Below are 288358 nucleotides of genomic sequence, written 5' to 3' on the forward strand. Positions count from 1 at the left end.
CAGTAGCTTATTTGTCAAAACAATTGGACTCAGTAGCAAAAGGATGGCCTCCATGCCTAAGGGCAGTAGCGGCCACTGCAAGCCTTGTCAAAGAAGCTGATAAATTTACCTTCGGCCAGACGATGTATGTGAATGTACCTCATGCTGTTCTGACGCTCATGGAATATAAGGGTAGTTATTGGCTAACGAACCCAAGGATGGCTAGGTACCAAGGCCTATTGTGTGAAAATCCCAGGATTCATCTACGAGTAGTGAATATGCTCAATCCAGCGACTTTGCTGCCCCTACCAGAGGTAGATGATGAAGAATCACATGATTGTCTCCAAGTAATGGATGAAGTTTATTCCAGTAGACCCGATCTGAAAGATGAACCATTGAAAAATCCAGATGTTGTATATTATACTGATGGTAGCAGTTACCTGCATGAAGGTGCCAGACGAGCAGGATATGCTGTGGTCACCAATGAGGAAGTTGTGGAAGCTGAAGCTTTGCCTGCTGGCACCTCAGCACAAAAAGCTGAACTTATAGGTTTAACTAGAGCTCTGCAATTGGCAGCCGGATGTAAGGCAAACATCTATACTGATTCTAAATATGCCTTCTTAACCCTGCATGCACATGGTGCTCTATGGAAAGAAAGAGGTCTAATAGGAGCCCACGGGAAGGCCTTGAAATATGGACCTGAAGTAGAAATCCTGTTAGAAGCAGTATGGGCTCCAGAACAGATTGCTGTAATGCACTGCAAAGGTCATGGACGAGGAAGGGATCCAATAACCAGAGGAAATCATGCTGCTGACAAAGCAGCCCGAGAGGCAGCCCAGAAGCCTGTGGGAGGATTTATAGCAGCCCTCATACCAGAGGTAGTTCCAGAAGAAGTTAAACCTCACTATACCCCAGAAGAGAGGAAGTGGGCTGAACAGGAAGGAGCAGTTGTGAAGGACGGTTGGATGATCCTGCCGGACAATAGGATTTATGTACCTCATCATCTAGCAGGCACAATTGTAAGAAATTATCATGAATCTACTCACCTTGGCGGTACTGCAACCAGAGAGAGTCTCAGTCGGAAGTTGTATATTATTAACCTATCACAATTAGCAACTTGCATTTCACAGAAATGTGTTCTTTGTGCTAAAAACAATCCCAGGCAGGGACCGGTACAACCTCCTGGAATCCAACATGTGGGATATGTCCCCATGGAAAGCCTAATTGTGGACTTCACAGAGCTGGTCCCTTCTAAGGGATTCAAGTATCTCCTTGTGTTTGTAGATACTCTTACCGGATGGGTTGAAGCTTTTCCCACCCGAACTGAAAAGGCACGAGAGGTAACTAAGAGACTCCTCACTGAATTGATCCCGAGGTTTGGGTTACCTAGATGCATTGGAAGTGATAATGGGCCAGCGTTCATTGATCAAGTAGTACAAGAAGTATGTCGAGTCCTACAAGTGAAATGGAGACTGCATGCAGCCTATAGGCCTCAGAGTTCAGGGAAAACTGAAAGAATGAATCGGACTCTGAAAACCCAATTGGCAAAATTAACCCAGGAAACGGGATTGGGATGGGTAGATGTGTTACCCATAACACTGTTTCGTGTTCGGTGTGCACCCACAAAAAGACTTAAGTTGTCACCTTTTGAGCTCCTGTATGGGAGACCGCCCTCCTTTGTTCAGGATATTCCAGCTGATCTTAAACAAATAGGAGACCATGTGACACAGGGACAAGTGCAATCTCTCTCCCGTGTTTTTGTTTCTCTTAACAGGTGGGCCCTCGAGCGCACGCCGTGCAGCATTGCCGAGCCGATTCATCAGTTCCAGGCTGGCGATAGCGTATGGGTGAAAGAGTGGAAACGTGATCCACTTGCACCTAAGTGGCGTGGACCTTACACCGTCTTGCTCTCTACTCCAACAGCGGTGAAGGTAGCTGAGGTGACCCCCTGGATTCATCACTCCCGTTTGAAGAAATCCGAAGGCAGTTGGACGTGCAAAGGTGACCCCTCTAATCCTCTTAAACTGACTCCAAAAACCCCTGTATCTAGCCCTACCGGGAACGGGCTAGGTCACGGGCAACATTTGACGACCGGCCTGCTGCAGCCACAACCTGGAAGCTGGCTGACCTGCGCACGCCTGAAGCTTGAGGAGCATCTGAACCAGCGATTGTGAAAGGAAAGATTCTCTTATACAATTAATTGACTGCCCACCCCCTTGTGGAACAATTATCAGATATTACTCATTGGGGATCCTCGGGATATATGTTTTGGTCTTGGTGGTTCCCCATTCCTGTCACTGGGGGAATTATATTGGGACTAATATTTATTTGCTATCACAATAAGGTAATCTTTTGTGGAAGGAATGCATATGCTAGACATCAACATGATTCTATTATTAATCCTGATCCCTTGGGAAGGGGAAGGGTCCTTGAATCTGACCAAATTGACTAAATATGGATTCCGCCATGACCACAATATGTGGGTAGGTTTAGCTGAAATGGTAGCCAATGTTGCAAATAGGACCAATTGCCTTGTTTGCTCTCTCGGGCCAGATGATTCAGAGGGAGGTATGCCCTTATTACCGATACCATTAGATGCCATTGGTATGGTAAGCGAAATACCACACCAAACAGAAATACAGAATTTCCCCGGATGGAACTCAACTAAACCATTACGAGTTATACCTGTACAAGGGGAATTCTGTGTACATAAATCATCAAATGCAGCTGATTCTACCATGATAGGCTCTTCTCATTGTCACTATACTTGGGATAATATTAAGAATACCTGGGCACACGATACTACCTATCGAACTCGGAATGCCTTGCCCTGTGCACCTCCTTTTATTCATGCATGGAAAGTGGTATGGAACATAACTGTGACAGAAAAAGGCAATCTAACATACTGCACTGTGAACTCTCTACCTCTTTTGCTATTTCGCCTTCTGTACTCCACGTACCAAAAACCTCAGACCCGATGGTTGTGGTGGATATGTGGAGAATGGGCATACAAGAAACTCCCCTCCAAATGGAGTGGGACTTGTTTCCTGGGATGGGTATTACCACCAATGTGGATTATGCCCACTAATTTGGCCAAGCGTACACGAAGAAACGCTGATATTTCTCATATAGCAGGAGGAAGTACCCAAAGTTGGAGCGGTACTGATGATTGGCCACCAGAGCGCATTATAGCCTATTATGATCCTGCCTCCTGGAATCCTGGTGAGCTCATACAAGGGGCACGGGATCCTATTTATAATCTAAACAGAATAATTCGATTGCAAGCAGTAGTGGAACTTGTAACCAATGCAACGGCCAAGAGTTTGAGACTTATTGCACAACAGTTGGATGAAAGTAGAGCCGCCATTTTGCAGCTGAAAATGGGAATGGATTATGTACTTGCCAGGCAGGGAGGCCTATGTGGAGTCTTGAACTTGACAGGGAATGCCTGTTGCTTTAACATTTCAGATAATGGTGAGGCAATCCGTGTGTTGGCCACAAAGATGGAGAATATAGCACATGTCCCAGTACAAACATGGGAAGGATGGGATATGGGATGGCTCACCAATTGGTTACCTAATGTCACAGGACTCAAAGGGATACTATTGTCTTGCTTGTTTTTCTTGACAGTAGTGGTAATGGTTTTATGTATGATGCCATGTATCATTTCATGTTTTAGAAGTACAATTAGCAAGATGGTTTCAAATGAAACTCTACCTCATATCATGGCCCTATACAGAGCTTTACCTCAGGAACATGATGAAGGTCAAGCTATCAAGGACACTTGGGACGAAGGTCCTTGAGCTTGAAAGGGGGGAATGAGGCATCAGGCATAAGCCTGCATTTTATTAATGTTTGATCAGGACTTGTATATTAAAGAGGGCTTAGATTTTCAAAAGTTTCATGCCAGGCAAGAAGGCTAGCTGCTTAAGAAAATACTGACAGTGTTTTCTTCCTCTTAGACAAAGGGGCCCCTTTTGATTGATAGCAGAAGACAATTCTCAAAGTCGTAAAAGCTGGAATTACAGGCTGAAGAGCAAGGCTACACAGACCCTACATAATTAATAGTTGGTAAACAGTACTAATGTGCCTCCCAGTAAAATGAGCCAGATCTTCTTTCTAAGGTTAAAGACCAAATGGAGAAGCATCTAGCTGGCAGAAAGAGAGGCTTTTTGGGAAGTCTTTTTAAAGCTGAACTGAGAGAGTTTGAGGGCAATAAATGTTGGGAAGAGCTAATGGAAACAAAGCAACTGGCTGGAGAAGGGGGGGGAAGATGTAAACTAAAGAGGTTTCTTCTGAAACTGTTTTATACTGAGTTCCCTTTTCTACTTTACAAAGACCTTATTCCTTTTAAGAGGCTACCTGTGTTGTGTATTAAATATATTGTCTTAAATATAATTATGCAAAGGATTTAGAAATGCTAGATTTCATATAGTTGTAAAGAGTTGTATTTATCCTGGAATTAAGTCAGACACCAGCCCAGCCCTCTTGCTAGACAAAGAGACGCCATCCAAGCTGTCCTGATATATGGCTGTCAGGCATTTGTTTAGAAACCTTCAAATGAAGGATATCTTTCAATGTTGATGTGAAACTCAAGATCCTTGACATATGTTTAAGATAAAAATTTAAGATTAACCATTTGTTTTAGAAGGCAATAGGGCAAGGAGGGCAAGAGGTGAGCTGGTAATTAAGATTCCTTGTTGAGACACATGTAAGATATATTACTACTTATTTGTCATTTATAGATGTAACAATATATAGCTCTTTGTCCTCCATATAAGGACAGGAGGATATGGGTGTATCTTTTTGTGATTGGTTCTAGCAATCAGCCAATAGGAAATCCAACCAGGCTGATTGGACAGAGGCAGCCAAAGGAGGAGCAAAGGGGGCTGGATTAAGGGAATATAAGGGCTGGCCATAATGGCAGGAGCCAGGCCAGAGCTTGGTAACCATATACCACTGTGCCTCTCATTTATTTGTCTGACAAATAAATAATTATTTTAATTTCTCTATTGCTGCGTTGAATATTTCATTCCAGCTAAGCGTTAACCACAAGCAGGGTGCTACAAGAGTAGTGGCTGCCTAGCAACCACATTTAGCTGATACTGTATTGGGGGGCTGTTCGGCTAAATGTTGCAGGTGTCTTGTTTCTTGCTTGTTATATTTTGCTTTATATAATGTGGTTTTGAACATGACAGAACTGGCTCCAAGCCTTTGGGACAGGCCAGCATAATAAATAAGCGCCATATTGATAGGTTTTAAGAAGAACTTTAGAGAGGTGTTCCTTTTGGATGAGCAGCAATAATTTGTACTTCAGGCACAACCGCTTGTAGATAATCATGAATTCATTAGCATGATGTTTAAAGACTGGGCCTTGCTTCAAATTATTATATGGACCCAAAGGCATTGCGTGTGTTGCCTGCCAAAAGTTCTTGTAATCTTATGGATGCACATTTTTGAATTATTTTCTTGCCTTTACAGATGATTATCATATTTAATCATGCTGGGTTTCCTGATATGAACGCCTTTGGAGGAAAGATGCATCGCACCCAAACCCCAAACCTCTTTGCATATCAGTTGCCCTGAATTTGTGGAATATGTGCTTGTTTATTTTACATAGCAATTAAGAAAATGTCTTTATAGAGCAATAGATGCAGAAAAGGACAGTTCTCTGAAGATACCAATTCCCCCTCATGGATTGGAGGCAAACATATACAGTAAGGAGCCTTTTGGGAATTATAGGGACAGAACTACCCAAACTATAGAAATTTATTCATGTATGTGACTACAGCAGCAAGAATGTTACTTGCCCAAAAATGGAAAGAAGAAGTCCCAGCAAAAGAAGAATAGATATAAAAACTTAATGGAATATGCAGAAATGGCGAAACTTACCGGAGAAATAATAAATCAATATAAACTTTTTATAAAAGAATGGAAACGGTTTACTGAATATTTACAAACTGTAAACAGATAAGAACATTGGCAGGATTATTGTAATAACCTGCAGTTTTATAAGAGTATATATTTAAAGTAGATGAATAAATGAGCAAATTAAGTTAATTTGGATATGCAGAAAATATTAAAAATTAAGGAACCACAGAAAGGCGGGGGAAGGAAGTCAAGTTTTGAAATGTTAAAATGATTGTAAATTTATTGAAATGTATAAAACTGAAAATCATAAATAAAATAGGAAAAATATAAAATACATTAAAAAAATAGAAGCACTGTAACTATCCAACTTTACCCCTGAAGGCACACTCTTCTATTGTCTCCCGAGACGGATGCGAACAGAAGCGATATGGGGGAGTGGGTTTTTTAAGTAAAAATGTTACTTCATCATATATATACATAATATGTTACAAAGGAATTCCACTTATTGCATTAGCTTATGTAATTTATTCATAAATGCTCAGTGTGTTTCAAGGCACTTTCTCTTGTCGGGATGAGGGGGAGGGGTTGATCAGGAGTTATTTCCTTGACAATGGCTTGAAAGCAACAAGAAGCATCTCCTGAACTTTTTCCCTTAATGAAGAAGTATTTCCTTGAAATGGGATCTCTCTGGCCACTATTAAAAAGTAGTTGTCAACAGCGCCCCACCACCACGACTCTGTGTACTGAAATTTTACACATCACTTGGGAAGACAGGCGAACTAATACCAGTGTACTGGAAGAAGCAAAGATCACCAGTGTTGAAGCAATGATTCTTCAACATCAACTTTGTTGCACTGGTCATGTTGTGCGGATGCCTGGTGATCGTCTTCCAAAGCAGTTACTCTATTCCGAACTTAAAAATGGAAAGCGTAATGCTGGTGGTCAACAAAAGAGGTTTAAAGACTGTCTCAAGACAAATCTTAAAAAAATGTAGTATAAACACTGACAACTGGGAAACTGGCTCCAGTTGGCGAACAGCCTTTACCAAAGGTGTCATGGGCTTTGAAGACACTCGAACTCAAGATGTAAGGGAGAAACATGCTAAGAGGAAGGCACACTTGGCAAAACCACACTGTGGTCAACTCCCGCCCGGAAACCAATGTCCCCACTGTGGAAGGACGTGTGGATCCAGAATTGGCCTCCACAGTCACTTACGGACTCACTGTTAAAACCATGTTTATGGAAGACAATCTTGCTCGGCTATGAGTTATCGCCAAAGAAGAAGAAGAAGGTCCATATTCTTGGTGACCATTGGTGGGGCTGTAGAGACCCACCATGGGTCGACGACTGGCTCTGGGCAATACAACTTCATAGCAGGTGAGGGATGGAGAACTTGCCCACCAGGCTATATTTCCATGGCAACTGTAAATGTGTTCTAAATCTCATGCCATGGGATTTTTGTACTACTTTGTACAAAAATATTTCCTCCACCTGCAAAGCTAGGCATCAGGTTGTAGCCTAGTGTCCTCCCTGACATCAGGGGATGGGTGGACGCGATCTGGTTCGCCCAAAAATTAATTGGGCTTTTCGAGTGTTCAAGTAAAACTTTTTAAAACAAAACAAAATAAAACAAATCTGGAATGGTTTTCTAAACATTTGACATTAACACCCAAAAAGCTTTTCCATCTCCACCATTTTGTTCTGTAAATCGTCATAAATCAAATTCCACCTTTAAAAACTGTTTATCCAACTTCTCTATGGGAATGCAAAATGGCAATGATTCCTAAGTGATCACCTACCACATACTTAGGATTTTAAAAAATTATATTAATCCCAACTGCTCTCCATTTAGTACCTTTAGCATCTCTGCAGTCCTTTGCAAACAGTAAAAAAAGGACAAGTGCTGGTATAACATTGTAGCTAAGAGAATGATCTGTGGTCCAGGACAATGTTTGAAATCTTACAGCCATAAACTTATTAGGTGGTCTTAAGGAAGGCATATACAGTGGTACCTCGGGTTAAGTACTTAATTCGTTCCAGAGGTCCGTTCTTAACCTGAAACTGTTCTTAACCTGAAGCACCACTTTAGCTAATGGGGCCTCCTGCTGCTGCCGCTGTGCGATTTCTGTTCTCATCCTGAAGCAAAGTTCTTAACCTGAGGTACTATTTCTGGGTTAGCGGAGCCTGTAACCTGAAGCGTATGTAACCCGAGGTACCACTGTACAGTGGTGCCTCGCAAGACGAAATTAATTCGTTCCGCAAGTCTCTTCGTCTTGCGAGCTTTTCGTCTTGCGATGCACGGTTTCCCACAGGAATGCATTGAAAATCAATTAATGCGTTCCTAGGGAAACCGCCTTCAGACCAGGTCCGGGGACAGTCTGTCCCCGGACCTCTTCTGAAGGCTGGGGGGGGGGACAAGGGCTTTTCTTCCCACCCCCAGCATTTTAAAAAACCCCGGGACAGTGGAGGACTTCTCCGCTGTCCGGGCGATCTTAAAATGCTGGCGGGCGGCATTTTAAAATCGCCCCGGACAGCGGAGGACTTCTCCGCTGTCCGGGGCGATTTAAAAGCCCCTGGGAAGGCAGGCAGGGGGGAGCAAAGACTTTCGCCCCCTGCCCGCCTTCAGAAGGTGTTCCCACCCCCCCGCCCGGCTTCGCAGCAGCGCTACGAAGCCCGGCAGCTGGGGCAGCTGTTCCCGCCCCCTCCCCCCTTCGGAACATCGTTCCGAAGTGGGGCGGCTGGGGCAGCTGTTCCCGCCCCCCTCCCCCCTTCGGAACAGCGTTCCGAAGTGGGGCGGATGGGGCAACTGTTCCCGCCCCCCCTCCCCCCTTCGGAACAGCGTTCTGAAGTGGGGCGGATGGGGCAGCTGTTCCCGCCCCCCTCCCCCCTTCGGAACAGCGTTCCGAAGTGGGGCGGATGGGGCAGCTGTTCCCGCCCCCCCTCCCCCCTTCGGAACAGCGTTCCGAAGTGGGGCGGCTGGGGCAGCTGTTCCCGCCCCCCGCTTCGGAACAGCGTTTTAAAATGCTGGGGGTCGGCAGCGAACGCTCCCGACCCCCAGCATTTTAAAATCTCCCCGGGACAGGGGGAGATTTTAAAATGCTGGGGGTCGGCAGCGCTTTGCTCCCGCCCGCCAGCATTTTAAGATCGCCCGGGGCAGGCGGGGGGAAGGCAGGCGGGGGGGAGCAAAGACTTTTGCCCCCTGCCGGCCTTCAGAAGAGGTCCTCTTCTGAAGGCCGGCTGTGGGCGAAAGTCTTTGCTCCCGACCGCCAGCATTTCCCTATGGGCTTTCGTCTTGCGATGCAAGCCCATAGGGAAATTCGTCTTGCGAAGCGCCTCCAAAACAGAAAACCCTTTCGTCTTGCGGGTTTTCCGTCTTGCGAGGCATTCGTCTTGCGGGGTACCACTGTATATATTCTCAGTCTCAGCTCCCCATCCAAAATGTGGGGATAATAATACTGGCTTATTTTCAATAGTTACTGTGTTACAAGGCAATTGTGATGATAATGCTTTGTGTGCTATATAAATGTATTTCTACAAGTTGCCACCGAAACATCACTTAAAGCAAAATTCAAAGACAAATGTTGAGGGTTCTCTTCAGAAGAAACAACTTGGGCAAGAAAGTTGCAGTGAGACCAGATTTCTTTTTATGTTTGTTCATCAGCACATCACAAATAATAGGAGAGGTCCTTGGGACACTGCTGGGGGACCAGATTGAGCTGCCAATTGCCTATAATGTCCTATATTTTCAATGTTACAGATGAAGGCTGGAAAACCCATCACAGCGATACAGTTTTTTGCAGCCTCCTCCTGGTTAGAACAGCCATTAGGTTGGAGTGGAAAATGGGAAGTGGGACAGAAGCTGGCAGACAATCTAAGGCGAAGGTTGGCAGGTCTCTGGCTTCTTGGAGTTCTTCTAAAAACCAAAACTGGATCCAAGATCAGGGCAGAGCCAACATGTTGTCATAGAACTGTAGAGTTGGAAGGGGCCCCGATGATCATCTCGTCCAACCCCCTGCAATGCCTGAAGGTTTGGACTAGAGCTGCCATCAGTCCCAGCTAGCAAGACCAATTGTCATGGATGATGAGAGTTGTAGTCAACAATATCTGCATGGCACTATGTTGACTATCCCTGCTCAGGATCTACCATCCAGATCAAGGCAACTACAATGAAAGAACAGGCTATCTCTGAGCACATACGGAGTCCAGGAACTTGTTGTCAGTACCAGATCTTAACTGAGCTCAGAGTCCTTTCCATGCAAAAGTCTAATCCCAATTAGCATTCTTCATTTCACCAGCCTAATTTAGGCTCCATCTGCACTATGCATTTAAAGCAGTACCATACCACTATAAATAGCGCTTCCCCCAAAGAATCCTGAGAACTAGTTGTTAAGAGTGTTGAGAGTTGTTAGGTGACCCTTATTCCACTCTTAACAAACTACAGTCCCCAAGATTCTTTGGGAGGAGCCATGCCTATTTAAAGTGATACTGCTTTAAATACATAGGGCAGATGGGGACTTAGGTGGGAACAGTGGTTTTTCGATTGCTATTGTTAAGCAGTTAGAATCAGAAATCGTTGCCGATCTATGGCAAATCGCCTAGAAATCTACCAATAAATCCTGGTCTACCTTCTGTCCACCTCAGTGTAGGTGATGAGAAGAACAAAAGGGGGACAGGAAATACTGCGGGCAGAGTGACTTGAGGGGGGCTGGTGTGCACATGCACCATACAGTGTCATTCTCTGCTGCTATCTGTGCATCTGTTGTGATTTTTAAAAGCACAACCTTGAGACTCCTTCATTTCGACAAAGTTATTTTCCACAAGATGAGCTTAAAAAGGGAACTGCTTCCAGTCATACTTCAGTCAATCTGTCAGCTCATGCAAGTTGGAACAGGATGAGACTGTGTAATATGTGGCAGAAGAAGTCATTCAAATGTCACTTGTGGGAATGCAGATGTAATTCGGTGGTCAGGCATGTGTATGACTACTTGAGACCTCTGGTCCCATGCTCAGCCTTTCCATGCCTGGAACTAAGAGATTTAGAGCCCTGTGGTAGGGACGCGGGTGGCGCTGTGGGCTAAACCACAGAGCCTAGGACTTGCCGATCATAAGGTCGGTGGTTCGAATCCCCGTGACGGGGTAAGCTCCTGTTGCTCAGTCCCTGTTCCTGCCAACCTAGCAGTTCGAAAGCACGTCAAGTGCAAGTAGATAAATAGGTACTGCTCTGGCGGGGAGGTAGACAGTGTTTCCGTGCGCTGCTCTGGTTCACCAGAAGCTGTACGCCGGCTCCCTCGGCCAGTAAAGCGAGATGAGCGCCGCAACCACAGAGTCGGCCACGACTGGACCTAGTGGTCAGGGGTCCATTTAGCTTTACCTTTATAAGGTATCTACCCTGGTTGCCCTGGGCTTCCCACAGTGACACAGAAGTGCTTGGATGATGATAATAATAATAATAATAATAATAATAATAATAATAATAATAATAATAATAATTTATTTACACCCCGCCCATCCGGGTGGGTTTCCCCGGGATTTCCTTCTCTGTGACTATACCTGCTTACCTCATGTTGTGACCAGTTGAGGTTAGTTGCTCTAGGAGCAGTTCATGGGAAATGTTGGATTCTCAGTTTGCAACCCAGAGACTCTCCCCTTGCTTTTTAAATCTCTTGAATCAGGAATGCTAGTTTTTCCTATCCATTTCCATCCTTCCATCTCAGTCTCCATACAGGTGTTGTACGCCTGAAACCCCCTTAATTTTAACAGGAGGGGGCACAGATGATAGGCTAGATAGGCAAACATGTGGATAAAGGCATGGTTTGACTCCAAACTGAGCAGATGATGATGAATATTAGCCCACCCTTTACTCTAAGGTCCCAGGACAGGTCACAACATTAGAACACTTTAAAGCAACTTACACTCACAAAAATAAGGTGAGTCCTAAAAATATATAGCTCAAGTGTCAAAAGCCAAGCTAAAAAGGTGCATCTTCAGCATTTGCCAGAAGATGTATTATGAAGGTGCCACCACAGAAGGGAAGGAGTTCCACAATTTAGGAATGCCACAGGGAATGCGCTTTCCTGGACCAAACCCATCTCCTGAGCCTCTGAGGACAGAAGAACCAACAAGAGGATGCTTCTATCAATCTTAGCACCTGAGAGGGTCCATAGGGAAGGAGGCAGTTTTTCAGATATTTGGGACCTAAGTCATTTACACCTTTAAATACTAGCATGAGCACCTTGAATTGGGCCCTGAAACAAACTGGCAACCAGTGCAGCTGTTTTAAAACACCAGTTATCTGAGATCTAAATGGAACCTCAACCAGAAACCTGGCTCCTGCATGTTGGTCCAATTGAAGCTTAAGAGTCCTCTTCAAGGGTGGACGTAGAGTGCATTGCAATAACCCAGCCTGGAAGTTACCGGAGCATGGTGTACAGTAGCAAAGTCATCTCTATCTATTCCCAAAGGAGCTGCAGCTGGCAAACCAGCCAGAGCTGAAAAAAGGTGATGCCTGCTATCTTACTATAGAATAAACATGCAAGTGTGTCATCATGCTGCAGCTTGCTTGGCTGCTGACAGGTGAAGCACAAAGAACAAAGCTTCACTACAAGGTAGTCGATATGGGTAAGTTGAGAAAGGGTGTTGCGTGCAAGACTGTCCACATGGGGAGACAGCAAAGGAGCACCAAAGCAGCCTTTGTTAAATGATAACTTCCATCCCAAAGAGCTTTTTTTTTTTGGCAGCGCTGCCTGTACCTATTTAAAAGGTGCAGTTGGAGGACGGTAATTAAGCGTGGGACGGGCTTCTACCACCCCACCCCCGCCCTTTCCCTTGCAACTCTTGAACAGAGCCAGGGAGCGGCTTGGAGAAAGAGGGAGCTCCTCCTCCCGTTTGCCTCGCCTTACACATTTGCCAAAGCAAAGGCTCTTTTGATTGACGGCCAGGGCGAGCTATGGCGGAGGAAGCTGCGGCGGGGAGCTGGGAAGGCGAAACTTAGCCGAGCAAAGGCGCAGCAGCAGCAACAGAAAGGATCCAAAGCATGGAGCAAACAACGGCGGCAACAGCAGCAGCAGCACGAGTGGCCATCGCCCTCATCCCTTCCTCCTCCTCCTCCTCCTCCTCCTCCTCCTGCTAGGTGCTTGTTGCCTCCCGCTTTTGCACCCCTTTCCCCTCCTCACTTTTTCTCCCTTTCTTCCTTTCCCCCCGCTTCTCCATTGCTGGGGGCGGGGCGGGCGCCCGCTTTCTTCTCTCCCGGAGCCGAGAAGAAGGCGGCCGCAGGCAACGCAGGGAAATGCATTTCCTGCACCCAGGAAAAACTGCAGGAGCGGCAGAAGCCCGGTGCAGCAAATATGGCTGCGTGCGGCTGCCGGGGCTCCTGAGCGGAGGCCCTGGGAGGAATTGAAGCCTCGCCCCCCCTCGCTTTTCCACCGCCATCCCCCCTCTTTTGTATAAACGGGGCCTCTCCCCTGCAAGAAAACACCCCAACAACTCTGGGTGGGAGAGAAGTTGGTTCGAGCTTTCATTTTTTTTAGGGCCGAGATGAAGCGGGGAGCCCTTTGCCCAAAGCGGAGCCAATTCGGAGCTTGCAGCTGAACTCTCCAAGCTTTGGCAGGGAAGAAAACAGAAGAGGGGGAGGGAAAATAAAAATAAAAGGAGAGGGTCCCCCCGCTTTTCTCTCGTAAGGGGGAGTTGGTGGGTGGCAGGAGGTGCCGAACTGTTAGGGAACGCAGGAACCACGCCAGCCTCCGCCGTCTTCAGCGCGTGATGACCCGGTGCAGGAAAGGTATTTTTTAAGAGCTACCTGTTTGATTTCGAGTTTGGGGATTCAGAGGGAAGCGAGGGGTGGGTGGGCTTGATCGAGGAGGCAGCGAAAGAGCAACAGTTGTTTTCCCTTCTGCATAACTTTGCCCTGAGTGTGTGCAAAAATAAGTCATTTCCCCCCTCACCCTTTCCCCCCTTTTCTCTGGAAATCTTCTCCCCCGGAGTAGCGACTTTGAAGGGGGGTTGGAGGCGGAATGTAGCCGCTCTTTTGCGCTTGCTTTTGCGGTGGGAAAAGGAAGAGGGGTCCCGTTGGATCTTTGTCTGGGGGGAGGGAGGAGAGCTGGGGAAGAAATAGAAAAGTTGTCCAGCTCCCTTTGATTGCAGGGGGTGGGCGGGGCCTGTTGTGCGGGGAGGGAGGGAGGGAGGGAGGAAGGAAGGAAGGAAGGAAGACAGGGAAAGGAAAGGCAAAGGCGCAACGCACCATAGCCAAGCATCTTCTCTTTGCAACTGTGCCTCCGGCGCGCGCACCGGGCGCGCGGCTCTTCCTCCCCGGGAGGCGAGGAGTTTGGCGAGTTACTTTCGGCGGGGCTGCAGCGCCTGCCTCCCGGCTGCCATGGAGCCGAAGCACAAGGAGCTGTTGGCCCAGTGTCACCAGAGTCTGGCCCAGGCCATGACGGAGGTGGACAAGGTGATCGAGCTGCTGGATGCCGCGGGGACCTTGAGCCCCACCGACTTGCGAGAGCTGCAGGAAGCCGGGATGGTAACGGGAGGAGGAAGCGATGATGGAGGGAAGGAGGGAGTCTCGGCCAGCGCCTGTAAGGCCGACGTGCTCATCAAGCTGCTCCTGGCCAAGGACCGCGATCACTTCCAGGACCTGCGCGTGGCCTTGGAGAAGACGCAGCCTCACCTGCTTTCCATCCTGTACCTGAATAACGGCGTGGCGGGCGCGCAGCCTGGCGAGGCGGCTGGTGAGTGGGGCTTTGCATCACTCGTGGGGGGCAGCATGGTGGTGGTGGGGGAAGCCTGGGATACAGGGACCAAGGGAGTGCTTTGCCTGCTTTGCATTGATTCAGGGAGCCAGGAGGAAATGCATGGTAGCACATTCCAGGCTGTAAAGTATTGGTGGTGGCGGTAGAAGTAAGTTGCATTACTGGCAGATCGCCCCTCTCCAGGCAGTGTGACACATACGAAGTTAAAGCAATAGCGCCAATTGCAAATAATGCAAACCAGAGGATAAAAATTCACCCAAGAGCAATAGAGGAAAGCACAACAGATGCAGAAAGCTCCGCTTAAAACCTGTTGTTGTTATTAATAGAGGCCGTCAAACTTCTGTGCAATGGAAAAGGATGTCACATATTAGCACTGCTGGATGTGACTGATGAGAGTTGTGGTTCAAAACATCTAGAAAGCACCAGGCTGGAGAAGGCTAGGAGGGGTAGCCTAAATGGTTTTTGACTCTACTGCTATGTGGTGTGCATGTGTGAAACGTAGGCATGCAGTTTTCAACATGATTGTATCAATTTTTAAAATATATATTGATGACCATGTAGGCCAATAGATTTATAACAGTTAGGTGCTGCTAGTGCTTCCTGAAGAAGCCCAGTGCAGTGTTGAGGCAGGAAAAAAAATAAATAGGGAGCTTGAGGGGAGGAAAGGCTACTGGTCTCTCATCCATTTGGGCTTTGCAGAAGGTGCCAGCAGCAACGAGGCACTTCTTCTGCCTTCCACAGAAACTCAGCACAGGGTCAAATTTTGTTCCCTTCCCTGAGTGCTTTGCACCTGTCACAGAACTTGGCCAAAGGGTTTTGTGGAGATGGCAAACAGCAAGGCCAAAATATGTGGACCCCTTCTACTAAAACCACACAATATGTCACTGTGTCCAGATCCAAAGGATCCCTACAGTGATGGCAGGCAGAAGATTGACAGAGATCTGGTGGTAGTTTTATCTATACTCTGATTTAGGGGTTGTTATTGTTCTTAATCTGCTTTTTTCCTCCTCACTATTATGTTCACAAGCCTTGCTTCTTTTCTGCAACAAGGTGCCTCTACTTGTTGAGCAAGTACAAATGTTGAAGCAGATATTGCTTCCTGATATTACATTTTTGGAGAAGCTGCATATTTGTTTAATTAATGCCTTTAACCATTACTGTGCCTGGAAGGCAGTGAATGTATTGGTAAGTGGAAAACTGAAATTTTGCCCTCCATCAGCAATGCTGTTACATCCAATGTGGATGAGCCACTAAAATCTTCAGGGCCAATTGCAGTGTTGAAATTATTTCTGTTGGTGGATGACTGAACTGGAGTGGTCTGGTGGAATACGACAGGACTTGACTTCATCCATGGGTAGAAAGGCAACAGAGCCTTCCTGTATGCTTTGACTATTCTTGCTTGGGAAGTGAGAGGAGCTAAGAGAAGTTTGGTTTTAATTATGAGTTTGAAAGTTGTCCACATTTCCTCAATGCAGGAACCTTCCACAAGACACCTTTGCCAAGACACTTATCTGCAGATTGTCTCAGACAAAGGCATAGTTTATTTAGTTGGCTACTGTAGAGACAGTGGTCTGATGCAGATTGGCGGTGCAGGATTCTCTTTTTCACTTCAGACTCCCCCCCCCCACCATACCCATTTCCAGTATCGGAGATTGATTGAGGGGCGAGAACAGCGTTTTAAATTCACCAGGTGCATTGGCTATCAGCCACTTGCAACCAAGTGAAGATGCTTGCATGCTGGGATGGGTGCCTGAGGTCTCCACCATCTGGAGGTGCATGCCTGGGGATCCTTGGATCTTGCTTGTTTTCACACACTAGCAACATATCCTGTAGAATTCTATCAGTGATATTTTATCTGTGACTTCCCATCTCTTTGCATGGTTCAATTTGCATATCATAAATCCCTGCATATTTTACATAAACTAAACCATTCAGTATTCCATTAATACATCCCTCACAACTTGTTTACACTGTTGAATTTTCTTTATGCTGCCAATGTTTTCAAATGTACACAATTTCCCTCATATATTCAATAAGCATTTTCCAATCTTCTTTGAATGTATGCTCTTCTTTTTCTCTTATTCTACATGTTAGGTCCACAAGCTGCACATATTCCATCAATTTAAGTTGCCATTTTTCTTTAGTTGGGACCTCGCTCGTTTTCCATTTTAGGGCTAACAAAACACAGACGTAGTGGCATACATAAATAGTTATTTTTGACACCTGGAAATTTCCATCTGAATTATCCCCAGCAAAAAAGGACTCTGGGGTTTTTTTGGGGGGAAAAGTACTTTCAGACATTTCATTTCAATCCATTATGAATTATTTCCCAATACTCCGTTACCCTTTTACAGGTCCACCACATGGTGGTGGAAAAAGAAGACTTTTGAGCTGTCTGGCCCCAAAATGGCAACTGGACATTCTGTTTTGACAACTGCAACCCTGGTTTAATGAACCATTTGGTGCCTAGCTTATATATCTGAGTTTCTAACACTGGGAAGTGCTTGAAGGCGCAGACTGTCACCTGCTCGAAAAATCAGCCTATATAACAGAGCAGACTTATAAACAAGTGTGTCTGCCACTATTATATCTGATTTGACCCTCAAAGCAACTTGCATCCAGTTCCTTAGGGTACACTCCATTCGCAAGGGGTAGTGAACTGAGCTCCAAAGAAAGTCCCAGATCGTGTGCCAACATTTGAGTTTCCATGAGAAACAGCCAATATGGGAAGAGTTGTGGAACAATGCAACAACCATGTGAGGCAGGGTAGGTTGAGACTTGCCTAAGACTCTCTGGATTCATCTTGGGGGCAGTGAATATAGGGAGGAATCTTGAAGCCCTGTTGAGGGTGTTTGGAGCAAAGTTTCCGGACCACTTCTGACATTTTGAGGAACTTTGCTTTATTATCTGTAATATTTGACCTAGACTTGTTTGGCTAACATTCCTTATTATAGAAATGTCTTACGTAACTTACCATGTTAGATCTGGCGTCTCTGCATCAGACCTAGCAAAAAATGGCAAATATGGCCATTAACCCTCTCTCAAACAAGTTGGCGAGTGTCTGAGGTAAAGTGGAGCCAGTTCCCTTCTGTGGTATCTGTCGTGACAGATTCACCCTCTAGTGGAGACACTATTTCACACAAATGACACCTCCTTGTGAATGTGGTGGCCTCAAAATAAATATTCCTGAGGTGCTTTTAGCGATGAATTGAGTAGGATGTAGACTGCAGTTGAGACACTATGGGGCAGCTAAGTGGTAACTTCTCTCTCAAGTTAATTTCCAGTTCCAGCAATCCTTGAGGATGCTGCTGGGTTTCTTTCTCCAAAGGATTTTAAATTGCGTGTTTGGGATTATAGAGCCTGTATATCATAGAATCATAGAGTTGGAAGAGACCCCAAGGGCCATCGAGTCCAACCCCCTGCCAAGCAGGAAACACCATCAGAGCACTCCTGACATATGGTTGTCAAGCCTCTGCTTAAAGACCTCCAAAGTAGGAGACTCCACCACACTCCTTGGCAGCAAATTCCACTGTCGAACAGCTCTTACTGTCAGGAAGTTCTTCCTAATGCTTAGGTGGAATCTTCTTTCTTGTAGTTTGGATCCATTGCTCCGTGTCCGCTTCTCTGGAGCAGCAGAAAACAACCTTTCTCCCTCCTCTATGTGACATCCTTTTATATATTTGAACATGGCTATCATATCACCCCTTAACCTCCTCTTCTCCAGGCTAAACATGCCCAGCTCCCTTAGCCGTTCCTCATAAGGCATCGTTTCCAGGCCTTTGACCATTTTGGTTGCCCTCCTCTGGACACGTTCCAGTTTGTCAGTGTCCTTCTTGAATTGTGGTGCCCAGAACTGGACACAGTACTCCAGGTGAGGTCTGACCAGAGCAGAATACAGTGGCACTATTACTTCCCTTGATCTAGATGCTATACTCCTATTGATGCAGCCCAGAATTGCATTGGCTTTTTTAGCTGCCACGTCACACTGTTGGCTCATGTCAAGTTTGTGGTCAACCAAGACTCCTATATCTTTGCTGTTTTCATCTGCCTGGATCAGAATGAGGATTGGGAATAATAATAATAATAATAATAATAATAATATATATTTATACCCCACCCATCTGGTTTTGTTGGGCTTTGGATGGCTTCCAACAAAACATTAAAAATACAATAAAACATCAGGCATTAAAAACTTCCCTAAATATTGTGGACTTTGCTGCCACAGACGAATATGGCTACCTCTCTGACAGTTTTCCTTCTAAACTGTCATCTTCGTTAGTGCTGACAGAGCCATGTGTTAGATTTGGGGAGGCTCCTTCATTCTGAGGTGAATTTTTTTCGGGTAAATATTTCATATGCTTTTAACTGATGCAACTTTCTTCTAAATAACTGTGGGAGTTGTTTTCCTATGGCGGTGCTGTGGGAAATCTGTTCTGAGGGGAACATTTAGGCACCTTTACAGATCCCCACGGTTCCCTGGGGTTCCTTGCAAGTGTCTTCTTGCCTTTAATTTGGAGTTCAGGCCTACCTCAGTCCCTCACCCTGAGGACAAACCTTCGCTTTGTGACTAGTTCTCTGTGACTGGGTCACTGCAACTCCTGAAGAGGTGACTTGTCCTTTTTTTGTATGTTAGATATAAATGATTTTGAGGAGATATGGAGGGTGTTTGTAGAATATGTACTGTTAAAACGGAAAGGGGTCAAACCGCCACAAGAGGTGTTTAAATTTTGGGAGGTTGGATAGTTACAATGGAATGGTCTCAGTGGTGGGGTGCACCTTTTTATTCTTATTTATTTATGATTATTACTTTGTCAAAATACAATTAAAAATTTAAAAAATAACTTTTTAAAAAAAGATATAAAAGCCAAGGAAAGCATTTCTGAATATCTATAGGATAAAGAAAATGCATATATTCTGACTGTGTCACGTTTGTTTCCATTTGGCTTAGCCTAAGGCCCTTTCCCTCAGCCAGCCGTCTCCTTATTTAGAGTATAGTTAATGAAGGAATTTAGGGCAAACACAATTAAATTACAGGCTTGCTTGGCGACAGCCAATCATCTCTTTGAATGCTCTTGCTGGAGTTTAAAGTGATAAACAGTTTACTGTGCTTTGAATATGTGGACAGGAACCAAAATGTTAAGGCTTCTGCTCTTCTTTGTGAGTATTCTGTGTTTGTAACGTTTAATGCCGTGCGGTCAGAGAAGGGTTGCTATTTGCCATATCACTGTCAAGATAGCTGCATAAAATCATCATGGTTATTTGGATAGTATCATGGCATACATAGAAGAAAACGTGAATATGTGTGTAGCTGGCACAAAATCTAGGATTTTGGGAGGCATGTTGATTTTAAAGAGAAATGTCATGGGCAGTCTTCTTTCTCTGTGTGTCTGATTTCCTTTGGGGCTCTGTTTGAAGTGAGAATGGGGGTGCTTTTTGAGAGGGGGGGTGGGACCCTTAGCTAGCCTGGAAGCCACTTGCAGTCCTCCGGAGCTGGCGCCACAGTAGGAGGACACTTGAGAAGTTTGGCAGGACATGGCCTGTTTTTCTATCACAAGTAATACTTTTATTATATATGTTGCATTTATTATTTGTGTAGCTCTGCTAGGGCATGTGGTAGAGGGCAGTCTGCTAGTGACACATGGCTATAGCTGCCTGGGTAGCTCAGCTGATTAGAGCATGGTGCTGATAGCGCCAAGTTTGCAGGTTCAGTCCCCATATGGAACAACTGCACATTCCTACATTGCAGGGGGTTGGACTAGATGATCCTCAGGGACCCTCCCAACTCTACAATTCTATGATATTGAGGTTGCCCAGGGTCAGTCCTACAGAAATCCAGCAAGGGTGAATGCCCCCTGGCTAGCAAGGGGAATGGCAGCACAATCTTCTTTCTGAGTTCTCCTAGAAAATTGAAGAGGAGCTAAGAAGAAGCCGGAGCTTCTTAGGCTGTTCATTTCAGTTACTTACCTTTTCCAGATTCCACTGTAATTGAGCAAAGACCCAATCTCACACCTGAGCTCCCTCTGCACCTGTCGCAGGCAACCACAAATAGTGGCTACCTAGTAAGCCAAGCTAACATTTGGGGATGCCAAATATTTTTGGCTGTGCTGCCATTCAAATCCTAGCTACTTACTTTGCACCTTTGAGTCAAATACAGAATTGCAACTAAGGAGCTGGAAGCCAGTTTTAGCTACCTAAAAAAGCCAGGTCCCTGCTCCAAGGAGAAGGTGAGGTGTAAAGGCGAGGATAAGCAAATGCAGTTTTGTTGCCCAGCAACTGTTATGACTTAAATAAGAGTTGCCAGGCAACTAGGCGCTCCTGATAAGTCTTGAGTTATGGATGACTCATCTCAGTTGTCACATTTTTTTTATGTCTTCATTGGTAAAACATACCTCTAGTTAAGAACTTAATTCGTTCCGGAGGTCCGTTCTTAACCTGAAACTATTCTTAACTAGAGGTGTGCTTTCGCTAATGGGGCCTCTTGCTGCCGCTGCGCTGCCAGCACATGATTTCTGTTCTCATCCTGGAGTGAAGTTCTCAACTTGAGGTAACTCTTCCAGGTTAGCGGAATTTGTAACCTGAAGCATTTGTAACCTGAGGCGTTTGTAACTCGAGGTACCACTGTACTTCTGAATAATGTACATTAGGCTGCAAGTCCCATTTAGCTCAATGAACCTCTCTAGTAGCAGACATAGGATAGCAGCTTTACTTAATTGCTTTGGCAGAGTTAAAAATAATAGTGAAGTTACTAAATTGAGGGTATTGTGTCTGACAGCTTTGTAGGTTGGCTGGGAATACCAAACGGAAATGTGTATTGGATGACAAAGCAAAACTTTTGCTCAAAACACACACACTCTGTCTTGATGATGTGATTTTTTTTTCTGAGTCATAGCTCTGATGCATTGCAGTTATTAAAGCATGACCAAATAAAAAAGATAACATCTTGAAGGACAAAACCTGAATCTGTGTTCTGAGCGTTAGCAGTTTCTTGATGCAGATTTGGAAATAGGAGTTCTGTATATACATTTTAACAATCTTGCCTGTAGACTCCCAAACATCACCATCATTATATGAAATGCGCTAGTTTGGTTTTTTCCAGTTTAAGTAACCGAACCTCGAGATGATTGCATGTGTCACTTGCTATTGGCTTGCTGGTGCAAATAGATCAGTCACTTTCCTGCATTCATCAGCTGAATGTATAGAAGAAAACTGAGGGAGTGGGCAAGGTGTATTATCACACTGCTCTGTCACTAGTTCATACAGCATAATTTACTTCCTCATTGACAACCATGGTGGGAAAAGAGAATGTCTTGGTTTGCATATAGTGTCATGAAGATGAGGTTTTTAAGCAGAGGTTGAATGGCCATCTGTCATGGATGCTTTTGTTGAGATTCCTGCAGTGCAGGGGGTTAGACTAGATGACCCTCAGGGGTGTCTTCCACCTCTACAGTTCTATGAGCAGCAACAAGTCTCAAGCTTATGTACTCTGCTCCCCTGTCTTAGAACGTGGCTACAGTGAGATCAGAAGCTTCCAGTTCCATTTTAGTGTTACATATTAACCCTAAACTGTGGTTAATCTTAACAATAGTTGGTGAAATTAAATGGTTCAAATATTTATTTATTTATTTATTCATTCATTCATTCATTCATTCATTCATTCATTTATATCCTTTTCCCAGGCCAGGAATCAAGGTGGCTTGCGCAAGTTAATGCAGATAAAATACAGAAAGCTAAAAACATATAAAATATAATAGTTAAAAAGTGATGAAACCATAACAGAATTAAAACAACCCCAAAATTAAACTTTAACAGCTTAGCAAAACTTCTGATAAAAAACTTTAAAAGTACCAGAAAAAAATGTAATGTGTTCCTACCCCCCAACTCTCAGGGCTCATTTCCCTTGCAAGTCAGTTTTAAGAGAACATTTTATAACACCACAACACAATAATATTATAAAATACAAATACAGAATTAAAAGGCTGTGGTTAACTCCCCCCACAGCAAATTAGCTAAATACGGCCAGGAATAAAAAATGTTTTCAAAGTTATTTTAAAAGCCATCAAGGATGACGCCATACCAGGAAGATTTCTGGATGTAGCAGTAGTGGCTCCTGGTAATATGTTGTGAGGAGCAAAGGAATCCCCTTCTGAAAAAGGGTGCTTCTTTGCTTGGCTGGTGCGTCTATGGATGAATCTCCTAGGCAGGGTCAGAACATCCTTTTCTGGGATTTGCAAGGTTCTCTTCATTAGTGTGTTATGTTTTTTGGGGGGATTTCAGTATACTCCCAAATGAAACGCAGTAAGGGGTTCCATTTAGGATATTTGCAGATCAAATTATTGGAGAATGCATTTATAAGACCACGCATTATTGACTGGCTCTGGGCCTGTTCATGACTTGTGTTCATATGTCAGGGGGAAAACAAATTTTGCACTTGGAGTACACTGAAGGTGTTCAGGTTTTAGCTAAAGGTGCAAAGAGTTGGGGAACCTTAACATGTTTTTGTGGACTACATTGGAGGTATGAAGTGTTATTCTAAGTTACAGGTGTATGCATACACACACACAGCTGGAGAAAATAATAAACACCAAGGTCAGTGGGAAATGAAATGTGAAAAACTGTAGACAGTGACAATTCACAAAACAGTGGTTGATAACACAGACATTATGGCATTGGTCTGCCGATTAGCACACATAATGCGTTGGAAATCCATTGCCTCAGATTAGTCTGAAAGTAATAGTATTGACATCTCTTGATGTAAATTCAGCGATCTCCCTGCATCAGTGACTCCTGTCTATGAGTCCAGGTGATAAAGATGTCATCAGTATATGGGGGAAGTTTTTTTGGAACAGGAGCTGGGAAAGTCCTGTCCTAAGAGAGCCATGAAGATGTTGGAGCCATGCTTGTTCCTGTGACAGTGCCACTGATTCTAAATAAACATATTCTCCATAAAGCTGAAGTTTTAGCTATGTTTTTCTAATACCTTAATTGTTCCTGTACTACCATATTTACATGAATCTCATGCGCCATCAAACCAAATGTGCACCTCAATTTTAAAAACCTTGAAACCCAAAAAATATTTGCTGGTGAATGTAAATGCATCATCAAAACTAATGCGCAGTCTAATTTTTGTGACATAATTTGGCCAAAAAAGATGTGTATTACATTCGAGTTAATATGGTAATAGCAAACTATTTCACCAAGTGTGGGTTTTTGTGTTGCCGTAATGGAAACATCCATGCACAGAACAGAGGTATCTCCAGGCTTTGTGGGAGGAGAGTTTTGCAGAAGTTCCAAACAACTATTGTAGGGATGAGGGGAGGTGGGGGGGGGCAGTTTATTGAGTACTGAGCCTGTCTTGTTGCAGGGCTGTGTGGAAATGGAATGGAATACTTTGAAACAAGGTGTGACTGGCTTGCTGGAACTCTGAACAGGAGCGTCTTGCGCGATAACTTTTGGCTGCAGATTCTGCTCCTTTTAATTTAATCTATATTTTGTTGCTGCTGTTTTCTACTGGTGATAAAATGAATCACTATGTAATTTTGTCGTTGTAATGTTGATGGTGGGTTTAGTATAATGAATTGTTGAGAATTTGATTATTCAGATTGTTCCGTGATTTGATAGTTTTGAGTATTCACTTTTGTAACAAACTTGATTTCTCATACAATATTCCATTGTACCAGTTTGAGTGCAGTAATTGCACGGAAAGCATATATAAATAAATCTCACTTGACTTGGAATAAATTATGTAGATGATGTGGGTTTTGTCTGAATTTGCTCGATATATTATTATTATTCTTGCTGCATTGGTGATTATGCAGACTTTGGGGCCTTTGCAGAGAGGCAATATAAGCCATGAAGCAGCACATTCCACATTCTCCGAGTGCTGAAGGGAATAAATATATGAGGACCCCAAAAACCTGGGTTCATTGTCACACCATGGACTTTCCCTCCATTTTTCCAATTAAAAGAATTGGCAATATAAGGAAAAAATAAAAACATGGCATGAAATATTTTCTCCTACGATGACCAGTGTAATGCTTTTAAAGGCAAGGTTTTAAAATGTTGTTTAAGTTTGCCCTTTACCCCTTTAAAATGCTTTCAAATAACTATACTGTATAAGACAATCTAGTACTACAATTCCTATATACTATAAACTTGGGCAGCTCTCAAATCATCTCACCTGATTTCTCCATCATCTGCAGCATGTTGAAGAAACAGGTGTGTGTTTAGAAAAAAACCCCCACCAAAATCGAAACACAATAATTTCATGTTTCTTTCTTCAATTCAGACTGAAGAAACACGCGGGAGAATTATATCAAACAGCATGATTTGGTTTTTATGTGACTCAGTAACATGATGCAGTTTTTAGTTGTCCTGTGTTCCATTTAATGTCTGCATGTAGAAATTAAACCATGGTTTATAGTGACATGAATGAACTTCCTCCTTGACTCTTTCTCTCTCCCTCGTCTCTCTACCTCCTGCACAATTGAGGAAAGGAGTTTGGAAGCCTCCATTTATAGTTGTTCGTTGCTTCCTTTGTCCTCTAAACCCAGGACTGTGGTTAACATTAACTTTGGTTTATTAAACAAAGTAACATAATACAGTGGTACCTTGGTTCTCAAGACGCTTTGGTTCCCAAACACTGAAAACCCAGAAGTAAGTGTTCTGGTTTTCGAATGTTTTTCGGAAGCCGAATGTCCGTTGCAGTTGTCTGCTATTGTTTCTGAGGTGCCTGCACCAATCAGAAGCCGCACTTCAGTTTTTGAACATTTTGGAAGTCAAACGGACCTCTGGAACAGATTAAGTTTGTGAGCCAAGGTACCACTGTATTTGTTGCTTTTGTTTTTGCTATTTATTTTGCGTTTTTGTTTTTGAGGCTTTTTCGGTTAGTTTGTTTTTGTGACTGTGTGGAACCCAGTTCAGCTATTGATTGATTGATTGATTGATTGATTGTGTGCGGAAATGGATAAAAGCCCCCCATCAAAACAATGACTATCATCAGTGCAGGTAAGAAAATTATCATTTTTAAATTTTTTATCATCTACAATACTGTCTTGTTTATTTTATAGTACAGTACATTGATTATTGCTTTCATTTTATGGACCAATGGTCTTGTTAGATAGTAAGATTCATGTTAAATTGCTGTTTGGGGGTTGTTTTTAAAAGTCTGGAACGGATTAATCCATTTTGCATTACTTTCTATGGGAAAGCGCGCCTTGGTTTTGGAACACTTTGGTTTTGGAACAGACTTCCGGAACACATTAAGTTTGAGAACCAAGGTACCACTGTATACAGTTCAAGTTCATTTGTTCAAAGCTACACATAGTTAGCATTAACCAGTTGTTAAAGCAGACGACACCGTGTAGACCATGATAGACTCTCCTTCCTTGGAGATTTTTAAGCAGAGGTTGGATGGCTATCTGCCATGCATGATCTAGTTAAGATGATCTAGTAAATGTTTTAATGTTGTATTTTAATCTTGTTTTTATTTCAATCAACTTGTTTTTATTACTGGTTGTTAGCCGCGCTGAGCCCAGTCTTGGCTGGGGAGGGCGGGGTATAAATAAAATTATTATTATTATTATTATTATTATTATTATTATTATTATTATTATTATTCCTCCATTGCAGAGGGTTGGACTAGAGGACCTTTGGGGTCCCTTCCAACTCTACAATTCTATGATTTTATGATGCTAACTGGTCTGTATATTTTGGCTGCATTCACATAGCAATTTGTTCTGTTTTCATCACTTTTCCCTAACCCTAAGTTCTGCATTATATGTGAGCTTACAAATGATGTAAAAGCTGTTTCTAGAACTATAGTGGAATATAGTGCATGTTTATTTGCTTGGGGGGGGACTTGATGGAAATGACTGTTAAACTTGTGCTCTGTTCCACAATACTTCTGGAAGTGGCTTTTACATCATGTGAAAGCTCATATATACTGTAGAAATAGGAGGAAAGTCGCAAAAATGGAAAAAAAGCTGTTATGTGAATGCAGACTTTGTTATTTGAAGCTAGAAACCGTGTGTGTGTAGTTGGGGATTTGGATATTACTATTAATTGGGGTGGCAACTGCTCCCCTTACTCCCCTGTGGATGTCTATGGGTGACTCTATTACACATTTCAGATTCTAGAGTGTTGTATGCTCTGTGTTTTGTTTGTGTAAATTGATCAATTCATTCACAACACGAAGGGTAGAAACTTGAGACAAAATTTGCTGTGATTTCCAGGGAGCCAAACTGTACGCTGCATAATGCATGCAGGAACACTTCAGATATGCTGCTGCTTCTTTGTTAGAAGCCATCTTGAACACTGGATGAAAGCAGGGAATGCATCTCTTTTTGAAAGAAAATAAACAAATACTCCCTTGCTTTTAGCTCTCTTAGCATTGCACTGCCTTATTTAATTAGGGCTGTTTAAGTAGAAATCTTTTTTTTTGGGGGGGGGGGGTTAAATGCCTGCAGGTGGGCTTGTAGAAGAGAGTCTTGTTTGCTATAAATTTTCTTGGTTTGGAGCAAAGTGTATTGCTAATAATTAAAGCACTCTTTTTTCTTATATGCTTCTTCTGTTTCCTCTCTCTGCGTGGGTGCTTAAAATGCCTAACAAAAAGTGGCTTGAAAATACCAGTACGTTAGGTGTGAAACCATAGAACCACCATCCATTTACTCTCTATAAGTGGAATTTTAATGTGTCATTGATCCATCCAAAGATACCATGCAATGTACGTTCTGTTTCAACTTAAAATATGGTCAGTTCTTTTTTAATGTATTTAAATAAATATATTTGATTACAAGGCAGACAGTCCCTATCACCCCAGGACTGGCTCTGCTTAACTTATATAGTCACGATATGTTGCAAGTAAGAAACAAAAACTGATAACACATATATTAACTGCTGCAAGAAAAACTATTGCCAGAACATGGAAATCATTACAGTTTTTAACTATGGACCAATGATATAATGCAGTTCACAAACAGCATTATTGGAAAAACTGACATAAAAATTAAACGCAGTGAGGCCAAAAGAAACATGACAATTTTTATGCAGTCTGGTGTGATGATGATGATGATGATGATGAATTACACAAATAATGAGGCATTTCATAGAATTATAGAACAGTACCACAGTCTGGCATGCATGAAGTATATATTTTAATCCCCCCCCCCATAATTTCACATAAAAGCTAATTGTTATTGATACAAAATACTTATGCTCACAGTCTAAGCAAATACACATCACTATGCATCATTTTATATTGGTAATAATTGTTGTAATTTTGCTATATACACCTTGACACAACTTTATGAATATATTCAGAAATGTTTGCCTGAGTGTTTTATTGTTTTTAATTTTATGTGATTGTTGCATCCCCTAATGTAAACAAAGATATATCTCAAAAGCAGCCATGTTAAACAGTTTAAAGATGAAAAGGAATACAAACTCTGCTGCCAAACATATCAGTTTTTGCTTGAGTCTCTGTTTATGGGGCATGCCATTTCTGCTCTGCCTCTGGGATTGCCAGACATCTGCATGAGCATAGATTGCTTATAGGGTCCTTCTAGACAAGCTTAAACATAGCAGTTGTTTCACTAATTCTTGAGGACTAGTGCTCATATTTTTGCCCGGTGTGTGTCACATGCTATGTTTAGGCCCTCTAAATGCAAAGCCTTATGTGTAGATGTCTGGTGGTGGAAGAGACACATGTAATTTGGCTCCCCCTAGTATGTAGGCTGTATACACTTTGCTTCAAGTCAGATACTGCACCAAATCATTGTCTGAACTCAAACATAGCTTAGAAATGTGTCGGCAAACCTGCACGTGCTTTCATGCTTTGATTTTCTCTCTGCTTACCTGTCCAATTGATAGTGGCCTCCAAGGGCAGAGCAATGACTGTTAACTATGGTTTGTCTGTTTCAGACATCACACTAAACTGCAGTTAAGCTTTCCTTACCATAGTTTGGTGTAGTGTCTGAATTAAGCCTCCTAGCATTATCCAGACACAATGTTTTTTGCCGCCTCTGAGCGGAGTCCCAAAGGTGGAGCTTTAATATTCCTGAATGATAGCTAATAGGCTGGACACATTTGAACAATTTTGGACAGAAATCTGCGGCATCAGAAAGCCAACGTGTATTATGTGTAAGTTCTAAAACATTTTACCTCCTTTATCTCAGTAGTTAGAACACTTGCACCATTGCTAAATCCTGTAAGGTATCTTTACATCAGTAGTTCTCAAAGGGAGTGGCAGGAGAGGCTACCAAGTGTGGCAGGAAGATTTAAGGACAATCAAAGAAACATTTCATTGTAGTACAGAATAGTATGGCATGGGATAGCATCACATAATTTTTTTATTTGCAGATTATGGATAGATACCTTTTCAAAATGAGAGCAAGAACATGAAGCGATACTGAGGACAATCCTAGTTGTGTTTTCCGGGGTATCAATTAAAAAATTGTGGCATGCGCATTTTTTTATTCTGAAAGTGCGGCCCAGAGAAAAAACTTTGAGAACCACTCCTTTACGTGAACTACCACTGAAGTAGTCATTACACGGATAATAAACTACAGTGGTTATCAGCTACAACTAGAGTACAACAGTCTCCCCATTCATGCAAATCAACCCAAACAGGGCGTAATTACAGCTGGCATTAAGCCACTGATTATATATCTGTGCTGTAGTTTAAATTAGTATAGCTGGAACAGAAAGCAACTTCTGTGCAAAAAATTATGTAACCAGTATGGTGGAGGTGGAAGGAGGGAGAAAATGCTCTTCACTTAATTTACTACATTTTTAAAAAATAATTCTTATAAAATTCTTATAATGGAACAAGCATTATTTGAGTTCTAAGTGGAACACTGGCCACTATCTTGGCTGCTGTGCTTTGGATCATTTGAAGTTTCTGAGTATCCTTCAAGGGCTGCATCACAGAGTGCTTTGTAGTAATTCAATTTGGAGTGTGGAGTGCAGTTATGCTCATTAGCCATCCCAACCTTCCACTCACCTCAAATGCTTCTAGGAAGTAGAATCCCCCAACAGAAATTAGTAGAATTACCAGGACGTGTTACTCAGGGATGAAGATGCTAGCAAGTATCTTTCTGTGCATCTTTCTTCCCTGGCTTTTGTAGTGAGCATACCCCAAGCCCAGATCCCACCCCCAAAGGCAACATTAGTGAGAATGTGGCTCCTGCTGCCCTCCAGGCATGATAGCAAAGAGTTTCTATCTGTTGTTGAGTGGGGGAGAGGCAATAATACTGGGTTTTTCCTCCCCTGTTAACTCCAATGCAATTTGGTAGTTGGTAGAGCATGAGACTCTTAATCTCAGGGTCGTGGGTTCAAGCCCCACATTGGGCAAAAGAGTTCTGCATTGCAAGGGGTTGAATAAGATGATCCCTTGTGGCCCCTTCCAACTACAACTCTATGATTCTGTGTCCTTCCCTAATCTGAAGCACCTTCCTCCCCACCTCTCAGTGACATGATAGTCCCCATTTTCAGCTCTGTCAAGGTTTACCTTGCATCTCAATCTCAAGGACATGCTGTGTGTGTGTGTTTTGTGCCCCCATTCCCCACCCCTTTGAAGACATGAACGGTGTGTGGAGGAAGGCTGTCATTCCCCTACCTGCCAGGGATGTAGGGAAGTATCCTCCCTCCAAATAGGCAAGAGTCCAACAGTGACAGAGAGAGACACACTCTATCCCTAGCGCATCACGTTTACATGCCCAAACTTAAGTGATGGAGAGGGGTTGGGAGAGAAAGAAATAAAAGTGGGAGAAGATATATTGAACAGTTGTAAACTGTTGTATATGCAACTGAATAATATTCCTCCTTGAATGCGTGCTTTGGAAAACTGAGCAATAGGCTGAGTTATGAGATCATTGTCTATGTCAAGTTTGGTCCATGTACTGATGTTGCTGTTAGTATGGCCAAGTGTAGAATTCAAAATGGGACTCAAAATGACACAGGTCGTCTTCTGTGATTTCTTGCTCTTGGTGACTAAGTCACATAATTGTTATACTGTAATGAGAACTGTGAGTATTATCTTCAGACTTCAAAGCTCTCCACATGCCCATTAATCTTTCCATCTCACTTGTGCAGGAATTCCCATTGCACCCCTCTATTTAGATTCACCACGTGTGTCACCTGGGCTAAATTGTGCACAGTAGCCTGGTGTTGCTTTGATAACTTTGTGATTAAAGTTACCTGGGATTAAAGGACATGGAGAAGACTGAGTGAAATTGATTTACAGTGCATTCCTAACTATTACATTGCATTTAATGGGGCTTACTTCTAGGTAGGTGGGTGCAGCCTTAGTTTCATTTATTATATTTAATATACAGTGGTGCCCCGCAAGACGAACGCCTCGCAAGACGGAAAACCTGCTAGACGAAAGGGTTTTCCGTTTTGGAGGCGCTTCGCAAAATGAATTTCCCTATGGGCTTCCTTCGCAAGACGAAAGCCCATAGGGAAATCTCCGGGACAGCGGGGAAGCGCAGCGTGTCTTCCCCACTGTCCTCAGACCTCCTCCGAAGGCTGGCGGTGGGGCGGAGAGACCTCCTCCCGCCGCCAGGCTTCGGAAGGCTCCTCCGAAGGCTGGCGGTGGGGCGGAGAGACCTTCTCCTCACGCCAGCCTTCGGATGGCTGTCCTGAAGACTTGCGGTGGGAGGAGGGTTTTCCTTCCCACCGCCAACATTCAGAATGCTGTTCTGAATGTTGGTGGTGGGGAGGAAAAACCCTCCTCCCACCGCAAGCCCCGGGAACAGAGGAGAAGCGCTGCGCCCCTTCCCCTCTGTTCCCGTACCTGTCCTGAAGGCTTGCGGTGGGGAGAAAAGCCCTTCTCCGCACCGCCAGCCTGGCAAGCGGTTTCCATAGGAACGCATTAATTGATTTTCAATGCATTCCTATGGGAAACGGTGCTTCGCAAGACGAAAAACTCGCAAGAAGAAAAAACTTGCGGAACGAATTAATTTCGTCTTGCGAGGCACCACTGTATTGATGATCCTCAAAGCAAGCTCATAAGATGCTCTCCCCCCCCCCCTTACAACAACACTGTAAGACATATTAGGCTGAGAGGTAACAATGAGTACATGATCACTGTGCCAACTGTATGGAGAAAGAAGAATTTGAACCCAGACCTCCAAGTCCAGTACTCTAACCACTGTACCACAGCTCATGGAGCTCTAGGGACAGAATGGTGTGCCACTTTTTAGTGGGAAAAGAGGGGAAAAAACGTAAAGGATCCCTGACAGTTAAGTCCAGTTGCAAACGACTCTGGGGTTGCATTGCTCATCTTGCTTTACTGGCCGAGGGAGCCGACGTTTGTCCACAGACAGTTTTTCCGGGTCATGTGGCCAGCATGACTAAGCCGCTTCTGGCGAAACCAGAGCAGCGCACAGAAACGCTGTTTACCTTCCCGCCGGAGCGGTACCTATTTATCTACTTGCACTTCGACATGCTTTCGAACTGCTAGATTGGCAGGAGCAGGGACCGAGCAACGGGAGCGCGGTGATACCTTCCGATTGGCAAGCCCTAGGCTCAGTGGTTTAGACCACAGTGCCACCCGTGTCCCAAAAGAAGGGTAGGAAGCTTTTAATAAGTATCCAGATTTCTTTTGTTCCCACTCGCCCAGTAGTGACGTGATTCTCAGGCCTTTTCCATTCAGTTCTTGAAACAAGCCAATACTTCTGGGAAAACTCTCTCCTTCTGCTTTGTAGGGTCAGCTGACTTGTTGGTTGAAGTTGTAGCTGAAAAACATGGCGATGGTGTCAAATGTGCATCCCGGCACTTGCATCATTACGGAGAAGGAAATTTGAATTCAGCTGAAGGTTTTAAAAGGCATCTCTTGTTTTGAAGTTTCAGAGATGCCTAAGGAAATAGGGCATGTGTGAAGAAACGCTAATGCCAAGGTTATTTGTGGGTCATGGGATTGTGCGGCTGCCCTGTAGGCTCTGCGTGAAAAGAATTATGAGCTAGTGGCGGGTGTAATTTCGTTAGTTTACTGTTGCACATTTTAAGGAAGTTGTAGCAAGATGATGTTTTGCGGCAGCTTCCTCCCCTTCCCCAGTTAAGATGATAGAGCAAAGTGTGGCTTGATATTTTTAAGCTCATATTTTATTATAAATTATTTCTGTTGTAGCAATTTCCAGCATTAAACAAATCTGTTCTTTGAGCAAAGTGTGGCTTGATATTTTTAAGCTCATATTTTATTATAAATTATTTCTGTTGTAGCAATTTCCAGCATTAAACAAATCTGTTCTTCATGAAAGACTTTATTTGATCTAAGACCCCTTTCCTCTCTCAATCCTATGGAGCAAGTAAGTTTTAAAAGGCCTGTGTTATTCCACCTTTTCAGTAACCAGTCTTATAACTGCAGACATTATGCTGGTTTTCCATGGGCAGTTAACCTTTTAGCAGAAATTATCTGAAGAACTATCTGTTCCACCTGGGGCTTATTCCAAGTTTCTTCAAGTACGCCTACAATATAATCATTGGATCCATTTGCCATCTTTCTTTGGCGCCCGCCCCCTGGGCTGCCATGGCCTCAAAAGTAGCTTGTGCAACTTCCACCAGTCCCCTGCCACTCCCAAATTACTATATTTTTCCATGTATAGGATGTCCCCTATTTTTTTAAACCGAAAATTAAGAAATTAAGTTGTTTAGCTTTTGGGGGGAGTGGAGGAGGTCACTTCCTCCAATCGCTCACCCGCCTGCCCGCCACTGCCGATCGCTTGCCACAGCCTTTGCCGATTGCAGCCCTCACAACAGCCACCAATTGTCTGCCCGCTCCCCGCCACCAGCAGCCCACTTGTCGCAGCCACCAATTGCCTGCCCGCCTCACCACAGCCGCCAGTCGCCTTCCTAATTGCTGCAGCCACAGCCAGTCACCGACCCAATCACTGCTGCTGGTTTCCTGCTTGCTGCTGCCATTAATCACACGTCCCCCTTCTCCGTTCACTATCAGTGTATGAGACGACACCCAATTTTTGCATTTTTTTAAGCAAAAAGCATAGTTATACATGGAAAAATATGGTAGTTTTTGTAGAAACAGTAGCAATGAGTGTAGAAAATTAAGTTTCCCCACTGTATATTCTGTGTACGTAGGTGTCTGCCAGGAGGTGGGGATCCAACCTACATAGCCAAAAAGGAGTGAGATCATAATGGTGTTTGTTACACCAGTGTTTCCCAACCTTTTTTGGGCAAAGGCACACTTGTTTTATGAAAAAAATCTTGAGGCACACCACCATTACAGCCCCGTGACGTCAGCGCGCAGCGTCACGCCGGGAGGGACATGAATTGCTAGCAAATTACATAATCACCTCCTTGAGGGCTGGCTCATCTTCTCCGAAGGCAGAACCCCATTAATTAACAGCACAGACTCACACCATAGCCAAGACGAGGGGGGGAAACCTCAGTCATGCACAGTCATGCACATGTGGGGGCTAAATGAGGACGAAGACCGGGCAGAGAGCAGGGTTCAAATCACCCCACCTGGCCAGGACAATCCCTGGGTGCTCCCTTGGGCCACTCGCCTGACCCACCTCACAGGGCTGTTGTTGCGAGGATAACACGGGGAGAACCACGCGCGCCCCCGGGAGCTCCTTGGAGGAGAAAGCGGGCGATGAATGCAATGCACGAAATATATGAGAGGCGACCAGGTTTTGCAGGTGAGGGGCCCCCGCCAGCCTCCGCTTCCAACACCCGGTGCAACGACGCCGAAGTTTCCCCCTGGGCTCGGCTCGGGGAGCAGCGCTGCTCCCCCCCCCGGCTCCCCTTCGCCCTCCCGGCTCTCTCTGCCGCCCACTGGGGACCCCCCTCACCTGCCAAGTCCGGAGCGCCGGTGGAAGTTGCATGCATGCATGCAGGGCGCCGCGTTGCCATTGCATTGCACTGCACTCCATGCAACGCCTGCATGCATGCATTGCCTTGCACGCCCGCCAAGGGGTCTCCCCGCGGTCCGATGCGTCCCCTCTGGCGCGGATGCAGCATTGCAAAAATAAACACCCCCTCGACGCAGCCCTACCTGGGGGGCAGCCTCCGCCGCTCCGCCTCCGCGGGGATCCCCGGGCTCCATCCTGCCGCCCAATCTCCGCGGGGGCGCAGGCAGGCTGCGCGGGGTCTGCGCGGAAGAGCCCCTGCCCGCCCAGCCGCCGCAGCTGCGCTCATTCCATGGCCGGGAGAAGAGCGCTTCAAACAAAACGCCTGGCCCGCCAGGCCACGCTGGGAAACGTAGTTTGCGCACCCCGCGCGGGCGCGGAGCCCAAGGGCGAGGTGACTACAGATCCCGTCAGCCCCCGCGCCGGGGACGGAGGGGGAGAGGCCGGGTGCAGGGATGGAGGGACGGGTGGGCGAGCGAGTGAGTGGCAGCCGCCAAGCCTTGGCCGAGAGCCAGGAAGGGCCTCCCCGGAGGAGGAGGAGGAGGAGGAGGGAGGCGCAGAGCGGGAGGGAGGGAGGGAACCCCAGGGGTCATCTAGTGACGGCGCCCCAATCGAAAATTTGACTTTAAAAAAAAAAATCTTTCGAATTTTTTAATTTTTCCCGCGGCACACCAGGCAACATCTCGCGGCACACTAGTGTGCCGCGGAACAGTGGTTGGGAAACACTGTGTTACACCATTCAGTTTGGTATCTGAAGAAGTGTGCATGCACACGAAAGCTCATACCAAGAACTAACTTAGTTGGTCTTTAAGGTGCTACTGGAAGGAATATTTTTATTTTTCATAATGGTGTTTGGCACTGCAAACACATCAGGTAGTAAGCACTAAGCTATGGATGCCAGTCTCTGTTTGATTATGTTCCCACTTCTTGATAATTCCCTGTTAGGGGCTTTGTGGGAAGGCACTGTGAAAACTGTTTCTAAAGATGGCCATTGTTTTGATCCCCTGTCTGCTGCTAAGTGCAGAGTGTCTGGCACATCTTTCTCTCTAGTGTTTGCTTCCCAAATCACATCCCCATTCTAAAGCCACTCATTTATATGTTTTTCATTCATTCCTCCTTAGCTTTGCCTAGGTGTTGCTTTGCCTTTATTGCAATTCTTGATTTTCATTAATCTGCTCCCTCTGTCTGTCTCACTGTGTTTGTTCCTCATCCTTTATTTTCCCTAGCAGCTGGTGTTCCGAAGGTTAACCTTTTGTTGCTGGGGCTCCCCTGAGACCTTGGCAACCATTGTTGCCTGGGATCAACAAATTGTATCTGAGCTTGATAGCCAACCACATTTCTGCTAATCAGTGGGGATATAGCAAAAGTCACCCTGAGCACATGCAGAGTGTCTTTCCTTCTCCACTGAGCAACTAAAATCTGCTCTTTCCCACCAACCCCAAAATTAAGGAAAAGAGCTTATGGGTCAAGACAGTATTGTTTCACTCTTCCCACAAAGTGTAAGTCCCTTAACCATCTCCCTCTTTAAACTGAAGCATTGTGATTGCCTCCCTAGCTAGTCTAGAGAATACAAACTCCCTCTCCCCAAGCTCTCCTGCCCAACCAGCAGCCCTTCATAATTAACAATCCATGCTGACTGTCTTATCCCAGGCAAGCTCTTTTTTCTATGCACCCAACTCCAACAATGCAGGAGTTAATTTGCTCCCAGAACAAAACTGTTCTCAGCACCAGCCTAAACAGTAGTGAACACAATCATTTGTTCCATGAGAAGAAGAAAAGAAGAACAACTTGTGTGTGTTTTTTTAATGCAGCAACCAGTGCACTACCTTCTGCTACTGTCAGTGTTAGAAACTCAGATAGGTGCCAAACCAGGGTTTCCTTAATGGCAGCAGGGTTACAGTTGCCAAAATGGAATGCCTGCCATTTTGGGGCCAGACAGTTCAGAAGTCGCATTTTTCAAGAAAGTTTTTTGGTTCCTGAAATGTGTTCTGATTGTGTGGATAAAATATCACTGATAGAATTCTACATATAAGCATGCCCTGTCCCCCCGTATGTTGGTGATCATGTGTCAATTGGACACGACTAACAAGGTTGCCTCCTGGCCCCTGCAGCGTTCTTAACTGCCAGAATGAAAAATATCCTCTCCTGAGAATGGCGAATGACTTTGTAGAAGTTGGTCCAGCTGCTCCTTCCTGCATACGCATCATTGTCCCCTTCTCTGCTCAGCCACTTCTGCCCCAGTGCTGTTGCTTGCCCTCTAATTTCTCCATCATGTCTTTCCTCCTCTCGTATTCTCCTACTAATTTGCTCACCAGCTATTGTCTGGGCTCTATCCATACCTGCCCCACTGTGGATCATAGGCTGCAAACTAAAGCATGCAGAAGGATAATTTAAAAAGTGCTTCTCCCTCCTTCAGAACTATTACTTAATTAATATGTGCAATTATGCAAGTGGTTAGTGCAATCCTGGATATGACTGCTGCAATCCTATACGTGCTTGCCTGGAAGTCCTAGTTAACTTCTGTGTACAAATGCATAAGATAGCATTGTTAAACATCTATGAATTACTAAGATTTCTTTAATTGGGTGGCAGTATTAACGACAAAAAAGAGCATACAGGACTAAGCAGTTTATTCCACTGTATTTTTACACTGATTACAGCCTTGTTACTAGGCCTGCAAAAGTTACAAGCCTGCAAAAAAAATTACTTAACCTACTTTTTACTCGTAAGAGGGACCCATCTCATGAGTAAAAACCGGGGTGGTGAAGCATATTGCGGACTAGAACCAAATTGAGCAGGCAAGGTGTACAGTGGTACCTCGGGTTATGTTACCTTTGGGTAATGTAATTTCAAGTTACGAACGCGGCAAACCCAGAATTCTATACTTCCGGGTTTCACTGTGCACATGCGCAGAAGTGGCACCTCCGGATACGGACTTTTCGGGATAAGTACGGACCCCTGGGATGAATTAAGTTCGTATCCGGAGGGTCCACTGTAATAGTGTTCTGTTGCTCTTTGCTAGTCTACTCACTCACCTGGAGGGAATTCACTTGCCTGCATGGAATGGTTAAATGGAGGACTGCCTCAACTTTTCTGTTGGATAGGTATAATTAGCTCTTTCAGTAGCTTGTAAGTATGTCCAGCTATTTTCATTTATAGTATCTATCCCAATAAATTTGCAACCTCTAGATACAAAATTCATTTCAAAAATGCAGCGGTTCTGTGCTGGAAGGCAGGGTTAGTTGTTGTGGGAAAGGATTTCTAGCAGGTAGAGATTTTGAACTCTGGAAAGATTCCCCAATGCTCTAGAAAATTTCCCACCCACCACCCTCAGCATAGAGTACATTTTCTGTTCTACTACTGCTTGGCTGGCCTATTAGAAGTCTGTAATTCTACACCAATTTACTAATTTTCTGTTAAGGTCACAGCAAGTCTTTTTTGTCGCAATACAGGCCTGCATTAAAGCAGTAGGCCAACTGGTTCAACCACTGTGTCTTTGCTAATGTGGAACAAAAGGCCTTTGTTGTGTGCTTGGCTGTCCAAAGTGCATTGTCAGCAGGTTGCTATGTTTCTTTTCTCTCCCCGCCCCCTTTTTAGAGGACCTGTCAGCTGGTATCCCAGTGACTTGGGTTTCAATCTGTTGTGCTGTTTATGATAGGTTTGCGATTAGAAATCAAGCAGACCGTTAGGTGGCTTTGACTTGCACTTCTTGAAGAAATACTGGTCAGATCCTTCTGCTTTTGCATGAAATCCTGTTGTGTTGTCCTTTTGCATTTACAGTCACTTTTGGACCAAGTTATTACACTCATTGACATTCTAGCTTCATTGATGCTGCCATAATTAGGACTAATCGAGCAAAATCTTTCGTCTTTAAAAGCTTGGGATGCGGTTTTAAAAGCATTGATGGTGTTCTGCTTTAAATTTTTATAAGACAAAAAAGCTGACTTCAAAACAGTATGAATGTTTTAAAGGACAGCTATGGCCATCTGTAGCACTCTTATTTCCAACTCCTGTATATTTTAGTGGTTCATCTATTTACCTCAGTGGATTAATTCCCTTGTCTTCTGAGTTTAGGGGAAGATTCTAAAACACTTTTGGGTGGGTATATATGAAGAGACTCCCCTGGGGTGTCGTGGATAGGGAAGGATTTGCATCAACAAGCCTAACAAGCCTCAAGGGGTTGCTTTGAGGAAAATATTGGATAACCCCGTGTATCCTTTGAGTTTCCTTTGAGAGAAGATGAGATACATACAAGTAGGATGGGTAAATATGAACTAGACAGATGAGCATTCTGTATGTGGACCTTACTTCTTTTGGTTTCCTCTTTACAGCTGAGTGGCAAGCCTCATCTCCCCATACACCATGCTTGCCTTGTACTGTCTCCTGCAGAATCTGCCCCAGAGCTTTAGGAGACCCTCTGGAGCAGATCTGAGGAGGGTGCGGGAGAGGAAGGGGAGACCTGCTTGACTGACATTGGATTTTGCCCAAGGTTTTCAGTGGATAGTTGCCACTTGCATGCACCTACTTCTCTTGCACCTCACCCTTTTCCTCCCATAGCTCATTTTCCATAACAAGCTCAATACTTTATGGATTGCACTGATAATCTCACAGCCTATTTCAGGGCTCAGACCCAGTGAACTGTCTAGGACTGGCCTGAACTACACATTGCAAGGGAAACAAGATACTAAGCAGGGTCTGTGGGGAGATATTTATGGATTCTCTTCTGACCATTTTAGCACAGCGGGGGGGGGGTGTCATTGGGGGTGTTCACAAGTGAAAATCAATGGATATAGAAAGTATTGAGCATCCTCTTCTGTCTGCCTGCTTGTTCCCCCTAGAAATGGCAACTTGTTCCTGACAGGATAGATATCATTCCACCATGACAGGATAGATATCATTCCACCATCCTTTGTGCTGTGGTCTTAGGGCCTTCTTCAGGCACAGTAGAAAGATTGGGTTTGCAATATCAGCCACTTTGATTTGCAGACAGTAGGAAGCCCAACCTTAGTATTAATAGTAGTAGTCTGACCTTGGTTTATTCCGTAGAGTTACCAGCAACTACTGCAGTGGAAGTTTATGTATGCCACTGTATGCACTTCTTACATGATGAGGCCGTGTCTGAGCCAGATCTTAATTGCACAATTGAATGGGAAATTGCATGGGTGAGCTTCTATATATGAAGCCTTATTATGCCTTAAATACCCCATCTCCTTTTAATTTCCATTTTGCTTGAAGATAATTTCAATAAAAGTGCTAATTGCTGCAGTGCAGCAATCTAATGGAGAGGCACTTGAAGTGCATGATAATATTAAATGTAATAGTGGATGCAATGTTAAGTTTTAAAAATTATGCTCCCTGATGACTGCCCTTCAATCATAATAAAAAAGCACTAGGCAGTTAACTTGAAAGGCACAGGCAATTGAGTAATCCCAATTAGGTTATATTGCATTGGAGCAAATGTGTGTGTGCTTTAAAAGTGCATTTATTGGAAACAAAACTAATTGAAGACTTTACCTGACGTTTAAAAGCACCCTGCTTTTTTCAGTGCAGTTATTGGGGTTTTTTCTACCCCATATTTTCTGTTTCCACATTTAACGTTAAAAAAGAACAAGGACAGCATAGCTTTCTTCTTCAATACAGCCAGTTCAACAACATTAACCACCCCATAAATAAATAAATAATCTGACTGGTGACTTAACACAAATTCAGCAAATCAAAGTGGTGCATTAATATTTTTAAATGGAACTATAGGTTGCTGTTTCCTTACCTCTAATGCTAGAAAGCATAAGGATATTTTAATCCTTCCACTCTGAATAAGCTGCCAGTTATCAAAATGTGATGCCTATAGAAATTAGACACCTAGAGTACCGTATTTTTTGCACCATAACACTCACTCTTTTCCTCCTAGAAAGTTAAGAGGAAATGTCTGTGCGTGTTATGGAGGAAATGCCTACGGGTGGCATGCCTACGGATTTTCCTCCTCTAAAAACTACATGCATGTTATGGTCGGGTGCGTGTTATAGAGCGAAAAATACGGTAGTTGGCTGCCTGTGTGATGAGGAATTTTTTTGCCACCATCTATCCCAATCTGGGGAAGTAGAAGAGGCACAATTCACATACAATTATGATCAGCTCCTCGTTGGCTGCATCCCAATGGTGGGATTTTGCTGCTCAGTCGTTAATCACCTCCCTTGATTTCTAAATTAAATGGCTCACATTCTACAAAGGAAAATTAATAAATGTTTGCCAAAAGGGAGAACAAAGATGAGGTGTGTGCCTGTGTGTTTTCCCAATAGTTTGCCAAAGGTTTCCCTTGAATGCAATCTTGCATCAGAGTTTCCCAACCTCGCAGCCAGTGACAGATTGTGCTGTGAGTAGAGTTGAAAGCTAGTTGTTAAAGCTCAAATGCTTTTAAAAGACAACAGCAAGTTCTGGCCCCTTGCTAACAGAACCTTCAGTGACTGTTCTAGATGGTCACTATTGGAACCAAGAACCATTTGGCTCCTCCCCTTTTCAGAGTGTTCTTCAATGACTATTTCACTTGTTCATCCCATAACAGATGAAAGAGGTTGGTACCTGCTCTCCTGTTCCTGACCCAGTCCTGTGGACTCAAGATAACTTGCAGCAGTTCTCCCCCCACCCATAAATTTGTAATAGTTCTGTCCCAAACAGGCTTGCGATCTAAGGAAATCGAATGGTTGGGGAATGAAAGAGGTCAGATAAATCAAAATCACATAAACATTAAAAAAAACCAAGAGCTGCAAAACCAATTAGTCCAGAACCAATCCAAAGGACAAGCCCTTTTTGTAGGCAACCACCTGTTGGTGGGCTCCGTGTACCTCTGATACAGTGTTAAGACCAGTGCTAATAGCTGTAGGTGCTGTTATAGAATTAATAATACTGTGGGTGGGCTGGTTGCCTGGAGGTGACAGTTTCAAATGACTAGATCCGCATTTCTCAAACTTGGGTCCCCACTAGTCCTGCCAGCTAGGGATGATGAGAGTTATAGTCCAACAACAGTGGGGGACCCAAGTTCGAGAACACTGGGCTAGGTGTTAATAGACCAAAGACTCATCTCTGAGTAGGGCTGGGATGCCCAACAAGTAAAAGAACCATGTTTTAATGGTGCTGTGTTCACATGATATATGGCTTTCAAAAGGAGGTAGGCACTGCCAGATTACACAGGCATTGCAGTAATCCAACCTTGAAATCACCAATGCCACTGAAGCTATCTGGGCCTCCAATGACAGGTAGATCAAGGTGCGCACCCCCCAAAACTGTGTACCTGCTCCTTCAAGTGGAGTGTAATCCTATACAGGGCAGGCAATTGACCAGTTTTTCAGGTGCAGGAAACTGTCACCCACATTAACCCTGTCTTGCCAGAATTCCAGTTCAGCTTATTTTCCATCATCCATTCCACCACTGCTTCTAAGGCTCTGCCCCAGGTTTTGCACAGCCTCTCCTGATTCAGATGTTATGAAGAGATAGAGCTGTGTGTCATCAGCATACAGATGGCACCTTGACCCAAAACTCTTAATCACCATTCCCAGTGGCTCTTTGTAATTGGGGATAAAGGAGATGGTGCTTTGATTGACAATAGAAATACATGTTCCTTGACACCCCCACCCCAGTCTAGCCTGCTGCTGTTTTGAGTAACCAGGTGAGCTAGGTCAAGGTCACTCTAGAAATAATAAATGGGTTTATGTTGTTCAGTCACTGTATTGCAAAGAACAATCTGAATTAACCAGAGTGAGAAAATATCCCAGGTCCTTGTGTCTAGGGCTGCAGTCTAAGCTTTGTTTTGTTAATTTGCTGGATTCCAGGAATGAAGGATCAGCTGTGAATGTATTCACCCATACTGGTACAGAACACAGGGTGAAGTTTTCTACTGAAAATGGGTCTTTGTCACAGTTTGGGATGCAATGTCACCAAAGCTACAGCAACGTGTTCAGGTGGAGGTAAATCTGTTCATTTCTTTGACAAGGAGTCACAGCAGGAACCTGATCCACGGTGTGTGCATGTTCTCCATCCACCTGCACAACCTACATAACAGACCTCACTCAGTTATGTAGAAAAGCTGGTTCAGCAACCAGACCTTCAGGTGAGCTGCCCTCCTTTTTATATTTTAAGTGCTGCTTGTTTTACATGCCCATCTGTCATGCCTCTTAAAAAAAAGAAATCTAAAACCATTTAAAAACTGAGATTAGGTGCAGCATATGCCTCAGTGATGTCACAGTCAATTTTTATTCACCCATAGCTTGTTTCCGTTATATTCTATAGAACAGGGGTGGGGGACTTGGATCTGCCCAACAAATTAGATCCCTCGGTCCCCAGCCTGCCATTGGCCAGCTTTGACTCCAATCATCATGAAGTGTTTTGAGAAACTGGTGCGCCGTCATATTATTTCTTGTCTTCCATCAACTTTTGACAACTACCAGTTTGCATACAGGGCAAATAGATCCACAGAAGACGCTATCACCACCACTCTCCATGCTGCTCTGTCCCATCTGGAGCAGCCGGGGAATTATGTGAGGCTGCTGTTTGTGGATTTTAGCTCTGCTTTTAACACTATCCTCCCCCATAGACTGGTGTCCAAGCTAGAGACGATTGGACTCCCCAACTCCACCTGTCTCTGGGTTTTGGATTTTTTGTCAGAACGTTCTCAGAGGGTTAGAGTAGGGTCACATGTGTCCACAGCCCTTAGCCTTAACACCGGCTCACCACAGGGTTGCGTGTTGAGTCCCCTGCTCTATGCTCTCTATACGTATGACTGTACAGCCATCTACTCCAGCAACAAAATCATCAAGTTTGCTGATGACACTACGGTGGTGGGGCTCATTTCAGGAGGGGATGAGTCCGCCTATCGGGACGAGGTGGAGCGGCTCTGTGTTTGGTGTGGAGAGAACAATCTGGCTCTTAATACGGCTAAGACCAAGGAATTGGTGGTGGATTACAGGAAAAAAAAGGCGGACATTCAGCCCTTGTATATCAACGGGGAACGGGTGGAGAGGGTGGCGGAATTCAGGTTTTTGGGAGTGACTATGGATCAGGGCATGACTTGGAGCGCAAATACCACTGCTCTGGTGAAGAAGGCCCAGCAGAGAATTTATTTCCTCAGACTTTTAAAAAAGAACAATCTGAGTGAGAGACTGCTGGTGTCCTTCTACCGAGGCTCCATGGAGAGCATACTTACATACTGTATTTGTGCTTGGTTCTCCAGTTGTACAGCTAGGGAGAGGAAGGTGCTCCAGAAGGTCATAACCACAGCCCAAAGGATTATTGGTCACCCTCTCCCACCTTTGGAAGAACTGTACGGTTCCCGTTGCCTTAGGAAAGCAAACAACATCCTGCAGGATCCATCTCACCCGGGATACAGTCTGTTTGCACTACTGCCTTCTGGCAGGAGGTATAGAAACATCAAGTCAAGGACAAATAGACTGAAAAACAGTTTCTATCCAAGAGCTGTGGCCTTTTTGAATGCTGTAACTCGATAGTGAGATCTGGGAGTTTTTGGGGGTGGGTGTGGGTGTGGTTGGAAGGTGGTTTGTTTGATTGTTGTTGTTGTTTTGCTTTTGTTGTTTTTAAGGGATGGCATCCAATTTCGTTGCACTTGTGCAATGTTGCACTAGTGTAATGACAATAAAGAATCTATCTATCTATCTATCTATCTATCTATCTATCTATCTATCTGCCCAACAAATTAGATCCCTCGGTCCCCAGCCTGCCATTGGCCAGCTTTGACATGAAGGCAGGACCACCACCTGTCAATCACACAATGCCGTAAAGATGTCAGTCGATTGACACCTGTCATAGTTCAGTGGGGGGTGTCTTGCTGCAATGGTTGACCAACTCATGGGCAATTATAGTGACCCTCTTTGAAGGTGTGCTTCCAGCATCAATCAGCTGACTGGCAGAGTGAGAGAGAGAGTATTCCAACAGCACCAATCAGGATTTAAGCTCCTGATTATTCCTTTGTAGCCACATTTATACTTGCCCCACATCTGATGTCACATGAGATATCAGGTATGAGGCAGGTGGGCATGACTAGTGATGATACGCCTTGTGGGCCAAATTGAGACTTGTGCTGTGCCTAATCAGGCATATGGGCCAGAGGCCCCACCCCTACTAGAGAAACAGCATTTTTCTCAGAGCTTCAGCAAAGAAGAGGTGTACCCTTGTATTGAATATAGTGAGGTGTATGATGACATCATCATGCACAGGTACATCACAGGTGACCCACTGCACTACATAAGATTACAGCCTTAGTTGAATTCTTAGTTTCCTAATATAGGAAGGCTTACTAAGAGATGCACATGTGCACATACCCTTCAGCATATAGAACTGATAAATAAGAATGTGGACATTTGATCCATATGGTTTGTTCTGGAGTACTTTGTGCAACATTTTCCTCAGTATCAGCATAAACAAAATGCTGCGTTCTTCCTTTGTGAATTAGGAAACTTAAATTCAGCTGCCTAGTCAGTTTTGCCCTATACTTATCCTGAAAAGGGGAATTATATAAAGTTAGTGGGAAATGTTATTTTACATCAGCCGCTGTGACTAAATCCAAGGAGTTCACCTTCTCTAATTCTGTGCTATCCTTTTGTAGTGTTGCTTATGTTTTGGGGATTCCTTTGTTTTCATGAACATATGTCCTGAGGAGGTACTGTTCTGTTAATCTTTTACCGTTCGATAGGGCAATAGTTGTGAGTGATACTCAGCTAAGAATATATTCATATTACCACTTATTCCACAGCCAAGGCACTCCCGCTGCTAATTTTAGAAGCCACATTCACACGTTGTTAGCCATAATCTAAACCAGTCCTAAACAGAATGGGAAGAACCAGAGATCTGTTCAAGAAAATTGGAGATATGAAAGGAACATTTCGTACAAAGATTACCATAATAAAGGACAAAAGTGGTAAGGACCTAACAGAAGCAGAAGACATCAAGAAGAGGTGGCAAGAATACACAGAGGAATTATACCAGGAAGATATGGATGTCTCGTACACCCCAGGTAGTGTGGCTGCTGACCTTGAGCCAGACATCCTGGAAAGTGAAGTCAAATGGGCCTTAGAAAGCACTGCAAATAACAAGGCCAGTGGAAGTGATGGTATTCCAGCTGAACTATTTAAAATTTTAAAAGATGATGCTGTTAAGGTGCTACACTCAATATGCCAGCAAATTTGGAAAACTCAGCAGTGGCCAGAAGATTGGAGAAGATCAGTCTACATCCCAATCCCAAAGAAGGGCAGTGCCAAAGAATGCTCCAACTACCGCACAATTGCACTCATTTCACACGCTAGCAAGGTTATGCTTAAAATTCTACAAGGAAGGCTCAAGCAGTATGTGGATCGAGAACTCCCAGAAGTGCAAGCTGGATTTAGAAGAGGCAGAGGAACCAGAGACCAAATTGCAAACATGCGCTGGATTATGGAGAAAGCTAGAGAGTTCCAGAAAGACATCTACTTCTGCTTCATTGACTATGCAAAAGCCTTTGACTGTGTCGACCACAGCAAACTATGGCAAGTTCTTAAAGAAATGGGAGTGCCTGATCACCTCATCTGTCTCCTGAGAAATCTCTATGTGGGACAAGAAGCTACAGTTAGAACTGGATATGGAACAACTGATTGGTTCAAAATTGGGAAAGGAGTACGACAAGGCTGTATTTTGTCTCCCTGCTTATTTAATTTATATGCAGAATACATAATGCGAAAGGCTGGGCTGGATGCATCCCAAGCTGGAATTAAGATTGCTGGAAGAAATATCAACAACCTCAGATATGCAGATGACACAACCTTGATGGCAGAAAGTGAGGAGGAATTAAAGAACCTTTTAATGAGGGTGAAAGAGGAGAGCGCAAAATATGGTCTGAAGCTCAACATCAAAAAAACGAAGATCATGGCCACTGGTCCCATCACCTCCTGGCAAATAGAAGGGGAAGAAATGGAGGTAGTGAGAGATTTTACTTTCTTGGGCTCCATGATCACTGCAGATGGTGACAGCAGCCACGAAATTAAAAGACGCCTGCTTCTTGGGAGAAGGGCAATGACAGGCCTAGACAGCATCTTGAGAAGTAGAGATGTCACCTTGCCAACAAAGGTCCGTATAGTTAAAGCCATGGTTTTCCCAGTAGTGATGTATGGAAGTGAGAGCTGGACCATAAAGAAGGCTGATCGCCGAAGAATTGATGCTTTTGAATTATGGTGCTGGAGAAGACTCTTGAGAGTCCCATGGACTGCAAGAAGATCAAACGCATCCATTCTTAAGGAAATCAGCCCTGAGTGCTCACTGGAAGGACAGATCGTGAAGCTGAGGCTCCAGTACTTTGGCCACCTCATGAGAAGAGAAGACTCCCTGGAGAAGACACTGATGCTGGGAAAGATGGAGGGCACAAGGAGAAGGGGGCGACAGAGGACAAGATGGTTGGATAGTGTTTTCGAGGTTACCAGCATGGGTTTGACCAAACTGCGGGAGGTAGTGGAGGACAGGGGTGCCTGGCGTGTTCTGGTCCATGGGGTCACGAAGAGTCGGACACGACTAAACGGCTAAACAACAACAAAACCAGTCCTGCAGTTTCTTCACTAATACTGATGCTTTGTGTGTTTTCTGTGTCTCACAAGCTTCAAGCCAATTAGAAAACTGGATGCAGAGTAAGTGGTAATGTGAACATACCCTAACAGCTGTTGTGCAGTGCAGATGAGCAAACAAGTGAATATAAAAGATAGCTTAATGAACAGGAGTTCCAGGAGGGTCACAGAGACAGGGAAACCAAAAAGTTTGTGCGCATAGAATGAAGACGTCTCCACCCATTCTCTGACATGAAGAATTCTGCACAAATGTGGCTTGAAATGCAGCCGGGAGGTGGGGGATGACCTTGCTGCATTTCAAGCCACCAGTGTGAACATACCCTATGTTGTACTCAAACCCATTGAAATGATTTAGCATCATCAATTTAGGTCCATTAATTTAAATAGGCTTACTCTGAGTAAAATGTAGTTGAATGCCACTGTGTGTGTGTGTGTGTGTAGATAGGTATTCTGTTTCAGTGGGAAGATGAATCAAATGAGTATCCAAAGCTGGTTGACAAAGCTGTGAAGTTCATAGTCAGCACTTTTTTAGTGAAACTTAGTGGTTTCCTTTCTGCATTTAGTGTTATCAAGTCTCGGTAGAAACATGTGTTGCATTTGACTTCGTTGATGGTTTTTCCCCTCTAGATTGTTTTATTTGATGTTATAATGTAGTCTAAACCGCGTTTTAGATTTCCCCCCTCTAAAAATATAAAGCAGTATAGAAATGAAATGATTAACAACAACAACAATAACGCATGTTCTAGTAAATTAGGGTCTTTAGACAATCGCAGTAGCATGCTGTGGCAGATTTACCTAATAACTAATAGTCATGCAGGTCTTAAAATGGGTCTGGTTATTATACACACAAAATCAAAATACAGTGGTGCCTCGCGTGATTCTCTTCGTCTAGCGGTTTTTTCGTCTTGCGAAGTAAGCCCATTGACGGATTAGAGGATTAGCGCTATTAGCGGCTTTTAGCGGCTTATCAGCTTATCAGATCAGCTGATAAGCGGCTTAGCGGCTTAGAAAAAGGGGGGGAGGGAAAAAACCCCGCAGGAACTTGCAAGACATTTTCATCTTGCGAAGCAAGCCCATAGGAGATTCGTTTTGCGAAGCACCTCCAAAACGGAAAACTCTTTCGTCTAGCGAGCTTTCCGTCTTGCGAGGCATTCGTCTTGCGGGACACCACTGTATGCACATTTTAACACTCCAGTGTTCAGCAAAAACACACTTTATTTATTTATTTATTTATTCTGCCCTTCATCTAAAGATCACAGGGTGGTTCACAACATAAAAATATAAAATGAGAACACAAAATATATAATAACAGCAACACCAGCAATCATAACCCCCTCCCACAAATACATTTAAAAGGCTATAGAATGTTAATCAGCCAAAGGTCTGGTTATAGAGAAATGTTTTCAACTGGTGCCTAAAGCTATGTAATGAAGGTGCTAGGAAAGCCTCCCTTGGGAGAGCATTCCATAAACAGGGAGACACCACAGAAAAGGCCCGTTCTTGTGTTGCCACCCTCCAAACCTCTTGTGGAGGAGGCACACAAAGAAGGGCCTCAAGTGATGACCAAAGAGTCCAGATCAGTTAAGGGTTATTATGGCAGTGAGGAATAGCTCAGTAACAATATCTATATCATTGTTTGAAGGAATTAGCTATTACCTATGACTAAAGCAACGGAAACACACACACAGAAGGCACTTGTCCGCACTTTCCCCCTGGTCTCACATTGCAGACCAGGCCTCACTCATGCACAGGACCAGAGGGTGGCTTCTGAAATACCCCTCCCCCTCCCAAAACACACACTCAAATGCAGGAAGAGGGAACAGTTATGGAGGCAGAAAAAATGTGGATAAAAGCTTCTAAGCAAATTCCAAGATCAAGCAGGTCCCCACCCTGGTGGGATTTCCTTTTGCTTCTTTCATTGGTGTCTTCTTCCTTCTTTTTTGGTGATCACTCATAGCCAAGTAAGATTGTCTTCCATAAACACTGTTTTAGCACTGAGTCTGTAAGTGACTGTGGAGGCAAGTTCTGGAACCACACATCCTTCCACAGTGGGGACATTGGTTTCCGGGCAGGAGTTGATCACGGTGTGGATTTGCCAAGCGTGCCTTCCTCTTAGCATGTTTCTCCCTTACATCTTGACTTTGAGTGGCTTCAAAGCCCATGACACCTTTGGTAAAGGCTGTTCTCCAATTGGAGCGCTCGCAGGCAAGTGTTTCCCAATTGTTAGAGTTTATACTACATCTTTTTAGATTTGCCTTGAGACAGTCTTTAAACCTCTTTTGTTGACCACCAGCATTACACTTTCCATATTTAAGTTTGGAATAGAGTAGTTGCTTTGGGAGAAGATAATCATGCATTCGCACAACAGGAGCAGTCCAACGAAGTTGATGTTGAAGAATCATTGCTTCACCACTGGTGATCTTTGCTTCTTCCAGTACACTGGTATTAGTTCGCCTGTCTTCCCAAGTGATGTGTAAAAAATTTTGGAGACACCGTTGAGGGAATCTTTCGAGGAGTTGGAGATGGCGTTTATAAGTGGTCCATGTTTCACAAGCATACAGTAAGGTTGGTAGTACAATAGCTTTGTAAACAAGCATTTTGATCCTGGAGTAGATGGGCCATTGGCCTGTTCCAGCAGGCTCTTCTTGTACAGTCATACCTCGGGTTAAAGTACGTTTCTGAGCAGAATTGAAAGTGTTGGTGCTGACCTTTAAATCCCTAAACGGCCTCGGTCCAGTATATCTGAAGGAGCGTCTCCATCCCCATCGTTTTGCCCGGACACTGAGGTCCAGCTCCGAGGGCCTTCTGGCAGTTCCCTCCCTGCAAGAAGCCAAGTTACAGGGAACCAGGCAGAGGGCCTTCTCAGTAGTGGCACCCGCCCTGTGGAACGCCCTCCCACCAGATGTCAAAGAGAACAACAACTACCAGACTTTTAGAAGACATCTGAAGGCAGCCCTGTTTAGGGAAGCTTTTAATGTTTGATGTATTACGGTATTTTAATATTTTGTTGGAAGCCGCCCAGAGTGGCTGGGAAAACCCAGCCAGATGGGCGGGGTATAAATAAATTATTATTATTATTATTATTATTAATGTCCCAGTCCTCAAACACTCTGCACTTCAATCAGGAGAAAGCGGCACTTGCAGAGCTCAGGCAATGCTGGATTTCGACATCAGTGTCGGCCCTTGTGGAAAGATAACTGCCCAGGCAGAAGAAGTGATCAACATTTTCCAGCGTTACACCATTGAGTTGGATTTGTGGTGCTGCAGAGGGGTTATTTTGTACTTGTTGGTGCAGCACTTTGGTTTTTTGAATGTTCAGTGATAGGCCAAGTTTTTTGTAAGCTTCTGCGAAATATTTAGGATGGTTTGGAGGTCATCCTCTGAGCGTGCACACACCATGTTGTCATCAGCATACTGAATCTCTATGACGGAAGTTATGGTAACCTTACTCCTTGCATTCAGCCTTCTCAGATTGAAGAGCTTTCCATCTGTTCGTTACACGTTTTCTACTCTGGTTGGGAGTTTCCCTTTGACAAAGTGTAGGATCATGGCAATGACAGTAATGAATAGAGTTGGGGCAATAACACAACCCTATTTAACACTTGATCCCACAGTGAATAGTTCACTTTGAGAGCCATTTTTATCTGCGATTGTTGCTATCATATTATCATGGAGGAGCTGAATGATGTTTACAAATTTATCTGGGCAGCCAATTTTCAGGTCAGTCCACAGGGCATTACGATTTACAGTGTTGAAAGCCTTAGTCAGGTCAATAAGCGCAATATACAGGGGGTGGTTTTGCTCTCTGCATTTTTCTGGAAGCTGTCGAGCAATGAAAATCATGTCCACTGTCCCCCTAGAAGGCCGAAAACCATTTTGGGATTCAGGAAGGGTCACCTTGGATATTGTTAAGAGATGGTTAGCGAAGATCCTTGCAAGAATTTTGCCGGCTGCAGCTAATAGAGAGATGCCTCAGTAGTTTCCGCAATCAGTTCTGTCACCTTTTTAAAAGAGATTGATAAATTTGGCACCCCTAAAATCTGCTGGGATCTCTTCTCTCTCCCAGATTTTTTTCAATGAACTTGTGAAGTTGTTGTGTAAATTCAATTCCACCCACTTTGGAGACTTTGGCAGGTATCCCATCAGGTCCGCTGGCTTTGTTGTTTTCCATTTGGGTAATAGCTGTACATAACTCTCCCAGATTTGGAGATACTGCAAGCTCATCTCTAACTTGTTTTTGCGGAATTTGTGAGAGGACCTCAGCAGCTACGAGGGGGTTGCGGTTAAGGAGATGTTGGTAATGTTCTTTCCAGCGCAGTGCAATAGCTTCTTTATCTTTTAGAAGTGTGGTACCGTCTGCTGAGCACAGGGGGCATATGCCATGATTTATTGGCCCATAGATGGTCTTTGTGGCTTAGTTACCATGATTTGATTTTGGATTGACACACAACATCATTTCCATTGAGGTGACCAGTGTAACTCCTTCAGCTTCTTTTCCCCTCAGGCAGGCCTCAAGCAGCTTCTTTCCTGTCATAACAAACTGAAGCCATTTCTTTTTTAAAAAAATCATATAGGAAGTACTGGAGTGGGAGCATCTCTCAGGCTTAAGAGCTGGCAGCCTGTACAGTGGAAGGAAAGGCAACCCTATATAACAAAAGGTGGAACTTCAGTAGTTGAAACTCCCTGATGAAGCAGCTGTGAGGTCTGAAATGCATTGGGTTTCAAATGTTTTCTCCTACTCCTTTGCTTCCTGCTCCCCACCCCACCGACACACAATTTGCCTGGGGATTCCCCCTTTTCTGCTGCACTTACTGAAAGCATGCATTCTGACACTTCTTGTACTTCCATACACTTGTTGCGGACAAAGGGATGTGTTTTGTCTCCCTCCCTGTTTTTTCTCAAGGTTGGATATCTAAACAGGTTAATTGATGGGCTGCATTAGTCAGAGAGGTGCCTTTGGGCAATGTGGTGGCTTTCAAATTGGTCCAAGAACTTTTGTGTTCCTTGGAAGCTGATTATGTGTTTTCCCCATGAGAAGATGGATGGATGATAGCATCACTCCTGATCTTCCCTGTGGTGCTCAGCTACAGAAAAGTTCAAGGAGGGTAGTTGAGCAAGTCCTCTCTCTTGCAGGACAACATTGAGTTCCCATAGGCCTGGTCAGCACTTTGTATGAATGGACTATGAACCTTCTGGGAGTTAGCAAACACGCCCCGGGATCCTTTGGGAGGAAAGGCAGTATATTAATTCAGTAATTAAACACAATACTAGGGGCAGTGTTATAATTTCTGCATTCATGCGTAACACTATGCAAAGCTGCATAGTTTTTAAAAATCATAAATGGCATATGCAGTTCAAGAGATCCCACTTCACTCTTGCCTCAGTTGACTGGGGAGCAGACCATGGTGTTGCTGGCTTAGCATCACACCTGAACCAGCATTCATGGTTTGTTCCCCCCCCAAAAAAAACAACAACTCCAAAACAAAACTACAACAGGAGGCCAGGAAAAAGTATTGCCTTCAGATTGTGGTTTGCGTTGGGAAAGACAACCACATATGTGCTTGTTTGGATGTTATGGTAAGCTAGTTACCCCATGGTTTGCTTTCCCTGCTTAGCCAAAGGAAGAGCAAAGTGGGAGCATTCAGACAATGTATTGGTGCACGCAATATGTGTACGTTATGGTAGCTTAGTGTTATATTCAGCAGGTGCAGCCAGTCGGAGAAAGGCTTGTCTTCAATCCACGTGGCCAGGCTCGTGCAGTGGAGTCCAGTACATTTCTGGTCTTGAAACACACGCACAGCATTACGCAGACCAAATGATCGTTGGGTCTGGCATTTTTTTTAATATGCTAATAATAATGTTAAAAGTTTGTGGGTAGAAAAGTCAGGCTTAGAGTGTTTTCCTTTGATTTTACATAAATACATTTGAAGAGTTATAATGTTGATTTTCCCTCCCCACTGTTCAGTTTGATTTACTAGAGAATAGCTTGAGCCACACATGTGATAAACCTCCTGCTGCCAGCAGTTACAGACTTGCCCTCTGGCATATTTTGCAGTGGGAAATACCCAGTTCCCAGCATTTAATGAAAGAGCTGGATGCAGTAACTCACTCTCTGCCTAATCTTGGAGATGTTTGCTTTTACCTAGCGGAGGTCTGGGCCTTCTGAATACCCGTTTCGTCATTTTCAAACTGTGTATTCTAATCTCCTCCTTTGTTCTTCCGCTGTGAGTTATACAGTATCAAATGAGTTTACGGGAATGAAAGGATGAGCTCCCATTTTGATTAAATGCAGGCATTAAGAAGAGGCAAGCAGATCTCCTCGTTTAATGGTGCATTTCTTGCCCTTTGATACTTGTTTTGTGGGTGGGTGTTGTGTTGGAAATCGGAAATTCTTCTGTGGAATTAGGTTCTCTAATAGTGAGCCTCTTAACGGCCACATCACACACCATTTGTTAAGTGTAGAAATGTAACAAGCTGGAGGGCTCACTATATTTGCTACCCTGGACTGCAGCTTTCTGCTGAGCGGGCACTCAGTGTCAGTCCTGCCACAAGACGTGTGGAATAACCCTTGCAAGTAAAATAAATTTTATTGACATTTAGCTTGGATCCAACGGCAACTGTTCACCTCACCGTACCTGCCAGGCAGATGTCTTGGTAGCGTGATCTTTGTCAAGAGGTGGGCCCTAGGCAGGGGGGAACACACCCAGTTGGTCAATGAGCCACTACACCGCATCTCAGCACAGTGGATTCAGAAGTGTCCTTCTGGATGCTGAAAAGACCTTGTGATTATGTAAAGTAAAAATGGCCCAGAGCAGACTTTACTAGCCTGGTCCTTCAGATGTTGTTTGGCTACAGCAGGGCTGTCTTGCTGTACTCCATCAACATCTGGACAGTACCAGTTTGACAAAGTCTGACCTAGAGCATGAAAAGAGAAAAATGCAATTAACTAAAAAATGTACCTCCATCTTTGGCAATGTGCAAAATGCACCAATGGTTGCACAGATGCTTGTGCAACCATGTTAGTGGCATTTTCTCCATCTGGTACGCCGGCTGAGACCCTACCTGCCTGCACACTGTCTTGCCAGAGTGGTACATGTTCTGGTTATCTCGCGCTTGGACTGCTGCAACACGCTGTATGTGGAGCTACTTTTGAAGGTGACCTGGAAACTATAACTAATCCAGAATGCGGTAGCTAGACTGGTGACTGGGAGTGGCCACTGGGACCATATAACAACGGTCCTAAAGGATCTTCATTGGCTCCCGGTGCGCTTCCGAGCAAAATTCAAGGTGTTGGTGTAGATCTTAAAAGCCCTAAACAGCCTCAGCCCAGTATACCTGAAGGAGCGTCTCCACCCCCATCCTCACCTTGGACACTGAGGTCCTCCTCTGAGGGTCTTCTGCCAGTTCCCTTACTGTGAGAAGCAAAGTTACAGGGAACCAGGCAGAGGACCTTCTCGGTAGTGGCGCCCTCCCTGTGGAACACGTTTCAGATGTCAAGAAAATAAACAACTATCTGACTTTTAGAAGACATCTGAAAGCATCCATGTTTAGGGAAGTTTTTAATGTAGCACACAATTCCCCGTATAATCCGTGTTTTAAGATGGTGGGTTCAAGACAGAGAATCAGTGGTTTTGCAGCTTAAATATGCTGGAATTTAACCAGGAACAGCCAGTATGGTGTCCATCAGCTATTTTGGACTACAACTCACTGTATCCATAGCCTGGAGGGCACCATATTGGCTATTCCAAGACTGAAGTCTCCTATCTAGTGTAGGGTTGCCATAGCTTTGTTTTTGTTTTAGTTGTTGATTCCCCCCCCCCATCTTTTCTTTTTTTAAATGAAGTTAACAAGCTATTTTTAAGACAATGCATCGAAATCTACACTTCCGAAATGGGTTGCCATGCATCTGGATTTTCCCAGACATTTCAGCGATTTCCGCCCAGACACTGCTTCTGACTGCCGAATCATGGGTATGTCTGGGAAATTCCAGACATATGGCAACCCTAAGCTAGTGAGCAAAAATGCTTTCGTTGAATCTCCAGTGCAGAGATCTCAACTTTTGATTAAAACACACTTGATGGCTCACGGCAGAAGCATGAGGTGCCTTCTATGAGAGAGATTGTGCTTGAGATGACATGCAGGGATCTGAAAGCTCTGTTATATAGGTCTAATCTGTCTCACACATGAAAATCATCACTGGATATTGCATGCATGAGTTCACTCTTGAGTTCGGAGCTCTGAGGGGAAGCCACCAAGGACTTGGAGGGCTGTCTCTCTTCCTCAGTAGAATGGTTGGAACCAGCTTGTTTTATGTAATAGGTCTTATAACTTATATTAATATACCAGTGTAGTTTAATAAAAAGATCATAGGAACCCTGAAGCTCATAGTAAAAATGGCATTTTACTTTTACCCTCCCTCTTTCTTTTTGCCTTTGGCGTATCAAGCATTATCTACCAAACGAATATAATAGTTTCTGAAAGCTTGTATAATACATGGCCTCTCTTATTTAAGCTTTGAAGAAAATGTCTTCTGTAAGTGCACGTCTGGCAAGCAACATTTACTGTTCAGATAAATTGAGCGCAAAATTCTTTGTGTTACAAGGGTTAGAAGCAAATTTTACATTGTGCAGGCAAGGACGATTAACCCTCCAGTCATTTTATATATCTATATAGTAGTAGGTAACTTTTTTTTTACTTTCTGTATATAGTATTCATGTTTTCCAGCCCAAACATAAGGCTCAGCCATGGTTAAGTTGAATTGTGATTTGGTGCAGTGTCCGAATTGACAAAATATAGTTATGGTTTATTTCTGTAAGTCCCTGCAATGGAGACAAAGTGAAGCTGAAAGGGTGGAGAATAAGATCAAATGGTTCTGAACCATTGTTTGTTAAACATGCCATGGTTTGAGTTCTAAACCATGTCTGTTGCAAACCATAGTTCATTCAGTGTGGTGTCTGATGTCCTATGCAGATTACCTTAATTCTAGGGATAATGAACAGATGCCAGGTGTAGGAGGGAGCAATGGGATTGCACTTGTTGCTCATGCGTTCCTCCATGTGTTGATTGGGTTGTCTTCATAGAGTCTACATGCAGATAGGTTGTATGTAAAAGAAACATTCAGTGCTCGGATCAGGAATGAGAAGAGCAGGTTTGATAGTGCCCTCTCCGTTCACTGATTATCACCTGAAAAGTTTGCCTGCCTGAGTTACTGAGTTGTAATCCATTTAAGATAGAGGTAATGTTTCTTCCCTCTAATGGAGCAAAGTGGTTTTCCTGTTAATATGGGAAGCTTTCAAGCAAACCTTCAACACGTACACAGTTTAGAGATGAGTTCTTGCTCCACATACAAATTGCAAATGAAAAATAGAATCCAGATGGTTATATTTCCCCTTTTCTATTTTAAAGATTGTTTTACCATAGTCTGAGCTTCTTGGTATGTGCCAAATTTTCATCATATGGTTGTATTGCCTTAGCTTTAATATCAAACTGTCAGGATGCAACTGACATTCAGAAATACTAAACAAACAGTTAAACCGGTTAAAGTATTGGTGTGCATGATTAATGTTCTGCAGTGCATATTATCAAGAGTAGGAACCCAAATTCTGGCAAAGCAAGAACATTTACCACTGTTAATCTAGAGATTCTTACCATGGCCTTGGGCAGCAAACACGTACTACACCAGGAACTGAGAACCTGTTGTATGTTGGACTTCCAACTCCCATAATCCCCAACCAGCATGGACAGTGATCGGAGAAATTTAGTCCAAAAGTATCTGGAAGGTCACATGTTCTCCATCCCAATGCTACATTATAGCTCTGTCATGGCAGAGGTAGAAAAATTCCCAACATCTTTCATTTATTTGTTAATTAACAGAATTTATATATACACCACATAATGCAAGTTATCTGTGTCCTCTGCAGAACAAATACAGCTATTTAAAATACAATGTAAAAACCCTTACTGTAAAAATCTGTGTAAAACAGTGCATAATGACCGTGTGCCTATTTTTTTCTCATATGGCAGTGTTGAGATCCTTAATGTGGTACCAGATTTCACAATGTACACTAGCTGTCTGCCAACTATTGATGAGTCAGACACCCTTTTATACTGCCGTTGCCTTGGGAAATGCTCCCTTTCCGAGAACCAAGGTCAGTTGTCAGATTGACAATCATTGCACTGTGAGCATTATCATCCTACATGAGGGAGGTTATTGCACAACTGCGTTGTGTTGCAGGTCATAGGTATTGGTTTCTAGCATCCATCATGTTGGGTGCGAAAAGAACAACAATGAAAAGTTTGTTTTTGTATGGCTTATAATGATGAAGGTAGTATTTACTGAGATCTGTTAAAGTAGATATACTTGGAGTGGATTTTCTTTTTGGCAACTGTTGAGAGAATGTACTTCCTCAAACTTCTGATCACCTCCCTTACCCCTATCTGTTGCTCACCAGTATACTGTGAGTCTCGTTTCTGCTTCTCCGTGGCTGATTCCATGGTTTGCAATATGATTAGAGTAGTTACCGTAATTTAATATTGACAGCAGTAGTCTGATTAAACTATTTCCACTTCCACTAGGTTCATTTTAATAAAACCAAGAGTCTAAGTTTTATTGTTTGAATTGAAAAGCACGTGCTTTATTCATGCAGTTGCATAACTTCTTTCACCTGCAGTGAAATGCCAGAGTTGGATTTAAGGATTCCAGAGGTTTGCTTGCTAGCTTCTCAGTAAACTATGGCCCCATTCTGGTGATGATTAAAAATTTCTATAAGGATTCTATGAACCACAGTAGGTGTTTTCTTTTTGTACTGAATTTTTCTGTACACCTGGCCAATAAAACTTTTAAAGGAGGAATTACAAAAGCCCAATATTTGATCTTCTGAGATTGACTCCTTATATTTGTGTGACTTGGACTAACTCTCGTAGAATCCCGATGAATCCCATACTGAGCAGAGAAGCATAAAATTTGGTAACATATATTTCAATAACATATAAGAAAGGGGATACAAGGCTTGTAATCAATCACATGGCAAAATAATAATAATAATATTGACAATATAAATTATGCACACAATGTTAAAATGTATCCAGTGGAATATTAAGTTTAAAATTAAGCACTCTTTTTTTAAAAAGTACAAATGTGAGTTGTTGCATTCACAGTTCCTGGGAAGTAGAACAATTCTTGATATTGGAGCATAGTAACATGTCCTTATTATAAATTGTTTTGTTTGTAAATATCAGGACGTTGTCCTCGGGGTCGTATGAGATTGTTCACTTGAAGAGTTACTAAGAATTCCAAATACTGGCATATTTCACTGGATACATTTTAACATTGTGTGCATCATTTATATTTTAAATATTATTATTTTTTGCCATGTGGTTGATTACAAGCCTTTTGTTTGACTTACTATACCTTAATTTTTCAGCAATAGCTATGGACCAGATTTGACCCTTATAATATGCTTGTAAAGGACGAGCATAGTTTGACAGGGTACAGTACTTGCCTGCTCCTTCTGGTCATCTTTCATTTTTATTCATGGATATGCAAAAACATGCCTAGTCTCCAGTACTTTTTTTTCTCTGGAAAAGGAAATTAACCCTGTAAAAGACTGCCCTGAAACTTCCTATTTTCTTGGAAAAGGGGAGACCACAAAGCAGCATACTGTTAGATATATATTAGCAGCAAAACACCAATGTGAAATTGATGCATATGTCAAACCGCATTTTGCAGTTGTAAATGAACATCAGTAATGCACAAATTTGGCTTTGATAACCACAGCACTTACCACCCCCCCAAAAAAACACCCCTTAGCACTTGCAACTGCTGTGAGTTTTACTGCTTCTGACAAATCTGGCAACACAAGCTTTTAACAAAAGAAGATGCAGCATGGCATATCCATGTGAATTTTCAGCTCCTTGGGCAGTTTTTCTAGTGATGTGAAAGGCAACGGAAGCCTTATAAACTGGATCATTTCCCATCTTAATCAAACTTCCTTTGCATCCCCAAAGCTAATTGGAGTCCTGTTTGGTGCTCAGTTTGGTGCACTGAGATGTGGATAAGCAAACATTTGCCATACTGCTGAACTCAGGCCTTTGTCAGGAGGAGTGGAGAGAAGGTGTTACCAGCAGCAATAGAAGTGGTATGGAAGAGAAGGTGGAAGGGGAAACATGTGCTTAATTGATAATGGAAATTCCCAGCAGGCAACTAGGAAGAGATGCTTACTGATGCTGTTTCTGAGAAGGTGCAGTGAAAAATATGTATAGAAAAATAGCTGCACCTTTTCTAAATTAATCTCAAAAATGTTAGGTAAGCAGGTCCAACTACATCTTGCATTGTACCAAAGTACTTCAGTTGGAAGCCTTATCTAATGTATAAAATTAAGCACCTGCCTTAAGCATTATAGAAATGCTTGAGTTTTAAAATCTAGCTTGACCAGTGTTAGAAACTAAGATATAAAAGCTAGGAGCTAAATGGCACCTTAAACCTAGGTTATGGGCACAACAACAGAATGTCTAGGCACATTTTTTTTAATAACAAGAATACAAAGCTGAAAATGAATGATCTAGTCCTTCCCCTGCCCACTTCTCTAATATTCTGAAGAGGGTCTCTTCTCCTGTCTTCAGAGAGTAGCTGGAAGTGGAGAGGCAGAAAAAGGTACTTTCCTTCCACTCTGCAGTTTTGATCTGAAATCTCAGCTGCAGTACTGTGCCCAGAGCTCAGAAACTGCTCACGCTAATGAAAGAAATTCCCTGTCACAAAATGCGCCTAGAACAATGGGAGTTTCGAACACTGAGCTTGACTAGGCTTTTATTCTTTTAAACAATCTATTTTTTGTGTGTGCAGAGGCTATACAATCGCAATTTTGTTTGGTTATCAATGTTTTGCAAGTTCCCATTAATTCACTGAAAAATTGCAGTGCAAGACTTGTAAGAAGTGCTTTATCAAAAGGAGGAATGGGAAGCTTCTAGCAGTTGTTTTGGATTTATTGGTAATATGATGGGGGTGTTAATGCCGTCTAGACATAGTGAGATGCAAATGAAAGAGAGCTGATCCTTGCAGAAATTGTAATAATAGAGTATGACTCTTAGATTTTGGCCTTATGCAGCTGTTTTGATGTATGGCTTCCTGCAACAGAGAGAAGTTTCATTAACTTTGCCAATGAGGAGACGCAAAATGGCTCCTTAAACCAAGGTTGCGGTCGCCAAAACAGAATGTCTAGTTGCCAGTTGGGGGCAAGACGGCTCTAAAGTCTTATTTTTCAATTGATGGACTGACTGTGATTGATTCTCAGTTAAACATCGGGCTAGTTCAGATGACAACCTTGAGCTAGGTTAAGAGCTTTGAGAGGTTAAAGCAGAAAAGTTACTGTATTTTTTGCTCTATAAGACTCACTTTTTCTCTCCTAAAAAGTAAGGGGAAATGTGTATGGGTCTTATGGAGCGAATGCAGGCTGCACAGCTATCCCAGAAGCCAGAATAGCAAGAGGGATCGCTGCTTTCGCTGCACAGCGATCCCTCTTCTTGTTCTGGCTTCTGAGATTCAGACTATTTTTTTTCTTGTTTTCCTCCTCCAAAAACTAGGTGCGTCTTGTGGTCTGGTGCGTCTTATAGAGCGAAAAATACGGTGCTTGATCCAGGGACAGTCCAAATATATTGTGGCCTATTCCAACCTGTTTTTCTTAATGGTGACTGCTCCTGCTCAGGCTGCACAGAAAAAGCAATTTGGTTCCAGAATTCATTCCGATTGTGCAGATAAAATATAACTGATAGAATTCCACAGGACGGGGCATTAGTGTGTGAAAGCAGTCCAGTTCCAATGCTTCCCAGGTGGTGGAGATGTCAGGCACCATCCTTGCGCCGAGACATCTTCACTTGGTCGCAAGGGGTCGAAAGCCAGGTGCAAAATGCACCTGACACATTTCGAACACTGCTTCTCTGTCATGGCATCCAAGCTGCGCAATTTCCTGCTGTGGAAGATCTGACTGCTTCCTGCCATTGTGGCATTTACATGCCAAGTAAAGACTGTTTTATATCAGGGGTATGTGATGGGTCAGAGAGTGCCTTTAGCACAATCAGCTCTTCTTGTTTTTGTTGTCAGTCTCAATTCAGCTGTTGATTACTGAAGAGCCCAAAGTTGGCTACTTGTCCTGGAGCCAGATTCAATCCCACTGGCATTGGCAAGGGAGGGAGGGAGCTAGAGCGTAGTCAACCTGAGCAGTTTGTTGGCGGAACTGGCCAGGGAAGAGGGAGGACTTGTTTTCTCTTGCTGAGAGCATTTCCCTTTGCCGCCTTAGTGTAGGATAGGCAGGAGGCGGCTCAGTAAACCGTCACTCATTACCATGACATCCTGAGCCTTTTTATGTAACACTACATTATTCTTGCCCACTGTGCCATTTGTTGGCATGTGATGGGTTACAGCCTTGCCTCATTTGGCCTTTCTGCTGAAGGATTGGTCATCCTTTCCCATTTAAGTAGTCTTGCATTGGACAAAGTACTTGTTGCTGTCTTTGTTCCAAATAATTACAGTGACCAGTGCTGTTGGCTTTTTTCTTTTGCAGTACGACCATTTGAGGTTAACGAGACAGAAGGAAGGAGAGAAGCCCTTTCGTTTAATTACTTTCGGATTTGTGTGCTAATCTCTTTCCTCCGTTTTCCCTGTTGCCAGTTGATCTCCCATATGGGTATTTCTTGTTTTTGTGGCACCAGCTGCTTCTGTGGAGGTCTGCCAGGCCCCGATATGCCTGGTGGCTGTCATCTGGCTGCACTGATGAGAAAGGATACACAGTTTTAATGGTTGGCATTCCTTTTTCAGTCTGTGGTTCAAGTCAGGCATCAGGCCAGGGACCGTGGCTATATGGAGGATCTTTCCCTCTGAAGAGACCTGCAGTCCTGAGGGAAAGGATGTTTAAAAAACACACACACCAAAAAACCATCAACCTTTTAACTATCCAGCAGCCTGGAGGAGTGGGAGTGGGTGAATAGACACAGCCACAATGGGGTATTGAAAATTTGGAGTTTGTGGGGGTAGTTGGGATTGCCACTGCAGTGCAATTCTGTATCTTAGGGAAAGGGGTGGGAAAAGTTTACACCTTTTTAGGATACTCTCAAGCTTTTAGGGATGCTTGAGGAAAGCTGTACATGTCCTCCCTTTTTTCGCTTTATGAACAGGTACACCCTTGTATAGATTGTAAAGGAGAATGGCACTTCTGGGTTTCATTTCCTTTTGGTAAAAATGGTGTCACTCATATGCGTGGGAATATGTACAGATGGATGAATGTATTTGGGGACCAGTTGCAGACATTTTGTGTTTGGTGAGGGAGCATGGGTGAACCAGAGTCCTGTTCCAGCTAAATTCCCCTGCCTGGTTGCTGGGAGGAGAGGGTTGTAGCACATTTCTGCTCTCCCTAACCTCCTCCTTTGAGCCTGTTCGATCTCCCCAGTCCTCCAATTTCTGTAAGGAGTTACTTCCAAGAGCTGAAAAAAGACTGTTGTTCTGCACCTTGATTGCCTATCTCCAGCCTTTCTCTAGCCAAGTAGCCCATCTCTCACTCAATGCCCCTTGGTTGTTTGTAGGTCATGTCATTTTAGGGCGTGGAGCTTAATTTTTGTGAATTTCTTCAGTGAGGAGTCTTAAAATATAGTTTTGGGTGTGAGGGATTTTTGTGGTTGGATAACATTTAGCTGGGTAAGTCTATGTTTGATGCTTTCTGAAAACCAAAGAATTGCAATTTTACCTTCTGAAAATGTCAGGTAATGCTAAATAAAAAATAATAATGATATATACTATAACTGCAACAGCTTGAAAATCATTTTTCATTATTTCTGTGCAATTTTACACACATTTTACTTAGCGAACAAAACTAAATTATATGAATTGTATCTGTAATTCCCCAGCCATGTTGCAACTTCTTAGTGCCCCTCATTTTTGAAATTTGAAAGATGAAAATTCAATGCGCCCCAGTTTCGGCCCCCAGGACAATCACCTGACTGGCTTGTGATTGTTTTGACACTGCCAGCTGTTAGTTAAGGCCCACCTGGATCAGAATTCTTTAAAAAGTGTGCTGTTGTCACACAAAATCCCTCAACTGACCTTTTATGCTATACATAAAGCCAAAAGACTGTAAGTAGCTATAATAGGATAGGATGTAATAGACACTTGTTTATTTTATTATTTCTCTTTCTTTTATATTTTGAATAAATGTGGCAGAATTTGACTGTTGGGGTCCTGGATGCATTTGTATGGAAACTTGCAGGATTATTCCAGCTTCCAATGTTCCTAGTTCCTTAGTTTATGCTAAGTAGGTGCATGGGTGTATTTGTGTCTAAGGCTGGATGCTCTCTCTGCTTCAGAGCTCTCTCCTGTCCAAGATTAGGAGTATAAAGGGGAGTGGTGGCAGCCGACTTAGTCTTCAGTTTGACTGGCCTACCTAAACTGGTAGTCATGGAATGAAGGGAACAAAACGCCCTTTATCCTCACCCCATCACTTCTGCTATTTGCCATAGGTGACAAGGTGAGAAGCTGTTTTAGAGAAAGGGGGATTGGGAGATGGTAGGAAAACTTTTAAGGTTGCTGGTGCTTGCTAACTGCATATCCCATGTAAATTAAGCAACACTTTTTTTTTAATCTGTAAATTTTTATCTTCCCCACCCCCCACAGGATCGACTTACAGCGTACTGTCCATAATGCCATCAGACTCTGAAAGCAGCAGTTCTCTCAGCAGTACTGGTAAGAACCGTGCTTGTGCCTTAGGTGTGGTGGTTGTTTGCTTTGAGTGCATGTTGATTGTGAACAAATCTACCTTCTTGTTCATAATACACACAGGTGAAATAGCTGAGAACTCTGCTGGAAGTGCAGTCCTTGTTCTTGCACAACTAGAAGTGGTGATTCCGTACATTGTATTTGTTTGGGGGGAAGATCTGTTTTAACACTTCCAGGATTGTGTTAAGGCATGACTAAACTGCTTCTGGAACAACAGAACACCATGACGGAAACCAGAGCGCACAGAAACCCCGTTTGCCGTCCCACCACAGCAGTACCTTTTTATCTACCTGCACTGGTGTGCTTTCAAACTGTTAGGTTGGCAGAAGCTGGCACAGAGCAACAGGAGCACACCCTGTCGCGTGGATTTGAACCACCAACTTTCTGATCGGCAAGCCCAAGAGGCTCAGTGGTTTAGACCATAGCACCACCCGTGCTATATTGTAAACCCACCCAAGCACCAAAAACATGAGACTTTGGACGAACTTGGTAGCAGTTGAACTATGCCCTGCTGCTTAGTGGTTCACAAAGAGCATTGGCCTGGTTTACCGTGCCTTTTTCTCAGTTTTACTCTGTTGCATCATGTGCTTTTTTCAGATGCCAGTGAGATGTGAAGAGCAATTCTTTTACTTTTATGCATATATCTTCCCCCACAGTTGTGCGCCTCACCCCTGACCCTTGCATAAGTAGTTTTTTAATCGCATCATTCTGATAGAAATGGCAGGAACAAGGACACTTGTTTTGCATTTAGGAGCCAAGGTCACACAAGGAGATACCTTTCTTTAGAAGCAAGAACCCCTGCAACTCTTTCCAAGGTTCTCTGATGCCCGCCAGCCCATATGGCCTTTCACTTCCCTTGCTAGCCATGTGTTGTAACTGCAGGCACCTCTCCATAGGGATACAAGGTTGAGGCAGCAGACACCACAAATGCCCATGGACTGTAATCACAGTGGCACAGATTACAGTCACAGAAGCTCAGGTTACAAGTTGGCTGCATTTTTCCAGTGGAAGAGGCCTTAAATACAATCCGTCACATGCAAATATGTCTTCCGAAAAATGGTGGTCCTTTTTTCATGTGTTCCACCTCAAGCACACCTGGTGCAACTCACAAAGCCCTTGAGTTGCATCGGGTGTGCTTGAGACAACACCAGTTTGTATTTGTGCTGTTGCGAGGAATTCCATCCAAGGGGTTGAATAATAGTGAGACTGGAGAAGCCAGTGCCTTTCCAGCAGAATTTGGAGAAACTACTTGAAGCATCCGTTGTGTTGAGCTATTTCAATTGCTTTGGTTTGATTTGCTCATTGCATACAGCTGAAAGTATGTAAATTTTGATAATAAAACTGCTTTGCAATGGGGGTTGAATAAATTCGATTGCAACTGTAGTTTCAGATTTGCCAGGTTTGTGACAAGGGTTGCCTTGAAAATGATGGTCCCATTGTATATGTCATGAAAGAATGCCAAATCATATAAAAGTGGCTAGAGGATCTAGTCCTTGTCGAAATTTCAAATTATGCATAATTTGCTCCATTATAGCTATACTTCAGAGTGGTACCAAGCATCCAGTGTAAAAAATGGGGCTGTTTCCCACCCAATGAGTTGCAATTACCGTATTTTTCGCTCTATAAGACGCACCAGACCACAAGACGCACCTAGTTTTTGGAGGAGGAAAACAAGAAAAAAAATATTCTGAATCTCAGAAGCCAGAACAGCAAGAGGGATCGCTGCACAGTGAAAGCAGCAATCCCTCTTGCTGTTCTGGCTTCCGGGATAGCTGTGCAGCCTGCATTCGCTCCATAAGACGCACACACATTTCCCCTTACTTTTTAGGAGGGAAAAAGTGAGTCTTACAGAGCAAAAAATACGGTACTTCCCATGCTTCCAAGATCATATATAAAGCCAGTTCTTTTGACAATATATTTACATTGGCATCATCAAAATATTTAGTAACATTAAATTTGGACAAAAAACAATAGTTTCTTCAGTAATTATCAAAATTCTAAAAATCTTGCACTAACTGACATTCCCAACATAAATGATACGTACAAAGTTTATTGCAATCCTCCACCCAAAATTAGGTGATATAGAAGAAAGCATTTTTGACATGTGCAAAGAAGTGCAGTACCATCTGTGTAGTACAGGCAACCCCTGATTTGTTTGGGGGTTGAATTTTGTGTCATTGCACGCAATGGAGGAGTGTGTATAAGTCTGCCACGCCCCCTTTTCTTGCTGCTTCTGGGTTCACAGCAATACATTCATGCACCATAACCAGCAATCTTTCCATCGATGCTGAGCTGGACAAGTGTAATGTCAAAATAGCTTTGGCAAGGGCCCACCTCCACAAAAGGGTATCGGAGAATGTGATACGAAGATGAAGGTCTACGAAGCCTGCATGTTCGGCACACTGCATTATGGAAGTGAGTCGTGGGCAACTTGCAGCCCTCAGGAGAGATGCCTCAACGCCTTCCACATCTGCATCAGGAGGACTTTCAGTAGCGCATGGCAGGATAGAATGTGAAACAAAGATGTTTCCCAAGTCCATATTCCCAGCATGTTCGCACTCCTGTCTTAGCGATGTCTATGCTGGCTTTGCCATGTCCACAGAATGGAAGATGGCAGGATTCCCAAGGATGTGCTCTATGGGGAGCTGGCTTCAGTCACCAGGGCAATTGGCAGACCATCTCTGTGTTACACAGATGTCTGCAAATGTGACACAAAGGCTAGTGACGTTAACCACACCATGTGGGAATCCCTTGCAGATGATCGAAGTTCCTGGAGAAAGGCCATCAAATTGTGCATCCATAGCAGTGACAAGGAGAAATGGCCGCTGGATGGGAGGAGAAGAAACAACACAGTGGTGCACAATCACACATCTTCATCTGCCCCAGCTGCAACAAAACATGTCTCTCCCGCATCAGTCTCTATACCTACAGCAGGCGCTGCAACTGCCAACAGTTTTTTCTTGGAGGTTGCCAAGTTGGAGGACACTGCCCTCTTTGTCCCCAGCCACCATATTTATATCTCCTTTTTTATCCCCAAAGTTCATGGACATTGTGTGTATAGTACATTGAACACAATACCATGTTGATGAGACACATCCCTGTTAGATGAGTGAGCCTACTTTGGTGATGAGTGGAAACTGGCTACCTGGAAGCAAGCCTGAAAAAGTGACCCACATACTGATTGGTTCTCAGGGCTGAGTGTGGAAGCAAAAATTGAGTTGTGAAGCACTTATTTAAGCTGACAAAACAAGCTGCACTTGGACGCAGTTGTAATAAATATGTTATGACAAATCCAGTTTGTCTGAAAAGAGGCACGTTACCGAAAGGTGGGGGAATAATTTAGAAAACGGAGCTTCGGTCTCCAGGCCCAAGCGTGTTGGAAGGAATTGGATTGGCTGGAGCGAAGGATGGAAATGCTGTGGCATGAAGCAGTCAGTCAGGTGGAAAAAAGAAGACAGAGCTTAAGCCCAGGTCACTTCCTTCACACTGAAGTGAGCTGTCAGATGAAATAAAAAGCCTTTTAGCATTCAGCTAGAAATGTCCTCTGTAAGGAAAGGGATGAGTGTTGCAAATCTTCCCCATCCCCTGAAGCTAGAGGGCTACTTGAAGCATATGCCAAGTCACACTTGACAATGCTAGGAAACCTTTTGTGGTAATGAAAAACTCAGGCTCCCTCTTAAATTGAGCAGAGAGAATCTGTTTCTGGGGGACATTTTAATGAAGAGAAGGGCTGTGGGACTTATTTCAGAATTTCCTCCCATGGAAAAGGCAGAATTTGAATCCCTTTGGCTCTGGTTTGTTTGTTTTATTGCTTTTGTCACCATTAGCTCTTCAGCTTGCTCCACAGTGCTCCAGTTGTCAGCATTTGCTTTTTTAATAATCTCCAGATAGCCTAGGATTAAGTAGAAAATCAGTGTAAGAGGAATAGGTAGCTGAAGACAGAATACTGTGCCCAGAGAGTAGGCCCTAAGATTTTATTCTTTATAAGAAATTTTACCGCTCTGTTATTTTGATAATCTTTGGGAGTCATTCAGGTGGCACTCAGTGGTATTCAAGCTGGTCTCCAAAGCTACACGGCCTAGAAACTTGACTTCAGTTCTCAATACATTGTGTTTAGATAACTAATTTTAGGGGATAACAAATCAGCAAAACAATTGTTGGTGGAAGCATTGTGGATAGCACCCCAAGTCTGTCTTTATTGCAGCCATGCATGGCCCTGGCAAATTTATCAGTCTTTTCCTTTGGAATAGCTTGTTCACTTATCCACCTTTTCTGGCAAACAGAATACTTGGGGGTTGTTTGGGGTTGTTTTTTTTAAATGCTCTTGTCTAACCCCCTAATTCCGTGCTTGTTTGTGTTTGGCAACAGGTACAACGGGTAAACCATCATCACCACCCCCTGCAGTCATTGATGTGAGGCAGATGAATGAGAAACTGGAGACCATTTTGTTTCAGCTCCGCCAGGTTACCCGTGAGAGGGATGAGTTGAGGAAGCGTCTTGCACTGTCGTCTCCTGGGTCAACCTTTGATGACTGCAGGTAAAAGACTGAACGGTCACATGAGGGTAAATTCCCAGGTCTAAAGCATGTGCACTTGAGCATGGGTCTTTGGCTCTTTTCCAAGCCACAGCTGTTTGAGTTGGGTGGGGGGCAGCTAAGGATGCCTAGTATGGCTCAGTCAGAGAGCATGAGACGCTTAATCTCAGGGTTGTGGGTTACAGCCCTGTGTTTGGCAAAAGATTCCTGCATTGCAGGGGGTTGAACTAGATGACCCTAGAAGATGACTGTACCAGTCTTTGTTAACTAGTGATGTTATCTTTGCAAATTATTTAAACCACCAGTGGCCAACTCTGTTCCATGTGGGTACAGAGTATGCTTAATACATCATTTTTGTTTCATATAAACTAACCTTTGGGGGAGGGGTGTGTGTTTTCTTTCACCTTAATACTTAAAATGTTTGATGTGTATTCATGTGAATGTTGTGTTAAGGTCATGCTCAGCTGAAATCTATCTTTGTGGTAGGCCTAGCCCCAAGCCAAACCATGATTATGAAAGGCTGAAGATTCAGTGCATGAAGGCAATGTCCGATCTGCAGTCTCTACAGAACCAACACACCAAAACGCTAAAAAGATGTGAAGAATCTGCTAAGGAGGCTGATTTCTATCAGTAAGTAAAGGCACACCGCATATGCACAGAGATGTATTTTGGTTTCCTCCTACCATTACTATGTGTCAGTTAAGCTGCCTTAGATTTTAATGTTCAAAGGTCCTTCATCGTAGTTTTCTTATCTCCAGCTTCAGTCAACTTTTAAAATGCCATCATTTTAACATCAATAAAGAGATGATGTTCAAAGCTTTTGGCTGCAGATTTAGGATTAGTTTTAAAAAATATCTTTGAAGATGGAGAGCCAGTTTCTGAAAATTATGGTGGGGAGTATAAGCTTAGCTTGGTGTGGATGACCTTCTCATCATACATTGATCATACTTGTCCCCTGCTTCCCCCTTTCAGAACCCTGCTTTCACTAGTCCCAAGTTGGAGTCCAGTGCAGTAAATAACACTGCTAAGGAGGATTCTCTTAAGGGCAACTAGACATCAAAAAAATGCATACCACCAGGCAACAGTGCAAATCTGGTGGTTTCTAATGGTGGATATTTCTTAATTTTTTAACTTCTTTATCAAATTGGAGGAGATGACACCACACGTAGTAATTTCTGTGTTTGATAGTCTATATAATGGTGGTGACTAAACTATGATCCTCCAGAGAGTCTTGGAATACAACTGATGTTTGGCATGCTGGCTGGACTGATGAGGAGCCCAACAACATCTGGAGAGACACAGCTGTATATAATTAATAAACCCCTCTGAGTCCAGAGGATTTGCTGTATTTGTGGTGGTTCTTTTATGGGGATGTTTACTTGATAAAGCAACGTTGCTGTTCCGTGTTTTCTGAAATTGCTTTTTAATTGTCGTTGGAGCATTTTTACAAGCGCTTCCTGTGTACATTTCTAATATCTGAACAGTACACTGCACAGTCGTCTGCTGAGTGACCAGTCACAGCTGAAGGAGGACATGGACACTTTGAAGCGGAAGAATAGCCAGTTGGTACGAGAGCACAATCACCTCCAGCAGTCATGTGAGGAAATGAAGAGACTTCATGATGAGGATCTGAAGGAGATAACAGACCTGCGCAGTCAGCAGCAGCAGGTAGCCTCTGCCCTGTTTTTGCCTGCTGAGTTCAGCTTCTCATTTATTTTCTATTCTCTTTCCACCCCCACTTATTTCTCAAGTGTTTGTTTGGGTACTGCAGGAGAGTGTCTCTTCCATTCCATTTCTTGAACACGCAGTGCTTATTCTTTTCCTTAATTTCCATAGATTTCCTTAATTTCCATACCCCCCCATTACTACAAGGAGCAGTTTACTTTCGATTATAACACAGACCTAGTTGTGTAAATTAGAAATGCTGCCATTTTCTATCTCATTAATTTCTAGTAAAGTGGGCTGCTCAATTTGCACTTCAGCTGCTCTTAATTTCAGAGATAGGAAGGATGATGGGAGGAGCAGTAACCCAACAATATCTAGAGCAGGGGTCCTCAAACTTTTTAAACAGGGGCCCGGTTCACTGTCCCTCAGACACTGTTGGGGGCCGGACTATATTTTTTGGGGGCTGGGGTGGGGGAAATGAACCAATTCCCAGGCTTCCTAGGAACTGCACATACCTAGGCTCCATTGTGCTCTTGGCAAGGAGATGTATCGGTCCCTTGCATCCTTGCTAGAGGAACTGAGCCAGAATAAAGGTAAAGGTACCCCTGCCCATACGGGCCTGTCATGTCCGACTCTAGGGTTGCGTGCTCATCTCGCTCTAGAGGCCGTGAGCCGGCGCCGTCCGAAGACACCTCCGGGTCACGTGGCCAGCGTGAAGAGGCTGCAGCTGGCGAGCCAGCACCAGCGCAGCACATGGAAACCCCATTTACCTTCCCGCTATAAAGCGGTACCTATTTATCTACTTGCACTTAAGAGTGCTTTCGAACTGCTAGGTGGGCAGGAGTTGGGACTGAACGATGGGAGCTCACCCCGCTGCGGGGATTCGAACCGCCGACCATACGATCGGCAAGTCCTAGGCACTGAGGTTTTACCCACAGTGCCACCCGCGTCCCTATGAGCCAGAATAGACAGGTGCAATTTTTGTGCTCCCATGGGTCTGCCTTTTACTGGGGCCAACCCCTGGGTACGCCACTGCTTTTTAGGCAATATACAGTGGTGCCTCGCAAGACGAAATTAATTCGTTCCGCGAGTTTTTTCGTCTAGCGAATTTTTCGTCTTGCGAAGCACGAAATCCCATAGGAATGCATTGAAATTCAATTAATGCGTTCCTATGGTCAAAAAAAGTCCAAACAAAGCCAAATTTGGTACAAGAGTTTATTAAGTGCTCTTTAAAGTCACACATACTGTAAAGAGCATTTCAAAAACTGAAGGAACAATAAATTAAGTTTCTAAACATGACAGAAAAACATTTAAAAATCAACAAAGTGTACAGTACATTTTCTAAGACTCTGGGGGACAACTCGAAGAAGGTTCCTCTTCCACTCTTTGCTTCTTGCTGAAGAACCCCCTCCTCAACTGTTCCCCCAGCCACCCACCACACAGAAATTCAAATCCAGATATTTTTTTAAAAAACAGCAGGGTGGCCCAATGGTCACAGAGAATCATAAAAATGCAGAAAAAAAACACACAAGCTTCCAGATTCTTGCAAACCCCTCCCCAACACCAAGTCCTTGAATTCCAAACACCCCAACCCAAAATCCAAAACCCCCCCAAAAAGTTTTAAAAGTTTAACTTACCAAATGGCTGCAAAAGAAGTTTCGGAAAAGCTTCAAAAATCACCAAAGTCTTCAAAAACCTCAAAAAAGGCTACCACACCGCGTTCTATCAGTTGCTCCTCGAAGTCAAGTCGCAACTGTATTAATGGTGTTAAGAAAAAGGAAACAAACTTGCAAGACGTTTTCGTTTTTCGTCTTGCGAAGCAAGCCCATAGGGAAATTCGTCTTGCGAAGCAGCTCAAAAAACGCAAAACCCTTTCGTCTAGCGAGTTTTTCGTCTTGCGAGGCATTCGTCTTGCGGGGCACCACTGTAAAGGGGAAGGATTGGTCTCATTGGTTCCCAGAGGTAGGAGATGGAGGCATAAAGAGCTCATTGACCTGTGCAAGTCCCACAAGCTCTTCTGTCCCATTCATTCACTGTTTTTGCTAGGCATCCGAAATGTGAATGTGAACATGTTAGTAGTGTGTGAAACTGCCCAAGCTGAACCTCCTGAAAGCACGTGATGGGGTTAATACTTAGGTCTAGAACCCCAAATTATCCTCCTGTATCCTCCTGTTTAGGGAAGCTTTTAACGTTTAATAGGTTATTGTATTTTAGTGTTCTGTTGGAAGCTGCCCAGAGTGGCTGGGGTATAAATAATAAATTATTATTACTATTATAGGAGTCAACTCCTAGGGGCCGAGGTCCCTTCGCCACAACCCATAAAATATTTGAGGGAGCCGGCCCCCCACGTTTATGGGCATTGCTGTTCAAATGCTGTGTATGTGTGTGTGCTGGAACTTGGGATCGATTATGCAGGGTGTAGCTTCCGTGACACCCACCCCAATATTTCAAGTTGGCACCCCTGTTCTGAATACAAAGGAAATCACCTTTTGCACAGGACTGAGCACTGGCTTTGCAACCTGACCCTTGTAGAGAAAGGGGGACAAGGATGGTGAGGGGTCTCTCTAATTTGCTTCCATTGCTGAAGCACGCAAAGTGGGGGGAACTGAACAGCCTGGCCAGAGATGGGAAACAACTCAGGCGAAGTGCACGTAGCCTCTTCCACCCAGGCAAGGAACACGGGGCGCATTAGGGCCCTGCGGGAAAGCGCTTCAAGTGGAAATGGCACTGGATCCAATGTTCATTTTCGAAAGAGACCCCAAGTATAATTGCAGGGAGGTTTTGGTGCATTGGGTTAATTCGCAACAGATATGTTAAGACAATAATGGTGAGTGCGCACTGGAAAAAACAGCTTAGTTAAAACTCCTCAGTATTTTGGATAGGAAGGTTGAGCATGGAGATCCAAGATTTGCTAGGTCATTCACCACCTGGAACAGGAAACGCACTTGGACAGCTGTTACAAAGCAGGTGAGATACTTCACTGCCTCTGCCATCATGGATCCCATCTCCTTTCTTCTTCCTTTTTGGAATTTATGCCATAATTGTTCAGCTTGGACTTTGGTGGAGAACCACTTCCACTCCAGTCACCTACCTTTTCTGTTTCAACTACCACAGAGCCTTCTGTAAACCAGGGGAAACTGTGTTCACTAAGTGGTAGGAGTGAAAATAATAATAATAATAATAATAATAATAATAATAATAATAATAATAATAATAATAATAATAATAATAATGATGCTTCTATCTTTGTGCATGAGCATAGGCTGCTGCTGATCCTACTCTCTATGCAGGGTGCTGGTTTTTACTCCAGGCCAGGCTTTTGTTAGTGAATGCTTCTTATGGAAAGCACTGTGAAAAATCTTTGTTGAAAACTTTTAAATAAAAATACTAATAAGAAACACTGTGAACTAAAGGGCCAAAATATGGTGCATCGGTTCTGGTGCTTTGGCAAGAGAGATGATAGTCAAACCTTGGTTGTCGAACATAATCCATTTCGGAAGACCGTTTGACTTCCGAAACATTTGACAACCGAGGAGCAAAGGGCAGTCGACAAAGTCAATGGAGGGAAGGAAAAAAACACCTCTCCAGAAGCCCTTCAGCTTCCGAAAATCGTTGAAAAGGTGGATCAGTTACTTCTGGGTTTCCGGCATTCAGGAGCCAAAATGTATGATAACGGAGGCGTTTGGGAGCCGAAGTTTGACTGTACCAATCTTAACCTGGGGCCCCCATCATTTATTTTCCTGTTTGCTTTCATCACAGACGATAGCAAAAGAACGAATCTGCGGCTTCTCTTCTCAGTATGTTGAAGTGAATTGTGTTGGTCTGGAACAGGAGCTACGAGTGTGCATCCATGCGTTTGTCACTGCCCATCAGGATTAGTCTCATTCTGAATGACATGGGGGTGGGAGGCAAACAGCAACATGTGCCAATCTTTGTAGGTGCGTTGAGCTTGGTGTCTTTTCAGCTTGTTCAAAAGGCACAAGGAGCCTGATGGCTTAAAAGGACAGAAAGTTGGGATCAGATTACTTCCACTGACAGAGATGGCCACTGATTCTCCCGTACAGCAGCTGACTAACTTGTAAGTCTCTTCCTGCTTGCTGTTGCCATGGTGGCACCCTTTGGCCCAGCTCGGATTATTTACTCATCTTCCTATCAAGGATTTGAATGGGAGAATTCCCTCCTTGTTAAATTTTCTCTCCTCTTCTATCACGATTATGCTCATGCCTCGACTTTTATTTATTTCCGTTAAAGAGCAAGCAGTTGAAAACGCAAACATTTTCAGAGATGGCTTAGCCTTCGTTTTCTATTTGTTTATTAAGGAGTTTCAGCAGAATTATTTCAAAGGGGCACAAACTTTTCTGCCCCCCACCCCCCAGTGGAAGCAATTGTTCCATCGCTGCAGTCTTTGCCTCTATCCCCCTTTCCAGAAGCTTCGGTTTTTAAGGGAATTTGCTGTGCCTGTATAAGGCTGAATTGCATGTTACTTGTGCACAAATATTGACACTGTACACAAGCACAAAGTAACCCAAGAAGGGCTGCAAAGAGTGTGTGTGTGTGTGTGTGTGTACTAAATGCATTTTATAAGCATTTGGTGTGTTTTGTTTTTTCTATATATACTTGCTGTAGCTATGTTATCACAGATCAAACAGCAACCACTTATATTTGTGCCTTTTCATACATTCCTTGTGCATGATTCCAATCCTGAGTTACAACAACAGCTGGTACGTAGTCCCGTGAAGTTGGTGAGGGATATCGGTGATCCTGAAGAATAATATGCAGTCTGAAATGTAGAGAGGTGGAGTCCCCTCACCCTGAATTGCACCTCTGTAGGAAGCAGAAACCTACACTGGCTTTCCACACATACATGTTGATATGAAAATATGCAGTTATTTAGTTGGATTTGGGCTCAAACTGGAGTAAGACCCCTTTGTTTTGGCTCTGCCCTGAAATATGTGAGTTGCCAACTTTTCTTTTTTTAAAATAAATATTTTTTTATTAATTTTTCATTAATAACAATCCAATGGTAACCACATTAATACATTTCCAAATCATGCCAAATCTCAATACTAGCCAATTAATCTGAATTAAACATTTTGCCTGACTTCCCGTCTTCCTGCTCTTGGAAGTTGATGTTATTCCCTTAATCCTGCGCCAGCTCTCTTACTTAGTCCAAGTTCCACCATTCCTATCCAACCCTTTGTTCTCGCAGCCAGTGATGAATGACTTTCCATCATATTTTTATAAATCCATATTCTTTAGCTTGCAGAGGGAACTTTTTAGCTTGTAGAGGGAATTTGCAGAGGGAATATTTGCTTTCTTCCTTTGTCCATGTTGAAATCAAAACACCTTCCTTCACATTGCTTCTCCCTTGAGAGCTCTATTTCAGGTATGCAACAGCTGTCCATCTTACTTTGAAATCGAAAGTAGTCCAGGTCTGGCCACGACTGGATCACTTCCAATTAAAGTCATACCTCAGGTTAAATATGCTTCAGGTTGAGCGCTTTTGGGTTGTACTCCATGGTGACCCGGAAGTGACGGAATGGTCAAAATGATGTCATGTGCGGAAGCGGCAAATCGCGACCCACACACGCACAGACACAGGTTATGTTCGCTTCAGGATGCAAATGGGGATCCGGAACAGATCCTGTTTGTGTCCAGAGGTACCACTGTATTATCTTTTTGCTTTTAACGAGCTGGCATCTCATCCAAACTGTAATATATAGAGTTGAGCTCTTTTTAAATGACAATGTGTGAATCCTCATAAAATTCCGCACAATCCATTCTTTCAGCATTCTGTAAATAGATCCATAAGTTCTTGTTATGTCCCCCTGCATTCCATACATAGCTGTAATCCATTAGTAATTTCAGTCCCTTGATGGTTAATTAATAGTTAATTGTTTTTCAGTGAAGGCTTGCCAATTCATAGCACAACAGTAAAGTAATATAAAGAAAGAACAAAGGCTTTCCTTCACCTACTAGCATTCCAGTTGTGATGATGAAAGTCCTCTCCAGTTCATAACATGGCACTCAGTGGCTGATTCATTTTGCAGGTTATCTGTCTCTCCTTCCAGGAACACGCCTGCTTCTTAAATCCAAATTCAAATACTTCTCATAAAAAACAGATACCTCCACTCATGGTGGCAGCATTGGGGAGTTTCCAATACGTGCAGCGCTACCCCCTGTGTCCCTGCCCCCACATTCCATCAGAGCAAGAGGCAGTTATTGGATGATCCATGAGGGAAAGCTCCCCCCCCTAACCCGGGGGAGGGGCTTGCAAGGATAATTACTCCCAGATTATCCTTGATTGCCTGCACGGCTGGCGTCCGCTAGTGCGAACACAGCTGCTCGCAGTGGCGGCTGAGCTGTAAGCCATGAGTTGCCAACTTTTCAAGAGCAAAAGGGGAGTTGATTTTGTCTGTTTTCTTACTCCCTCTGCACCCCTTTCTTCTCTGTTGGTAATTCCCCAATTCCTCTCAGATGCATGTGGCAGAATCTGTTTGCCCCCCCCCCCATCCATTTGTGGGTATAACTTTCAATACAGCCTTTGTGCGCATAGACTGATTTTGTGATCGATTGTTGATTTTCGCCTGGGAAACTGACTTCACGAAATACTGTACACATTGCAATTTTGACGTGTGGACTGTCATTAAATATTACGCCCCATTGTAGACAGCTTGGGGAATTGGAAGCAGGGCAGGTGTGCCAGGTGGGTATGGGAGGTAGATAAGGAGTGCTCTTGTTCCCTGCCATGCATAGGGGAGCAATTAGGGCCCTATCGACTCATCTTTGATTTATAGAAAGACTTGTTTTATCATTAAGCTTTGGATGAATGAGGTGGGTTGGCGCTCCCCTATAAAAGTAGACCTACTTGGGCGGGAGTTAGATTTAAGACTGGGCACATGGTGCATCTATCTTCTTCCAGACAAGCAGTCAGTTCTTGATAAGGGACAGTTCCAGACTGTTCCTATTTTGTGGTGGGATTCAGTCACTGCCGCATACAGCCAAAGTTGTTCTTGCACAACAAAGCCCCACCAATCAGACTTTTCGAGGTAAGAGAAGTGATTGGAAAATGCACTGGGAAGTGTGTGGTGGCTAGACACAATGCCGTCCTCATCTTCTTGCAAACTTTGTACAGGCAAATGAGGATGAATGCTCACTAAAGAGGTCATCTGGAAGTGACCGAGCTCAGTTTACTGTGGAAGAAGTGAACCCTTATCATTAGGACTACCTTAGGTCCATGTTTAGTAAGGCCTGAATGTGGCACTCTTGATTTTGTCCTCTTTTTAGAGTTTGGGTAGCTCATGGTCAGCTTTTCAGACCTTAAACCTCCCCCTGGAAACACCGTATTTACTGTGCTGCAGGAGGAAAGTGTTTGCATATATGTGCATACCATCCCCTTATGAAGTGTGTCACCCAACAGAAGGCAATCATTTAAATCCATCCCTCCTTGATTATGCTGGATAAGTAGTGACATTGAAACATGGAGGTTCTGTGTAGCCATAATGGCTAATTGCCATTGATAGACCTGTGTTCCATGAAGTTAACTTAATTCATTTGCCTTCAACTGCATCTAAGCTAGTAGCCATCGCCACATCTTGTGCCAGTGAATGCCAAAATTTTTGTGTGAGACCTACATATATAATGTCCTCCACTCACGCAGAGGTGCTGGCAGGCAAGGAGGAGCAGGTTGTTGGATCTTGATTAGTCATTCAAAAACTCAGGACCTGGGGTCTGGTCTGGACTTGCGCTGATGCTGTCAGGGCCAGTGTGTCCCGTTTGAGGCAAAACGTGAGGTGCCAGTGCTGGTGCCGCTTCTCTGCCGGTGGGAGCAGGCCCATGGGCGTGCCACCTCGGGGGCTTCTGCCGTCAGAGGCAACTGCTTCACCCGCCTCAGGGTAGGCCAGGCCTGGATATTGTGCAGAGGAAGGTGGTAGCAATGATGTTTGCTTCTGGGGAACAGGACTCCCCCCACCCCCACCACTCTAACCCGAGGCTTCTTTTCCCCATTGTGTTCTTCACCAAAAGTTTTGAATGCTGTCCTTTTCAAACCAACAAAGGGTTCTTTTTCTCTTTGAGTATTTTATGAGCAGTCTCTGGAAATAGATGCATGCCTACCAATTGACCCCGATAAACGTGTATTAACATTGACAGGTTCATTAAAACAAATGTTCTGGAAACAATCCATGCTCCCTTTGTTGAGAATATATTTTAATGGTTTTAGCTTAATTTTGAGCGTTGTGCATCTATAATAGGGCTGCAATGGACATTGTAACTGGTGTGCCACCTTGTGGTAGACTTAAACGGAACTGCAGTTGCTTTTTGTCTCATAATAATCGACAGTAAATCAAAGAAAGGAGGAGCTTGGGGCCAGGGGGGGGGGGATGATTTTGCCATTCAGACTTAGAAGGACACAGTGGGAGAAGATCCATTTTCAGGAGACACCTTTGGGCGGGGTGATATATTGGGAGAAAGCCCCGGGAAGAGACATTGGATTAAAAGTGTCAGAAATCAATAGAAGGGAAGGGGAGAGTGTATGCAAGACATCCATATTATTTTGAAGGAATACGTCAGTAACTGTGTCAGGCAGGGCAGACCCTTCGTCTTGCTGGCAGCTTTAATGCCATGTGTAGCTTTACATCTTAACATTTGCATTACATACATCTTATCATCATCATCAAACCTTTTATTGGCATCACATACAAACATCCGTAGTAAATCAATACAGAATTACCAGCTCCCCAATGTCACAAAACATTTGTCAAATGGAAAGAGGCGAAAAAGTCTAACGTTACATCTCTAGGTCTCCAGGGAGATCAGACGTCTGCAATACGTTTCTGTGACAAAAAAAAACCAAATAAAGATATTTAGCCACTAATTTGGTGAGCTCCTGATCATTCCCCAGTAATAGAAAATGTATGACCTCCAACTCTGGTTTCCATTTGGGGATGCAGAGTTGATCTAGGAACTGCTGGTGGAGATCAGCATATAGTTTACATTTAAGAACCATGTGAGTAAGAGTTTCCAGCAGGTGGTCTTCACATGGGCAAATTCTTTCTCCTTCCACCATTCCGGAGAACCTACCCCAAAGGAGGTTTGATGGGTTTGAATTAAACCTAGCCAGCGAAAATGCCCTTCTTTCTTGAGGGATAAGCAGAAATTCAAGATAATTATAATTAGTTTCATGTGCCCAAGAAAGCTGAAAGTAAAGAGGGGAACATGTTTTCTCTGCTGCTGCTGCTGTTAGTTCCTGGTGTTCAATGTCCCACAACCTAGTTTTTATAACAGCCTTGGCAGATGGTGGATTGCAAAAGTTCCATTGACAGTTCAAGTTGCTATACCTTTATGTTAAACTTGTAGCCCTGGGGAAAGAAAGGGGTCTGACAAGACTTCGCTGAGGAGGTGATCTTTGTCTAATGTGAGGTAGATGTTTAACCAACATAGAAGAAATCTCGCCCAGGCAATGGTCTCTACCTTGTGTTGACCTCGCTCTAGACACAAGGCTGCATAGGGTACACAATGTGGGACAGCAAAAATCTTAAAAAGGAAAGCTTCCTGCACTCTGTTTACCAGCTGGGTAAACCCTGGCAGCCAGACTAGAATTCCATACAGCAACTGAGCTATTATTTTGGCGTTGAAGACCTTGAGGGCAGAGGGGATATGCGAATTACCTCTTGTTATGCAAAATCACATTATGGCCTGCATAGACATCTTACTGGCATTCACCGTGGGCATTGCACGGTGCAAGGACCATAGAAGCCTATAATGGAATGTAATTCCCAGATAGTTAAATTCAAATACTTGCTGGATGGGTTTTCCACCAAATACCCAGCTACAGCTCTTGCGTGAATTCCCAAAAACCATTCTTTTGCTTTTATCAAAATTCATGCACAATTTCATTCTGGACAGATAGTCAGTACAGGAATTTAACAATCGTTTTAGGCCAATTCTTGTCCGTGAAAGCAAAATAATGTCATCTGTGTATAGGAGGATGGGAACGCTTGATGCGTTGAGTTTTGGGCTATGGGCATCCATCTGTTTTAGTGAAGAAGCGAGGTCATTACGAAAAAGATTAAAAAGAGAGGGAGCAAGTACACAGCCCTGCTTTACTCCTCGGTTTATAATGACGGGATCTGTCATTACATTCCCTGGTGTTGTTCTTATACGACAGGTGTTCTTTGTATAAAGTTTTTTGACCAAGTATAGTAATCTAGGTTCTAGGCCCATTGTCTCCAATTTGGTTTATAACAGCCCCCTGTCAACAGTGTCAAAAGCAGCCTTGATATCTAGGAAGGCCACATAGAGACATTCTTTATGAAGCCGCGTGTACTTAGCAGCTAAGTGAGATAACACCAAGAAGTTGCGTAAAGTGGATTTCCCTGGCCTAAACCCTGCCTGCTCTGGACCTATGATGTTATTTTCATCAAGCCAAGTAGTTAGTTTATTTAGCAGATGTTTAGCGTACAATTTTCCTGATGTTTGACAATAGACTTATTGGCTGATAGTTGGATGGCAGCTTTTTGTCACCCTTTTTAAAGATTGGGATAATTGTAGATTGCTGCTATGAGTTAGGCATGATACCAGATCTATCTGTCACAGTGAATAGATCCGCTAGTATCAGAGCCCACCACTCTGACTTGGCTTTGATGAATTCAGATGGAATAGCATCAGGGCCGGCAGCCTTTCCTTGCTTTCATCTGATCAATTAAACTTGTAACTTAGGTAATGGAGACAGGGGGCCACTCATCCGCAAAAGTAAAAATGGCATGGTCTTGACTGTCAGGTGGAATACAGTCATCGAAGAAAACCACCTTGAAATGCTCTACCCATGACAATGTCAGCGAATCATCCTGTGTCTGTGGGGAGTCTGCTACAGCCTTCCGAAATGTCTTATGATCTTTCGTTAGGATGGCTGAGAGTAGAGTATCCCAACATGCCTGATTATATCTTATCCGGCTAAGCTGGATAGTTTCCGTGAGTTGTCGGGATCTGGAGAAGTAAATGTCAGGCAATCGAGAGCTGCCCATCTCTCTGAACTCTCTATAGATTCTCCTAACCTCAGTTTTAATTGCTATGGTTTCTTTATCGGTCCAATCATCAATCCCCCTCTCCTTGGGTGGCCAAAGCGAGTGTAAATGGGACAGATCAGTTATTACAATGTCGATAAATTCCTCGAACCGAGTGACTCCAACAACAGGGGAAAGTTCACATTTCTCTACCGAGAGCAAATGGATCATACGGTAAGAATTCACCAAGCTTTGGAAAAGAGATAATGTATGCTCGTTAACTCGTAGCCTTGTGTGCTGGGGTCTCGGTTCCTGGGGGGATGGATTAATTAAGTGTTCTGTCTTTCTCGGCGGAAAGACAAGTTTGCAGTATAGAGGGAGATGGTTGCTGAGCATAGGATCACCTATGTGGAACTCAACCATATAGGGCATCATTTTAGTGGGAATCAGAATATAGTCCACTACACTGTTTCCCTGTAGGGAGATGTAGGTAAAATTCCCAGAGCCTTCCCAGTCAGTTAGCCCATTGAGCCACGTCAGGGCCCTGGTGGTGGTCAGCTTAATGAGTCGCAGACCAGCCAAATTAATTACTGGGTCCCGGGATCTACATTCCCAAAAACAGAAGTCTGGGAGAACAGAAGTATTTGAGATCTCCCCTGCTTTTGTGTACACTTCCCACCTTGGCCTAGGCGGGCATTAAAGTCTCCAGTCAAGATAATAGGTAGGTCAGGGCAGATGAAGTCCAGATTCTCAAGCACGTGAGCAATAAATTCCATTGTAGGTTCTTGGCTGTGACAGTGGGAATGGGAGGGATATACACATTGATCAATAACATTTCCTGGCTCTCTAGCTCTATCTTTGTTACTAGTAATTTACAACTAGCATTTGTCGACAGGATATGTTCACTTTTTATATGGGGAGCCACCAGGGTTAACAATCCACCCAAAGGCCTACCTTTCTTATGGCTTTTGGTTGCCGGAACTGAAAAGGCATTAAAACCTGCAAGTTCGATGTGACATAATGACCAGGTTTCTTGTAAACAAACTGTATCATGTTCCCTTATTAACTTTGTAAAGTCAGGGAGACATAACTTTGAAAAGCACCCTGCCACATTCCATGATAACAGCTTCAGAGAGGAATATTACACCAGGTTCCCAACCATGGCATGAAGTCAATCTAGGTGCATGTCTATGGGCTGGCTATCACTTGGGGCCCCGGATGGTTCCTGGTGTATTTCCTCCACTACCTCTGGGGCATCGGTTATTTGTCCGTGGACCCTGGTGTCATCACTACTTGAACTAGCAACTGTCATCTCCTTGATCCTACTCAAGTTGGTGCTTTACATACATGAGAGGTGTTCTGGGCTTTCTGGTGTCCAAAAGGTATATATAATAATAATAATAATAATAATAATAATAATAATAATAATAATAATAATTTTTTATTTATACCCCGCCCTCCCCAGCCAAGGTCGGGCTCAGAGCGGCTTACAAGCAATAATAAAAACAAGATGAGTGATTACAACTTAAAAACAAAAATAAAATACAACATTAAAATAATGGAACATTAAAATATTAAAATGGAGCCTCATTGCAGGAGAAGGAAAAGAAAAAAGAAAAAGGGGGCGGAGGGAATCAAATTGGCTCCAATCCAAAGGCCAGGCGGAACAACTCTGTCTTACAGGCCCTGCGGAAAGAGATCAGATCCTGCAGGGCCCTGGTCTCATGAGACAGAGCGTTCCACCAAGTTGGGGCCAGTGCTGAAAAGGCCCTGGCTCTGGTTGAAGCCAATCTAACTTCCTTAGGGCCTGGGACCACTAGGGTGTTGTTATTTATGGACCTTGAGGCTCTCCGTGGGGCATACCAGGCGAGGCGGTCCCGTAGGTACGAGGGTCCTAGGCCGTGAAGGGCTTTAAAGGTCAAAAGCAGCACCTTAAATCTGACCCTGCACTCCACCGGGAGCCAGTGCAGCTTGAAAAGCACTGGATGAATATGCTCCCATGGCAGAGACGCTGTGAGGAGCCTCGCTGCAGCATTCTGTACCCGCTGGAGTTTCTGGGACAGCTTCAAGGGCAGCCCCGCGTAGAGCGAGTTACAGTAGTCAAGCCTGGAGATGACTGTCGCATGGATCACTGTGGCCAGGTCGGGGCGGGAAAGGTAAGGGACCAACTGCTTGATGCGGCGAAGGTGGAAAAATGTCGCCTTGGCTGTTGCTGTGACTTGCGCCTCCATGGAAAGGGAGGCGTCAAGGATTACACCCAAACTCTTAACGGAAGGCAATGGCACTAATTGGGCCCCCGCAAGAGAAGGGAGTTGGTCCCTCATCCCCATGCTATCCCGACCTAGCCATAGGACCTCTGTCTTCGAAGGATTTAGTTTCAATCGGCTCCCACGAAACCATCCAGCCACAGCTTCCAAGCATCTGGTCAGTGTGTAAGGGGCCGAGTTGGTGTGGCCATCCATCAGTAGATAGAGCTGAGTGTCATCAGCATATTGATGACAGCCCAGCCCAAAGCTCCGGATAATCTGGGCAAGGGGGCGCATAAAGATGTTAAAAAGCATTGGGGAGAGAATTGCGCCCTGCGGCACTCCACACACCAAGGAGTGGCGTGACGACATTTCCCTCCCTAGTGCCACCCTCTGTCCCCGATCAGAGATAAATGAGCACAACCAGTTACGGGCTATGCCCTGTATCCCCACGTCTGCAAGGCGATGGTCCAGAAGATCATGATCGACCATGTCAAAGGCTGCTGACAAATCTAAAAGGATCAGCAGTCCTGACCCGCCTCGATCCAGTTGTCTACGGATATCGTCTGTTAGGGCAACCAGAGCCGTCTCCGTCCCAAAACCAGGACGGAAACCGGACTGAAATGGATCTAATGCCGATGTTTCCTCCAGAAAACATATAACCAATGATCATATACTAACAAATTAAGTGTAAATCCCAGTGATCATGGAAGGCTAAATATCTTAAGAGAAGCCACTTGTATATGTACGGAGAGATTTCTTTTCAGAATGAAATAATTTCCTCCACGCAGCAAGGTTCATATGAAGGAGAGGGAATATGCTGCACAAAGTCTGGGTACTGTTACTGCTGTTTGTGTTCCTTCCTGGATGTTATGGGCCTTTTTCATTCCTGGAATTCCTCTCCTATTCTGTGCTGGAGTGTTTTTTAGAAGAAAACCAAAATTACTGTATTTTTCTGTGTATAAGACTATATTTCCCCCCAATTTTTTTTAAGGTTAGGAGTCGTTTTATACACAGAATGTTGCAATTATTTATTTCTTAATTTTGGGCTTAAAAAATAAGGGTTGTCTTATACACATAAAAATACAGTAAATCTAAAAATGGTATTCCATTTCTCCAAGACCTTAATTCAACCTCTTATATGAGCAGAATCATGTGTTGTGCCATGAAACTAGCTTTTCAGGGCCCTGAGGATTCAGTACAATCTCTTTGGAATGCAGCACTTGCAGCTATTTTCCTTCTGCTCACAGTTCTTTGGCCCTAACCATGTTGTGATTTTTTTAAGGTGTTACATTGTCAGCTCTTTTGAGGGCCCTAGAGAGCAGAAAATAAAATCTCCCCTGGTTTCCCCCCTCCTGATTACAGTATGACTGAAGTTTATCTTCCAGAAATTCTTATTCAGAATATCTTCCGTTATTCCAGGTGATGAAGCAGAATGGGTCGTCAGAGATACTAAATAAACTCTACGATACAGCGATGGACAAGCTGGAGGGCGTGAAGAAGGATTACGACACACTTAGGAAGCGGTACAATGAGAAGATAGCGAGTCACAATACTGATCTGAGCCGATTAGAGCAGACGGAAGAGGAGAACAGGCGACTCCAGAAGCAGATTGACATGCTGATGAAACAGCGGGACACAGCAATACACTTCCAGCAGCAGTACTCTACCTCTCTGAGAAGGTAGAAGATGCTTTTGCCACAAAGCCATTTCATTTTTTATTTTTTATTAGAACAAACTCAGCACTCAAGTTATCTCTCTGAACTTGTCTGACTCTTGTCGTGTCTTGGTTTTTCTGTTTCTTTGTTCATGTTTTGGTCACTCGGGATCAAAGTAGACCTGACTGAGTAGCCATATATTGTTCATGTGTTTGCTCCAATCACATATTACTGTGTGTGTGTGTTTGTCAGGACTGTGTCCCATGATGCAAAAGACTTCTGTGCACACAATGACATGTCCTCTTTCTCTCCTGCCCCCTCTACCCCAACCTGGTGCGCCCTCAAAATCCTCTCCTGAGGGTTGGGGAGCACATTTGGGGGTTAAATGTGGAGGTAGAGAGAAAACTGAAGTCCTGCTGCAGAAGCATTCAATATAATCATATGTGCCCCTGTTGAAGTAAAAACATCATACGTAGGTAAACTATTTCTCTCCCCTGCACCATGGTTTGTGAAGTAAAGTGAGCCGAGAGAAAAGTGTCTGAAGTGATGGAGTTCAGAGACTTAATCCAGGGGAGCGCTCATCTCCTTTCACCAACATATATTTTATAATGAGATGAGAACCACTGCTTCTCTCCCCCCTGCCGCCTCCACATCGAACATGTGATCAGGTCAGTCATGTGACAAAAGAAACATGGCTGACTCTCCCACTTCTTATTTAGTTCTTTACACAGTTTAGTGTGGTGTGTAAGAGGAAGGAAGCTTTCATAGGGCCCCCTTTCGCTTATAAGTGGTGAAAGGACTTGCTATGACTCTCCTCCCAACTCTCTTTAGGTTTGAGACTGTGCAGCAGGAACTAGGCAAGGCCACCGCCCAAAACAAGGAGCTACAGAGAGAGATGGAGCGGTTGCAGGCAGAAGTGACAAGGTTTAAAACAATGCAGCTGAAAGCTGTGAAGGATGCAGAGAAGTACAAGGAAGAGAGGGACTCCGTTTTCAACGAGTACCGTCTCATCATGAGCGAGAGGGATCAAGTCATCAAAGAAGTGGATAAGCTGCAAACGGAGCTGGAACTTGCCGAATCCAAATTGAAAAACACATCCTCGGAGAAAAGAGTGGCTAGTGAGGAAATGGAAGCCTTAAGACAGGTGTGGTATTGTATGGCACTTGCTCTGGCCAGAAAGAGTTGTTCAAACCTAGTGGTGTTGCAAGTGTCTGCAAGTTTCTAGACCGGCCTTCCTTATCCTGGTGCTCTCCAGATATTTAGAACTACAGCTGGTAAAACAAAATTCTTAAGTATTATTGCCCTCCGTCCCAATCATCCCTTGGTCAGAATTAACTTCTCTGATTTCTCTGTTATTACTTTGGGGCTGCACAGTGTTTCAACTTTTGATGCAAGCAAATATGTGTTGCATCTAATGCATGCTTTGTGCTGTATTATTCCTTCTTATGCATGGCACAGGCTTTCAAAAATTCAGTGTGTTTTCATTAACAGAAAGACTTTCTTGTACACTTAATGTACCTCCAACGATGGATTTTTATTTTATTTCAGGAGCTGAACTCTGCTCTAGTGGAACGAGATCGAGCAATCTGTGAAAGGAATGAGCTCTTGGAAAAGTACTGCCATGAAGTGAAAGATAAGGCTGAAGCCCAGAAGGAGCTGGATCAAGCCTGCAAGGATATTGAGACAGTGAAGGAAGAGAGAGATGTGGCTAGGAAGGAAAGAACAGAAGCCATCATTCAGAGAGATCATCTACTGAGAGAGTACTATCAAGCTCGCCAGGTAGAGGCAAAGTTTGCACGTTTGTGCTTCCTCTTGCACTCATTGAAGACTCTTTGTGCAATCAGCTTCCACAAGGAAGCCCATCAATAGAGTTTCTCATTTGGTTTGTACAGAGGCTAAAGGGAACAGAAAATAAGGGGGAAAGCCTTGGTTGAAAGATGCAATAATCATTTTTAAAATTGCAGGACTGGTGGGTTTTCTCTCCCTCCCCCTTTTTCTCCACCTGCAGCCCCTATCAGTATATGCTTTTTATTTGAGTGACAGTCTTGCAAATGGCAAGGATAGAAGTGGGAAAAGGATGTTCTGTGTCTCTGCAGACATTGGGCTGGGTTCAGTGTGAGTTGCTGTTCAAATCATAGTAGTTGCTGTTCAAATCATTGTAGAGTTTAACACGTAATATCATTAGGTGATGAATCCATCCCCTAGCTCTGTTATGTGTGTACCTTTGTGAAATCCGTGTTTGTCATGTGCCTGTATTACATTATTATGCACATGACTAAAAATAAAAATTTGTTAATCAGCTCCCACTCCTTGGCTACTCAAAAGTTTACATCGGGCATCGAGTTGAGATATTTAAGAGATTCTCTCTTTCCAAATTTCTCACTTGATTTGGGCATTCTGAATTACCCATCCTTGCTTCCAGAGTACATTAATAATCTCTCATTTGTCTGTTATTTATTTATTTTGCTATTCAGCCTGCTCGGAATGCATAATTTGCCGTAGTTTTCGGTTTGTCTCTTATCTGCTAGGTTGCAAAATCGTACCAGTGCATGCACATTGTGATTAAATTAGTGTACAAAAAAGAATATTGACGTGTCCCACAAATCTCACCATTTTCTACTTCACACTGATATAATCAGTGGACATACTTTTTTATCATTTCTTGAATCATTTTGATTCCAAGAAAATTAAGGTGGTGTACAAAAAATGTAGGCGCGGTTAAAAATCAAAACATTCAAAATAAAAAAGAAATGATGCACAAGTAAAACAAAAGCGTAATGTAGCAGGCATCTTACAAACAGTTCAGTAACAGCAATTGGTAGTAATGCATGTCAGAAACCCGAGTGACTAAGTAAGTGAACAATACACATGCACACCCTCGTGGTGTTCAGTAACCTGTAAGAAAAAATGTGCATGAAGTATTGAAAGCTGACATATTGCACATGTGCCTACCCCAAAATTAATGCTAGAAATTATGTTAGTTAAAGTAGGAGGTAGGTAGAGTGAGCCTATGGCATGATAATGGAACACATTCTGGGAAATCTGCTCATACCCCAAATCCAGAACTCTTGTGTATTTTTTAAACCCCTGTAAAAAGGTTGGTTTTTTAAAAAAGCCAACTACATTCCATGAATGGTGTTTAAATGAATTGCATGATTCGACTTCCTCAGATACAAGATTCTGCTACACTGGATATAGAACGAGCAAACAAAGAAATTGAAATGCTGCGGAAGCAATACGAGGCAATGTCACAGGAGTTAAAAGAAGCTGTCCAGGAAGCAGAAGTCGCAAAATGCAGAAGAGATTGGGCCTTTCAGGAACGCGACAAGATTGTGGCAGAACGAGAGAGCATACGGTAAAAACAAACAACAGTTTGACAGTTCTCCCCAGGAGTTTATTTGCAGTGTACAGTTGAGATGCCCAGTTATTTGCTAGGGGCTGCAGCCGTGTTGCATTCAGTTGAAACTGTTCTCAGGATGGCAGTCCTGAACTAGGGGAAGAAAATAATAGGCAGTAATGTTGGCTTTGTTTTTAAGAGGGAAAATAGTACAATTGCAATCTGAAAATAAGGACCAAATTAGCTACTGTTGATTCATGTGTTCTCCATGCATGTGGACAACTGGGAGTGGTATGCAAGCCTTATATCAGAATATACCCTCTCTCCAGCTTATCCCTCTGCAAGTATTCCAGATTAATAGTAATAAATTTGCATTTTTAAAAAATAGCTCAGTTGGTAGAGCATGAGTCTCTCTCCCTCTCTCTCTCTCATTTTTATTATTTTTTTCTAATTTACATTTCAAAATATTCATTTAAACCACCTTAAGTCAATGTCTTCCCTTCTTCTCTTTCCATGGTTCATTTTGCATACCATACATCCCTGCATATTTTACATGAACTAAACCATTCATGAATCATTGTTACATTGCATCAAAGCTTATTTACACTGTTGAATTTATCTTAATGCTACCAGCGTTTTTAAATGAACACAATTTTCACCCATATATTCAGTAAACATTTTCCAGTCTTCTTTAAATGTATGTTCTTCTTGTTCTCTTATTCTGTATGTTAAATCTGCAAGCTGTGCGTATTCCATCAGTTTAAGTTGCCATTCTTCTTAGTTTGGGACCTCGCTCGTTTTCCATTTTGGAGCTAGCAAAACACAGTCCGCAGTAGTAGCATGCGTAAATAATATTTTTTGACACCTGGGAATATCCCTCTGAATTATCCCCAGCAAAAAGGACTCTGGTTTTTTTGGGAGAGGTACTTTTTAACATTTTTTTTCAATTCATTATATATCATTTCCCAATACTCTTTTACTCTTTTACAAGTCCACGGTAGAGCACGAGACTCTTAATCTCAGGTTCATGGGTCTGAGCCCCACACTGGGCAAAAAGATTAATGCATTTCAGAGGGTTGGACTAGATGACTCTCGTGGCCCCTTCCAACTACAGTTCTATGGCTCAGTTAATTGCACTTGATATCTTCTTTCTAACCCACTGCCAATTGAGTGAAGGAGAAAAGAGTCTGAAGTGTTGGGAGTACAGGCTGCTTGTTCCAGTCCGGCACGTGCATCTAATTCGTTGTCTAGCACAAGGCTGTCTGGAAAACAACACCTTGGGTGCTGGTGATTTAAAAAAAAAAAAAAAAAGTACGGTATCTCAATAGATTAACATTTCCTTTCAATTTTTCTCCATTTTGAAGGACTCTGTGTGATAACCTGAGGAGGGAAAGAGACAGAGCAGTGAGCGACCTGGCTGAGGCTCTTCGTAATCTGGATGATATGAGGAAGCAAAAGAACGACGCTGTGCGTGAATTGAAAGAGCTGAAGTGCGTTCCAGAAACCCCTTCAACGTGTAACTCTGACTTGATATTGTATGTTAAGTGTTTTCTTCCCTGAGCCCTTGGGGTAGGACAACCTAGAAGGCTGAAAAGAAAGTGTATGCATTTTTTCCCTCCCGCTTTAAAAAATGCTGTTAATTGGCAAACCTGAGGAGGTGTGTACCAGAATTACGTCACAAAATAATGTAGCCAGGCCTATAGCTAAGTAATCAGAGGGCAGGAGAGAGAGAGAGATGGGAGAAAACACTCAGTTGTATAATCAGGAGGGCAGTTGTACTTGCCTTTGGAACAGGTGGGCCGTGCTGACCATCTCCGCAGGTAGTCAGTCTCCTCCCAGGTGAGCCTTCCTGTAGCATCTGCAGTGGGGATAGAGCAGCCTCCATAACTGGTATAGTTTAGTGCCACTACCTGTGCATTTAAATACATTCACTTGTATTTCTGCCTGTCTCTGCCTGCCTGGGCTGCCTCTCTGCCAAGATGGCATCTGTGAAACACTGCACACAGATCTCTCCCTTCTTCCAGCCCTGAAGGGCTAAAAGCCCTCTAAAGCTGGAAGAGTGAAGAAGGTGACTTGGTCTGATGGCGGCAGCAGGTTGGGCAAGCAGAATGGGGTGCAGTGGATGCCCTCTTGAATAGCATTAATGTTCCAAGTACGCGTCAGTGTGATTTGTAACCGCTTTATGAAAGAGAAAGGATCCAGGTCTGCATTTGCTGCTTCAGTCCCATTTGATGTAAGGTTTTGGAATGCAGACACAACCTCCACTGTCTGTTACAATATTTTTTTTCTTACTGTATGCTGTTGATACCTGCTTTCCTTGCTTGAAGTACTCAGGTGTGTTTCTCCCCATAGAGAGAAGATGGAGAATCAGTTGGAAAAGGAAGCAAGGTTCCGGCAGTTGATGGCCCACAGCTCTCATGATTCAGCCATCGATACAGATTCTTTAGAGTGGGAAACAGAAGTAGTGGAGTTTGAGAAAGACAGGGTAAGACTGAGGTCCTGGTCAAATGTTACTCTCTCCTTTGTGTGTGTGTGAGAGAGTGTCCCATTTGTTGAAGCCTCTCTCTCATCCCTTATCCCCCCCCCCAAGAAAAAACAGGCACAGAAAACTGGAGGTACTATATAGTCAAAATAATTCAGTTACTTACACTCTGTATGTGTACAGAATCACTGCATATAACATATAGCATTTCATATCCATTAGGAAGATATGGATTTGAAAGCCCTTGGTTTTGACGTGGCCGAAGGTGTGAATGAACCATATCTTCCTGGAGACTGTGGGATATTTGTTACCAAAGTGGACAAAGGAAGCATTGCAGACGGTCGATTAAGGTAAAGAATCAGTAGTTTGTCGTTTAGTTGCCAGTGCTAATATATAACGTGCATTATAAATATAATATATTGGTCCTGTGAGGACAAATTGGGTTGACATGGAGGGTCAGGGGAGGTGACTGTGGTTTCAGATAATGCTTTCAGACACAATGCATGCTGACATGTAAATTGCAATCAAGCTGTGGAGGTTGGGGCTGGGTGAATAGGATCTCTTTCAATCTGTAGGTTTCTACTGGGTTTGACAGTCTGCACAGGTCTACATTGATAGGGCATATGATTTTCTCTCCCCACCCCAAAAATAGTGTTGGCAATAAAGGAGAAGTGGTTGCCAGCATTCTGAAGGTTACTTTTTTTGAAGAGCAGAATACACCTTTTATGACCTGTAAAAGTCAATCAGCCCATACCCTGTTAGACTTGGGTCCACCATCTGTTGTTAATACTATACCACACTTGGACCAGTGTGATCAGCAGAGTATGCACAGCTTCAACAGAGCATCAAGAGTTTTCCTGCTTTCCAGTAGTCAGCCTTTTCTACCGTTCCCAGTTAGAAAACTCCTTTCCCACTCAGTTCAGCTTCGAGTGTAATGTGTTTGTTGTCTCATAGTACAAGACAAACATAAGCACACCAGCTACATAAACTTTAACACAGGCATCCCCAAATTCTGCCCTCCAGCTGTTTTGGGACTACAACTGTTGGACTTCCTTCGCCAACCGAGTTTGAGCAGCAAGTGGGGCGATGGAATAAAAACTTGCCCACAATATCTTTGCTTACTTTATTTTTAAATACAGTGGTACCTCAGGTTAAGAACTTAATTCGTTCCAGAGGTCTGTTCTTAACCTGAAACTGTTCTTAACCTGAAGCACCACTTTAGCTAATTGGGCCTCCTCTACCGCCGCGCCGCTGGAGCACGATTTCTGTTCTCATCCTGAAGCAAAGTTCTTAACCCGAGGTACTATTTCTCGGTTAGCGGAGTATGTAACCTGAAGTGTATGTAACCTGAAGCATATGTAACTTGAGGTACCACTGTAATAATCAAACAGCTGCAACTCACCACTCTACACCAGCCAGTACCATACAAAGCATTTGGTCAACTTAAATACAGTTTTCAAAATCACATCGCTGCATTCGGTGCAGCAGGTAAACTCCCCCCTGCTAATTAGTTAAATTGTTAAGATACCTCAGGTGTGCTGTATTGTCAAGAGCTCACAGGTATGCTGCCATGCAGGTTACATAATAACAATAATAATAATTAATAATAATAATAATAATAATAATTTATTATTTATACCCTGCCCATCTGGCTGGCCACTCTTATAATTACAAACACACCTCTGAGTAGCACCATTGACCACATCAATATGAAGAAAACCTAACGACAGCTCCCATCATCCTTAGCTAACAGGACCAGTGGTCAGGGATGATGGGAATTGTAGTCCCAAAAACAGCTGGAGGGCCGAGTTTGGGGACGCCTGCTTTAAGAGATGCTGGTGCATCATGAGCTAATCTGCTATAAAACAGTTCTTCTGGTCTTAGAAGTTAACATTGTGAAGATGCCAGTATACAGAGAGGTCCTCTAGCACTTTACCATGCTAGCTCACCATGCTATACTGAACTATGCAGCATGTAACCTTCAGCTTCTCCACTGATACCTTGCACAGAGCAAAACCTTTTCTCAGTTAATGCCTCACACTCCTGCCAAGGCTGCTGAATGCAGCCAACTTCTTCTGCAATTACCGTTTGAGGCTTTCCCTCCTTATGGAGGGTCTCGATGGCTTTCTGCACAACTGTCAGGTCAGCAGCCTTCCCCATGATTGTGCTTCCTACTGAACCCATTGCAGGTGTTATGGATTGAATAGCTACTGCACCTTTTCACAATATTCTAATTTTCTGAGATTGTTAATTGGGGTTTTTTATCAGCTCTACCCCATAATCATCACAATTATAACAAATAAAGGCTTGACATATCTCGCTTTGTATGTCATGAGTCTATCTCATATATTGGTTTCACCTTTTAAGTTGAATTACTGAAATAAATGAACTTTTCCACGATATTCTAATTTTCTGAGTTTCACCTGTAGCTAAGAGACTGATCTGTAAACCAGAAATTCTCCATCTGTGCAGCTTTTGGCAGAAATATTACTACTTCATGTGAGCTGTACCTAAATGCTGATTCAGAAAAAAATATGAGACATGTTCTCTCTGTCTGATGAATGTGAAAGGTGCTGCAATCCTTAAGAAATCCTTAATTGATGTCATGACAAAAATAGAGCAATCACCAAACCATTCTCCTGAAACCAAGAAACGAATTAAGATATTGATGTATCGTCTTGGTATTAGAAGTGTCTGCATTTCACTTGGCATAATCATTGCTTATAAGCACATGTAGGATAAATGGAAATTGATTTCCTTGCCTTTGCTCTAATTAATCAGAGTGAATGATTGGCTGCTGAAGATAAACGATGTGGACCTTACCAACAAGGATAAGAAGCAAGTAATAAAAGCGGTACTTAACGGCGGAGGAGTTATAAATATGGTTGTTCGCAGAAGGAAGTCCTTAGGAGGGAAAGTGATAACACCACTACACATAAATCTTGCTGGCCACAAAGGTAATTCCCTTATACTTTTTAAATTTCAGTGATGAGTTCTTGGTATTGTTTCACACATTCCCCAGTGAAATTTCTATACCGTCCTTCATTCAACTATCACAATATAAAAACACAAAAATATATACCATAGTAACGAACAAAGTAACCTATACATCTATCTTCTCAATTTCAGATAGTGGAATTGGTCTAGAAAATGGAGTATTTGTTGCTACTGTAGTGCCTGGTAGCCCAGCTGCCAAAGAGGGATCCCTTGCAGTGGGAGATAGAATAATTGCCGTAAGTCACATTTTTAGTGTTTCTAAGTTCACATTTGAGAATTGAGGTATAGTATATAGAGATATCTGAACTGAGATTCAGATATTATGACAAACTACAGTTTGTACTAATAAAACCATGATTTGTGCTACCAAACATCCAGGCAATGCATGCTTTAAGAGTTACTAGTCTGTTTTAGAATTTCATCTGCTTAGCACTCCAGTCTATGAGACACAGTGGTTTTCACATCCCTACTTTGCATAAACCATGGTTTGCAAGACTTACTTCAAACTATGGTTTTGGGCTTTGGCTTGCTGTTTGCCAGCAAGCCATAGTTTGTCTATTAAGATATCACACCAAAACATAGTTAGATTCCTTGACCACGATTTTGTGTGCCAGTAAGAGACATACTATATGTTCCATGATATAACCAAGGCTTTGCAGAAATAAATCTGAGGGGCAGTCTAAAGTCAAGACTTTTAAAACTCAACGGTTGAACCCCATTTGTCAAATTTTCACAGTTCGTTTCTTTTCTGATGATGTAGTCTGACACAGATAATATTGGCTCCCTGAAAATCATGGCTTGTAGTTTGGGGCTCCAGCTTTGAATCCAGCGCTGTCCAAGTTTTCAGTCATTGTTACACAATGTTTACATGGTTCCCAAGGTGACATACTTAGTTTAGGCTCATATGCAAACACAAGACAAGAGAAGGGATGGAGTAATGCTCTTTAGAGGGAGTGGAAACATAAATCATCCAAGTCTAAGAACATAGAACAGCCTGAAGGCCCATGTAGCCCAGCATCTTGTTCTCACAGTGGTTATGCAGATACCGGTAAGAAACCTGTGTCTGATACCTAATTTGCAGTTTATAGGAGTTGAGCATAGTGAATACCACATTGCCTTGAGGCAGCCTGGCATTTATCTTTATTGAATGTCAGCCAGCCAAGGTGTTGACCCACTGCTAGCTTTTGCATGGTTGACATGCCATACTTTCATTGCAGATAAATGGCATTGCACTAGATAATAAATCACTGACTGAATGTGAAGCTTTGCTGCGAAACTGCAGGGAATCACTTACGCTTTCATTGATGAAGGTGAGTGTTGAAGGGGGTGGGAGGTAAAAGGGAGTAAAGGACACACCTTCCATTTTAAAACATGGGCTTACTTTCATCTACTGTGTAGCTGTTAAAAATGCTGCCTAACAACCTGCAAATTATACCAGCAGGAAGAGGAGGGCAGAACATAACAAGATGCTTCAGTCTTAGCATTCTGCTGAGAGCATGTTCTTTTTTATTTCTCCACCTAGGTTTTTCCTCAGAGCTCAAGCTCATCTTGGAGTGGTCAAAACATATTTGAAAACCTCAAGGATTCAGAGAAAATATCAAACTGCAGGGTCCATTCATCGGAGGTGCAGGCTCAGAATAAAAGAAACTTAAAACACAACAGCTCAACCCAAACAGACATTTTCAATCCAGACATAATGGACACTAAGAAGGACCAGAATGATCAGGAGAGCAACTTGTACTGCGATCTCAAACCATTCTCCAACACAGTTTTGCACACAGACTCTCACCAGAGTGCAGTCCATGGGTGCCACAGTACCTCTGAACACAGCCTAGGCTCCTTTAGTCCAGATGTGTATGGGGAGCCAAGCTATGGCATTGTTGGCCTGGACAGCAGGAGACTGCCTTTTGAGCCCACAGTAGCAGACTGCATGGTGATTGAGAGTGTGTTGGACAAAGGGCATGGTGAGAAGCACAGCGGTGGCACTTGGCCAAAGATAATGGTCAACATTTCAGCTGCGGAAACAGAAAAATTCTCTGTGTACAAAAAGCCAAAACAACGGAAGTCCATCTTTGATCCAGACACTTTCAAGAGGCCTCTTACTCCTCCTAAGATGGACTACCTGTCTCCCAATCAGGTGTTGGGACATTCGCCCCAGCCCTCCAAAACAGAAGCCATTTCCACCCCTCCCACCCCTCCCAAGAGAAGCGATTCTATTAAGTTCAAACACAAACAGCAAGCAAGTTCCACCTCGGACTCCACCGCCATGACCGGCTCGCCACCATCCAGTCCTGCCACAGCTCAGCCTCCTGTGTCCATTGAACTCAAGCCAGACTGTGGTATTCATAAGGGGCGAGATAGACCTTCTGGACATTATTACAGGGAAGAGGGGGTCGACTCTGCACATTTGCCTTCAAGGAAATCCTATGAAGATGACATTGGTTTTCAAAGAATGGAAGAGCCCAAAGTTAAAAGGCCAAGGCCCAAGTCTGCTCCTGCCTTGAGACATAAACTAACCCCTGTGCCTATTCCTAATCCACCTCTTCAGGTAGATACCAGAATGTGAAGTGTGGGTCCTGGCACATACTTTCCAAAGAGATTTATTTGTGTTGTGTACCTTTTCTGCATCAAGGCAAAGAGCAAAAGAAAAGGGTTAATTGGTTGTCCTACGTGTATGCTTAAGATCCCGGAAATTGGAAGTTGAAATGGAGTGGAACGTTTGTGGGGCAGTTCCACACGTGGTAGTTGCCTTTACTAAGAAGCAGAACTCCATAATGCAGGAGTGGCCCATTAGCAACCCGTAGTCAAGATCCAACCCCAAGGCAGTTTACATTTGAGCCCTTGGCTGAACTTCCAGTTTGTAATCAAAGTATGATAGATTAACTCACAGTTCCACTTGTAGGGTGGGATTCATCAAGCTGTAAAGAGAAGCTGTCCTCCATTTTGATATTATGTCTTGCATGTAAATATGAAATTGTATATGTTTGTATGCATTGAACTTCTCCACGACCCTTCCCCTCTGCAGGGAGGTGGGACCAATTCGGATGGTCCGCCCCTGCCATTTAATGGATCCAAATGGTTTCCAGAGAGTGGTAGGGGATGTTTTATCCCATGTTGATGGCCTTTCAGCTGATTCCCTGGTGGCCCACTGGAATGTGGAGTTAACCAGGGCTATCGACTATCTGGCTCCAAAGTGCCCTCTCCAATTGCATGGAGCCCGGACAGCCCCATGGTTTTCTCTGGAGCTGAGGGCAATGAAAAAATAGTTGAGACAGCTAGAGTGCCGGTGGTGGAAAACTCACTCTGATCTGACCGGACACAGGTTAGAGCTCAACGTCGAGCCTACCAAGTGGTGATAGCGATGGTGAAGAGGATCTTCTTCACCGCCTCTATTGCATCTAAGGAAAACAGCAGAAGGAAACTCTTTCAGGTGGTTCACAATTTAACAGAACCACCTGTGCCATCGGTGCCCAGTAAGGACCCCAAGATCTCCTGCAATGATTTTGCAAAGTTTTTTTGCAAAGAAAGTCGCTCAGATCTGGAAAGAGGTAGACTCCACCGTGGGAGCAGGGCTCGGGCGGGAGAGTGCTAGAGTCCTGTCTAGTCAAGTTGCATGGGATCAGTTTCAATCTGTTACCTCCGTGGATGTGGACAGGCTGCTTGGACTGGCCAGCTGTCTCTTTGATCCTTGCCCATCCTGGCTCCTAAAAGCTATGAGGGAGCCTTTCCAGGCCTGCTGAAAGAAGTGGTTATTAAACCGCTTCTTTAAAAAACATCTTTGGACCCGGCCAATATGGCCAACTATCGGCCAGTCTCAAATCTTCCATTCTTGGGCAAGGTGATTGAGCGGGTGGTTGCAGAACAACTCCAGGCATGCCTGGAGGATGCGGACCATTTGGATCCCTTCCAATCAGAATTCAGGCCTCACCATAGGACTGAAACTGCCTTGGTCGTGCTGGTCGATGATCTCCGGCGGGCTAGGGACAAAGGTGAAAGCATGTTTCCTAGTTCTGCTGGATCTCTCAGTGCCCTTTGATACCATCGACCACAACATCCTTCTGGACTGGCTAGAGGGGCTGAGAGCTGGGGGCACTGTTATACAGTGGTTCTGCTCCTTCCTCCTGGGCTGTGTTCAGAAAGTGGTATTGGGGGATGAGTGTTCCGACCCCTGGGCTCTCACTTGTGGGGTGCCTCAGGGTTCCGTCCTCTCTCCCATGCTTTTTAACATCTATATGAAGCTGCTGGGAGAGATCATCGGGGTTGGCGCTGGGTGTTCATCAGTTTGCAGATGATACCCAGCTCTACCTCTCTTTTAAATCAGAACCAGTGAGGGCGGCAAAGGTCCTATGTGAGTGCCTGGAGGCGGTTGGAGGATGGATGGCACTAACAGATTTAGGTCGAATCCCGACAAGACAGAAGTACTGTTTTGGGGGGAAGGGGTGGGTGGGTATTGAAGGACTCCCAGGTCCTGAATGGGGTAACTGTGCCCCTGAAGGACCAGGTGCTCAGCCTGGGAGTCATTTTGGACTCACAGCTGTCCATGGAGGTGCAGGTCAATTCTGTGTCCAGGGCATCTGTCTACCAGCTCCATCTGGTAAGCAGGCTGAGACCCTACCTGCCCGCAGACTGTCATTAATGGTCACTAACAGACTTACCATACCCATTAGTGAATCACCCATCCCCCCCAATTATATATAAGGGTCTGATGACTTCTGTTTCAGTGTACCTGAAGAAGTGTGCATGCACACAAAAGCTTATACCTAAAACTATTCAGTTGGTCTCTAAGGTGCTACATTAAAAAAAAAAAATTCTTTTGGAAGGATTCTTTTAAAGACTTTATTAGATCATATAACTTTCTTGAAGACTTGATTCTTTTAAGGGAGTTTTTAGGTTTTTAAGAAGAGTCTTTTTAACTTCTCTTTTTAAAGAATTGTTTTAATTTATTTTGACTACAGCAGACCAACACAGCTACCTACTTGAATCTCAGGGAACTGTTACATATCTTTTGTGCAGCAAAATATGCTGGGCTAGATGTTGGTCATCCCTGCCATGCTGGATACCAGAATAATGACTTTGAGTTGAAAGTGTGTGTGATACTGAACTTTCCCCACAGGTACAAAAATATACTCCAGCAAGTGAAGAGCATCTTTCTCCTGAGCTGCAAGAATGGCCAATGTATTCACCAAAACAGTCTGGTAGGCACAGCGATGGGTTTGTGCCTACCTCTTTATACCCTGGAAGCCTGTCATCAGGTTAGTTACAACATAAGAACTGTGTTTTGATTTGAAATTTTGAATCCTTGGTAAGCAGAGGTGCTATCATTTATGCTGTTACGGGATGCATTTTTTCTTGTTGTTGAATGAACCTTCAGCACTTAATTAATGTATTGTTCCACAACCTATAGGTACGGTACCACGAAACATTGCACCATGTCCTGCAGTAACAGCTGTTATGAGAAATCCTGTTTACACTGCTTGGAGCCATAGAGTTAACACCAGCAATTGCCCTTCTGTTGCCAGCCAATATTGTTATCAGCATATGCATCCCAGGTATGTAAAAAAAAGGAAAAAGGAAAAAAAGAAGCTTGCTGGATCTGACTGAAAGTCTAGCTGTTTTTCTGTTCTGCTTTCAGCAGTGTTTGAGCACAATTCAAAGTGTTGGTGCTGACCTTTAAAGCCCTAAACAGCCTCGGCCCAGTATACCTGAAGGAGCGTCTCCACCCCCAGCTTAAGGTCCAGCTCCGAGGGCCTTCTGGCGGTTCCCTCCCTGCAAGAAGTGAGGTTACAGGGAACCAGGCATAGGGCCTTCTTGGTAGTGGTGCCCGCTCTATGGAACGCCCTCCCATTAGATGTCAAGGAAATAAACTATCTGACTTTTAGAAGACATCTGAAGGCAACCCTGTATCAGGAAGTTTTTAATGTTTGATCTTTTATCATGTTTTTAATATTCTTTTGGGAGTCGCCCACAGTAGCTGGGGAAACCCAGCCAGATAGACGGGGTATAAATAATAAATTACTATTATTATTATATCCAACCAAATGGTACATGAAGGCCACCATTGTGTTTCCATTTATTTCCCCACAAGCAAATTGGTGAATCGTCTCCATTCTGCTGTTGTGTTCTGATCACTTTCATATGTCAGGATTGTGTCTTAACTACACATAGTGGGTGATTGGTGATTCTGAACCAGTAACACCCAGCTTTTCTATGTGTTGTAGTGCTCAACACCAGGGCCGTCTGAGTTTGGACTTGAGTCACAAGCACTCTAGTGAGTGTTCTGACAACTCACGCACAAGGTCATCGCATGGTTCAAATTCACTGCCTTCTAGCGCAAGACTTGGTAAGTGGCATTTCGGATTGGGCAATGCAGGCCATTTCCTTCCTTCCTAAGTCTGTGCAATTGAGGAAAAAATATTCAGCTTTCTCTCTAGCTGTTGCTGCAAGATTCAGACTCTGTTCTCTGCCTTTGGCCACTCAGAGACAGCCCATTAAAACTTACAGGAATGCTGCTGCAGTGCTGCCATGTAGATTTCTAGAATTCTCCCAAGTTACCAGTCTCCTATGAGACACAGGAGTGAATCATTGGGTTTGTGCAGCCCTTGTAAGGTCTGTGTCGGGCCCCATGCACTGCCCATGTCATACTACAAGCCCACTGCACATGATTCCTTGTCTGAATTACAAAAGCTAGAACAGAGCAACGTCTCTTTAATTGTGCTTGAGGGAGTTGGAGATGACTTTCTTTGGTTTGTCCCAATTGCATTCTTCATACTGAGAAAGATGTGAGCCTCCATAGGCCCTTGCAGAATGAGTGGTGTGTGTTTGTAGCTAAAGACAGCAGTTTCTCGATAATACAGGGGTGGGAAGGGTCCTGTTTTTAAGAACAAAAAGGCTGTAAGGCAGGCATAGACAAATTCAGCCCTCCAGATGGTTTGGGACTACAACTCGCATCATTCCTGACCACTGGTCCTGTTAGCTAGGGATGATCGGAGTTGTAGTCCCAAAACATCTGGAGGGCTGAGTTTGCCTATGCCTGTATGCAGAACCCTTTCTTCAAATGTTTTTCTCCCAGCTGAGCACAGTTCCAATATCTGAGCTCAGCTGAGGAGGAAAGTATTTGGGAGAAGGATAGCAGGGAGGGGACAATGGTGCCCCATTCCTTACCCATACATTCCTTTTGGTTTTGTATTTTTTTGAAAAAAGATGTCCCCCATGTGACTGATATATCTCCATTTAACTACCAGAGGATGTAGTTAAGATTTTTCTCTTAAATAATAAAGCTTGTTCCAGAGGACCACTTTATATTGCTACAGCAGAAATCTTGCAGATCTCTTGTGGAATTCAGGGCCTAAAGGAGTTTATCTCCTCTTTCTTCTTAATCTTGACTCTTTTTCCTTTTTCCTTTAAAGTAGGTTCTTCCAGCAACTTGCAATATAGGACAGAACGAATAAAAATACCATGGACGCCAAGGTACCCGAGGTCCGTCATTGGCTCTGATAGGGGTAATTTATTTATTTATTATTTATTTATTTATTTATTTATTTATTTATTTATTTATTTATTTATTTATATCATTTCTTTCTTGGGAATTACTGCATGAATGAAGAGTTCTGCATTCCAACTAGTAGATTTTTGTCAGTGTTTAGAACAGGGAACCCACCCACCTTTGGTGGGCCCCCCGGGGTCACATTTAGAAATCTAAGAAACTGGCATGGGTACCACAACATAGCCATTTTGTAGAAGAAAAACACAGTAATGGGATGAGAAAAGCCTCCTCCCCGAAGCACCAGGTAAAACACCCATGCACGCTCCTTTCACAAATGCAACACAGGCGCAAAGAGAGGCGACCCCCAAATTAAAAAACCAAACAAACAAGACCCTGATTTATTTATTTTTTAATTGAGAGGGTTAGGAAGAGGGGCTCAAGGGGGAGTTTGAGGTTACCACGGTGAACATTGGGCAATCCAAGTTTTGAGCAAGGACATGACTCCCATCCCATATTTCTAGTGCATGCATATTAAAAATGTTTTTTCTACCCCCTCAACCTCTCAGTGTTAGTATGGAAAACCCCCAAAAAATTCATTAGAGCATTTATTATTTTATTTTTAATTTATTTATTTGGTTTTTCTGATTATAATTTTACACATATCCAACATACAACATAGAAACAAGATTTCAGAGAATCTCCTGGACTTCCCTCCTCCCCTTTGTGGGTCCTATTGTTAGTCGTTTCCTCCTGCATCTTTTATGATAATCCAAATCTTTTACCTCTCCATTGTGCCCAAATTCACCTTTAAACTACAAGTGGTATTCCAATCCTATTAACTGTTTACAATGGTATTTAAGATAAGTTATAAATTTTCCCTATTTCCCATCATATCCTAGTGGTGGAGTAGTCTTTAAATAGTGCACATAATTCAACATTATGTGTTGTTCTTCTTGGAAGCCCACTATTAAAAACACTTGGAAGCCAATGTAATGTAACGGTGTGACTTCCCCGATAACTTTTGCAACGCATCCAACTGCCATGGCTGCTCCTGTGCTGTTCTATACAGGTTCACTGTCTCATTCCGAATGTAGCAGCCCCAGCCTGGTAACCCCACCGCAGTCACCGCTTAACCTGGAGACCTCATCCTTCGCCAGTAGCCAGTCACAGAACTCGCTTTCCACCCTGCCCAGGATCTCGGTGAGCCCAGTATCTGTAGGGCAACGTCGAAAAGACAAGTAAGTTATTCTGTAAATGTCTTAGGCAGGGCTAGTTAAAATAGTGGTTAAATGTGTAAATGGGGGGGGGGATAGCTAGAGAAAGGGGGGAAATGTGCTAAGAACAGAAACTGCAGCCTTCTAGACCAGTAGCCTTCAGCCCTTTCTCAATCTGGGACTTGCCTTTGACCCCAATCTGCAAAATTTGACTGATTGTCCCCCACCCCACCCCACCCCATCCCAGTCCCTACTACCTATGCTACCTTTCTGCTCCTCTCTTCCATGTCCCCTGGCTGTCCTTGTGCCCACAAACTTTCTGCTTTGCATTCTTTTTTCTTAAAAAATGGAGAAAAGCGGCAAAGGTGTGGGTTGGATCCCTGGTGCAGCCCACATTAGGGTGGCCCAGTTGTTGAGGACCAATGTTCCAGAGAGCAGTCCCTCCCAGAAAAGTTACAGGTGCCAGATCACATAGATGCCCCCCTTCTGGCAGCAAACACAACAAGGAATGCGTTAACAGCTTACATGGGTTTGCTTCATGATTGCTCTTGGGTTGACTGTTCCATTTTGGAGATCTTTTCACTTAACAGCACATGGCCAGTATGATGAGCCAAGGCATGCACCTAAATAGAAAGAAGAGAGAGAATTACATATGTCTAAATGAAGACATATGTGTGTGCGATCTTTAATTCTTGCAGGGTTGAACAGCATGTGAAGAGGCTTCACTCTTGCGCTGTAGAAAAGAAAGGACCGCGACCAGGGCATTCCTGACTTTATTGCGGTCAAAGGAAGGGTGACCAGTGATCCATGCATAATCCATTGCAAATAAAACAATTTCTGGGTAGCAGAAGGGTAAAAGGTAGTAGTACAATCTGAACCGTGATGACACCCCTTTCTGTGACACATGAAACAGAAAGGTCTGGCAACTCTGATCTGCCCCATCTTTTCTGCTTGAGGGATAAGTATGATAAGATGTTAGTGTTGTGCTGAGTATTACCCCCCCCCTCCAATTCTGTACTTAAGGTTAAGCAGGTGCTATGTAAACTCATGGCAGTTTCACGAACTCCCAAAGGAGCTGACTGCATCTGAGCAAAGCTTTTCCAGGGAATATGAAAGATTCTTACAAAAAGATTCATGACAAAATTCGGAATCACAGAGACTCGCCTGTCATCACACTGAGCAAAGGCAGTGGTGTCCCTTTCTATGCATGACCAAATCTGTGAAGCTCCCGTTCAAAGCATTGAAAGGTGCATGGAGGGACAGAAGTAGCTTACAGATTGGTGGATTTTTGGAGCATATCCATTAATCTGTGAATGGGTTGGCTGGTGGTCTTCCCCAGCTCCCCAACCCCCCCAATAATATTGGAGGAAGGTGCCATATATACCAAGGGCTGGGTCGTACATGAGGCTAGAGCGCTTGGGGCTGCCAGTGGACTCTCAGGCCAACTGACTGTAGCAGAGGCTTCTATCTCCAGTGATAAGATGATGATGATGATGATGATGATGATGATGATGATGATGATTCACTACAGCCCTGTCTGCTACTCTCACGAAAACAATACTTTGGAAATAATGTTTATAAAGCACACCCCTCTTTTTTCATTTTGTTTTCCAAAAAAGCACCTATGCAAAGACTGTTTTGCCCAGAAACCAGGCCAGGTCTGGCTTCTCTGGCGTGGGCAGCTCATGCATGTGTTTAATAGAAATGTATCATGTACTCTATTCACTGTGTTTATTCTTCGTACAAGAGTACCCACAAGAGTACAAGTGCCTTAGAGCGGATATCAAGAGTCTGTGGTTAATCTTGCACCTTGGGGAAAAGGGGGAATTGGAGTAAAAAGCCAAACAATTTGCTGGAAGCTGTCACCCAACCACCCACTGAGCAGATACTTCCCTGTGCAAACAGCAAGATGGCTGAGAAAGCTGCGGCTTCCGTCCCTACCAATAGTGGAAGTTTAGCCCAGGGTTTTGCATGCCTGAAACTACCCAAAGTCAAGAGGTTGGGGGCCTTGGTGCCATATGCAGGTGAATGGTGCATGCATCGCAGCTACTAGGAGTTGTCAGTCAAACAGTTGACACAAACCAGGGTTGAGCTGCGTTTGGTAGGAAATTGGTACCAAGGCTGGACTTGCACTTTTCATGGGGCTTGATTTCTGGTCTCAATTTAGTCTCTGTTGTTACTATCTCTCTTTCTAAGTGTTTCTTCTTCTCTTCCTTTCTGCACCCCTCTGCATCTTTCAGATATTTGTTCCGTAATAGGTCTTTTCTGAGAATCCCTGTGGCTCCTAGGCCAAGGTTCTGTTCACTAAGGAGTTTGAGGTTGGCTTGATATAAAGGTTGTCCTTCTCAAGCAGTATTTGCGCACCTTCCCTGTGCTATTTACATGTTTGGATAATTCCCCCCAAAGGAAAAATTGCATGGTAATTGCAATCCTACCATGCAAGCTGCCATTTTTAATGGCTTGACCATTTTTAATGGTTTGATTTTTTTACAGCTGCTTAATTTTCATTGACTAATGTTGTGTTCCCTGCATACAAATATTAAATATTGGTATTGTGCTTTCCTTGCTCTTGCCTTACCATGTTATATTTATGTTTGTTGCCTCTTAAGGATCTCACATTTCTTTGTAAATTGGCGTAAGGCTTCCTTCTAAAACATTTTCTAAAATGCATATTATATATGTTCGCTTACCTATATATAATATGGATAAAGGTGTGTTTTGTTTCAAACTCATCATTTAATTTCTACTTCTTGTGTTTTAATTTTCTTCCCTCCCTTTTTGTTCTTCTCTCTAAATGCATTTAAAATGTTCGTTTTAATTGATTTGGCCACCATACATTGCATGATGGTGTTAAGGCAATGCTGCTTCTTGCAGCATTTCTGTTTTTAAGGTGGTCTTCTGCTTTTAAGGGTTAGGGTGGGAATGAGTAGTGCATGTCTTTTCCGTAATTCGTTCCGTTTTGTTTGGGGTGTCCATGGTTTGATGGTTCCTCCTTCTCATTTCCTCCCAAAGGCCTTATATGGAAGAACCGCGGCATGTCAAAGTCCAGAAGGGCTCAGAGCCACTAGGAATCTCCATCGTATGTGGTGAAAATGGTGGGATCTTTGTCTCTAAAGTGACTGGTGGCAGCATCGCCCATCAGGCTGGCCTTGAATACGGTGACCAGTTACTGGAGGTAAAGGTTTTCTGACCTTTGTAAGCTGACCAATGCTGCTATTTTTACAACCAGGGGCAGCTTGCTCCAAATGGTTTAGATGCCGGCATTTACAAATTGCCAATTTTATTTGCGGATCAACTTGCTTTCATAAACAGAATGGATATCACAATGTACTTAGTGTGTTGCTATTTCTACAGTAGCCTGAAATTGCCACCTACAAACACAGGAAATGAACCAAACAGGGATTTGGGTCTGTATTGCCCATTGGAGGAGCAGCAACCTGCTCTGGGTCCCCAATGAGTATTCCTGCATGTTAACACACATTTAGAAATATGCGTTGCCACATTCACACATTGCACTTTTGAATTAAGCTGTAATGTGAGAATTCTAAAAGATGGGGTGGGAGCTTCTTTTGACATACCCCCTTGCTAAGTTGTTTGGCATGTTTACAATCAAATTTCACAACATTGCTGTCTTGGATGCCTAAAAGAAGAGCATGGGGGTCCCACAAAGTTGTTACTCATATTGGCGTAATCCAATAGGAGGAAACAAAGCCAGTCAAATTGTCATCAGTAGTGCTCATCCTCTTTCACTCACCTATTCAGCTTCCAAATGTATGATGTTCATTGCTGGCTACTGGATCAAACTTTTCGGCCTGGACAAATGTTCAAAGAGCACCTATTTGGATCAGAGGGATTGCCCACAAGGCTTGTGTTTCCACGCACCCTTGAATTTACTTAAAATTTAAAGGTTAATTAGCCTTTGGTATCCCACCAGCCTCAGAAAAATGTTAATCAAATTTGAAATGCATTTACTTCATTGTACGTGTGTTTAAAATGTTTCTTATGTAAAAAGCTGCCTTTTTATTTTAAAAAATTACTATTTAGGAAAAGCTTTCTGTACTTAAGTAGGTCAGTAAGTTATCCACTTACAGAGCAGTCAGGTCAAATTGTCAAGATTTTATGATGCCATTGATTTTTTCTTCAAAGTGGTAATTAAATAATATAGAATCAATAATGGCATTCCTATCCACCCTGACTTGAACTCAACAAATATCTTGCGCTACAGATCCAATAAATTGGGGGGGGGGGTCAAAATTCAAAAAGCAATATGAAGTTAAATGGGGAAATCTATACTTATTTCATCAGCAGGAATGTGCTGCTGAATTCATGTGTCTTCCTCCTTCTCCTCCCACAGTTTAATGGAATAAATCTGCGGAATGCTACAGAACAGCAAGCGCGGCTCATCATCGGACAGCAGTGTGACACCATAACTATTCTAGCACAATACAACCTACACATGTTCCAACTTGGCAATCACTCACGATCAAGGTAAGATTGGTTAGCCCTTGTCCAGGATGGCCTACGCTGTGTGAACTGATAGTTTTTGCTTTCTCGGATCAGGCATCTGGAGGCTGGCAGATAGCTTTAATTGTTAAGCTTCCTTAGTTGTGGTTTGCTATGATGTTTGAATTGAACCACTGTGAAATATATATTCTCCCTGAGGACGACTGGTGGGAAGAGTGCATATTGTTTTCCATGTCAACAACCCCAGGCTGAACCTCCTTATTGGGTGTCGAAACCAAGAGCCAATCACAACACTTGTCTGAAGCAGTGAAAGGGTGTGCGGGGGGGCCGGGATTCTTGACAGCAAATTTATATGTTACACAGGAAGTACATGTATTTTTAGGTACCTCTCACCTGTTTTGGAATCCAGTTCACAGGAGCAGATTCCATCCCGCCAGCACCCAGTACATTCTACAGAGCTGCTGCCATCTACACCAACCAACCCTTCCTAGTCCAGGCTACTGCAGTTGTGCCTTGCTCACTCTGGGACCGGCTGCTTTTGTCTGCTGGGGGAGAACAGCTGATCCCAGAATAATCAAGATGCCAGTCACTTCAGCTGCTAGCCAGGACCAGGATAGATTTATAGGCAGCAGGGGCAGTCATCCTTAAGCTTTTGGAGCAGGTTGTGGATGAAAATCTAAGCACCCATTTAAATATCTGAAACTGTTTAGATATAATGCAGTTGATCAGCTTTTAATTTTTGTGGTATTCTTCTTCTTCCTTCTGCTAACTTGAGCTCCCGGCTAGAACCCGTGAGCAGCCATTCCACTCCACAAGGCAGCGGAGCTGCAACCCCTGACAGCCATTCCATAATTGATACTGTGAGCGAACAGGATGAAGGGACCATGACTCCTCCATCCAAGCAGACTACCCCAACCACCAGTCCCCGCAATTCAATCAGGTAACCTGCTTCCTCATTTCACTTCATGAAGATTCTCCCTTTCTCTTTCTCTTTCTCTTTCTCTTTCTCTTTCTCTTTCTCTTTCTCTGCATCTTTGGGGTTGGGCAGCTGTTCTGTCTTCTAGACTTACTCAAGGGGAGTAGGGTTGAAAGCAGAGTGCCAAATTTGAAAGCAAGGGCTCCACTTCTACAAGGAGCTTGGTCCTCACATTGCCCTTCTCCGGGGCCAAGCAATTCAGCACGAGGGAGTGGGAGTTCCCAAGAGGAACTGAATCTGGATCCATGGTGGCAGTGCTATTCTTCTAGAAAAACAGGTGCTGGAACTCACCATGAATGCCTCCCTTCTTCTTTTATAATGGCAACGGTGCCCACCTGAAAGGTGCTGGTACTGAGTTCTGGCAAGTTCTGGCTGGGGGGGGGAGCCCTGCATGGTGGAAAGGAGTCGATTCCTTCCTGCCAAATAATGCCACAGAGAACTCAAATTGGGGCAGCTGGAACATCTTTGGGGCCTCTCTTGCTGAGAGCTGAGAGATAGCAAGGGAACAGGGGTTAAGGGCTGGCTGGAGCTGAGGGTTTGGAGGAGCAGTGTCTGATGAGGATCAGCTTGTCAAACAGGCCTTGGGTGTCTTCTCTTCTTCTCTTGCCATTGAAAGGAATTCTGTAGACACCAGCAAGAGGACACCTGAACCTAGAACAGTTACCATTAAGAAGTCCCAAGTGGAACTCGGAATCCAGATCTGTGGTGGAAACCTACATGGTATTTTTGTGTCTGATGTAGAAGATGACAGCCCTGCCAAAGGACCTGATGGGCTGGTGCTTGGAGACATAATACTTGAGGTAAGCAGTAGATATAAAAGGAAGGTGGTTGGTGGTTCAAACTCTTGCAGAATCTGTGGATGCAAAAACACATCCATAGTTTCCCCCATGAAAGGAAAAGCAGCTTGGGTTTTTTGTTTTTAGTGGACAAAAAAGGTTAGCATGGAAAGACTACCCTTGTTTTCTTCCTCTTCTCATGCACCCACATGCCACCGCCACTCCAGCTGATCCTTCATTTTTGATTCCAGGATGCTGCTAGTGCTTTTGAAGAGGAAAAATAAAATACCATAAGGAAAAATAATTGTACAACTACGATCGTACAACTGCTGCAGGGCAGCAGCTGAAGAAGGGGCAAAAGAGTTTTCTTGTGTGTGTGTTTCTTTGTGGCTGATTAGCTGCTCTCCCTGTGCAAAGGTCAGAGGGGGCAGGGTTTCTATTGAGTCAGGTGATTAGCTGTGGGAGGATCATTTGATCCATCTTTCAGATTTAGGGGAGCTAGTCTCAAACGTTTGTTGGGGGAGACCTAGGTTTTTTTGGGGGGGGTATTTGTCCTGTCTTCACGCTTTTTAAGATGGAGGACCACTGTAGCCACCCCCAACGACACGTTTTCAAGATGGAGGGTGAGGGAACAGCTGCAGTCGCCTGCGGTTCCTGCGCAATGTTTGCCATCTTGCCAAAGGTTGCAGGCAGCTTTACCTGCAGCAATTGTATGTTGATTGCCCTCTTAGAAGACAAAGTCCAGCAACTGGAGGAACGTGTAGCTACGCTCCAAAGAATTAGAGAGCTGGAGCTCTTCTTGGAAGCAACAGAGAACACCCTCTCCACCAAGGAGGAGACAGGAGCTAGTTCACCAACACAGGTGCCAGATATATGGAGAAACGTGACTCAAAGAAGTAGGAGGCCCAGGGTTCACTCTGATTGTTTAGAAATACACAATCGCTTTGAAGTCCTCTCCCCTAGCATGAAAGACGAAGAACAGACTCCATTTGAGGATCTCTCCCTCATTACAGTCGATCAGGTATATGAAGACGAGCAGCAAAGTCAGTCCTCAGGGAATGTGCAGGCGACCTTGGAATGGACAGCTCACAGAAGAACCCCGACCAAACCTAAGAGGAGGCGTGTAGTGGTGATAGGGGATTCCCTACTGAGGGGAACAGAAGCAGTGATCTGTGGGCCTGACAAGATGTCTCGGGAGGTGTGCTGTCTCCCCGGGGCTAAGATCCAAGATGTAACTGAACGACTGCAAGGAATCATGAAACCCACTGACAAATACCCCTTTCTCTTGGTTAATGTGGGAACCAATGACACTGCAAGCAGTAGCCTCCAGAAGATCAAAAGAGACTACGAGGCTCTGGGCAGGAAATTGAAGCAATTAAATGCACAAATCGTCATCTCATCTGTCCTCCCAGTTGAACGACGTGGCCCAGGGAGAGAGGGAAAAATAGTGGAAGTGAACAGCTGGCTTCGCAAATGGTGTAAACAGGAACGGTTTGGATTCTTAGATCACGGACTGCAGTTTCTTGAAGATGGACTTCTGGCAAGCAATGGGCTGCACCTCACAACGGTTGGGAGGAATGTTTTTGCCAAAAATCTCAGAAACCTCATCAGGAGGGCTTTAAACTGACTAATGTGGGGGAAGGAGACAGTGCTTCTGAAGGTAGGAGTCCATCAATTGATGAAGACTCCAAATGTCATAGATCAAATGGAGCAAACAGCACGCAGACCTAGTGGTGGGAGGAAAAAATCCTTAAATAAGAGACACGGGGGAATGATTAATGGACTTCAATGTCTGTACACTAATGCGCAAAGCATGGGTGTAAAATAAACAAGATGAGCTTGAGCTCTTGGTACAGCAAACTAAATATGACATAATAGGCATCACTGAAACCTGGTGGGATAAGTCCCACGGTTGGAATGTAATAATGGAGGGATACAATCTATTTCAGAGAAACAGACCAGACAAGAAAGGAGGAGGAGTGGCGTTGTATGTCAGGGATGTGTATACCTGTGAAGAGATCCAAGATTTAGAACCTCAAAGCCAAAGTGAGAGCATTTGGGTCAAAATTAAGGGAGAGAAGAATAACAGAGACCTCATTGTGGGAGTTTACTATAGATCCCCAAGCCAAACGGAGGACATAGATGATGCCTTCCTGGAACAGATGGCCAAGCATGCAAAAGGAAGGGAGATAGTAGTAATGGGGGACTTCAATTACCCGGATATTTGTTGGATGTCAAACTCAGCCAAGAGCATAAGGTCAAACAGATTCCTCACTGGCCTTGCAGACAACTTCATTGTCCAGAAAGTGGGAGAAGCAACAAGAGGAACAGCCATTTTAGATCTGGTCCTAACCAATGTTGATGACCTGGTTAGTGGGGTAGAAGTGGAAGGATCATTAGGCGCGAGTGATCATGCTCTTCTGAAGTTTACTATACAGCGGAAAGGAGTAGCCAAGCATACTAGGACTCAATTTCTTGACTTTAAGGAAGCCGACTTCATAAAACTTAGGGAAGTGCTGGGTGAGAACCCATGGACAGTAATACTAAAAGGAAAGGGAGTTCATGATGGCTGGGAGTTTGTTAAGAGAGAGATAGTAAAAGCACAACGTCAGGCAATACCAATGAGACGGAAACATGGAAGGTGCCTAAAGAAGCCGGGGTGGCTATCTAAAGAACTGTTAACTAAGATTAAAAAAGGATGTGTACAAAAAATGGAAAAGGGGGGAAACCACCAAAGAGGAATTCAAACAAATAGCCAGCACGTGTAGACACAAAGTCAGAAAAGCTAAAGCACAGAATGAACTCAGGCTTGCTAGAGAGGTTAAAAGCAACAAAAAAGGCTTTTATGGGTATGTCCGTAGCAAAAGGAAGAACAAAGAAACAGTGGGGTCACTCAGAGGAGAAGATGGTGAAATGCAAACAGGGGACACAGAAAGGGCTGAACTCCTCAATGCCTTCTTTGCCTCAGTCTTCTCCGATAAAGAAAACAATGCCCGACCTGAAGAATTTGGAGCAAATGATTCAGCAGAGGAAACACAGCCCAGAATAACTAAGGAGATAGTACAAGAATACTTGGCTAGTTTAGATGTATTCAAGTCTCCAGGGCCAGATGAACTGCATCCAAGAGTATTAAAAGAACTGGCAGATGTGATCTCAGAACCACTGGCAGTCATCTTTGAGAATTCCTGGAGAACAGGCGAAGTCCCGGCAGACTGGAGGAGGGCAAATGTTGTCCCTATTTTCAAAAAGGGGAAAAGAGAGGACCCAAATAATTATCGCCCAGTCAGTCTGACATCAATACCAGGGAAGATTCTGGAGCAGATCATTAAGCAAACAGTCTGTGAGCACCTAGAAAGGAATGCTGTGATCACCAATAGTCAGCATGGATTTCTGAAAAATAAGTCATGTCAGACTAACCTGATCTCGTTTTTTGACAGGATTACAAGCCTGGTAGATGAAGGGAACACAGTGGATGTAGCCTACCTTGATTTCAGCAAGGCATTTGACAAGGTGCCCTGTGATATTCTTGTAAAGAAGCTGGTAAAATGCGGTCTTGACTATGCTACCACTCAGTGGATTTGTAACTGGCTGACTGACCGAACCCAAAGGGTGCTCATCAATGGTTCCTCTTCAACCTGGAGAAGAGTGACTAGTGGGGTGCCACAGGGTTCTGTCTTGGGCCCGGTCTTATTCAACATCTTTATCAATGACTTGGATGATGGACTCAAGGGCATCCTGATCAAATTTGCAGATGGCACCAAACTGGGAGGGGTGGCTAACACCCCAGAGGACAGGATCATACTTCAAAATGACCTTGACAGATTAGAGAACTGGGCCAAAACAAACAAGATGAACTTTAACAGGGAGAAATGTAAAGTATTGCATTTGGGCAAAAAAAATGAGAGGCACAAATACAAGATGGGTGACACCTGGCTTGAGAGCAGTACATGTGAAAAGGATCTAGGAGTCTTGGTTGACCACAAACTTGACATGAGCCAACAGTGTGACGTGGCAGCTAAAAAAGCCAATGCAATTCTGGGCTGCATCAATAGGAGTATAGCATCTAGATCAAGGGAAGTAATAGTGCCACTGTATTCTGCTCTGGTCAGACCTCACCTGGAGTACTGTGTCCAGTTCTGGGCACCACAGTTCAAGAAGGACACTGACAAACTGGAACGTGTCCAGAGGAGGGCAACCAAAATGGTCAAAGGCCTGGAAACGATGCCTTATGAGGAACGATTAAGGGAGCTGGGCATGTTTAGCCTGGAGAAGAGGAGGTTAAGGGGTGATATGATAGCCATGTTCAAATATATAAAAGGATGTCACATAGAGGAGGGAGAAAGGTTGTTTTCTGCTGCTCCAGAGAAGCGGACACGGAGCAATGGATCCAAACTACAAGAAAGAAGATTCCACCTAAACATTAGGAAGAACTTCCTGACAGTAAGAGCTGTTCGACAGTGGAATTTGCTGCCAAGGAGTGTGGTGGAGTCTCCTACTTTGGAGGTCTTTAAGCAGAGGCTTGACAACCATATGTCAGGAGTGCTCTGATGGTGTTTCCTGCTTGGCAGGGGGTTGGACTCGATGGCCCTTGTGGTCTCTTCCAACTCTATGATTCTATGATCTGATATGTAGTCTGGCCCTCAAATATTCTAGTGTGTGATGAGGAAGGTTGAGATAAGCAGGAAATCTATTACGTATCAGTTGGAAAATGTACAAAATATGAGGTGGAATGTCATCTGAGACCAGCAAGGATGCTTAAGATTCAGAGCAGTGATGCTTGGATGAAATATGGCCTAGACATTCTCCAATGAATGACGTTTCTGAAAACTTGTGCTGTATTTTTGAGTAAATTGGAGAACGTCAGACTTTTGATGAAATTGTGACCCCAGGGCTTAGGGACATTTTCAAAAAAATGTATTTTTTTGGATTGGGTTGTATTTTTGGATTGGGCTGGATTTTTGGATTGGGTTGCCATTTCCCCATTTTTCCATTAGCGAAATGCACTGTGAATGTATTTCCTTTCCCCTTTTGGCATAGTCAGGCTCTCTAGTCCCACATAACAACCTTTTCATTGTTTGGTTTGTTGGACGCGTTCATCCGATTGGAGATTTCAAGTGTTTTTGTTTCTTCTGCTTCTCCTCCCTCCCCCCCCCCCCCCAGTATGGATCTGTTGACATGCGGAACAAAACAGCCGAAGAAGCTTATCTTGAAATGCTCAAGCCAGGTGAAAATGTTAGAATAAAAGCTCAGTACAGAATAGAAGAATTCAACAAGATCAAAGAGTTACCCGGAGACGGATTCTATGTCAGGTATGTAAAAGTTCAATGGGTAAACCAGGTGACTGTTCATCTGCTACAACTGTGGGCTAATTCACACAGATATGAACATCTCTTTAACTTTCAGCACTTGATGGCTTGCGGATGAATTCGTAAATTGGCTGCGTTGAAACATTGTGTACATTGTGTTTGAACTGACTATAGGAAACAGGACCGCCCTGTCTCTAGTGACTTAATCTGCAATGGTTTATTTATACATAAAAGTTGTTACTTGATGCTATAGTCAACAGAAGCGAGCATGCATCCCACTTTTATGAATACAGCTCAAGAGCACGCCTACAAAAATGGCATCAAAAGTTCAGTCACAATAAGGCAAACTGTATTTATGGTGATTCCATACTCCCTTTTCAACGAATTTAATAATCTCCCCTTAATTACCTGAAGGATGGATATCCTATGATTAGGGAAGTGGGCCTTAGGCCCAGCACAGCCCTGTTAAGGATTCTTGAATGATTCCATAGGCTGTAAAATTGAATATTATTAATCTACCTCCCAGAGATTTGTGAAGATGACTAAGTAGAGCACTTCCTTAAAGAGAGAGCACTTCCTTAAAAAAAGAGAGAGCACTTCCTTAAAAAAAGAGAGAGCACTTCCTTAAAAAAAGAGAAAAAGATAAGTGAGCCAGCAGTTTTCTGGTTCAAAGCTTATCTCAGTCATGAACTCCTTGAATAGCCTTAAGTAAGTAATTTAGGCACACAATTAAATAACATATATTTAATAATATAAACTCTTGAATAAACTAAAATTCCTAGCCTCTGTGCCCCACCAGCATTTGTGATATTTTGCTGGACTGCCTTTTAACAGATGGCTCTAATGTAAAGCACACGGGTAAAATAATAGAATTGTAGAATTGTGGAGTTGGAAGGGACCCTAAGGGTCATATAGTCCAGCCCCCTGCAATGCAGGAATATGCAGCTTTCTCAAATGGGGATTGAACCTGCAACCTTGATGTTATCAGCACCGTGCTCTAACCAGCTGAGCCATCCAGAGCATGTATTATATGCCCTGAAGCACAATGATACAGTGGTGAAGCATAGCTCTAAATCACTCTTGATGGGTTGGGTCTGGACTATGTTAGTTGAACTTAGGTCCCATTGAGATAAAATTCGTCACGACTTACTCAGCTCCCATTGAAATCAATGGGAATTAAGTTCATCAAACTTAGTCTGAATCCATCCCATTAACAATATAAATATACACCCCCAGGTAGATAAAGGCTGTGGGCAATCATATCCGCATCAGCCCTGGAACTGGTCGCCTCCTACTTGGGATTCTTGAAATGGCTATAGAGGGAGAAGTGGGAGCTTTAAGTTACTACTCTGTTCACCAGACATGAGAAGAAGAAGTATTTATTTCTCCCAGGCCTTGCCATTCCACAGGCTCCTTGCTGCCTACCTATTGCAAGGACTGACATGCCCTCTCTGTCCTGAACCTGAGGACGCCTCTGGGGCTCAAGTATGCATAGTCCCAAGGAGCTCAACTCAGCAAAGTCCCAGCCTCAAATCTGGAGGTTCCTGGTTCACACCCTGGAGTCTCTGATATAAAGCATTGTTAAAATAAAAAGCGTAAATATGTACAATTTTTTTGGCAAAGGGTTTTTAAGGAGATAACTGAAATCACTGGGTTAAAGCTGGCTGAAAGTCCAGAGATAGCATTATTATCAATTTATGATGGGGTGGAAGGTTTGCAAGCTATGAAGGACTTGCTCACAAATTTATTGACAGCTGCACAAATTACTATGGCTAGGAATTAGAAGGGGCAAGCAGAATATAAAATGGAAGAATGGTATAAAGAGATGAGGGATATTGCTATTAATGATAAATTAACACGTGCCATTAAGGTAAGACAGGAAATATGCAGGAGAAATGATTTGAGGAGATATGGAGGGTGTTTGCAGAATTTGTACTGTTAAAATGGAAAGGGGTCAAACCATTGCAAGAGGTGTTGAAATTTTGGGAGGTTGGATAGTTACAATGGAATGGTCTCGGTGGTGGGTGCACATTTTTATTCTTATTTATTTATGATTATTAGTTTGTCAAAAAGAAAAAAAAAGAAAAAATTAAAAAACAAATAAAATAAAATGGGTCTCTTCATCTCTCCCTTTTTGCAGGGCACTTTATGACCGGATGGCAGAAGTGGAGCAGGACTTGAGCTTCAAGAAGGATGACATTTTGTATGTCGATGACACTCTGCCGCAGGGGAACTTTGGCTGCTGGATGGCGTGGCAGCTGGATGAAAACGCCCAAAAGCTGGAAAGAGGACAGATTCCCAGCAAATACATGTAATTAAATCTCTGAGATACAAGTGGTGTTTGCCTCATTGCTAAAAGGAGGCAGTTACGATGAAGTATGAACAAAAGCCAAGTGTTTCGTTCTGCCACAGCACTTTTAGACAGGGATGGATGGCATCCATATTTAATTTTGGTCCGTGGGTTGGAACATAAGAGAACACCACATTTTCCCCTTTAATCCACCAAATTAAAGCTTGCTTTTTAATAAACACCAAGGAGATTAAGATCAAGGGACAGAATTGGGCACTGCTGCCTCAGCTAAGATCCTGATGTCATGGTGTATATGCAGCCAATTGGTGGAGGGGGATGTCCCTCATTCTGGCTGCCAGCTTATACTTTTTTTGGTTTTCACTCACTCTCAGGTCTTTGACTTGATCATATCATTCTCTTTCTCCCTCTTTGCAATAGCATTTCACCAACCTTCTCACTTCATTTCCCTCCTTGGAAACTGTAGAAACCTTGTAGAAACCTTAGAACTGTAGAAACCTTGGAAGTGTAGAATCATGGGGTTCTAGTGTGGCCATACCTGCTCTCCTCTTTTGTATGGGACTCCATTATTCTTACTATTTTTTAATTCTTCACTTTGTGCTTAAAGTTTCTATACCTACCCACTTAGATGACCACCACACAAGGAACAGAAGCTCATTATTTGACTTAGGTTGGGAATCTGAGGTTGGGCTCATGGTTTGGCTTCCTCCAGACAAACCATGAGCAGGGAGTCTTAATTACAGCTCATGGTTTGTCTATAGTGAGACATGCCACAAGCCTAGGTTGGGTGCAGAGGCCACAGTCTTCACCCCAGGAATCCTCATGTTTGTTCGATTGTGGTAAGTCACGGCTTGGTTTAGCTCAGAACCGAACTTTCATCCCCAAGTCAACTACAGATGACCCTATAGTGAGGCCTGACTCAAGATCCATCATTGGTTTTACTGCTACCTGTATTCTGTTCAAGAGCATTTCAGATTTTGCCTGATTAAGCCCACAATCTCTTTGCAGGATGGAGCAGGAGTTCTACAGGAGGCACAGCATGTCCGAAGCTAAAGATGAAAACAGCTCTGCAAAGACATCATCGGCAGCAGCTCGGAGGTCGTTCTTTAGGAGGAAGCACAAGCACAAACGTAGCGGGTCCAAAGATGGAAAGGAACTGCTAGCCCTTGACACCATCAGCACAGACTCCATCCCTTTTTTGGATGGCAAGTGTCTTAACCAAATTTGCTTAGCCCACAACAAAATTATCTAGGTTTATTTGCATATTGGTAAAGGAGGGCCTTCATGGGATGTGGGTGGTGCTGTGGTCTAAACCACAGAGCCTAGGGCTTGCCGATCAGAGGCTCGGTGGTTCGAATCCCTGCAACAGGGTCAACTCCTGTTGTTTGGTCCCAGCTCCTGCCCCTAGCAGTTTGAAAGCATGTCAAGTGCAAGTAGTTAAATAGGTACCGCTCCAGCGGGAAGGTAAATGGCATTTCCGTGCGCTGCTCTGGTTCGCCAGAAGCGGCTTAGTGATGCTGGCCACATGACCTGGAAGCTGTCTGCGTACAAACACCGGCTCCCTTGGCCTATAGAGTGAGATGAGCGTGCGACCCCAGAGTCGTCCACGACTGGACCTAACGGTCAAGGGTACCTTTACCTTTAAAGAAGGGCCTATGACTGGGTTTCAGAACAAAACAAAACAGAGGAGTTGAGGCAAGGGTGAGCGGGGGAGAGTCAGCCTGCCATATCCGCTGCATGTTCAAAGCTGTTTGGTGACACCCAAATGCCAGACTCGTAATCTGGGGAACCGGGTTTCTGTCTCAGCTCCTCCACATGCAGCTGCTGGGTGACCTTGGGCTAGTCACACTTCTCTGAAGTCTCTCAGCCTCACTCACCTCACAGAGTGTTTGTTGTGGGGGAGGAAGGGAAAGGAGAATGTTAGCTGCTTTGAGACTCCTTCGGGTAGTGCTTAAGTGGGACTCCTCTTCTTCTCTCACACATTTAATCTTTTACATACAAGACTGATTGGCATATCCCATAACCCTTCTTAAAGTAGATTTCCACATGTCCCCATAAATCTACTATTCACAGCAGCTAAGAAGTATGGATTTGGATCATTAGCTATAGAATGTGGAGTTTCTCCAGCTGTTCCCAGTGATCTTTTTCTGTATTACCTGTTCGGGCTTTGGTTTTTTCAATTCAGATTTAGTATTGTTAGAGAATTCAGATTCACAATTTTCGGACAGCGACTGTCCCACACCTCAGTTACCTTCACTATCATGGGCCCTTGAGCTGTTGTATTCTTTTATTTATTTCTTTTCCTGATCATGTAAGCAACTCTCTGTTTCTCTCCAGATTCTGTAAACCTTGCTTATCAACGAGTCCAGAAAGTGGACTGCACGTCTCCCAGGCCTGTGCTTATTCTAGGGCCATTACTTGATGCTGTGAAGGACATGCTAGTCAAGGAATCTCCAGGAAAATTTTGCCGGTGTCCTCTAGGTAAATATGCCAGCACTTGAAGGTCCTCTAGTAACAAAAAGTTGGTCTCCAGAGGGAGCAGTAGAAAAACAATGGTTGCTTAGGTGTTATGGGTAATTCAGGTGACACACACCCTCTATCGGCAAGAATTCCCTTCTAAAATACCTCTTTTCCTTTGCCCATTTGGCCATTGTGCTTCTCTGCGTTCTCAGGTATTCTTTCCTCCTCTCTCTCTTCAGCTTATAATCCTTTCTTCTCTCTTTCCTCTAAGTCTCTTCTCCTTACTGTACTATTCATCTTCTCCCTACAGCACACAGAGGAAACAAACCACAATACCTGGTTTAGTGTTATCTCCGAACCAGAGATTGTTGTTGTTTTTCACTCCCAACAAACTTGGATCAGTAATCTAAGAACAAGCATGGACTATGTGTTGTTGGGAGGGAAACAAACAATGATCCCTGGTTTGGGACAGAGCACTTGATCCAAGAGTCATATTTTGTTTCTTTCCAGTGTGTATAGGGAAGACACAGACCAGAAAGACTCAATTGTGGGAAATTGCTAAATATGAGTTGTGAACAACGCCATTACCTTATTTGCAATTCAAAAGGAAAGTAAATACAAGCCACGATGGCAATCATCAGCCAAGGTACAGGTGCTGCTTCACACTCCTGGTTAAGCAGAAGTACCAAATGCAGCGTTTAGCATCACGGCCTTTTAAACTCTTTATCTGCTTGCTCCTTTGGGAAGAGCGCTTCCTGACAGCTATGCATGCAACCTGGAAATCCTCATTTGACAGCACGGACTTATTAAACAGTTGTCCCGGCCTGGATTTATTAAAGCATGGGTTTATGAAGCAGTTGTCATGCTACAGAGCCAACTGGGCAACTGCTGCAACAGCCTCCTTGCTTTCCCCCAAGACTGTGTGTGGTCCTACATTGAATGAGGCCGGAGAGACGACAACAGTGCTGCTTCCCCCCCACACCTGGCAATTTTCTCTGCTTTCTCTCTGTCGTAATGTAACATCCCTCTTCCCTGCCCCATTCTAGAAGGGGGGGAAAACATTATCATGGTATTAGCTTGTGCAAATATTGCATTGTAGGGAATGTGCAGCTGTGAGTGCATATTCCTTGATGATCCGGTTAAGCCCTTCAGTAGATGTAAGGCCAAATAATTGCATTTAACTGGTTTAAATGTTAACATGCTTTATATATATACTGTATGTGTGCAAAGGAAAACTTGGGTCTGAAGCATCCGAATGCCATCTTCCTGTGAAAGTAAAAATGAATAAACCATCTTTGTTTTTGTTCTTCCAAAACAGAGGTGATGAAAGCTTCTCAACAAGCCATCGAGCGGGGTGTGAAAGACTGTTTATTCATAGATTATAAACGTAGGAGTGGACATTTCGATGTGACAACTGTTGCCTCAATAAAGGAGATAACAGAGAAGGTGCTTCTCCCTTTCTCTCTCTCTTTTTATGGTAGCTTTACCATCGGTTATATTTTTTCCTCTTAAAAAAGGCACCCACTCACAGTTCTGCTGTAGCTAAACTAGTTTGGGCCTGCCAGCTTCTCTAGTGGGAGACAGTCTGGAACCACACAAAAACTTATCTGAACTCTTTGGAGAGGAGGCAACTCACAAGGAGATAGAAATATGACCCTTTCCCAATAACGTTTACATTCTTATATTTAAAAAATGGATTGATGTGCTGTTTTGATTCTGTAATCCCTAGATTAAAGTGGCTAAGTAGGTGAGCCAGCAAGTCTTGTGTTTCAGTCTAACATTGAGTGTTGTTGACTTCCAGAGCACATGGCAGTAACTTTCTATGGCACACTGGACAAAATGAAGAACTTTCTATCCCTGTTCTTCAGCTTACACTTCATGGGCCAAATCTGATGCAACATGGCAGCCAATATTATCATTATTTAACAACCTTACATAGTGTGGGATTGTAATAAACCTCAAAGCCATTTGTTGTTCGCATGCAATTTACATGCGGCCCTTCATTGTAAGATCTCAGTGTGGTTCACGGAATAAAATACAGGATAAAAACAAGTAAATAAGTAAATCAGAACAGTAAAACAATACCCCCCTTCCCACAGATACAATTAAAAGGCAGTAGAATATTAATCTCAGGTGAGGAGTGGGACATCCCAAAGGCATCTGGCTGGTCACTGCCAGACGCTGGGCCTTTGGTCCAGCAGGCTCCCCTTCCGTTGTTAACTGGGCAGATAGGAAAGACGGCTTGGGGAGAGGCAGGTTTGAGAATATTAGGCCGGTGATGAGTGTAAAGTCAGGTGTTTGCACTTCCTGGCTCCTTCTGTTGGCATATTTAAATATTACAGGAACTGTAAGCGAGAGATAGAGGACACGGTGATGGTGGTGGAGTGGTGGAAATTGAAGGATAGCCAAGCGAGAGAGTGAGAAGTCACATGGGGGAAGCAAAAAGTATAGAAATACAGAGCGTGAATAGGAATGCAACCAGAATGGTGTCTCAGAGCAGTGCTAAAAACAGAGATATGAAAGCTAGAAGCTAAACGGCACCTTAAACGTAAAGGTTACGGGTGCAACAACGGAATGTCTAGGTGCGCTTTTTTAAGAATAAGAATACAAAGCTGAAAATGAACGAACTGCAGCTAAAATATTCTGTTCATTTTTGACATGGTCTAGTCCTTCCCCTGCCCGCCCCCTAATATTCTTAAGAGGGTCTCTTCTCCAGTCTTCAGACAGTATCTGGAAGTGGGAAGACTGAAAAAGGGTCCCCCTTTCCTTCCACTGCAGTTTTAATCTGAAATCTGAGGTGCAGTACTGTGCCCATAGCTCAGAAACCGCTCGCGATGATGAAATTGCGTGTCACAAAATGCGCCTGGAACAATGGGAGTTTCGAGCACTGTCTCAGAGAGAGCAGGCAAGCTGCAGGGACACTTGTGAATTTCCTCGATAGTCTAAAGTGAGCTGTTATTGTCCAGCCCCCTCCTCTGCAAAAGGGGGCTAATGAAACTGAGCTGCCTTGCATAGCTCTTTTTAAGGGTTGCTGAGTGAATGCACCTGAAATGCTTTGAACATATCATGAATTGATTATTTTTTATTAGGACTGTCACTGCCTCTTGGACATTGCTCCTCATGCCATCGAGCGGCTCCACAGCATTCACATCTACCCAATCGTCATTTTTGTCCGTTACAAAAATGCCAAGCAGATCAAGTAAGTGTGAGATGTGGGCCAGGTGGTGGCTGTAGGGATTTGGGTAGTGCTTGGAGGATGGCGTGCTTCCAGTGCTTTCTCGTGTGCAACAGGAAAACTGCTTTCACTTAGATATGCCGTTTAGGCTGCAGTCTTATATCTGCTTACCTTGGAGTAAGCCCCATTCAGGGGTAACTTCCAAGTAGATGTGTGTAGGTTGCACTTCGAAATTATATGAATTTTGAGTATGGGGTTGCACTGCATTATCAAAGGCTTGATTTTATTTAATCAGATCATATAATGTTGTCGTGCTTTTAGTTATGCATACGTTGGAAGAAATCTGCCTTCTCTGCACAACTGATTTTTGTACATTGGTTATGCTATACATAGGTACCTCGGTTTCTGAACTTCATCCATTCTGGAAGTTCGTTCTTAAACCGAATCCGCTCTTAAACCAAGGCACGCTTTCCCTAATGAGGCTTCCCGCCGGCGGTGCCTTTCCACCGTTCGGCCTCTATTCGTAAACCGAGGTAAAGTTCGCAAACCGGAACACTACTTCCGGTTTTGCGGAGTTTGTAAACCAAATAGTTCGTAAACAGGAATGTTTGTAAACTGAGGTACCACTGTGTAAATAATATATGCTTGGTAAAGGGTGGGTTTTTTTCCATATGAAGTCTACAGATTTGCATAGGGTTATATTCATATATAATCATTTATGGCTACTATTTTTAATGCTTTTAAAATGCCTCGAGGCCAAGGTGTACTGTACAATAATTGCATTAAGAACAGGCCCCCCGGGATTTGCAAAGAAAAGTAAGGCAGTTAGGAAGGGAACAGGGAGAAGCCGGGTCAGCACCATAGAAGCTGTTTAAACCAGGGGTAGCCAGCAAGGTGCCTGTCAGATGTTCCCTGCCAGCATGATATTTAAACCCTTGCAAGGAGGGAGATGTGCAAAAGTCAGGAGACATTGGAGAGAGAATGAAGACGTGAAAATTGAACAAGTATCCCAAGGTTTTGGCAAGATGAAACTGCCAGTGCGGGAGAGGGAAAAGAGAGGGAAGAGATCTCCGTACAGAAGAAGTAACTTTGAAAAGTGGCTCTGATAAGAAAACAGGAATCCAGGCCCAGGTGGAGTGACAGAGGCAAGCCAGCTTTGGGAGCCAAGTGGCAACCACTGGGCTTTGTGGGGCAGCTGCACTCACACTCCATATATCCACCTTGCACAACAATTTTCAATGCTTGCTTCCTTATAATCATGGTTCATAAAAGATAACTGAAATTTAGGATTTTAAGCAACATTTATAAATGATGTTTCCTATATATAAAGGTTTTGGACTGCCATCCAGCGCCCTAAGGGTGCTTTCTGGTCACAGTTGACAGCACTGCCTCTGTGTAGGTGGCTGTTGATCATGGCAGATTGCCTTGCCAGTTGCAGCAGGTTAGCTCATAGCCCAGTTTTAATCAAAGGTTAGCTCATGGGAAGGCAAACCAAGGCCTGGGGGCCGGATCCGGCCCAATCGCCTTCTAAATCCGACCCACAGACGGTCTGGGAATCAGCCTATTTTTACATGAGTAGAATGCGTGCTTTTATTTAAAATGCATCTCTGGGTTATTTGTGGAGCATAGGAATTCATTCCCCCCCCCCCAAAATAAATATATAGTCCGGCCCCCCACAGTGTATGAGGGACAGTGGACTAGCCCCCTGCTGAAAAAGCTTGCTGACCCCTGGTAGCTGCTCCTGCTTCTGCAGTTTGTGTGTCAAGCGGCCTTCCTATACTGGACACCAGGCGGCGATCTCCACACACCATCTATGCCGTTTAAAATGGGCTGCAAATCTGTTTAGCTCCCTAATAGTTTGCCTTGTGTCCCCTGAAAAATTAAGCGTTTAACGAGCTTTTTCTACATTTCTGTGTTAGAGAGCAAAAAGACCCCGTCTTCCTGAGGGACAAAGTCACGCAGAAACATTCCAAAGAACAGTTTGAGACTGCTCAGAAGATAGAACAGGAATACAACAAGTACTTCACAGGTTTGTATGCCAAAGAAAACAATAGCAAAGTGGAAGGCTGGCTTCCGATTCCTCTAGCTGGTTGTGTTTATGTGTGTTTATGTATTTTTTTGCAACAGCATTCTCCCCCCCCCTTTAGGGGTCACATGTGTGTAGGTCACAGTATAGCACATGGTTCCCCATAACAACCAGAAGAATTATAAATCATCCCTTTTAGCACTAAACATGTTCTACTTCGAAGGGAACAACCAATAAGTCTGTGTCACGTGCTAGGATTTCCTGAATGGTCAGCTCAAGGGATAGGAAACCCAGCAATGTCGGGCCCTAAAAGCTGGCAGAAGCTTCTGGGAGGAGTGGGGGGCAGAGCTTGCAGCTGCCCAGACCGATCCAGGTAAGCTGCAGTGATATTAGGGTGGGATAATGGTGCCATAACTATTTCCAACTACATAGGTTGCTGCTGCAAACTGGTCCTGCCAGCCCCTGCTCAGTCACTTAGGCACTTGACTATGTCCAAGGGACAGCCTGTGCAACATTTTAACGCAAGGCACTTTTCCAATACAGTCGTACCTTTGTTTTCAAGCAGCTTAGTTCCTGAATGTTTTGGCTCCCAAATGCTGCAAACCCGGAAGTGACTGTTCCAGTTTGCGAACTATTTTTGGAAGCCGAATGTCTGATGGGGCTTCCGATTGGCTGCAGGAGTTTCCTGCAGCCAATCAGAGGCCGCACTTTGGTTTCTGAATGTTTTGGAAGTCGAGCGGACTTCTGAAACGGATTCCCTTCAACTTCCAAGGTACAACTGTATTAGCAAGTAAGGACTGCAAGCAGATTGCGGAAGACACTGTGAAGAATGGATAGTAGCATTTTAGTTTGTGTGTGAAGAATGAAGACATTCTGTCTGTTGGTCTGTATCCTGGTTTCTATGACTTCTTGGGACTGTGTAGTTGGTTCATATGCACAGTACAAATCACTATTTTAAAAAAAAAAAATGCAGTCCCTGCCCTCAAGCTTACGACTTTAAAGAACAGGTCACAAAAGGAAAAGGGTTCGAGAGGGAGGTTGGGAGGAGGAAATAAGCAAGTTCAGGGTCTTGGGTGTCCCATTTTATGAGAACTCTCAGGAAAATCAACCAATAAGTAAGATTTTATTTTATTTTTTCCCCTGGAGGTGGTTCCATTTGGGGCTTGCCCATCACTCCATGATTCCCCCCCCCCCCCGGCTTTACTGCTGTCTGTTGACATGCTTCTGGAGGTTTGAGGGGAATTCCCCTCCTCCTCCAAGCTTTAGGGGTGGTGACTACTCTCTTAGCCCCAAGGGCTAGCTGCCCCCCTTCCCTCAAGAAGTTCAGTTTCCTGGTAGAATTAGAGATAAGCTGAGGGAGAAACAGGGAACTTCATTTATGCATGCAGATCTACTTCTGGGGTCCTACTAGGGAGTCTCAATGACATGTTCCCTCTCAGCCTTGGGAATCAGTGGGATTTGTGCAGTGGAGACATGCTAATTAGTCAGTTGTTTGGAGTGCAGCAAGATTATTGGATGGAGTAACCCTGCAACACTTTGCTTGAGAAGGAGGCTTTGCAACAGGCCAACGAATCCTTATGATAGACTCTTGCTGTGTTGGTATTTTGCTCCACTGATACTGCTGTGGTAGGACAACAAAGCAACTATGACAGGCTTTGATCATAAATGCAATTTTAACTGTTTAACTTTGAATCCCCCAGAATGGGGTGGTAGGAAATTCCTGGCAATTTCCCCTTGTGCTTTGGATCCTTTGTCTTACAAATCCAACTTGTATGTCCCTAAAAGCATTTAATGGGCTCTAAGTGAGCACCAGTGTGTGGTATTTTCTGTTAACTTGATCCCTTGAATAAGCCTGCCAGTTATTTTTTTATTACTATTATTATTGTTATTATTAACCAGTCATGCCTGATTTATTAACGAAACCCATAAACGGCCATCTTCTTCTATTTGGAAATAGTGGCTTGTTGCTACGGCCATCATCTCTTTGTATATTTCTGCCTTGCTACTAAACTTAGCCTTCTGTTCAACCATGAAGGTTTATTATGCTATAACAGGGGTCCCTCTAACCATATTTAGATTTAATATGTAAACTTTGTCACCTGATGCCACTGAAAATAGCTTTCGGAGGGCTCAGTAACAAAACAGTTGTCTTAGAGGATCATACTCGTGGGGCCTGGCTGCTTTCTCCTCTTGCCATGTTTTTGTTAGCTGTATTGCAGCAGCAAAGGCTTTCTTAGCAGGAATGAAGGTTCTCAGAAGCTTGGCTGCTTCAACACTGATTTCTTTTGCTAGCCACAAAAAGACCTCTGCTTCCACAAACGGTAAAGAAAAGTGAAAGCCAGAAAGCCCAGTTCCTTTCTCCTTTCCCAAAGCTCAATGGGAGTTACGAAAAGAGATGCCCCCTTTTCTTAGGCCTCTCCCTGGGTCACTCTCAAACTAGTCCCCTGAAAGGAACAACACACAGTTTCAGTCTCCTGAAAAATCTACATCTTAAATGTCTCTCTGTGTGTCTCTGCTTCACTCTTTGTCTCTATTCTTTGAGAACCATAGTTGAGCATTCCTGAATGCCATTAAAGATGCTAAGAGTTGGGTCCTACAAGTTCCACCATCAACACCCAAAGTCCATACAGTGAGAACGCATAGAGTAGCACACTCTGTATATGCACCTCCCTTCTTTTTCCTGATTCCTTGGCCACATCGAGGTCTAGTTCATATACCTGCTGGTGGAGATGCTTATAAGGAAACAGGCAGGGTGGTTGTTCCTGTTGCCAAAGAGGCAGGCCACTTTTTGAACTGATAAGTGACAACAGGTGAGAAACCAAACAAAGCCCAACTGACATGCCTGGTTCTCTGCAGGTGGTTGTGAGGATAAGGGTGTCCTACATATGACCACCTTGAGCTCTTAGGAGAAAGGGTGGGAAATAACCATCATCACCACCAAGAAGGGGGGTATTAATCCCGCTTCCTTTTTGTTGCTTCGGTGTGTTTTGATTTCTTGGTGCTAGTGCAAATCCAGCAAATTCAGCATGCTGATTGGTGTGTGTGATCCTTCTTTTCACAGGGATTGTCCAGGGAGGCCCTCTTTCGATCATTTGCACTCAGATCATGACAACAGTTGATCAAGAACAAAACAAGGTCCTGTGGATTCCAGCTGGCCCTCTATAGACATATGCAGTGAAGTGACTGAAACTCTGCCACAGATTCGTACATAAAACAGTTGCTTGCAGTGGGTGTTGTTTGGTCCACCCTTAGCTGCCTGTATGGTTGGTACAATTTGGAGTCGTTGCGGACAACATCTGTGATGCACCCGTGGAAGGCAGTAGGCCTTTCGCTGGCAGAATTCTTCTACATTTGTTCCTATACAAATGAATGAATGCAGAATTTCTTTTTCATAAGACTGTGATGCTGCAAAGTGAGAGAGAGAGAGAGAGAAACCCTTTAGGATACGTTTACAAAAACCTCTCCCCCCCCCATCCCAAGTATTTGGTGGTTCATGTTTACTTGAATTTTTTTAAAACAAGCAACCTGTTCAGCTTCCCCTTCCCCAGTCACCCCCTGCTTATTTCTCCTCTGCTTCTGATACGAAGAAAACCAAACAAAAGTGTCGAGTTCCTACTTAGCTGAGTGAGCATGACTTTTTCATGAAGTATGGTTCTGTCCTTCCATAACAGCTGTTCTACCTTCAAGAACAATCGGTTGCGTGGATTGTGAATGGGTTTTCTTATAGGTACCCATTTGGGGAGTGAATCCAGGGGGGAGAAGCACTCTTCCGATATATGGGTGAGGCCACTGTTTGTATCTCATAAACTCCCTTGTCTGTTCAAAAAAGTTATTGGCTTCTTTTATGCATGGGTTAATATTTAAATGTCATGGTGTATCTGATCAAACTGTGCTCATTGTGTATTCAGAATAATAATTTTGGGTTGCTGGGCCTACATTAAGCAGTAAATCATAAGGGTTAATAGCTGTGCCTAGAGACTGCTTTATTTTATCACATTTAGGTAGTCTATGTAATTGGAAGCTTACATTGCTCAAGCTTTGTTCTTTTGGTGTGTAATAGCCATAGGGATTTTTATTTAATTAGAATTGCAGTCTCTGTTATAGGGATCTGACAACCTCTAGTGTGGTCCTGTAACTTGTTAGTTTTCCCACTGTCGATAAATGTAGTGTGTGTCTGTTTTGTTTATTTGTTTTTTGTTACAATATGTATCTTCTCAGTGTACCAAATTCCATTCTATGTTTCTTTTTGCACTTCTGACTTCATTTCCCAACCGTGTGTTTATCTTTTTTTTCCTTCGTAAAGAATTGCATGTCATGTTTTGTAGGTAATGTAACTTTATTGTTCAAGTATCATTTAAGTAGGACTATATTTGTGATGACTGCTCCTAACATTTCATTATGTACATAGGTTTTCTTTCTTCTGATTTTTCCCCTTCCGTTTTTTTTTTTAGTTTTTGCTTTCTTTTTGCATTAATTAAAAAAAAAGGGATTCTTCTTGCACAGTTGTTCAAAAACAAAATTTGGTTGGAAATTTAAACCTGTTTTGCAGATACTATTTTATAATTCAAAATACAGGAGAGAGAGAGAGAGAGAGAGAGAGAGGGAAAAATGTAGAAAGGCTATTGATAAATTCTTAGTTAAAATACTGTTAATAAGTTGAGGGACAACATATATTTTTTTTAAAGAGGGAGGCCAGAGTTGGACTTCAACGGTACGATTGAAACAGACCGGTACTGTTGCAACATGGATTTTCTGAACTAAAAAAAAAGTCACTTTGTATGAAAACAAAAAAGTTGTGTTAAATAAAGGTCAATTTCTATAACTTGACTTGTATGGGAGTGTTGCATAATTCCCTGTCTGACTCTGTTGTTCAATTTACTACTATAAACCATACTATGAACACCAAGCAAAAGGTTACAGAATTAAAACAAATTCACAGACATTTGTAATGGTCATTTTACAGTGAGATTCCAAATTACATTTTGTTGATAGAGTTGCAATTACCCATGAAGCATAATGACTCCAAAAGAAAATTCAGAGCAAAGCTTGCTTAAATTTTGATACCATTGGATTTAAAAGATGCTAGCTTGACATACTACTCTTTGTGCCCTTCCCACTTAACAAAATAATACATTTTGAGTATCAGTGGTAAACATCTGCCTGACGGAAATTGGGCTTGGTAGATGGTCCTTTTTCTTTCCAGTGTAAGAGGCATTGGGCAAAAGGTAAAAATTCTACTACCTCACCCCTGCAGATCTGGAGTCCTAAACCATGATCTTCCAACACCCAGTTTGGAAATGGGAGTGCTTTATAAGCTTTTCTCAAGCTAATGTGTGTAAGGCTGAAAAAGAAAACAATTACCCCAAGTTAAGAGAAGTCTTAAAATGGCAAAGCCACGGGGTGGGGTGGGGGATACAAATTTTGGACCATGCAAAGGCTTCATTGGACCTGATTTCAGATGTCTTGGGAGAGAAAGAATGTCTTATGAATGTACGTCTTATGAAGTAAGCTAGCATTCCTTCAGCTACTGATATATTTGAATAGCTGTCTCCATCCTCTCCCTCATTAATAATCTGCATGATTTTGGTTTGGTGAGCTCACTGAAGAATGGCCATAAACTCTACATAACGGCTAAGTGAAATATTTTCTGCTATTATATGGGGCATGTGGTTATCTCAAGGAATGAGGTGGTTTTTGTAATTCTACATTTTGACTTGACAAAATGACAGAACCATGGTGGACACTGGAGTGAGTTGCATAATTGTTTAGCTAAAACTGATGTAGCTGGAGGCTCTCTGATACATTAGATGGATTAATTCATTTCTCCATCCACAGTTTGGGGCACATAAAGATGAAAATGGATGATTATCTGTAACAACTGGGAGGGAAAAGGGTTAACTCCACCCCTCCTTTCAATGCAAGAAAGGCTATTGCACATCTACAAGACCAAAGGAATTGGCACGGCTAATCTTCATCCCTTCCTAGAAGGCGCTGCCTGCGAAGGTACAAAGAGTCCTGCCTTACACTGTGAGCCTTCCGTTCTTACTTCCTGGCCAGGACCACCAAAACCCACTTGCGGGGACATCCCCACTTTCAGCCACCGGGAGGCAGACTTCACAAAATCCTGTGCAAGCGTCTATTCCTATGTTTGTTACTGCAAAGCATGTTACTGTTTCCCTCTCCAGCGATAAACCCCTCCGAGTCCGGCTGTGCACTGACAGACATGCCTTCCTCTTCGTCATATGTTTATAGCTCCTGCATAAAGCCCGCACAAAACAAAACAAAACACACCTCCCTTCTGGCATCGCGAAGCGCCTGTTTGTGCAACTCCACCCTGGCCCGAGATCCGGCTCGCTGCTCTCGTTCATTTCCCCAGACCCCACGGCCTCTTTCCCAAAGATTGCTTTGAGCCAAAGATTGCTTTGAGATCTGGGCCGCGATCAAGAACAACAACAACGCAAGCGCTGGGTTTCAAGAGCAGCCTTGAATCGGCGGGGATCGTGTCCCTCTCGGGCTGCTCCCTATGCCTCGTTGCTCCTCCGATGGAGCACGAAGGAAAACAGAGAGAGAATGGCATGCAAAAGAGGCGAGCCGGGCGGGGGTGAAGGGAGGCCGACCTCTGCTCTGCCGCCTTTCCTTCTTGCCATTTGGGGTCCTTCCTCCCCAGCCCGACCATTAGGCGTGCAAGTCCCTGAGATCCGCTGAGAAAAAGAGAGCGGCTGGGAAAACGTCGCTGGATTGGGACTCCCAACCGTATAAGTGAGCGGGAGAAGAGAGGGACAGCCAGCGCGTCACGCCATTCAGCAAGTGCCAGGATCGCGCCGCCGCCTCCAAGCCTAAGGCGCTGCCCTCGCTCTCTGTGACGCCAGAAGGACTTGTTGAGGCGGCAGGTCACGTGGGCCGCCTGCCCGCCCTTCGGCTCCTCCCGCCGCTCCCTGTCAAGCGCGTGGCTCGCTCGCTCGCCTCCATCTGCTCGAGGCAGCCTCGGAGAAGCGCGCAGGGGCGTTTGGGAGGAGGCGAGGGGGAGCCTGGAGAGCCCCGAGACCAGGCAGGAGCCAGCCGGGAGGGGAGCCGAAGCCGAGGAGAGAGAAAGGGGCTGGACTTGCCGGAGAGACTGACGAGGGGTTGCTCTCCGCCTTGGCGCGCAAACCGTGAGGCGACCAAGGGAGGAATCCCGCCCGCCTTCTCCCCTTGGTGGCGGGCGTCGTGAGGGGGAAGGGGCAGCCTCTGACTGGAGCGGCGGCCGCCGGCCTGGACGTGCGCTGAGGCTCGGCTTGCGCGCCTCCCCGCCCAAGAGCAGCGCTATGGCTGGGCTTGGCCGGGGGCGCTGGCCGGAGCAGCAGCGGGAGCTCTTAGCCATGGCCAATGGCGGAGGCGGCTCCAGGAGACACTCCTCGGACTCCTCCTCGGCCATCATCCCCAGGACCATGGAGGTCCCCTGAGCCCGCGGGCAGCGCATGTGGTGGGCCTTCCTGGCCTCGTCCATGGTCCCCTTTTTCTTCTCCTGCTCTGGAGGACCCTCAAGTACCTGGGGACCGTCTGCTGCCACTGTGGGGGCAAGGAGAAGGTAAGAGTTTTTCTTCTTGCCCGGGTTCTCCCGCTTGAGGGCCGCTTCACACGTTGCCTGGGGCGGGTCAGGAAGCTGAGGTCGGGCGCAGCGCACCCACTCGCGTGTCTAGCAGGCGCCTTCCTCTGGGAGCTGCGAATGGCCGAGGAGTGGGGGAAGGCGAGGGTTGGACACCTGCAGAACTTCCCGTTCATTGTTGGCAACTCAATGCAGGGAAACTTACAAATAAACTGTGTGTTCAGATTGCAGCCGTGTATCTGGAGCCTTTGCGTGTTGACAGGGAAATGGGTCCCAGTGGGTTCGGAGGCTTCATTCTTGAGGGCATCTGCTTAGGAGAGCAAGTGCTTTTGAATGTCACATGCATCTCAGTCCTTGGGAACTGCAGCGTTAGTAAACTGCAAGGGATAAGGAGATTCATCTTCTTTCCTTCCCTTCTTTTGGTCCTTTCTAATTTTCTGTTGGGAACGCGGGTGGCGCTGTGGGCTAAACCGCAGAGCCTAGGACTTGCCGATCAGAAGGTCGGTGGTTCGAATCCCCGCGATGGGGTGAGCGCCTGTTGCTCGGTCCCTTCTCCTGCCAACCTAGCAGTTCGAAAGCACATCAAAGTGCAAGTAGATAAATAGATACCGCTCCGGCGGGAAGGTGAATGGCGTTTCCGTGCTCTGCTCTGGTTCGCCAGTAGCGGCTTAGTCATGCTGGCCACATGGCCCAGAGGCTGTATGCTGGCTTTCTCGGCCAATAAATCGAGATGAGCGTCACAACCCCAGAGTCAGCCACGACTGAACCTAATGGTCAGGGGTCCTTTTACCTTTACTAATTTACTGTTACCTTTCTCCATGTTTTCCCCATGCCCCTTTGTTTACTATTCCTCTTCATTTTCCCCTTCCATTTTTCCTTTCTTCCTCTACCAATATTGTTTTCCACATACTAAGATTTAGTGTTAATAGAAGTCAGAGTAACGTCAAAGGTTTATTGCTATTTTTACACAGATGACAGTAATTTAATCCTCCTGCCTTCTAACCATCATCAGTTCAGCAAGAGTTGTTTGTTGTGTGTTTGCTGTCCCAGGTTGACTCCTGCTTCTTTGGTACTAGGAGAGCAGAGGGCCTTCATTGTTGTTGCTGCAGCATGAAAAGTTAAAAACATCCTCAAAAGGCAATAACCTCAGATTTTGGATGAAATTGTGTTGGACCAGCAGTTCAGTAGTGGTCATGGGTGACCTGAGGTTCAAAGGTTGAGACTTCTTTTGCCTGAAGTGGACAGGGAGTCTTCAGAACAGAAAGTGTTGCCTCTTCACTGCCAACTTCCTGTAAAGGGATGACTTGACTCTTGCTAAGGACTTTAACATCATGCCAACTTTTTCTTTCTCACCCCTCTCCCACTCCCCCTTTCCCTCACGAAAAGTTCTGGAGAACTCAAAACCTTGATTATTTTGTGAGGCTTGGGTAGGTCCTAATAAATATATTTCCCCACTGTGGATTTGAGATTCTTGTCAAAACAAACAGTGAAGCCAACAGCCATTTCCTGCTCAGTGGGATTACTCCAAACGATGTGTACTGTAGCTTAGAGCTGCCTTCTTAGGATTTCCCCTTCCAGTTTTATGTATAGCTACCCAGAAGGTAGAATATGCTTAGAATGCCATTGTGTTTTGAAGGCTAGGAAACAGTAAAATGAGATCCCTTCACATTCAGTTATCAGCTCTCCCTGCTTCCCCCAAGATATGGCATAACATAGCTCTGCAAACGTGGAATCCTTTATTAATTTTAATTTGAAAGTGGTAATGAAGTAGGGATGTGAGTGTATCTCTGTGTGATGACAGAAATAACACTGCTGTGCCGAGAATTATGAAAGCAACTTTGAGAAAGTTAGGTGCATCTAAACCCCATCAAAGTAGGTAGGAGCTCAAGTATGTTTTATGAATTGCATCTTGTGCAATTACTTCCTAATTTCTGAGTTGTTGTTGTTGTTTTTGAAGGGGAGGGTGTTCGGTCAGAGTTTCCTAAAAGAGCCTGTGACCTTCTAGCAGATGAAGATTTTCAAACAAGTTTTTCTCTGCAAAGGGTGCTATCATAAGCTATGGCTGTGGGTTAAACCACAGAGCCTAGGACTTGCCAATCAGAAGGCCGGCGGTTTGAATTCCCGCAACAGAGTGAGCTCCTGTTGCTCGGTCCCTGCTCCTGCCAACCTAGCAGTTCAAAAGCATGTCAAAGTGCAAGTAGATAAATAGGTACCACTCTGGCGGGAAGGTAAACAGTGTTTCCATGCGCTGCTCTGGTTCACCAGAAGCGGCTTATTCATGCTGGCCACATGACCTGGAAGCTGTACCCCGGCTCCCTTGGCCAATAAAGCGAGATGAGTGCCGCAATCCCAGAGTCGGTCATGACTGGGCCTAATGGTCAGGGGTCCCTTTACCTTTACCTTAATCTGAATCTTTAAAATGCAGTTTGACTTGGTAAGTAAATAACAGCAATAGCCTTTTGCTGCTGAAGAGATGCTCTTTTTGTGGAGGGGAAATGGAAATGTGAGCTTTCAGAAAGAAAGATTTGTTGGAGCTGTAACACTCGTCTCTATTTACATGGTGACAAATGTATATTTTTGAAGAGAACTGGCTCCTCAGAAAGAAAAGCCAAATAGTTAATACGTCTGAAGGAGTTTCCTCTCTTTCTATCTCTGTGTGTTTATATATATATATATATATATATATATGTGTGTGTGTGTGTGTGTGTGTGTGTGTGTGTGTTCATAAATATATTCAAGTGCTTTCCTTTGTTTGTTGCAAGAAACATATTTAAGGAAGTCCAGAATGCAGCAAAGATGCAAAAAATAATAGTTAATACGTCTGAAGAAGTTTCCTCTCTTTCTATCTCTGTGTGTGTGTGTGTGCATATATATATATATATACACATATATATATATATGTGTGTGTGTGTGTTAATAAATATATTCAAGTGCTTTCCTTTGTTTGTTGCAAGAAACGTATTTAAGGAAGTCCAGAACCAGAACGCAGCAAAGATGCAAAAAATGTTTCAAGATGATTAGCAGCACTACCTATATTTCATTTTTATATTTCACTTGTTCCCAAAGTTACAGAACTGAACAAAGTACCTATAGTTCTTCTGTGGCTTCCAAGTCATCTGTGTGGACTCGGTTGTAGGAACAAGTTTCCATCCCTTGAATGTCCAACAGTATTAGCAATTTCTACAGGCAGAGTGGGCTCTTAGTTATATGCCCCACTTGCCCAGGCAGTTAACCCTGCAGTGTCTCTCAAAGATTCATTTATATTTCTGGAGAGTGACACACCTCCGCTTTTGCTCATTCACCATCAGTAGTACAGGGTGGCTGAATAGTGCTGTACTGTGCTTAGAGTCCAAGAGAAACTGCAGAGATGGCACTCCTGGCATGCTGGCCTCCCTAAGCCCCTGAGCAAGCTAATATCTGACACTTCATAACTGTCTTTGAAAAGAAGCCTTCTCATTCAAAATTGAAATCACATATTGCACAGTTGAACATTATTTTTGAACATGCCATATATTGTTGATGTTTCCTGGCCAGGTTGTATATTGCATAGGTTTTCTGGACTGTCTAGACAAGCTGAGAGCTGGGGACACTATTATACAGTAGTTGCACTCCTTGCTCCTGGGCCATGTCCAGAAAGTGGGGGGGGGATGAGTGTTCAGACCCCTGGGCTCTCACTTGTGGGGTGCCTCAGGGTTCCATCCTCTCCCCCATGCTTTTTAACAGCTACATGATGCCGCTGGAAGAGATCATCAGGGGGTTTGGGCTGGGTGTCCAATATGTGGATGATACCCAGCTCTACCTCTCTTTTAAATTGGAATCAGTGAAGGCAGTGAAGGTCCAGTATGAGTGCCTGGAGGTGGTTGGAGGATGGATGGTGGCTAATGGATTGAGGTTTAATCCTGACAAGACAGAAGTACTATTCTTGGGGGACAGGGGGCGGGCAGGTGTGGAGGACTCCCTGGTCCTGAATGGGGTAACTGTGCCCCTGAAGGACCAGGTGCGCAGCCTGGGAGTCATTCTGGACTCACAGCTGTCTATGGAGGTGCAGGTTAATTCTGTGTTCAGGGCAGCTGTCTACCAGCTCCATCTGGTATGCAGGCTGACATCCTACCTGCCCGCGGACTGTCTCATCAGAGTGGTGCACGCTCTAGTTATCTCCCACTTGGACTACTGCAATGCACTCTACGTGGGGCTACCTTTGAAGGTGATCCGGAAACTATGGTACAACTAATCCAGAATGCGGCAGCTAGACTGATGACTGGGGATGGCTGCCGAGACCATGTAACACCGGTCCTGAAAGACCTACATTGGCTCCCAGTACATTTCCGAGCACAATTCAAAGTGTTGGTGTTGACCTTTAAAGCCCTAAACGGCCTCGACCCAGTATACCTGAAAGAGCATCTCCACCCCCATCGTTCTGCCCGGACACTGAGGTCCAGCACCGAGGGCCTTCTGGCGGTTCCCTCACTGCGAGAAGCAAAGCTACAGGGAACCAGGCAGAGGGCCTTCTCTGTGGTGGCACCCACCCTGTAGAACGCCCTCCCATCAGATGTCAAAGAGATAAACAACTACCTGACATTTAGAAAACATCTGAAGGCAGCCCTGTTTAGGCAAGTTTTTAATGTGTGACATTTTAACGTATTTTTAATCTTTGTCGGAAGCCGCCCAGAATGGCTGGGAAAACCCAGCCAGATGGGTGGGGTACAAATAATAAATTATTATTATAATTATTATTTTATTATTATTTCTTACTGCCTTTCTCTAGCTAAAATTACTGACATTGAAAGGCCCGTGTGTCCTTCTGGTTTGTTGTTTTAAATTTCCAATTCATATCATTAAAATGTGTCCCTTGGTTGAATAATTGTCCACAAAATACCTAGCATGAGGATCTTAATCTCAGGGTTGTGGGTTCAAGCCCCACATTGGGTTAAAGTTTCCTGCATTGCAGGGGGTTGGGCTAGATGACTAGTGGTCCCTTCCAACCTACAGTTCTATGATTCATTTAGTCTGAGGCTGTGCAATCAGCAGAAAAAGAGGTGTCAGTCCTCTGTACTGGTTTGTATTTTCACAAAAGAGCCCTGGGTGCAATAGAGGCATTGCATTAGTAGTGGACAGCATGGGGGGTGGTGGAGATGCATACATGACTCCTCTTGCAGCTGTATAGGTGCTATTTACCTGCGGTGGATGGCTTTAAGGCAGTGGCAAGGTCGGTGCAGTGCAAATACACTGGCCATGTCAGTCCAGTACTTATGTTTGTGCATTTGCTCTGTGCCATTCTCACCGCACCCTTGCCCCCTGCCCTACGGAGTGTGCGTGGGTGTGATGTGGCAACATGAGAACGGGCCTTTTCTGTCGTGGCTCCCTGACCGTGGAATGCTCTTCCCAGGGAGGCTCACCACGCGCCATCATTACATATCTTTAGGCATCAGGGAAAAACATTTGTCTTTATCCAGGCCTTTGGCCACTAAATAACATAGGGCCTGTTAAAGGTAAGGGGAAAGTTAATATTATTATTTTATTATTAAGCTGCCTATTACAGTGGTACCTCGGGTTAGGAAGCCCAACCGTATTAATAGTAGTAGGCTGACCTTGCCTTGTTCCATAGAGTTACTAGCAACTGCTGCAGTGGAAGTTTATGTATACCACTGTATGCACGTTTTACGTGATGATGCCATGGCTGAGCCAGATCTTAATTGCACAGTTGAATGGGAAATTGCATGGATGAGCTTCTATACATGAAGCCTTATTATGCCTTAAATACCCCATCTCCTTTTAATTTCCATTTTGTTTGAAGATAATTTCAATAAAAGTGATAATTGCTGCAGTGCAGCAATCTAATGGAGAAGCACTAGAAGCACATGATAATATGAAATGTAATAGTGGATGCAATGTTAAGTTTTAAAAATGATGCTCCCTGATGACTGCCCTTCAATCATAATAAAAAAGCATCAGGCAATTAACTTGAAAGGCACAGGCAATTGAGTGATCCCAATTAGGTTATATTGCATTGGAGTAAATGTGTGTGTGTTTTAAAGGGGCAGTTATTGTAAACAAAGCTACTTGGAGACTTTACCCAAGGTTTAAAAGTACCTTGCTTTTTTCAGTGCGGTTACTGGGGGTTTTTCTACCCCTTCTTGACTGTTTCCACATTCAGGGTTAAAAAAGAACAAGGACAGCATAGCTTTCTTCTTCAATACAGCCAGTTCAACAACATCAACAGCAAAAAAATAAAATAAATCCTACTAGAGACTTAACACAAATTCAGCAAATCAAAGTGTAGCATTATTATTTTTTAATGAAAATACAGGTTGCTGTAATCCTGCCACACTGAATAAGCTGCCAGTTATTAAAAAGTGATTCCCATAGAAATTAGACACCTGAAGTAGTTGGCTGCCTGTGTGGTGAGGAAATTTGTTTGCCACCATCTTTCCCAATCCAGGGAAGAGGCACAATTCACATACAATTACAATTAGCTCCTCATTGGCTGCATCCCAACGGTGGGATTTTGCTGCTCACATCCCTTGATTTCTAAATTAAATGGCTCACATTCCACAAAGGAAAAATAATAAATGTTTCCCAGAAGAGGGAATAAAGATGAGGTGTGTGCCTATGTGTCCCCCCCCCCAATAGTTTGCCAAAGATTTCCCTTGAATGCATTCTTGCTTCAGAGTTTCCCAACCTCACAGCCAGTGACAGATTGTGCTGTGAGTAGAGTTGAAAGCTAGTTGTTAAAGCTCAAATGTTTTTAAAAGACAACAGCAAGCCCTGGCCCCTTGCTAAGGGAACCTTCAGTGACTGTTGGAACCAACAGCCATTTGGCTCCTCCCCTTTCCAGAGCATTCTTCAACGACTATTTCACTTGTTCATCCCATAACAGATGAAAGAGGTTGGTACCTGCTTTCCTGTTCCTGACTCATTCCTTTCTCCCCTTTTTTGGTATTATGTCATTTAGGAGCAGCTGGCATGGTGTGCAAATGACCTGTCACATATTAATTTAATTGATTGTTCTGTCCTATGGACTCAAGACAACTTGCAGCAGTTCTCCCCACCCCACCCCATAAATTTGTAATAGTTCTGTCCCAAACAGGCTTGCGATCTAAGGAAATCGAATGGTTGGGGAATGAAAGAGGTCAGATAAATAAAAATCACATAAACATAAAAAAACCAAGAGCTGCAAAACCAATTAGTCCAATACCGATCCAAAGGACAAGTCCTTTTTGTAGGCAACCACCTGTTGGTGGGGTCTGTGTACCTCTGATACAGTATTAAGACCAGTGCTAATAGCTGTAGGTGCTGTTACAGAATTAATAATACTGTGGGTGGGCTGGTTGCCTGGAGGTGACAGTTTGAAATGACTAGATGCGCGGTTCTCAAACTTGGGGCGCCACTGGTCCTGCCAGCTAGGGATGATGGGAGTTGTAGTCCAACAACAGTTGAAGACCCAAGTTTGAGACTCAAGACTCTCATCTGAGTAGGGCTGGGATGCCCATTGAGTAAAAGAACCATGTCTGGTGTGAACCAGTTTTAATAGTGCTGTGTTCCCATGATATGTGGCTTTCAGAAGGTGGTAGGCACTGCCAGATTACACAGGCATTGCAGTAATCCAACCTTGAAATCACCAATGCCACTGAAGCTATCTGGGCCTCCAGTGACAGGTAGATCAAGGTGCACCCCCCAAAAAAAAACTGTGCAGGAAACTGTCACTCACATTACCCCTGTCTTGCCAGAATTCAAGTTCAGCTTATTTTCCGTCATCAATAATAATAATAATAATAATAATAATAATAATAATAATAATAATTTATTTATACCCCGCCCATCTGGCTGGGCCTCCCCAGCCACTCTGGGCGGCTTCCATAAAACCAAAAATACAGTAAAATCACACGTTAAAAACTTCCCTGAACAGGGCTGCCTTAAGATGTCTTCTGAATGTCAGGTAGTTGTTTATCGCTTTGACATCTGCTGGAAGGGCGTTCCACAGGGCGGGCGCCACTACCGAGAAGGCCCTCTGCCTGGTTCCCTGTAGCTTTGCTTCTCGCAATGAGGGAACCGCCAGAAGGCCCTCGGCGCTGGACCTCAGCGTCCGGGCAGAATGATGGGGGTGGAGACGCTCCTTCAGGTATACTGGACCGAGGCTGTTTAGGGCTTTAAAGGTCAGCACCAACACTTTGAATTGTGCTCGGAAACGTACTGGGAGCCAATGTAGGTCTTTCAAGACCGGTGTTATATGGTCTCGGCGGCGGCCCCCAGTCACCAGTCTAGCTGCCGCATTCTAGATTAGTTGTAGTTTCCGAGTCACCTTCAAAGGTAGCCCCACGTAGAGTGCATTGCAGTAGTCCAAGCAGGAGATAACCAGAGCATGCACCACTCTGGCGAGACAGTCCGCAGGCAGATAGGGTCTCAGCCTACATACCAGATGGAGCTGGTACACAGCTGCCCTGGACACAGATCTATCCCACCACTGCCTCTAGTCTTTGGCCCAGGTTTTGCACAGCCTCTCCTGATTCAGATGTTATGAAGAAATAGAGCTGTGTGTCATCAGCACACAGATGGCATCTTGCCCCAAAACTCCTAATCACCATTCCCAGTGGCTCTTTGTAATTGGGGATAAAGGAGATGGTTCTTTGATTGACAATAGGAATATACGTTCCTTGACACCCCCACCCCAAGCTAGTATGCTGCTGTTTTGAGTAACCAGGTGAGCTAGGTCAAGGTCACTCTAGAAATAATAAATGGGTTTATGTTGTTCAGTCACTGTATTGCAGAAAACAATCTGAATTAACTAGAGTGAGAGAATATCCCAGGTCCTTGTGTCTAGGGCTGCAGTCTAAGCTTTGTTTTGTTAATTTGCTGGATTTCAGAAATGAAGGATCAGCTGTGAATGTATTCACCCATACTGGTACAGAACACAGGGTGAAGTTTTCTACTGAAAATGGGTCTTTGTCAGAGTTTGGGGCGCGGTGGCACCAAAGCTACAGCAACGTGTTCAGGGAGAGGTGAATGGGTATATTTCTTTGATGACGAGTCACAGCAGGAACTTGATCCACGGTGTGTGCATGGTCTCCATCCACCTGCAGAAAAGACCTCCACTCAGTTAAGTAGAAAAGCTGGTTCAGAAACCAGACCTTCAGGTGAGCTGCCCTCCTTTCCATATTTTAAGTGCTGCTTGTTTTACATGCCCATTTGTCATGCCTCTTTTTTAAAACAACAACAACTAAAACCTTTTAAAAACTGAGATTAGGGGCTTCCTATGCCTCAGTGATGTCACAGTCATTTTTTTCCTTCCAAAAGCTTGTTTTCATTACAGTGGTACCTTGGGTTACATACGCTTCAGGTTACATATGCTTCAGGTTACAGACTCCGCTAACCCAGAAATAGTACCTCAGGTTAAGAACTTTGCTTCAGGATGAGAACAGAAATTGTGCTCCGGCAGCGCAACAGCAGCAGGAGGCCCCATTAGCTAAAGTGGTGCTTCAGGTTAAGAACAGTTTCAGGTTAAAACGGACCTCCGGAACGAATTAAGTACTTAACCGGAGGTACCACTGTATATTCTATAGAACAGGGGTGGGGGACTTGGATCACCTCAACAAATTGGATCCCTCGGTCCCCAGCCTGCCATGGACCAGCTTTGACTAGAAGGCAGGGCCACCCCCTGTCAATCACACAATGTTGTAAAGATGTCAGGTGATTGACACCTATCAGAGTTCAAAGGGGTGTGTGTCTTGTTGCAACAGTTGGCCAGCTCATGGGCAATTATAGCCACCCTCTTTGAAGGTGTGCTTCCAGCATCAATCAGCTCATTGGCAGAGAGAGTGAGAGAGAGCACCCACTTTCTAAGGAGAGGGTTGCTCCGTTAGCTCAAAGTAGCTTGCTAAAATGGGGTGTGGGTGTGTGCTGTTTTAGCATGAAATTTCAATGTAAACTACTTCAAAACACAGCCCTGGTGCACTCAGTTCCCATGGTTCTTCCTGTCAGTTCCAACCAGCTGATTTCTCCTTTGCAAGCAGAGCTTTCCAACAGCACCAATCAGGATTTAAGCTCCTGGTTGTTCCTTTGTAGCCACATTTATACCTGCCCCACATCTGATGTCGAACAAGAGTGAACGTTAATTCTTAATACCCCTATTTGCACGAGGGTTGAGTTCCTGGTCATTGCACGCATTGGCAGACTTTGTGGGCCAAATTGAGGCTTGTGCTGTGCCTCTGGGCCAGAGGTTCCCCAGCCCTGCTATAGAACCATAGTTTTTCTCAGAGCTTCAGCAAAGAAGAGGTGTACCCTTCTATTGAATATGGTAAGGGATATGATGACATCATCATACACAGGTACATCACAGGTGACCCAGGTAGCACTGCACACGATTATAGCCTTAGTTGAATTCTTAGTTTCCTAATTTAGGAAGGCTTGCTAAGAGATGCACATGTGCACATACCCTTCAGCATACAGAACTAATAACAAGAATGCAGACATTTGATTCATATGGTTTGGTCAGAAGTACTTTGTGCAACATTTTCTTCAGTTTTTGTTTCCCCTAAACAAAATGTTGCGTGCTTCCCTTGTGAATTAGGAAACTTAAATTCAGCTGCCTTGTCAGTTTTGCCCTGAACTTATCCTGAAAAAGGGAAATGTTATTTTACACCAACCACTGTGACTAAATCCAAGTAGTTCACCTTCTCTACTTCTGTGCAAGACCAGAGGCAAAGGTTTCCCTTACATCTGATAGTGAAATTGTACTTGTGTTTTTTTATATATTTTTATTTATCCTTTTCTTATCCGAACAAGATTGAACTTTAATTCTTAAGGCCCCAGTTTGCACAGGGGCTGAGTTCCAGGTCATTGCATGCATCGGCAGAGTGCACATAAGCTCACCCCATTACGCCACGTCCCATTCCTCCCCTCTTCATCTCTCTTCCAGGTTCGAAAGCGGCACCCGCGTGCACGGTTGTGCATGCTTTGAATGTGTGGAAAATGGGAGTTTCCTGGACCTGATATCCTAAGCACCAATAGCAAGAGGCTTTGGACAAACTTGGTAGCAGTTGAGCTATGCCCTGCTGCTTAGTGGTTCACAAGGAGCCTTGGCCTGCTGTACTCTGCCTTTTTCTAAGTTTTACTCTCTGCTAATGAGATGTGAAGAGCAATTCTTTTATGCATATATCTTCCCCCACTGTTGTGTGCCTCACCCCTGACCCTTGCATAAGTAGTTTTTTAATCACATCGTTCTGACATTCTGATAGAAATGGCGGGAAGAAGGACTCTTGTTTTGCATTTAGGAGCCAAGGTCACACAGGGAGATACCTTTCTTTAGGAGCAAGAACCCCTGCAACTCTTTCCAAGGTTCTCTGATGCCCGCCAGCCCATATGGCCTTGCACTTCCCTTGATAGCCATGTGTTGTAACTGCAGGCACCTCTCAATAGGAATACAAGGCTGAGGCAGCCGAACCCACAAATGCCCATGAACTGTAATCACAGTGGCACAGATTACAGTCACAGAAGCTCAGGTTACAAGTCAGCTGCATTTTTTCCAGTGGAAGAGGGCCTTACATACAATCCGTCATGCACAAATTGGTCTTCCAAAAAATGGTGGTCCTTACATCATGTATTCCACCTCAAGCACACCTGGTGCAACTGAAAGCCCTTGATGAGTTGCATCGGGTGTGCTTGAGACAACACCAGTTGTATTTGTGCTGTTGCGAGGAATTCCATTCAAGGGGTTGAATAACAGTGAGGCTGGAGAAGTTGCTTTTTCAGCTGAACTGTAGTTCCAGATTTTCCAGGTTTGTGATGAGGGTTGTCTTGGAAATGATGGTTCCCCTGCATACGTCATGAGGGAATGCCAAATCATATAAAAGTGGCTGGAGGATCTAGTCCTTGTCGAAATCTCAGGTTACACATAACTTGCTCCATTATAGCTATATTTCAGAGTGAGTAGTACCAAGCGTTCAGTGTAAGATTTCAGGCTGTTTCCCAATGAGTTGCTTGCTTTCCACGCTGCCAAGCTCATTTATCAAGCAGTTTTTTTGACAATATATTTACATTGTTGTCATCAAAATATTCAGCAACGTTAAATTTGGACAACAAACAGTAGTTTCTTCAGTAATACTCTTATCAAAATTAAATTCCAAAAATCTTGCACCAACTGACATTCCCAACATAAATGATATGTATATAGTTTATTGCAATCCTCCCCCCAAAATTAGGTGATATAGAAAAGCATTTTTGACATGTGCAAAGGAGTGCAATACTGTCTATGTAGTACAGGCAACCCCTGATTTGTTCGGGGGTTGCATTTCAGGTCATCACACGTGATGGAGGAGCCCTTTTCTTGCTGCTTCCAGGGTTCCTGCAGTTCATGCATGCACAGTCATGCATGGTTAGAACTTGCGCAAAATAGTTGTTGCTTGTAATTTTAAGGAGTTTCCTCTAAGGAAACTGGAAACATATGTTAAGGGTCACGGTTCCCAAAGTTTATTCCTTGGGAAGAATTTGTGTGCCAATGTCAACTGATCAGGATGTCACCAGCACTCCACAAATCAGCATTGGTGACCTCACGCTTCAGTAGGTAGACTACCTACTTTTTTCACTGTGTTGATGGGACACATCCCAGTTAGATGAATGAGCCTACTTTGGTGGCTAGAGTGGAAACTAGCCTAGAAACTTGACAGCAGTTCTCAATATGTTGTGTTTAGATAACTGATTTTAGGGGATAACAAATCAACAAACCCAGTTGTTTGTGGAAGCATTGTGGATAGCACCCCAAATGTGTGCACTTGACCACAAGTCTGTCTTCATTGCAGACATGCATGATCCTGGCAAATTTACCATTCATTTCCTTTGGTAGCTTGTTCACATTCCCACTTTTTCTGGCAAACAGATAGCTTGGTTTTTTGAAAATGCTCTTGTCTAACCCCCTAACTCCGTGCTTGTTTGTGTTTGGCAACAGGTACAACGGATAAACCATCATCACCACCCGCTGCAGTAACCGATGTGAGGCAGATGAATGAGAAACCGGAGACCATTTTGTTTCAGCCATGCCAGGAGCGGGATGAGTTGAGGAAGCATCTTGCACTGTCGTCTCTTGGGTCAACCTTTGATGACTGCAGGTAAAAGACTGAACGGTCACATGAGGGTATATTCCTAGGTCTAATGCATGTGCACTTGGGCATGGGTCTTTGGCTCTTTTCCACGGCACAGCTGTTTGAGTTGGGTGGGGGGCAGCTAAGGATGCCTAGTATGGCTCAGTCAGAGAGCATGAGACGCTTAATCTCAGGGTTGTGGGTTACAGCCCTGTGTTTGGCAAAAGATTCCTGCATTGCAAGGGGTTGAACTAGATGACTCAGTCTTTGTTAGCTAGTGAAGTTATCTTTGCAAATTACGGTACTTACACCACCAGTGGCCAACTCCATGTGGGTACAGAGGATGCTTAATGCAGTGTTTCCCAACCTTGGGCCTCCAGCTGTTTTTGAACTACAATTCCCATCATCCCTGACCACTGGTCTTGCTAGCTAGGGATGATGGGAGTTGTAGTCCAAAAACAGCTGGAGGCCCAAGGTTGGGAAACACTGGCTTAATGTATTCTTTTTGTTTCATATAAAGTAACCTTTATAGGAGGGTGCATGTTTTCTTTCACTTTAATACAATGGTACCTCAGGTTAAGTACTTAATTCGTTCCGGAGGTCCGTACTTAACCTGAAACTGTTCTTAACCTGAAGCACCACTTTAGCTAGTGGGGCCTCCTGCTGCTGCTGTGCCGCTGGAGCCCAATTTCTGTTCTCATCCTGAAGCAAAGTTCTTAACCTGATGCACTATTTCTGGGTTAGCGGAGTCTGTAACCTGCAGCGTATATAACCTGAGGTACCACTGTACAGTGGAACCCCTATTGTCAAACGTCTCGGGAGCAACTGCTTCCATTTTCGAACATGCCTCTGAAGCCGAACAGCTTCCAAGGCGCATTTCTCTCTTTTCTCAATGGGGCTTGCCAACCGCCCCATTGAGCCTCGGTTGTTGAGCATTTCGGAAGCCAAACTGGCTTCTGGAATGGATTATGTTTGGCAACCGAGGTTGCACTGTACTTAAAATGTTTGATGTGTATACACGTGAATTTTATGCTAAGGTCATGCTCATCTGATATCTATCCTGGTGGGCCGCCTAGCCACAAGCCAAACCATGACTATGAAAGGCTGAAGATTCAGTGCATGAAGGCAATGTCCGATCTGCAGTCTCTACAGAACCAACACACCAAAGCGCTAAAAAGATGTGAAGAATCTGCAAAGGAGGCTGATTTCTATCAGTAAGTAAAGGCACACAGCATATGCACACAGATGCATTTTGGTTTCCTTTTACCATAACTACGTGTCTGTTAAGCTGCCTTAGATCTTCATGTTCGAAGGTCCTTCATAGCTTTTTTCTTATCCCCAGCTTCAGTCAACTTTTAAAATGGCATCATTTTAACATCAATAGAGAGATAATGTTCAGAGCTTTTGGTTGAAGATTTAGGATTAGTTTTAAAAAATCTTTGAAGACAGAGAGCCAGTTTCTGAAAATTATGCTGGGGAGTATAAGCTTAGCTTGGTTTGGAATGAATCGAGTTTAGCAGCTGTTGGGTGACCTCCTCTTCAGCGATTTGATGATACTTGTCCCCTGCTTCCCCCTTTCAGAACCCTGCTTTCACTAGTTCCAAGTTGGAGTCCAGTGCAGTAAATGATACTGCCAAGGAGGATTCTCTTAAGGGCAATTAGGTATCAACAAAATTCACCACACCAAGCAACAGTGCAAAATCTGGTGGTTTCTAATGGTGGATATTTCTTAATTTTTTAACTTCTTTATCAAATTGGAGGAGATGACACTACACATACTAATTTCTGTATTTGATAGTGTATAATGGGGGTGACTGGTGGGACGCGGGTGGCGCTGTGGGTAAAACCTCAGCGCCTAGGACTTGCCGATCGCATGGTCGGCGGTTCGAATCCCCGCGACGGAGTGAGCTCCCGTCGTTCGGTCCCAGCTCCTGCCTACATAGCAGTTCGAAAACACCCTTAAGTGCAAGTAGATAAATAGGTACCTCTTTATAGCGGGAAGGTAAACGGCGTTTCCGTGTGCTTTTCTGGTGCCAGTTCGCCAGAGCAGCTTCGTCACACTGGCCATGTGACCCGGAAGTGTCTGCGGACGACGCCGGCTCCCGGCCTCTAGAGTGAGATGAGCGCACAACCCTAGAGCCTGTCAAGACTGGCCCGTACGGGCAGGGGTACCTTTACCTTTAATGGTGGTGACTAAACTATGATCCTCCAGAGAGTCTTGGAACACAACTGATGCATGCTGATGGGGATGGTTCTTTTATGGCTTAACGGGGATGCTTACTCGATAAAGCAACGTTGCTTTTCCACGTTTTCTAAAATGGCTTTTTAATTGCCATTGGAGCATTTTTATATGTACGTTTCTAATATCTGTACAGTACACTGCACAGTCGTCTGCTGAGTGACCAATCGCAGGTGGAGGAGGACATGGACACTTTGAAGCGGAAGAACAACCAATTGGTACGAGAGCGCGATCACCTCCAGCAGTCATATGAGGAAATGAAGAGACTTCATGATGAGGATCTGAAGGACATAACAGACCTGCGCAGTCAGCTGCAGCAGGTAGCCTTTGCTCTGTTTTTGCTTGCTGAGTTCAGCTTCTCGTTTATTTTCTATTCTCTTCCCGCTCCCACTGATTTCTCAAGTGTTTCGGGGGGCACTTCAGAAAAGTGTCTCTTCCAATCCATTTCTTTAATATGCAGTGCTTATTTCTTTTCTTTAATTTCCATAGAGGACCAACCCCCCCCCCAAAAAAAACCCAGCATCTGTGGTGTCAACTGCATGTAGAAGACCAAAAGGGAATGTTGCAGGTTTCATATCAGAGATGTGAAGGATGATGGGAGCTGTAATCCAACAATATCAAGAGGGTGCCACATTGACTGCCCCTACTACATAGGGGTGTTTTCTAAGTCAAGTGTGGGTAGCTTGAAACCTTGAAATCCCTCTCCTTTCACAGCCTTGAAAACGTATTTTGAATGCAGCCTACAGGTATCTTTAAGAGAGCCTAGGCTTATTCATTTCTTCTTTAACCCTGCCGTCCTTGTATAGCATCCATTTGTCAACACGTGGAGCTGTGTTTTTGTCAACCCATGTAGTTTCAGAGGCTTTTTCAGATATTACTCAGCACTAGATGCAGAAAAGGCTTTTGACAGAATATATAAAGAATTCATGGGGTTTGTATTACGTAAATTTGGTTTCCCTATAGAATACTGTAATTGGATTAAAATGATTTATAAAAACCCAACGTCCCAGATTGTTACAAACGGAAGAATTTCGAATTTGATTAGTTTAAATCAATTATTATTTAAACTGTGCCTGGAACCATTAACAAGAGCAATAATTCAGGATGAGCATATCAAGGGTGTAAAACACAACAAAGATAATTACAAAATTGTATTATTTGCGGATGATATCCTTTTATTTATTACAAAACCAGAAGGCACAATTCCAAAAATTATGGAGAAAATAAAAACCTTTGGCAGAATATTGGGATATTCTATAAATTGGACAAAATCAGAGATTTTACCAATTGGGTCAGGGGCTGCATTGTATAGAAACCATCAATTTCGGATGTTCAAAGACTTTATTAAATACTTTGTTAAATTGACTTCATCAGATATGTACCAAATTGTAAAATTAAATGTGAATCAAGTTATAAATGAGATTACTTTTGATATTGAAAGGTGGGGACCTCTAAACCTTTCCCTTTGGGGAAAGGTTAATGTCCTCAAAATGAATGTTGTTCCAAAGCTTTTATACATTCTTAGAGGATTGCAAATACATTTTCCCAAATTTTACTTCCAAAAAATAAATCAACTGTGGGGTACAAAGCCACCAAAAATATCACCACATAAAATGCAACTTCCAACTAAGGAAGGTGGCTTTGGTCTCCCAAATCTGGAACTATATCACTAGGCCTACCTGCTGAGTAAGACTAATGATTGGAGAGCTAGCAGGAATCCCAATTGGGCTACTCTCAAATATAGTTTCTTTGAACCTCTTGAAGGGTGGACTAAACTCGGCTCTAATTTTATGAAATATCCTATAATTCTGGAGACTATTAAAGCACCTATAAAAATTTGGATGAATATAAATAAAAATAATAAGGAGGACCCCTATCAGCATGAGAAATTAACAATATGGGCCAACCCAAAATAAAAAATTGGAAATCAAGTAATAATTTGGCAAAATTGGATGAAAAAAGGTATTTTGACATTGAATCAATTAATTGATGAAAATTACAAATTTGTGGAATATAAAACTTTGCAAGTAAAGTATGGATTAACTAGTGAAACACAATGGCAACACATCCAATTGAAACGTATGTTGGAAAGGCAGTTTGGCCCTGACGCTATAGCAGCATCAGAAACACCCCTGCTGCTACAAGATTTAATTTCTGCAACAAAAACAAAAAACTCTACACTTGCACTATATAAAACACTACTCAACCGGAAGAAATGTGATTTCAAATATGGTAGACAAAAATGGAGTGAAGAGTTAGGGGTACAGATAACAGATGATATATGGGAGTCAAGTATAAAATCAACAGAAATAGCCTCTATGAATCTAAGACTAAGACTTATTCAGCAGAAAATAATCTTCAGAGTCCACTGGACTCCAGCAAAACTTTACCAAAAGAAAATCACAAATGCAGACAACTGCTGGAGATGTGGAAGTAAAAATGCAAACTTAGTACATATGATGATTAACTGCCCGATGATAAGATCATTTTGGTGCGAGGTGAAGATATATATAGCAAGAGTAATAAAAAGAAATTGTTATTTAGAGGAATTGAATTTAATTCTAAATTATATACTGGAAACGTGGGAGATTACAAGGGGTCAAAAAAAATGGATGTACTATGCCATATTAGAAGCAAAAAAACTTGTTTTGAAGAATTGGAAGAGCCACAAAAAGATTCCATTGAGCACATGGATTGACAATAAGGACAGACTAGCCACATATGAACGAATTGCATGTCGACGCAAATTAAGAATAGATAAATATGAAGAAATCTGAAAGAAATATTTAAGCGATAAGGCGGACGGTGGTGGGAAGTAGGGGGGTGAGAGTTGGGGAAATATTGTTAAAAAGGTGTAGTCATAGGTATATCAGTACTCAAATCTGAAATGTTAAATTGTGTTATTAGTGTTATTGTGGTTTTTGTTGTATGTGTTTTTTGTGGTTGTTATTTGTATTGAAAAAATGATTAAATAATAATAATAAAAACCGGCAAAGGGTTCTTTTGCTCTGAGTAGTTTATGAGCACTCTCTGGAAATAGATGCATGCCTACCAATTGACCCCAATAAACGTGTATTAACATTGACAGGGCCATAAAAACAAGTGTTTCGAAAGCAATCCATTCTCCCTTTGTTGAGAATATATTTTAATGGTCTTAGCTTAATTTTGAGCATTACGCATCTATAATAGGGCTGCAATGGACATTGTAACTGGTGTGCCACCTTGTGGTAGACTTAAACAGAACTGCAGTTGCATTTTGTCTCATAATAGTGGACAGTAGATCAAAGAAAGGAGGAGCTTGGGGCCGGGGGGGGGTGATTTTGCCATTCAGACTTAGAAGGACACAGTGGGAGAAGATCCATTTTCAGGAGACACCTTTGGGCGGGGTGATATATTGGGAGAAAGCCCCGTGAAGAGACATTGGATTAAAAGTGTCAGAAATCAATAGAAGGGAAGGGGAGGGTATATTATTTTCAAGGAAAAATCAGTAACTGTGTCAGGCAGGGCAGACACTTCATCTTGCTGTCTGCTTTGATGCCCTGTATAGTTTTACATCTTAACATGTACATTACATACATGAGAGGTGTTCTGTGCCTTCTGGTGTCCAAAAGGTATTTAATCAATGATCATATGCTAATAAATTGAGTATAAATCCCGGTGATCATGGAAAGCTAAATCTCTTAAGAGCAGCCACTTGTATACATATGGAGAGATTTCTTTTCAGAAGGGGAGGGAATATGCTGCACAAAGTCTGGGTACTGTTAACTGCTGTTTGTGTTCCTTCCTGGATGTTATGGGCCCTTTTCATTCCTGGAATTCCTCTCCTTCCATTCTATACTGGAGGTTTTTTTAAGGAGAAAACTGACATTAAATCTAAAAAGGTTACTCGGTTTGTCCAAGAACTTATTCAGCTTTTTACATGAGCAGAACCATGTGTTGTGCCATGAAACCAGCTTTTCAAAGCCCTGAGGATTCTGTACAGTCTCTTTGGAATGCAGCAATAGCAGCTATTTTCCTACTGCTCACAGTTCTTTGGCTCTAAGCATGTTGTGATTTTTTAAATATGTTACCTCGTCAGCTCTTTTGAGGGCCCTAGTGAGCAGAAAATAAAACCTCCCTGTGTTTTCCCCCTCCTGTTTACAATATGACTGAAGTTTATCTGCCAGGAATTATTATTCAGAATATCTTCCGTTATTCCAGGTAATGAAGCAGAATGGGTCGTCGCAGACACTCAATAAACCCTACAATAAAGCAATGGGCAAGCTGGAGGGCGTGAAGAAGGATTACGACGCACTGAGGAAGCGGTACAATGAGAAGATGGCGAGCTACAATACTGATCTGAGCCGATTAGAGCAGAAGGAAGGCGAAAACAGGCGACTCCAGAAGCAGATTGACAAGCTGAACAGAAGGTAGAAGATACTTTGGCCAGAAAGCCATTTCATGTTTTTGTTTTTTACTAGAACAAACTTGACACTCAAGTTACCTCTCTGAACTTTCCTGGCTTTAGTCATGGTTTTTCTGCTTGCTCCCTAGTGACCAAAAATCGAACAAACAAAGTTGACCTGACTGAGTAGCCACATTTTGTTCATGTGTTTGCTCCAGCCACATATAAATGCTGTGTATGTGTGCCTGTGTGAGGGCTGCATCCCATGATGCAAAAAACTTTTGTGCACACACCTTCTCTTTCTCTCCTCTGGAGCACATTTGGGGGAGAGATGTGGAGGTAGAGAGGAAACTGCAGTCCTGCTGCAGAAGTGGATTTCTGCTTGCACGGCGTTCAATATAATTTTATGTGTCCCATGTCTAAGTAGAAACATCATACGTGGGTGAACTATTCCCCTCCCCTGCACCATGGTTTGCGAAGTGAAAGGAGCTCATCTCCTTTCACCAACATTTCTTTTATAATGAGATGAGAACCACTGCTTCTCTCCCCCCTGCCGCTCCCACATTGAAATGTGAGCAGGGCAGTAATGTGACAAAGAAAACATGGCTGACTCTCCCATTTCTTATTTAGTCCTTTACACAGTTTAGTTTGGTGTGTAAAAGAGGAAGGAAGCTTTCATAGGGCCCCCTTTCTCTTACAAGTGGTGAAAGGACTTGCTGTGACTCTCCTCCCACCTCTCTTTAGGTTTGGGACCGTGCAGCAGGAACTGAGCAAGGCCACTGCCCAAAACAAGGAGCTACAGAGAGAGATTGAGCGGATGCAGGCAGAAGTGACAAGGTTTAAGACAACGCAGCTGAAAACAGTGAAGGTTGCACAGAAGTTCAAGGAAGAGAGGGACGCCATTTTCACCGAGTATTGTCTCATCATGAGCGAGAGGGACGAAGTCCTCAGTGAAATGGATAGGCTGGATACAGAGTTGGAACTTGCCGAATCCAAATTGAAAAACATGTCCTCAGAGAAAAGAGTGGCTAGTGAGGAAATGGAAGCCTTAAGACAGGTGTGGTATTGTGTGGCACTTGCTCTGGCCAGAAAGAGTTGTTCAAACCTAGTGGTGTTGCAAGTGTCTGCAAGTTTCTAGACCGGCCTTCCTTATCCTGGTGCTCTCCAGATATTTAGAACTACAGCTGGCAAAACAAAAGTCTTAAGTATTATTGCCCTCTATGCCAATCATCCCTTGGTCAGAATTAACTTCTCTGATTTCTCTATTATTATTTTGGGGCTGCACAGTGTTTCAGTTTTTTATGCAAGCAGATATGTGTTGCAGCTTTTAAGATATTTGCTAGTTGCATCTAATGCATGCTTTGTGCTGTATTATTCCTTATGCATGGCACAGGCTTTCAAAAATTCAGTGTGTTTTCATTAACAGAAAGACTTTCTTGTACACTTAATGTACCTCCAATGATGGATTTTTATTTTATTTCAGGAGCTGAACTCGGTGAAGGAAGAGAGAGGTGTGGTTAGGAAGAAAAAGACAGAAGCCATCATCCAGGTAGGGTTAGCTCATGGAATGATAGTGTACAGTTGAGATGCCCAGTTACAGTGGTACCTTGGGTTACAGACACTTCAGGTTACAGACTCCGCTAACCCAGAAATAGTACCTCGGGTTAAGAACTTTGCTTCAGGATGAGAACAGAAATTGCATGGCGGCGGCAGTGGGAGGCCCCATTAGCTAAAGTGGTACCTCAGGTTAAGAACAGTTTCAGGTTAAGAATGGACCTCCAGAACGAATTAAGTTCTTAACCTGAGGTACCACTGTATTTGCTAGGGGCTGCACCCCTGTTGCATTCAGCTGAAACTGTTCTCGGGATGGCAATCCTGAACTAGGGGAAGAAAACAATAGGCAGTAATGTTGGCTTTGTTTTTAAGAGGGAAAATAGTGCAGCTGCAATATGAAAATAAGGACCACATTAGCTACTGGTGATTCGTGTGTGCTCCATGCATGTATGAGTGGTGTGTGTTTGTAGCTAAAGACAGCAATTTCTCGATAATACAGGGATGGGAAGGGTCCTATTTTTAAGAATAAAAAGGCTATATGGAGCAAGGAGTGCAGAACCCTTTCTTCAAATGTTTTCTCCCTCCCAGCTGAGCACAGTTCCAATATGTGAGCTCAGCTGAGGAGGAAAGCATTCGGGAGAAGGATAGCAGGGAGGGGACAGTGGTGCCCCACTCCTTACCCATACATTCCTTTTGGTTTTTTATTCTTTAAAAAAAGATGTCCCCCATGAGATTGATATATCTCCATATAACTACCAGGGAATGCAGTTGGATTTTTCTCTGTAGTAAGTAAACTTGTTCCGGAGGAGCACTTTATATTGCTTACAGCAGAAATCTTGCACATCTCTTGTGAAATTCTGGTCCTAAAGGAGTTTTCCCCTTTGATCCCCGAGGAGGAGTCCCAGCTGCTGCTTCCTCCTTCTCCTCACCTCCCGCCCTGTCGCTGTTGATTTCTGGCCAAGCCCTTCGGAGACGAGAAAGAGGACCCGTGCCGCCGCCACTAATGCCATTTGCCATGCAGACTGCTTCCGCGAAGTGGTATGACTGAAGGGACTACGGCTTTATTGAATTTTGTGTTGAAGACAGTAAAGATGTTAATGTAAATTTTGAGGAATCCAAACTTTCGTTCAGTTGTCTTGGAGGAAACAATAACTTCAAGCATTTAAATGAAATTGATCTTTATAATTCAATTGATCCAAATGAATCCAAGCATAAAAGAACTGACAGATCTGTCTTATGTTGTTTATGAAAAGGAGAAAAGGGTGTCTTCAGGGTATGTTCCACTAATTTTCAATGCTGTTCATTTTGTTGTTTTTAATCACTAGTTAGTGTTCAAGATATCCTAGTTAAAACTAGCAATTCCTTTTGAAACTTAAAATGAGTAAAGCCCATACATTTGTATGTTTGTTCCTCAAAGCTCTTACATCTCACTAGGGAGGGATTAGAGCCTAGAGGTTGTTGCTTGCCAATCTGTACATTTAGACCAAATTGTATTTGCACTGTTAGTATGAAAGCGAGTGGCAAAATGTTAATACACTATATGATCTTCTTTTGGGTGTGTTTGTTGTTGTTTTTTGACCAGTTTGTGTTCAGAGCAGTGGGGATTTTTTTAATGTCTACATTATTTCTAATAAACTGTTGAAGACTCCATGACTGTCAATTGGCTGGCTGGCTGTAACTTCATGTATTCTTACTATTTGTTGCAATGGAATACTTAATTTCTAGTTGGAATAAAAGTGGGGGATTATTTCATCTGTTTGAAGTAGGAAAATTCTAATATTCCCAAGCAAGTCTATTTTTTTTTAAGGATCTGTAAGTTGTGGGTACACTGACAGTTTAAAGGGGAAAAAAATTGTGATTTGACTAAAATAAAAGCAAGTTTTGACTTCCTTTTTTTAAAAAAGGTAGGTTCTTCCAGCAACTTGCAGTATAGGACAGAAGGAATAAAAATACCATGGACGCCAAAGTACCAGAGGACCATCATAGGCTCCAGTAGGGGTAATATATATTTATATTATTTCTTTCTTGGAAATTAGTGCATAAATGGAGAGTTCGGCATTCTAGCTAGTAGATTTTTGTCAATGTTTAAAGCAGGGCACCATCCCTGCTTTGTGTGGGGGGGTCACATTTGGAAATCTAAGAAACTATCATGGGCACCACAACATAGCCCTTTTGCAGAAGAAAAACACAATAATGGGATGAGAATAGCCTCCTCCTCGAAGCACCAGGTAAAACACCCATGCATGCCCCCTTAACAAATACCACACAGGCGCAAAGAGAGGCGACCCCCAAAACAAGCCAGACCCTGATTTATTTATTTTTTAATTGAGAGGGTTAGGAGGGGGGCTCCAGGGGGAGTCTGAAGGTACCACTGTGTACATTGGGCAGTCCATGTTTTGAGCAAGGACATGCCCCCACCCCATATTTCTAGTGCATGCATATTAAAAGCATTCTCTCTTGCCCCCTCAACCTCTCAGTGTTAGTATGAAATTTTCCATGATATCCTAGTGGTAGGGTAGTCTTTAAATAGCGCATGTAATTGAACATTTAGGTGTTGTTCTTGTTGGAAGCCCACTATTAAAAACACTTGGAAGCCAACGTAAAGGGATGGTGTGACTTCCCTGGTAACTTTTGCAACACACCCAACTGCCATGGCTGCTCCTGTGCTGTTCTATACAGGTTCACTGTCTCATTCCGAATGTAGCAGCCCCAGCCTGGTAACCCCACCGCAGTCACCGCTTAACCTGGAGACCTCATCCTTCGCCAGTAGCCAGTTGCAGAACTCACTTTCCACCCTGCCCAGGTGAGCCCAGTGTCTGTAGGGCAACATCAAAAAGACAAGTAAGTTATTCTGTAAATGTCTTAAGTAGGGCTAGTTGAAATAGCAGTTAAATGTGTAAATGGAAAAAATAGAAAAGGAAAGGGGGTGGGAGAAATGTGCTAAGTACAGAAACTGCTGCCTTTTAGACCAGTAGTCTTCAGCCTTTTTTTCAAGCTGGGACTTTGGACCCCAATCTGCAAAATTTGACTGATTGTCCCCCACCCCACCCCAGTCCCTGCTATCTACTTTCTGCTCCTCTCTTCCATGTCCCCTGGCTGTCCTTGTGCCCCCAATATTTCTGCTTTGCATTCTGCTTTTGTCTGCTAGGGGAGAGCAGCTGATCGCAGAATAAGCAAGATGCCAGTCACTTCAGCTGCTAGCCAGGACCAGGATAGATCTATAGGCAGCAGGGGCAGTCATCCTTAAGCTTTCGGAGCAGGATGTGGATGAAAATCTAAGCACCCATTTAAGTATCTAAATATCTGAAACTGTTTAGATATAATGCAGTTGATCAGCTTTTAATTTTTCTGGTATTCTTCTTCCTTCCTCTAACTTGAGCTCCCGGCTAGAACCCATGAGCAGCCATTCCATTCCACAAGGCAGCGGAGCTGCAACCCTTGACAGCCATTCCATAACTGATACTGTGAACGAACAGGATGAAGGGATCACAATTCTTCCATCCAAGCAGACCACCCCAACCACCAGTCCTCGCAATTCAATCAGGTAACCTGCTTCCTCATTTTCCCCCTCTCTCTCTTTCTCTCTCTGCGTCTGTGGGGGTGGGCAGCTGCTCTATATTCTAGGCTGATTAAAGGGGAGTAGGGTTGAAAGCTGAGTGCCAGATTTAAAAGCAAGGGCTCTACTTCTACAAGGAGCTTGGTCCTCACTTTGGCCTTCTCCGGGGCCAAGCAATTCAGCACGAGGGAGTGGGAGTTCCCAAGAGGAACACTGAATTTGGATCCATGGTGGTAGTGCTATTTTTCTAGAAAAACAGGTGCTGGAACTCACCATGAATGCCTCCCTTATTCTTTTATAATGGCAACGGTGCTCACCTGAGAGGTGCTGGTACTGAGTTCTGGCAAGTTCTGGCTGGGGGGGGGGGGAAAGCCCTGCATGGTGGAAAGGAGTCGATTCCTTCCTGCCAAATAATGCCACAGAGAACTCAAATTGGGGCAGCTGGAACATCTTTGGGGCCTCTCTTGCTGAGAGCTGAGAGATAGCAAGGGAACAGGGGTTAAGGGCTGGCTGGAGCTGAGGGTTTGGAGGAGCAGTGTCTGATGAGGATCAGCTTGTCAAACAGGCCTTGGGTGTCTTCTCTTCTTCTCTTGCCATTGAAAGGAGTTCTGTAGACACCAGCAAGAGGACACCTGAACCTAGAACAGTTACCATCAAGAAGTCACAAGTGGAACTCGGAATCCAGATCAGTGGTGGAAACCTACATGGTATTTTTGTGTCCGATGTAGAAGATGAGAGCCTGCCAAAGGACCTGATGGGCTGGTGCTTGGAGACATGATACTTGAGGTAAGCAGTGGATATAAAAGGAAGGTGGTTGGTGGTTCAAACTCTTGCAGAATCTGTGGATGCAAAAACACATCCATAGTTTCCCCCATGGAAGGAAAAGCAGCTTGGGTTTGTTTGTTTTTTTAGTAGACAAAAGTGGTTAACAAGGAAAGGGGAATTCATCCCCTGTATTCTTCCTCTTCTCACGCACCCACATAATAAAATACCACATGGAAAAATAATCATACAACTACATATGATCCGTAGTCTGGTCTTCAAATATTCTAGTGTTGATGAGGATGGTTTAGATAAGCAGGAAATCTATTAGGTCTTGGCTGGAAAATGTACAAAATTTAAGGTGGAACGTCAGCTGAGACCAGCAAGGATACTTAAGATTCAGAGCAGTGATGCTTGGATGAAATATGGCCTAGACATTCTCCAACGAATGACAGTTCTTAAAACTTGTGCTGTCCAGCTGTATTTTTGGATTTGGGTTGCCATTTCCCCAATTTCCTATTAGCGAAGACGCTGTGTTCTTAATACAATGTGAATGTATTCCCCCTCTTTTGGCATAGTCAGATTCTCTAGTCCCACATAACAGAATTCAACAAGATCAAAGAGTTACCCGGAGAGGGATTCTATGTCAGGTATGTAAAAGTTCAATTGGTAAACTAGGAGACTATTCATCTGCTACAACTGTGGGCTAATTCACACAGATATGAGCATCTCTTGAACTTTCAGCACTTGATGGCTTGCAGATGAACATGTAAATGGGCTTCATTGAAAGCATTGTCTGTGTTTGAACTGACTATAGGGAACATGACAGCACTGTCTCCAGTGACTTAATCTGCAATGGTTTATTTATACATAAAAGTTGTCACTTGATGCTATAGTCAACAGAAGCGAGCACACATCCCACTTTTATGAATACTGCTCAAGAGCACGCCTACAAAATTGGCATCAAAAGTTCAGTCACAATAAGGCAAACTGTATTTATGGTGATTCCATACTTTTCAACAAATTTAATAATCTCCCCTTAGTTACCTGAAGGATGGATATCCTATGATTAGGGAAGTGGGCCTTAGGCTCAGCACAGCCATGTTAAGGATTCTTGAATGATTCCATAGCCTATAAAATTGAGTATTATTAATCTACCTCCCAGAGATTTGTGAAGATGACTAAGTATCAGAGAGAGCACTTCCTTAAAAAAGAGAAAAAGATAAGTGAGCCAGCAGTTTTCTGGTTCAAAGCTTATCTCAGTCATGAACTCCTTGAATAGCCTTAAGTAATTTTAGGCACACAATTAAATAACATATGTTTAATAATATAAACTATTGAAGAAACTAAGTAAAATTCCCAGCCTCTGTCCCCCACCAGGGTCTGTGATATTTTGCTGGACTGCCTTTTAACAGATAGCTCTAATGTGAAGCACATGGGTAGAATAATAGAATCGTAGAATTGTGGAGTTGAAAAGGAACCCTAAGGATCATATAGTCCAGCCCCCTGCAGTGCAGGAATATGCAGCTTTCTCAAATCATAAAACGAAAAACAAGCAACAATCATAAAAAGCCATAAAAACGCAAAAAATTGCAAAAACAAAAGCACCAAAAATCACCTCAGAACACCAATCAGAAATGGAAGGTTTTAATGATGATGGGGTGGATTCAGATGAGTGGTACAAGGGCAGAAGAGGGAGGGGAAAAAGGCTTAATTATGATCGGGGGGGGGGCGACCCAAATGAACAGTGCAAGGGCAGAAACAGGAAGAAAATAGGCTTAATTACAATCGGGGGGGGGGATATTCAGATGAATGGCACAAGGGCAGAAGAGGGAGGGGAAAAGGCTTAATTACGATCGGGGGGACTCAAATGCACAGTGCAAGGGTAGAAGCGGGAAGAGTAAAGGCTTAATTACTATGCAAGTGACTGAAATTTGCTACGCAACAGTAAAAACAGAAGCTCATGGACCCCGTTTGGGTTCCAGGGCAAAGTTTGAAAACAGGAACACCTACTTCCGGGTTTGCAGCGTTCGGGTTCCAAGTTGTTCAGAAACCGAGGAAGGGGCAAGCGGAATATAAAATGGAAGAATGGTATAAAGAGATGAGGGATATTGCTATTAATGATAAATTAACACGTGCCATTAAGGTAAGACAGGAAATATGTAGGAGAAATGATTTGAGGAGATATGGAGGGTGTTTGCAGAATTTGTACTGTTAAAATGGGAAGGGGTCAAACCATTGCAAGAGGTGTTGAAATTTTGTGAGGTTAGATAGTTACAATGGAATGGTCTCGGTGGTGGGGTGCACATTTTTATTCTTATTTATTTATGATTATTATTTTGTCAAAAAAATAAAGAAAAATAAAAATTTAAAAACTACCGTATTTTTTGCTGTATAAGACTCACTTTTTCCCTCCTAAAAAGTAAGGGGAAATGTGTGTGCGTCTTATGGAGCGAATGCAGGCTGCGCAGCTATCCCAGAAGCGAGAACAGCAAGAGGGATTGCTGCTTTCATTGCGCAGCGATCCCTCTTGCTGTTCTGGCTTCTGAGATTCAGAATATTTTTTTTCTTGTTTTCCTCCTCCAAAAACTAGGTGCGTCTTGTGGTCTGGTGCGTCTTATAGAGCGAAAAATACGGTAAATAAAATAAAAAGGGTCTCTTTATTTCTCTCTTTTTGCAGGGCACTTTATGACCGGATGGCAGAAGTGGAGCAGGACTTGAGCTTCAAGAAGGATGACATTTTGTATGTCGATGACACTCTGCCGCAGGGGAACTTTGGCTGCTGGATGGCGTGGCAGCTGGATGAAAACGCCCAAAAGCTGGAAAGAGGACAGATTCCCAGCAAATACATGTAATTAAATCTCTGAGATACAAATGGCGTTTGCCTCATTGCTAAAAGCGGGCAGTTACGATGAAGTATGAACAAAAGCCAAACGTTTTGTTCTTCAAAGCCTTGCTGTTAATGTTGAAGGGGGTATTGAGTTTCCCAGTAAAGTTACTTGAGAGAGGTGGCATGTTTTAATAACTCTCAATTAAAGAAACTATTCCGTCAAGTCATTTTTAGTGCTACCGATGGTTGCCTACATCCTAAAAATGGAAAGGACTTTGTTTTTGTGCTTTTATTCCGGGACAGCCTAAGTGGCTTCCCGTCGTCATGCCACAGCACTTTTAGACAGGGATGGATGGCATCCATATTTAATTTTGGTCTGTGGGTTGGAACATAAGAGAACACCACATTTTCCCCTTTAATCCACCAAATTAATGCTTGCTTTTTAATAAAGATCAAGAAGATCAAGATCAAGGGGCAGAATTGGGCACTGCTGCCTCAGCTAAGATCCTGATGTATATACAGCCAATTGGTGGAGGGGGATGTCCTTCATTCTGGCTGCCAGCTTATACTTTTTTTGGTTTTCACTCACTCTCAGGTCTTTGACTTGATCATATCATTCTCTTTCTCCCTCTTTGCAATAGCATTTCACCAACCTTCTCACTTCATTTCCCTCCATCTTACCTTGGAACTGTAGAATCATGGGGTTCTAGTGTGGCCATACCTGCTCTCCTCTTTTGTATGGGACTCCATTATTCTTACTATTTTTTAATTCTTCACTTTGTGCTTCAAGTTTCTATACCTACCCACTTAGATGACCACCACACAAGGAACAGAAGCTCATTATTTGACTTAGGTTGGGCATCTGAGGTTGGGCTCATGGTTTGGCTTCCTCCAGACAAACCACGAGTAGGGAGTCTTAATTACAGCTCATGGTTTGTCTATAGTGAGACATGCCACAAGCCTAGGTTGGGTGCAGAGGCCACAGTCTTCACCCCAGGAATCCTTGTTTTTGCTCGATCGTGGTAAGTCATGGCTTGGGTTAGCTCAGAACCAAACTTACGTCCTCAAGTCAACTACAAATGACCTCATAGTGAGGCTTGTCTCAAGATTCATTGTTGGTTTTACTGCTACCTGTATTATATTCGAGAGCATTTCAGATTTTGCCCGATTAAGCCCACAATCTCTTTGCAGGATGGAGCAGGAGTTCTACAGGAGGCACAGCATATCCGAAGCTAAAGATGAAAACAGCTCTGCAAAGACATCATCGGCAGCAGCTTGGAGGTCGTTCTTTAGGAGGAAGCACAAGCACAAACGTAGCGGGTCCAAAGATGGAAAGGAACTGCTAGCCCTTGACACCATCAGCACAGACTCCACCCTTTTTTGGATGGCAAGTGTCTTAACCGAATTTGCTTAGCCCACAACAAAATTATCTAGGTTTATTTGCACATTGGCAAAGAGGGCGTATGACTTTGGGTTTTAGAACAAAACAAAACAGAGGAGTTGAGGCAAGGGTGAGCGGGGGAGAGTCAGCCTGCCATATCCACTGCATTTTCAAAGTTGTTCAGGGCCAGCCAAATGCCATGTATCCCATGTCCCACTCTTTCACACATTTAATCTTTTACATACAAGACTGATTAGCATGTCCCATAACCCTTCTTAAAGTATATTTCCACATGTCCCTATAAATCTGCTATTAACAGTAGCTAAGGAGTAGGGATTTGGATTATTAGCTATAGAATGTGGAGTTTCTCCAGTTGTTCCCAATTATCTTTTTCTGTATTACCTGTTCAGGCTTTTTTTAAAAAAAAAAAAATTCAGATTCACAATTTTCAGACAGCGACTGTCCCACACCTCAATTACCTTCACTATCATGGGCCCTTGAGCTGTTATATTCTTTTATTTATTTATTTTCCTGATCATGCAAGCAACTCTCCATTTCTCTCCAGATTCTGTAAACCTTGCTTATCAACGAGTCCAGAAAGTGGACTGCACGTCTCCCAGGCCTGTGCTTATTCTAGGGCCATTACTTGATGCTGTGAAGGACATGCTAGTCAAGGAATCTCCAGGAAAATTTTGCCGGTTTCCTCTAGGTAAATATGCCAGCACTTGAAGGTCCTGTAGTAACCAAAAGTTGGTCTCCAGAGGGAGCAGTAGAAAAACAATGGTTGCTTAGGTGTTATGGGTAATTCAGGTGACACACACCCTCTATCGGCAAGAATTCCCTTCTAAAATACCTCTTTTCCTTTGCCCATTTGGCCATTGTACTGCTCTGCGTTCTCAGGTATTCTTTCCTCCTCTCCCTCTTCAGCTTATAATTCTTCCCTCCCTCTTTCCTCTAAGTCTCTTCTCCTTACTGTACTATTCTCCCCTACAGCACACAGAGGAAACAAACCACAATACCCAGTTTAGTGTTATCTCCGAACCAAAGATTGTTGTTGTTTTTCACTCCCAACAAACTTGGATCAGTAATCTAAGAACAAGCATGGGCTATGTATTGTTGGGAGGAAAACAAACGATCCCTGGTTTGGGACGGAGCAGTTGATCCAAGAGTCGTATTTTGTTTCTTTCCAGTGTGTATAGGGAAGAGACAGGCCAGAAAGACTCAATTGTGGGAAATTGCTAAATATGAGTTGTGAACAACGCCATTACCTTATTTGCAATTCAAAAGGAAAGTAAATACAAGCCATGATGACAATCATCAGCCAAGGTACAGGTGCTGCTTCACGCTCCTGGTTAAGCAGAAGTACCGAGTGATGGTGCAGCGTTTAGCATCACGGTCTCCCTTCCCTGGGACGCGGGTGGCGCTGTGGGTTAAACCACAGAGCCTAGGACTTGCCGATCGGAAGGTCGGCAGTTTGAATCCCCGCGACGGGGGTGAGCTCCTGTTGCTTGGTCCCTGCTCCTGCCAACCTAGCAGTTCGAAAGCACGTCAAAGTGCAAGTAGATAAATAGGAACTGCTCCAGCAGGAAGGTAAACGGCGTTTCCGTGCGCTGCTCTGGTTTCCCAGAAGCGGCTTAGTCATGCTAGCCACATGACCCGGAAGCTGTATGCCAGCTCCCTTGGCCAGTAAAGCGAGATGAGCACCGCAACCCCAGAGTCGGCCACGACTGGACCTAATGGTCAGGGGTCCCTTTGCCTTTACCTCCCTTCCCTCCTGTGCAATTTATTAAACTCTTTATCTGCTTGCTCCTTTGGGGAGAGCGCTTCCTGACAGCTATGCATGCAGCCTGGAAATCCTCATTTGACAGCACGGACTTATTAAACAGTTGTCCCGGCCTGGATTTATTAAAGCATGGGTTTATGAAGCAGTTGTCATGCTACAGTGCCAACTGGGCAACTGCTGCAACAGCCTCCTTGCTTTCCCACAAGACTGTGTGTGGTCCTACATTGCATGAGGCAGGAGAGATGCCAACAGTGTCCCCCCCCCCCCGCCATTCTCTCTCCTTTCTCCCGGCCGCAATGTAACATCCCTCTACCCTGCCCCATTCTAGAAGGGGGGAAAAACATTATCATGGTATTAGCTTGTGCAAATATTGCATCGTGGGGAATGTGCAGCTGTGGGTGCATATTCCTTAATGATCCAGTTAAACCCTTCAGTAGACATAAGGCCAAATGATTGCTTTTAACTGGTTTAAATATTAGCGTGCTTTATATATATACTGTACGTGTGCAAAGGAAAACTTGGGTCTGAAGCATCCGAATGCCGCCTTCCTGTGAAAGTAAAAATGAATAAACTATTCTTTGTTTTTGTTCTTCCAAAACAGAAGTGATGAAAGCTTCTCAACAATCCATCGAGAGGGGTGTGAAAGACTGTTTATTCATAGATTATAAATGTAGGAGTGGACATTTCGATGTGACAACTGTTGCCTCAGTAAAGGAGATAACAGAGAAGGTACTTCTCTCTCTCTCTCTCTCTCTCTCTCTCTCTCTCTCTCTCTCTGGTAGCTTTATTTTTTTCTCTTAAAAAAGGCACCCACCCACAGTTCTGCTGTAGCTAAACTAGTTTGGGCCTGCCAGCTTCTTGAGTGGGAGACAGTCTGGAACCACACAAAAACTTACCTGAACTCTTTGGAGAAGAGGCAACGCACAAGCAGATAGAAATACAGCCCTTTCCCAATTATGTTTACTTTCTTATATTTAAAAACTGGATTGATGTGCTGTTTTGATTCTGTAATCCCTAGATTAAAGTGGCTAAGTAGGTGAGCCAGCAAGTCTTGTGTTCGAGTCTAACCTCGGGTGTTGTTGACTTCCAGAGCACATGGCAGTAACTTTCCATGGCACACTGGACAGAATGAAGAACTTACTATCCCTGTTCTTCAGCTTACACTTCACGGGCCAAATTTGATGCAACATGGCAGCCAAAATTATCATTATTTAACAACACTTACATAGTGTGGGATTGTAATAAACCTCAAAGCCATTTGTTGTTCGCATGCAATTTACTTGCTGCCCTTCATCGTAGGATCTCAGTGTGGTTCACAGAATAAAATACTGGATAAAAACAAGTAAATAAATAAATCAAAACAGTAAAACTGTTATGTACTGAGTTGAATAGGATCCAAACTGCATCAGTCTGATTGGTCCTAGAACAGGGGTCTGCAACCCGCAGCTCCGGAGCCACATGTGGCTCTTTTACACCTTTGCCGCGGCTCCGGGGCGGATACTAGCGAGGGGAGGAGGCGCATTGTATGCCCCGACACTCCCAACTGTGGTGGGCGCTGTACTGGCTGTGACATCACATGGGGGCGCCCGCTGTCAGATCGCAGCTCTGGAGATATATTTGTTTTAAATGTCGCAATGGTTTTGCGGCTCCCAGTTTTTTTCCCTTCAGAAACGGGTCCAAGTGGCTCTTTTTGTCTTAAAGGTTGCAGACCCCTGTCCTAGAACAATAGGATCCAAAATGCAGCAGTCTGATTGGTCCTAGAACAATAGGGTCCAGAATGCAGCAGTCTGATTGGTCCTAGAACAATGCAGCAGTATGATTGGTCGGCAGGAACCACCCAATCCAGCTCCAGATAGAAGTGAATCCACAACCTGATTGGCCTACAGGAGAAGTCCGGAATTAGCCAATCACGTGCAGCCCATTGTGTAAATAATGTATATAAAGCAGATACTTTGAGGGGACTTTCATTCCTCCTCACCACTATGAGCTGAATAAAGAGCATGAAATCACTTTGCGACTCTGAGTATATTTCAAAAACAATACCCCCCCTTCCCACAGATACAATTAAAAGGTAGTAGAATATTAATCTCAGGTGAGGAGTGGGAGGTTTCTGCTGCTTCTTTCAGGAAGATCACCCATCCAAGCTCCCCACCTCCTCTCTCCATGTCCCATTGCTACAGGAACTTTTATCTCAGGCCAGCTCTGCTACTGGCAGTAAACCAAGCTGATGAGAAAAGTGCTTTTAGGCCATTTGGAAGTTTCAGGTCTGCTCACCTGAGCACAACTTCCATGGTAAAAAAGCATGCCCTGCCCGCCCCACTAATGGAGACGTATGTTTAAAGAAGAACGTGCCGCTTGCCTCCATCACAACTAGCTTGGGCCTAAGTAAATTTTCTATGGTGTTCAGGTTCTGCATTTGGACATCCCAAAGGCATCTGGCTGGTCACTGCGAGACGCTGGGCCTTTGGTCCAGCAGGCTCCCCTTCCGTTGTTAACTGGGCAGATAGGAAAGACGGCTTGGGGAGAGGCAGGTTTGAGAATATTAGGCCGGTGATGAGTGTAAAGTCAGGTGTTTGCACTTCCTGGCTCCTTCTGTTGGTATATTTAAATAGTACAGGAACTGTAAGAGAGAGATAGAGGACAGAGTGTTGGTGGTGGAGGGGTGGAAATTGAAGGATAGCCAAGCGAGAGAGTGAGAAGTCGCATGGGGGAAGCAAAAAGTACAGAAATACAGAGCGTGAATAGGAATGCAACCAGAATGGTGTCTCAGAGCAGTGCTAGAAACAGAGCTATGCTATATAAATAATATATGCTTGGTAAAGGGTGGTGTTTTTTCCATATGAGGTCTACAGATTTGCATTGGATTATATTCATATATAATCATTTATGGCTACTATTTTAAATGCTTTTAAAATGCCTCAAGGCCAAGGTGTACTGTACAATAATTGCATTAAGAACAGGCCCCCCGGGATTTGCAAAGAAAAGTAAGGCAGTTAGGAAGGGAACAGGGAGAAGCCGGGTCAGCACCATAGAAGCTGTTTAAACCAGGGGTAGCCAGCAAGGTGCCCGTCAGATGTTCCCTGCCAGCATGATATTTAAACCCTTGCAAGGAGGGAGATGTGCAAAAGTCAGGAGACATTGGAGAGAGAATGAAGACGTGAAAATTGAACAAGTATCCCAAGGTTTTGGCAAGATGAAACTGCCAGTGGGGGAGAGGGAAAAGAGAGGGAAGAGATCTCCGTACAGAAGAAGTAACTTTGAAAAGTGGCTCTGATAAGAAAACAGGAATCCAGGTGCAGGTGGAGTGACAGAGGCAAGCTAGCTTTGGGAGCCAAGTGGCAACCACTGGGCTTTGTGGGGCAGCTGCACTCACACTCCATATATCCACCTTGCAGAACAATTTTCAACGCTTGCTTCCTTACAATCATGGTTCATAAAAGATAACTGAAATTTAGGATTTTAAGCAACATTTATAAATGATGTTTCCTATATATAAAGGTTTTGGACAGGCATCCAGTGCCCTAAGGGTGCTTTCTGGTCACAGTTGACAGCACTGCTGCCTCTGTGTAGGTGGCTGTTGATTAAGGCAGATTGCCTTGCCAGTTGCAGCAGATCAAAGGTTAGCTGCTCCTGCTGCTGAAGTGTATCAAGCAACCTTCCTATACTGGACACCAGATGGCGCTCTGCACAAACCATTGTATATCTATGCTGATTAAAACGGGCTGCAAATCTGTTTAGCTCCCTAATGGTTTGCCTTGTGTCCCCTGAAAAATTAAGCATTTAACGAGCTTTTTCTACATTTCTGTGTTAGAGAGCAAAAAGACCCTGTCTTTCTGAGGGACAAATTACTCAGAAACATTCCAAAGAACAGTTTGAGACTGCTAAGAAGATAGAACAGGAATATAACAAGTACTTCACAGGTTTGTATGCCAAAGGAAACAATAGCAAAGTGGAAGGCTGGCTTCTGATTCCTCTAGCTGGGTCGTGTTTACAGTGGTACCTCGGGTTAAGTAGTTAATTTGTTCTGGAGGTCCGTTCTTAACCTGAAGCACCACTTTAGCTAATGGGGCCTCCTGCTGCTGCTGCGCTGCCAGAGCACGATTTCTGTTCTCATCCTGAAGCAAAGTTCTTAACCTGAGGTACTATTTTTGGATTAGCAGAGTCTGTAACCTGAAGCGTATGTAACCCGAGGTACCACTGTATGTGTGTGTGTATTTTTTTGCAACAGCATTCCCCCCCCCCTTAGCAGTCACCTGTGTGTAGATCACAGCATAGCACCTGCTTCCCTATAACAACCAGAAGACTTATAAATCATCCCTTTAGTACTAAGCATATTCTATTTCAAAGAAAGGGAACAATCAATTACATGCTAGGATTTCCCGAATGGTCAGCTCAAGGGATAGGAAACCCAGCAATGTTGGGTGCTAAAAGCTGGCAGAAGCTTCTGGGAGGAGTGGGGGGCAGAGCTTGCAGCTGCCCAGTCTGATCCAGGTAAGCTGCAGTGATGCTACAGTTGGGAGAATGGTGCCATAGCTGTTTCCAACTACATAGGTTGCTGCTGCAAACTGGACCTGCCAGCCCCTGCTCAGTCACTTAGGCACTTGACTATATCCAAGGGGCAGCCTGTGCAACATTTTAACGCAAGACCCTTTTCCAATATTAGCAAGTGAGGACTGCAAGCAGACTGCGGAAGATACTGTGGTGAATGGCTAAGTAGCATTTTACTTGGTTTGAAGAACAAAGCCATTCTGTCTGTTGGTCTATATCCTGGTTTCTCTGACTGCTTGGGACTGTGTGGTTGGTTCATATGCACAGTACAAATCACTATTTTTTAAAAGAATGTAGTCCCTGCCCTCAAGCTTACAACCTTAAAGGACATGTCACAAAAGGAAAAGGGGTCGGGAAGGAGGGAGGGAGGAGGAAATAAACAAGTTCAGGGTCTTGGGTGTCCCATTTTGCCAGAATTCTCAGTAGATGTAAGAACCTACCCAGAGACACTGGACTCCAGTTGGTCTCACAAAAGTAATACTTCACCTCCCAGAGCTCAAAACAATTTTGCAGATGACAAAATCAACCAATAAGTATGATTTTATTTGTTTTCTCTGGAGGTGGTTCCATTTTCTGTTTGCCCATCACTCCTATGATTCCCCCCTCCCCCGTTTTACGGCTGTCTGTTGACATGCTTCTGGAGGTTTGAGGGGAATTCCCCTCCTCCTCCAAGCTTTAGGGGTGGTGACTACTCTCTCAGCCCCAAGGGCTAGCTGCCCCCCTTCCCTCAAGAAGTACAGAAAGTTCAGTTTCCTGGTAGAATTAGAGATAAGCTGAGGGAGAAACAGGGAACTTCATTTATGCATGCACATCTACTGTGGGATCCTACTAGGGTGTCTCAGTGGCATGTTCCCTCTCTGCCTTGGCAATCAGTGGGATTTATGCAGTGGAGACGTGCTAAATAGTCAGGTTTTTTGGATAACAGCAAGATTATTGGATGGAGTAACCCTGCAACACTTTGTTTGAGAAGCAGGCTTTGCAATAGGCCAATGTATCCTTATGATAGACTCTTGCTGTGTTGGTATTTTTCTGCACTGATACTGCTGTGGTAGGACAACAAGGCAACTATGACAGGCTTTGATCATAAATGCAGTTTTAACTGTTTAACTCTGAATCCCCCAGAATGGGGTGGTAGGAAATTCCTGGCAGTCTCCCCTTGTGCTTTGGATGCTTTGCCTTGCAAATCCAACTTGAATGTCCCTAAAAGCATTTAATAGGCTCTAACTGAGCACCAGTGTTTTGTGTTTTCTGTTAACTTGATCCCTTGAATAAGCCTGCCAGTTCTTTATTATTATTATTATTATTATTATTATTATTATTATTAACCAGTCATGCCTGATTTATTAACGAAACCCATAAACGGCCATCTTCTTCTATTTGTAAATAGTGGCTTGTTGCTACGGCCATCATCTCTTTGTATATTTCTGCCTTGCTACTAAACTTAGCCTTCTGTTCTGCCATGAAGGTTTATTATGCTATAACAGGGGTCCCTCTAACCATATTTAGATTTAATATGTAAACTTTGTCACCTGATGCCACTGAAAATAGCTTTCGGAGGGCTCAGTAACAAAACAGTTGTCTTAGAGGATCATACTCGTGGGGCCTGGCTGCTTTCTCCTCTTGCCATGTTTTTGTTAGCTGTATTGCAGCAGCAAAGGCTTTCTTAGCAGGAATGAAGGTTCTCAGAAGCTTGGCTGCTTCAACACTGATTTCTTTTGCTAACCACAAAAAGACCTCTGCTTCCACAAACGCTAAAGAAAAGTGAAAGCCAGAAAGCCCAGTTCCTTTCTCCTTTCCCAGAGCTCAATGGGAGTTACGAAAAGAGATGCCCCCTTTTCTTAGGCCTCTCCCTGGGTCACTCTCAAACCAGTCCCCTGAAAGGAACAACACGCAGTTTCAGTGTCCTGAAAAATTTACATCTTAAGTGTCTCTCTGTGTGTCTCTGCCTTGCTGTTTGTCTCTCTTCTAAGAAGCCAGACGCCATTGCTGAAGCCTCCCTCTTCCCCACCCACCTCCCTGATGTCTTGTTTGTGATCTCTTGTGGCTGTATCTGCATAAGTGCTTCAGTGACAAACTGATACCATGGCCTATGAGAAGCATAGCTGAGCATGCCTGAATGCCATTAAAGATGCTAAGAGTTGGGTCCTACAAATTTCACCATCAAACCCAAAGGCCATACAGTGGTACCTTGGGTTACATATGCTTCAGGTTACAAACTCCGCTAACCCAGAAATAGCGCTTCAGGTTAAGAACTTAGTTTCAGAATGAAGAAATCGTGCTCCTGCGGCGCGGCGGCAGCAGGAGACCCCATTAGCTAAAGTGGTGCTTCAGGTTAAGAACAGTTTCAGGTTAAGTACAGACCTCCGGAACGAATTAAGTACTTAACCTGAGGTACCACTGTACAATGAGAATGCATAGAGAGGCACACTCTGTATGCACCTTCCTTCATTTTCCTGATTCCTGGACCACATCAAGAGTGAGGTCTAGTTCATATACCTTTTGGTGGAGATGCTTATAGGGAAACAGGCAGTGCAGGTGCTATTACGCTCCCTCCTTTCGCAGCATCAGTTCCTGTTGCCAAAGAGGCAGGCCACTTTTTGAACTGATAAGTGACAACAGGTGAGAAACCAAACAAAGCCCAACTGACATGCCTGGTTCTCTGCAGGTTGTTGTGAGGATAAGGGAGGGTGTCCTACATATGACCACCTTGAGCTCTTAGGAGAAAGGGTGGAACTTCATCAACACCAAAAAGGGGGGTATTAATCCCACTTCCTTTTTGTTGCTTCGGTGTGTTTTGATTTCTTGGCGCTAGTGCAAATTCAGAAACCACCACCCCCACCCCGCCCCCAGTAAACAATCATGCTGATTGATTGGTGTGTGTGATCCTTCTTTTCGCAGGGATTGTCCAGGGAGGCCCTCTTTCGATCATTTGCACTCGGATCATGACAACAGTTGATCAAGAACAAAACAAGGTCCTGTGAATTCCTTTTTCATAAGACTGATGCTGCAAGCAACCTGTTCTGATTCCCCTACCCCAGTCTTCATTTTCTCACATTTAGGTAGTCTATGTAACTGGAAGCTTACATTGCTCAAGCTTTGTTCTTTTGGTGTGTAATAGCCATAGAGATTTTTATTTAATTAGAATTGCAGCCTCTATTATAGGGATATGACAACCTCTAGTGTGGTCCTGTAACTTGTTAGTTTTTCTACTGTCGAGAAATGTGTCTGTTTTGTTTTTTAATTTTTGTTACAATATATTTTCTGAACTAAAAAAAGTCACTGTATGAAAATAAAAAAGTTAAAGAAACTGAGTATTGTGTTAAAATAAAGGTCAATTTCTATAACTTGACTTGTATGGAACTGTTGCATAAATCCCTCTCTGACTCCGTTGTTCAGTTTACTACTATCAAGCAGGTTACAGAATTAAAACAATTTCACAGACATTTGTAATGGTTATTTTACAGTGAGATTCCAAATTGCATTTTGTTGCTAGAGTTGCAATTACCCATGAAGCATAATGACTCCAAAAGAAAATTCAGAGTAAAGCTTGCTTCAGTTTTGATACCACTGAATTTAAAAGATCCAACTTGAGATACCACTCTTTGTGCCCTTCCCATTTAACAAAATACTACATTTTGAGTATCAGTGGTAAACATCTGCCTGATGGAAATTGGGCTTGGTAGATTGTCCTTTTTATTTCCAGTGTAAGAGGCATTAGGCAAAAGGTAAAAATTCTACTACCTCAGCCCTGCAGATCTGGAGTCCTAAACCATGACTTTCCAACGCCCAGTTTGGAAATGGGACTGCTTTATAAGCTTTTCTCAAGCTAATGTGGGTCAAGCTGACAAAGAAAACAATTTCCCCAAGTTAAGAGAAGGCTTAAAATGGAAAGCCACTGGTTGGGGTTGGAGGTACATATTTTGGACCATGCAAGGGCTTAATTGGATCTGATTTCAGGTATCTTGGGAGAGAAAGAATGTCTTATGAATGCACACTTTATGAAGCAACCTAGCATTCCTTCAGCTACTGAAATATTTGAATAGCTGTCTCCATCCTCTCCCTGGTTAATAATCTGCATGATTTTGTTTTGGTGATCATACTGAAATATGGCCATAAATTCCACTTAATGGCTAAGTGAAATATTTTCTGCTATTATATGGGGCATGTGGTTCTCTCAAGGAATGAGGTGGTTTTTGTAATTCTAAAAGGAATGCACTTTGACTTGACAAAATGACAGAACTATGGTGGACACTGCAATGAGTTGCATAATTGTTTAGCTAAAACTAACGTAGCTAGAAGCTCTCTGATACATTAGATGGATTAATTTATTTATCCACCACAGCTTTAGGATCAGATTAAGGGATTCACACACCCATGTTTTAATCTTCTCTATATTGTTCTTTACAGGGGTATTCGAAATATTATTGAGTAAACGTCCGCTGTAATTTCATTTCTTTGTAGTCAACAGTCCTAGTGTACTGAAGAAGATAATTAAGTAATTCGTAGTGACTGAAGAAGATAATTAAGTAATTCCAGTAAGTTTAGCCAATGTGGTGCCTTCCAGGTATTTTTGCCCTAGAATTCCTGTCAGTCTCAGTATGGGCAATGATTGGGGATGCTTGGGGCACATAAAGATGAAAATAGTTGATTATCTGTAACTTTTGCTATTCAGGTGGGTGATTTAGGCCTTTACATATCCTGGCTAGGGCATCCCTAGCTAGTGCACTATTCTGCTAGTGCATGATGGAACTGGGAGGGGAAAGGGTTAGCTCCACCCCTGCATTCAATGCAAGAAAGGCTACTGCACATCTACAAGACCAAAGGAATTGGCACTGCTAGTCTTCATCACTTCCTAGAAGGCGCTTCCTGCGAAGGTACAAAGAGTCCTGCCTTACACTGTGAGCCTTCCATTCTTACTTCCTGGCCAGGACCACCAAAACCCACTTGTGGGGACATCTCTACTTTCAGCCACAGCATACCTTGTTATTGTTTTCCTTTTAAAGCTCAAGAAAAAAATTCTCAGGTTACAGAATTCAGGTGATTTGGCAAACTGTGGGGTGGGGTGGGGGTGCATGAACGCACATGCAGATCAAACATCTCCCAGATTTAAGGATGATCAGTATGTATGGAACTTTGAATGCATTTGAGTATAAGACATATTGCCTGAAAATTCCTACGCAAGCCATTTCAACCTCTTCCCCAACCCCCCATTCAGAAGCGTTTTGAACTGCCTTTTGCTCATGTCATTGTTGAAACTATGACTCCCAAGTACTGCCAGAATAAGTTACAACAACTGCATATAGGCCTGTGCTTCTTAACAATACCAAATAGCAGTGTTCGAAGCTGAATCCCAAAGACACAGTCATGTCTGAAAGCTGTCAAACCTGAACATTAGTTCAACTACTGACTTTCAAAATCAGTATGTGATGCAACCTCCTGGGGGGGGGGGGAGTCAATTTGACAGATGAAAGCCCCTTCCTTGCTTTTCTGTTCAAGGTTGCTATATCTCTACTCTTTATTGTTGACTCTTTGTAAACTTTCTGCAGTAAATTGCATCTTCATGATAAGCAAATGTTCTGATGTTATGGTCTGGTGTTATGCTTCTTAAGATATGAGTGTGTTCTTGAGAATGCAAGTGTGGCCGACACCACAAAATGGCCATTCTCACCAAAGTGGTAAATGTATGGGCTGCATACGTCAGAATACAGATATAATCTCTCATAATAGGGTGACACCCTCTTCACCCTGCCCCACTTCAAAACAATTCCTACACACAGAAAGGTAGCATGTTTGAAAGAAGGCAGGGCTAAAACCCTTCTTGTTGAAATGCTAGTTTTCTACGTGCAGATTATTATTATTTTTAATTTGTAGAGTGGCCTCCATCTGAGCTCATTTTATACATTTTGAAGCGACATTAGCCTAGAGTCAGCTTTGCCACCTCCCAAATAAATAGGACCACGAGGTCATGTCAGATAGCTGCAGTTATTAACAAATATATATTTTAAAAAATTAAGGGAGCAGCCAGATTGAAAACCTAAGCCGGTCTGAAAGTTTCACTTCCACAAAGTAATCTAGGAAGTGAACAGTTCTGAGAAAGATTAGAATACTTTCTTACAAATCCCAAGCCCTTTGAGACATGACAGTGCTTGAAATTCCTTAGTTTGATAGCCCTTTCAGATCTGTAGTGCACACACATCAATCATATTTAATGGATGAGATGTCATTCCCCTCCATCCATGCTCACAAACCAGGCTTTTCTCACAGGGGCCATAAACTCAGAAGTGGGATATGCAGACTGCTATTGCTACTGCTAGCCATCACCAAGTAGCACACACAGGTTTCTCAAACTTCAGCTTCCTGCTGTGATTGCTCTGCAGCTTGTGTTTCCTTTCTGGTGATGACTCATCAGGTCATCAAAATGGAAAATGGCAGCTCATCGAAATGGAAAAACACCAGCCTTCTCTTGACGCTTTTGCTGTAGTGGAACCTCTTGCCTAAGGTAAGCTTCTCTTTACAGCATTTAAAATACAGAGCATTCAAACGCAGCATTTTATGTACATTTAAACTTTCATACATAGGGCAAACTGCTACCAGGTGATCTCTGTGCAAGATGAATAAATGGAAACAAATTATGCATTAAGAAAAGTAACACAGAAAATACTGTTTTCATCTTCCTGGCCCTTCAGCTACAGGAGTCTTTTGTTTCCCCTTCATTCAGAAGGGTGACTTGGCAACACAAAACGACTAATTTATAGCATAGGTCATTTATGAGTGTTTGTTGTAAAAAGCTGTTGTTTAAAGCTCAGTAGAATAAAATATTACATAGATAGAGGAGTAGGCTTTGGCCTAGAAAAGTTTATACCAGAATGGAAACAGTGGCTGAAGCCTCACAGACTCTTTGTTACTGTTTTCCATGGAGACTGAGAGAGACAGAAACACACCACATGGACAAAATGGTTAACTGCCTGTAAAATATGTTGAATATTCTGTTTATATTTCATATTATGGAGGCTCTTGGCTTCCCTAATTCAGCCTTATTTACAACTTTGCCATCTGCTAGGCCCAGCTGAGGCCTTTAATGTCAGTTGCTCCAATGAGGGTAAGTGGAGCCAGAATCAAGGGCTGAAGCCACCTTTTGAGGCCTACAGGCCCTTTTAAGACACCTAATAAACCAAGCAGTACTTGTGAATGGGAACAAAACCCCAACAAAACATGGAAATGGTAGTCATGGCAACCGGGGGGGGGGGAGTGTTGTGCTGCAGCTGCCTTTTAGCCCTCACAAGTACCCTCATTCTCCAAAATTTAGCTGGGTCTGATGAAGATGATTTTGACTGAGACAAGAAGGCATTTCTGAGTAGGCCTCAGACACAGCCGATAGTCACAGATGTTTGGGGGGAGGCACATTTTCTCTCGTGAGCCACATTCTGAGGGCCACATGCCTGTGGCAGCTGGGGCCAGAGGTAGAAATGGGTAGAGCTGTGGTCCCCATGCCCCACAGAAGGGCAATTTGATTTTTAAGGGGAGAAATTTGAGAATGAGGTAAACCAAGTTAATGGCCTTTTAGGCTTGCTCTGCGTGAACAGGAGTTCACTTTTTGAATAATAAGAATTACATGTCACTGGGGGGGTGGGGGCATCGGGATTTTAGAGATGCGAAGGTGGGGCATGGCAAAAAAAATGGGCTGGGAATGGAATCACTGGGGCAGAGCAGAAGATACAGCTTTTGCATTTCTATACTAGCTTACATTCCAGCCATGGGGGAAAAATCATTAAATTTACAAACACATAACACACAAGCAACAAGGCAGGCAGGGAGCACAATCCCAGTTCAAGGGCACCATCTAGCCAGGCAAAAACACTCAAACAAGGAGAGATGCAAGGTCTGTGACAGGTGTTGCCTGTCACTGTATAAGAAATATTGCTCCCCCATTGCCGTTTCGCCACAGATCCAGGCCTTGCCAGCACCTGAGGTTTGACTTTAAGATAAAAAACAGAGGAATAGGTACTAAGTCCTTCAGATGCTCTGTCCACCTGTGGTGTTTGCCCCAGTTCTGCAGTCTTGGGTGCAAAGAAGCCCCCCTCCCCTGGATGAAAAGCCTGCTTTTTGCAACTTGGGCCACTCAACAGGGATGACAAATTTCTGGTCAGAGGCTTACCGGAGCCACCAGCAAATTGCAGCCTTTTCAAAAAATTCAAGCCACATGGACAATTGTGGTGAGTGAGATGCTTCACAAGATATCTGGCAGTGGGGTGTTGGGAGAGCCGGGAATGAGATTTAGAAGATGTTGGGTGGAAGGAGAGCCTGGGGTTTGGGGCAAGAGGAGGACCATACAGGAATTGGGCCAATTCAACCCTGAGCCTTGAGTTTGGGGTTAGAGTGGTCCTCCAGATGTCCACAGGGGAACTGACCTTCCTCCTCTGCTTTCTTTTAGGACATTTTGGGACAGCTGGCCTCCATCTCTGAACATTTTCCACTCCATCTCTCCAGCCTTGTGAAGCCAGAATTATCCATGCTGGTTTTACCAGGACAAGGTAGCAACAAGGCAATCAGAGTTGTGGCCAGGACGTCACATAAAGATACTGAAGATTGAACATTGTAATGCAGAACACAAGGCAGTTGTGGGAGGCAATGAGGCAAATCCTTTGCTGACAAAACAAAAACATCATCCAAAGCATCGTGTTGAAACTGATAATGTGTTACGGTGCAGCACATGCATCTAGCCGCCGGAGAACCAAGTTGCTGACGACAGTCCTAGCAAACACGGTGTGTGCAGCAGATACTTTGAAAAGGAACAGAAGCTCCTGGTAAGAATACTAATGAAACTGAAATAGAGATACTTCACGGACAGAATAGTTTCTTGGGCACATCTCATTCTGCTAGTGAGCCGTGATACACTGAGTGATTAAACCATTATTAGATACACAAGAAGTTATGATAAACTGAGATGCTCATGTGAAGAGAGGTGGGAAGGTGGGAACCCTGAGGTTTACCAAGCAATGTGCAAATGAACGGAAGCGGCAGTGGTTGCCGTATGTTGTGGTGCAGAACACTTCTCTAATGATAGCAGTTAGGTCCAGAGGCTGTGAAGCATGGCTAAATGCATTCAGGAAGAACACACATCACATTTGGGTGGGAAATTAATGAGCTGCTCTTCATGTGCAAGGGGGAAGGCATTAGGGAGCTGAATTAAAAGATAAAGGATTGGAGCAGCTTTCAGCTGGGTTCTGGTTGTGCTCACATCCTCTTTAATTAGAGGCAGGCAGCCGTATGAGAAATGCAGCAGCACCTTCCAAGCCTGAACTTTAATAAGCGGAGGGTCGTCAAGAAGAAACTGAATGGGCCATGCTTGCAGGCAGCCAGGCTCCAAATTGCAGCCACTTACCATTTCAGAACCTTCAGATACTCTGATTTAGTGTTGGGGATTATCCTTGCATTGAAGCCGGTAATGACTTTAAATAACATTATTGAGAACTTTTTTTAAAAAAAGGTAACAATTGGAGGAAGAAGTTTGAGGGTGACGATTGCCACTAAGTGTCAGAGAGGCATCTACTGAATGTTGCTATCAAGTTGGTTGTCTGTTGTTTAAGGAGAGGGTGTCCTGTGGCTGCTGAGAACTCATCTCCTCACTTGCCTAGCAGTTGAACTTACCACACACGCTGGCTGGAGGCTCCAGCATCATTTTAGGATTTTAAAAGTCCCATGCTGGTGGGCCACAATATGAAATTTAAGGGAGCATCATTTTAAAAGTGTTGAACTGTGCCCTGGAGATCAGCAGGCAGTGTTGCTCATTTCCCAGCTTTGTGTTGTGGATTCTTAGGCCCCATCTGCAGTATATATGTAAAGCGGTATCATATCGTTTTAAACAGTCAGTTACTTGCCCTTGAAAGAATTCTGAGACCTGCAGTACCATCACAAAGCTACAGTTCTCAGAGTTTCCTAGGGCTGGAGATTAGGATTAGAGATTGTTGAACCGGTCTGAAAATTGTAGCTCTGTGAGGAGAATAGGGGTCTCCTAACAGCTCACAGCACCCTTAACAAACTGCAGCTCTGGCCCCCTCCACCTCTTCCCTCCTTTTCTTCCTAATGTATCAACAAATGAAACTGACCTATAGAAAATGTAACTTGAAAAAAAAGAGACATTGCACATACATTTGTAAACCAAGAAATCTTTAATAATAATAATAATAAAAATGAAAGGAAACTGCAGCTCCCAGAATTATTTGGAGGACGCCATGGCTATTTAAAAGAGCCACTACAGGATTGTTCTAGGAAGTGCATACGATGCTGGACAAAGCGTTTAACTACTTCAGCCAGCAGTAACTTGGTGTTTCTCATTATTATTTAATTGCATTGCCTGTTTTTCCTTGACTAGCCTAGTTAGCTATTGAGACTGTTTTCTCAAGTCTAGGAAGGCTTTGCAGCTTGAGCATTTTCCAGAGTGGGGAAGAACCATAGCTCAGTGGTAGAGCACATGCTGTACATGCAGAACATCTCATGTTCAATCGCCTCCATAGCAAGCAACTATTAAAGTTGCACTCAGCTCCATTCAAGACAAGGATTTGGCAGTGCTTTTTGGTTCCCCAGCTTATTGTTGTGATTGCTGACACACCGGCATTTTGTATTGAAACGACAAAGAGTCTTGTGGCACCTTAAAGACTAACAAATTTATTGTGATGTGATAATAAAAAAAGGTAAAAGGTAAAGGACCCCTGAATGGTTATGTCCAGTCAAAGGCAACTACGGGGTTGTGGCACTCATCTCGCTTCAGGCCAAGGGAGCCAGGCGTTTGTCCACAGACAGCTTTCTGGGTCATATGGCCAGCATGACTAAACCACTTCTGGCGCAATGGAACCCCATGACAGAAACCAGAGCACACGGAAACACCATTTACCTTCCCTTACCTATTTCTCTAATTGCAATGACGTGCTTTCGAACTGCTAAGTTGGCAGGAGCAGGGACAGAGCAACGGGAGCTCACCCCATTGTGGGGTTTCGAACCACCAACCTTCTGATCAGCAAGCCCAAGAGGCTCAGTGGTTTAGACCACAGCGCCACCGTCCCATTGTGATGTAGCATTTGTGGACTACAGTCCACTATGTATCTGTGCCAGAAATGAAATGAGGAAAAGGACAGTAGTACAGACCTCCTGGCATCATTAAAACAATGAACACGTCTAGTGCAAGAAAAACCCATTGTGCCACAAGTGAGAGCATTGCCTCTCTTGATGTGTTGTAATACAGTGGGTTTCCCTGTATTACAAAGGTTCCCTTTGAAATGCCATTGCTCCTGGATGGTCAGTCACACAGAGTCCTGCAAGGCAAGGGGTCAACAATGGTCTGAAGGGATTGGGCTGCTTTTGAGTAGCTGTGGATCAGAAAGTACACCAACATGCTTCAGAAGTTTAGCCAAATGGGAGCGATAGATAGAGGAGTTAACCCACTGGTGGAGGAAGAGGGGCCGGGGGGAGCGCACCACCCCTGGCACCACGATCCCGGTGGAGTGCCATCACGGGTGTCCCCCCCCCCACGCTGGGTGCCATGCCCCCGCAGGCGGTGCGTCACTCCCCCAGGACGCGCGCCAGCCACGCCCCCGCCTGCTCTCCGCCCCTGGTGCCGAAGCAGAAAGCTCTGCCACTGAGTTAACCTCCTGTTTTGGACCAAAAACGTAAGCCTGTGCTTATGTGGCTTCTCCTTGCCAAATGGCAGCTGTTGCCGCAATAATGCCCATTAGCAGATAGGAAACTTAATTGGCCAGTGATTCATTGTGCTTCGTGCTTGTGAGGAAAAGAGGTGGGCTTTTTTAAGAAAGAAAATAAAACATTTCCCATAACCGGGGCTTTTTTTCCAGCTGGAACTTGTTGGAACACAATTCCGTCACCTCTCAGGTGGGTGCCATTGCCATTCTAAGAGAACAAGGGAGCTGTTCATGGTGAGTTTCAGCACCTCTTTTTCCAGAAAAAAACAGCACTGCCCATAATTAAGCTTGTGCTATATCTAACATTAGTTTTGAAATGTGGAAGGAGCAAAAGGAAATTTATCCTCCATAGCTTTAAATCACATTCGGAGCACATTTTCTCCAAAGAATCCTAAGCACTATAGTTTGTTGAGCTCCGTGAGGGGTAAGCTACAGTTCCCAAGATTCTTTGATGGAAAGTGCTTTGAATGTGCTTTAAAGCTCAAATCTGTGAGTGTAACACAAGAATAGCTTTTATTAAGCCAACCAACATGCCACAGACTAGTGTGCAAGCTTTTAAGATCAGTATATAAATATAAAATAGAGAGAAAGCTTTTTGCCAATTTTGTGACATTTCAGTGTGCCTAATAAAGGTATTGCTCTAATTTGGACTTTCGTTTTCCTCCACCTTGGGGGTCAACAAGGCTACATTTATTCTAATTCTGTGATGTGGAATATATGAACCTTTTAATGCAGAATTATAACCTGTTCTTTATATTCCCATAATGTCTACTTCAGCCAGCAGTAGCTTGGTCTATCTCAGATTGGCTTCCTCTTAACTAGTTTAGATAGATAGTTTCTAAGAGGAACTGACAATCTCACTAAGATCGGTCTACCAACATCCATTAGTCATCATAGCTAAATGGAACCCCGTGATCAGTAGTAGTGTACGTCTGAATATCATCTATTAAGTATGGCCAACGGAGAAATGGGTTGTTACTTCTGGAACAGTCACTAGCAAGGCAGGAATGTATCTGGTTGGCTGTGGTTGGATTTAGATATATGTCTGGCCCAAAACAGGAGGGGTTTAACTCATCTATCTCCACTCACCCCCAATTTCTTAGCTACAGAACCCCTTCTTCCTCTTGGCTGGGAGGAGTATAGGCTTGGAACCCACACTTACATTGACCAAGTCTGGGTTGTTTTTTCAGCTGAAACTTGCTGGAACTCATTTCCGGTGCCTCTCAGGTGGGTGTGCCATTGCTATTATAAGAGAACATGGAGAGTTCCAGCATCTCTTTTTCTAGAAATATAGCACTGGACAAAGGTACAGTAAAAATACCAGTTTTAACTCATCGAGCCAAACGTTTAGGACTTGCTGCTGCAGCAGCTACTAATCTCCAACAAATTAGTAACTGGGAAGACAAAATACTTGGGCAAAATTTGCTGTTGTGAATCAGTGCTGTAGATAACAGCAAGCTAGGTCTTGTAATGTTAATAGGTCTCTGTGACATATCTCCTGCCTGGTGCATTTGTGATGGAAAACAAATCCCCCTTCAGTCACATGAGAGTAGACTTGGTCACAAAATTCTTTCCTTTCACAGTCATACCTTTCCTTGACACCCTGCCAGTTGGTGTTGTGATCTTATGGGCTTTCTGCATACTTTAAAAATGGCATACATTGACTTTTCTGGCCTCTGCTGTTGGCTTTTGCCTTATAAGGATTAGCACGTCTTTGCTCTCTCTCACTCTTTTGTTTAGGATCCCCAGCTTCAAAACAGTCCATATCTGGCTTTGTGTTGACCTGCGGCACTTGAACTAATGGACATTCACATAAACAGTGTACTGGGTTTTGTGTGCACATTAACAACTTGTTTGAAATTTGTTCGACCTTAAACTTTTAACCTCAGACTCAGTTTTTTAGTGTGTTTTTTAAGTCTGGAGATTCAAGGAACACTGCTTCACCCCCTGTGGATGTTTAGGCAGCAATTCAAGCCCTGGTTATCTGGGAGTAAGCTCCAATGAATTCCTAGAATAGAATCATAGAATTGTAGAGTTAGAAGGGACAACGAGAGTCATCTAGTCCAACCCCATGCAGGAATCTTTTGCCCAATGTAGGACTCAAACTCATGACTCTGAGATTACGAGTCTCATGCTCTACTGACTGAGCCATCCATCTTGGGCAATTTATTTCTGAGCAGACATAGTTAGGATTGTGCTGTAAATTATCTAGTCTTCTCTGCAGGACCTTTGCATGTCGAGGTCCCCAAGACACCCCCAATAAAACACAAGTGACACATTATTTTTGTTTAAGGTTTTTGGCATAATTTTGGCCACAACTTTATTAAATTACAAGCAATGTAAGTGGTTGCTTAGGCATTGGTTGCGACTATCTGACCCCGCACGGGGACAGTCTAACATTCGCACGCCTGCGAAGTCAGAAAAGGGTAAGACACCCAGGGAGAGAGACGGGACTGGGAACCATGCCTCACCTCTCCCCAAATGCTCCCGGGGGCTCTTGCGTGGCCCTAGCCCCTTGACAAGGTTCGGACAAAAGCATGGCGAGCCCCTGGGTTCCTTTAACGGAAAGCCCTTGCAGCAGCACTTTTGGAGGGGCAGGCACAGCCAAATCCATACCCCTCCACCAACCAATTCCCAAACCAATGCCTAACCGCAACCTTACAAGTTGTGACGATTTGCTACACAGTAGGCAAAAACCAAATGGCACCAGCCAATCAGCCAAATGGACAAAATTGCCCCCAAAGCAGATGACCCCATGACAGGCATAGCAAGGTCAAGTGAACAGCCTAAAATAGGGAGGGAGGGCGGGTGATCCGATGCACGCAGCAAAAAGAGGAAGCTCAACGCTACGCGCAGGGCATTTAAAGACTAGGGCAGTCAATCAAAAAATGGCAACATATAATTCTCCCCAGCAACAGCCAGCCCTCTGCTAATGGTGGCCAAACTCTTTCCCGCCCAGCAACGGCGGGGTGTCTTGCTAGCCCCCACTGCAACACGTGCTCTCCATGAAGGAGAACATGCTTTATTAGGAGGACTAGCAAGTTTCTGGGATTTGTTTGCTGATAATTGCACTCCAGGTTGTCAGTTTCTGAGTAGCAACAGCTGTATGAGAAATGCAGTTTCTCCTAAGCCAGGCAGAGCTGTCCTAGCTACAGCTAAAGTTTACTCACTGGTCCTCTTTGGAAGTGTGTAGTCCATAACCACCATGAGCAACAACAGAACGTTCCAGAATGCTGGAGGGTTAGCTTGTTGTAGGAGTGGAAACCTGGATTTACTGCATTTTAACATGTATCCACATTGCTTATATTCGAAGCATGATAGCCCAGTATCTGAGCTGAAGTTACAGAAGCAGTAAAAGCACAATATTTGTCAATTGGCATTTGTGGGAGGATTCCTTCCGCTCTCTTTGACTTGAGAATTGCTAGCTTCTTGCAAAAGAAGCTTCTTGCCTGACTAAGCTGTTTCCTGAACTCTGCAAGAAAGAACTAGCTAAAGCAGTGTTTCCCAACCACTGTTCCGCGGCACACTAGTGTGCCGCGAGATGTTGCCTGCTGTGCCGCGAGATGTTGCCTGGAGGGAGGCTGGCGAGTCGGGCGGCGAGAGGCGGGGCGGCGGCGGCGAGGAGAGGCCGCCCAGCGCGGGGCTCTCGCTGTCTGCCTGCCTGGCTGCCTGCGAGCTCGGCGGGCAGCGCCTCCGTCCACAGCGCCCGCCTCGCGGCTCTCATTCCCTGCTAAAGCTCACCCAGCCAAGCCGCGCTCTCCTTCCTGCCTCGCTTTGCTGCCTCCTCCCCCCCCCACCCCCAAAGCTTGGAGGTTCCCCGGCAAGGGGGAGGGGAAAAAATTGAAACTTACACTTTCGTGCGTCCCTCCCGGCGTGACGCTGCGCGCTGACGTCACGGGGCTGTAATGGTGGTGTGCCTCGAGATTTTTTTCATCAAACAAGTGTGCCTTTGCCCAAAAAAGGTTGGGAAACACTGGTCTACATTGTATAATAATGTGCATTCAATACTTCTTGACACAGGCTGAGTCTGTAACTGGAAATGGGGTTTTCCAACTCTTGTGCAAATAGAGACCATATATATATATATATATATATAACCTGAATGTTGCTAACTTGTGTATCCTAAATCAGGATATTCACTGGTGCCAGAAGTGTGTATCGTCCCTCTTTCTCTTTGAAAGGTAGCCCTCTGAAGCAAGCTGGCCAGGCTTTGACTGCTCCATATGAAATCAGCTGCCTGTCTGACTAGCTCTCTTCCATAAGAGGGGATTTTATGCTGTGAGTTCAGTAGCCTAAAATCAGGGATGGGAAAACCATGGTTTTTAAACATTGTTGGACTCCAGTTCTCATCAGCCCTAGCCAGCATGGCCAATAATCAGGATTATGGGAGTTGTAGCCTAGGAGGGCCACAGCTTCCCCATCATAGAAGATGGTGTGTTCCTGATTCCCTTCTGACAGTGTATCCTTATTCCTGTCCTCCTGCTAGAAGCTATCAGTGGGGTGTTCACACACAGATGCCTTTATATCAGGCTCCTTTGTAGATCTGAAATGTTGCATGCGGGGTCATTAAACCCTTTTGTAAATCCCAAAGTCCTAACTTCTTCAAGTATTTAGTTCATTTAGACTGGAATGAAATAGGAGGAGCTGACATATGAGAAATGTTAGATAAACAAGATTCACCCCATGAAGAGACCCTGGTGGCAACATCTTGCTATTTTTAAACTTGAGAACACGCAACTTAATTTATATATGTAGTCTTTCCTCCTTTTCAGGGGGCAGGGGGAGAGGGAGATGTCCTGGATCTATTACAAATGTCAGAGCAGAGTCAGCCAAGGTTGTCTTTTCAAAATTCTGCCATTATGGTATTTTTAGCAGTGGTTACATTCATCAGTTCACCTTGCAGCTTCTTATGTTGCACATAATTATCACTGCAGTTATTAAGACTTGTGGGGAAGGAGGTGGAAACGTCTATTTTTGAGTGTGGTTCCAAGCATACAGATAATTTGGAGGGCTGCCTCAGCAATCGTGCTCCATTCTCAGGCGAGGGAGATCTTGCTTGCTTTATTAAGTTCCTCTTAACTGGAGGTGCCAGAACGGTTGCTAGGACGTTGGATACACAAAGTACACGTTCTACCAAAAGCCTAGCAGGGCCATCACTAGTCATCAGTTGGCGCTTTGGATGTGGAGAGTCTCATGCACAGCTGAGGGCCAAAATAGATGTGCTGTTGATGGCGTTCACGCAGTTAACATGGCACATTTCCCATTATGTAAATAACAGCCGCAGGGAAGCCTGAGCATCTTTACGGCTCTGGGAGAGGGAAAATGCAACTCTCTCCCGGCCCAGGTCTCCACAAAAAAAATCTCTTTTCTGAAGCAATCAGCATTTCCGCAGAAGTTTCCATTGGGATGAATGAGTTGCAAGGGGTGGGTTGAGGGATAGGAAGAGGAATATCGGTTGTTGTGAGTTCCAGCTTGTTTTCCCATGGAACAAAGACTGCAAACAAATATTTGCAATGTCCATTACATGTAACACACAGGAACTAGATAATGGATACAACCCGTTATCCAGATCTAGACTTTGACCCTTCACAGCATCGTCCCCTCATTTATCTATTTCTCTCTACTCCTCTCTGATAACCCAGAAGAACCAGAGCTGTCATTGTTCCACAAGCCCCATACCTTCAAATTTGGGGTAAATCTGGTAATCCCAAATTTCAATGCCATGCTAGTAAACCAGCCTCTAGCTATTGGTGCAGGATAACAGATTTAAATCAATAACCTTTAGTAAGCCTTTTTGTAAAACTGCTGTGCAATTCCAGCCCTCTTTTACATATCCTTCATCTGAAGGTATCTGAAGAAGTGTGCATGCACACGAAAGCTCATCCCAATAACAAACTTAGTTGGTTTCTAAGGTGCTACTGGAAGGAATTTTTTTATTTTATATCCTTCATCAGTGAATCTTAGGGATCTTAGTTATAGGATGGTGACCAAGTGCATTTGCATTGCTCATGGATGATTGGTAATAGAGTTTATTTGCACCTGCTTAATGTTACTTAATGTTAGTAATTGACATATTAGGAATTTAAAGTACAGTACTTGGTGCCAGCATTTTAAAAAAGTTAAAAATAACAGCCCCAGATGCTCTGTAGAACAGGACTCCAAATAACATTTCCCAAACAAGAGGACAAAAGTTTTAGATGACTGAACTGCAGAAAATTGACTAATGAAATAGACCTAATGTGTTTAGTGGGAATTTTCTAGCACTCAAAACAATTACTTAACCATCTCTCTCTCGGCTTGTAAAAAGAAATTTATATTGATGGCATAAAAATTGCTGATACATTTTACCTCCTCCTAATCAAATAAATAGCATTTTCTCTCCAGGAAAAATGGTTAATCAGGAATAAGAGACGAATGCAGCCCACCTTGCACTGCAATCACTTCAGATTCAATAAATTAAGTACCACTAGGACAGATTAATATTTGCATGGCAGCCTCTTTGGAAGAGACTCTGCAGAGCTTTTTAATCAGCACAGGGCCTTCCTTTCTTCATGGTGAATTGGTGCCCTGAATGGCCGCCCTGTTTTACTCAACCAGCTGCCCTGCCTGTACGCATATAAAGCAGGAGGGTGGGGATAATTGTTCTGGGTAGTTTCCTCTCACTTGTGCTCCTCTTTTGAAGTAAAAGTAAGACAGTCACACCCTCTTATGGGAACTGGGCAGACATGCGAACCACAGGTGTGTCTGCCCCCATCACATTTAGTTTGGGCTGGCGTGATGTCTCCCATTCCCCCATCCCATGGGAACAAACCCTCCAGTACTGTGCTTTTCAGTAGAGTTGGTTCGTCCATTTGGCAGTGAGTCACAGGAGTGATGGGTGGTAAATAAATCAGAAGAATGAGCCTTCAGTTTCACAGTCATTTCTTAATATCAGCTCATTTGCATTATAGGTCTTGGAGAGTCTTGGAGATCTTTGTTTTTCCAACACGCCATTTCTAAATTGAATAGATTTAATTGCAGTTCAAGACTGGGCTTGCATTCAAAATATGATTCTTCTGTCCACCCTCTCCAAATATGCGTGTCTTCAGGCCAAAAGAAATTAACTGCAATAGTGTTAACACTAGTTAATACCGCTGGTAGTAACTAAATAACCTATCAGTGTTCAGGTCAGGATTGTTGGTATGCTAGCAATAATAAATTATAACTTGCACATCAGTCCAGCTTTTATCATGTGGAACAGGCTTTCTGAGTGTTTACCCCCCCCCTTTTTTATAGAAAACAGCTTTGTCAAAAAACCAGATCTTAAATTGTGAGCACAGGAAATAAGGTTTTTTCAGTGGTGGCCCCATAGCTAAGGATCTCCCTGCTTAAGTAGTATGATTCCACTCACACACATACACCGGCATTTTCTTATAAGTGAGCTCTGAAATAGTTTTTATTTCTATCTTCCTTTGACTAAATGTGTGACTTCATTACCCTTCTTCAATGCATGGGAGTTAGGGTTTTTGTATATTTTTGGCTGGCTTGAAATGAAATGGTCTTACTGTTCAAATATTTTAAGAATGAGAATGGTGGTGTTCGTTTTAAAACATTTTTATTGTATGTTGCTTTGGGAAGCTATATGATAGACTAGAAGATTACAAGGGAGCTCCTTAAATAAAACATAAATAACTCTAGATGAATTGGGGATACTACTGATCCGGCAATATATATGTAACCAAAGCCAAAAAGTTAAGATTGCCACTGATCAGCTGTGTAGGAAGGGACGCAGAGGAAGGGAAGCAGAGATTCAGTACCTCTCTTTGTCCTTTCTACCAAACAGGTGATTCCAGCTTTCTTGATTCACCTGTTTCATGTGCTCTGTTCTGGCTATTTGCACGTGTGCTTTGTTCAATCAGGCCACAGTGTTTACCAAATAAGCCTGATTAAATAAGATGTATTGGCATTAAACTGCATGTAAGTTAGTTAGATATTTTTATCTGACAGCTCTGGCAGTTACTTGTACCAGCTTTTCATTTTGTGACCTCAAAGCCCAGCATTTGTGATGTCAGCAGTGATGTCAGCAATACAGTCTTGGAAGAAGTAGATGACCCCCCCCCAGCTGATTTCTGTGCCTCAAGACTGCACTTCCAGGAGGTTGGCACATTCAAGAGTGGACTTTGGTGCCCTGTGTGAGGCCAAATTTTGGCACCCCCAAATGGATCTTCTCAATTGTGGGTCTTCTCAATTTTGTGCCCCATCGGCTGGGTGCCCTGTGCGGGGGAACCACCCGCGCCACCCTAAATCTGGCACTGGGCACATTGGTTCATAAACATTAGAGACTTACACATATGAAAGAGATATCCGCACCATTGGAGTGACAAGAAGATAGAAATGGTCACCATGAAAGGAGGAAGGAGCTGAAAAGCTAGGTAGATGATAATAGGCATCACTGCTTGTTGTGAATATGCTCATACACCACTTTCAGGAAATGGGTTTGGCAGAAGTTCTTGACTTCAATTCCCAGCATCTCCAGGTAAGGCTGGAAGAGCCACAGTCAGTCAGCATAGAGACAATACTGAACTATGTCAATCAATACTGTAATTCTGAGCCAGACCATTGATCGATAAAGCTCAGTATTGTCTTTGCGTGCTTCCAATGTTCCTTTGGAAGCGAAGGCTCTATCAAACCACATTCAACAGCTTTAAAAACAGTGCTGTCTCCATCCCAAGCTGACATGCTGAATAAAAAGTGTTATGTGTGTTGATTATGGTGGTACCACAAGGACTATGGGCTGTTTACAGATGCTTTTCATATAGGAGCATGGGTGAGTTGTTTAGTGTCTGATGAAGCCACAGGCATACAGTTATTAAGCTATTTGTTTAATCTGACGAAGATTGTGGCTCAACTTGCCATCGCTCAGCTGACTTTCAGAAGCTGGTAGTGATCAGGTAAACAGAGATTGAGAAATGTGGCAAGACAATAACAATGACGGGGGTACCACAGATTCAAGAACCATCACTTTGTAATCCACATCTTACTCTGAATTCAAAACAAGTGAAATCAAAAAAGAATTTGAAAAATATTACAAAAAATTATATCAAAAAGATGAAGTGCCAATAGAAGAAATAGAGGAATATATAAAGAAAAATAAATTAATAGAGATAGCAGAAGAAGACCATAAATTATTAAATGAACCAATATCAACCATAGAAATTAAGGAATCAATTCAAAAATTAAAAATAGGGAAATCCCCAGGTCCAGATGGCATACCAGCAGAATATTACAAAGAAATGTTAAATGAATTAATTGACCCACTAAAAGAAGTAATAGAGGAAGCAGTAGAGAAGGGGAATGTTCCAGACTCTTGGACTCAAGGGTATATAACGCTCCTGCCAAAACAAGGTACGGATTTGGAATTGGTCTCAAATTATAGACCCATCTCATTGTTAAATTCCGATTATAAAATTTACGCAGGATTACTGGCTAATAGGTTGAAAAAAATTATAGGAAAAATAGTACATAAAAATCAGGCTGGATTTGTGGAAGGTAGACAAATAAAGGATAATATCAGAAATATAATAGACATAATGGAATATCTACAAGTAAGAAGAGACAAACAAGCAGCCCTGATTTCAATCGATGCGGAGAAGGCTTTCGACAAAATCTCATGGGAATTTATGAAAAAACTATTAAAAGAATTGTGTCTAGGTGAAAAATTCCAAAAAGGTATAAATGCAATATATAACCAACAGAAAGCAAAAATTATTATTAATGGAGAGTTTGGAGAAGAAATCAACATCTTTAAAGGTACAAGACAAGGATGCCCCCTATCCCCAATGTTATTTATAATAGTATTAGAGGTTCTATTAAAGAAAATAAGGCAGGACAACCAAATAAGAGGAATAGCAGTTGGTGAAAAAAGATATAAGTTAAGAGCCTTTGCAGACGATGTTATGATCACAACAGAAAATCCCCTACAATGTACACCTAGAATATTGGAATGCATAAACGAATATGGCAGATTAGCAGGATTCAAATTAAACTATGGGAAAACCAAAATACTAGTGAAAAATATGGAAGAAAAAGATAAAGTGAAATTACAAGAAATTACAGGATTGGAAATTAAAAAGAAAATAAGGTATCTTGGAATAAATTTAACAACAAATACTATAGACTTAAGCAATGAGAACTATGGGAAAACATGGAATGAAATAAAAAAATGACTTGCAAGTATGGGGAAAATTAAATCTTTCCTTACTAGGGAAAATATCGGTAATAAAGATGAACATATTACCAAGGATGATGTTTTTATTTCAAAGTATCCCAATACTAGGAGGAGATAAATGTTTTAATAACTGGAAAAGAGATTTGGCTAAATTCATATGGTCAGGAAAAAAACCAAGAATAAAACACAAAATAATGATAGATAAGAAGGAGAGAGGAGGATTTGGTCTCCCAGATATGGAGCTATATCACGATGCAGTGGGTCTGACCTGGCTAAAGGAATGGATCAAATTAGATGACTCGGATGTATTGGATTTAGAAGGAGTAGAGACGAGATTTGGATGGCATGCCTATTTAATAGATGAAAAAGTGAGAGTACATAAAGGCTTCCTAGGGCATATAATCAGAAAATCTATATATAAAATATGGGAGAAATATAAAAGACTTTTAGAACCGAAAACTCCCTGGTGGGCATCGCCAGCAGAAATTGTCGCAGTCAAAAAATTAAATATGAAAGAAAATTGGGCTACCTATAAAACTGTATTAAAGGAAGAAAATGGGGAATTGGAATTAAAGGACTACACAGAAATTAAAGCTCATATTAGTGATTGGTTTCAATATATTCAAATTAAGTATAGATTAGCAAAAGACAAAAAGTTAGGATTTGAAAAAGAAATATCAAAATTCGATAAATATTTAATACAAGAAAAATCAAAAAATATATCTAAATTGTATAATCTGATTTTAGAGTGGGAAACAAAGGATGAACTGGTTAAAGCATCAATGATTAAATGGGCGCAAGACATTGGGAAAAATATTATGTTTGAACAATGGGAAAAATTGTGGAAAGAAGATATGAAATTTACCATGTGTTATATACTGAAAGAAAATTACCTTAAAATGCAACATAGATGGTATTTAACACCTGAAAGAATAGTAAAAATGAATAAAAACTGTAGCGATATCTGCTGGCGATGCAACACGGGAAAAGGTACTATGATACATATATGGTGGAATTGTTTAAACATCAAACAATTTTGGGAAATAATATATAATGAAATGAAAAAAATGTTTAGATACTCATTTAGGAAAACACCAGAAGGTTTTCTATTGGGAATAGTACCAGGAAGCCTAAAGGAAGAGGATAAGACCTTATATTTATACGCAACAGTAGCAGCAAGGCTATTGATTGCGAAAAACTGGAAAAGTGGTATAATACCGACAAAAACAGAGTGGCTTGCCAAATTATTGGAGTATTACAATATATCCAAAACAATGGAAGAAATTGGAAGGATTTCAAAAGAAAAGATAGATAGGGACTGGAAGGTGTTTAAAAGATACTTGCAAAATCATATCGAAAAATCAGAACTCCTATTAGAATAAACAAGTTCCGTTTCAAATACTGAAATATCAAATAAGATGGAAAACAACATGTAATAGAAAAAGAAGTATGAAATTAGGGTAAAGGTGTGTGAAAGAAAGTAATAGAAGTGGAAAGATATTGTAATTGAGTAGATTGGAAGTCAACACAAAGGTGGGGTGAAGGGTCGGTGGATGGTGATGGGGAAAGGAACTATTTGTGGGATTGAGTGTAAGTATGTTTGAATATTTTTAAAGATTGTATGAAATGTATGTTTGTATGCTTGTATATGTGTATTAATGATAAAATAAAAAATAAAAAAAACCAAAAAAACCAAAACAAGTGAGTCAACTCACTGGGTGTTTGAGAGACAGGGTGGGGTGATGTCTGTTGTGTCAGTTCAGTCACCCCTTTCTTTTGAAAAGAGAATGGTGCTTACCAGAAAGTATGGAGTGAGAACTTTAGCTGTAGTGGCTTATTGTCTCATTAAACTGCAGTAAATGGCAAGCCTTTAGAAGCGAGATAGAAATGTCTTTTTCAATGTCCTGCTAGCACCGCCTCCCATCCTTGGCAGCTGGCCATTTTGACAGCCCATTGCGTTTCTTTGAGGCTCAGCAGTCCAGGTTCTGAACCTGTCACCACAGGTCTTCCCCTCCATTTATATCCTGTGTCACACAGAGTTAGAAATAAATTGTATTAAATAACTCCTGTCCCTGCATTGGGCAACACATCGATTTGCTCCTGCTGGTCTCAGATAACCCCTAGACACCAAATCATCACAGATGGGAATTGCTTGGCTAGGACAAGTCTGTACTTCCTCTGTGTCCCTGAGTTAGGTAAAGGTAAAGGGACCCCTGGCCATTAGGTCCAGTCATGACCGACTCTGGGGTTGCGGCGCTCATCTCGCTTTATTGGCCGAGGGAGCCGGCATACAGCTTCCGGGTCATGTGGCCAGCATGATTAAGCCGCTTCTGGCGAACCAGAGCAGCACACGGAAACACCGTTTACCTTCCCGCTGGAGCGATACCTATTTATCTACTTGCACTTTGACGTGCTTTCGAACTGCTAGGTTGGCAGGAGCAGGGACCAAGCAACGGGAGCTCACCCCATCGCGGGGATTCGAACCGCAACCTTCTGACCGGCAAGTCCTAGGCTCTGTGGTTTAACCCACAGCACCACCCCGTCCCTGGTGATGGCGACTTCTGCTCAAAAAACAACAACATCCAGCCCCAAATTTTATGCTGATGATTGGGCTCAGGGGCAAATAATAATAATCATAAGAAATGTCCTGGTCAATTTTTCTCCCCTGATCAGTTGGCAATCTTACCTGCCCTTTTAACCAGTGTTTTGGTCCACTCTTTGATAGAACCTCTTCAGTGCATCAAGGGGTGGAGCTACCTGCCCCAGCACCCAAAGCGGTGCAGGGGCGGGGCTAGCCGCCTGCTGCCTGCACCGTGAACGTGGGGGGGGGCGCTGCTAGCTGCTCGCGGCAGCATCATCCCTAGCGGCCCGCCGCCCGCACAGCGAGTGGGGTGGGCAGCAATGTCACCCGCCCTCACGGCTGACACCCCGTGCGGAGCGCACCCCCGCACCAGCCTTCCACAGCCAGTGAGTGCATCACACTATCAACATTAGCAAATAAGTTAAGACATGTGAAATAAGAGCAGGTCTTGTCTATCATTTGACAGATTATGCAAGCAAAAGGAATTTTTTTATTTAGGCAACAACAATAGAATGCAAATACCTCCCAGAGGTGATTTTGTGTTTCATTAGTGATCATTATGCATGCTTACGAGACCTCTTGAAATAAGTACCGTATCTGCACAATTAATAGAACAAAACGGCTCTTGCAGCAATATATTAAAACCTGAGAACTCCTTGCAAAAATATGTACCTTAGTCAATGCTGCAGACAAGAATGTGGTTTTTAGTCAAAAGCCGCACTAACATTCTGAAGAATTTTTGTGAGGATTCTTTTTGACAAATGCAACTTGATGCAGAAATGCCTATGAAATATCCTAAGCAGACTTGGGCAAGTCACTGTATCTCAACCTAGCCTCTGTTGCAGGGTGATTTTGAGGATAAAATGGAGCAAGGATTAAGCCACCCTGATTTTCTTGAATGAATGCAACCTCATAAATTTACAAAATAGTTTAGGATGTTCTTCAGAGAGATAAGCACACCATGCAAAATGCAGCAGAGGTAATAGATATGCTGATACACTGTCGGAGGCAAGAAACTGGTTCAGGATCAAGAGCCACATCAGAAATATTATTGTGAAACAACTTATATGCATAGTGTGACAGGTCAGAATATAAATATTGTAGAAGGAATGTGAAATGTCTACCAACTGTACCTGTAATTAATTAAGTAGATTTGCATATATCCATTAACATGACATGTGTCAAACTATAAATGCTTTGCCTTCTTTGTACAACAATATTTTTTTAATTCGGAATGCATTAGCATTAAATAATGAGAGATGATCACCCTGAATGCTGGCTTTTAAAATACGTTTCCTGGTTTCCAGCCCTTTAGCAATTATTGCTATCCTATACTTTCATGCTTCCCAGTTGCTTAAGCCACGAGAAGTTTCAGGGTCAGAACTCTCTGGGTTTAGGGATGCTTTGAGTAAGGAAGAGCACTGAAGACTTCTGATGAGCATGGCAAATATATAAGTAGAAAATATAAGTAGTGGCAGAGAGGCCCTGTACCCCCAAAATACATTCAGCTTACGCCATTTTATAGCTTTTCCTCACATTCTGCTTCTCCTCAACAGCAGGCTGCTTATTCAAACAGGTACACACTTCTGCTGCCTCCTCATCTGAGTGTGTGTGTTGGGGGGGACTCTCTGATAGGTGATCAGAGGCAGATTTAGGGCAGTGCAACTGGTTCTGTCACCGGCCGCTGAGCCTAGAGGGCACCCAAATATGACGTAGTGAATTGAGCAGAATGGAAGGTGAGAGGTAGATGTTTGCCAAATTGTGACCTTGCATAGGGAGCCACAGAAATTTAAAGGTCCATCGTCCGCCTCTCAGGTTACCTTATTCCAACACATGGAGATCATCTCATCTGTTTCCCATTAAAGGAACACCAGTTCTCATCCCAGGATATTAAATCACAACTTGCCTAACAAAGAAAATGGTTTGCCAACTGCTGCCATGCCATTTTGAAATGTATCTCCCCAGCCATGAGGGCTAGGGAATTTTTAAGAAGAAAGAGGCCCTTTGGGACCGACACACGGGAAATGCCTTGGAGCTTGCCTGTTCCCCAAACTAACAAGGAGATCAATGTGAAATTGACATGTTTTTGCCCTGTAATCAGTCCTGTGATGCATGTCAGTTTTCTAGACTGTAATCATTTCCATCAAATACAATATTTTGTTCCTCATTAATTACAGGGCCCCAGGGAAATGGATTGGAAGTCTAAAGTTATGTTGATTTTCTGCAGCCACCAGTGGTACCTCGGGTTACATATGCTTCAGGCTACATACGCTTCAGGTTACAGACTCCGCTAACCCAGATATATTACCTTTGGTTAAGAACTTTGCTTCAGGATGAGAACAGAAATCATGCAGTGGCAGCGCGGCGGCAGCAGGAGGCCCCATTAGCTAAAGTGGTGCTTCAGGTAAGAACAGTTTCAGGTTAATAACAGACCTCCAGAACAAATTAAGTTCTTAACCCGAGGTACCACTGTACACTGCAATCAGTTTCTTTGAAGAATTCAAGCTTTCTTCTTTATCCTGGGCCTTTTTTTCCACAGAAGGCATCAACCTCACGACGACCACCACCACCATCATCTAGGCATGCCCACCTAGCAGCCTTTTCCCTTTCTTCCTATTTAAATGTGAAGATTTAAAAACAAAAACCTCCCTGCCTCGGTTCTAAATTACAGCTCCACATAGCTCTTGTTGCCAAGGCAACTGGTCAATGCTCACTTTTAGGAATTACAGAAAGAGTAACCTGGTTTCCCAGAATATTGAATTCCTTCACACTTCTCTATACCTTGCCAGTTTAGTTGATTAGAGGAAATTACTGCCGCTTCTCAGGTACCCGAAAGCTCCATAATAGCCTTCTTTTACTCTGACCCGTCTTACTTACATAACACCTGAGAGAAGGATGAAAGCAGCAGTGCTGTGTATTTTGCAAATGGGCTGTACTGTATATAAAATACACTCATTCTATCGGAACTCACCAATACCTTGGCCATGGGTAGGGATAGGTAAAGGTAAAGGGACCCCTGACCATTAGGTCCAGTTGTGGCCAACTCTGGGGTTGCGGCGCTCATCTCGCTTTACTGGCCAAGGGAGCCGGCGTTTGTAAGCAGACAGCTTCTGGGTCATGTGGCCAGCATGACTAAGCCGCTTCTGGCGAACCAGAGCAGCACACGGAAACGCCGTTTACCTTCCCGCTGGAGCGGTACCTATTTATCTACTTGCACTTTGACGTGCTTTTGAACTGCTAGGTTGGCAGGAGCAGGGACCAAGCAACAGGAGCTCACCCCGTTGCGGGGATTTGAACCGCTGACCTTCTGATTGGCAAGTCCCAGGCTCTGGGATAGTCAGTGCTTTTTTCTGGGGGGACGTAGGGGTACGCATACCCCTAAACATTTTGTGAATCTAAGTTAGGCCTCATTGAGGGGCAGTATTTCAATACGAGTAGGAAAATGAGAGCACCCCTAAACAACACTGGGGACAGTCTCCTTCCAACAACACCTGCAGCCAAGCTGGTTGCTCTGCTTTTCTTTGGGGCACAGCAGCAAGGCCGAGAGGTCTTGTCACCTGGGCAACCCAGGACCTCCATGCACACTGCCCAGGCTTGTGCCCTGGACAGGTCACTTTGCTGTTGCTGCAGAAACAATTCAGGAGGCAGCAGTTACAAGTTACCAGTCTTCGAAGCCACACCAGGTGCTGTGATTCTCCAGCGGTTTGACTTCACCCTTGGAGGCAGACTCCATTGTCTCTCGAGACAGATGGTTGCCAACATGAGCCAACACTAGCTCAGTCAGTAGAGCATCAGACTCAATCTCAGAGTCGTGGGTTTCAGCCCCACGTTGGGCAAAAGATTCCTGCATTACAGGAGGCTGGACTTGATGACCCTTGTGGTCCCTTCCAATTCTACAATTTTGTGAATCTATGAATGTTGGTTGGGATCCCCCACCACTCTCCCAGGGAGGACGCTTCTAAACAAACCGAACCCTTTTCATTTTCCAAATTCAAAATCTTGCCACCGATTTTACTCCTTTGTCTTTCCCCCAAATATTTATTTAACATGGAAGGCGAGGCAGTGTGCATAGAATCCCCAGCTGGTCTCCTAATCCAGGCACTGACCAGTCCCGGACCTGCTAAGCTTGAGCAAGGTGGCTGCATCAGGTGTCCCCAGACCATACCTTTCCAGGACACTATTCCTCATCTGAATCAACTAATTGCACCAGCCAAGGTTATATAGCAGGCAGAACCAAATGCATCTTCACAACTAGAAGTAGATAGGTAGCCGTGTTGGTCTGCCATAGTCAAAATAAAAAAATTCCTTCTAGTAGCACCTTAAAGACCAACTAAGTTAGTTCTTGGTAGAGAACTAACTTAGAACTTACTAGAGTTTAGGTGGAACGGGAAGAATAAAAGGACTCTTAATATGAGAATTACCTGACGGTTATGCTTCACATGGGCTCGTGTGACTACAGTGGAATACTAATCCCAGGTGGCAATGACATTTTTATTCGCAGATAGCAATCTGCATTTCAGAAAGTGATATTTAATACGGTGCTTCTGGCAACAGATTGTTCTCCAGTGTTTCAAGAATATGCTTATTTTTGAGGAGTCCCGTCATGCTGTTCACATTCCTTCCAAGAATAAAGTCTTCAGAATTAGCATGGTATTTACATCTTATTCCCAGAAATAGGGGACCCTTGCATACAGCACTCCATAATATTTGATGTGAAATTCTTAGACCTTGAGTAGCTTAGAGAATTTATAGTTCAGTTCTCCAAGGACCGGGGCAGGATACAGAAACCCAGGAGTGGGGCCTTTTCAGTCATTGGCATGAGTCTTTGGTGCAACCTTGTTGTGGGTATATTTTTCCAACCTTAAATGTTTCCACTTTCGGAAATGCATTGTTTCATAAAATTAATCAGCATCACAAGGAATTGACACAATACAAGTCAAACTGGGCAGCTGGAATGGATGCTAGTCAAATCTAAAATCGAAGTGATAATTAACTTTAACAGACCATATAGTTATGTGACTAGCTCTGGAGGCATGTTAAAATTAATATATTAACGGAGCCTTCATTTCACTCCCTTAAAATCTGAATAATGTAAGGGAAGTGTATGTTATTGAGCTGTCATGTCTTAAAATATTTAAAAGTATTCTGATGAAAATAATTCCCTATTGCATTTTATTCAACTCCCCTCCCCCAAGCTAATATTTCAGCTAAACTACTTTTGGCTATTGGAAAAAGAAATTAGATAGTTTTGCAACAAATCTTTTAATAACTTTAGTAAACAATGATGATAATTTAAATAGAAATACCATACCTCACACCCTAGTGGGGAAACCTGACCAGGTGATCACATGCTTGCTTAGTCCTCTGTCCTGGTGCTGTCTGTCAATTAGCTGCACTCCCTTCTTTAAACAGGACTTGGATGGGATAGCAAGAAAACTTAACATACAAATAGGAGAATATAAAAGTCATGTTCCTACCATAGGACAAGCACCTGGCCAGTGAAGCATTTTCATCTACAAGCCTATGGATTTTACTTTTGAGGCAGTGGGAATCAATATCTTTTAAGAATGAAAAGCATATATTAAAAGGGGAAGGCCTTTCTACTTTAAAACTTTCTACTGAATCACCCAGATTTGTTAAATGACGCTTTTATTATGAGAAAAGTCCTTAGCACCATGCATTGACAGTCAGATATGTGAATCTTGCAATAACTGAGAAGTACAGTTGCAAAGAAACTGTCATGTGTGGAAAGAGTTGAAGAGGGGAAAGTGGGTTAATTGTTTTTCTATTTCTCGATGACCTTGAAACTTTACCAGCTTCATGTGATTTGATTCACAGATTTGCCATCTATTGGGCATAGACCACAGACTGATCCAAATGGGAACGAATGTCTTTAAGTGGCACTCCCAAGGAAGGGGAGCAAAAACTTAAAGTGGCTGATCGCCTCATCCAACACCCTGCTGGGTTCTTGCCCTCAAGGCAGACACAAGAGCCAATCAGCACTGTAGTTCCCCTCTGACCCTTTCTGAGTTTTTATTTTCTTAAAGGATTTAGCTGCTGCTAAATGGGAAATAAACAATGCCAGTTCCAGGATTGGAATTAGTTTTCTCCCTGGTTTAGGAGTGTGTGAGAGGGATGGGAAGGCTCTGGATCCTTCAGATCCAAACGTTTTTCACTGGCCTGCATCTGGCACAATCTCAGTAAATTCTCTGCATGGCCCCCTTGCAGTCCTACTGACAACAAAGTTTTGGTGTTGGTAGAGCAAAAATTGCAGATGCAGCAGGAAGTGGGTTATCCTGGCTCTCCCTCTCCCAAAGTCAGAATCCCCTTTCTGCCCTCAGAGAGGGAGATCCAATGCTTCCTATGGCTTCTGAGATGCCCCAAGGCACAGGAAATTTCCCCCATAGTTTTGGTGCTCCAGTATCAGATCCCCAGGGGCTAACAAACCCAGGAATCAAAATAGCATATAATATAGCCTCCATGGTCAAAGACAACAAGAATCATATTGTGCTATAAACTTGACTTGGATCAGTGGGTTACATTATCCAATAGCATCTAGAATAAGATTTAAATAATCAAAATGAATGTGATGCCACGCTTAATTTATGTATCGATTACAAATATTCCTATTTTGCACGCATCAATAAGCTTTTTATTGCCTTTAGATGGAGCACACAACATCCCATATATTTGTTACATTGATTCCAATTTCCTGTCGAAGAAGGAGGCTTTAATTTTCCAAATTTCTTGCTATCCAAGGTTCTCATGTCTCCAGACTACATCCTCAGCCAGCATTCTCATATGAAACACCAGCCTGGGCAATACGAGAACACCTTTCTCCATTGACAGGGTGGACAACCCTTAGTTTCAAACTTATTTATAATTTTGCTAACTTTCTACCATCTCTACCTCTACCCGAGAGACATAGAATATCCCACACCATTAACACAACTTTAACCTGTATGCATATTAAAAAAATGAAATAATTTGACATAAAGTCAAAGGGTATATAAGGCCACCAGGTTGCTGAAACTAACCAGATTTGGGTCTGATCAATGCCTGGGTGGGTGACATTTTGGGAACCTTGGGTTCCATGAGGGAAGGGGAAAAGGTGGATATAAATGTAAGAAAATAAAAATAAACTCAATATTGTTGTATACGTGTTTTTGTGAAACCCATGGTCAGTTAATCAAATCCCTATGTTTGAGCAATGAATACACAAGCAAGTACGGTAGTTTTTGCCCCCTTTTGTTACTTTTGAGAATCATATGGACCGCTTGACATTTCCTAGTGACACCTCCTGCAATTGAAACATAAACTGGTTCTAAATGTAGTCCTTTTGCCGTCAGTGCATCCAAAAATTCCTCCATAGTAGAGGATCTACTTTGTTGACCAATGCTGCCCAAGCCAACTCATGATCCTGGGGTCAGCAGTCACTCTAAGCTAGTTTGTTTACTTCCTTGCACTAGGGGAGGTCCAAAATCGAAGCAAACCGTGCACATGGCCCATGCACTGTAAGGTTCTTGGCTTATCACTGCATGTAGACATGCCAACTATGTTGTACTCTTGTATTGTGTGTCAATGCTGGACAGAATTTATTGTCTGTATCAGCTTGTTTCCGGAGACAGACCTAAAACGTGCAGACAAAATAGTATGGATAATGCTTCCCATCTGTATGGAATCTTATCCTCGCCTGGGGGAAATGGATTAGTCACACCCTGTTGATTGCCCAAAATATTGTTTTACAACGCTGTAAATTCAGTCTAGCCATCGGCAAAGGGACAGAAGACCTATCATCACTTGCCATTAGTGAAATCAGGTGCTGCTTAGCTATCTCTATGACAAGCATATGCTGATTTCTATGCCTAGGTGAATGCCAAGTTATTTTGATTATGACGCTCCCATAAATTAAAAAAAACTTGGGGAACAAGTGCTGACCCACACCCTGTCTCTCCACCCTCAACATAAGTTTGCTTTTTTGTGGGGGGTGAGTGGGTTTAAGGCTATGTAAGTTGTGTTGATATAAATAAAAGCTTAATAAAAAGATTACTTTAAAAAGTGCATAGTTACAGGTAGGTAGCCGTGTTGGTCTGCCGTAGTCGAAACAAAATAAAAAAAAATCCTTCCAGTAGCACCTTATAGACCAACTAAGTTTGTTATTGGTATGAGCTTTCGCGTGCATGCACGAGATATCTGAAGAAGTGTGCCTGCACACGAAAGCTCATACCAATAACAAACTAACGGTAGTTGGTCTCTAAAGTGCTACTGGAAGGAATTTTTTTTATTTTGTTTTTAAAAGAGTGGAGATAAATTTAAACTAATTTTTTTTGAAAACATTTATTTTTCAAACTACTGTTTGCTTTGTTCATTAAATTTATTGGTTCTATGTGATGATTCTCCTATGAAGAAAATGCCAAGAAATATAACCAAAATATACCCCTTTGTTTTAAAGGGAATAGCTTTTTAAATTTAACAAAGCCTATTCAGGCTGCAATGCTCTACCTGCTTACATGGGAGTAAGTCTCATTGAACTCAATGAATCCTTTGCATCTGTCTCACTGTTTGATAATATAGATATACTGTACAGGTTTTGTATATTTTTGGATGCATTGTATATAACAGTAAGGAGACTAATAATTCAATTGTTATGTTTATGTTTTATATTTATTAATAGTAGTTAAAGTAGTACTATTGTTGTACCCTAGAAAAATAATATTTCTTAGTCAATTTCCTAAAATTAAATTAACCCTCCAGGGCATCTTTGAATATCCTCTTGTTTCTTATTTCTGGACCTATCCTCAAACAGAAAGAGCATCCTTTTTAAATGGCATTTCCCTGCCTGCACTTATCACTGGGTACTTATAGTTTCCTAAAAGAAAGTAAGAGCTGCAGCCTGATACATTGGAACAGACTATATGAAACTACAAATTGGTAATTAATAGCATGACATTTGGACATTTTTTCCAGTGGCAACTAATGAAAAATATGAACCCGAAGCCCTTTTAAAAAATATATTATCATATGTCAATTCTATTTTTGCAAATACTATCATAGAATTCTGGAAAAGTAACATATTTGTTGCACATTTTAAGCAAATATTTATGGTATATAGAGTGCAGTCCTGTACATCAGAAGCAAATCCCATTGAGTTCGCTGGGACTTATTTCCAAATAATTTGGTATACAGTGGTGCCTCGCAAGACGAAATTAATTCGTTCCGCAAGTTTTTTCTTCTTGCGAGTTTTTCGTCTTGCGATGCACGGTTTCCCATAGGAATGCATTGAAAATCAATTAATGCATTCCTATGGAAACCGCCTTCAGACCAGGTCGGGGACAGTCTGTCCCCCGACCCCGTCTGAAGGCGGGCGGGGGGCGAAAGTCTTTGCCCCCCCCGCCTGCCTTCAAAAGCCGTCCGGGACAGCGGAGAAACGCGCTGCCTTTCTCCGCTCTCCCGGGAAGGCAGGCAGGGGGGAGCAAAGACTTTCGCCCCCCGTCCGCCTTCAGAAGAGGTCCAGGACCTCTTCTGAAGGCGGGCGGGGGGCGAAAGTCTTTGCTCCCCCCCGCCTGCCTTCAAAAGCCGTCCGCGATAGCAGGAAGCGCTTCCCTGCTATCCCGGACTGCTTTTAAAATGCTGGCGGTGGGGAGCAAAGCCTTTCGGCCCCCGCCGGCCTTCCTGGACCTCTTCTGAAGGCCGGAGGGGGGGAAAGGCTTTGCTCCCCACCACCAGCATTTAAAAGAGGTCCCCGGAGATTTCCCTATGGGCTTTCTTCTTGCGAAGCAAGCCCATAGGGAAATTCGTCTTGCGAAGCGCCTCCAAAACAGAAAACCCTTTCGTCTTGCGGGTTTTCCGTCTTGCGAGGCATTCGTCTTGCGAGGTAGCACTGTATATTGCAGCTATAGTGACATTAAAGTTGCTGTTGCTTTATAATTGCAATTACAATTCTTATTCTAGAAATTAACATGGTGTATTATCAGGTTACTGTACAGGAAGTTGAAGCCTTTTGCTTTGCTTTGCTTTGCTTTGCTTTGCTTTGCTTTGCTTGCAGAAGCAGCCAAAGAATATTAACATTCTGAAGGAGAACATGCAATTGATTGCTTTTATGATGTATAATGCTACAGTTCATTGAAGATAAATTTGTTCTCGCAAAGCCAGAAGACTCCATGCACGCTGGCCTCACAGGCTCTGGAAGTGTCCTCAGACTGTACTAGGCCTCTGGCTCTGTGGGGTGGCAGTTTTGTGCCTCTGAATATCAGCTGGTGGGAATCACAACTGGGAAGAGTGCTCTTGTTTCCTATTTCTGGGCTCCTCATGGACATCTGGTTGGCTATGTAAGAACAGAATGCTGGACCTGAGGGGCCTTGGACCAAAACCATCAGCACTCTTGTGTTATTATGTTTGATGATGTAAATGATATACCCTCCAACATGCCACAGAGGAAAATCGGGATGCACGTCTTTTGGGGCCATTCTCCCATGCAAGTTGGGTGACTCAAGTAAGAGTGTAGCCCCCAAAATGCTCGTATTTCACTGAACTGTCCTCTGCACGCACTCAGATAACACTGTCACCTATTCCAGCACCCACTTTACTCTCCTGGACCATGTAACATAGCTGTGCTAAGAGAATCATAGACTCATAGGACTGCAGAGTTGGAAGGCACCCCCCCCTCCGCCGAGTGTCATCCAGCCCAACCTGTTGCAAGGCCCGAATCTCCAGTTTTCCCTGGCAGGATGGGTTTCCTGGAGGCTGAAAGCACATGCTCTCTCCTTAAAGCCAGCCCTAAGCTTCAGATTGGCCATTATTGAGATTTCAAATCTGTTGTCTCCCACCCCTGCTTCCCTACCTGCAAGAGAAAAAAATATGGTCCTCAGGGAGAAAATCAACTTGCTTGCAAAGAAATGTTAATGCAGTACCACCCACCAGTCCTCTGCTAAATCCAAAGCCTGTTGTGGCTGCTAAGTTTTCCCCAGGAGATGTGGGGGGGTGCGACCGCGCCCCCATTTAATGGAATCTCAAAACTACATGCAACGTGTCATTTTGGACTTTAATAGATCCTGCTCGTGCAATTTATTCCGATGATATGGGAAACAGGAGGTCAGAGACTTTCACTGTCAAAGATCAGGTTCCAAGGGACTTCTGGAAATGGTTTCCTTGTTCATGGAAAGTGTTAAAAGGTCTTGTTCAGCTACACCCACCAGCAGCCGTTCTGTAATAACTCACCATGTGCACTAGCCTCCCATGTTAAGCTTTACAAATAATAACCGTGAGCCAAGATAGCTAGCAGAAAGCCATTATGTTAGGCTTCGAGGAAGGCAGAATTTCTGATTTACTGCTGCCTTCTGGGAATCTATGGTTCAGGAGGTCTGAATTCTTGCCCTTGTGCAGGGCAAAAGTCATCATTTCTTGGCAAAGTTGCTGAGGATGTGAATTAGAATAACACAGATTCTTAATCTTGAAACTCCAGGCAGGGGAATTAATCCTCAGGGCAAGCTTATCCCTGGGGAGGCAGGCAGAAGCATTAGGATTTCCTGGCACTCTTACAGGTTTTGGTATGCCTGACCATAAAAACAGATCATCCCTGCTGGATAAACCCCTAAGATCTCAGAACACTGAAAGAGATAAGGAAGAGAGAGAAAATTAGCATACAACTAACCTATAATGACTTTGCATGGCTCTGTCCTAAAATTAGCAACCTCTAAGGAAGGAAGTAATGGCTTTATCCATATATACAGTCTCCTCTGTTTACAAGTCAAGGAATGATTTCTTTATCTCCCCCTGCAGGCTCAGCCTGAGGGCATGGAAACAGGTTGCTTTGAGGAAAAAGCTGGCAAACCTGCTAAAAATGGGAATCTGCAAGGGTTGTGCTGAATGTGTGCCTCTTTCCAATGTAGAACGATGGAAGAAAAATGTCAGTGGCAGCCCAGTTCAGAAGGCAACACATAACAAAGGCATCCTGTTAATTAATCTAGAATAAATTTTCTAACTTCTCTTCACCCTTTAGCCACCCTAAGTATTCCAGGTCTCCCAAAACTCAGACCCTGCTGTGTGGACATAGCCAACAAGATATGTTTCCATCCTGGAAGATCAGTGATGGAGTCTGGTGTTGAGATTTGACAGAGTTCTGGGGTGCTTAGTGGAAGCAGCGAGTAACACAGCTGGCCAGTTAGAAGAGCCTGTCTGAGGGATGGAGCCTGAAAGACATGGTGGGATGTAGAAAATATCAAGAACACTAAAGGAAAGCAGAAAAGAAAGAGCCCATCTCCTTGGTTCTAGCTTCTCACTCTGAGACCCATTTTTCCAAACACCCTAAGAAGAACACTAGAAATTAAATCCCGAGAGCTGGCAAGCCAACTAGAAATGTTCGCAGAAGCCCTGTACTTGGGGAACAATGAATGTGTGTAGCGGGTAGAAGCAGGTTTGTGGGGGCAGATTCCACCTCTCACTTCTCCTTGTTTAGTTGGCCACACAAGACATGACATGAGCAGACCTTACACAAGTACAAACTTAGAGGGATAGATTGATCTGCACAATGGGGCCCTGCCAGATCCCTGGTCATGTTTACAGAGTCGACACACATATTTATGTACTATTCATGCAACCAACTGAATGTGCATAGTTTGGGTTGGAGCTTGCTACTGCAATCCTGCTCCCCCACTTAATCCCATACACTTGGTGTAATTCTGACTGACCAAGCAAATAGAGCTAGGGGCTCTATATAGCCAATGTGTGTAATCTGATAGCACCTGGCAAGGACTTAGCCTGCGATCTCTACCTTGGAAATAGTGATGATCACATTTCAAGGTGTTAAGTGTCCATGCTCTATTGTGCCATAGTCTTAAGGTAGTGGAAGTCTATTGGTTGGAGTAGCCTAGTATGGGGACCATGCTCCTTGGTCCCAAATCAATAATACCATATGCTGCAAGGCAGGTCTGAACCTGCTGGCTTCCTCACTTCCCATTTTGCTGGCTTGGGCGGGTAAGGATCCATTTGTACCCGACTATTTTCTCTTTCCAGTGCCTCCATATGATTAGAAGTATGACTTGTGTCTGCTCATTCCACTCATCTCAAAGATCAATGACCTTGGCATAGGAGCAAGGAGTGCCGCTATTGTTCTCTGGCAGGCTTACTGGGTTAAAGTCAAGAAATATACTGCAAGATTTAATTGTGTTAAAGTGCTGCCTATATAGGGGAGTGATTTACAGTTCTGGAATTTTTCTGGGAACATTGGTGGGGTTTTCCATCTTAAGAGTGATCAGAAAGTTTAACTAAATGTCACATACTGCCAAGCAACTCCTTTCTGGCTATAGTGCTGTTGCATGAGGAGAATGAACTCAGTAACCCCATTGCTGCTGCTGCTGTTTTTAAATGAAAACCTAACAATTCTCAGGAAGACTCTTCTGCTCTGGGGACCCCTGCCTTCTGGGGTTGGATGGGCTGGGGCCTTTTTGACAGTGGTGTGCCCCATCATGGGAATTCCTGCTCCAGAGATAGTAAATTACCATGTACTATCTTTTAGAGACAAGAGACAAGAAAAGATGTTCCATATTCACCCAGGCATTTTGATGGATGATATGTGACTGGGAATTCTGCAACATGCCCAGAAGTACAGCTTCGAAACTCAAAAGCTGTGCCAAGGAGAGTTAAATTGTGCAATTCTATCATTCATGCAAAGTAAACATTTTTCCTTCCTTTGCATCATTCTGCATTGCTGTGAATCGGCCAAACAAGGGGAGTAAAAATGAGTTCTGCAGGATGTTGAAACCTATTTATTTATTAGTTAATAAAAATTTATATACCACTTGATTGCAGGAAAAACCCCACAAAGCGGTTTACAAAAAGGATAAAACAATAAAGTTATCACTAAAAAATTACAGCCATAATTTAAAACATACAGAAAGTTAAAACCACAATAGAATAAACAAATTAAAACTCATACAAACTTCCTAAACTTCTAGGTAGGTTTGTCTAAATAAGTATGTTTTTAGCAAGTGCTGAAAAGAACACAGGGAAGGCACCTGCCTGGTATCAGTATTCTACCTTCAATTATTGACCGTATTCAACAAGCATGGGCGAGATGTTTCTAAGCACTTATCTGCTACCATGGTGTCTCTAAACTTCCTTTTTTTAAAAAAGAAAGTAAGTTGAAATTCACAGGAAGCTGAATTCCACATCCTAATATCACAATTGTTTTTCCATGCTCCCTCTACATTACAGCATAAGCACAGTCCTGGCTAAGGGCAATAAACCAGTACAATCACACGCCCTAGCTATTTGACTAGAATTACAAAAGATTTCAGAAATAACAACTCTTGCTATATAAGGGAGACCAGAGCAACGCAACAGATGTACTCTTTGGTAACTAGGCTGGGCTGGGGGGGGGGATGGAAACAAACATCTTTTTACACCCTCCTGCCCATTTTCTGTGTTCCCTCTGCACACTGTGAGATGTAAAGCACAGCCCCTCATGTGGGTGAGCTTTTCAGAAATCCTGAAGAAATGTCAGCACGCAAATCCCACTGAAAGAAAAAGAGGGATTTGTTTTCCTGATTCGTTCCTTTAAAACCCCCCTGTGGTATACTGGAGGTGGCACAGCTGGAAGAGTGGCAGCAGTAAACCATGGTGCAATTTCACCTCTGTGGGCTTCACAGCATTTGACCCAGCAGGAGAGTTCGGCAGAATCTGGAAGGTGATTTGCAGAGCGTTCCAATATTAATTATTGCCCATCTACTCCCTGCATGTGGTTAGGATCTCAGCAGCAGTGACAATTTCTTCCTGAAGTTAATATGCCTAAATAAGCCTTTCCCCTCTTTTCAGAGCTAAAACAAATGCTCATTCATTAAGCAAATCAAACAATGACAAACAACCATTATTGCCTGCTAGCTTTTAGTTCTGCTGAAGTAGACATCTTGGCAAATGGCTTCCCTCTCTCTAATCACTTTTAAATTCTTTTGAAGAGGAATTGGAATTTCATGGCATGGGCATTGCTCTCAAACGCTGACTTTTTTAGTGGGGGATGAAAAACCCAATGCATGAGAGAAGGGTACCCTTCCCCAGGATTATATAGAAAGCTGGCAGTCCCTGAAAGTACTTCAGAGCACACAGGGCTAACCCAAGACATGTTGGCACCTGAGGTGAACCACAAAATGACGCACCCCCTTCCCCGCCAGAGAAGAAGGGGTATGTGAAGATCTACATCAGCAACAAGGATGGAATAAAGATCTACATTGGGGTCTGCTACCTCTGTGAAGCCTCCTGCCCAAGGCAGTCACCTAACCTTGCCTCATGGATGGGTTGGGCTTGAAAGCACATATGGGCAGCCTGTGACCCTCAGATCATCTCCCCTCTGTCCAGCTGATTTGTGCTGGTGTAGCAGGAGAACCCTTGCTCTTCCTGGGTCCAGCCAATCAGACTCAAGAGACAGGAGGAGAGAGTCCAAGATTCTTTATTTCAGCTGTACAGCGAATAGACTCAGGGGGATCACTCCCTAAAGAACTAAGACTCCGCCAAGCAGCGTTTATGGGGCCTTTTTATAACAAATGTAGCAAACATCTTATAACAAATCCATATCACAAAGTGCTCTTGAGAATCTATTCTGTTTGAGGAAGGGCCTCTGCCTGAGACCCTGGAGACCTGCCAATACCGACCAAAGCTTAGATCCTGCCTCCAACTCTTCTCTTGGCTTGCCTGCATTTTCCTCCTTGCCCTTTGTATTCTTCTGGTTCTTGGTTCTTTGTCAAAGTGTGCTTTTCGGTTTTGCATCGTCATGCTTTTTCTCTTGGTATTTATTCTTTTACCTTCTGATATTTGTTCAATTGATCCCCTTCCTCTTTCTGAAAGCAACTGTGGAGTCATTTATTTCAGCCAGCCCACGCCTGATTGTTTTTGGCCTTCTCTTCCTTCCAATTTATTACTTTATTTCCCCTTTCATTTCTCATACTCAGTTGCCTAAATTAGATTAGAGGCCCATTTGGCAGGTCAGACTGTTTCTCCATCTAACCCCATCTTGTCTACTTAAGGGGTGGGGAGCCTCAGGCCTGGGAGCTGAATGCAGCCTCCCCACCTTCTCTAGCAGGACCTCAGGACTCTTCCTAGGCCATACCATCTCTCTCAAGGACACACTCTATTGGCCCTCCTTGAATGCTTTTGCCTGGCTGGAATGTGTCCTAGATAACCAGTAATGCTTTCCTAGAGTGTCCCTGTGTGTAGAAACTAGCCTAGTGTATAAATATAAAATGTGCATTCTTTGCTCCACCTACTTTTTCCCTGGCCACACCCACCACTTGCATGGGGCCTGTGGAAGGTTGCCCAGAAGGGAATGCAGCCTTGAGGCTGAAAAAGATTCCCCATCCCCGGTCAGCTAAGGTGTCCCCCCTCCCATGTTATTAGTATTCATTATTAACATTATTATTGTTATTTATTACATTTCTATACTGCCCTCCAGCCAATAAAATACATACAGTGGTACCTCGGGTTACGTATGCTTCAGGTTACAGACTCCGCTAACCCAGAAATAGTGCTTCAGGTTAAGAACTTTGCTTCAGGATGAGAACAGAAATCGTGCTCCGTCGGCGCGGCGGCAGCAGGAGGCCCCATTAGCTAAAGTGGTGCTTCAGGTTAAGAACAGTTTCAGGTTAAGTACGGATCTCCAGAACGAATTAAGTACTTAACCTGAGGTACCATATAACAAACAAACAATAGCCCCCCACAGTTTAAAAGGCCTTAAATTGTTTAAGCAGCCAATGGCCTGTGAAGAGGTGGTTTTTGCCCGGTGCCTAAAGATATGTAAGAAAGGCACCAGGTGAGCTTCCCTTAGGGAGAGCATTCCACAAGTGGGGAGCCACTTCAGAAAAGGCCCATTGTTGTGTTGCTGCCCCAAAGAATCTACCCATTTGCTGCTCTAGTTGTTTCATTTTGCTGCCTGTCAGCCACATGGAGCGGTAGGCAGGCAGGCAAGCAGCAGGCAGGTTGTTGTTGTTGTTGCTGCTGCTGCTGTTGTTATTGTGTGTGTTGGGATGGGACGGGGAAAGCATGCAAATTACCTGTTTCTCATTTTGCTGCCTGCCAGTCATGTGAAAATGGTGTTGGGGAGTATAGGAAGAAACGTGGGAATCTTCCTCTTCCTCTGCTGCTGCTGTGTTTGTTTTACTGCCTGCCGGCACAGAGAGCAGGCAGCTACTTGAGAGGAGCCTCAATGGAATATGAGGTTGTGGGGAAGATATCACAGCTCTTTCCTGTTTCAGCTGCATGCCATAACACAGAGATTGTTACAAAGCTGTTGGGGAGGAGCCTGGTGTAAAAGCATCTTCACCTTCATCATCTTCTTTTTCCTGATTGTTCCCAAGTTGTTGGGTTTTATTTTTGAAGGTGGGGAGCCCAGTGCAATGGCATCTTCATTATGATTTCCATTCCAATTATTTCCAAGTCGTTTGCAGGTGAGGAAGTGCAGGTGCATAACATTGATGATTATCAGGGTTTTTCTTATTTTTCCTCAAGGTTTTGTTTGTTTGTTTGTTTTTGACATGGGGGATCAATTCAGAGGCATAATTATTACCATCACCTCTTCTTCCTGCCATGCCCACAGCTGGGATTGTTTGTTCCCAGGCTGTTTGAGGAATGCAAGGGCAGATACGTTATTATAATCTCCTCATACCCCACTAATTTTGACATAGCAATGTTTACAGAGCAAATAGCATACAGAGCAAATATGGTAGGTGAACGACTAGAGCCGCCCCCCAATGGCTGTGCACAGGGTCCCACAGACCACAGATCTGCCACTGAGCACATTCAAAACACATTTCCACCCTCAAAGAGTCTTGTCCAGCGTAGTGTGTTAAGGGTTGCTGGGAATCGTAACTCTGTGAGGGGTAAGCTACAGAATTCTTTGAGGGGGGAAATGTGCATTGATTGTACTTTAAAAGTTTAGTGTCTTTCTTGTCACCTCTTAATGATTCCTTGTTTTAACCAGAAATGTTAGAGATCTGAACCTGGGACCTACTACAGTCATGCCTCATGTTACGTCCGTTTCATGTTACATTCTTTCAGGTTACATCCAGCGGTGACCCAGAAATACCGGAAAGGGTTACTTCCGGGTTTGGCCGCTCGCACATGCGCAGAAGTGCAAAATGACATCACACACATGTGCAGAAGCAGTGAATCGCAACCCGCACGTGTGCAGACGCACCACTGCAGGTTGCGCTCTTTTCATGTTGCGAACGGGCCTCCAGAATGGATCCCGTTCACAACCAGAGGTACCACTGTACATATAAAGCACAGCTCTGCTATTAAAAATGAGGTACTACTCCATTGCAATATAGGAAAAACACTTATTAAGGGGTCTAAAAAATTACTACAGATTTTCAGTTACTATATATTCAGAAACAAATGCTTCCCCTCTCCATTACAATTCCACCTTTTGTGTTTTAATAGGGTAGATGATACTAAAAAGACTTTTAGGTTTTGTTCTTGAAGTAATATTGATGATAGCATTACTCTTAACTTTGTCCTTTATTGTGGGAGATGACAGAAACAAGGATATATTATGGTGAAACGCTTGGGGACTTAAAGCCTTAAAGCCTTCCCTGAAAGCTGGAGGCTTTCCTTGTTGTTTTTTGTTTATTTGATGTAGTCCTTTTCTGGCAGGTATTGCAAGGCTGAGATTTCACCTTTTAAGGCTTTGTGAGCAGCACCTCGAGAATCCAAATTACTTAGGCTTCTTCAGCTGAAAAGAATTCTAAGGATGGCAAAGACTCCTTTGAAGGCTCTCAGTATGAAAGATGTTAGTGCCTAAAGGATAGGAGACACAAAAGTAAGGAAAAGCTGGAGCTCCTTAGGCTGCGTATGCAACTTTTACAGAACGCTTCATCAAGCAGAGTGGAAAGGATGCTGAACCGACTAAATGGCTCCAATCCAAAGAGCTACCTTAGTTGTGTTATGTAGGATACAGTTATTTTAAATGTTAAACTTGAATTAGAAGTCCCTAGGATGGCTGGTATTCAATTTGAAGGGGGCAGACTTTCTGCTCTGTGTGGAAACACTTGTTTTAAGGATGCACAGGCAAGATGCTTAAATGAGCAGCTGCTGCAGAACTCCAGATGCTATTTGATGACACTAGTTATGTGGATTCATTTCAATCTGGTTTCCAGCCCAGATTCTAGCTCTTGAAACAACTTTGTGTAGATGATGACCAGCACTGAGAGAAGGACAGGGGAGCCCAACCATGATCCTTCTCCTGGTCCTCTCAGCAGTTTCCGAAGCAATCAACCTTGATACTCATTTTTGATAAAATGTGTGATCAAATTGGGGGCACTGTGCTTCAGTGGTGGTTCCATGCCTATGTAGGTGGCTGTTTCCACAAGGTGGTGCTGGGGGACTATTATTGTTCTGCCCATGCTATGGTGAGCCTCAAGGCTCTATCTCATTCCCCATGCTGTTTAGCATCTTCATGAAACATTTGTGTGAGGTCCTCTGGAGTGTTGGAGTGTGGGCTCATCGTTACACTAATGATACCCTACTCTATTTCTCCTTTTTACTGCATTTTTACAGAATTCAGGCAAAACACCAGCAGTGCTAAATTTGTAAATTTACTATAGATAATTGACTACTGGAGGTCCGTTCTAATAAGAAGGAGAGTCTGCTGGTAGATGGTCTAGGTATGCCAGGAAAATGATGTGTGGCTTGCATTGGATGGGTATGTCCTCCCCCTGCAAGTCCATGTTCATAGTCTGGGGGTGCTATTAGATCCAGCCCAATCTTTGGTGGCTCACGGCGTTTCCGTGTGCTCTGGTTTCCATCATGGTGTTCTGTTGCATCAGAAGCTGTTTAGTCATCCTTATCACATGACCCAGAAAGCTGTCTGTGGACAAACGCCGGCTCCTCAGCCTGAAAGCGAGACGAGCACTGCAACCCCATCGTCACCCTTGACAGGACTTAACCATCCAGGGGTTCTTTACCCTTTACCTTTTACCTTACCACCAACTAGGGCTAGTGAACCAACTAAAGCCTCTTCTGGACAGCCTGCTCATAGCTAGCCCAGGACCGAGGGTGCCAAACACTCCCCCCCTTGAGCCACACGACCTGAATTCTCCTAAGCCAAACTTCTTTTAAAAAGTGCATAAATTGGTTACAGCTAGGTTGGGCAAGTCTGAGTGCAAAATACTGTCCTCGGCCTAATTTCATGCAAATTGCATGGAAGGGGAGAAGGAATTAAGAAAATGTCAGGAAGAGATGAATGGCAGGCAGCAGGAAGAGACAGGGAAAAAGAATAATGCCCATGTTTGGTTCTAGCACCACCCACTGCTAGATCGAACCACTCCCACAGCTTTCACTGGCTCCGCCCACAGCTAGGGTGTGCCCCCCCCCCATATCATCCATGAGAGAAATGTTCCCCACCCCTGGGCTTCAGCATATTACTGCCAGGATATAGCCTTTCGTTTTTCTGTCACAGCCTTTCCTAGGATCTTGAAAGGCAGGAGCTTCAATGTGATAAGAGACTGATATTTAGTGTTAGGTTAGGAGCTGCCTCTCTTTGTGCCTGTAGTACTTTTGGAAAGTCAAGAAGCTTCTGCAACAGATGGCATTGCTTCTAACATAAGCCCAGCCTAGGTAGCTTAGGGGATTTGGTAATGGGATATGGATATGCAACCTGCCTTTTTCCTGTGTCATTGGTTTACAACTGGTCCAGATATATTGGTTATCTGAATGTTATTAACATTGTAGCATTGGTACACAATAGCTTATTTACATTTGCCTGGAGAATGAGGGCAACTGTTTAGCATGCTTTGGAGAGCCCTGGGCTTCCTCAGTGATAAGATCGGTAAAGAAAGAGAAGCTTTCTTGAAAGACAGCTTGCATACAACTTCTATCTTTCCCTGTCCCCCCCCCCTCCCCAAAACTGACTAAAAACCGAATGCCTTTCCTTGTAGGGGAGCTGCTCCACACCTCTGATCCTTTGCTTGCATTTTTCTATGATATCCTTTTTGAGATGGGTTGATCAGAATGGTACACAGTGTTCCAAAAATCAGCAGCACTAAAGATTTGTATAAGGACATTCTTGTGCTGCAAGTTCCTGCTGTAAAGTGTGCATCTGCATTTTTCACTTGTTGAAGTTTTTTTAGGAGCAGGCTTGGATAGAGGGCCAAGACCTGCAGCAAGGTTCTTAAATATACTCAACACTGAAATAGTACAGTGTTGTTGTTGTTGTTGTTGTTGTTTGTGTATCAAATTGCTGTGAGTACTTTTTAAAAGGAGGAACAAATGCATGTGGTCAAATTCCCTCCTGGCAGCCTGGCATATATTATAATACATAGTCACTGCAAAGCCTTTCAAAAAAGGTTAATGTTTGAAATTTTGCTGATTGGCACATGGACCTTTTGAGTTGATGGAGCATTGTGTCCCATGTGCAGGTGGGACTGGAGGTGATGCTAATACACAACCAAATTGAAACAGCTCCTTCTTCCTCTACCTCTTTGCACAAGCACAACGGGGATCTCTGGAGGTTTTGCTGAGACAGTTCAGTTGGTAGAGCATTGTTGTTGTTGTTTAGTCGTTTAGTCGTGTCCGACTCTTCGTAACCCCATGGACCAGAGCACACCAGGCACTCCTGTCTTCCACTGCCTCCCGCAGTTTGGTCAAACTCATGCTAGTAGCTTCAAGAACACTGTCCAACCATCTCGTCCTCTGTCATCCCCTTCTCCTTGTGCCCTCCATCTTTCCCAACATCAGGGTCTTTTCCAGGGAGTCTTCTCTTCTCATGAGGTGGCCAAAGTATTGGAGCCTCAGCTTCAGGATCTGTCCTTCCAGTGAGCACTCAGGGCTGATTTCCTTAAGAATGGATAGGTTTGATCTTCTTGCAGTCCATGGGACTCTCAAGAGTCTCCTCCAGCACCATAATTCAAAAGCATCAATTCTTCGGTGATCAGCCTTCTTTATGGTCCAGCTCTCACTTCCATACATGTATGGTAGAGCATGGGACTCCTTAATTTCAGGGTTGTGGGTTCGAGCCCCACATTGAGCAAAGAATTCCTGCATTGCAGGGGGTTGGATTGGGTGGCCCTTGGGGGTACATTCCAACTCTGTAGTTCTATGATTCTAAAGTATATATCTGCATCAGTATGAAACCATACGGATCTAAGATGCATACAGAGGGGGAAGCAATGCATTCCCTCTCCTTCCTTGGTACTTTTATTCCTCCCTGCCTCCCTGCTCTGTCCTCTGACATTCCTGTGATGGTGCTCCTGCTAAATGCGTCTTGGGTGGGCAGCAAGATTGTCCATCAGTAGAGCATGAATCACCTGGAAAGGCTATAAGGAGCATTATTGCTCTTTAAGGCCAGACACTGTCTGATCTTACCGACTGTGTGCAGCTTTTACCTGAGAAAATCTATTCCCTTTCAGCCGGTAAGTTGGTAATATGCTTGTATTGATTTTCAGTTCTCACCTGAGTTTCATTGGTCTTGCACTGATGGCTTAACACCAGTGGGAAGCTGATACTATATTCTTTTCTGCTTTGTTTCTCACAGATTAAGCTACTAATGATGAACAAATCCTGGCTAAAATCTACATGTTCACAGCGTTTCAATAAGGACATAATAAGAGCCATGCTATATTAGACGATCCATCAATGAACCCTAAAAGCAGAGCATAAAACAACAACTTTCTTTGTGGCTTGCTCCAGCACCCAGTATACTGCCTCTGAATATGGGGTTTCCATTTTTCTATCGTAGCTAAATTTATCTTATGTGAGTTTGAGACTCCGTTATTAGCATTAATGTTGTCAGCAGGATGCAGGAAACGCTCCCTGTAAAATCCAGCAGAAGCACCTGTTCACTAAAGTGATGCATTCCAGCTTTAGCCAAACATTTGCTTTGCGCCAAAAATAAGGCCCTAACGACACGTCACTTACAAATACAGAGTGGGAAGGGACCCTGAGGATCATGTAGTCCAACCCCCTGCAATGCAGGGATATGCAGCTGTCCCATGCGGGGCTCAAACCTGCAGCCTTGACATTATCACCACCACCCTCTAACCAACTGAGCTATCCAGGTTGGCATGTGCAGCACATGCTTTGTGGCTGTGTTCTCCATGGGAAAGTACCTTTGGAAGGGGAAGGGGGGTCAGAAAAGAAGGAAGAGAAAGGGAACACTTGGGGAAGGGTTCGTAGCTCAGTGGTTGAGCATCTGCTTGGCATGCCTGTTGCTGATTCAGCCCCCAGCATTTCCAGAAAGGGCTGAGAGAAACCCCAAGGAGCTAGATGAACTAATAAGTCAGCTTCCTATGTTCCTAGCCCTTTTGCTGCTCTACCACTTCTCTGGTCAAAATGGTCTCTGACCACTTGGCCTCTCCCTCTGGCATACGTTGCATCATGGAGGATGGAGCGAGCTTGTTTTCTCCTGCTCTGGAGGGTAGGACTTGAACCAATGGCTTCAAGATACAAGAAAGAAGATTCCAACTAAACATCAGGAACAGCTTTCTGACAGTAAGAGCCCTTCAACATTGGAATGGTCTCCCTTGGAGGTTATGGACCTCCTTCCTTGGAGGTTTCTAAGCAGGTTGAAATATACTCGGAGTCGAGAGTGGATTTCATGCTCTTTATTCAGCTCATAGCGGTGAGGAGGAATGAATGTTTCCCCAAAATATCTGCTTTATATACATTATTTACACAATGGGCTGCACGTGATTGGCTAATTCCAGGATTAGGCCAATCAGGTTGTGGATTCACTTCCACCTGGAGCTGGATTGGGTGGCTCCTCCGGACCAATCATACTGCTGCATTGTTCTAGGACCAATCATACTGCTGCATTCTGAATCCTATTCTTCTAGGACCAATCAGACTGCTGCATTTTGGATCCTATTCAACTCAGTACATAACACCGGGTCTGGGTGTCCATCTGTCATGGATTCTTTAGCTAAGATTCCTGCATTGCAGGGGGTCAGACTAGATGACCCTTGGACCTTCCTTCCAACTCTACAATTATATGAATCTAAGGACTCCACCCAAAGATTCCTAGAAGCTGTTGTTTGTTTATGGAAAAGTGGAAGGAGAGGGATAATTTGTTTTTATTTCCAGGAAAGCAAATAAAGGGAGCCATAGCAAGTGGTTAATAGCTGCTTCAGTGAGAGGCCCCTTCCTCGACTATGTGTTTTGCTTAGCAATGTGCTTTTATGGTTCTCCCTGCACCCATAATGGCCAGGAACTTTTAAAATGAAAGCTGAGATTCTCCAGATCATTCTCAGTTTGGCATATTTGTATGACTGCAGGTGGCACACTGGCAGTTCTGCAGATTTTCACAGCTCTCATATATAAGTAGCCTGCGTAAGACGGGAAGCAATTTCATGCATAACCTCAAAATATTTTGGCTACAAGACATGTGGAGCACCATTCACTTGCTTCATGTCATGCACTGGGTTTTCCTTGCTGGTTTGGGGTGTTCAGTCTTCATCAGCATTTTCTCTATTTTCCTTTTCCACCCCTTTTTCCAACCAAAAGGAATATTCCTATTTCTCTGCAATGAAAGTCCTGCGCCATCTGCCCTGTGGCTTTGACCCAGATATCGACTTTATCCCCTTCAAGATATGACAGTGTTGGGAAATTTATGTACCACTTTTAGCCTCGGTCTCCAACTTGCACCATAAACTATAGCAACTACAGCATAAAGTGTGCCTCGAGTTAACGACAAGAGATGGTCTGAAAGTTTCAGATAAAGACACCTTCCCCCTTACTACTTCTTACATTTTATTAAAAATCACTGAGAAGAACAGCAGCTTCCCTTGAAGTAAGGTAAAGGGAAAGGGACCCCTGACCATTAGGTCCAGTCGTGGCCGACTGGGGTTGCGGCGCTCATCTCGCTTTATTGGCCGAGGGAGCCGGGGTACAGCTTCCAGGTCATGTGGCCAGCATGACTAAGCCACTTCTGGCGAACCAGAGCAGCTCACAGAAACGCCGTTTACCTTCCCGCTGGAAGGTATTTATCTACTTGCACTTTGATGTGCTTTTGAACTGCTAGGTTGGCAGGAGCTGGGACCGAGCAACGGGAGCTCACCCCGTCGCGGGGATCGAACTGCCGACCTTCTGATCAGCAAGTCCTAGGCTCTGTGGTTTAACCCACAGCGCCACCCGTGTCCCCCTTCCCTTGAAGTATGCAATGCAAAAAGAGTTTCCTTGGAATTTGATGAGAAGCTAGGCATTACGCCATTATTTTTGCAATCGTTTTTCCTGAACTCAAAGCTGTGGCGGTGGGAGAGAAAGTGCAGGTTAGATAAATTGTCTGTTGGGGTGGATTTGCAGAAAAAGTTGTTCTAAGTCAATAAAGTGAATAAAATACAGACTCAACAACACAAAAGATGCAATATGTGCTAATAGAAGAAAGGGGGAAACAAAACACCATTTTTGATGAATGGTATTTTTCTCTGAGGCTTCTCTAAGAGCCTGGCTGTAAGTAATATACTGTACAGTACCTGTAATGTGGAACTGTTGACTTTATCCCCGTCTCTCTCTCTATTTTCAATAATATAAAAGCAACATATGGGTGGAATCCACACACATATAAAAACCATTTCGAAAATGCTTTTTTAAAAAGCCTTTTTAAAAATACATTGAATTTTCCATAAGGCTCACTATCTCCATCTAGTGTCACATTGTATATTGCACTTAAAACGTTTTATTTGCAGCTGAAATAAATTAAAAACTTAAAAAATTGTCCAGTAGCACCTTAAAGGTAAAGGGACCCCTGACCATTAGGTCCAGTCGCAGACGACTCTGGGGTTGTGGCACTCATCTCACTTTACTGGCCGAGGGAGCCGGCGTACAGCTTCCAGGTCATGTAGCCAGCATGACTAAGCCGCTTCCAGCAAACCAGAGCAGTGCACGGAAACAGCGTTTACCTTCTTGCTGGAGCAGTACCTATTTATCTACTTCCACTTTGATGTGCTTTCGAACTGCTAGGTTGGCAGGAGCAGGTACTGAGCAATGGGAGCTCACCCCGTCATGGGGATTCGAACCGCCAACCTTCTGATCAGCAAGCGCTAGGCTCTGTGGTTTAACTCACAGCGCCACCCGCGTCCCATAGTAGCACCTTAGAGACCAACTAAGTTTATTTTGGGTATAATCTTTAGTGTACATGCACACTTCTTCAGATACCACACTTAAAACGTTTTATTTGCAGCTGTATAGCTGAGTCCATGGAGATGCTTGACTGGAAAAGCAGATTTCCTTTAAATATTTGGTACTTTACATATTTTGGTACTTTCCTATACTAGTGACATTCTAGCAAAGGGGTCACCAATGTCTTTGAGCTTGTGGGCACATTTGCAAAATCGAGAAACTGTTGTGGGCACACAAATCGTGACCAAGGACACAGTAGTCTATTGCTTACAACAGAATGCTTTATTCAAGCTTAATTTAAGCAGGGGGTGGGGGAGCCTGCAGGCACCAGGGAAGGCCTCTGTGGGCACATGTGCTTCTGTGGGCACCAGGTTAGCGACTCCAGAAAAACAAGTATGTGTTCCCAGATAGTTCAGTTGGTAGAGCATGAGACTCTTAATCTCTTGTTGCAATCCTGAGCATAGTTTTCTTGAAAGCAGGAGATGGGTTAGACACAGCATATCGCTTGGTATAGCTGTTCCTGGACTGTACAACTTCAGAATTTAGACTGGGAGAGAGATGCTCACAATCTGTGCTTTCCAGAATACTCTATAGGACAATTTAAACTAGGGAACCTGTGGCACTGATGGGCTATAACTGCCATCAGCCCCAGCACAGCCAATGGTCAGGGATGATGGGAGTTGTAATCTGACAACATATGGAGAACCTTGGGGTGTTTCTTTAGCCGTTGGAGCAGAATATGCAATCTGTTTTGCTTGCAGCCTACTAGCAGTGCTGCATTGTAAGTGACTCAAAGACGTCAAGACTTTCAAAAACTCAGGGGCTGCAAGGGAGGCCAGAATGGAAACCTATTGTGAAAGTCATGGTGCCAAGCTCTTTGGCCAATCTGGCACCAGATTCATAAGGCTTATTGTTTGGCCAGTACCTGAAGCCCAAGTCATAGCTGATTGAAGCCTACACCCCCTGTCTGAAACCCTGCAGAGCAGTTGCCGGTCAATGTAGTTAATAGATAGATAGGCTAGTCACCTGATTTGGTATAAGACAGGTTCTTATACTGAGCATGTTACTAAAATGATGTATCAACTGCAATGACTACTTGTCCATTTCAAGAGAGCCATTTCCCTGTATGGGGAAGCTTTTAATGTTTGATGTATTACAGTCTTTTAATATTATTATTTTTGGAAGCTGCCCAGAGTGGCTGGGAAAGCCCAGCCAGATGGGCAGGGTATAAATAATAAATTATTATTATTATTATTATTATTATTATTATTATTATTATTATTATTATTATTATTATTATTTCAAGAGAACCAGGAGCAGGGAACCTGTGGCCCCTCCAGATCTTGTTTAACTACAACTCACATCATTCCATGCTTGCTGGGGCTGATAAGAGTCAGAGAAGACAGATATGACACAATAAAACAGCTCGCTTCACTGTGACTGCACTGCAAATGAGCCTTCATGCCTAAATTAGATTGGCCTGTGTGCCCCCAATCCCCTTTACTGCCGCAACCTTTGCTGCCTCCCCTCTGCTCTGGTTGGTGAAAATTGACGTGGCTTCCTGCAGGTAGTTGCTTGAGACTGGAAGTTTCCTACACACTTGACTGCAGGCTGCTTTGTTAATGTTCTCCTATTGCAGAAGGAAGTAGCAGCAATGAAGGTGAAAAAAAGAGCAGGACTGACAAGTTGAGCCACTGCTCCGTTTGATGGGATGCTTGTCTGTCAGTTCAGCCGTGAAGACAGATTGGCAGTGCATCTGACAAATGCCCTTCTGAGCCTCCTTTTAATATTATGTCCGCCGATGTCTTAGACTCCGGGGCATCAGGCCGTGCAACTGGGTATCCTTGACCTCTTCTAAATTGTGGTCCAATTAAAGAACTTGGACATCATCCACAGGAACACACACTTTCCCTCTGTCACTGGGAAGCAATGCAAGAGTTCTCTGGCATTTCAGCGAGGGAACAGTTGCGCATAGCAAAGCCCTTGCTTGTCCCATAGTTTTGCCATCCACTTTAGGCATCTGGTAGTTAACAGCTGTTTCTCGGGTGGCATGGAAAGGGATATGGAGGCAAAACCTCCCCTAGCCTGAATTCTCCTTCAAGGGAAAAAGTCTTGCTCTAGAGGCAATTAACAGCTTACGTGTCCTGCACAAGGCACACCAGGAATTTCACACTCGGAGAAAGCCAAAGATGTCTTGACAGTGAAAGCTGGCTTGGACCAGTGCTTGCCTGAAACAATATGCCAGTCTGTCGCACGGCAGTTAGAGGAATGGGTATGCCTGAAACTGACCAGCTACTGAGTGACAATAGGGTATTAAATGAAGCAGTTATTGCACAAGGCAACGCTGCCATTAAATGTGTGTTTTGTGTGCCGGTGACAAGCTCCCCGTTTTCCAAGTGGTAAACCAGGGATGGAAAACCTGTGGCCAGCCAGATGTTGCTAGACTGAAACTCCATTCATCCCTGATCATTTGAGGTGCTGGCTGGGATTGATGAGATTTGAAGTGCAGCCATATCTGGAGGGCTACAGGTTCCCCACTCCTGAAGTACAGCCACTACACTTGTGAAAAGAGGGTACCCAGACACTTGCAGAGGTGTGTGTGTGTGTGTGTGTGAGAGAGAGAGAGAGAGAGAGAGAGAGAGAGAGAGAGAGAGAGAGAGAAACAGAGAGAGAGAGAGAGAGAGAGAGAGAGAGAGAGAGAGAGAGAGAGAGAGAGAGAACTGTTTATCTGCAGATGAACAGACTGAGCATGGGAAGCAAGGCAGGCAACGGCAGCAAAGCAGCGTTAGTTTTGCCAAGAGCACAGGGCCAACCCTTTGTTGTCTTCATATTTACCCAGGCTTTTTAAACAGTTGCTGCTGGTGCGGTTTTATCAGACTGCATTGTTTTCCTTATTGTTTTCCTGTCATCACGAACAGTCTTGGGAACTTACACAATGAAGGGTGAAATAGATATAATATTTAATAAAATAAGGCTGCTTCCTCCTGCCAGCTTGCTAAACCCTTCCCTAAACTCTGCCAGCTTGCTAAACCCTTCCCTAAACTCCTTCCCTGTCCACATTTTGCTTTCTTTCTCTGTAAAGGTAAAGGGACCCCTGACCGTTAGGTCCAGTCGTGGCCGACTCTGGGGTTGCGGCAATCATCTCACTTTATTGGCTGAGAGAGCCAGCGTACAGCTTCCAGGTCACGTGGCCAGCATGACTAAGCTACTTCTGGCGAACCAGAGCAGCGCACGGAAACACCGTTCACCTTCCCGCCGGAGCGGTACCTATTTATCTACTTGCACTTTGATGTGCTTTCGAACTGTTAGGTTGGCAGGAGCAGGGACCGAGCAATGGGAGCTCACCCCGTCACAGGGATTCGAACCGCCGACCTTCTGATCAGCAAGCCCTAGGCTCTGTGGTTTAACCCACAGCGCCACCAGCGTCCCTTTCTTTCTCTGTAGCCCACTCCAATACAAACATGCCGGTCCCTACAAAACAGGGGTGAGCCCAGCTTCAAAGCCATGAACCAGAACTCTGCTGGAGCCTGGAAAGCTCACTTGGTTAGAGTGTGGTGCTGATAATGCCAAGGTTGCAGGTTTTATCCCATTATGGTACAGCTGCATATTCCTGCACTGCAGGGGGTTGGACTAGATGATCCTCAGGACCCTTTCCAACTCTACAATTGTATGATTCTTCATGCATCTGACAAGGTTGGCTCTAGTCTAGTTTATGCCATTGTAAGCTGCATGGTACCATAGGCCTCCTTGCTGTCTGAGCTCAAAGAGCAGCTGCTGCGCAACTCTGTGGAATTTCCCCACACTGGCCCACCTATTCATTTGGGTACGTGGAAGAAGTTGTCCTTTTTGCTCACTGTTGATTTTATAATGGGCTTAATTAGATCCTGGAGGAAGGGAAAGCAAAATAAACATGACATAACAAAACGAATCCACAGTACAGGGCGTCTCCTCATATTTTGGCAAAGTCAATTCTTGTCACCTAAGCAGATAATCCTTTTACGCACCTCATTGCCTATAGCATGGCAATGCCAATAAGAGTATGAGCTGGCTGGATTCTAGAAATGTTGATATCTTGGCTGGGTCACCTTTTGGCTTGTCTGATTCCACCCTTTGTAGGAATGTGACCCACCTGCAATAATTCACACCTGTTGTCATGCTGGCAGCTATTCGCTGAATGCAATTTGTCTAAAATTTGTTCAGACAGTCTTTTCCTCACCCATATAGGGTATGATCACATGTAAACCCTTTAGACTCATGATGCACATAACTTAATGGATACTCCATGTTCTGAAGCAGTATACCTTTGAATATCAGGTGCTGAGGACAAACAACAGGGACAAACTACCACACCATGCTCTGGCTGGACCACTGTTGAAAACGGACTACTGAACAAGATAAATGGTGGTCTGATCCATAGCCTATATTATCTTATAAAGTAGGTTCTGCAGCGAAGGACCATATAATAGCCTGACTCAGTAGAAAATAGCTTCACTTTGTATAATCATAGATTTAAATATATATCTGCATCTTTATTTATTTATTTCATAAAATGTACATAATGCTGGATTGTAGGGAAAAACCCTCAAAGAGGTTTACAGTACAACAAAGATAAAAAAATAACATTATCACTAAAAAAAGTTACAACCATTATTTAAAACACGTAGAAAGTTAAAACCACGATAGAATAGACTAAAAGAAACTGAAACTCATATGAAATTTCTAAACATCTGAGTAGGCTTGTCTAAATAAGAATGTCTTCAGCAGGTGCTAAAAAGAATTCAATGAAGGCACAGTCAAGAGGCAGGGAGTTCCAAAGTGTCAGTGCTGTCACACTAAACAATCAAGTTCTTACAGATGGGGTGCAGGTATTATGTGGCACCTGTAAAAGTGCCCATTCCGCTGATCGAAGTGGTGGAGTGGGCACATTGGGTAAAGCAATCTCGTAGGCAAACTTAATCAATGGATGGACTGTGAAACCTTTATTAGGTGGCCTTCAGCCTTGGGTCTCAGAGCAAGTAAATCAATAAATCAACAAGGGATAAAAAACTGGTTTCATTTTCAATCCAAATAAGCTATGATTATTAGAATTAAGAAAACATGCCACTGAATTTAACAGCTGCTGGCAAAAGTGGGGAGAGTCTTGTTGAACTCGGGTCCTGATTACAGGCTTCTCATGGGCACCCAGTTGACCCTTGTGGGATAGGATGCTGGACCACATGGGCCTTTTAAGTTCTTTGAATGTCAACATCCATATCTTCATGCACACCCTCAAGCTTAATCCCCATTCCTAGTCTTCTTTTTGGCTTTAATGCACTTTACAGTTCAGCTAGGGACGCGGGTGGCGCTGTGGGTTAAACCACAGAGCCTAGGACTTGCCGATCAGAAGGTTGGCAGATCGAATCCCCACGACGGGGTGAGCTCCCGTTGCTCGGTCCTTGCTACTGCCCATCTAGCAGTTTGAAAGCATGTCAAAGTGCATGCAGATAAATAGGTACCACTCCGGCGGGAAGGTAAACAGCATTTCCGTGTGCTGTTCTGGTTCGCCAGAAGCGGCTTAGTCATGCTGGCCACATGACCCGGAAGCTGTACGCTGGCTCCCTCAGCCGGTAAAGCGAGATGAGCTCCGCAACCCCAGAGTCAATCACAACTGGACCTAATGGTCAGGGGTCCCTTTACCTTTAGAGTTCAGCCGGCTCACTATTAACTATCAGAGGTATTAGGGTGAACCAGATTTTTAAAGAGGGGACAAGAGTCCTTATCTGGAAAGCTTTCCCTGACAGGTGACTTCATAGCTAACAAGGAATAGATGAATGAAGCCGAGTTAAAAAAAGAGAAAAGATAGATGACTGACGTTTAGCAAATGTTGGATGACTGAAGTCAAATCATCGACAAGTGAACTGGCATGCTTTGCTTCCGGTAATACCTTTTGAAGCTGGCAATGGGGCAGGTGGTGGGAGAAATCTAACTCACACTTTTCCTTTCCCATTTTGAGTCTGATTCCAAGTGTGATGTAGTACTAGTTCAAACATGAGATGAACACTTGGGTCTTTTTTCTTTAGACAGATTTACTAGCATATGTGCCGGAAAGCTTGTTTTCTTACTATTTCCTGCTGCCTTAAAAACCCTATAGATTATGATAATGCCAAACAAGACACAGGAAACTATCCAAATATATTTAAATCTATACAGGGATAAGCACTGGCTTTCAATATTACCTACATTATGTTTCTGGTTCTGTAGTAAATACCCTGTTCAAATTTGGGGCAAACCATTTATTATTTCTAATATTGTAGGAGGAAGAAGGGGGAGATTTAAACATACTGCACATTTATATAGTATATATATTTTAAACAAAACTGTGGATGCCCAAACTGGAAGTAGACAATTGATCTTTTGGTTGGGAAAGCCAGAGGTTTGAGGCTTTGGTACATATCTAATGGTTCTAGCAGACACCACAATGAAAACAAGATATCTGCACATTCCTCCTGCAAGAAAGGGGCTCAAAGTATATTCCTGAAGTTATTTGTACATTATTCAGGTGTAGGAAGATTATTTATTTATTTACTAAATCTATGTCCTATCCTTCTTCCCAAAGGAACTCAGGGGAGGCCAACAAGTGATAAAACAATGAAAACACCAGGGCAGACACAGACTGGGAAAGGTCTTCAGTGCCTATCTGAAGCACTGCACAGATCCAGACCTGCTTGGTTTTTGCATGGTTGCACCACCATGTGTTTTTGGAATGTGCCCTAGGGCCCCACACAAAGCTTATTTGGAGTGCACATATTGACTAAGCCTGCTCCAAGATGATTGGTACCCAAGTACCAGAGCTTTGTCTGTTCTTCAGTAGAGAAGATGAAAAACAGCTGGTACCATGTCCCTGCTAGGAAATTTGGGTGAAGGAAAGTTCATTCCCAAAGCACACTAAATCACATTTCAGAGGCTGCATTTTTATGAGATCCAGAGATTGGCTGTTTCTGGTAAGACTGGCTTTAATGGTCTCTGAATGACTTCTGATCCTTGGTAGTGGAAGGAAAATCACCCTAAACCTCTTTTAAGTCTGTTCCTGTGAATTCATGGGGGGATAGTTAGCTGCCTACACTTTCAAATGGTTTGAAGAATTGAAGCCCTCTCTCACTTGCAGGGCTGTGTATTATTTGCTGCATATTTCTCAGCCTGGGAGCTGACAAGTTGTATTTCATTGCACACCATAAAATAGGAAGTCTGAACCTTTGGGGAAAGTTAATCATCACTTCAGAAACTGCAGTTCTATCTAGGCATCTAGGCAGATGGTATCTCGGCAGCTCAAAGAGATTAAAAGAGGACACTCATTGACCGCAGGCTTGCGGTTTAAGAGTAAAGATGGACAGGCATTCCCAGGCCCCTTCTGTATTATACATTTAAAGCAAGATCATTCCACTTTAAGCAGTCTTTGCTTTTCCCAGAAATTCCTAGGAATTTGCTGTGTGTTGCTGTGTGTTGTTAGGAGAGCCTCACAGTGCTACAATTCCCAGGGTTCCGTGTGGAGAATTATTGATAGTTAAACTACTCTAGGAATTGTAGCTCAGAGAGAGACCCCAAAACAAGCAAGAGATCAATAAGTATAACAGGTACCAGCTAAATCAGTCTTCCCCAACCTGGTCCCCTCCAGATATTGTTGAGCTACAACTTCTGTCAGCCTTGGGCAGCATGGCCAACAGTCATGAACCAGCACAACATTGGCAGGGCTATGATAAGACACTGCCTAATAAATAAATATCAAAGAGGAAACAGAAACAGAGAGGGATTCCTGAGGAGTCCCCAACCAGGAAGGGGTAGGGAGAAGCATGAAAACACAACATACTTATTTGCCCTCAACCTTTCTTCCACCAACCAAACAATAGGTTGGTCAACCTGTTCTCCTGCTTCTGTACCACACTGGAACTTCAAATCCAACTTTCCATTCCTGACCACAAGGCAAGAGAGCAGACAGGAAAGGGGTGGCCAAAAGCAGTTCCTGGGGAAGGTAATGAAAAAGAAGGCAGGGAACTCTTCAGTTGAGAGAGAGTTGTCCTCCCTCCAATTCCCTGGTGCCATGATGTTCTCCTTGATGCCAAGGCTCAGATAATGGTTCAGTACCTACAGACCTGCCTCTACTGCCCTGGGCACTCATGAGGGCTTGGGAAAGTGTGAATACTGCACCACAATACTGCTACAGCTTGGGGAGGGATTTTGACCCTTCATATTTTTCTGTATTGGTAGAGGGTTTTCATAGAATCATAGCATTGGAAATGACTCCCCCCCCCCCTACGGCCATCTGGTCCAACCTTCTGCAATGCAGGAATCTCAACACGCGGTTCCCCATCCAATTCAAAACCACACCAGACCCTGCTTAGCTTTGCAAATGTGTGCTAGCATTTTAATAGCTGCCCCACTAGTTTTCTTCTCCCCTGCAGAGCCCCCTTCCCCAGCTTTGAAGTAAGAATATAAGAAAAGCCCTGCTGGATCAGGCCAAAGACCCATCTATTCTAGGATCCTCCATCATGTCATGGATCAGCTGGCGAAGGGGCCTATGTACCTGTGTGAATGCCCACCTGTGTGTGCGTGTGCATGCACACATGCAAGAGTGTGTGGGGGGGAAGAGTGGGGTTACCACATGCACCGTATAGCATGTGGTCCCCAGAGGGTTGGCCAAAGACAGAACGGATCCCAGGTTGTGCTGTCTGTGGTCTCTGTGCCCTTTGGAAGTCACCTTATAGCATTCCTTATTCCCCCATTATAAATAAGGATTTGAAAATTACTAGTTCCGTAGTGAAAAGGAGTGGGTTGGTTAGATGAGAGGTATTAAAGGAAATAATCTGTATTCCTGACAGGTTAGTAAAATGGTTCAGAACACTTTGTCCTTTTATATATATACGGTATATATATAGAGAGAGAGAGAGAGAAGGAAAAACATTGCCTCTGTACCACTGCCAATGTCACCAAGACCTTGAGTACATCTGTCATTCAAGTGACGGCGAGACCTGTTAAACTTCTCCAGAAAGTCCTCTAAACTTTTGCCTTAGTGACTTGGTGTGACTTGCAGACAAGATTGTATATCCCAATATGAACCCACGTAGTAGGACATAAACATTAAAAAACACATGTCTTAAGAATTTCGTTCTGTATAGTTCCTGTAACTTCTGAAATCACAGTTGCCGTAGTGCAGGACAAGTGGTGATGTTTGAAACCTGAGCAGGCAGAGCCTGATGAACCTGCTGTGACCAAATGTGGCACCTAGAGAATCTGGCAGATTGGAGGTGGAGCCAAGTGCGGCACACGGGAAGTTGGGGCGGAGCCTGAATAGAACCTGGTGGCTTGTGGGTGGAGACTTGCAGAAAATGGTGTGCTGGGCCTGGGAGAACCTTGAATTCATTGGCATTTCAGAACCCAATGTTTTATAATTGCACTACCTCACTGGTCAGACAAATCAAATACTGAACTGATAAGTGGTCAGATAAGGATAATCAGAATTTGTTTTGAAAGTCAAGTTTGCCTTTATGGGCATAGCCAGGGGGACAAGGGGGCAGCTGCCCCCCAATCATAAAAATGCTTAACTAAAATTAGAAATAATCAGGATATTTGGAATTGAAATGCTCGCTGAGTTCACTTGAATGATATGGTGGTGCATTCTAGTGACACAACTGGAAACCTGACTGAGCTTTAGGCGTGGCTTCTGCAAACTGCCCAATCATGTCACAGGTAGCTCGGTTCTGGAACAGGACAGGTGGGTGTCCTCTCCCCCGCCCCGCCAACATAAATCCTGACCGTGCCCATGTTAGCCTTCATAAGATGACATAGGCAATTCATATGTTTGGATTTTTAATGTTTTAAATATAGGACTAAAACAGAACTTGAGAGACAGCTGATGTAGCAAAACTGAGCAAATTTATTATTTATTTACATAGGGCCAATAGGTGTTAATGATGCTTGTAATAGTTATTACAACACAAAGACACATCCCTGCCTGGAAGAGCTTTAGGATCAAAAACTGGCTGGCCAGTCGTCCTCCCTTGAATGACTTTGCTGAACATATAGTTTGTACAGCATAGTTGGCAAGTGTGTTAGAGATCTGGCAGGTGTGACCCTGTGTCCCTACCCCCACCCCCCATCCCACACACAAAGAGTGCTTGTTTGCACATCACTACTAGGAGATGTTGTGATGGCTGGGCAGTGGCGTAGCGTGGGTTGTCAGCACCCGGGGCAAGGCAAGTAATTTGCGCCTCCTAACCCGTGGATTTGCGCCCCCTAACCCTAACCCCCGATGTTGCGCCCGGTGCGGCCGGCCCCCCCTGCACCCCTCACGCTACGCCACTGTGGCTGGGGATGTGTGTGCAGCAATGACCCTAAAGTTGTGTTTACAACAGTGTTTTCTGTGTTTACCTTTATTATCTCACACACATTTATTTGAGCAAATTGCAGTTGGGGGAGGCCCGCTGGACAAGACGTTAAGAGGTTTGTTTTCTGGAAAGCATCTTGTTCATTTTATTTTCTTCGGAGGTTGTTTCCTAGTTGATTATAACTGCCTGAATTCTTGTGAAATGCAATTGGGTTTTACTCTCGCACTTTAATTTAGTCATTGTTTATTGCTGCATGGTTAAATTTAACGTTGACTGCTTATCTGCAAGTCTACCATTACTTTAATGTGAAGGGGGGTTGTTTATATAATAACATCAAATTGGTATGTGTGGGATATTTGGCAAGAAGTAAACTGAGGCGAGAAATGGAGGTAGGAATTGGAGTGTAGCAAGCCTGCACCCATGGAGGAAATGTATGTCTTTTGCTGGATTCTGCTTTTAAAAATCTAAATAAAACAATCCCACCACCCCCAAGATATATATTAGGAAAATTCTCTTGAATGAGACCATGATGGAGAGTATGCTGCAATAGTGTGGTGACCCTGTGGACTGCCAGTTTTTGAAGGAAAATCACTGCAAGGAAGCACTCTATGAATAATAAACTGCAGATCAGAGAGTCACATTCCCAGTAGGCAGGGAAGTGTATTTGATTGGCAAAAATGTCAATTCCACCAAACCAACCTCAATCAGGCATCAGCATCGTTATTATTCATTATATTTGTTCATCTGATACTTCATACAAATCTACAGCCTTGTTCCTTGAAGATGAGGAATAGAATCATAGAATTGTAGAGTTGGAAGGGACCCTGAGGACCACCTTAGTCCAAACCTCTGCAATGCAGGAATATGCAACTGTCCCATATGGGGATCGAACCTGCAACCTTGGCATTATCAGCACCATGCTGTAACCAACTGAGCTATCAAGCTGATCACCCCAGGGTCATGACACTCCTGCACCCATCAACCACCTTTGAAACACCTCACCATCCAATCCCCTTTCCAGTATGCCAGCCTTTCACAGTTTACATGCCAAACCCCCTTTACTGGCATTGCTGCTGCCCCTTCACCAGCTGCCCGCCTTACCAGCTTGTCTTTGCCCCACCCAAATCCCATAACCAGCTTTCCACTTGTCCCCTGAATCCTTTCCAAAATCCCACCACCTGCCCAAACAATTTCTCCCACCCTCATCCTGCCAGTCCCAAACATCCATGTAATCCAAGGATCTGTTGACCCAAGGCTACCTCTTCCATTCGTTCTTCCCTCCCCTTGACTGCTAATGCTGACAAATTGCACTTGCTGCCCCAGGTCTTTTTAAAATGAGTTTTCATGACAGGGGCATGAATTCAAAGGGACACTTTAGAATCATGGAATTGTAGAGCTGGAAGAGACCACAGGGGTCACCTAGTCCAATGCAGGAATCTTTTGTCCAATGTGGGGCTCAAGCCCACACGTCTCATGCTCTACAAACTGAGACACCCCAACATTTGTCTTTAAAATCAGGCAAAAGGGCATTTTTAATCTTCATTTTAAATAATTAAACACAGTTCTATATAAAAAGAAACTTCATGGAAAAATATATTTTAATAGTAATAGTAATTGATGGCAGTTAAAGAAACTTGGCTTCTAAAACTTGTTCAGAACTCCAAAAGATTTTTTTAAAAATTTATTTAACACAATCCCACTCAGCATAAATCTCTAGAACAGACTGATATTATCTCCTGTTGGGGGGGGGGAGGACAACAGCAGGTCAGGGATCTAATGCAAGGCAAGGAGGGAACTAGGAATTCAGAGCGTGTTGCTGATTACAGTGGACGCTCAGGTTGCAAACGTGATCTGTGTGGGAAGCACGTTCGCAACCCGCAGCGTTCGCAAACCGCAGGGCTGTGTCTGCGCACGTGTGGGTCACGATTCGGCACTTCTGTGCATGTGCAAAGCGCAATTTAGCACTTCTGCACATGTGCAAGCACCGAAACCCGGAATTAACCCGTTCTTGTACTTCCGGGTTCGGCGCGGTGCGCAACTCGAAATCGCATAACCCGAAGCATCTGTAACCCGAGGTATGACTGTAATGTCATATGTGTACCATACATTTAAAGCACATTACTTCCTCTGGAGAATCCTGGGAGCTGTGCAGGGCTATGATTCCCAGCCCCCCCATACAAATTACATTCTCAGTGTTTTTTGCAGGAAGCAACACACTTTGAATGTGTGGTGTGGACCCAAATCATGCTGATATTGGTGTTTAGGTGAGCTGTGCAATGTCAAATGCAAAAAGACGTGCAAAACTCTGAGCCTTGGACTTCCACAAAGCGTTTGATGAAGTACTTCACCAAAGACTCCTGAGTAAGCTTAGTGTTCGTTCTGTACATTTCCACTTCTTTCTGTAGTGGCAGCAGCAATAGACAGCAAATAATTGTTTATGATGTCTGCTAATCAGACTTGACAGTCCCAGGCACCCAGCCTTGCCCGAGGTTTTGTAACAGAGTGAAGCTGCTGGTGTACTGAGCCAGTGCAGATGGGGAAGCTCTGGCACTGAAATACTCCAAGGTCTAATTTCTTTGCGTATCTTTATCCAGCTTGCCAATCACAAATTGGCTTCTAACGTGGCTCATGACAATTTAAAGAACAACAACAACAATACAAGTAGCAATGCACTTGGAACAAATATGCTGGGGATGGGATGGGGGTTCCTAACTGGGTGGGGTTGCATCTGCTTTGGCCCCGTGCTTTGGCCCCGTGTGCCCGGCCCCGTGTGCCCGCCCCACTGTCTCCCCTTGGACTCTTGAAATTGTTCAAGCCTGTGGTCTCTGGAATCCACTTCTGCAATCCACTGCTGCACACCTCTCAGATGCACTTGCTTTGGCTAATGTCTGGAGCCTCAGGGTTATGTTGGGAAAAGGAGGAGAAATGCCAATGGATTTTATGTATTGGTACTTATTTATTATATCTCCATCCCACTTTCCCTCCAAGGAGGTGAACATGGTTCTCCCCAATCCAGTTTCCTCCTTAAAACAACCCTGCGAGGTGGACTCAGAGACAGTGGTCACTCAGTGAGCTTCATGGCCGAATGGGGATTTCAACCTTGGTTAAATTTCATTCTGTTCTCTGGAGAGGTTTTGAGCTACTGTTTCCTGGCTTTGGGTTGGGGCAGGTTATACTTCCCAATTAATAAATAAATATCCCTTGCTAGTTTATGACCTGATTCCTTGGGTATGGCTTGATTCCTATCAGATACTTTATGGGTAGCCCATAAAGGCATCAGCTAGTCTGTAAATAGATGGATTACAGACTTTGCTATGTTTACATTCTGGTTTTTTTTAAATAGATATTTATTAAAATTTCAGGAATTATATACAAAAAACAAACAAAACACAGACAAAGAACAAGTATAATTTCCGTCCCTTATTTTCTTATCCTTACTTCGCTGACCTCCTCCTACCTCCCCTTTCTGTATTCCAATTTCAAAATATTTATTCAGCAAGTCCTCTCCCTTAATTTCATTTAGTTTTAACCATTCCTTTCTTTTAACTTAAACATTACTGCTATAAACCACTTAGCTTCTAAACCATCATCATTCTAACATTTATTAATTTTGCCGTGTTTCTCAACCCTTTCTTCATCTTTGGTAACCTTATTTTCATTTGGTTTAGTTCATTTAAAAAAGAAAAATCCAGTTTTACCTTATCCAAACTTAATCATCGAACTGATACCTCAGTTCATATTCTTAAAACATTTTTTCTAAGGTCGACCAAGGTTCCCTTCCACGAATTTCCCAGTTTACATAGCAATAATATAAGAAAATGAAAACAACAAAATAAATTATAATTATGAACCCTTTGGATTCCCAAACTCCTCCCCCCTTCCCGGTTTCAGCCCCCAAAAATGTCCATCAGTCTTAATCTATTATCAGCCTGGAGATCTCACATCTGAGGCACTGGATTATCTTTCAGATCCTCTCTGCCGGTCTTTTTGATAGACCTTAATATTAAACACCAAATCTATGTTTACATTCTGAAACTGTTGAGTGATTTTGAAAGAGCTACCTTTTCCCTCAATCTAGTGAACTACTTTTAATGACATGGGCCAGTGCTGGGTTTTTTTTGGCATTCTGGACACTAGCAATGAATGTTAACATAGTGCATCTGCATTAGCACAACCAAACACCTTCACCTGCCCCAGCTGCAACAAAACATATCTTTCCTGTATCTGTCTCTACAGCCACAGCAAGCACATCAACCTCCCAACAGTTCGACTTCACCTCTAAATGTGCACTCCTCCATTGTTTCCCAAGACAGATGGATGCCAACCAACTCAAGAGTGGCTGGGTATGACCTGCACAGCGATCTAACAATTGATTTTAAACAAGGCTGCTGCCTGGACGTTTGTGTGTCACAGTGGGGATTGGGGAGAGAGGTTTTTATTTTAATTTGGCCATTAAAAAAGAAAGACATTTAAACATCTACAGCTGGCTGGCAAAATGACTTCTCAGAGTGTTGCTGTTTTGTTCTGTTTGTAGGGGGTAGGATTGAAGCTGATTAGCTAATGCTAATTTAGGCAGATGCTAATACTATCTGCTTTTGAATTATGGTGCTGGAGGAGACTCTTGAGAGTTCCATGGACTGCAAGAAGTTCAAACCTCTCCATTCTTAAGGAAATCAGCCCTGAGTGCTCACTGTAAGGACAGATCCTGAAGCTGAGGCTCCAATACTTTGGCCACCTCATGAGAAGAGAAGACTCCCTGGAAAAGACCCTGATGTTGGGAAAGATTGAGAGCACAAGGAGAAGGGGACGACAGAGGACGAGATGGTTGGACAGTGTTCTCGAAGCTACCAGCATGAGTTTGACCAAACTGTGGGAGGCAGTGGAAGACAGGAGTACCTGGCGTGCTCTGGTCCATGGGGTCACGAAGACATGACTAAACGACTAAACAAAAAATACTATCTGCAGGTATGCTTGCTTCCCACTTACTGAACCTGCAAACAGAATTTACTATAAATGCCACCATATGTATCCAGTCCTCTTGAGCTGATTTGTTGCAGAGAAATCCTTGATGATGAGCCTTAACTGCTTCCCAAGCATACATACCGTATTTTTCGCTCTATAACACGCACCAGACCATAACACGCACGTAGTTTTTAGAGGAGGAAAACAAGAAAAAAATATTCTAAACGAAATAGTGGATATATGATTTTTGTGGTTCATGCTGTGGCCACAGACATGTGATCTGATAGTGAGTTTGGAGTAGCCCAATGCAAAAATCCTGAGGATCCATGTGGAACCATGCTTTGTAACCACGGAGGAGGGAAGGAAGGGGAACCATGGATCCTCTGCTCACGACTGCAGCAGATCCCCCCCGCCACCTGCAGGCATTTCCCCTTACTTTCTAGGAGGAAAAAAGTGAGTGTTATGGTGCAAAAAATACGGTACATCATCAGAATGGGAGCCAGATACTGCATTGCATCTCTCTTCTATACTACTTGAAGGCTTAAGTTCAGTAGTTAGGGCAGGACCCCTACCCTAAGTTCCTACCCCAGCCCTAAGTTCTCACCATCTGACCATGCCCAAAGCCTATCCAAATGGGTTCTAAGATCAGCTGACCAGGTCAACCACCTGATTCACAGCAGTCTCACAAGGATACCGGCCATGAGGAAGACTGCCCCAAGAATGTGCTACCTTCCAGGAAAGCGATCTTCAGGTATGTTTACACAACTGTAGGTAAAAACAGATTTACACCATGAAATCATGTTGATTTTACACCACTCTGTGGTATAAGATTCCCCCCCAACCCCAACCCCTGAAAACTGTAGCTTGGTGGGGCTGCTCTGTTAGAGATCTTTAGCCTTCTGTGCAAAGTTATAGCTCCCAGGTTTCTGCACTGGAAAGGGAATTATTATGGAACCAGTTTACATCTGTGGTGTGGATGTGTTCTAATTGTAACCAAATACAAGCAGTTCTTCTGCAAGACAAATCTTGAGGAAATGAACAATAACAGCACTTACTACTGTATGCTCCTTTGTAGTTCCCATTCATTTCAATGGGACTCATGTGGAAGAACTTTCCACACTTTCCTTGCTATTTCCCCTCCATTGCAGTGTTTTGACATCATATTAAAACCTATGTGGCTTTCCCAAACTATTCTACCTTTCTGCAAGAGAGCTGTTAAGTTACATCACAAGTCAAGGAGTTCTTCCTGAGTATGTAGAGAGGTTTTCCATTTACTGACATTCTTGCTGATTCTCTCTTTCCATGATCAAAGTGGAAAATCTTCAAGAGTTATTTTCCACAGGATCAACTCTATCGGCTGTTTGTAGCTTATTAAAATGCAATCCAATCTCTTGCTGAATGTCACTTAGCTGCTGGTTTCAGTGTAACAGAATCTAGCTGCTTCCACCATTTCTTAATCTTATGCTGGTACAGTATTCAGTCTATACTGGAAAGGTGACCTAATATCAGCCTTGCAAACATTTTGTTGATCCTGTAGTACAGGGACTGCTACTGAAGCAGCTGCTTTAGCTTCAGCGATGAGGGTAGTATTTCAGTACTGGACAAACGCCATCTCAAAACAAAATCTAGAGGTCTTCCTAGAAGATGTTTGAGATCTGGTGAGCCCCTAAAGCAGGGGTGGCAAACTTGGGGAGAGGATTCCACCTCACCTGCTAAGTAGCTCAAGGGCCAGATCTGTGACATGTGACTGAAATACTAGTTGTGACCTCACAAATGCCCTTTGTTACATAAGCACAATCCTGCTGTGCCTTTCCTTTGAGAGTTATGCTCTCCTCATCAGTAACCTGTACCAGCAAGGCTACAGCTTCTCTCTCACCCATTCCTTGGTCTGTGGCCCAGTGAAGTGTTGGTTCGTGAGATTATTGAGGTGCAAAGAGGGGGTTCCAGTGGAGCTTTGAGAGCTACCCAGCCATTGGAAAATTGGAGTTCTTGTTGGAGGGGGTCTTTTTTAGACAGGTGATTTCTCATAATACCTTTACAGTGGTACCTCAGGTTACATACGCTTCAGGTTACATATGCTTCAGGCTACATATGCTTCAGGCAACAGATTCCGCTAACCCAGAAATAGTGCTTCAGGTTAAGAACTTTGCTTCAGGATGAGAACAGAAATAGTGCTCCGGCAGCGCAGTGGCAGCAGGAGGCCCCATTAGCTAAAGTGGTGCTTCTGGTTAAGAACAGTTTCAGGTTAAGAATGGACCTCCAGAACGAAGTAAGTACCGTACTTAACCTGAGCTACCACTGTATTCCTTTTTTATTGTTTATTTCCTACAAGTTCCCATCTGCTATTTTCTTTACCTTTCCTAGCTGACAGCAAAAAGGACATGGCCCTACTGAGAAATGAGGAAACTGGTTGACTGTATGTTTCCTGAATCCTGGGGTTGTTGTTTTTTAAGAGGAAGATACTATTGTCTCTGCAGAACCCCAGCAGGAGGTGAAAATTAAGTTTGCTGATAACCTAGGATTAGTGTGCTGATCTTTACATTAAGTATTAAGAGCTCAGAATATTTACCAATGCCTTCCTGGACTCGTTTGAGATAAGGAATTGTACCAGGGTGAAAACAGTTCATTGAGGGGCGTATTTTATATCAAGTTATGCCTACCTGACTGATCTGCAGTAATAATACAGGAAAAAATCAGACTGACATATGCGATTACAGGGGGCTGCTAATAAGTACTAGGAAAAAGTGCAGGCACCAAGGACCATCTTAAAATAAACCTTCTCCTCCTCTCTTACATGAAAGGAAATGCCATTTGGAAGATGATACCTGTTCCAGCATACACATTAGGACCTGGGAGACCAGGGTTCACCACTGAGCCATGGAGCTCACTGGGTTACCTTAGCCAGGCATTGTCTCTTAGCCAGGCATTGTCTCCTGGTGAGCTCCGACTGGGGGAAAAACCCCTAGTTGTGAGAATAAAAATGGAGGGGGAGTTGTGGAGAGAACTTTGTACACCAGTTTGAGCTCCTTGGAAGAAAGGGGGCCTGGAAAGGTAGGAAAGGAAAGGAAACAAACAAACACTAAACACAAAGGATGCTTCTTGCTTCAGAACAATTGTTTTGGTATGTGCAAATATAACTAACTGAGTCACTGACTTGGCATGTTTATCTAGAAGTCCCATTGGGTTAAGTCGTGCCACTTACTCCCAAGGAACTGGGCACATATAATTTCACTGTGAACTCATACACTTGATTGACTGAGAGTTCTTTAATCAAGTGATAGCTCTAAGCATTTGTTGTTGCTGTTGTTTTGTACTGGCTCGTGTTGTCCCCCACCCCACCCCCAATGCAGCTTTGAGGAGTAATGGACTGACAGCAGGCTCAGAAGAATAATGAACTCTCCCAAGTTCAAAATGGGTTGAGGATGGCTTCCAGAGTTCATTTATTACAGAAGCCTCTGGCAGTGGGGGAGCTCCAATGGCACAAAGGTGGAGAGATCAAGCTTCCCATGCAGAAAGTGCTTGGCCAAAATCTGAGTTTAAGAATCTCAGGAAGCAGATTCACACAATCTTTTGAAAAAAAAGCAGGCAAGCAAACTTCAAGATTTGCATTTGGACAACCTTGGAGAAGTGCTACTAACCATTCCTTCATTGCAGGGGGTTGGACTAGATGACCCTCAGGTCCCTTTCAACTCTACAATTCTATGATTCTAGGAGTAACAAGTACGAGTTACAATGGTCAGACCCCATAAGAAGGCAGCTTCCTATGTTCACAGGTAACTCACCTGGTTCAGGAAGAAAGTCATGACAGGAATAAACCCTGACTGTCAATAACTTTGAGGCACCATTTGGGGAACAAAATTTGAAGAACAAAACAGATATGCAAAATGAAACCAAACAATTCAGGGGCAATGATAGGCCAGCCAAATAAAAGCTCAAATAGGTCAATTCTTCTAGAAATTGACGAGTATTCAGATCATTTGAGGTGGAACAAATATTGCTGCCCCACATGCCACCTTTCTCCCTCAGAACCGATTTTTGGTGTCAGGCAGCTGTGAATACTTCAAAAACACCTAGACGGAGAAATTAATCTATCTTGCAGAGCATATTATTACATTAAGCCCATGTCTGATACAGCAAATAATGCAGCACTGTAAAGCTGAGACTTCTTTTAACGATTCTCTCCCTCCCTTTGTTTCCCGGACCTCCTCATACCTCCCCTTTTTGTATTCCAGTTCAATTTATTAGTTCAGCAATTCCTTTCCCTCCTTATTTTATCCTGATCTTTAATCTTGATATATTGTAACCTAAATTTACCTGTTAAGAATCCAATTTTTTCATATTCTTTTATACCATTACAGCTAGAAACCCCTTAACTTCAATCCAACATCATTCTAACATTCATTAATTTTACAATATTTCTGTAAATAGTCTTTAAATTTCTTCCAATCTTCTTCCACCGACTCTTCTCCCTGGTCCCGGATTCTGCCAGTCATTTCCGCCAATTCCATATAATCCATCAGTTTCATCTGTCATTCTTCCAGAGTGGGTAGATCTTGTGTCTTCCAATACTTTGCAATAAGTATTCTTGCTGCTGTTGTAGCATACATAAAGAAAGTTCTGTCCTTCTTTAACACTGATTGGCCGACTATGCCCAGAAGAAAGGCCGCTGGTTTCTTCAAGAAGGTATATTTAAATACCTTTTTTAATTCATTATAAATCATCTCCCAGAAAGCCTTAATCCTTGGGCACGTCCACCATAGGTGAAAGAATGTACCTTCAGTTTCCTTACATTTCCAACATTTATTATCGGGCAAATGGTAGATTTTTGCAAGCTTGACTGGGGTCATGTACCACCTGTATATCATTTTCATAATATTCTCCCTTAAGGCATTACATTCCGTAAAATTCATACCTGTGGTCCATAACTGTTCCCAGTCAGCCATCATTATGTTATGTCCAACATCTTGTGCCCATTTAATCATAGCAGATTTCACCTTTTCATCCTGAGTATTCCATTTCAACAGCAGGTTATACATATTTGACAAAATCTTTTTGGGTTCTAACAATTCTGTTTCTAATTTTGATTTTTCCACCTGGTAGCCGATTTTCTTGTCCAAATTGTATGCCTCCATTATCTGATAATAATGAAGCCAGTCTCGCACTTTGTTTTTTAGTTTTTCAAAACTCTGCAATTTCAACCTATCTCCATCTTGTTCCAAAATTTCCCAATATTTAGGCCATTTGACCTCCATATTGAGTTTTTTCTGAGCTGTCGCTTCCATTGGTGACAGCCACCTTGGAGTTTTATTTTCCAATATGTCCTTATATCTTATCCAGACATTAAACAGTGCTTTCCTGACAATATGGTTTTTAAATGCTTTATGCGCTTTGACCTTATCATACCACAAATATGCATGCCATCCAAATACGTTGTTAGAACCTTCTAAATCCAAAATGTCTGCGTTTTCAAGAAGCAGCCATTCTTTCAACCAGCAAAAAGCTGCTGATTCATAGTAAAGTTTCAAGTCTGGCAGGGCAAATCCACCTCTTTCCTTTGCATCTGTTAGTATTTTAAATTTTATTCTAGACTTCTTGCCCTGCCAGACAAATCTAGAAATATCTCTCTGCCACTTCTTGAAACAGTCCATTTTGTCCACAATTTGCAATGTTTGAAACAAAAACAACATTCTAGGCAATACATTCATTTTTATCGCAGCAATACGGCCTAGCAGTGAAAGCTTCAAATTTGACCAAATTTCTAAATCTTTTTTCACTTCAACCCAGCATTTTTCATAGTTGTCTTTAAATAAATTCCCATTTTTTGCTGTCATGTTAATCCCCAAGTATTTGACTTTCTTAACCACTGTTAAACCTGTCTCATTCTGAAACCCTTATTTCACCCTTAAATAGCAAGTATTAACTGGGTCAAGATCCACCCCAGCAATTTTTGGTACTCTGAAACAGTGCAATTCTAGATATGTCTCCTCAAAAGTAGGGATGGATGAATCAATCAATCTGTCAGTTTCAGTTTCTCTCAGCTTCTCATTTTTCCAGTCTAAAGTTCACATTTCCACATCAGTTTGCATTTAAACAAAAAAACAAAAAAAGACCCATTGAAAACAGGCATTTCGGTGCACATTTGTCCTAGTATACATACAGTGGTACCTCTGGTTAAGAACTTAATTCATTTCAGAGCTCCCATTATCCCTGGCCATTGCTTCCTGGGACTGATGGAAATTGAAGTTCAGCTTAGCAGGCTCTCCACAGCCTCTACCCTCAACCCTTTCCCAACCTTCATGCTTTCTAGAACAAACAAGCAAGAAGCCATGCAGCCATGGCTCCCTGCAAGTGAACTGAATCTCTCTAAAAGAGATTTTATAGCTTGCATATATGCTAACCCAAAGAGTGCATGATCTTTCTTGTAAGGAAACCAAGTTATTTCTTTTTAAGTTGTTTGGAACCTTTTTTCATATTTGTTTTACTGCCAGCAGATGGAGACTCGTTTGCTGTAACTTCTGGAAAAAATCACTTATTTGGAAAGCTAAATGTCTGTGATTTATTCTAGCCTAAGTATTTCCATGGAGAATATTTGTTTAAGGTGGATGAGGGCAGATGTAAAATCTAAGCAAATTTTGATATGCTTGGATGAATTGCCATTGGAGAGTAGGAATCTCTCTTCCAAATGTGTCTCTCCAACAGAAAGCAGATGATCTCATAAAATTTCTGCACCCAGTTGAACATGCAGAATGTACTAACTTGGAGGTTTGCTAACATAAAGGTCACACTGAACAAATTAATATAACATTTTACAGTGGAACCTCGGATTAAGAACTTAATTCGTTCTGGAGGTCCGTTCTTAACCTGAAACTGTTCTTAACCTGAGGTACCACTTTAGCTAATGAGGCCTCCTGCCACCGCCACACCGCCACTGCACAATTTCTGTTCTCATCCTGAGGCAAAGTTCTTAACCCAAAGTAATATTTCTGGGTTAGCGGAGTCTGTAACCTGAAGCATCTGTAACCCGAGGTACCACTGTTTTGCCAAATATATGGCTCCCCAAGAGATTCTGTTGAATCTCCTCTCTCAGCTCCGCTACACAAACCCCCAAGAATCACCTCTCAACTCTCATCCCTTTGTTTGCTGTAAGAAAGTGCCTCTACATTACAGCAATCATTGCAGCAATCACTACACAAGGAGACTGAGCAATATCTCAGATGCCAGCGCTCTTCTGGCGTGAAGCACAGGCCAACTTTGAAGCTGTGGTGTTATGAAAGGAAAGACAACTCATTGCAAAGAGCATTATCTGAAGCATTACAATAGCAGCTATGTAACTGCATATTGTAGGATGTAGTGAGTGAATTGTGCAACAATTAAAAATATTGTTAAAATTTGCTCACTTGCCGTGTGTGTTTGGATTCTCTACTGGCTGAAGGTAGATAAATAATAGTTGGCACTATCTGTACAGTAACATTACTTCCTGCTTAAGAAGGTGGCAGTGGGAAAACATGGTGGGAGAGATAAGGTAATAGAAAATAAACCGGAGGTGGTGACTTTGGATGACATTTCGCTCAGCAAACGAGACTGCTTGGCTTGCTGTGCTGCAGCTTAATACGATTTCTTGCAATGATTCTGGAATATAAAATGTAGCCACGTCTGCTAAGATCCCATTGTGATAACCTTAATTAAAAATACATTGTAATCATACATCACAGAGATGCACACTCATAAGAGAATTTAATCCAAAGCTACTTGCAACCTTTCCAGCTGAGATCACCAACCATCAAAAGTGTGCTTTCAAAATTGGACCGCAGTCTACCGTGTGTGATAATTGACAGAATCATTCCCCCCCCCAACTCTCTCCTGCTCCTTCATTTTTCTGCCTGTGCATCAAATCAAGAAATGTAATGGGTGCTCTCTGACCCCAGAACAGGGGCTCTCATGCTAGCAAATGGGTGAATTTTAACATTACGCAACAGAGGAATCTGGTGCAAAAGTTGTGCTAGCAGACATTTGTGGCGCAACAGATGGTGCACTCTGTTGTGCAACAAAGTCACAACGACCTGCCTATTAGTGTTCTTGCACAATGTTCCACTGATAAAGCATTTTGCCACTGGAACAAGTTTTCTGCTAAGTGACTTCAGCTTGGTGCTATATTGGATAGAACCCATGGGGGAAGGGTTGTGATTTTTTCCCCCCCATCGGTTAATGGTCCTCACAAGCTGAAATGCGATGTTATAGTCTCACAAGCTTCACTTTGGAAATGATTATGTCAGATACGGTGTTCTCAAATTTTCTTCTCAAACTTGATCATTTCCTCTTCCTCAAGGGAAGAGAAGCAAAATTTCCTCAAGCTTCACCAAGATCAAGAACTTAGAAAAGAATGACATCTCAGTTGTTATATTCTGCTCATACTCGGGAACAATCAGATCCAAATACATAGAATCAGGGCTTCACAATAGTTAATCAGCATGTTTCAATATGAATGTGAATGAATGAAACAAGTGAAGTGTCTCTGAAAAACAAAAGGTCTCTTAGTCTAGTGGGCTTGAACCGTTTCAAAGGTCAGGGTCAGGGATTATGTTCCTCCACATAAATGATAGCATAAAGATACTTCCACATGGAAAACTAGAATGTCAAACTAGTCTAGAACCCTTCTCTCTAACATTGGTTTTATTTGGTGCAGGGGCATTTTGTATGGAGAAGCATTTTATCACGTGACATTCCCACCCACTGAATTTGAAGTAGTATACACCTGAAACAAGGGATGCGGGTGGCGCTGTGGTCTAAACCACAGAGCCCAGAAGGTAAGCAGTTCAAATCCCTGCGACGGGGTGAGCTCCCGTTGCTCGGTCCCTGCTCCTGCCAACCTAGCAGTTCAAAAGCACGTCAAAGTGCAAGTTGATAAATAGGTATCGCTCCAGCAGGAAGGTAAATGGCGTTTCCGTGCGCTGCTCTGGTTTGCCAGAAGCAGCTTAGTCATGCTGGCCATATGACCTGGAAAAACTGTCTGCGGACAAACGCCAGCTAACTCGGCCAGTAAAGCGAGATGAGCACGCAACCCCAGAGTCGTCCGCGACTGGACCTAATGGTCAGGGGTACCTTTACCTTTACATCTGAAACAGGTTGACTACTTCAGTGAGAACCCAGACACACAGCAGTACTGGACAGCACTGCAATATTTGGAATAGTTTTCTGGGAGAAAAAGGTCAGGAGGTACAAAATTTGTACCTTCTTCTAGCACCTCTCAATATTTCAAAGAGAGACTCGTTTCACACTTCGAGAGCCATAACTATGGTTCACCCAGAAACTAATGCCCCTCACATGCATGGTCTCTCTGTGTGTCAATTTGCACTGTTAATCCATGCCTTTGACTGAGAGCAAAGGTAGCCAGATGTTGTAGGCATACAGCTCTCATCATCCCAGACCATTGGCCATGCTGGTTGCGGCTGATGGGAGTTACAATCCAACACCACTTCAAAAATAAAAAAGGCAGTTACCTCGTTGCTGTCTGGGAGTGGGAATGAACACAAGAGATGGTACCCAGATTCCTAATCAAATCATGTGGAAGTGTTCAGTGAAGAATTACCTGCTCTCTGTGCCACCTGGTGTTTCAGGAGGAGTGGTGATTGAGAAACAGAATGTTCTGTGAATGGGAAAGGATAGGCCAGGATCTCAGCAGCTCTACCTTCACACTCGGAGCTTGGCGGGTGAATGATAAAGAAGGAGAGGGGAAATGGAGAAAGGAGGAGTAGATTACCCAATTGCCTTCCCATACTTTCACTTTCTCGCACATTTCTGTTTCCTAAGTTCCCTCTAGAACCCTTTTTCCTCTGTGGGAAGTGTAGAATCCCACCCAGAGAAATTACGGTAGTTATTCCATTGGATGAAGTCTTCTGTGTTTGTCCCCCCAAAATAAAATAAAAAATACTATTATAGATTCAGCTGTTCCTTAATAGTTCTAGTCTGGTTTCTACTATGACAAGACACAATTCCTCCGAAAAAAATCCCATGTTACAATCTTGTTTCATACTCATATTTATTCCTCTTACTGCATTTACTTCTACTGCGGCATGTGTTTCTATTGCTATGATTCTTTAGCAAATCAATACTGACAGGAGATGAAGTGAATTTCACCCCCCCCTTCCTATTAGCAGCTTTGCAGACAACCAGCTATGTTTCAGAGGTGTTCCTAGGTAAGCTGGAGGTGTATTAAACAAACAAGTTAAATGTTTTCAACATCAGGTCTCTCACATTCTAAATATTTTTTAAAAAATTTATATTCTCTTAAAACATCCCCAACTGCTTCCATTTATGTTAAGTGCCTAATGCAGGGGTTCACAACCTGCAGCCATCTGACTAATTCCATGCAACCCTTGGTCTAAACTGCAAGTAAACTATCAATTCAGACCTCTGGAAAGAGTGATATGTCTCTCTCCTGGCAGTATGCTGAGTGGGGGTGAATAGGGGGTGAAGAGAAAGAGAGAAAACAGGGTGGCCTAGAGGGAAGAGGAGTGGCTCTGTCTACCAATGGCTTCAGTCCTATCCACGACCAACATTCAGCCCTTATGGGGGGGGGGATTGTAGCCATATCTCAATTACTAAGCTTCAATTGACTACAGTACTTAAAACAGTGAGTCATTACTACTCATGAAATTTTCTGAAATTGCACATATTTTCAGTATGGTAGTCAAAACTTATTGCAGAGTTGTGCAATGTGCAGGCTAGTAGGAATAATAATAATAATAATAATAATAATAATAATAATAATAATAATAATAATATCATTCTGCAGGTATAAAGTATACTTTGGGTTCCAAGTTTATATCTTGCCATCCCTTAATAATAATTATTGTTATGATGCATTTTTCTGGTGATCGATTTTTAAATGCAAAAATTGTCATTACATGGGGTTCAAAAACATCTGTGAAAACCCCCTCCCTCCCACTCGTTCACATTTTTCACACCCATTGTTGCCCTGATCTGCTGCTACCTTGCTACCATTTTTTATGTGAAAGCGCATTGTTTACACTCTTTTTTTTACATCAGCTCTTTTACTATGTAATAATCTGTATGGTGATGCACCATAAAATATGACTTTTAAATATCTGTGAGTTTTTAATTGCCTTCTGTACCTTTTGAATGCCCCACCCAAATTACCCCAGATTTGCAAAATCTGCCCCACACTCCAGTTTGATTCAGAAAAAGTCATAATATGGCACCATCCATGTATATGGCATTTTGCAGAGTCCTACAAGCTTCTCTTCCAAATTAGGTTATTACCTAATTGCATTATTTACTGCTGCACCTGGGTATAATTTCAGTGGCTCCACCTTCTGGCTTAGTTCAAATCTGAAATAAGAGAAAGGACTGCTACTATGTTGAAACATCATGACCATTATTTTGTTTATCAGACTTCTTCCTTCCTTTTGTATTTTTCTTTCCTACTTTTCATGTCAGGGCCAGGCAGTCCAATCTTATGTGTGTCTACTCAGTTAGTAAGTCAGTTAAGTGTGTGAGGGATTGCGGTGCAGCTGACTTTCATGGTTTATCAGCCTAATTGCTCTATCCCTACCCTGCTAGCTATGCTCAAAAATTTCTCCTAGTTATCACATGGTGATACTCTAGGAGTATCTTGGGCTTTAAACTACAGCTACTTTTGGGTTTCTGATCACCCTCTTTAACTGCTGTTTCTTTCAGGTCTCTTAGTGATTCATCTTTCCTTGTGTCTGCTTTTATCTGCTGCATTTGTGTTAGCTAATGGAAATGCCTGGGCAATTAAATCTGCATACGCTTTTGTTTCACTTTCTAAGGCCTTTTCTGACTTCACATGGCAAATTACTGCTATGGTAATGCCACTGCGGTATACATAAATTTATTTAGCGCATGTTGCAACCCAATTCTACAATTGCAGCTTATTCTTAACTTGCCGTTTGTTCATTGCCTTTGTAAAAAATGGGTTGTGGTCTATTGCCACAATCACCATCTAGCCTTATATATTAACTACAGAACATTTATTTGCCACTGCTATGTTAAGGGCACCAGCCTTTTCTGTGATGGTGCATGGGTTGAAATCTTTATGGATGCACCTGAAGTATTAAATTTTATTATGGCTTTTGCATTAGCTTCTCTTTTAAGGCATTCCTGCCTTCTTGAACTGTGTTCGAATTCATTTTATTTTTGATCAACTTTCCTGAACAGTACCATCTAGGCTGTTGTTTTCATGGTGATGTGATTTCACAGTGTAACGGAGGATGAGATCAAATATGACAAAGGGCAGTATACAAGCAAATAGGTTGATAAATTACCGGTATATTTGCTCAGATAATTGATAGCTTCTAGCAACCACGGGCAGTCATTCAGTGACTGGGATTTGATGGTTCAGTGTTATCCCTTTTCACTCCTCTGGGTGAAATGGTTTCTCCCCCAAATGCCATTAAGTAACTTCTCCAAATATAACATGTTGCCAAATTGTGGGGGGGGGGATCCCAAAAGCTATAGCAGAGCAATATTTTTAAAACTGAAATGTCACAGAGTAGTGTGCAAGATTTCTCTTTAGGCTGGATTTCAAAATACAGGTAAAGGGTGGGGCAAAGGGGTAGATAGGAAACACCAGCCACAATGTCTACAAATGTTGGGGCATCAGCACCATGACTAGATTTTATCACATACACAGCCAACCTGAAGAACAGTTCTGGAGCACTTGAAATCATGCTCACCACTTGGTGACATTTCAGCTGGTCCTAATAAAGGTATTGTCCTGCTGCAGCATTTGGATTTTCTCCAAACACGTTCCTCTCGGTTTAATTTCCTAATTGGATTTCAAAACAACCTAAGCTTCTTTTATCGTGTTTCTCTTTACTGAGTTCTCCCATGGCCGGGAGGTGTTTCCCTGAGATGACATTATGTGTTTTCTCTGGGGTGGCCAGTGACCTCAACGGCACTTACTGCATCTGGTTAGCTCTGCTTTAAAATTGTCTCGTAACGCGTACGGCACCTGTCCACACGACCAATCAGCAGGATTACCACCTTGTTTACCCGGATGATGTGCTCACATTGCTCATGTTGTAGGTCTGTGTAAGTACAGAAGCATCCACTGTACCACAGGCGGTCAGGTGGCTTAAGCTTAATTTGGTATGCTCTAACCTTCCGTTGGGACACGGGTGGCGCTGTGGGTTAAACCACAGAGCCTAGGACTTGCCGATCAGAAGGTCGACGGTTCAAATCCCCGCGACGGAGTGAGCTCCCGTTGCTCGGTCCCTGCTCCTGCCAATCTGGCAGTTCGAAAGCATGTCAAAATGGGAAGGTAAACGGCAGTTCCGTGCGCTCCTCTGGTTCGCCAGAAGCGGCTTAGTCATGCTGGCCACATGACCCGGAAGCTGTACGCCGGCTCCCTCAGCCAATAAAGCGAGATGAGTGCCGCAACCCCAGAGTCGGTCACAACTGGTCCTAATGGTCAGGGGTCCTTTTACCTTTAACTTAACCTTCCATTGGAGTGTTGATTTGCACCAGGTCATAGCAGCCAACTCCTAGAGCCCACAATAAAATATTTGAGCCCTCCCCCAAGTTAGTGGGCATTACCATTCAAATGATGTGTGTGTACTGTGTCTCGTGATTGATAATGCAAGTCGGGGCTTACCTGGCCCCCTCAATATTTTATTCAAGTTGGCACCGCTACACCACGTACTTCCTCTGGCTGAGGTCATATTAGGTAAAGGAGATCAATATCGCCATGTGCGGGGAGTGGGGTGCAGGCAGCACTTTGTGCATATTTTTATTTATTATATTTATATCCTGCCCACTCTCTTATCCTTGCAACAACCCTGTGATGTAGGTTAGCCCGAGAGATAGTGATTGGTCCAAGGTGAGTTTCATAGCTGAGTAGGGATCTAATTTACTTAGGGATGCCCTGTGTTATGTATTTTAGCACATAAAAAAGAGTAATAATCACATTTTCTCAGCCCTAGCCTGGCACTCTAATCACCAAACCACACTGCCTCTCAAGTGAGGAGGCATCAATTTGTGCCATTATGCTTTTGTTTTCAAATGATAACTGAAAATTTAGGGAAGGAGCTGGCATGGTTATGACCCTGGTTATTCAGCAAGACTAATGAATACTTACTGGACAGAAGAACAAATAAATTGATATTATGTTTCTTCATGAGGCTTCTATTTATAGAATAAATATTTATTTATAGAATAAAAATGTGTTCTAAAGCAAATATTAATGTTAATATGTGCTAGCTTAGATTGGTATTTTCTCCACAACATCCTGGAGTTTATATGATCTAAGAAACAGCTTTTGCAACTTTAAGCTTGACAGTATACAGGACTGCATTTTGAGAAATATTCTTTAAATCCACTGTGGAATTTTTCTGTACACAGAATATCCACAAGAGGGAACTCTAAAGATGAGTTCTTTCCTAACCCTTTCAATGCATCCCAACATGCTTTCGAATGGGCAGAATAAAATGCAAAACTCATCCTATTTTTTGAACACATGCAGTGATACTATTTTTAAAATCATCCAGCTCTTCTGATATTCAGTAAGAGAATTAAGGTATGTAGGCTTGCAAGAACCCAGGAAACTGACCTATTTGCTCTTGTTCCCCATTGCAGAGCAGTCAGCCTGAGACAGTGCTCAACTCCTAGTTTGAGTTCAGTATTTTTAGCCTGGATAAGAGGCGACTGAGAGGAGATATGATAGACATCTTCAAATATCTAAAGGACTGTCACGTGGAAGACAGAGCAAGCTAGTTTTTTCTCCTGCTCCGGAGGATGGGACATAATCCAATGGATTCAAGTTACAAGAAAGGAGCTTTCTACTAAATGTCAGGTAGAACTTTTGTGGACTCTCCTTCGTTTGAGGTTTTTAAGAAGATGATGGAAGGCCATCTGCCATGGATTCCTTAGTTGAGATTCCTGCATTGTAGGGGGTCAGACTAGAAGTCTCTAGAGGTCCCTTCCAACTCTACTGTTCTATGATTCATCATGTTGGCAAAGATACCAACAAAGTAGGTGGCTTTGCAGTTCCCTGGGCACATTAGCACTGCTTAGCCACACTGTGAAAAAAGGAGCAACAGAGAGAAGATAACAGAGAATTTGGTGGAAAGAAAGCAGGACAAACTCACATTAGGAAGCTCTAAATTAATTCTAGCATGGCAGAGCTGTGCCCTGCACGCACATTTGACAGATGCCATATTGCACTTAGCACAAAGGAACCGTGTTCTTTGTAGCAAGGAACCAGATCATTCTTCAAACAGTGGTGTGGGGCCCACAAGCTTCCCTTCCCAGTCAATCCCTCCCCCGTCACAGCTGGTCAAGCTCTTTAAACAAAAGCTGGTGCCAGGCATTAAGAGCTAAATAAGGTATGGAGCAAACATTGCTTGGACGCTGTTGGGACATGATGCACAACGTATAAAGGGAGAATTATTATATTGATATGAGATCTTTCAGCAGGGCTCTCAGGTGCCAGGTAACATGGCCACGCCAGATTTAGTTTAATGATGGATCCATTCAGGATATGTGGCACTTAAGACAGAAGAGTCTTGCTGGATCAGACGATAAAAGGTCTAGCATCTCATCTAACATTCTTTCCCCAACAGTGGTCTCTGGGAAGCCCACAAACAAGGCATTAAGGCTGTGTCCCTCCTCCAGCAACTGGTGTTCAGAGGTACACTGCCTCAGATCATGAAATATCCATTTAATTATCATTACTAATAGCAGTTGGTTCCCCTTTTAAGCCATCTGGGTCAGCGGCACCATATCTTGCAGCAGCAAATTAAATAAATAAATTGTGCCTTCTTTGACTGCCTTGAGAATAGTTCAGCCTGAGGCCCAAAGCCCTAAATACTTGTTATAGTGCCTTTGCGACATTCCCATAACTTCATGGGCTCTGAACTTCTGCATGTGCAGTGATTTGGCTATTGCACCCTAAGGCACTTAATTGTGAAACAGCAATGATTCAGTTACATCCCGAGTATATTGTAAGTAGAAACGTGGATGTTTCTACTGGTTTTATAGTTTCTAGAGTCTAATTTATTTGAATGCTTCTGCATCTAGTTAACATTACTATTTTAAGACATCAGCCAGGTACTGTATTTGAACCCCTAGTCTGGATAGGCAATTTGAGCATAGCCATATTAGAGTATAAAATGATTTTTCATAATATTAATGCAGAGACTCACATGAGAATAATTATTTTATTCAATTGCTGAAGGGGGGAGAGGAAGAGCTGAGCAAAACACATTGGCAAACCTCCATGGGAATCTAAAAGAATGATTGAGAAACATTTTTCCATTGTTCACTGGGCTCTCAGCTGAGCCTGATCTCAATACTTCATGGTTTAAGATTTTATGTTTGTAGAAAATAAAGATGGGGAAAACTATTTTACCAATTATCAACTATATATGCCTCTTGTGCGCTTTCATGGCAGATTTAATAGGATTGTTCATCTGTAATATCTGAAGTGCTCAGATGCTACTTAATTGGCAATGAATAATTACTTTGGTAGAGCTCAACCTAGCCAAAGCTAAGCGCTTCCCAAGCTACAGTCTTTCTTGGGAATAAGCCTCAATGAACACAATAGGGCACGCTTCAGAGTGAGCACCAGGGTTTAAATTAGAAGGATTTAGACTAAAAGCTGGGAAGAACTATGCAACTGACTGCCTACGAAGGTGACAGGCTCTCCTTCATTTGAGATCTCGAAACAGAGGCTGGATGTCCACCTGTCAAGCATGAGGGAGTTGTGGGTTTCCTGCATTGACAGGCGTTGGTTTAGATGAGCTTTGAGGACCCTTTCCAAGCCTACAGCTCCATGATTCAAATGCTTTAAACGTTAATGTGGATTATGGCTGTCTTGAAGCAGCATTGAACTGAAAAGAGGAGAATCAATAGAAATATGAGGTGATGAAGTTTGCACCCCACCCTTCATCAAAGGAGCTCCATAGTTTGTGTGAGGGAGATTTCACAATGTGTGTGCTATTTCATCCCAGTTACATTTGTTTATTTAAAGAGCATAAAATCATCATTAAAATAGTCAAGGCTTTCCTTCCACCACTGCTGCCAGTCTAAAGAAGCCCTTGTGAAACCAACACCACTTGTGAGGTTCCCCAGTCTTCCTGCTGTCTTGTTTCGCTCTTGCTTCTTTTGCTTCTTTTTAAATAGTGGCTGGAGTGAGTGAGCTGCCTTTGCCTTTCAGTGGGGACCAAATCATGCACAACTGCATGGCAGATTAGATAGTGTACAGCCTCTGCTGAACAGGGCTACCAGGTTACTACCATGTCAATTTAAAACAAAAATTGTCATCCTGGAAGCCACATTCAAGGATTATAAAAGCAATGCCCTTTTGTCTACTTGCTGCTAAAATGTCCTTGGAGCTGAAGGAGCAGAAGCAGAAGGGACCTAGTTTAACGGCTGGTTATTAATTCACAGTTTATCTCCTTGCATTCCTCTTTTATTGATTCTCAGTCCTAGGGCTCATTAACTGGTGCAAAGGAGAGAGAATGCTCTAGAAATCCTGTAAGTTGGGTCAGCTTTCAGTGTATCAGGGTGGGGTGGTGCTTATTTAGAATGTTAGCCTTATTGGGATTTGCATGTTGTTGTTTTAAAAATCTTGAAATGTTTCTGAGTTGTGTCCTGCACAATCTTATGCATGTCCTGCTGTGTTTAATGGGCCAGGTGAGTATGCATAGGACTGCAGCTTTATAATGTAATCCAATGGACATCTACTCAGAAGTACACTCCCATTGAATTCAATGGAATTTGCTCTCAAGTTATTGGGTATAATATGGCAGCCATAGAGTTTGAAAATGGTGCGATCAGTTTTGAGATTTTATGATAGAAGGGCAGAAATATCTAATAAGTGCAGCGCTTCCCAAAACGTGGACTGTGGACCACAAGAATTCACAAGCTTCATTCAGGTGGTTCATGACTTGTCTGTAAAAATACAATTTAGAAGCCAAATCATAGAACATCTAGCACAGTGTGTTACAACGGCTAAAACAGGCAGAAAACTCATTGGGTTATCCATCAAGACCCTCAGCAATTTTCAAGTGGGCCATGGGCGGGGGTGGAGTTTGGGAATCATTGCAATAACATACCTAATACCAAATTAAACATTAGTTAATTTTTGGGAAAGGCTGGCCCAAACCAGAAGCCCTGCATTTTAAAGTTTACAATGGTACCTCAGGTTACATACGCTTCAGGTTACATACACTTCAGGTTACAGACTCCGCTAACCCAGAAATAGTGCTTCAGGTTAAGAACTTTGCTTCAGGATGAGAACAGCAATCGTGCTCTGGCGGCGCGGCAGCAGCGGGAGACCCCATTAGCTAAAGTGGTGCTTCAGGTTAAGAACAGTTTCAGGTTAAGAACGGACCTCCAGAACGAATTAAGTACTTAACCTGAGGTACCACTGTATTTGGCTTTCCTTTTCTTTTTGTATGGTCAGTCTTAAAAGTCCTCGCATTGCTGCTCCTTGTCAGCCACTGCTGCCCTACTGGTGTGTCACACTGTCCAAGAGAGCTGAATGACACCCCCCACCCCCCAAAAAACCCACCAAACCAAAAGCAGAAAAATGGGGAAAAGTTTTAAAATTCTGGGATTTAAATTGAAAATCTAAACATGAATTTTAACACCAGCGTTTCACTGTTCTTTTAGACTTGTGAATATTATTCTGATTTTGACAAGCTGCTGAACACCAGATGCTATTGCATGACAGCTATCAATTCATACCAAGGCTATTATCCACCATCTCCACACCCTCTGGGCATGGGAGTTTACTGCTGGCAACTCCATTTCCTACCAATAGCCCTTCTAGGAGTGGTGAGCTGGACATCCTGAATGGTATACATAAAGGACAGACTGAATAAGGCCCCAGTTATCCTTACTATTTTTAAGTAGTAACAGTAGGTTGCAGTCGCAGTTTATATATCCCGCCCTTTGTCATAGACCCAGTATAAGTTGCAACATCATAACCATAATGCATACAATATGTAATGAAAAAAAGAGACGTCCCCCCTCACACCAATAAACTGCTCCTTCTCTGCAAGTGCAGCCCCATTCAGAATAGGCCACCTCACCACTTCCTTGACCCAGGCACCACCACTCTGTAGGATCTCTATCTTGTCAAAATTCAGCTTCAGGTTATTGACCCTCAGCCACACCATTATTATCTAAGACCTGTCTTAGATGATGACAGAAAAAGAGCTGGGTGTCATCATAGTCCCATTATTGAAAAAGGGTAGAGATGAATGGTTCCTTTTGCTAAAACAGCTCCTCTCTACCTGTTCACAATTTCGAAGGCATCACAGCCTTATTAGCTCAGCAACATTATGGGTACCACTATTAGTTGTACTCTAATGAGACATGCGGGGACATGGGTGACGCTGTGGTCTAAACACTGAGCCTAGGGCTTGCCGATTGGAAGGGCGGCGGTTCGAATCCTCTCGACGGGGTGAGCTCCCGTTGTTCGGTCCCAGCTCCTGCCAACCTAGCAGTTTGAAAGCACATGAAAATGCAAGTAGATAAATAGGTACTGCTCTGGAGGGAAGGTAAACGGCGTTTCTGTGTGCTGCTCTGGTTCGCCAGAAGCAGCTTAGTCATGCTGGCCACATGACCTGGCAGCTGTCTGCAGACAAACGCTGGCTCCCTCAGCCTATAGAGCGAGATGAGCGTGCAACCCCAGAGTCGTTTGTGACTGGACCTAACAGTCAGGGGTACCTTTACCTTTACCTTTACCTTTAATGAGACATGCTACTGTAAAGTCATGTGATTGGCTCACGATGCAATTCCTTGGAAGTAAGTCCCCTTGAATTCAATGGACTTTACTTCTGAGTAGACCTGCATAGATGGGAACAAAACAAACTGAGTCAGGGTTGCTGGCAGGATGTGCAATCTCATGGGCAGTTGACCCATAGAAATGAATGGGATTTCAGTGGGGATTGTGCAGGAGAACCCCTCACTGGATTGCACTCCCTGTCTGCGTGGGGGGGATTAGATAATATTATTTTATTTTGCACAATAATTCGAAAGGGAACACTGTAAAAGTCCCAAGTGGCTGACAGCTTAGGCGAAAGAAAAAACAACCCGGTGACAGATGCCAAAATGGACACCACTTGTGTCATAGGTTAAGTAACGATTATTTTATAATGGTGGCTTTATGCAGGAGCTATAAACATATGACGAACAGGAGAGCATGTCCGTCAGTGCACAGCCGGACTCGGCGGTGTTTACCGCTGGAGAGAGGGAGCGAGAGGATGGATCTGCCTAGATCTCTGCGGATGGCGCGGAGGGACGCGTGTGCAAATGGTCTCCAGGCGCACTGGCTTTTGCGCTTTGGGAATTCCGCGCGAGGGGAGACTCGGGCTGAATCCAGTCGCTGTGACGTTGACAATGGGCTTTACTTTCTCCTGGAATTCTCCTCCCCTTCCCCTGCATGTCATGTAGGTTTCATTGCCAGGCTGCTTCTGTTGCATTTTGGGATTAAGTCAGTCTCTCTCTCTCTCTCTCTCTCTCTCTCTCTCTCTCTCTCTCTCTCTCTCTCCCACCCAGCTGTCTGTGCCAATTTTAAAACCACGAGCCATATTCACGGAGATGTTTTTTGTTAAAAAAAAATCCTGGTGGGTGTTTCGCTTTAAAAAAGAGAGCGACAAAAGCCCGCACAAAACAAAACAACCCCCCCCCCCGCATCACGAAGCACCTGTTTCTGCAACTCAACCCTGGCACAAGATCCGGCTCGCTGCTTTCGTTCATTTTCCCAGAACCCACGGCCTCCTTCCCTGCCCTCAGCCAAAGATTGCTTTCAGATCTGGGCCGCGATAAAGAACAACAACAACGCCAACCATCCCAGCCGAACGCTGGGTTTTAAGAGCAGCCTTTAATCGGCGGGGATCGTGTCCCTCTCGGGTTGCCTCCTATGTCTCATTGCTCCTCCGATGGAGAACGAAGGAAAGCAGAGAAAGAATGAATGGCAAACAGGCGAGCCAGGGTGCGGGGAGACCGATTTCTGCCGCCTTTCCTTCTTGCCATTTGGGGTCCTTCCTCCCCGGCCCGACCATTAGGCATGCAAGTCACTGAGAAAAAGAGAGCGGCTGGGAAAACATCGGTGTATTGGGACTCCAACCGTATTAGCGAGGGGGGGGGAGTGAGCGAGAGAAGAGAGTGACAGCCAGTGCGTCACGCCATTCAGCAAGTGCCAGGATCGCGCAGGGTTTTTTGCGCGTCCCTTTTGCGCTGCCGCCGCCTCCACGGCCCTTCGAATTGCTCCGCGTCCAAGCAACGCGCGGAGCCCTTCGCCTTCTCTCTCTGTGTGGTGCTAGGAGGACTTGTTGAAGCGGCAGGTCACACGGGCCGCCTGCGTTTTGGCTCCTCCCGCCGCTGCTGCGCCGCTACCTGTAAAGCGCGTCGCTCTCTCGCTCGCCTCCATCTGTTCGAGGCAGCCTCCGAGAAGCGCGCAGGGCCGTTTGGGAGGAGGCGAGGGGGTGCCTGGAGAGAGCCCCGAGACCAGGCAGCAGCTTGGCCCGGCAGGAGCCGTCCGTGCTCGGCCTCCAGCCGTGAGGGGAGCCCCTTCTTCTTCTTGGGGAGCCGAAGCCGCTGCCTCCTCCTCAGCGGCCGAATCACAAGGCGCCGCTTTCCTCCCGAGTCTCTTACGCCAGCTGCCCGGGAAGCTGAGGCGCGCAGCAACGGCGGGCTGGGCGCGTTGCTAACGGGCGGCGAGGAGGAGGCGGCCGTGTAGCAGCAGCAGCAGCAGCCGAGGATGGCAGGCGAGGCGGCGGCCGCCGCAGCGACGACGCAAGCCCGGCTGGGCGAGTGGAGGAGGCTGAATTAGGAGAGAGGAAGGGGCTGGACTTGCCGGAGGGAGACGCCGAACGAGGAGGGCTGCGTGGGCTCACTCTCCGGTCGGTGGAGAGAGAGAGAGGGCGCGACTGACGAGGGGTCGCTCTCCGCCTTGGCGCTCAAATCGTGAGGCGACCAAGGGACGAATCCCGGATCTCGGCCGGGACCTGCGCGCGTCTGCCCGCCTTCTCCCCTTCGTGGCGGGCGTCGTGAGGTGCCGGCGCGAGGGGTGGCTGCTGGCTTGATTTCGGGGAGGGGGTGGGGGGAAGGGGGAGCCGCTGATTTGGCCACCGGGAGGAGGCGGCGGCGGCGGCGGCGGCGCCTTTATTTCCCGCTCGGTTCCCTCGCGCCGGAATCTTGGAAGGCGGCGGCGAGGGCGCCAGAGCGAGAGGTGCCGAGCGGCGGCCGCCTGCCTGGACGTGCGCTGAGGCTCGGCTTGCGCGCCTCCCCGCCGAAGAGCAGCGCTATGGCTGGGGATGGGCTTGGCCGAGGGCGCTGGCGGCGGCAGCAGCAGCAGCGGGAGCTCTCCGGGGCCCCGGCGGCGCGCCCTGCCCGCTGTTAGCCATGGCAAATGGCAGCGGCGGCGGCGGAGGAGGCGGCGGCGGCGGCGGCTCCAGCGGCTCCAGTAGCTACTACTCGGGAGGAGGCGGCGGCGGCGGCAGCGGCGGCATTAAGATGAACAGCCCCATCAGCGCCAGCAGCAACCTGAACGCGGACTCCTCCTCGGCGCCCGCCAAGGCGATCAACGCGGTCATCATCCCCATGACCATGGAGGTCCCCTGCGACAGCGGGCAGCGCATGTGGTGGGCCTTTCTGGCCTCGTCCATGGTCACCTTTTTCGGGGGACTCTTTATTATCCTGCTCTGGAGGACCCTCAAGTACCTGTGGACCGTCTGCTGCCACTGTGGGGGCAAGGAGAAGGTAACGTTTCTCTTCCCGGGTTCTCCCGCTTGAGGGCCGCTTCACACGTTGCCTAGTGCGGGGCTGGAAGCTGAGGTCGTGCAAAGCGCGCACATTCGTGTGTCTTGCAGTTGTCTTCTCCAGGGAGCTGCGAATGGCCGTGGAGTGGGGGGGGGAAGGTGAGGGTTTACACCTGCAGAATGTGTGAAGCGGCCCTTCTATCCCTGGTGTTATTTGCAATTCATTTCAGGGAAACTTACAAATAAACTGTATGTTAAGATTGCAACCGTGCAGCTGGAGCCTTTCCGTGTTGACAGGGAAATGGGTCCCAGTGAGTTCAGAGGCTTCATTCTTGAGGGCATCTGCTTAGGAGAGCAAGTGCTTTTGAATGTCACATGCAGCTCAGTCCTTGGAAACTGCAGCCTTAGTCCCAAGTAAACTGCAAGGGATGGGAAGATTCATTTTCTTTCCTTCACTTCTTTTAGTCCTTTCTGATTTACTGTGTCCCTTCTCCATGTTTTCCCCATGCCCCTTTGTTTACTATTCTCTTCATTTCCCCCTTCCATTTTCCCTTTCTTCCTCTTCTGATACTGTTTTCCATATATTGAGTTTTAGCGTTAATAGAAGTCATAGTAACATCAAAGGTTTATTGTTACTCTAACACAATGACAGTAATTCAACCTCCTGCCTTCTAACCATCATCGGTTCAGCAAGAGTTGTTGTGTGTTTACTGCCCCAGGTTGCCTCTTGCTTCTTTGGTACTAGGAGAGCAGTGGACCTTTGTTGTTGTTGCTGCTGCATGAAAAGTTATCCCCAAAAGGCAATAGCCTCAGATTCTGGATAAAATTGTGTCGGCCAGCAGTTCAGTAGTGGTCATGGGTGAGCTGAGGTTCAAAGCTTGAGACTTCTTTTGTCTGAAGTGGACAGGGAGTCTTCAGAACAGTGCTGGTGGTTCCTCTTTTCCTTGTTGAATGATGGCTTCAGCTACTCCTCCCCACCTCACAGGCTGAGAAGGAACCATTCCTTGGCAGTAATAAACTTGCTACCCAATTTGCTCTATTATTGCTGCCAGGTCTCTCTTGCACTCCGATGGGTTTGACTTTCTAACGGCAAGTACTGTCGATTTTGCTATGTCCAAATCACATTTTGTTTGGTTTAGCCATAGGTGGTAACAAATCAATGGATCAACTAGCTAACAACGTGGATTCGGTGGCCCCCAAAGTTACAAATGGTAACTCAGAATATGTATAATCAAATTCAAGAGTTTTACTGCCCATTCATGTTAGATCTAATGACAGTGAATGCGTTTTGGTGAGGAAAGGGGGAATTCGGGATTTGCCATTTGCAATACTTGCCACAAACAATCACACACTGCCCACCCCTTCTCGTTCACCCCTGTTTCTTCCCATTTAATCAAAATCTTGCTCCCTGTAAGGTCAGAATTCAAACTGAGCCACTCTGTATGGCTCTTTCCCGCCTTCTTTGTAAGCAGAATCCATGTGGAATTGTCATCTGCCATGGAGGGAGAATCCCATAAGCACTGTAGAGGCAGAAACATTATAGCTTGCCAGAAGTATTGTTGTGGAAGAGACCTGGCCACATTGCCCCCCTTAAGGTGACTGCTGAAAACTGTCAAGTAAAATAACTGAGCAATAGGTGGTGGGAGGAAACAGGTCTGAATCTACACACAAATGTCGATGCAGCCAGGATTTTGAGTATCTCACCCTCTCTGAAATCCATGGGATCCTTGCCCATTGCACTCCATTAACTCAAGACATTTGGGATTTCGGCTGTCCGAAAACACATTTTGGGCAGAATCCTGTGAGGAGTTACTTCCATGCAAGCTCCGTTGAAAGAAGCAGAGAGCTACAGAGGAGCACACCACTGGGGTTTCTTTTGCTGGTGCTTGTGCAGGAAGGCTTCCCACAGGATTGTGCTGATTGATTTCAGTGGGCCGAATATTTTGTGGTCTCTCCAGTTACTTTGGGTGCAAGCCCCCCATTGATTTCAATGGAATTTACTTCTGCATTTGTGTGTTATGCTCCCATACTTGGGCTACAGCCGACCTAGGATTGGTCTTGGAAATATTGTCCCTGATCCAGAGCAAGCTTCTCACTCCTGAGACCCACTGAAATGGCAGCTCACAACTAACTTGTGCTGTTGATTTCAGTGGGACGGAAGCACAACTAGGACTGCAGTCCTAAACCACACTTATTAGGGAGCAAGCGCATGGAACACAGTGAGAATTAGCTTTCTGTAGACTTGCAAAGGATTGCTATGTAAATTTCTCTGGACTGGGTCAGTCAGTGGGTATCCTGTGCATAGTTGGGTTACTCCTATCCCATTGACTTTGGTAGGATTTAAGCAGCCTCATTTTGTTCAGGATTGTAGCCCTAGTCCCATGATGTACAGACACCGCCTCTAGAGCCCTCTGCCCTCCACTTGAGCAAAAGAAGTCCCATACCACTTACGCAAAACAAGCCATACTGAGCCATGAGCTACACTGAGCAAGTCAGCCAGCCGCTGCGTTTTGCTGCCCGACTCCATCTCCTGCTCACTGGCTGTAGGTCTCTGCTGCTGTGAGACTAGAAGTAAAAAAATAAGACTGGAAAACCAACACCTGCGGAAAATCCACACCTCTCACCAATGTTTCATGTGTTATACCAGTGATGCAGAACCTTTGGCCCTCTGGATGTTGCTTAACTACAGCTCCCATCAGCCTCTGCAAGCATTGCCAATGGCTGGGGGTGATTGGAGTTGTAGTTCAGCAACATGTGGAGGGCCAAAGGTTCTCCATCAAATCTGGCAAATGATGGAACATGGTATAAGCAAGATTTCTTGGTTCGTTCTGCTTCTGTTCCCTGTACACCTGAGGGCGATGGGGGCAACCACTGCTGAAAGGTGAAATGATAACAAAGTTGTCTCAAGGCAGCTTATTTTTCATATATATTTGTGTGAACCTGTTGACTTGGCTAATCGTTATCCTTCAGCATTGGTGACACTCTCTTGGTTGTCCCTTCCTGGGTCCATTAGCACATGCATGCCATTTCCAGATGTGCAGCTCGGCATGTGAATGGACTCAGTTGCATTTGAGATGTGAAACGTCTCCTTTCTCATCAAGTGATGAGCAGATATGTGTGAATCAGCCCAGTGAATGTGAGCAGCGCCAACCCTGCCATCTCCCTTCCTCCTCAAGCTTTAGAGGCCCACTAAAACCTGGAGCATGTCAGCTTTGACAAAACATCCATCAAGAAAAAGCTCAAAAGGGACGTCTCAGGGAAGCAAAGTGTTGCCTCTTCACTGCCAACTTCCTGTAAAGGGATGACTCGACTCTTGCTAAGGACTTTAACATCATGCCAACTTTTTCGTTCTCACCCCCCTCCCACTTCCCCTTTGCTTAATACATAGCCTGATGAAGAGTTCTGGAGAACTCAAAACCTTGATTGTTATTTTGTGATGCTTGGGTAGGTCCTAATAAATATATTTCCCCACTGTGGATTTGAGATTCTTGTCAAGGCAAACAGTGAAGCCAACAGCCATTTCCTGCTCAGTGGGATTACTCCAAACGATGTGTAATGTGGCTTACAGCTGCCTTGTTAGGATTTCCCCTTCCAGTTTTATGTATAGCTACCCAGAAGGTAAAATATGCTTCAAATGCCATCCCATTTTGAAGGTTAGGAAACAGAGTATAATGAGGATCCCCACCCACCCACCCCAGTCCTTGTAAGAATGCGTTTTAGCTAAAACAGTGTTAATGCTCTATATTTGCTAATGTGGCATCTGACAGGCTATTTGGACCCTCCAAAATAGGCCAGCAGCTGGAGTTTCTCCCTTCCCCTTTTCACATTTTTCGGATTACGAATGGAAGAATAGATCTGCTTCAGCTATTCCTGGCACCCAGCTACACAAAAAGCACCCAAACCTTTTAAATATATATGGTTGCTAGGTTGCTGTCATGATTTGACATTCAGCTATCGGCTTCCCCTCCATCCCCCAAGATATGGCATAACCTGGCTGGGCAAACGTGGATTCATTTTTATTTTTAATTTGAAAGTGGTGATGAAGTAGGGATGTATGTGTGTCTGTGTGATGACAGAAATAACACTGCTATGCTGAGAATTATGAATGCAACCTTGAGAAAGTTAGGTGCATCTAAATCCCATCAAAATAGGTGGGGGATCAAGTATGCTTTATGCATTGCATCTTGTGCAATTACTTACTAATTTCTGAATTGGTTTTTTTTTGGGGGGGAGGGTGTAGTTAGGTCGTAGAATGCTCAGAGTTTCCTAAAAGCACCTGTGATCTTCCAGCAGACGAATTGCTAGCATTTCAAACTGGTTTTACTCTGGAAAGGATGCTATCATAAGCTATGGGGTAATTTGAAGCTTTAAAATTCATTTTGACTTGCTAAGTAAATAACAGCAATAGCCTTTTCCTGCTGAACAGATTCTTTTTGTGGAGGGGAAATGGAAATGTGAGTTTTTGGAAAGGAAGATTTGTTGGGGCTGTAACACTCGTCTCTATTTATATGATGACAAATGTATATTTTTGAAGAGAGCTGGCTCCTCAGAAAGGAAAGCCAAATAGCTAGATAGGTCTGAAGGAGTTTCCTCTCTCTCTCTCTCTCTCTCTCTCTCTCTCTCTCTCTCTATGTTTAAAGGTAAAGGTAATGGGATTGCGGCGTTCATCTCACTTTATTGGCCGAGGGAGCCGCCGTACAGCTTCCGGGTTATGTGGCCAGCGTGACTAAGCCGCTTCTGGCGAACCAGAGCAGCACACGGAAATGCCGTTTAGCTTCCCACCGCAGCGGTACCTATTTATCTACTTGCACTTTGATGTGCTTTCAAACTGCTAGGTTGGCAGGAGCAGGGACCGAGCAACGGGAGCTCACCCTGTCATGGGGATTCGAACTGCCGACCTTTTGATCGGCAAGCCCTAGGCTCTGTGGTTTAACTCATAGCGCCACCCACGTCCCTCTCTCTATGTTTATATATATCAATAAATATATTCAAGTGCTGTCCTTTGTTTGTTGCAAGAAACATATTTAAGGAAGTCCAGAAGTCAACAAATACCCAGAAATTGTTTGGAGATGATTACCAGCACTACCTATATTTCCTTTGAGCACCTGATCCCAAAGTTACAGAACTGGACAAAGTACCTATAGTTCTTCTGTGGGCTGCCAGGTCATCCTGCCAGGTCATCCTTGTGGACTCAGTTGTAGGATCAAGTTTCCACCCTTTGAATGTCCAGCAGTATTAGCAATTTCTACAGCCAGAGTGGGCTCTAAGTTATATGCCCCACTTGCCCAGGCAGTTAACCCTGCAACATCTCTCAAAGAGTCGTTGATAAATCTGGAGAGTCAGACATCTCCACTTTATCTTATTCACCATCAGTAGTACAGGGTGGCTGAATTGTGCTGTACTGTGCTGTGCTTAAAGTCCAAGAGAAACTGCAGAGATGGCACTCCTCCTGGCATGCTGCCCTTCCTAAGCCCCTGAGCAAGCTAATAGCTGACACTTCATAAACTGTCTTTGAAAAGAAACCTTCTCATTCAAAACTGAAAGCACATATTGCGCAGTCGAACATTATTTTTGAACATGCCATATATTGTTGATGTTTCCTGGCCAGGTTGTATATTGTGTAGGTTTCCTTACTGCCTTTCTCTAGCTAATATTACTGACATTGAAAGGCCTATGTGTTCTTCTGGTCTGTTGTTTTAAATATACATTTCATATCATTAAAATGTGTCCCTTAGTTGAGTAATTGTACACATTTACAAAATACATGGCTGTTGGGCTGTCTTCATTTCACCAAAACTTGATTTGTTTTCTTTTTCTTCTAACTCTCCTTCGCCACTGTTCAGCCATATGAGCTTCAGACCAGTATTGGTTGCAGAATGCCTAGTATGCTTTCATGCATTCACTTTCCTCTCTTGTGAGAGCTCTTTTCTCTAATTTTCTGAATGCTCCATCTTCTCAATATGTTACAAAGCCCCAACCAGGGCCCTTTAACATTAGGCAAATTGAGGCATGCACCTCTGGCAGTGTTTTGGGGTGTCATTAAAAATCAGGAAATTATATTATTTCATTTATTGTTGTTGTATTTTTTTGGCCATTAAAGGGGCTACACAAATCCCCGCTTATTTGATTTTCTGCCTTGTTACTTCCCAAATAACTTGTTTAGCTGTGCATACTTTGCACCTTAAGGTTTCTGATGCCATGGTATAATGGAAAGGGAAGAAAGGGAGAAGGGGCAAGGTTTATTTCCAACAGGGGATGGAACAAAGCAAAAACTTTCACTATATTTAGGAACAGTTGGCCCTCCAATGTGCGAAAGGAAATGCAAAGTAGGTGAAACAAAAAATAAAAATGAGTAAGATTGCTCACTCCTGGGTGACACCCCTTGCTTTCAATCCCACACATCTTAGTTATGTGAGGGTTGGTTTCCGCCGTGTGGAGAAATGATTTTATGCCTGGGAGCAAACAAATTCAGATCTGTGAGTGTCTGTCTGGCAGAGGGCAGAGGAAAGCAAGTGGGAGATTTTCAAAGACACCTGGATTTTCTAAACAGAGTTGTACTTTTAAGGGTATATGTTGGGGCAGGGAGCATATTCAACAATACAAACCTCTTTATAAGCTTTATATTAATGTAACTATCATGGCTCCCTCCACAGAATTCCCCCAACAATTCCTGGAGAGGTGCTAATAATTCCGTGGTGTTGTAGTAGTTGCAGTTGTTGTCATTAGTTAGTTAGTTAGTGTCACCCTTCATCTTTAGTTCTCAGGGGGGTTCACAGCATAAAAAATACGTGATAAAAACAGCTCTCATAATCCCCAGGCAGTATGTGCCTAATGGTCAGGCATGATAGAAACTGCCGTCTGAAACATCTGGAGGGCAGCAGGTGGAGGAAAGCTGACTGGGATTTAAGGCACTGCTTCCATACAAGAGGGAGAAGCAGATCAGCCAAAGAAGACCCACATTATCCATTGCTGAGCTGCACCATTTCAGATTGCGAGTGTGTCTGTGGGAAGATGTCAAATGCTTGAATCTCTCCCACATAAAATTCTCCTCCTTGCAAATCACACAAATGAACATACTAGAGAGAAAAAAGAAAGAGAGACGTTCTGGCCATTTCCCTGGCAAAGCATGCTGGTATTGTATACAGTGTGGGTTTTTATATTATTATTAAAGGAGGCATCATTTTGAACATAAGGGCCTAGTTCTCATGACTTTATTCTCACTGCATGCTGCATCTGGAGATTAGTAGTTGATTAATCTTCCCCTGTTTGCTTTTACTAAATACAGCTATAGTGAGGGAAAGGAACTGCTAATTGGACTTCACATGCAACCTGGAGGCATCTTAACACTTCCCTCCCTGCACTTTTGTCCCAATCCCTTCCCTCCTCACCCATTTATTACATTTTGCTGGTGGGTGGAATGCAGTTGCCTGCATTATCATTTCTTCTCAAATAGCAGCTTGGGGGTATGTGGTTTAGACTGGCACAATAGGATGGGGAAACAGAGTTGAAAATCCCTAAGCCACTTCCCTGTTCAAATTAGCAGCCTCTCCTTCCTTGTGGCTGCATTAAGTTGAAGGATAGACAGAAGATAAACCATTGGTGTGGTGTAACATGTAGTTTGGTTCTCACTGAGAGGTGATAAACCTTTGTCTGGAAGTACCACTTCAAATTGCAGGTGGGAGCTCACATAACTGAGCGTTCCTTCCTACAAAAGCAAAAAAGAAACTCAATATTTTCTTGAACATTTAAAAAACAACAATTAGTATGTTGGGGAGGGGGGAAGAATCTACACAGCCATTCTATGTGCAGGGGCCCCCTACCCCTTGTTTAGAGAAGTATTCAATTGTTTGAATCCCTACTTGTAGCTGGGTTAGGGTTAGGGTTAGTCAGCAGAGCAGAGTAATATATATATAACTAGTGATTTCTCTATTAAAGATATGAATTGAATTATTAATGTCAGTTTTTAAAAGTACAGTATAACTGTGCAATTTTAAGATGTACTGGTTGCTTGTATGATCTAGGGAGAAATATGTATTGTGTTTGATGTTCTTCCCTTAACTTGGGTCCTGGTTTGTATCTAAAAATGGGGAAAAAATATTGGGGAATTAGATGAATTCTTATTCATGGGTTGTTGCTCATGACATTGCGATATAAAGTGTATAAATGCAAGGAATAGCATATCAGATGGCCCATAATCATTCTAATTGTGAGCTTGGGTGATCACATGATCACCCAGGCTGAAGGCAGCACTGTTTTGGGAAGCTTTTAATATTTAATAGATTATTGTATTTTAATATTCTATTGAAAGCTGCCCATAGTGGCTGGGGAAACCCAGCCAGGTGGGCGGGGTATAAATAAATTACTACTACTACTACTACTACTACTACTACTACTACTACTATTATTATCTGTTTGGAAGCAAAACAGGACTACCCAGAAGTAAGCAAATGGTTTCTACCTGGGTATGATTGGTATGCAGAAGTACACACACCTGTAAATTAAAAGAAAAAATAAATTTTACCCCAAAGGACTTATGCACTGGCAGGATTTACAGAAAACTGATGGCGGTGGATTGAAGAGATAAGAAAACAGTAGATTAACTTGCCTCTACTGTCATGCCAGAAGCGGCTTAGTCATGCTGGCCACATGACCCGGAAGCTGTACGCCGGCTCCCTCGGCCAGTAAAGCGAGATGAGCGCCGCAACCCCAGTCGTCCCTTTACCCTTTACCTTTACTGTCATGCCACAACTTCCCCTTACTGTGTAGTAATCAAATGCTCAGGTTCACAACTACATAGTTGTCAGCCCTAAATCTGATCCCACTAATATAGCACAGCAGAGGAAAGGCCTCAAGGTGGGAGGGAAAGGGGGAAAGCCCCCCCTCACATTCCAGGCATGTTGTTGAAGGTCCCATAAAACACTGCCCGTTTGTACTATTTATGTTCATTCTGCACTGTGGAGTTGGACGTTTCGGCATTGGAAGGAAACGTCTGTGGTTACTGGTTGATTCCATAATCGTCTGAATTTCTTGTGATGTTTCCAGCAGGTCTGTTTGCACTACACCTTCAGAACCCAGGTCAGGGTGACCTGAGGTGCACCCGATTCTGCTTGTGGCTCAGACCTGCAATGTCCTGGAGTCTTTCCAGTCTTCTGGATAATGTTGGCGGCATCTGGAGTTGATCCAACGTTGCCTTGCTTCAACCAGGCTGTGGGCACAATAAGGTGCTAAAGCCCCACCCTTACCTTAAGTCACTTGATAGCAGTTAACCATTGAAATGGCATGGGCACAGTTTGCCCTTATGTAGTAAAGCCCAATGCCTTGGCTTGAGGATTGCTTATTTACTTATATCGCAGACCCTCCAAGTGTCCCTGTTTTCCAGGGACAGTTCCTGCATTACAGAAGATGTCTGGGTTTATGTTTTGAACTTGGAATATCCTGCTTTTCCTTAGGACGTTGTCCCTATTTTAATTGGAGAAATGTTGGAGGGTATGGAGTTACCCAACCTGCCATCCGTATATAGGGATTTGTTTTCATAGTTAATGTTTTATTATGGTTTTATATATGTTGCAAGCCGCCTAGAGTGACTGGGACAACCCAGTCAGATGGGCAGGGTATAATAATAATTATAATTATTTGAATAGGACATCCTTATTCAAATAATTATAATTATTATTATACCCTGGGAGCTCACCCTGTCACGGGGATTTGAACCGCCGACCTTCTGATCGGCAAGTCCTAGGCTCTGTGGTTTAACCCACAGCGCCACCTGCGTCCCTATTAAATAACATAGGGCCTGTTAAAGGTAATGGGGGCTGTTATTATGATTATTTTATTATTACTCTGCCTATTACTATGCTTTGTATAATTTTTTTATGCTCTGTAAAATGTTTTTAATGTTGTAAATCACCCTGGGATCTTTTGATAAAGGGTAATATATAAATTTTGTACTACTACTAATAATAGACAGTTTATTAAATCATTTATTATATTTATGTATTTAACACATTACTTTTTTTTAAAAAAAAGAAATGTATCAAGGACCACCTGTATTGCTATCCAAAGTAGAACGGAGATTCTCTCCACTATGAATGTTGGAAGGTGGCCAGCAAGCTTGCAGCTAGACATTTTGGGGCACTTTGGGGAGATCCCTTGTCAGTCAATGTGAAGCAGCAAAAACCTAAATTGGATACATTTACAGTCTTTCAGAGTGCAAACCGATCTCAAAAGTAAGTCTCATGGAAGGCTCGGTATAGAATTGCAGCTTAAATGTATCGATAGAACCTGAATTAGATTTCAAGTACCAGGTGTCAAAACGCATGCTCAGGTGCCCTAGGGTGACTGATCACTGGCTGGGCATCCATTTTCTCCTCCTGTTTCCCCCTTCCTTTACCTGAGGCAAATTCATTGTTTCCAATGGACTCACAGTGCACTAATGTTGACCTAGCTCCAGATTTTCCCATCCCCTGGTCATATTTTGTTGCTGCTGAAGTTAAGGAAGAAAGGAAAACTAACACTGAAGAAGGGTAAAGACAAAGTTTATTTAACCAAGAGAGATAATCGTAGAGTTGGAAGGCCTGAGGGTCTTCTAGTCCTCCATTTCAGGAATATCAACTAGATCATACATGACAGATGGCTATCCAACCTCTGCTTAAAAACCTCCAGGGAAGAAGCATCTACTTCTTGTGAGACTGATCGAACAGCTATTACTGTCAGAAAGTTTGTCCTGATGTTTAGTCAGAATCTCAGTTCTTGCAACTTGAAACCATTGGTTTGGGTCCTGGTCTCTGGAGCAGGACAAAACAAGCTTGTTCCATCCTCCATATGGCAGCCCTTTAGATAGGATATGTTGTCATTGGTGCATATATATAGAGAGAGAGAGGGGGGGGGGCAGAACTATCAAGAGAGCCACCTCTGCAGATCTCAACACCCGAGAGAGTCTGTTGGAAGGAAACAGTATTTCAGATATTGGGGACCCCAGTTGGGTATGGAAGGATGGTGGGCTTTTATGAAAATAAGTTCAGTCAATGAAGGGTTAATTTTATTCAGGCCCAGAACAAGCTCATAGAATTGAAGAGTTGGAAGGGAACCTCAGGTCATCTAGTCCAACTCCCTGCAATACAGGTATCTTTTACTCCATGTGAGGCTCGAACACACGACCCTGAGATCTACCGACTGAGCTGATCTCTACTGACTGAGCTGGCCTTTCCTTGCAACTTCCCCTCTCCCGTCCCTTGAAAGGCATTTGGGTGTCTGCATATTTTCTCTTATATCACACTTTCATGTGGAGAGAGAGGGAGAGAGACATGAAAATTGAGGAAGGCAGTCTAGTATATTTCTATTTTCTCACTGGCTTTGACTCTGGAGGCCAGCAGTACCCTTAAATGCATGAGACTTAATATAGAATCTCTCCAAGTGCCAGTGGGCATCATACACATTTGCCCAAACCCAACTCTGAACCACGTGGCAGCTGTTTCTGTGAAAACAGATGTTTTGGGGAGTCGTCTTGACCCGCCTTTGATTCAAATTACAGGTGGTCTTAGGCTGGAATAACCAAAACATGAAATGAATAACCTTCTATGTTGGTTCTCAAATGAACTAGCCTACTTATTTTGGTTAAAGCTTTCAAGAAAGCGCCAGAGTATTTTAAACATTTTAAAAATGGGTTTCTTAGGGGGTCCATGGCTCAGTGGCAGAATACATTTTTTGCAAGCAGGAGGTCACTGGTTCAGCTCTTGGCATCTTCAGTGAAAGAACTGTAAGTTGTAGGAGCAGTACAAAGGATGGTCGCTAAAATGCTTCCCAAAACGAAACAAAACACCAAATCTCAAGCAAACATCAAGCATAACAAAGAGAGCACTAGAAATCTCAGTCCTTTGCCACCTCAGGAACTGGTCTCTAGAGCCCCTATGCAAGACCTGGGCTGGAACTGTTCCAGCCCTTTGTGAACTGGAATATATGTAAAACATGGACGTGACTCAAACACTACAATGACCTCTGCCTTAGACTTTGAGTAATTGTTGCTGAACGTTGGACTACACAAGAGTAGACTACATGTTCCAATGTTCTGACTGTAAATTGTAGCTTCGTATAGCTTGAATGCACCAGTATGCCATCAGGAGCACAAATATGCATACTTTCACAATACATCGAATGTCTGGAGCCCACAATACTTGGGGATTGTTGTTATTGTTTGACAGATGCACATTTCAGAATGGATACCTGGGCTAATTCATACATGAACATTGCTCCATGTTTCATCTGTTGATGATTCATATTGAGAACTGCTTTCATTGGAAGGAAATGTATTGTGCTTTATATAATGAGCTGATATTTTGTCTGAGGTGTTGTGATAGGGAGTGAATGTTTTCAGCTGCCTCATCCGATATTTGGTGTTGTATTCATCAATCAACCAAACCTTCACATATTCATTTACCTCACTAAGCTTGCCAAATGTAAACTTTAGCTGGCTGGATCTTATAAATGTATTAGAAATACTTTAAAAATTGTATTTTTTAAGAAGGTTAGTATGTACTGTGTGGTCACAAAATACATATTTGCTCTAAGTGAACTCCGGCTATTCACCAAGAAAAGATGAAATCTGAACTTTGTGCAGATTATTGCAAATCCAAAAATCTAGCATGTCTTACTCTGCTGATGTTAGTCACAGGAAGGAGGTATGACTTATGCAGAACGTTATAACCTTGTCCCCCCTCCCAACTACTGGAAAGTCTCTCTCTGGCTTTTGAGGTTTCACAGAGCATTGCTCTTATATGTTTGCAATTGTCTTTGAAGTTAAATGGAGTAGAATTTTTTTTTCTCAGCAAGCCTTTCCAGCTAAAATGACAAGCAGCACTAGAGAACACATCTCAGTCTCGGACAGTGGTTTCTGTTCCCAGTCTTGTAGGTAAAAGTAGGGAAAGAGATCAATATATTCGTCTTCCTGTGGCTGAAAATGCTGCAGGTGGTGGCTGTCTGCAGGAGGTGAATGAGAAAAGGCAGATGTTTTCATCTGACCCCAGGTGCTGCCTTGGTTGCATGAAAAGGTTGAGAAAAGTGAGAAAGTCACAGGATAGAAGGGGATAAAGAGGGAAGAAAAGACTGGTGGAACAGGGATATGTATCTATGGGCAGCTGGGTATGAGACTGGGCACGTTGAAGGCAAAAACCTATGACTAATTCATACGTATGTGTACAACACTGGAGTGCTCTTTATGCAGGCCATCATCACCTGATATTGCAGTCATCAAGTGATGAACATTTGCGAGAGAACCATCCCACCAAATAAAGAAGAAAGACTGAGAGGGAAAGAGGCTGCCTAAGTGCTGTGGGTGATTCAGCCAGAGTGGTGGGTGGGCAGGCTTAGGATGTGCCCAGTGGAGGCTTTTCCTGAGATATGACGGCATTTGGGCTTGCAAAATATTTCACTCACTTACCAAGGCTGGCTTTCCCACTCAAGCCAAGTGCCAAATGCTCTCTGCTATGCAATCAAATAATGGATACAAATACGTAAATGTAATTGTAATGTTCTCTGATCTTTCAATGAGTCAGGTACCAGCCAGCCTGCAAGAGATGAAGCAACCGTGTTTACGCCTCTCACTCCTATCTGTGACAGTTTACAACCAGCTGCCTCCCTGTTCATTTATCTTTTCTCCTGCCTCGCAGGGAATGTTGCCTCTCCAATTGCTTAGCCATTTAATAGCACGCAGAGGGAAAAAAAAGAATACCTGAGTTACACCCGTGAAGCATGTTGAACGAAACAAATCCGTTTTATTCTCCATACTACTAGTCAAATTATGATGCAGAAAGATGATGCAAACTATCCTATTTGCTGAAGGATCACAGAACATGAGCCTCATGTAGCCACTGGAGTTTTTGATTCCTGGAGCAAAATATCACAACACTAAATAGGTTTCTTAGGGGCAGGGGGAAGCCATGTAAATCTGGGAGGAAAAAGTAAGGAAAGAAAAACATTGTTGCTCAGTCCAGGTAAATATATATAGCAGTAAATATATAGCCATAAATTACAGTGGTACCTCAGGTTACAGACGTTTCAGGTTACAGACTCCGCTAACCCAGAAATAGTACCTCAGGTTAAGAACTTTGCTTCAGGATGAGAACAGAAATTGTGCAGTGGCGGCAGGGTGGTGGCGGCAGGGATGCCCCATTAGCTAAAGTGGTACCTCAGGTTAAGAACAGTTTCAGGTTAAGAACGGACCTCCAGAATGAATTAAGTTCTTAACCCGAGGTACCACTGTAATGGAATGCAACTTCCTTACATTTTTTGTGTGCTTACGGCTGTGAAGTTAGGCCTGAAAATGTGTAGGCAAGATCTGCTAAAATCTCAGAAGCTCCAGGGGTTGCGGAACAAGGTTTTCAGTGGTTGAAGGCAGGATTTCAATGCCCTGTGTAGTGCCTACCTGCTCCCCATGATTAGCAGAACCAAAATTAATGGTGGAATATAAGATGTACATGTACTTAACTTGCATAACTTATGCAGGTTACAGAAACTGGCCTTTTGAAGCATAAGATTATTCTTATTACATTTATATCCCACCTTTCCTCCAGGGAGCTCAAGGTGGCATACACAACTTATCCTCTCTCTATCTTATCCTCACAACAACCCTGCAAAGTAGGTTTGGCTGAGAGATGTTGACTGGTCTGAAGTCATCCAGTGAACTCCATGGCCAACGGATTTGAACCCCAGTCCCCCAAATCCTAGTGCAGTATGCATACTGGATCTGAAGTGCAGAATTCAAAACTTTTTTCAAAGAGCCCTGCCACTACAGCTTTAGCTCTGAGCAGCGCAAACAGGAATTTGGCACAAGAAGCGCCAAGCTCTACTGCTCATGTTGATCCTGCTAGCTTGTTTGGAGTAGCAAGAGGATTGGTGCAGTCCCCTCGTGGTTTGCAGGGATCAGGTGCACCAATGCAAAGCTTTGCAGGAAATCTTAACAGCATCAGAGCAATACAGGGTTTGAGTGTCTCTTGGGACTGATTGGGTAGGAGATTGTAGAACTGCTCAGTTTCCCTGTCTTATATATCAGTCTGGGGTGTGTGTGCTTGTTTGTTTGTGTGTGTATAGTTGAACATTAGCACCAGTTATTATAGACAGACCAGAAACGGTGATGTTTTTCTTTTTATTTATTCTTTTATACATTTCATTTTTAAAAAGAGTCATTTACAAAATATATAAACAACATCAAAACAGTGAATTCAAACCAGCAAAACAGTCCTATTAAATAGGGGCAGAACCAGCACATCAAACAGAAATTAAGACAGGCGATATCCAAAATTGAAAGTCCAATAAAAAACAACAGCCTTAAACTACTGGAGAGACAGCAGGAAGAAAACTGAAAGACCCTCTCTTGGGAGAGAGTTCTAGACTAGAGCATCAGAGTCAGAGTGTGCCACACTCTTTGTAGTCTCCTGTACAGGACATCCTTAGGAGACCTTGAACACTGGACAAGGAGGAGAAATTCCCTAAAATAATCAGGACCTCAGCTGTTTAGGGTTTTAAAAATCAGGTCCAGCAGCTTGAATTGGTCCTGCAAGCCAGTGCAAGCTGCTTCAAGATAGGTGAAATAGGAGAAGACCGGGCGACACATTGTCAGTAGGATTGTAGCCTTAAGTAGTTAAACCAGGCCAATATGGTGCTGTGTGTGTGTATGTTTTGCCTAACAGCTTTTCTTCATGGTTCCTTTTCCCCCTGGCTCAGGTTTTTCTGCTCTTCTGTACTTTAATGGCCAAGCGAAATCAACCATACTCACCTACTTGTGGTACAACGCTGAAGCATGCTGCGAGAGATGCGAATTACCGTATTTTTTGCTCTGTAAGACACACCAGACCATAAGACGCACCTAGTTTTTGGAGGAGGAAAATAAGAAAAAAAATATTCTGAATCTCAGAAGCCAGAACAAGAAGAGGGATCGCTGCACAGCAAAAGCAGCGATCCCTCTTGCTGTTCTGGCTTCTGGGATAGCTGCACAGCCTGCATTAACTCCATAAGACACACACACATTTCCCCATACTTTTTAGGAGGGAAAAAGTGAGTCTTATAGAGCAAAAACTACGGTAATTTTAGTTCGGGTGCAGATAGGGTTGGCGGGACAATGCACTTTTAACTTGGGATGGTATCTGCAAAATTAGCTCCACATTCCCTGAAATAGTTAAGCTGAAATTAAGGAGGGTTTATTGAGGGTTGCCCATGAGACTTGGTTCTTCTAGTTCATGTTGCAATAGCAGAGCACATGCGCTGTGTGTGCAGATCAATCCGTGGTCTTTATTTATTTATTTAATTTGCTTGTATACGACTTAATACTTAAGACAATCTCTGTGTGGCTGTCCAGTTAAAAGGATGTTGGAGAGATGGGAGAGTCCTCTGCCGAAGACTGCCAGGCAGAGTAGCAGACATTATAAGAGATGGTGGAGCCATCACAGATACAGGGTGATGTAAGCAGGGATACGTCTTATTCCTTGACTGGACGTCTATTGATGGTTCACCTAAGGTCATGGGTAGGCAAACTAAGGCCCGGGGGCTGGATCCGGCCCAATCACCTTCTAAATCCGGCCTGCAGACAGTCCAGGAATCAGCGTGTTTTTACATGAGTAGAATGTGTCCTTTTATTTAAAATGCATCTCTGGGTTATTTGTGGGGCATAGGAATTCGTTCATTATTATTATTTTTTTCAAAATATAGTCCCGCCCCGACAAGGACTGAGGGACAGTGGACTGGCCCCCCGCTGAAAAAGTTTGCTGACCCCTGCCTAAGGAGCATTCAGCCTCTGCATATTGAACATAGCTCTGGTCTGAGGAATTCTCACAGTAAACGCTCAGCTGGTACTAATACTTCTATTACTGCTGCTACTATTTACTGAATTTATTTGCCACTGCCCACAAATAAATCTCAAAGCAACTTCAAAAAGATCCCGGGAACTGCGGGATGCTGAAAATTGTCTGTTGAAGATTCCCAGATCTGCTGTTTCAGTGCTCCCCGTGGTAAGGGGATAAAATCAATTTAAGTCTATAGCGTAGATATGCTCAGAGTTTCTCTGGGCAAGGTCCATGACATCCCAGTTGCAGAAAAAAAGCAACTGAAACAATTCCCTCGACTCCCTAGAGTCGCTGTACTTGCTCCCATTAGTTTGGTCTGCTACATACATCCTTAAACCCTCCTGATGCATCTCTCCACACAGCTTTACTTCATCTTCCCAGAGATTCAGACAGGAAGAAAAAGGGCCCCTCAAAGTTTAGCAATGACAAAATCACAATGCAGCCAGAGGTTTCACCATCTGCAGTGCTGTAGGGCAGTGGGATTCTGTCCAGAATCACAGGGCTTGCCATCAACCGCCAGCCAATTATATCCAGGTTTCCATTCGCAGAGGGTACCGATCGTGCTCCCAGCCAGTGGCAAAGGGCTGCTTTCCAAGAAATGATGCCAACCTAGGCCAACATTCTATATGCCGTACAAGCTTTTTCTTAATTCAACACAGACTCCCACAAGCTAGACGTTAGGGTTGAACATTTAATTCACATCTAGCTGTGAATGCATATTCCGACCCCCACCCCCAAATCATGGGAACTAGAGTTTACCCCTCAGAGATCTACAGTTCCCAGCACCATTAACAAACTGCAATTCTGAGGATTCTGTGGGAGAAATGATACGCTTTCGGCGCGCTTTAAATGTATGGATTGATACACTGTATCAATTCCATTCTTAAAAAATGCATAGCAGTTAGACTACAGTATGTTTCTGCAAATTCCCCAAAACCCTGCAAATCCATCACCCATGCCAATGTGATATTTTTCTTCTTCAGGTTTAATGTTTTCATTTGTCATTCCCCTCTGCGTGATGCATGCTGCCTGCATCCTAAGGGGTTAAGTTTCTTTAAAAAGTTTCAGCTTTGAAGTGCACAGGCCACTAAAGAACCAAATAACCTGGCTTTTAGATTTCAGAAGGATTTCAGTTTTCAACGGCAGGTCTTGTTGGCAGGGCTATTCTTAGCCCTTTTAAGCAACACATGTTCTCCCCAGCTACCATTTGTGAATGCGGTATTCTGTTCTTAAAAGGAAAATCTCTCAGAGCATCAGCTAGGCTCTCTTGCTATAACCAAGAAAGGACAACAGCAGGAGGCCTGTCCATTGGAGACTGGACCTGAGTCAACGGCTATTAATCACAAAGAATCATTCGTAAAATGTATCTTTTGCCTGGACCTTGCTGCCTTGTGATTCTAGGGGAGGGGATGGGTGAGAGAGAACAGGTGATGTGTTGGGAGCCAAAATAAACACTAAATCCGCTAGTTTTCCTTAAATGTCCTTGTGCGACAGATGGCAGGCTGATTTTGTTTAACGTGTCAAGGCAGCATCTATAAAAGCAAACGAGGTTTCTTTAACAGTCTGACGGAAGGAACTTGGTGTTGCTTCCGTTTAAGGGAGAGGTAAGGATTCTTTCCCAGTTCTGAGGGCCTCTTTCCCTCCTCCACAACCTTCCAGGGGCCATATGCTGATGGTGGGCGGAGCCAGAGACAAAAAGTGGGCAGAGCAAGGATCATCTACACCCCCATTGTCCAGCCCGGATACTGAGGTCCAGCTCCGAGGGCCTTCTGGTGGTTCCCTCCCTGTGAGCAGTAAAGTTACAGGGAACCAGGCAGAGGGCCTTCTTGGTAGTGGCGCCCTCCCATCAGATGTCAAGGAAATAAACAACTACCTGAATTTTAGAAGACATCGGAAGGCAGCCCTGTTTAGGGAAGTTTTTAATGTTTGATGTTTTATCGTGTTTTTAATATTCCCTTGGGAGCCGCCCAGAGTGGTTGGGGAAACCCAGGCCAATGGGCGGGGTATGTATGCATGAATGAATGAATGAATAAATAAATAAATAGACTCTTACCATCACACAGTAGGCTACACTCCAGCCAGGCAAAAGTCAGAGGTTTCTGCATGTGCACATGCACAAACATCCACAAACACATTGTCTATCCAGGCAAGCAAGTAGCATTACCACAGTTCAATAAAACAAGACAAGAACGCTTGAAGAGAGTGTGGAGCTGGGCCAATAAGCTGTGTGGGGTGAGGTAGTTAAGGATGAGAGATAGCAACCACCCTGTTTGTTTCATGTCTAAATGTAGAATTTGCACCCAAGGCTTCCCACTCTCAGTCCGACACCAGAACCTCCACACTACGCTGGCTCTCATGGTTTATGCGGTGGGTTTTTCATGCAGTTGCAACTTTAGCATTCAATTTTTATTCTAACGAACCTTTCCGTATAACTCAAACCAGCTCACCATTCCTCCCTCTCAGGAATTTTCTATGGTTTATTTGTTGAAGTAGCTGTTACAGCATATGCATATGCATAAATTGTAACATAATTGTTACACTTACTGAATTAGGAGCCCTAGGGACGTTTGCTTCTTCTGCTCGGCATTGAAATGCAAGCAAGATAAGAGCAAGATGAGAGCAATGTAGAGCAGAGAATTAGCTAGTATGCAACGCTAGAAAGAGGATGTTGAATCTAATGTAATCAGACCTGGATTAGGAATTGAATATCTCAAGTAGTGATGCTTTTCTAGGTCATCCTTTATGTACCTACCCCAACCTTCTCTCCATTCTTCCAGTCTCCAAGTGGACTTTGGATTTAGCCCTTGGGATCCTTTCTCCTCTGTGCACCTTTCCCTTCTGACCTGATGCATGCAGAGGCAGATCACTCCTTAATGCTGAAAATTTCTGCTCTTCAGGTGCACGGAGTGAGGGAGGGACAAAAGGTTTTACCTTCCAAAGCAGCGAATGCCCAACTTAAATGGAAAAGGAATTTCCATGTATGAAAAGCAATTTACATGTACAAATTGGTATGGCTAATTTTACCCAACAACTCCCTCCTCTCTCACACACAAACACAAACAAAACTCACTGCACCTGCCTCACAATATCATGTGTTTGGCGAGTGAGCATCGTTTGGGGAAAGTGGCCCCTCAAGCCAAATTGGGCCACTTTGGCCCACAGGTCAGAGATTCCCCACCCCTGCTGCAAGTTATAAAGACCTCCAAGCAGTGCAGTGTACTGCCCACTACCAACTTCCCATGTTTCCTTCCTACTAAATTCTCACAATTTCTTGTCTACTAAATAAATTCAGTCTTTGTCAGACTATTTTTGAGATTTGGGGGGTTTTTTTGCTTCCTTAATTTTTTTTTTTAATTATATACAAACTTTGGGGTCCCCCCAAGCCATGCAGTTATCTCCCTCCTGTTTTGTTGTGGCCCCATTTGGGCTTCAGTTCTGCTGGTATCCTCCACCGAATTTGCCATCAGAAAGTGATAGACTTTCAGGGTACACAGAACATCTCACAGCAACACAGGCAGGTCATTGTCTAGAGCAGCTTTCTCAACCTCGGGTCCCCAGGTGTTGTTGGACTACAACTCCCATCATCCCTAGCTAGCAGAACCAGTGGTCAGGGATGATGGGAGTTGTAGCCCAACAACATTTGGACACTCAAGGTTGAGAAAGGTTGGTCTACAGCAGGGCTTCCCAAACCTGGAACTCCAGCTTTTTTTGGAGGACTACAATTCCCATCATCCCTGATCACTGGTTCTGCTAGTTAGGGATGGTGGGAGTTGTAGTCAACAGCAGCTGGAGACCCAAGTTTGGGAAACACTGGTCTAGAGGATAATTACAATATACATTTGCATAGTTTTGGGGGATGAAGGCAGAAGTGGGGTGTGTGGGAGAGTACTGAGGTGTAGATGGTTGTAAATGCTGTAAGCGAGCACAGGATTGCAGCCCTATACTTTCAGAATGGGGCTGTAATTCAGGGGTTAAGCCCTTGACATATTTGGTTTTAAATGTCCTTAGGTAGTAGGGCTAGGCAAGGTTGATCAATGGCCTGATTGTTCATATGAATCAACTTCATATGTTCAATAGCAATTGTTGGTGAAGATTTGGGAGAAAGGTGGAAAGTGAGCAAGAGGTTACAAAATAAGCTACAGGGGATTTCTAGGCTGAAGAGGCAGTGAGGGAGAATGGGCAGAATTATTATTATTATTATTATTATTATTATTATTATTATTATTATTATTATTATTTAAAGAAGGGGACCTTTGTTCAGCTCAGGAAGGTAGAGCTGGAGGAGCAATTGTCACAGGCAAGAATATATCGGCCTGATGATGATGGTGATGATATAACACTATCTGGTCATCGTTAGGTGGTCAAGCGTGCTATGCCCTCCCTCTCATTTTTTTTAAAAAAGTATGTAGACATAAAACATAACAGCCAACTTAATAGCAAACGATAAACTAAATCCAAAAGCTCACAGCAGCAGACAGTTTGTTAATGGTTATTTCAAGAATCGATAATGTTTCTCCAGCTTCTATTAGAAATATTGATATTCCCATATCATTCTCTGGTTTCTCTAATACAAGTTAATTTCTCCCCCTACGTCTTCAGTATACAAAATTATAGACATCCATTCTTTCTCTCTGACCCTTGTGGGATTGTGAACTCCTTCCTCTTCTTCTCTTGTGCAGGCATTTCCCATTTAACTTCAGAGGTTAGCATTATACCTGTGCTAGCTTTGTAGCCAACTAACCCAAACCACAGTTTGGAAACCTGTTTCTATCCATAAGTAGCAAAGTGCTTTGCCAGGGTTTCATGGAATTGTGCTGCTGGATGATTTAGTGGAAGAACAACAGGCAAATCCCATTGTAGAATAAATGCATCTCACTGTTTTTGATCCTGTTTGACTTGCTAAAATTGGGCTTGGCCCCTTTGTGTAGTAATAATGCACACTGGCCATCTGCAGAGATCCATCAAGTTACCCTCCTTTTAATATATAATTATTATTAGAAATGGGCTTAGGAAGTGAACAAGATAAAATATTATTGATTTTAAATTTTAAAAGGCTATTTAAAGCCGTTTAAAACGTTACTGATTGTGGGACTTCCCAGGGTGGCATTTTAATGCTGTTCATGAAACCAAATTTCCTCACTCACTCCCCCAAGAGTTGCAAAGAGTCAAAGACAGATGGCCTTGGCTCTTTTATGAGACATGCGTATCTCAGACACCAGGGTAAATGACAAGTTGCCAGCCCAACCATTGGGCAAAATGAGGTAGCATTTTGGGCCTTGGGCAGCAGATTTTAGGCACCATTGAAATGTGTCAAAAATGGTCAGTTATTTAATTTATCATCACTGTGTCTGGCACTGCTAAAAGGGTTGGCACCTCCTTTCCCACTCTACCCTGCCATAAGATGCCTGTGTTTGTCAGCTTTTCCTGGCAGGTAGAAATTCAGTAAGTGACATTTCCCATTGCTGTACCTCCAGGGGCGACAGCTGTTTGTCACATGAACCTGGCCAGGAAAAATGGAAAAGTGGCAACCAATGGGAGGGAGACTCATTTGAATTTTTCGCCTCAGGCATAGAGATGTTTTTGGGCTGGCTCTGATAAGGAGCATTGGCTCAGCCATGTGCATTAGGAACTGGGAAGATTGCAGGAGCTCGATGAGTTCAGAAACATCATTTGATATATGGCTCAACAGGATAATGTGATATAGCCCATCTAAGTTGCCTTATTAAAAAAAAACAAGCAAGCATATTGCCTCTGCATATCACTTAACTAACTGCTTTAACTCTGCCCATCTTAATGGCCCAACCATTTTTTTAAAAAAAGGATTGATTCTATTTCCAATGAAATACTGAGGTTGTCAGAGCCTTAAAAGCCCTATAATTTGCGTAGCCAAGAGGCAATTAAGTTACACATCCATTTCCTTTCCCCCATTTTTCTCCTTTGGTTTGCTTAAAAGTGCCATTCTCTTGATTTCATAAGGCCCAGTGGCTTGAACGGCTTACAACACCTAAGTAGTATTCAGTTGCTAGGCCACTGTCTTAAGCTGGAGTTGGTGCATTAACAGTGCAGTCTGCTGGGTGTACATGGAAGGTAATATTCCTTGTGAGGCTCTCTGGAATTCCACTGGTGGAGTGGAAGCCTGGGGATCAACTCCAGTTGCGTGTGCACCTGCATGTACAAGCCCTGTTTAGGCATTCAGCTAGAAATGAGCATCAGGGTTGTGTCTGCTGCTTCCACTGCTGCCCTCCATGCATTCAAGGATCCCATGTACACAGAACCTATTGCACAATCCATACTTTGAAAAAGAGAGAGAAGTGTACGGATTGTGCACACAGAAGCCTGCACATGCCTCCTTGAGTGCACTGAAACTGGAAACAAGACCAGCAGGCAAAACACTTCTTCATTTCTAGCCAAATGAAGACCTGAATGAGTCATTGAATTTTTACTTCTCCTATGCACCCTCCTGCCAGTACAGACATAAATTAATGGGGCAGAAATGAATGGGGCCATTTCACTTGTCAGGAGAGCTCCTCTGTGCATGCACTAGAACCCTCATTCTTACAGCAGATAACCAGATCATGGCATCGCAAGCAGACTGTCAAGCCTTGCATAACATATCCTCTTTTGCAAGAAGATTGAAAAGAGGCGCTTATCTGCCTTGTAGAGCAGAATGCCACTTATGGGAACATTCAGCCAGAAAAGGCTCAAGGTGGATTTTTACCTTGTCCCAAAATTTTCTTAGGGCAGTGCAGCCTGTACATTTTGCAATGAGTCACACATGCAGGCTGCAGCTATAGTTCATAAGTTGTTTGGTGCTGAACCAAGCAGAGGATGATCAGCAGAAGGACCCAGCATCCTCCATGCTCCTATTCTTCCCCTCCACTCTATTTTTTTCCTTTCTCTAACTAAATGATCAAAGAAGGCTGGGCCAGACTATTGGTCCAACTATAATCCAGTGGTACTCTATTCTGACCCGCAGTGGCCTTCCAGGACCATGGGCAGCATTCTCTCCCTGCCTTGCATTCATAAGATCAATTGATTTATATTAACTGAGAATGCAACGGATTGACCCCAGAAGTACCCAGATGCAAAGCATATGCTCTGCCACAGAGCTATGCCCCTTCCCTTTGTCATACATTCCCCAAAGAATCCTGGGAACTGTGGTTTGTTAAAGGTGCCGAGAGTTGCTAGGAGACCCCTATTCCCCTTGCAGATCTACAGTTCTTGGAGTGGTTTAACAGCCACTCCCTCTTTTCCCAGAGAATTGTAGGTCTGTGAGGGAAGTACTAACCACTCTCAGAACCTGTATCAAACTACAGTTCCCAGGATTGGTTTTTGTTTGGGGGGGGGGGAAGGAACCATTGCTGTTTGTGAACCAGCATTCATCTAGACCCACCAGATGTCTTGCAAGCAGTAAGGGCTTATTTCACTTTAGGCCTTGAGTGCCAACAGTGCTGTCTTCTAAGGCCACCTCTAATTCCATTTCTGGCTGAAGCATGATTCTCGACAGCATGATGCAGATCCATTCAGCGTGCAGGAACTCCCTTCTCAACTCCTCTCTCAGCCCCTACTTTTCAGGGATGGGACCAGGAGATGGCGCACCAATCCCCCTTCTGCCACCAGTGTATTACAGGCAGTTTATGGGTTCTCCCCCCCCATCAGTAAAACTTATTTGATGCATTTCATTTCATTTATGAATCTCTTCCCATGAAATGTTTCAATGTGATTTAGCCCTGAAAACAACAGCAGTATTAAATGTATTCAAAGTAAAGGGCTGCCATTAGGGAACACCTGGTGGCCAGAGTGTCCTAGGGCTCTCTGAGTTCTGCTGAGCAGAGGATATGCCATTTCCTCCTTGCTTAGGTCCACATGGGGTTCTAAGCTGCATGACTCCAATTAAAAAGCAGTGGAAGTCAAGCAGATAAAAACCCCAGTCCATTTTCATCATTCAAGAGGCATAAGGTGGTGGTGGCTGCTTCTGCCAGGATTGCGAGTACAGTGAAGGGAATGATTTGCTTGCTAAGGCTGCAATCCTAAGTATTCTGACTTTAAAGTAGGTCCCACTGAACTTGATGCAGTTTACTCCATAGTAAATGTTGCTGGGATGGACTGTAAACGTTAGCACCTGTCTGTTGGCCCAGGTTGGTTCCTGGTTCCCCCATCACAGTAGTTTTCAAACTTCCCACTTTTAGGAAATCCTTCCACATTAACTTTACTGTCAAGGATGCCCTGCATATAAGCCACAGAACCCTCTGTTTTTGCAGAGAATTCTGCGGCAAATTCTTGTTGGCAAATTCATATTGCATTAGTGCCACTGAGTCAACTGAGATCAGCAGTCTTTGAGGGAAATTTGGTAAGCAGTACTGATCTCCTTTTTGGGGAAGCCTTGATGAGGTACTCTCACAATTCTCCAGAACATACCGTATTTTTCCGTGTATAAGACTAGGCTTTCTTCCTAAAAAAATAATTTCCAAAATTTGGGGGCGTCTTATACATGGGGGCCATATCCCCCCATTTTATTAAAGTGGAGTCCCAAAAAATAGGGGTCGTCTTATACATGGGGACATCTTATAGATGGAAAAATATGGTAGTTTGAAAACCACTGCAATATATTAAGAACACTATTTTCTAGTCTACTGAGACTGCTCCTAGTCATTTCACTAGAAAGGCTTAGCAATGGAAATTTAATCATAACTGGAGACTAGAGGAGATGGACCTACTTTGTTGAGGTTCTTGAACCAGACAGTTCTGAGACAGTTGGCTGAAGCCCATGAAAGCATGTAAAGCTATTTTTAAGGCCACAAAGATCTCTGCTGTTTTTGCAGAGGGATAAAAGGGTTTCAGCATGCAGGGTTTTCTGCAACATCTATTCATGTGGTTATGCCCTTTTCAGCATAACTACCAGTTTGAAATGAGCCCAGCCACCTTAAATGTCAATGCACGCACACACTATAAACAATGGATATGCATAAGGTGATTTCACAGAGGTGATGCATGTATTTGTGTGCTTCCTCTGGAGAAAAACAACCTCACTTTTTCAGTGGCCCAGTTTGCATGCAAGACTATACCAAATCACAGCCAAGGTTTGTTTTTGGCTTGCCAATCATGGTTTGTCTGGGGGAGACAAACCACAACCTGGGTCGGGACATGATGTTAAGCTAAACCATGGGTTGGGTTTGGGTAACACAGCAGCAGGAGGAGGACAGGGGGAAGAAGAGGAGCAATCATGATTTATGCTGTGAGTTCCCCCACATATACATATTCACACCTAGCCATGGTTTGGCTAAGCATTACACAGAATGTCTCTGACTTACTTTGACAAACTGTGACACTGTGAATCTTCAAGCCATCCCTGTTTGGGGGGTCACTTGTGGGCCTTATTCCTGACTTAGAATTCTGATGAATCCTCTTAGTTTTCCATTCATTCTTAAAACCATCACTCTCCTTCAGGCATAGACTATAAAAAAAATTCATGATGCATTCTGGCACAAAGCCATTATTCCAGGGCCAAATTCTCCACCTTTATCATCCCCTGCATTGTAAGTCTTGTGTCACAGTGAGCTCCCAGCACTGAAGATAATCTTTTAGGATATAACAGTGAATTCTGTCTATGGACTTTCTGATTCAATCTCCCACCCTCCCTGGACTTTGAACACAGATGAAAGATGCTCAGTGTTATAGATGGGAAATGCAAAATACTTTCCTTCCTTCAGCTAAATCTGTGAAGAGGCAAAATACCAAACATAGGCATTTAAATGTGCCTTGAAATGGCTGTTTCACAGCCCTACAAATATTGGAACATTTTATTTTTAGCCTATAAGAAGCCTGAAGGCCAGCTAGGGGATTATAGGATGTTTAAGTCCAAATTTTCGTCCCAGCATTTTGAAACTAACCTTTTTATTATTTTCCCAATGAAGTGTACCCATTACGGAAAGCAATAATATATTTCTCCTGCAGTCTAAAAGGAAGTAGCCTGAAGCAAAATATGGCAAAATAGGGGGGTAGTCTGTTGGAAATGTTTATTTTCCAAGATATGCACTTTGTCAGTGGTGGGTGGGACGGAGGGTCTTATTTGAATGTATATACCAGGCATAGGCAAACTTAGCCCACCAGATGTTTTGGGACTACAACTCCCATCATCCCTAGTTAACAGGACCAGTGGTCACGGATGATGGGAACTATGGTCCCAAAACATCTGGAGGGCCGAGTTTGCCTATTCCTGGTATATGCAGTTATTAGGGCTTTGAACACTAAAGGAAGACCATGATGAACTTACAACAATTACTATCATAGCACATTCACAGTGGATGTGGTCTATGACCTGGATAATCACACTATAGACTTTATTGGAACTTTATTTAGCTCAACCACACAGGGTCCCACACCTTCCTCTGTATGTAATGCAGTAACTAAACTCAGTCTAACAAGCTAATGCTTAGTTGAATTTTATTGCATGGAACTACACTTCAGTAAATAATGTGCCAAAGGTCTTATACCAAATGAATACAAATAATTAATTACAGCTGGTTCCAGGGATGAATTGTGTACCTATGAGAACTTTAGCTCTTCATCAACACACACACTGATTTAAGTTCCAAATGTGTTGAAGTGCATTGTCTTCTTTTTTAGTTGTTATGTTTACTTGGTCTCCTAAAATGTTTACATGAATTGAATGAGGGGTATCAGCTTTTTCCTCCAAGAACTGTCCCTTCCCCCGGCACTCCACTGGCCTTATGATGGAGATCTGCATGGATGTTTCCTGAAACATGTCTGTGAAATATGTGGTGTCAGCAACAGATTTTCCATTATTGCCAAACCGCTGCAGTTTAACATTGAAATACAGGCCATGTAATATTTTGTACCCTTATGTACCGCCTTTCTTTTCACAAGAAAACCCAAGGAAGTTTACAACAAATTCAGAATTAGACTGCAACAACCATGAGATACATTCTCCAGAATGTCTCATTTGGATTCTGTTGAAGGACAACTTTTGACTACCTCAAGAAAATAAGTTTGGAAAAGGGAGTATAAAAGCCATCAGTCCAGCTCCTCCAAATTAGTTAAATTTATTTTGACTAAAGGATGGTGAGGTCACTTGGCCCTCTCTGTGTGCCAGTGACTAATGTTGCTCGTTGCAGGAAAATTCCACTCCAGCAGTTCTGGTCACCTGGAATGAGAGCAGCACTGTAAGGAGAAACAACTTGGTTGGACGCTGCACTTTGACTTCAGTTCTTTCCCGCAACGATGACAGTATTCTGCCCAGGAAAGTAGCGCTGCGCTCAGTTTTATGCGCTTCCTAGCCTCAGATTAATGACAGTTCTGCGGCACTCTTTGGAACCTCAGATATCTTACTAACAAATAGAGCTTGGGTTTTGTAAGCATGCACACAAATTTTTGGCTACTCCTAAAAGCCCCCCTACCTAATCCAAATATGAACTTGGTTCAAGCATGTGAAGAGAAAAGGAATTCTCACAGCCCCACATTCCATTCCAGGTGTAGTTTGGCTTGCTGCAAACTGGATTGCTCACCTCTGCTTTGATGTAAACATTGCTCAGTTGCTGGAATATGAGGCTCTTAATCTCAGAGTTGTGGGTTCAAGACCAACATTGGCTGAAAGATTCTTGCATTGCAGGGGGTTGGACAAGGTGACCCTTGTGGTCCCTTCCATCTCTACAATTCTGTGATTCTATGTCCTCAGTCTTAACTATGAGCCGTTAAAAAAATGATCCAATTTATAGTTCTTTGTAGAATTTGGGTTGTCTTGGGCTAGGTGTGTCCATCAAATTTCACCTTTCTGGGTGCTGTTGAAATACCTTAGCCATTTTGAGGGAGAGATGTATAAATGTTGGGGTGCCTTGGACCAGACATGCTTTTATTTCATGATGATCTGCCTGCTTGAATGGGGCCATCCCAAACATCTTTGCATGTCAGGAGTTGGGAACAAGATTTGGCAGGCATTCCCCACCAGCTGCTTTGATTGGTGGGCAAGCCCTCCCACCTGTCAATCAACCACCTGACATCACAACGATGGCAGATGAGTCAGCTTAAATGGAAAGAGTGGAGAGCGCACTTAGAGGGAGACCCAATAAAGCCAAGTGTTTTCCACTCATCATCCTTGTTGCATTAAGTGCTCTGTGTAGGTGTTTTGTTGAACATCATTTTCTGCTGTGTTTTAACTGCATGGTAGCCTGCATGAGTCTTTGGCCATTTGAACTTAGAACTTAATTACTACTTGACAGTCACTTACAGATGAAGGCAGAGCAGGAGTTCAAGTGTTTTTAAAGAAGAAGCAGGTTGCCTAAATTATGAAATAGAGACTTGGCCTGAAGACAAGCAGGGCCAGTAAAAAGGTTGGGAACCCTTTAGATGCAAAATGCTTTCATAATTATTATTATTTTATTACACCTGTATTCCAGCTTTCCTTCAGAAGCTCAGGGCATTTTATCACATCAACTATCTGTGATTTAGAAGATGCTGAGTTTATGTTGACTAGTCCAAGATCACTCACTGAGTTTCATGCTTAAACAGGGATTACTCTGTCCACTGCACTGCGCTGATCTCTCAAGTATAGATTTTATGTAATGCTGCCACCATTTCACTAGGCAAGGGTGTGTCTTGTAGTGAGTAGTGTGATAGGCAGAAATCCAGTAGGTACTGCTTTCTCCATCACTGGAGGGGAAGAAGAGTTGTACCTACTGAATTTCGACATGTGACGCCACTGTTAAAGATAAATAGCCTGTGTCAGGAACAGGGGAGAGTAACCTACCAGAAATCCATGGGAAATAGTATCTGCAGTTGGCTTGTAGACTTTTAAGTCAGATTCACAAATGAAGAATTGTGGCTTCCCTTCTGTAGCTTGTTGGGATGATAAAGCTTTTAACTTTTCTTAGCCTAATTTTAAATACACTACTAGATTTTAATGGATTATTGAATATTGCTTTATTTGATATAAGTTGTTTATTTTAAAGTTATTGTGATTTTTTTGTATTGGATCGGATTGTTATTATTAATTTTTGACATTTTATTATGTTTTAATATGTGTTGGGGGCTCCCCAGAGTGGCTGGGGCAACCCGGCCAGATGGGCAGGGTATAAATAAAAATATATATTATAAATTATTATTATTATACAAAGCTGGGGAATGTTTAACTTTTAAAAATATACATCTCAAGTTTCAAGCTAGGTGGAAAGTTTAACAAGTCTGTCAGCAGATACAGTATCAGGGATTCTGCATTTTATATCTTCTCTTTGAAACAAGATGCATATTTAGCTATCTCAGGATTAGAAGAGGCTTTGGCTTGTCAACCCAGCTTTTAAATTGAGAACCATTTGAACTGGAGACTGCAAACTTTCAGCTTTGCTTCGCAATTTGTGTTGCCTGTTTGCTTTTGGTGTTAATCATGCTTGGGGCTTTGGAAGTCATTCTAGCGATAAACATTTGGTAAGGAAAGATTGCTCATCCGTTGTATATGTCTAGCTTTGGTGTGGAGAAACCTACTTGTTTATCCTAGACAAATTTATGGAGGGTAAGACTCTCAGGGGCTGGCTGTGATGTCTATGAGCTACCTCCCCTGTCTGGGGCAGCCTGCTGCTGAATGCCAGCTGGTGGAAATTGCAAGTTCAGCTGTGCTCAAGTTCTGATAGGGGGCTTCCCATGGACATCTAGTTGGCCACTGTGAGAGGAGGATGCTTGATGGACCATTGGTCTGATCCAGCAGGGCTCTTCTTATGTTCTTAAATATTTAATTTGAGAGCATTGGTATACTAATGCATTTCATAATGAGTGCAGTACATGGAGCAGAGAATGACAAAACTCAAGGCAAGCAAGAGACTCACTTTGGGGTGGAATTCTCATTCAAGAAGAAACTGCCCACTCCTTCCCCACCTCCCAGAGATGTTATGCAGCTCTGCTATCAATTTTCCATAGCCTGGACCAGTGTGCTGCAAATACAGTGGTACCTCAGGTTAAGTACTTAATTCGTTCTGGAGGTCCGTTCTTAACCTGAAACTGTTCTTAACCTGAAGCACCACTTTAGCTAATCGGGCCTCCTGCTGCCGCTGCGCCGCCAGAGCACGATTTGTGTTCTCATCCTGAACCAAAGTTCTTAACCCGAGGTACTATTTCTGGGTTAGCGGCGTCTGTAACCTGAAGCGTATGTAACCTGAAGCGTATGTAACCCGAGGTAGCACTGTACAAAACAAGAACTCAAAATAAGTGCATAGCCAGCAACTAAAGCACACAATCTCATCCACAGACTACACATCCCATCACAGAATATATATATCATCAAGGAATTAAGCATTTGCACTTACCCATTTAATTTAATAGTTTACCTAAGGAATGTAATTTACCCTCCACTAGGGAGGCTAAGATTAGTTCCAAGGACACTTGAGTGAATCGCTCAGAGAAGTGATTCAAATCTTCTACAGAACAAATTAGCCAAGGAAAGTGAAGCTATAAGATAGGTCAACTTCAGACATATACTTTTGGTCATAGAATGAAACATGTAAACCCAGAAGCAAGAGTGCTGGGGCCTAGTGAATCTGGTCAAACGTTTCATTTCAAGGCTTGGTCATTCTAACGTAGAACTCCCGTACTAGTTTTACTGGTCTACCCATTTCCCAATACCTTGGAGAAACAGTAGCACTCTGCTGCAATATTGCTGTAAGAATAATGCACACAGGAGTGGTTTTAAATGCTGTAATTTATTGGGGTAATAGTGAGGAGCCATACAAACATAGGAAGCAAAAGTTAATGCTTAAAAAAGAAGTCTGATGTGACCCTTAATCTTCCCTGGAGTTGTTATTTTCATAGAACGGGTGGTCTCTACCTCCTGTTCCTCTAAGCCTTGGTGATTATTATTATTTTTTACAAAAAAAGTAGCAAGCCTTCCTAGGATCAAAGCGTCAAACTTCCTTCAGTACAGGCTTTTAAAGTTGCAATTGGAGAATCCCAAAGAACAACAGACTTCTCTGAGCCAAAGCCTCCATCCTTCCAGGTCCTTGAACCTCTACTGGGCATTTGCTTCTCACTCTTCAGAGTCAGGACTGCTGAGAAAAAGAAAGCATCCCTGCGGGAGGAACTGATGGGAAATGCAAGTTCCTGACTCAGAGTTCTATTGCATTCTTCTTCCAACTTCTAGAAACAGCACTTACAATTTAGAAAACTCTCTCTCTCTCTCCCCCACCCACCCACCCACCTGTACCCACTCACCCACCCACCCACCCAGTATGCTTCCTTTCTCCAACAGAGAAAATATGAATTTGATAAGAGGCC

General features: G+C 43.6%; 5 protein-coding genes and 2 long non-coding RNA genes across 38 annotated transcripts in view; 6 read left to right on the plus strand and 1 right to left on the minus strand.

Annotated features, from left to right (window-relative positions):
* Positions 1-12706: 12706 nt before the first annotated feature.
* Positions 12707-128742, plus strand: DLG5 (discs large MAGUK scaffold protein 5). Of its 14 annotated transcripts, none has more exons than XM_081191486.1 (34): positions 12707-14573; positions 63704-63772; positions 68174-68342; positions 68793-68969; positions 69824-70007; positions 84676-84935; positions 85743-86055; positions 86460-86690; positions 88082-88266; positions 89613-89783; positions 90601-90733; positions 90953-91080; positions 93512-93687; positions 93860-93963; positions 94945-95037; positions 95250-96275; positions 98841-98979; positions 99132-99276; positions 99946-100067; positions 101134-101226; positions 102280-102448; positions 104665-104742; positions 105437-105599; positions 106779-106912; positions 107664-107828; positions 108481-108664; positions 113801-113949; positions 116087-116257; positions 117263-117459; positions 118592-118735; positions 120033-120160; positions 121804-121913; positions 123809-123918; positions 126977-128742. In XM_081191486.1, exons 1-34 carry the CDS (start codon positions 14219-14221, stop codon positions 127078-127080), a joined length of 6279 nt encoding a protein of 2092 aa, XP_081047612.1. In that variant the 5' UTR covers positions 12707-14218; the 3' UTR covers positions 127081-128742. The 14 variants fall into 14 exon arrangements, with proteins under 14 accessions (XP_081047612.1, XP_081047618.1, XP_081047620.1 ...); XM_081191492.1 differs by having other exon boundaries at positions 101137-101226; XM_081191494.1 differs by having other exon boundaries at positions 12708-14573; positions 89613-89738.
* A 2538-nt stretch (positions 128743-131280) lies between these two features.
* LOC308585733 (disks large homolog 5-like) lies at positions 131281-154545 on the plus strand (the record flags this gene model as incomplete). 4 transcript variants are annotated; one of them, XM_081191781.1, is made up of 8 exons in its annotated part: positions 131343-131482; positions 140362-140631; positions 144438-144597; positions 145608-145784; positions 146946-147129; positions 151010-151218; positions 151938-152250; positions 152677-154545. In XM_081191781.1, the coding sequence occupies 7 exons, from the start codon at positions 140433-140435 to the stop codon at positions 152776-152778; spliced, it is 1344 nt and encodes a 447-aa protein (XP_081047907.1). In that variant the 3' UTR covers positions 152779-154545. The 4 variants fall into 4 exon arrangements, with proteins under 4 accessions (XP_081047906.1, XP_081047907.1, XP_081047908.1 ...); XM_081191782.1 differs by lacking the exon at positions 131343-131482 and adding an exon at positions 137810-138386; XM_081191783.1 differs by lacking the exon at positions 131343-131482 and adding an exon at positions 138449-138466.
* On the plus strand, positions 153748-154545 carry PTGES3 (prostaglandin E synthase 3). The gene is given in 2 exon segments (XM_081191956.1): positions 153748-153792; positions 153796-154545. Coding segments are annotated over 2 exon segments (243 nt in total). The 5' UTR covers positions 153748-153750; the 3' UTR covers positions 153997-154545.
* LOC308585753 (disks large homolog 5-like) lies at positions 153895-170951 on the plus strand. The gene is made up of 9 exons (XM_081191825.1): positions 153895-154020; positions 154656-154745; positions 155427-155550; positions 156127-156291; positions 159746-159916; positions 161087-161286; positions 163664-163788; positions 166871-166979; positions 170506-170951. Exons 1-9 carry the CDS (start codon positions 153984-153986, stop codon positions 170586-170588), a joined length of 1104 nt encoding a protein of 367 aa, XP_081047951.1. The 5' UTR covers positions 153895-153983; the 3' UTR covers positions 170589-170951.
* Positions 170952-235306: 64355 nt separating this feature from the next.
* LOC308585832 lies at positions 235307-237334 on the plus strand. The gene is made up of 3 exons (XR_014007605.1): positions 235307-235429; positions 235867-235993; positions 237214-237334. It is a non-coding gene; the product is annotated as an uncharacterized lncRNA (long non-coding RNA).
* Positions 237335-251099: 13765 nt separating this feature from the next.
* Positions 251100-255520, minus strand: LOC308585828. Its single transcript, XR_014007600.1, has 2 exons — positions 254049-255520; positions 251100-254017 (listed from the first exon to the last, which is right to left on the minus strand). It is a non-coding gene; the product is annotated as an uncharacterized lncRNA (long non-coding RNA).
* Positions 255521-255653: 133 nt separating this feature from the next.
* The window catches only part of KCNMA1 (potassium calcium-activated channel subfamily M alpha 1), a 566228-nt gene continuing 533523 nt past the window's right edge, over positions 255654-288358 (plus strand). For 14 of the 16 annotated variants that reach the window (XM_081191547.1, XM_081191548.1, XM_081191543.1 and 11 more), the window contains exon 1: positions 255886-256257. In XM_081191547.1, the coding sequence (XP_081047673.1) occupies positions 255901-256257 (357 nt within the window). In that variant the 5' untranslated portion in view covers positions 255886-255900. Of the gene's footprint in view, positions 256258-288358 lie in introns of all 16 variants that reach the window. The other 2 variants (XM_081191546.1, XM_081191549.1) reach the window with 2 other exon arrangements.

This window comes from Podarcis bocagei (assembly GCF_964188305.1).
Source record: "Podarcis bocagei genome assembly, chromosome: 4".
Classification (NCBI taxonomy): Eukaryota; Metazoa; Chordata; class Lepidosauria; order Squamata; family Lacertidae; genus Podarcis; species Podarcis bocagei.

Coding starts and splice junctions, on each gene's coding strand:
- DLG5 (XM_081191486.1), top strand. CDS start 14,219: ATGGAGCCGAAGCACAAGGAGCTGTTGGCCCAGTGTCACCAGAGTCTG. Junction 105,600..106,778: donor ACGGTGACCAGTTACTGGAG/GTAAAGGTTTTC, acceptor CTCCTCCCACAG/TTTAATGGAATAAATCTGCG. Junction 121,914..123,808: donor AAAAATGCCAAGCAGATCAA/GTAAGTGTGAGA, acceptor TTTCTGTGTTAG/AGAGCAAAAAGACCCCGTCT.
- LOC308585753 (XM_081191825.1), top strand. CDS start 153,984: ATGTTGTTTATGAAAAGGAGAAAAGGGTGTCTTCAGG. Junction 159,917..161,086: donor CAGATTCCCAGCAAATACAT/GTAATTAAATCT, acceptor ATCTCTTTGCAG/GATGGAGCAGGAGTTCTACA. Junction 163,789..166,870: donor TAAAGGAGATAACAGAGAAG/GTACTTCTCTCT, acceptor TTTCTGTGTTAG/AGAGCAAAAAGACCCTGTCT.